General features: G+C 42.6%; 2 protein-coding genes and 1 long non-coding RNA gene across 5 annotated transcripts; 2 read left to right on the top strand and 1 right to left on the bottom strand.

Moving 5' to 3' along the window:
* Positions 1-64,408: 64,408 nt before the first annotated feature.
* LOC308313995 (sialic acid-binding Ig-like lectin 8) lies at positions 64,409-70,013 on the bottom strand. The gene is made up of 7 exons (XM_080761347.1): positions 69,857-70,013; positions 69,565-69,661; positions 68,117-68,437; positions 67,649-67,906; positions 66,649-66,945; positions 65,374-65,473; positions 64,409-65,025 (listed from the first exon to the last, which is right to left on the bottom strand). The coding sequence occupies exons 2-7, from the start codon at positions 69,641-69,643 to the stop codon at positions 64,905-64,907; spliced, it is 1,176 nt and encodes a 391-aa protein (XP_080617473.1). The 5' UTR covers positions 69,644-69,661; positions 69,857-70,013; the 3' UTR covers positions 64,409-64,904.
* Positions 70,014-88,693: 18,680 nt separating this feature from the next.
* LOC308314834 (A disintegrin and metalloproteinase with thrombospondin motifs 20) lies at positions 88,694-235,949 on the top strand. 3 transcript variants are annotated; one of them, XM_080762575.1, is made up of 39 exons: positions 88,694-89,095; positions 89,364-89,779; positions 95,273-95,450; positions 112,483-112,742; positions 116,490-116,573; positions 117,243-117,367; positions 118,290-118,330; positions 118,649-118,754; positions 125,785-125,931; positions 132,208-132,355; positions 134,081-134,185; positions 150,762-150,907; positions 152,098-152,279; positions 153,776-153,912; positions 154,520-154,637; positions 162,657-162,752; positions 165,982-166,148; positions 168,129-168,258; positions 169,708-169,834; positions 170,259-170,469; positions 170,965-171,129; positions 171,613-171,783; positions 173,899-174,018; positions 175,119-175,226; positions 178,498-178,662; positions 181,071-181,349; positions 182,888-183,049; positions 184,609-184,785; positions 209,777-209,944; positions 217,066-217,239; positions 220,222-220,392; positions 221,271-221,462; positions 222,165-222,294; positions 223,982-224,076; positions 224,959-225,053; positions 225,988-226,121; positions 228,494-228,585; positions 231,107-231,211; positions 233,215-235,949. In XM_080762575.1, the coding sequence occupies exons 1-39, from the start codon at positions 89,005-89,007 to the stop codon at positions 233,302-233,304; spliced, it is 5,808 nt and encodes a 1,935-aa protein (XP_080618701.1). In that variant the 5' UTR covers positions 88,694-89,004; the 3' UTR covers positions 233,305-235,949. The 3 variants fall into 3 exon arrangements, with proteins under 3 accessions (XP_080618701.1, XP_080618700.1, XP_080618702.1); XM_080762574.1 differs by having other exon boundaries at positions 112,480-112,742; XM_080762576.1 differs by lacking the exons at positions 224,959-225,053; positions 225,988-226,121; positions 228,494-228,585; positions 231,107-231,211; positions 233,215-235,949 and having other exon boundaries at positions 112,480-112,742; positions 221,271-221,448.
* Positions 195,692-200,482, top strand: LOC308314835. Its single transcript, XR_013963993.1, has 3 exons — positions 195,692-198,906; positions 198,987-199,954; positions 200,050-200,482. It is a non-coding gene; the product is annotated as an uncharacterized lncRNA (long non-coding RNA).
* Positions 235,950-288,358: the final 52,409 nt, after the last annotated feature.

Here is a 288,358-nt window from a genome sequence, read left to right as displayed (position 1 = left end):
GGACTTGTATGTTAAGTCTGCTATTTATTGCTCGTTAAGGACCTAAGTTTGAATCTGACACTCATTACGTCTTGCCTAGCTCCCGTTTGTGTTATTTAAAGCGTTCAATTTTGTGATACATTTTGTTTTCATAGATACTGTATGTTTCTCACTGATTGTTAGTGGTGTATAGGTTTAATTGCTGTACGTCATTTACTTTGGCATCCTATTCCTCTGTGGGTGTGCTGGGTAGTTATTCTATGTATATTCCTTTACAGTAAGTGCTCACCTTTTGATTGTAATTTGTACTGTACCCATTTTATGACTAAACGCAGCCTTTATAATAATGATATAAATTAACAACAGTGCCTGGTTTCTTCCACTGTGCTTTTATTTTGTGCGATATCCTCTGAAGCCTCTGGCCCTTATAATCACTGCAGCTGTCATCCCGCTCAGTTGCAAAAGGTTCTCCTTATTTATTGCAGGATTATCCTCCAAGCCCCTTGTGTCATTTTTGTAGACATAAATCGAGGAACGCTAATGGTTCCCTACTGTAGTTCTCACTGCCATATCAGCAACATATGAATGATGGCATGCAGAGAGCATTGGCCTCTGGGTAATGATTGAATAACACAAGTGAACGGATCAGTGTTATAGATCCAAGTATGGTCATCCAATTCTTGGTGGTCATAGGAGAGATAACTCAGCTGAATCAACACTGATTAATGATGTGTTTCACTGTGCTAGACTTTTATTTTATGATGTTGTTTTGATTGTGTAAAGTCTATAATTGTGACTTAATAACGAAATGCTACGTTTAAACACTTCAACCACATTGATGAAAATGTCCTGAAAAAGGAGGGCTTAAGTGTGCTTTATCCCTGTTTCATATTTCCAGGTGATTCTCCTGTCCCGTGCAAAGGCTGAGTCTAAGCAAACATTCCAGCCGAATCGTCTGGAGACGAAAGAAAGAGGGGTAAACTCCAGTCCGCAAATACAGTAAGCAGGCCTATCATTTCCACTAACACCTCAGCTCTGTAATAAAAATGCTTGTATCAGCTAAATATTACCCCAGCCATGCCTCATGCACCTGATGTACAGTAAATCTGAAGAAGAAAATTCACACCTCCCTCTGTAATAAGCATCCTCTGCACTCAAGTATCCACATTTCATACACAGATCAAACTCCAGAAGCATTCTTGGAAGATATTTTGCATACTGTGCCAACACAAAATTACAACCTGGTTTAAAAAGTAATGGCACGCACACACACACACCCACACTAATCACACTATATTTCAACATGTTGTGGTGGCTTTTTTCGCGCTAGAGTTTTGCTTTGACGTTCCTGGAAAAATAGTATTTAAGATGATTTCCCACAGATACCTATAATACCTTCTAAGAAACCGGCGAGTTAGAGATAATTTGGATAGTTTAAAGCCTTTTGTCCTGGTCTATAGGCCCATCTCTTGTGAGAGAAAAGGACCCTGCGGGTCTCATTGTGTTTGTGGATCCATGCGGGGATAAGAGCATGTCAGTAAAGGGTCCGCACAACAATAGTCCAAGATGAGGAAGGTGTAAAGGTGAGACGGCGGGACCACAACAGAACGCTTTGCTTTGGCTATGTCACGCTTATCTGGCACGAACACATCAACACACTCTGGGTGGGCTCCATTACCCCCTCACTCTGCTTTACGTAATGGGCTCATCATACTGGACAATAACCAATTGAACAGGAATAGATCAAGGGGTTTTGACAGGTTTTTGTGGGCTGTTTACTCGTCGTCATGGAGACCGGTTGGTAAAATCCATATTGCACCGAAAACTCAAAAATGTAAAGTAAACACGCAAATGATGATGGCTTTGCGATGTAAAACCTTACATTAAACAGATAAAGCCTCTACTTACAATAAATAACTCTGTAGGACATGTATGCTAGCCTATGTCTGACGTCTTTGTTGTGACTTTCATCTTTGCTATTCAGACCATGTCCTTTTGATGTGTGAGGATGGGATGTTCACTCGCACACACAAACACACAAGTGGTTCTCGCAGTGAGGCAGAAATCTCATTGTCAGCTTAAAGGTGTTTACGGTCTTAGAGGAACAAAGGATGACTCTCATACAGCAAACAATCTTTAAAGCGACATGTTTAGCCCTCTGTACATATACATGAGCAGAGTTCAGATAAGGCGAGAAATCATTGCAATTAGAACAAGACCTGAGCAATAATATACACATGTATTTTGGAAGATTTTTTTCCAAGAGCACTAGGGTTAATGTTGCACAGTACAGAGGTATCTCTCGTCACTGTCGGGTGGAAAACTATCAGTTCTACAACAAGCTCAAAGTGCATTACTATGTGCCACGTTTTGAGCTTTTATTTTGGCTATTTTTGCTACTCTTGTGTGACACTGTAGGATGAGTCTATAGGACATACTGGAAAAATGAAATAAAATATGGAGAATAAGAGGTGACACATTTTGCATGTGTCAGCAGCTCATATGGACCAATTAATTTGAGTCAAATCCTCTCCTTATGGTAATTGACAGACAGTTTGTTCAAAGTGGTCGCCGACACGGCGCGTGGTGCCAGACAGTACATGTGTCCCTAGCAGCTGGGCAGTGAACTCCTTCAGTTGTGGAACCATATGGAGTGTTACAATCTAATGGAAATCCTGCTGCCATGAAAGATGTGCTTTCATGGCAGCAGGATTTCCATTAGATTAGATCACAGCAAAATGCTCAATGTTTTGTTTAGTTTTTTAACCTGTGATTGTAAACTGACCAAATGAACATAAGTCTCTGTTTGGTCCATTTTTATAGAGTTAAATGACCATTGGGCAGTGGTAGAAACTGGAAAGTAAGTACATTTACTCAAGTACTGAAATTAAGGAAACTTTTGAGGCATTTTATTTTACTTGATCAATACATTTTGATCAATAAAGTATACTTTTACTACATAGGCAAATATTGTATTTTTTACTCCACTACAGTTATTTGAAAAGTGACTTTGTAGATTCAAGTTATTACTTATTTAGTATTTAGTATTTACCAATTAATCTCTATTTTATACATTGTCTATTCAAAAATAGCAGAACTACAAGCTCACAACGCATCTGCAGGAACTTGTAGATCGGCTATTTTCGAAAGTTTTGGACACATTTTGAACACCTTTGAAAACAACTGGTGAAATGGAACATTCTGCATAGGACTTTTACTTTTGGTACTTTAAGTATATATTTTGAGTACGTTTGTACTCAAGTAAAACACTGAATACAGGACTTTCACTAGTAAGATATTATGTCTACATTGTGGTATAACCGGCATTTACTTTAAAAAAAAAAGTACTTCTACCACTGAGGATGTTACTGTGAGAAGCTCATGAATCTTTCCTACAGTGCACAGTGAAATAGTGTGCCTGGATACATTATGTACTGTGTACATAAAGGGGTACATTATGTACTGTGTACATAAAGGGGTACATTATGGTACATTATGTACTGTGTACATAAAGGGGTACATTATGTACTGTGTACATAAAGGGGTACATTATGTACTGTGTACATAAAGGGGTACATTATGTACTGTGTACATAAAGGGGTACATTATGTACTGTGTACATAAAGGGGTACATTATGTACTGTGTACATAAAGGGGTACATTACTGTGTACATAAAGGGGTACATTACTGTGTACATAAAGGGGTACATTATGTACTGTGTACATAAAGGGGTACATTATGTACTGTGTACATTATGTACTGTGTACATAAAGGGGTACATTATGTACTGTGTACTGTGTACATAAAGGGGTACATTATGTACTGTGTACAAAAAGGGGAACAATGGTCTGTTTTCAAGGCATATGACTCTAGTTTGAGGTTGCCCTCAAACAATACAATGCTTCTTCTGGTTGGAAGGTGGCTAGATGGTTGGTTCATGTTTAGAGTGCCAGCTAAAAGATTGATTTACTGCGTTCTGAAAGGGAAGTTCAGGATTGTAACATGGGGTCAGTTTGGACATTTCAGAACAGCCACCAGTATTTGGTTTAGATTGCGTTGGCAGAAAACACAACCATTTCTCGTTCATTATGCAGACATTCTCTGGTCTCGAGATGCATATTCCAGTCCAGAACAGTCATTTGGAATCCATCCTACCAAATGGTTAAATATGATACATTTGAACATTTGCCAAAACAAAGGTTCACACATATTCAATAATGCAGTCCTTACGTTGAGAACATACCTACTGACTGTATGTTGTCTCAGCTCTATGTTCCTACAAAAACTATAACCCAAACCAATGACCATTAACGCCAAGCCTAAGCCTAAACTGAGGGAACATAAGGCTGATAGAACACAGGCGGCCACATTACCCCTTGCAAGTTACAATTAAAGTCACATGCATGCATACATCAAATGCAAAGATACAGTATAGTGCCTCTGTAAACTAGAATCACAGGTGAGCCAATGTTAACTCCATAGACACATAAAACAGCTAGAAAAAGTACAAAAATCACGGCACTCCGTCTTTAACATTGTGGTCAAAGAAAAAACAAGCATAAGTAACATAAACAGGAGAACAAATGACCACTGTCTGTCTGCATGGTCATCATATCGTCATGTCCAAAACTTCTCAGGATTTTGAGCTTGTGGATCTGCTACTTCTGATGCTTTTGTGTGAGGCTGTACAGTATGATCAAGTAGGGTAGGGAAAAAAGTTAGAAAATGGAGATAGGTTTCTGCCCGACAGCTACTATATCGAGGTCAGTCGCTATAGCATCAATCCCTTCATACCCCACCCATGCATAGCACACAATTTCCCCTATATCACAGTATCTTCATATAAAATTCTATCCAAACAACGAGTGAGGGGATAGTGGCTGTCTACGTACTTAATGTAGGCGATAAACCAAATTTCTTTGTTAAAATGACAGTACTTAAAGCACACTCTACCGTATTTGACAATATGAGAGGGCTTCTGGAGGTAAATGGTGGCTCTAGTGTTCTGTCTGAAGCTGCTGAATGATAAGAGGCTGTCATTGTACTGTGGTCTGCTGAAGTGTTTTTGTCTGCACTGGAGTGGGAGCTATCGTCTGACAGACAGACGAAAGAGGACCTTACACACTGCTCTCTGGCTGGCAGGCAGGCAGGCACGCACGCTGGCAGGCAGGCAGGCAGGCAGGCAGGCAGGCAGGCAGGCAGGCAGGCACACACATACACACACGCTGGGGGGTACGAATATGTTCGTGCTTGGCAGAGAAAGAATTTGAGATTATCTGAAATGTATATCTCTCTTTTACATGTATGCATAGATTGTTGTCTATATAATTTAAATTAACAAATTGGTATTTTATCCTTGATCCAGTTGTCTTGTGCCACAGATTGCATTGCTCGAGTCCCAATTTCGATGACTTTAGACTTGCTCGATCAAATAAAAAATCACACCTGTGTGAACTGAGTGGTGCAATTCCCCCCCGCCCCCCCCCCCCCCCAAACCCCCCTCTCTCTCTCTCTCTCTCTCTCTCTCTCTCTCTCTCATTAGCAGGCAGCACTATCCCACAGAGCAGCACTATCTCTCTCTCTGTTTCTGGAGCCCCCTACTGGTACTAATAAGTCATATACTCGTGCTCAGATACATAGATACAGGCGTACGCATTGACATTGCTGGTTGTATTTTTGAGTGGTTGCGCCACTCAAAAATAGACTTGGACTCGACTTGGGACTTGAACACCAATGACTTGTGACTTGACTTGAGCCCTTTTGACTTTTCAAGTCACTTAATACCTTAAAAATACACTTAAAACCCAAATATTTAATAATCCCCTTGTTGCAAATTACCAAACACCTGAGGTCGCTGCTGGAAGCCAGGTCGAAGAAAATGTCGACTCCAGAAATGTTACCGTTCGGTGTTAAATATTACCAGGTGGAAGACAACAATCGCAGCAAGATCTTGCATATTATCCAAGGCATGCAGTGTGACAATCAATAATGGAATTTCAACTACTTAAATCGCCAAGAAGGTGCACAAAGTCAACCCAGATATCAAGCTAAGAAAACTAGTCTGTGAGACAGGATTTTTCAAATCAGCGTCATGGTGATGCTATATATATGAGGGTGATTTCTTTTAACCTACTATAACTGCACCGATCTGTGTATAGCCCTCACATTTGCCTTTTTAAAGCGCCATCATTAGATCTAGATTTCTTTCCGTTTTCTTTGACATGCTTCTTTAATGTTTGATTTTTTTCTCCCTCTCCCTGCCCCCCCCCCCCCCCCCCCCCCCCCCCCTTTCTGAAAAAACAACCAAATGATGGAGCTTACGCAGAAACGGAATTCCACCTACTTCTTTACAGCTGTCTGTGATCTGACAATAAAGTTGACTAGTTAGTATAGTCTTGATTAAAAATGTGGTATGCAGCCATTCTGTGAACTGTCGAAGGTTGCTGTTTTCCACTGTGTTTCTTTGGGCCTGGATAAACTCCAGTGTCTCTATCTGCAGCAAACATTTTCGGTGGACAAGCTTCATCCCAGTTTGACACCGTTAGTTTCTTAAGCATCACTCATGGTGCCCGTTCAGCGTGGGCTGAATAGTCAGTGCAAGTTTTTTAACCTCCTTTTAATCTCTCTAATTCACTCACCCATGGCAAATATGTGTTATTTGGTAAACATATGTATTCTCTTTTTTTGTGAGACACATTGAGTTTATACTCTATGCTATAAGTAATACAAGATTACTTGACTTGACCCTACAAAGAAACCAAACTTGGATGTTAGTGCAGTAATATTGGTGCTTTGAATTATCTTATGTTTCCCCCACAATCAAATAATAAATCATAATACTAATCTTAGTCATTTCCAGTGAGAATATTGTACAAAATCCTACGCAAACTAACAATTCCAGATTATTTCTCTTGTCACTTCTGAGTTTGTACCTTTGACAGTGGCACATAGTCCACAATGTCTCACGGTCTCTAGAAAACAGAACCTGTCTTTGAGTTAAAGTGTGGAAAAGATTGGGTGCTTGAAGCAGAGAACCCTTCAGAGCAGTGATTGATGGGCGTTAACCTTGTCAAAGGCAGGGTTATGGATCAGCAAAGGGTAACGTAAATCATTTCCAAATGCTCTTACCTACAGAGCTCTTACTTATCTTAGATCAGCCTGATACATACTTTTTCCTTTCCTCTGGTGCTCTCAGGTTTGGCCATAATGTCTCTCTGTTCCAGTTTCTCCTCTCTGGGATACACACTGAGGGGCTTTAAAGCTGATGCAGAAAATCCTATGGAACACTTACTGAGGACAACACTGCCCTCCGTAGTCCATGCAAAGCTATCCCTGCATGTCTATTTATGAATATCAGCCACACTGGCAAACTTACAGAAACCTAAGGGAATTACTAAGGCTTTTTGGTATCTTCCATTCTACGGTTTGTGAACCTGTCCTGATGTACAGTACAATGAGTACATGTATAGGCTACTGTCCATAGGCTACATATATACCTGCTGCAAATGCTCTCACCCTATGTCTAACCTGCTGTATGAATGAATTTATTTTCGTGTCTGGCTGCCTTTCACAGCCCATCCCTTACGGACACAATTTACAATACATTGTATTTCCTGTGCCAACACACTGACACCAAAATAGTAAACAAAAATATATGAATATCACTATCACTATATGAATATCACTATGAATATCAATATCAAAAGCATAATCCACAGTTATTGTCACCGCAAGTCTTTTATTAGTTTATCTGATTGTTCTGCGACCGGCTGCAGTGCAGGTCACTGCCGTGGCGATCGAGGCGACCGAACGTGGCGACCGTGGCGATGTGTGTGTGTGTGTATGTTATTATCTAGGTAGGACATACTATACCCTGCAGGCCTCTTGTTAGTCTACCTGAGCAGAAAGAACACCTCATTGACATGACCTATATAGTACAACAGTGTTAAAACCTTCCCATTGCTCACTTGACCGTGGTGTTAAGCCGTTAAAAATAATGAGCTTTTTTCCCCCCCTCTCTGCTGTTATTATTATGTATCTTGTATGTGCGGATTGGTCACAGGTATATCTGAGCCACTGCCTCAGTTGTTCCAATGTGAGTGAGGGTACAGGCAACATTTTATTATTATATCTGAGCCACTGCCTCATTTGTTCCAATGTGAGTGAGGGTACAGGCAACATTTTATTATTATATCTGAGCCACTGCCTCATTTGTTCCAATGTGAGTGAGGGTACAGGCAACATTTTCCAGGACGTTTAACAGCCTCACCGTTTTACAATAGGAACGTATTTTCCACAACTGACTCTGACTCTGTGTTAGATTTGTTAAAAAAAAAACAGTTGAGGGGGAGGTATAGTTTCCTATATACTTTTTTCGTGTGACAAGTAGCAGAACCAGATGAATGAAAAATGTAGGATTATATTTTTTCCTTAGTCTAACATAGGGATGCCAATGTGGTTTACCTACACATAACTAAATTGTCCAATTGTAATATTATCAAACATAAATATTAAATATCAAACATAATTCCCAAACGGAAATGCATGTATTTAGTTCCGTCTGACCAGAAGCAGGGATAAAAACATCCCCATGATGATACAATTTTTTTCGCCTTTATTTTTGAGTGGTGTAACCACTCCAAGGAACAGCATGTCCGTGTTCACGTTAATGTGTGTGCCTGGACCACTGAGCCATGGCCCAGGCCGATACAAATGAATTTACACAGCAAATCCAACCCATGGCTCTGTGTGACCTCACAGAGCCATAGGTTAATAACTTAGGGTTATATAAGGGTAATAAGGGATAATAATATGGGTTGATAAGATTGCATCCATAAATATTCTGCTTGGTACCTTCTGAAAACGGTACTCGCTTTTTCTCCTGCCAAGGATAAAATGCCTAACTAGAAAGCAGTTCCCTACGGAAACTGTGTGGGCTCGCCAAAAGACGCAATGTATATAATGTACAGTAGAAAATGTATTAAAGCTGAAGGAAAAGTAAAAAAAAAGAATGTATAAAAATGTGTAAAAAGAATAAGCATAAATAACTGCATAAAGCGGAATAAAGTATGTGGAAGTTGTAGAAGTGTTTTTAAAAGTTTTTCTTTAAATGAAAAAAAAAAAATCTTTATTAAAAAAATTCAAGTTTTTTCTTTTAAGTAAAAAAAAAAAAGAGGTTAAAGTTTTTTTTTTTTTAAGTTTTCATTTTTTTCAAAAAATTACTTTTTTTTCAAAAAATTACTTTTTTTTTAAAATAATACTTTTTTTTCAAAATAATACTTTTTTTTCAAAATAATACTTTTTTTCAAAAAAATACTTTTTTTGGAAAAAATATTTTTTTTTGGAAAAAATACTTTTTTTTGGAAAAAATACTTTTTTTTGGAAAAAATACTTTTTTTTGGAAAAAATACTTTTTTTCATTTTTTTGCGTGCGTGCGTGCGTGCACTTGCGAGAGCTGTGTAAAGGCCAGCCAATAGGAAGACAGGGTGTGTGTGTGCGTGTGTGCGTGCGTGCTCTTGCGAGAGCTGTGTAAAGGCCAGCCAATTGCACAAATAGCAGACCTACAAGCTCACAAGGTATCGCAGAGCAACTCATTGAGATCTTGTAACTTTAATGTCAGCCCTGTAATTAAGCCCTTATATGTCTCAGCTGTGGAAGTAAAAGACTTCCAAGTTCTATGCCAGTACTATGACTGGGAGATTAGAATGGTTCTGAATGGGGGAAAACTATGCCCGAACAAATTGCTCTATCGCAAAAAGTAAAAGTCGAATGCAAATATTTTTTTCGCTGTGAGTGGCCTGAGATATTGACGTACACCATGTGCGATTGTGGTGTTGGTACGATTGAAAATGTGGTTATAAGAGCGAGTTAAGAATTGTCTGCGTGATAATATCCTCGTAAGAATTATACAATGGAGGTCAATGAGCAGATTTGCTGTTTTTGTGTCACTTAAAAGGCCGTAGTTCACATTCTGTATGTCTCTGTGCTTTGGTGGTCACATTGTGTGAAAGAGGACATGTGTGGCTACAAAATGACCAAAGAACATGCGTGTAAAATGAATACTTTGGCCGGGACGACAATTTGTTTGGTAAATTTTCAAGGAAAGAATTTCAGTTTCCACACTCTAGTCAAAGAAGAGCCGCACTCTAAAATGGCACTAATTACGCGAAACGGCCTGCGATTGAACTGCGATTTCGGAAAAACCGTTTAACGTATTCGAATACGGTTTGAACCACGAAAAAGTCCAGAGTCGTGTGAGCGTTCTAAACTTTAAATCACGTTTCTACGACAAAGTATGCCAGAGTAATGAGGCTGCAAAAGTGAGGTTGATTTAGAGATAAATCCCATACAAAGTCAATGGCAGGAAAAAACTATAAATAAAGTTAAATATTTTAAAAAGTATAAACTTTTTCAAAAAAACTTTTTCACCAATGAAAGTTCAAAGATAGATGAACATTATAAAGTTTGAATGAAGTTTCAAAGTGAAAGTATGACGGAGTAATAAGAGCTCAAAAACGTTAACTGTGAAAAATGGGACCTTTCTTCCATCGACTCTCATTATAAAGGATGTAAAAAAAAGTAAAAAAGTTAAAAAGTATAAAAAGTATAAAACTTTGTAAAAAGTTGTATGCAAGCACACATCACTGCAAAGAGCTGAACAGTTTGAAGTTTGAACTAAAATTCTAGCATAAAGTATGTGGAAGTAGTAGGGTGTCAAAAAAGACGGCGGAATAAAGAATAAAGAAGTATAACTAGAAAGGCAGTTCCTGTAGAAACTGCGTGGGCTCGCATAAATTGCAATGTATAAAGTTTTTGCCGTGTCAAGTTTGAAACTCGGGGACCGGAGTAATAGTGTTCCCATTGGTGGTCTAAATCCATAATCAGTATTTCGGGACTGTAGCATATTGTAAACAAAAGTAGAAAATGTATTAAAGCTGAAGTAAAAGTTAAAAAAAAGTATGAACATTTGGAAAAACTATAGTTTAAGCATAAATAACTGCATAAAGCGGAATAAAGTATGTGGAAGCTGTAGAAGTGTTTTTAAAAGTTTTTCTTTAAATGAAAAAAAAAAAATCTTTATTAAAAAAATTCAAGTTTTTTCTTTTAAGTAAAAAAAAAAAAAGAGGTTAAAGTTTTTTCTTTTTTAAGTTTTCATTTTTTTCAAAAAATTACTTTTTTTTCAAAAAATTACTTTTTTTTTCAAAATAATACTTTCTTTTCAAAATAATACTTTTTTTTCAAAAAAATACTTTTTTTGGAAAAAATACTTTTTTTTGGAAAAAATACTTTTTTTGGAAAAAATACTTTTTTTGGAAAAAATACTTTTTTTGGAAAAAATACTTTTTTTGGAAAAAATACTTTTTTTGGAAAAAATACTTTTTTTCATTTTTTTGCGTGCGTGCGTGCGTGCGTGCGTGCGCTTGCGAGAGCTGTGTAAAGGCCAGCCAATAGGAAGACAGGGTGTGTGTGTGTGTGTGTGCGTGCTCTTGCGAGAGCTGTGTAAAGGCCAGCCAATTGCACAAATAGCAGACCTACAAGCTCACAAGGTATCGCAGAGCAACTCATTGAGATCTTGTAACTTTAATGTCAGCCCTGTAATTAAGCCCTTATATGTCTCAGCTGTGGACGTAAAAGACTTCCAAGTTCTATGCCAGTACTATGACTGGGAGATTATAATGGCCGTGAATGGGGGGAAACTATGCCCCGAACAAATTGCTCTATCGCAAAAAGTAAAAGTCGAATGCAAATATTTCTTTCGCTGTGAGTGGCCTGAGATATTGAGGTACACCATGTGCGATTGTGGTGTTGGTACGATTGAAAATGTGGTTATAAGAGCGAGTTAAGAATTGTCAGCGCGATAATTTCCTCGTAAGAATTATACAATGGAGGTCAATGAGCAGATTGACTGTTTTTGTGTCACTTAAAAGGCCGTAGTTCACATTCTGTATGTCTCTGTGCTTTGGTGGTCACATTGTGTGAAAGAGGACATGTGTGGCTACAAAATGACAAAAGAACATGCGTGTAAAATGAATACTTTGGCCGGGACGACAATTTGTTTGGTAAATTTTCAAGGAAAGAATTTCAGTTTCCACACTCTAGTCAAAGAGGCCCCGCACTCTAAGATGGCACTAATTAGCCGAAACGGCCTGCGATTGAACTGCGATTTCGGAAAAACCGTTCAACGTATTCGAATACGGTTTGAACCGTCCAGAGTCCAGAGTCGTGTGAGCGTTCTAAAGTTTAAATCACGTTTCTACGACAAAGTATGCCAGAGTAATGAGGCTGCAAAAGTGAGGTTGATTTAGAGATAAATCCCATTCATTGTCTATGGGAGGCAAAAACTATAAATAAAGTTAAATATTTTAAAAAGTATAAACTTTTTCAAAACAACTTTTTCACCAATGAAAGTTCAAAGATAGATGAACATTATAAAGTTTGAATGAAGTTTCAAAGTGAAAGTATGACGGAGTAATAAGAGCTCAAAAAAGTTAACTGTGAAAAATGGGACCTTTCTTCCATCGACTCTCATTATAAAGGATGTTAAAAAAAGTTAAAAAGTTAAAAAGTATAAAAAGTATAAAACTTTGTAAAAATAAAAATACAAGCACCCATCACTGCAAAGAGCTGAACAGTTTGAAGTTTGAACTAAATTTCTAGCATAAAGTATGTGGAAGTAGTTAGGTGCCAAAAAAAGCGGCAGAATAAAGAAACATAATAAATATAGGCTGGCAATAACTAGTGTGTGCTCGCTGTAGCGAGCCCACAAATATAGGCTGGCAATAACTAGTGTGTGCTCGCTGTAGCGAGCCCACAATAAATGTGTCCAGAGTTTGTGACATAGTTAAATACTTTCTCTGGACAAAGTCTGAAATGCCATCAATCCTTCCCGTCTGTACCAGCACTTCTGCTCTCTCTGTGTCACTTCTCTTACATGGGACATAAAAGACAGTCTGCTGATGCCTATCAGCAGACTGCCTATGAAATACGGCCAATAGTTACTCGAGTTTCTCCAACCCAAGTCTTGGGAGTCTGGAGTCGTGAAGCTTAAAATCTCTGAGCAAAATGTGAAACCCCCCCGCCCGCCCCACCCCCTTATGTCATCGGCTCCGCTTGACGCGTGAATCACACCCCAGTCGCATGTTCACGGATCAGACACCATCCATCTATTTTACAACAGAAGACGTGTCTACAACGTTTTGGGGGTCGCTGTAGAGAGGTCCCTGAGGGGGTTCCAAGTGGTCCCAGGCTGGGGTCGCTGTAGAGAGGTCCTTGAGGGGGTTCCAAGTGGTCCCAGGCTGGGGTCGCTGTAGAGAGGTCCTTGAGGGGGTTCCAAGTGGTCCCAGGCTGGGGTCGCTGTAGAGAGGTCCTTGAGGGGGTTCCAAGTGGTCCCAGGCTGGGGTCGCTGTAGAGAGGTCCTTGAGGGGGTTCCAAGTGGTCCCAGGCTGGGGTCGCTGTAGAGAGGTCCTTGAGGGGGTTCCAAGTGGTCCCAGGCTAAATGATTACAGTGAATAAAGCATCAACATTACTTAATTGCCGCTTTAACCCCATTTTATATGACCATGGCAGATCTACAAGCTCACAACGCGTTAATTGCTTGTAGAGAGTCTATTTTCGAACGACTACGAAATGAAGTGGGGTTCTGTTATTGGGATCCCTGTGCCACATAAGATGGGGGTTCTACACGTTCCTTGACAGGAAAATGATTTAGAGCCTAGAGCCCCTGGCCTACAGTCTGTTGGCACATGCTGCATACTGCTGCACCCCAGGGGGTTTGACACCCCCCCCCCCCCCCCCCCCCCACCCAGCAAACACACACACACACACACACACACACACACACACACACACACACACACACACACACACACACACCGCTTCACTTCACCTATGTTGGACCATGTCCATTCCATTGGACCATGGCATCGCAGTTCCCCCACACATCGCATGCAGCTGTTGCTGGACGGACACTCCGGGCATGTAACACAATCCCCTGAAATGACCTCATTCAGTCTCACCCAGTTACAGTCAGAGTTGACAGTAGTCAGTTCAAAAACATTGGCAGCATTGTTGACAGGACAGTATATAAGGCCCTTGTGGGGAGGCGCCAATTGGTTTAAATCCACCCCCCTAAATACTGATAACCCAGCTGGCACTGGAGATAATCCAGTGTGTGGTTTCGTGGATTGTGAGGTGGTCGCAGTGGATGAGAAGTTGAAATGTATATACTGTTAAAGTCCAACTGTTCCTCTGTAGAGCAGTCGTCCAGAACTGGGGGTCGGGACATTATTTTTTGGGGGTCCCCAGATGATTAGCTCAATGTGCAACATTGTTTTCTTACAGTAAACAAACATATACGGTATAAGAGTAACCAGGGGTATATGTGCAGTAAATTAAGGTACAATTTACAGTAATTGCTTGTAAGACCTTTTTAAAAAAGGCAAACATTGTGAAATTGTGATTATTTTGGGTGGTTTTGCAACCTGAAAAGTTTGGGAACTCTTCCTGCTCTCGCGTGCGTGCGTGCGTGCGTGCGTGCGTGCGTGCGTGCGAGAGAGGGAGGGAGAGCTCCAAGCAGCATTCTCTTCACAGCAATGTAAAGTTACATTTATAACAAAAATAAATAATACGTTAGCAATTATCACAATCTTTTAAGTGGTAAATTCCTCCCAATATTTTTGAGGAAGTGTATTAGTGGTTTTATAGAATCTGAGATGATTCACCTCAAATGACCTGTTACGTATGTCCTCAAACCAACATAGGCATATCATAGAAATGCTTTATTAAAAATCTAGTATTTTGATCACCAAGAGCACAAGACTTTGTCTTGGTGATGTTGTACAAAGACTAAACTGAGACTGTGACAGACAGTTTAAACTACATCCAGTCACACTCACACCAAGTCTGATTTGGTGTATTGTAACTAAATGCATTTACTCAAATAGTGTATATTTAAGGTATCTTTTACTTTACTGGAGTATTTTAAATTTTATCTACTTTTACTTCTACTCCACTACATCTCAGAGGCAAATGTTGTATTTTTACTACAATTATTCTAAAGCTTTAGTTACTAGTTGAAGTAGATTTGAATTATTATTACAAAACGCACTAACCACTTCAGACACATTTTGGCCATTTTAAAATAGGCAATCTACATTACAAGCTTGTGAGCTTATGTACTGTATGTGACGCAGGTATCTGCTATTTTTAAAAGATTTGTATACATTTTTACATAAACGTGTGAAATGAGACATTCTGCATAATGAGTGCTTTCTACTTTTTGCTACATTTTGATACCAATACTTTTGTACTTTTACTGAAGTACATTTTGAATTTACTTGCAACAGTAGAGTATTTCTACATTGCAGGAGATACTTTTACTGAAGTAAAAGATCTGAGTACTTTTTCCACCACTGCATCCAGTCACACTTTAAGTGTGATTTATGATTTGCGTATAATATTGCGTGATCTTGTAGATCTGCTATTTTAAAAACAATTCTGCACTTTTATCTTTTTCTTTTTCATTTGGAATATGGAACATTCAGTTGGAACATTTTGAACACAAAACAAATCTTCTCTTATGGGGGTCTCTGGCAAATCATATTTTTAAAAGATCATTAGAATCTTTAAAATTAGGTAAAGACTAAAAAGACTATTGTGTGATTCTACACCGCCATCTAGTGGTGTGCAAAAAAGATACAGCCTCACACTCCAAATAAAGGTCCCTCACTTACCATTAAAACCAAAAAACAACTAGATAAGTGCCCCTCGGGGCACATGTCTCCACCAGGGCAGGGCAGGTCAGGTTACTTTGCGTATAACACATGCAATTGAATGCTACCCACGTGGAACTGAATTACAAAAGATCTACCCTAGCCGGCCTGTGATGTCTGACAGAACCAGCTTGACTGCTGTCATCCATTTCAACACAAAACTCTCCCCGCATGGATCACAATAACTGGAAAGTTGAGCTTGCTCAGAAGGGTGGTGGGGGATTCTTTTTTTTGGTGGGTAGATCTTGTTGAGCTGGTCATTTTAAAAGTGTCTCTTGAGTCAAAAATGTGTGAGCACCCCTGCCCTATTGCCTACCTTTAAATAAACACTGAGGATTTTACTGTGTAACATCCAAACCACAAAACATGTATTTTCATGTATAGTATAGGCTTATGCTGGATCATAAATTGATATTACAGAGTAACATTATGCATGAACCCTGCACTTGAACATGATATTGCAATGAGCTGAGAAACGTAGCGTAATGAACGAGAAAGCCCTTATAGCCTGTTTGTGAATACATTTAGCAGTCCAGCGATAATGCTGATTAATGCAAGGCTGGCATTGTTCAATTACAAGGCGGCATTAGAGGGGAAGTGCAGACAGTTAGGCTCTTTCAGACTTATACGTAACTCCTTGGCAGCCATATAGAGAAAAATAAAGTGTGGGGGAACATATTTGAGTCAACAGGCGAGAGGGGATCAGTGAGACTGTCAGAAAAGTCAAACTGTGTCAAACTCCAGCTGATACCTGATATGCTCATTAAAGATCTGACCAAAAGGGAAAACATAGTGTATTTAAACACACTGGAATAATGAGGTAAAAGGATCACAGTGGAATGGCCCTAGTGAATAGGACTCAGTTCCACTCCCTGTGTCCTTTTGTTCATCTATTCTACTGTATACACTCAACCTATCGGTCTAACCACCTGTCTCACCATCTCTCTGTCCATCTGTCCGTCCGTCTGTCCATCTTGGATACAGATGAGTGGGTACAGGAGCAGAGATTTAACATTCTGCAAGTACTTGCACTCTCCTCATGTGGGCAAGTCTCTTGGGCTCTTGCTCCCATTGGTCCTTGTAAAGACAGAGAAGCATGCTTTCTTTTTTTAATGATGCTATTGCTGTGGGAGTGATCCCAGATGTGGTTATTAAGCAGAGCATGTGCAGTGCTATAGCTATTCCTATATCACAGCAACTGGTTTTCATTTGCTAAGAGCATATAGGCAAGGCAAGTATTTTTGTGGAACACAAATAGTTTTTTGAATGGGGGTCATATTTTGACGGCATGCTGCCTGTCATAATTTCACCCCCCTCCCTATCTAAGTGTTGGACAGTATTAAGATGTTGATATTGATTTTGTATTCATCTTTAGGGCCCCTAATCACTGCACTCACACACGGACTCACACACACACGGACGGAGTGCAAAACATACTCTCTCCCCATGCCTTCGGCCTGGTGGAGACAACAAGGGGACATAAGAATTTACAGTTTGTTTCATTATACTAATTTGTAGGGGTGCACGATTATGAAATTATGACCGATATCCGATTATTTGCAGGGTCATATCTGCCGATACTGATTCTGACAGATTCCGATATTATACGGATTATGCTGCCTTCAAACTATGTAAAATATGTAAAAATGTTAATGACAGGTCATTAACATTTTTACATATTGCTTATAGCAGCTTTAAGGTGCAGGCCATCATTTATTTTGCCATTGATGTCTAACCTAGGAAAATAGTGTAGAACTTGGAAAGTAGTTGCTTAGAATCGAGTAGTGTGGAACTGATTTTAGATTGCTGAGTATTTGGGTGGGTGCATGTTACAAAACCATATGTCTAGGGGTAAAGGTAATGTAATATATGAGAGAAACGGAAACCAAGGCCTTAATACAAGGATTTATTCAATAGTATAGTGAATAAATTATAAGAATCAACAATAGTTTACAAATAAATGGCTCTTTAACTCGCATGAACATAATAAACGGAATCCAAAAACAAAACTAAAGTTATTCCTTTCCGAAGGGAATAACTTGTCTAACAAAAGTTCAGCTTCACAAAATAAAGGAACAAAACAGTTGGCGACATGTAGTAGTAGTACGACGGATGGGGGAAAGACCTTGGAAGTGTTTCCCCAGCGCTGGGCTGGGCATGAATGGGCTATGTAGTGAGAGAGCCGCGGCCGCTAGCTCGCTCACGTGACCGTCAGCCAATCAGGGAGGTTGATCAGACCTCCATGGTCATGGCCAACAGGGTTACCCCAGCCACACAGCTGATGACAATCAGTCTGTCTGAAAACCCATTAGTATCCTCTGCATGGGAGGAGAGTTAGTCTAATACAGGTTCATAACAACTGCTGCACAGATATAGATATATATATATATATTAGAAGACATCTAGGCCTAAGATAATCCACATACATATATATATACTATAACAATATACCACCATATAAATATATATATACTATTAGCAATAAACATATATATATTTATAATCCAAAATAACACTCATAAATCATAACACTCATAATTAATCATAACCACACACGACCATAGTCGTGACACCCCCCTTCCCGAAAAGAAGTTATATCCCCAAATAACTTCTTCTCAAAGAAGAGAGCACCTTAAACCCGGGAAAGGGCATCCGCAAGGACATTGTCCGTCCCCTTCTTGTGGCGAATTTCCACTTCAAAGTCCTGTAGCATCAAGGACCATCTCATCAGTCTCTGATTTGAATTTTGCATTTGCCTTAGGAACACAAGGGGATTATGGTCAGTATAGACAACAATAGGCAACGGGCTTGAGCCAACATATACCTCGAAAAATTGTAATGCAAGTAACAGGGCGAGAGCTTCCTTCTCAACGGTACTATAGTTACCCTGCGCTGAATTAAATTTCTTTGAATAGTAACAGATGGGATGATCGATATCCTGAAGATCCTCCTGGAGCAGGACAGCACCGGCGCCACAGGCGCTGGCATCCACCTCCAGCTTGAACGGTTTGGTGAAGTCGGGCGCAGCCAGGACTGGAGTGCTGCAGAGGAGAGCCTTGCAGGATTCGAACGCTAACTGACAGGCAGGCGACCAGATAAATACTCTTTTGACGCTAGTCAGCGTAGTCAGCGGCGCAGTGACGGCAGCAAAATTTTTGCAAAACCCCCGGTAGTAACCTGCCATGCCCAAAAACCGGCGGAGCTCACGCCTAGTCCTCGGCACAGGATATTCCAGAATAGCCTGGATTTTTGCATTAATAGCACGTACCTGGCCCTGACCAACCTGCTTCCCAAGATACGTTACGGTCGCACAACCAAATTCACATTTTGACAAATTTAATGTCAGGTTAGCCTCTCCTAACCGCTGAAAAATCTGTCTCAAAGTGTGTATATGCTCAAGCCAAGTATCATTATATGCCACAACATCGTCCAAATAAGTCTCTGTATTGTCCACGCCTCTTAGTACATTATTCATTAATCTTTGAAATGTCGCTGGTGCATTTCTTAAGCCAAATGGCATCACTGTATATTGGTATAAACCGTCTGGTGTCACGAATGCACTGATCTCTGATGCACGGGGTGTCAAAGCCACTTGCCAATAACCCTTTAGCAAATCCAATTTAGTTACAAATTTAGCAGACCCCACCCGATCCACGCAATCCAACATCCTCGGGAGCGGATAACTGTCAGCCTGCGTTATATTGTTAACCTTACGAAAATCTGTACAAAACCGCTGGCTCCCGTCAGCCTTAGGCACCAGCAAGCAGGGGCTAGACCACGCACTGCTGCTATGAACAGCCAGCCCGTTCTCTAACAAGTAGTCAACCTCTTTTCGTAGTAAAGCACGCTTGGTTGGATTAACCCGATAGGCATGTTGCTTAATAGGAGGGCAATCCTTCTGTACAATTACGTCATGAGAAAGGGCTGATGTGCATGATGGGTTATCTGAAAACAGATTCACATTATTTTCCATCAAATCAATAATGTCTGCTTGCGCCTGGGGACCCAAATGTTTTAAATACCCCGGTAAATCATTCAATATTTCAGAGTTCTGTAGACGTGACCCAGACGAACCTTTTACACGCAGCCCATCACTCTCAGGGGAATAAAGTGACGGCGCTGCTGCAGAAAGTGAGGCGACAACTGCGGGAATAACAGGAGTATCTGACTCGGTGCGAGCCAGATACGGCTTGAGCATATTCACATGACAAACCCTTGTCTTTTTGCGACGATCGGGCGTCAAAATCACATAATCCGTTTCACTTATTTTTTTGTCAATCACATAAGGACCACTGAATTTGGCCTGGAAGGCTGAGCTTTGCAGTGGGAGCAGCACCAACACCCTCTGACCCACAGCAAACACTCTATGCACAGCCTTCCTGTCAAACCATGCCTTCATTTTACCTTGAGCTTTACTCAGAAAGCTGCTAGCCATCTGTCTGGCCTTGTGCAATCGCTCGCGAAACCCCGCAACAAAATCCAATACATTAGTCACCGGCGAGTTTGCGTTGGCTAATAAGCCCTCTCGAAACGCACGCAACGGCCCGCGCACCGTATGGCCAAACACCAGCTCCGCTGGGCTAAACCCCAGCGACTCCTGTACGCTCTCTCTTACTGCCAGCATAAGATAAGGCAAGCCCTCGTCCCAGGCTTTACCAGTTTCGTGACAGTATTTCTTCATCATCGCTTTCAACGTCTGGTGAAACCGCTCAAGCGCGCCCTGGGACTCAGGATGATAAGCGCTAGAGTGTCTGTGTTCTATGCCAAGGGTGGAAGCAACTTGAGCAAATAATTTTGACATGAAATTTGAGCCCTGGTCACTTTGAAGATACCGGCAAAACCCAAAAGTAGAGAAAAAGCTAGAAAGCGCTTTAATAACTGGTCTCACTTTTAGTGTGCGTAATGGGAACGCTTCTGGGTAGCGCGTTGCACTACACATTACAGTAAGAAGGTATTTGTGACCAGATTTTGTGGTCGGTAATGGACCGACACAGTCAATCATGATGTGCTCAAATGGTTCACCCACAGCAGGGATCGGTTTCAACGGCGCGGGCGGAATAGTCTGGTTTGGCTTCCCCGTCATCTGACACACATGACAAGTGCGGCAGAAGTCAGTAACAGACGCATTCAAACCCGGCCAGAAAAAATAGCGTAGGATGCGGTCATAAGTTTTACGAATGCCCAGGTGGCCAGAAATGTTGTCGTGAGCCAGACTGAGAATCTGGGAACGGAAACCCTGAGGTACCACAACCTGACGCACCACATTCCATTTCAAGTCACCGATAGCCGCTGGAAACCATTTACGCACAAGGAGGCCATCCTCTACACTATATGCACTCGGCCCAGCAGCCTCACCCACTTTGGTAACTGCCTCCCAGCACACAGAGAGAGAGCGATCGTGCTTCTGCGCATGCGCAAATGTTTCCCTATCGATATCAAACCCAAAATCACTTTTAGTAGCCAGCAAGCTTTTCCTAGCCCGCTTACGCGGTGTCTGTGGGGCATCACCCACTGGTCGCTCGGCACACAAGAAAGTGTCACACAACGTAGCCTCGTCATCAAACTTTTTCAATTGTGCGCGAGTCACAGCACAACCCGGAAACACAGTGGGTGGGGCTCCCAGCGCAGGCATAGCTACGTTAGCCACAGGCTTTTCAACCACTTCTAGCGACGCAAACACTTTGTCCCCAGCTATGTCGTTGCCAAGAATCATCCCCACACCTTCAATGGGTAAACTTTCACGTAGCCCGATCTGCACAAGACCAGAAACAAGTGGAGAGCGTAGGTGGATCATATGCAATGGAGCGCGAGAGGATATCATTTCCACGCCCAAAACCAATGCATCGGAACCACAAAAGGTATTCTCCGCAAATGGCAGTACACTCTGTAAAATAAGGGACTGTGAGGCGCCTGTATCACGCAAAATGGTGATAGGAACGCGCTCATTTTCCTTATCAGACAGCGAGACTGAGCCATGCAAAATAAAGGGATCAAAACACTCCTCTACCTCCGCCCGGACAGCCATAGCTGTCTCGGAAGCAGACCGAGGAATAGTATGCACAAACCCCACACCCTTTGGTTTTTTTGAATACACATTTCCATTTCCATTCTCTTTCTGCTGCTTATGTTGTACTTTAGGGCAGCGAGAAACCAAATGGCCCACTTCATGACAGTAAAAACAAGCACGATTGTCAGGCGCTGCACTTGCGCCCCTCGGTGGACTTTTCGGTTGTGACAATTTGTGCTGTTTTTTCTGCATGTTGAACAGACCCTCCCCGCTACGCACCGGAGAAACACCCGAACGGTGCGTCAGATCATATTCATCGGCCCTCACAGAGGCTTTAGCAATTGAGTTAATCTTTTGTTCCTCAAGATAGACAACAATACGATCTGGGATACATGATTTGAAATCTTCCATCACTATCAGCTCAGTAAGCTGCTCAAAAGTGTGTACGTTGCTCGCGTTGCACCATTTCCTAAACAATGTGGCTTTTTCACGGCCAAATTCCACAAACGTTTGAGTAGAGGATTTTTGAGCGGCCCTATATTTTTGCCTATAATGTTCAGGCACCATTTCGAAACCGCTAAGGATAGCCGCCTTTACGACATCATAACATAGGCTCTCATCCACCGTGAGTGCGCTACAGATATCCTGTGCTCTACCTGTCAACTTACATTGGAGTAGCAAACTCCAGAATTCCCTGGGCCACTTAACAGCACCAGCAATTCGTTCAAAAGCACAAAAGTAGTTATCCAACTCACCCTCCTTGAACGCAGGTACCAATGCGATTTGTTTGCTTATGTCGAACGCTGCCACTCCTCTGGAACCTGGGGGTGACCCGTGTCGCTGCTGGGAGGCGGGCGCCCCTGCGGACGCCTCGTCGGGGTAGGTCTGGCCTCGCAGGCGTGCCATGTCGAGCTCATGTCTCTGATGCTGTAGTTTGCACTCCTCGCTCTTCAGCGTTGTTAGTGCTATTTCCAGCTCAAGCTCCCGGAGGCGCAGAACCCCCCCTATGTCCTGAGGACTCCCCCCAGTGCCCCGTGGGTAATCATGTGGGGCCTGAGCAGACGGGTCCCCCGCGGGATCCTCGCCCTGCTCTAACACACCCGTAGTGTCAGACTGATTGGCCCCACTAGAACTCGGTTCTGCGACAATGAGTGATACCTCTCCCCCCTCACTCTCATCTGACAGCATCGTAATGACTCCCTGTGAAAACAACTGCCGTGAGACAGCTGCGAAAATCGCCTCTTTCTTTTTGGTACCGTGCGGTAAAGGAACGTTAAATTGTTTGGCAATACTGTACAATTCCCAATATGAGCACTGTTGTAGCTCCTCAAGCGACAGGACATCCGTACTAGCACCCTGGTCATCAGAGGCCATACCAAATACAGGCCATATACAAAATCCGCTACTCAAACTGGTACGAGCAACATACTCACCATTAATACTCCCCAATCCGTCTACCACCAAAAGCAATACTAGCAAAACAAAAAACATAACCAACTGAACAACTGAATCCTTAATTTGTTTTTTGAAACGGACGGGCTCCCAAATATGTTACAAAACCATATGTCTAGGGGTAAAGGTAATGTAATATATGAGAGAAACGGAAACCAAGGCCTTAATACAAGGATTTATTCAATAGTATAGTGAATAAATTATAAGAATCAACAATAGTTTACAAATAAATGGCTCTTTAACTCGCATGAACATAATAAACGGAATCCAAAAACAAAACTAAAGTTATTCCTTTCCGAAGGGAATAACTTGTCTAACAAAAGTTCAGCTTCACAAAATAAAGGAACAAAACAGTTGGCGACATGTAGTAGTAGTACGACGGATGGGGGAAAGACCTTGGAAGTGTTTCCCCAGCGCTGGGCTGGGCATGAATGGGCTATGTAGTGAGAGAGCCGCGGCCGCTAGCTCGCTCACGTGACCGTCAGCCAATCAGGGAGGTTGATCAGACCTCCATGGTCATGGCCAACAGGGTTACCCCAGCCACACAGCTGATGACAATCAGTCTGTCTGAAAACCCATTAGTATCCTCTGCATGGGAGGAGAGTTAGTCTAATACAGGTTCATAACAACTGCTGCACAGATATAGATATATATATATATATTAGAAGACATCTAGGCCTAAGATAATCCACATACATATATATATACTATAACAATATACCACCATATAAATATATATATACTATTAGCAATAAACATATATATATTTATAATCCAAAATAACACTCATAAATCATAACACTCATAATTAATCATAACCACACACGACCATAGTCGTGACAGTGCATTTGACAGGATATCAGTGATGACACAAGGGAATGTGATGCAAGGGATGTATGAATGCACCAGAGGGCGCTGTTTACTCAATCAGTCCAGGTTTCATAGATGTGCAGTAAATGTTTCATATAATAATGCTAAATTAGTTGTGCACCTTATCTGGCACATCATAACATTAAATAATTTTTGCTTCAGATAAATGCTGTCAGTATGAACATAATATAATTGTACTAGTTATGAAGTAAATCGTTCCAAAGCATGGAGACAGCACAGCACCCTTTTTCCAAAGGTAAAGGATTTTCTTAACCCTGACCCTCAGCAGATGTAAATTACACCAAATTGCAGATGTAAGAGGCTATAAGAGCATACATGCAGCCAGTGTATATACAGTATATCATTTCAAAATGTGTGTCTGAACCCATTCACCTATATCTCTTGAGTCAGGGTGTGTGCATTTTGGAACAGGATGCAAAATGCATTACTGGAGACTGGTGGAATGCCAAGGCTGTGCAGACTGCGCTCCATGATAAACATCAATCATTAGTGGGGGTTTTTATAAATATTTTTTTATTGGGATCTTGCGAGCAGGTTTGAATTTTCATCTCTGTGATTAAAGATGTCTGGATTCTCTTCACAACAAACAGGCCTACGAGGCTATGCTCCAAGTCTAGGATTTAGAAACCCAGGATGGAGTCTGGCATGGAATCAAAGTATAGCCTAGCTCTTCAGGGACCGTACGGTATCTGGTTTCATTTAGTGTGCAGTTATCACCGTGCAATGAGCCCTGCAAAAGCAGCTTGTACATCAACAGTGTGCCTCCACCAACACCCACACTGTCATATTCAAAGTGACATAACTATTCAACAATGGCATTCTCATGCTTCGTATAGTGAGGTTTTCAAAGCCAGCTTGGAAACTTACATCATTCCTTGATTTGACATAACAATTTGGTGACTCATTGAATGACAGCTACAGCTGTGGATACCCAGAACCCAAAGTATGTGTGCTTTTGTGCGGAACCGGCCAAAAGCATTTTCTCTGTTTATGTGTGTGTGTCTCTGTGGAACTCGGCTCTAGTAAGTTCTGTTGTGGAAATGCAACCTGCACCACTAAATGAATCCACATGGATCCCACAAGCTGGCTTGAAAAAACAGCATGATCCACTGCCATTCTTTATTAATCAACAGACCGCCCTGAGTTAGTGCGCAAGGAGGAACCTCATGTGGTAACTATGTGCACATGGAGCATGATGAATCAAGACCTGTTTCACTTGCAAAACGCACTCTTTTGGCTTCATTTTATTGACTTATTCTTTTTTTTGTTTGTAAATTAAGATTTTAAAGTTGTGGCAACAGCAGCTGTATGCTTGCCAGGCTAGTTTCAGGTATTTAGTATTCAGGACATTTCTTAGAGACCGAAGGTAGGCTATATCGTAATTTGTTTTGGACATGGCTTATTCTTTATTATTTCACGGTCCTTGGTTGAACGCTTGATTCTGATTGGTCAATCGCCGAATTCAGCGGTGTGTTAGGCCTATTTGAATTTCCGCTCTATAACAGAACGCTGTCTAATCCATTGTTGTTTTTGGCAGCAAATTTAATAAAAGTAAATGAAATGAAATGTAATGAAATAGTTTTAGTCACATTTTAGTCACCTGGGAATGTCTTAAGTGTTAGTCTAGTTTTAGTCGACTAAATATAGGATTTTATTCGACTAAATCTACAGTTGATTTAGTCGATAAAAATGTATTTTGGCTGGCCTTGATGCCGTCGTAATGACTGTTTTTACACTTTTTACTCATTACATTGTAGTCTATAGTTTTTATTTGGTGACAAAATTGTCAGTATATTTAGTCTTAGTTTTAGTGATCATAGCTTCGTTTTCATTTAGTTTCCGTTTAGTTTTCGTCAGTGGAAAAAAAAAACACGAAGGAAAACAACACTGGTCTAAACAAAGCCTCAGAGCACCTGCTGCGCCCCGCTTGATTCACTGCTGTTTCCAACATGACAGCCACTAAACACACACAATGTCATTTACAGCTAAACATCTCAACAATAAAACAACAGCTCTCAACGTTTTTGAAAACATTTGAGCGAGAAATATAGACAATGCAGTAAATGGATTCTCTTTGATCAACTCACTTCCATGTTTTCCGACTGTGCTGCAGCTTAGCAAACGCCGGCCAGCGCGAAACTTTCATTACCGTAAGCAAGGAAAAGGAAATACCTTGTTTTGTTGAGTTTTGGGTCAATTTATTACTGTATGTAATAAGCAGGATAATGTATGGCTGAGTGGTCATTGTTGATAGTTATTACACGGCTTGGTTGAATGCTTGATTCTGATTGGTCAATCCCCAAATTCAGCTGTCTGTTATTTCTGGATAATGACCGCTCCGCTCTATAACAGACAGATGCCTAATCAAACCCTCGGAGCACCTGCTGTGCCCCGCTGATTTACTGCTGTTTCCAAATTCCAACATGACAGCCATGTAAACACAATGCAATTTACAGCTAAACATTTATCTCAAAAGAAAATGTAAAACATTTGAGTGAGGAATAGACGATGCAGTACCCTTCTATTCGATCAACTCACTTCCTTGTTTTCCGACTGTGCTGCAGCTGGGCAGACGCCGGCCAGCGCGACACAGGAAATACCTTGTTTTGTTGCGCTTTGGGTCAATTTATTAATTTATACAAAGTAGCCCTGTAATAAGTGCGATAATGTATGGCTGAGTGGTCATTGTTTAGATAAATCACCTTCAGGCTGATTAATAGCCAACTCCACTACGTCGGTGGTTAATCACCCTGTCGGTGAGATCTATATCCACTCAGCCACACATTATCCCTTACCTAGTTGACAGTGTCAACTTGACACATAGGGCTCCATTTTCGTCACTGCCCTTATCCCTTCTTTGCCTTTTTTTACTATTTTGAAAAACATTTTTGAATAGTTCAACTAGCCAATCTACATTGAGCTTGTCGACTGGCCATTTTAACGATTCAAAAATGTTTTGCAAAATAGTATTTCCTTGCTTAGGGCAGTTTTGCGCTGGCCGCCCTTCCAGCACAACACCAACCCGATCTCACCCAAACACAGTGAAATTCCGTACATACACACATTTTGGGGTTTTCTCCACCAAAATCTGTACATATTACACTGAAATCCTCCCCATAGACTGTGTCTCTACCGAACTTGCCACGAGAGACACCACCGAGCGAGCTAAAGTTGCCGTGTCGAACGTTGCGAAGTTCGGTAGAGCCAACTCAGCCCTGTCCGAGTTGTAACCCAGTAACACAGAATCGTAGACGTGATCTCACCCGAACACGGTGAAATAGCACGGATTGTAAATTCTGTGTGGAATTGCCAATATCTGCTATTTCACCTTTGTCTGGGTGAGATCGGGCTCGCAACACGGTCGCCTCGGACTCGGAAGTGTTGATCAAATAGAATAGATTTTTGGTTTATTTCTCGCGTGAAATGTTTGCATTTCATGTTTGCATGGCTGTCGCATGGCTCCGCTGTTGGATATGGCACCAAATCATGAAGCACAGATTGATATGATCAGTCAGATCAGTCATTATCCACTGCTGAATTCAGTGATTGACCAATCAGAATCAAGCAGTCAACCAAGCCGTGTATAATTAATAACCATTGATAATATCAATTTGGAATAAGCTGAAGTCAGTGAACGTGAGTGGAGTTGCACAGCTTAACTGCTTTGGGAATTCTATGCAACTCCTTCATTCACAGCTTATTGCTGTTCCCCTGTCATCAGCTTCCAGCACAGAGGTGCCTTTTTATTATCTCTGCTGTGTGTGTGTGTGTGTGTGTGTGTGTGTGTGTGTGTGTGTGTGTGTGTGTGTGTGTGTGTGTGTGTGTGTGTGTGTGCGTGTGCGTGTGTGTGTGTGTGGCACATCTCGGATACCGCTGGACCGATAGGCGTGAAACTTGCACCCTCCCAGTAGGCCAAGGAAGAAACTCCACCCCAAAACATGCTTTGGAGTCAAAAGTATTGATAATAATAATAATTTGATAATAATAGTAATTTATTTTTAAAAAGCAGGTTCCACACAAAGTTCAGACTAATATGGTATCTATGCAGTGATATTAGTCTGGCCATGTCACTCACTGCCAGGCTAGAGCAACACAGGTAAAACCTTTGTACAATATATCCAGTAGACCAGTGGGTCTTCTTCAGTCCTTTCCAGGGGAGGATCAGGTACGACACTTGCTGTAGTATATTGTGGGATCTTCTTGCTTCCATGATATCTGTCAAACTTTTTGACAGATGACATTGACAAAACTTTGATCTGAAAAAGCATTGCAGGAGACACCATGACAGTATTAATAACCATGGAAAGGTTTCGATTTGTGTATTTTCTCTTCTTTAATTTGGCCTGTGCAGGATATCAGTATATCATCAATGAAGTAGCCTACTTATAACCACAGGCCCACAGTGAAGTACAGTATACAGTCCATTACCACCTCCGCTACCCGTTACAGTATACATGGTCTATAGCCCATGTGTTGCTGCCTTGAAATATCACTTGTGCTGCACCATCACCTTCTCGCCTTGGGCAGTTGTTTCATCTGAGAAGGGATCTGTGTGTGTGTGTGTGTGTGTGTGTGTGTGTGTGTGTGTTTGGTGCTTGTTGACGCTCGTCAGTGCATAAACATAATTGCCTTGACAAAGGTATAGCATATACTTGTAGACATATATCTCCCTGTGCTCATACTGTGCACAAATGTACATACATCTTTGTGTTTGAACACAAAATGCATTTTGCACAACGCACACATTTTTAGCATTGGAGTGGACCGGGTGGATTTTTTTTGTTTGGACCGTTATTCTTCTCTGGAAGTCATAGCATCATTCTTAGGTTGGCGAAGAGCGCCCTCTAGCGTAATTAATCACTAAAAACACCAGATGACGCAGATCTGCGTCCATGGCAGTCAATGTATTGAGACATTTAGTGTAGCACTGTGTGGTTCTCAAACTTTTACATTTCAAGTACCTTCATAACTCTAAGAGTGTACAAATGGAACGGACCCATCCATTTGGTTCCATTGTACACCCTTAGGAGTTAAATACCCATAAGGGGCCATTTGGAACCCCCATGAGGATACCTGAACCACACTTTGAGACCAACTGGTGTTTCCAGTGAGCCAACATGCACAACATCGGCACCCTGGCTGTTGTAAGAGCTGTGAAGGTAGTATGTAAGGAAGAGGCCCAATTTCTTTCCAAGATGGCTGCTGCACATAGTTGGTCAACCCACTGAGGAGAAAACGTGGTTCCAGCCAGACAGAGGTTTCTTAATTAATAGTAGGATCTGGATTATAGTAGGATACTTTAGAGTTGAGGTCGGACTTGATGGGAGGAGGTAGGTGTGCGGGCGGAGCAGGTGAGGGGAATGAACTGCAATCAGTAGAAGAGTGCCAGGAAGGAAGCTACCCACACAGCACGCACGCACACTCGCACGCATGATAGCAGAACTATAGAGGCAGGCCTGAAAGACAACACATTTTAAACCCCACTCCCCATGTGCATGTGTAAACAAAATGCAATTAAGTAATTCTGCTAGAACAGCGTAATTGGAACCATTGCTGCAGTTTGTGGTGTCCAAAAAGTGTGTCCTCCTCATCCCTGAAGGCTGATGCAGGCCCTCACCAGCTCAAAAGTCTGCATTTTATGAGCATACTAGTCGATTGCGTGCACATTTTATAGTCATTGCATAACTGTGTGTGTGTGTGTGTGTGTGTGTGTGTGTGTGTGTGTGTGTGTGTGTGTGTGTGTAAATACTAGTTCAAGGTTGTAAAAATATTGCATGGCACCATGAGGAGGGAAACAGTTGACGGGGCATGCCAAGTGACAAGCTGCTCAACCGTTGAGCAGCACATGCTGTGTGTGTGGGTGTGTATCTGTGTGTGTGTGTGTGTATGTGTATCTGTGTGTGCATGCGCGTGTGCAGGCGCATGTGCATACATTCCCATTGCATACATTGTTGTGCGATGGCTCTCACACCTGCACATAGGGGGCTCTTTGAAGTATAGTAATTGTCTCCTGTCTGGCGCTCCCTGAGCTTCGGTGGAAGAAGGCACTCGCACGGTTCACACGCACAGACGGGGAGCGAGGCCGGGTCCCCCTGTGGCGTGTGTAGAGTTCTGCAATCTGCAGTGAACTAATGAAGGAGAAGAGGAGGGAGAGAGAGAGGGAGGGAGAGAGAGAGAGAACGCAAAACATCAACAAATAGCTCAAGTAAAGGACATTGGCACAGATCGCTTTATAGGCCGGTTCTCAAACTTTTTAATGTCAAGGACCCCCACATGAATTAATTCATTTGGCCACGGGGACACCCCACCCCCCCAATTTGTGTTGTTTCAAATGTTTCTATACTTTTGTGCGACACTGTAGTATTTTAATTCACGAACAACTGGAGATATGAGGTTTACGCCCAACAACAGTGTTGATTATGTCTTTTAGCAACTCTCAGGGAAAACGTGAGCTTGAGGCAGACAGGGAGGCCCCTGCCATGGGGGGGGGGGGGTGCTTAACGTTGCTTAAATCATTGGAGGAGAATCTCAGCAGGTGGAGGAAGTAGTCGGAGGAAGTCATGCGATGTGGGGGGTGGGGGTGGGGGTACCACCACCAAACAAAAAGAGAGCGACACAGAGGAGAGCCATTGTTTGGCCTCACTTTGGATGCAGCATGGTGGCTTGCTGAGTTACCAAGTGAAGTCACATACTGTATCATGAAGAACGTCATGCTGAAATATTTGAAAACATATTATTATTTTCCTATAATGACGTACCCTAAATGTGTACGCCAGGTTTAACCACCCTCTATTCTTAGCAAAACAAACCTAAGTTGCAACTGTATTCAACTCGCCTTTTTCCGTCTACACCAAATTTCACCCAAAACAGAGATGTATAAGCTCACTGCGATTTAAGGACTTTTAGGCCGACTAATTTGGGCTAATGTTCCCCTCAGAATATGATGCTTGGGTTTGGGCTAATGTTCCCCTCAGAATATGATGCTTGGGTTCAAGTTGGGCTAATGTTCCCCTCAGAATATGATGCTTGGGTTCAAGTTGTTCAAAATGGTTAAGCAAAAAATATGCTTGAACCACTTGACCACACCATATACAGGCATTTTAAACACTATTGCAACTTTTTATTAAGGGACGAAGAAGTCCCGAAGAGACTTGGTACCTTATTGTTTTTTTCTTTTTTTCTCCTTCTCCTTCTGCCAAAAATAGCACTTCTGGCTGAACCGTGCAGTCAGTTTTCGCGAAACTCTGGAATTTGGTAGAGGGCCATGCCAAATGGTGATGATGCGAAGCCCATGACCATTGGCCAAAGGGTGGCGCTATAGCACTCAATTGAAAATGCAAACTTTGACCACGCATAGCTCATGAACCATTTGACCGTCGGCAAAAGAACCTTGATTCACATATGCATCTCCTCATGCGTGTTCTTATTTTTGACCTCTGACCCTTAGATCAGTGAGTACTTGACTGAATGAATGCAGGGCTTCTACTTGTACATCTACATTGCGGTATTGATACTTTTACTGGAGTACAAAATTATTATTATGTTATTTTCCACCACTGGTTCCAGAGATGCACTACATGGCACGCTCTCTTGCTTGTGTGTGCGTGCGTGCGTGCGTGCGTGCGTGCGTGCGTGCGTGCGTGCGTGCGTGCGTGTGTGCGTGCGTGCGTGCACACGCCAGTGATGAATTAGCAGTCCTGTCAGGCAGTGCAACAGTTCACCAGGCTGATCAGAGGTCCCCCGTGTTGGAATTCAAATGAGCCACATGAATGAGAGGACCCACTAGAAAAGCAACAGGGGGTTAGGGGGCAAAGCAAAGGGCCTGTATGCCCGCTGTCTGCCCATACGAGGCCCTTGGCACTGTGTGGCACTGATGGATATTAAAGCCTCCGCTGCAGGGGATCCCCTCTTCAACTAGAAACAATGTGTTGGCCTGCAGGAATGTGTAATGTTCCTTCAAGGAAGGAAAACTCACACCACCACCACCTCGGTTGTGGTGGTTATATCATTAATTTTGTATTTCTTTATATGATTTGGGGGTTGTGCTTGACCCCCCCCCCCCCCCCCCCCCCCCCCCCCCCACACACACACACACACATACACACACACCGCATTGTTATAGTTTCAAAATGTTTATTGGATTTTCTGAAAAGCCCTCCCATGAGCTTCAGCAGAGGAAGATTGACAAGTGTTACTGAATTGCAGTTGCTGTCAGAGGACATAGAGGGCAGTAATGGCCTGTGTGAAGGAGCAATGTTTTAACTGGCCAATAAGGACATTTTTGTATTTACACCCAATCAAGCATTAATGAAAAGTACATACCTGTCCTGTATACTGTAGCAGTGGTTCTCAAACCGTTTCATGTCAAGGACCCCCTCCCTGACGCGCATTCGCCCGCGGACATTTGAAGATACTCCATTTGGTTCCATTCATTTTGTACACTCCTGACTATGAATCATTTTGCTGGGGACCCCCCGGAACCCCCTCAAGGACTCCTGGGGGTCCCCGGTACCCACTTTGGGAACCACTGCTATTACAACATGGAATGACCCACCCAGATAAAAAAGCACCGGAGTCGAATTACGGTTAATGATGATGATTGATAGCTATTCAATGTATAGACCAAGGGTTCTCAACGTTTTTGGCTGGGGACCCCCGGAAGTGCTTTGGTCATGTCTCGCGACCCCCGCCCCCCCACCACCAATACAAACTGACTGCAAAAATAACCTTAATAATAGAGAAGTATGTATGTGTACTATATGTAAACTCCTCATTTCCATTTTCCAGCCATTCAGTTGCAAAGAGATAAAAATGTAAATGCTTCTGGGGAGGTCCCTGGAACAACATATTTTCAGATGTGGGTTCGGCGGCCAAATACAGATAATCCTGGGGGTCCTTGACATGAAAAAGGTTGAGTACCAGTGACATACAGTAGAAACATAGGTTTTTCAGAAAACATTTGTAGAATTGTCCTCAGGTCTAAATGGGTTAAGATTAAGAATACTTTTCCTACCCCCAAGTAAACTCAAGTATAAATTTCACTGAGCAACTTGTACTCATAGTTGTTGAGTAATATTTGACCACTGTCAAGGAATGACCTGGTAGCACTGCAGCACCTCCTGGAGTGGCAGCCCATTGTACTGTACTTGAGTGGACAGTGACTCTGATTGCAGGAACTTGTCCTCTCATATTTCCTCAGAAATCTCTGGCCACAATCCCAAAATCATCTGTCCAGCCGAGCGTACCGACATGAAAAAGAAACGGCCTTCCTGCCTGGCATCTGGGCTGCTTAATGGCTACTTGTTACCAGCGTTGCCAAGTCCGCTCATTATATAATCGACTGTTTTTCTGTAAAGTCGATTGTAAATATTGGTAGTTTTGGAGGGGGCTTCATGTTTCCAAAGTGTAGTTGCTCACTTGCTTGCTAATGTTTAACTCAGTGGTTCTCAAACTTTATCATGTCAAGGACTCACAATGTATGCATGTATTTGGCCGAGGACCCCCATCAGAAAATATTTTGTGCCACATTTCTTTCAACATTGAAAATAGCCGAGGTACTGTAGTGTGTGCATGCGTGCGTGCGTGCGTGCATGCGTGCTCTGCTCTTCTGTTATAGTCGCTCTTTTGGGCTTGTTTTCGTAAGACCTGGTTACTTGTTTCTCTCGCAGGATCTGACAATCTGGCCTGTTATACACACTGATGTAGTCTAGGATATCTGGCAAAATGCCCATGGGTTGATAAATGCACACTGGCCCCCTGCATTCAACAACATCATGTGACTGTATAGGTCTAATTTACACTGTGTCAGGCCACACCATCGCTTTTCCAAAATAACACGTTTTCATCTAACGGGAGGACGGGGGTCTAATAATGACATGCTGGTTCCCATGTGGATCTTTAGACCAGTGGTCCCCAAACTTTTTCATGTCAAGGACCCCCAAATTGACACTTTTCATGCCCCCATTTGGAAAGACCTGCCAGGGACCCCCATAAGAGATTTATTTTACGGTTCTAGCAGTGATTCTCAACCAATGTAATGGACTGAGGACCCTCAGTTTGGCATGCAATATTCTATGCCCCATTTAATGGCATTTCTACCTCTGAGATCCCAATTCATATTGTGAAATCAATGTTAATTTAACTCTGAGAGTGTACAAATGGAACCAAATGAACCCGTAACATTAGTTTTAGTCTAGTTTTTATTTCTTGACAAAATTGTCGATATATTGTCGACTTAGCTTAGTTTTAATTTAGTTTCTATTTAGTTTTCATCAGTGAAAAAAAGGTAGTCAACGAACATTTTTCGTCATAGTTTTAGTCGACGAAAACAACACTGCTGCTACCGCTGCCAAGTCTTGCCACAGACGCGTGTATTGTGTTCACGTGCGGACATGTTGATATGATCTATGCCATGGGATTCCACCTGGGCAAGGTTTTGGCCTGATTTGACCTCGGTTGAGGTCAACCAAGGTCAAATCATACAGATCGTATACATTGTATACATGGGGGTCGCGGGCACAGTCACAGAGTATTTTCAGATGGGGGTCCGTGGGCAAATACATACTGTATTGATTTGGGGGTCCTTGTAATGAAAGGTTTGCGAACCACTGGTCGAGATGGCTCGCCTATACAGAGCCATGCCGGAAAAAACGCAATAGAAAATCACATGTGATCTGTGTGCGATATACTATAGCGTATGATGTATATGTTAGGCTCTTAGGACTAGCTTTACTGCAACAGACATACAGTAGATGCACCGGCATTATTATTATCTCAAGCTAAAAAAAAGGCCTCATTTTCAATGTATTAGTGCAACATAATGTGTCTCCCTGCTTCATAATGACAGTTTTGCCATGCCGTTTCTTTCCTATGGCTCAAAATGCAGCACTTTCCAAAAGGGACAGAGCTCCAGAGAGATGCATTGTTGTCCACGTTGAGTCTATAACTTCCATTGTTTGGAATCGGATTTCTTTGGCGGTCCTTTGGTAGGGGGGGGGGGAGGAGCTCAAAGGTATAACTGGGCGTACTTCATGGGAATGGGAGGGGCGGGGGTGCAGGTCAATAGTGACCCCAGCCAGCGCATTGAAAAGGGTCTTCTCTGATCTTCTTTAAGCAAAATCATTGATGGTAGGGTATACCCCCAACCCCCGGCACCCACCCACCCCTCCGCCACTGATGCTTTTCTCTGCCGGGGGCAGAGGTGAAAGGAGCCTGCGTGGCCCTTTGACATCTCAGCAGGGACCCTGTAATCCAACGCTCGTCAGTGCTAATCCACGGCTGCAGCGGCCACAAAGCAGCCCCACAAACACATGTGCTGCGATTGCCTGACATTCCCCCCGGACATCGGCGAGGCTGTGTAACAGGAACCTCATCATCAACGAGTGGGAGGAGGGCACAATCGGAAACTTGGGATTGTCGGTTAATTTGTCGTTTGAATGAAGGGGTTTGAGGTGAAGAAATGTCTCTGCTCTCACCCATTGACCAAGGTTGACTCTGATTGGCTGGCCGTGGTCAGGGAGAAGTCAGGGGTCAAGTCGCTGACATTTGTATTGCTTGCTCTTTCTCTCTCTCTCTCTCTCTCTCTCTCTCTCTCTCTCTCTCTCACATACACACTATCTACTCATTGTCATTCATTGGACCATGCAGGTTTTCATGAGGTTCTGGAAGCCAGTTCCTAGACACTTGAAAGACACTTTCTTTGGGAGGAAGTTCCAGGGCTTAAGAGGGGTTTCAACTCCAGATGGGTTGGGGCGTTAAACTGCCGCAATTACTGGGCCACAAAAGCCTCGACAGTTCACTAATTCATAATTTGTATAATGCTGCGTAATCTTTATTTTTCTTTGCGCTTCCTTTTATTTGTGCTGTGCCTGTCATTGTCATCCCATAATACTTTAAAGGGATACCTTTCTATGGGTTGGATGAATAAGGCACAGTGAAGTGGAGGGGTTCCACTATGACAGTCTCTGAGACTTCAAAGCAGGTCTGAAAGAACGAGCTCGGCAGCCTTGGAAATAACATTTCGTTGCTGTTGGGCAGAAACCTTGTATCTCCACATTTCAACTTTTTTGTTTTTGTAAATAAATGCCCTATACTTTCATGTTGCACAAAAGTAGTAAAAATAGCAGATCTATACAAGCCCACAACCAGTCACATCTGTGAGCTTGTAGATCGGCTATTTTCACTATTTTAAAATGTTCTTAATTTTTTTTAAAAGAACAGTTTTGGAGATACAAGGTTTCCACCCCATAACATTGACGACATGCTTCGCTCACAAATGGCAAAAGTCAAGCACAGGTGGTTTATTCTCCAAACTATAAAACAATGCTCCGCCTTATTTGTTCCTCAATTTTCCATGGCAACCTGTTTGGACTCGCCGATGAATTAGGCCTATACAAAGACAGGGGTAAAGTAGACTTAAACTGCCTGACACAACGTAATGCTCTGGAACTTATTTTTGGTTATGTTCTCTCACTATTATTTTTGTGATTGAAGTCTGAATAAAATTTGGCATGATGAGACAAAGCATGTTATACATTGTTTTGATGAGGGTTTTCTTTTTTTAAATAGCATATTCATTCTCAGTCGCTGTACTGCACGAAAAGAAGCCAGAAGGCAAAGCTCTCTATCTACCGAGTGATCTTCGTTCCTACTCTCACCTACAGTATGGTCATGAAGTGTGGGTCATGACCCAAAGAATAAGGTTGCGAATACAAGCGGCCGAAATGAGTTTTCTTCAACGGGTGGCTGGCATGTCCCCTATATATATATATAGATATAGGGTGAAAAGTTCAGTCACGTGAGAGAGAATCGTGAGTAGTGTCGCCGCTTCTTTGCCTCGAAAGGAGTCAGCTTAGGTGGTTCGAGCATCTGGTTAGGATGCCTCTCGGGCGCCTCCCTAGGGAAGTCCTCGAGGCACATCCCACTGGGAGGAGACCCCGGGGCAGACCAAGGCGCAGTTGGACGAAACACATCGACTCACTGGCCTTGGAACGTCTCGAGATCCCGAGTCGGAGCTCTCTGATGGAGCTGTTGCCCCCACGTTGAAGATTGATAGATGGATGGATGGATATTCATTCTCTCTCTCTGGTGCAGTAAAGTAAGCCCGAAAAATGTTGGGAGATAATATGTTACCAACGTCGGGTACTTTGGTAACTCGGGTGCTTTGCAATGCAGAACTTTAGACTTGCACAGACAAGGATTTTCTCACCATGCATACCGGTAGACTTATTTGTGTAGACTGTTGATGATGTACAGTAATATAATATTAAATATCAGATTCTCAAGGGAAGATAGGCTGTTTAATGACAGCACCATTGCATTGAAAGCAGGAAGTGGCAAGGGAAAACGCAAATCCCATGAATGGCAGATCTCACCCCGGCCGGGGCTACGCCCTGGGCCATAAGCATGCCTTTTATGTGACAGCGGTGGATTGTTTTGGTCCCATGCACACCCTAAAGAATGGCAGAAGGGGGAGGGGGGGATCGTTTTCAAGAGCCTGAACACTAGGGGCAGTCCACTATGGATCTCAACCATTGACACAGAACCCAGATGATGTCATTGGCGGGCAAGAGTCTGAACTATTCCACCTCTGAGATGCAGAACGAGTAGACTGTGGAACCACCATCTTATAATGAGCATTCATGAGGACCAATTATATGAACATAAGGTTGAAAATGGTTATGCTCTTTTAATAATAATAATTTAGTCCAAACCCCTTTGGGGTATTTGTTGTAACAGTACATTTGCACATACAGCATGTGTAAATTTGTCCTCTGCATTTACCCATTGTGGGTAAATTCCACAGTGAGCGCTATACAGTATAGTGTCTGGTAGGGTAGTGATTTTTACTAGTTGACTAGTTGCCTAGTTTACTAGCTGACTAGTTGTTTAACTAGACCTACCTATTATGTAAAGATCACTCCCGTGTGAAGGGAGTGGTGCAACTCCGTGTGGGGTCCCCAGAGGCATGGTGTTTAGACGTTTGCTATTCCTGACCTCACAATGTGTCGTACTGGACCGTGACTTTGTGCTCCGCTCAGAGAAGCTTACACTATGACGTTTTAGTCCTGTGTTTATCACGCGATTCATCCTCCCCAATCCCCAACACCAAAGCCTTTTTCTTTTTGTCTATCGCTAACACTTGGTGTTAACACCAAGAAAAGCTCCCATAAACACGCTGAAATGCTGAGTCATTCTAATCCCTCACAGATTTATCCTACATCTATAGGGGAACATACTCAAAATAGTGCTGGTGGCGACGTGTAGTGGACTATAAAGACTGTTTTAACCCTGTAAGCCCCATGCAGCCATGCTTTTTGGTAACATTTTTATTTTAATTAATTAATTAATTAATATATATTTTTTCTGTTCTTTTTTCACCTAAATATCATCATTGATGTTCATTGTTTAGTCTGGCAATGCCATTGGTCATGATATTTGCATATAAATACCCCCCACAGAGGCAGAAATTCACACAACTTCAAAATCTCTGGCAATTTTTAATGACCTTTGACCTTTAACCCTGGTAAAAGTAATTAAAATGCCTGTAATATATATTTTTGTGATCACTAGATTTTTATTATTGTGAAAGATATCCCCCAAATGTAAATTATTATTATAATTTTAATTATTATTATAAATGTGCATAAGATTTGCATAAGATTTTTATTTTGTTTTACATTTCCTCTGCAAACTCCTAGTAGTACAAAGTAGTAGTAAGGTTGTAGTTTACCCCAGCATCCGTATTCTGGGGGAGAGCTTTCACAGAAAATAGTTATTGATCAGCGAGTGAGTGAAAGCAGAAGAAGAGAACGCATATATTCCACAGCAATAAGGATTTTTCACTGCAATTAAATTCATCACCTGCATGAAACTGTATCAACCGGACAATTTTAGTGTTGTTTATTCATTTTGCCCTTGTTGTATAGTTCGTCGCACAATAAGTTCACAAGGACTCACAACTCAACTCAGCTCACAATGCGTCACCAGCAGCAACACGTTGTGAGCTTTTACATCCGCTATTTCCAGTGCGTGACGCCATGCTACAAAGGAGCATATAGGTTTGGCATGTATGGGTGAGAACTTGAGAAGAATGGTATTTTTGAATGTCATGGAGGATTGAGTCTAGGGATTGTTCAGCATGACAATGGTGGATGGCGATGTGTGTCTAAGTCAGTGGGTCTTTCAGGGGGTTCCAAATTGGCCCTTACAGGTCTGTAACGGAGAGTGTGCAAATGGAACCAAGAGTCCTCCCACAGTTATGGGGGGAGTCCTTGACATTAAAAAATAAGCACCGCTGGAGTGTGATATGACGCCCGCCACCCACCTCCCTCCCTCCCCGTCCTCCAGTGTGTCCGTGTCCAGGTGGGGATTGTGTTTAAGCTGACTGCTGGATCAAAACAGTTAATTGTACTCCTGGCCACCTGTGAGCCCAACATCAACTCCACATCTCCCTGAGCTCACCCATTCTCTTTCACACTGCACTTTTTGTTTGACATTGGGAATCCTCGGTCGATCAACGTTATTTAATCATTCTTTTGCGCAGTGAAAAACCTGCAAATCCGGTTCTGTCCCCCCCTTCTGTGGCATTAAAGAACCAGGCACAGTTCCATCCAGAAAAAAGGTCAGAGTCTTTCAATAGCTTTCAAGTCAATCATACGCCTCAACCTTTTCAACCTCTGGAAAAGCTTGCACATAAAGGGAGGCTTGTGGATGTTCCAAACAGGGGCCCCATTTTCCAGTTACCTGTCATGCATATCCAAGGGTGTCATCAGGAGGAAACACATAAAGGATATTTTATACTTCCATTGCATGACCCCTTATCTGCAAAATGTCTCTCAACGAAAACAATGTTTTCAACAGAAATGTCCCTCAACAAATTGAACAATTGAATGTTTTTAATTGAAAATGTTTTTTTAAGCATCAATTATTATGCTATTATTAATTAACCATTTTAACCAAAACATAAACATCTACAAGGCATGCTCACTAAGTAAGAGCTTGTATATGAAGTTTATAGAGATGAAGTTTACGATGAAGTTTATAGAGCTTAAGTAGTTAGTGACTGACAACGTGTTTGTTTACAGACTTCGCCCTGTTTGCTCTCTATCTCAGTGAGCAGTGGTGGATTTGTTTTTACTTAAGTAAAAGTACCAATACTGCAATTTAGAACTACTTCGTTACACGTAAAAGTACGGAATTGAAAATGTACTTGAGTAAAAGTACAAAAGTATCGGCATCAAAATGTACTCATATTGCAGAATGTCAGAAAGTTCAAAATGTGTTCAAAATCTATTGAAAATAGCAGATCTACTGTACAAGCTCACAATGCGTCACGTTGCGACGCATTGTAGCTTGTAGATCTGCTACTTTCAAATGGATAGGGTTGAAGTGGTTAATGTATGTTTTCTAATCAAAATTAAAATCTCCAAAGTAACTAGTAACTAAAGTTTTCAAATATTTGCAGTGAAGTAAAAGTACGAATTTTGGCTCGCTCTGAGATGTAGTGGAGTAGAAGTAAAAGGACTGGAAATTGTAAATACTCAAGTAAAGTACAAATACCTCAAAATTGTACTTAACTACAGTACTTAAGTAAAAGTACTTTCCACCACTGTCAGTGAGTACGTGTAGGATATTGTCCAGTACTTCCTCAATCTTTAAAAAAGCAGATAAAACTGTCTCCTACAGAAGGCCCATTAAGTCCTGCCCTCCTGACCCTCACCTCTCCTTTCTTCTCATCACTTCCTCGCATTACTAGTAGTGACCTTCTCCCTTCCCAGGCAGTCATCATTACTAGTAGTGACCTCCTCCCTTCAGGCAGTCATCATTACTAGTAGTGACCTCCTCCCTTCAGGCAGTCATCATTACTAGTAGTGACCTTCTCCCTTCCCAGGCAGTCATCATTACTAGTAGTGACCTCCTCCCTTCAGGCAGTCATCATTACTAGTAGTGACCTCCTCCCTTCAGGCAGTCATCATTACTAGTAGTGACCTTCTCCCTTCCCAGGCAGTCATCATTACTATAGTAGTGACCTTCTCCCTTCCCAGGCAGTCATCATTACTAGTAGTGACCTTCTCCCTTCCCAGGCAGTCATCATTACTAGTAGTGACCTTCTCCCTTCTTAGGCAGTCATCATTACTAGTAGTGACCTTCTCCCTTCCCAGGCAGACATCATTACTAGTAGTGACCTTCTCCCTTCCCAGGCAGACATCATTACTAGTAGTGACCTTCTCCCTTCCCAGGCAGTCATCATTACTAGTAGTGACCTTCTCCCTTCCCAGGCAGTCATCACTGTGCTTGTGTTCCATCTGCCTTCAAATCACTCAGACTTACTACTCTCCTCGAGAAATCTACTCTTGCCCCCTCGGATGTAAAAAAAAGGACAAGAATCATGATTCGAGAAATCCATAAACATTAAATGTACATGTAAGAACAGCAGCTATGATATAAAAAAATGAAATATCTTTAGCAACAATGGGGAATGTGCAGGATAAGTAATGGACCAATCACAATATATCGAAAGTGCAGGCTCTTTGTTGTACTCCAGTGTCTTCTTTTAGCTGTTTGATCTGTTTCAATCAATCAATCAATCAATCAATCAATCAATCAATCACTAGACCATTGCTGGATCTGACCTTCCTGTGGTATCTGTTAATGTAGGTCACTGACAGATTGAAACACTATCAATCTATCAATGGATCCAGTGATCTATGTAAGATGTAAAATTTAAATGCACAGCTAAACACCTACAAATAAAGTAATGGTCCTGTCCCTGTGTCATTTTCTAGAAAAGCTTTATGGACAAATAGTCAATGCTGTCCAGACCCCAAATGCTTTCAAGTGTAGCCAACTATGATGGCTGAGCATGTCCCCTAAATTATCAGTGTGAATCCTTTTAACTTCAATCACCATCTTTGGGGATGTGAAGATGATTGCTACATGGTGTAATTGAAGAGTAGATCAAAAGCAGAGGCAGCAGTGGTTAGCAGCAGAAGTGTCTGTCGCTCTCAAACAAACAGCTCCAAGTGCAGACTCTCTAAATCCTCAGTTATACTTAGTTGCGTGTGGGTGTCACGCACCCCCAAAAAGCTGATCTACAAGCTCACAACACGCCACGGCGTGCCTCGTTGTGAGCTTGTAGATCAGCTGTTTTGGGGGTGCGTGCGACAAAGCATAAATCAGGCCATAATGCTGTTGGGAAACGTAGTCCCACAGATTATAGGCTTTGGGGATCATTCTCATGACAGTCGCTAAATGAAGAGCAAAAGCTGCTTCAGCAATGATGACAGATGAGCAACAATATACTGTATGCATGAAGTGGGAAATGATAATGATCTTGGTATTATGCAGTGTTGTTTTCGTCGACTAAAACTAAGACGAAAAATGTCCGACTACCTTTTTTCACTGATGAAAACTAAATGGAAACTAAATGAAAACTAAGCTACGATCACTAAAACAGACTAAATATACTGACAATTTTGTCAACAAATAAAAACTAGACTAAAATGTTAGGAAGGGACTAGTGGACAAGAGATCCTGTAAGTCATTTTACGCTTGGTTGAATGCTGAAAAGAGCAGATCTATAAGCTCACAACATGTCGCACTGCGACGCGTTGTGAAAAAAAAATACATTTTAGTCGACTAAATCAACTGCAGATTTAGTTGACTAAAATCTTATGATATTTAGTCGACTAAAACTAGACTAACACTAAAACATTCCAGGTGACTAAAATGTGTTCAATTCCAAAGACTATGACCAAACTAAAATAGAAATTTGCTGCCAAAAACAACCTAACAACCCAAAAACATAGAAACAACTTGGTCACTCCTCGTACTAATAACATTTAACATAAAATCTACCCTTTCCCTCCATGATTTAGCAGAGGATGTCTTTAAATAATTGCATTCCGGGACTATTGACCAGAAGTCCATTATAACAACGTGTCCTAAAACACACCAATGCACTGATGATAAGATCATAAAAAAACAATGACATGGGGATTTGGAGGTGTTTCAACTTGTGCTCATGAACTTCTCGGAAAGCGTCAGTGGTCCCATTCATAAAGATTCCGTAGAATAGGTGAGCTAAGGTTATGGATGTATAATTCCAATATACAGACTCCGCACAGATCACCTCAAGCAGATACTGTAATACAAACATACCACACACATTATATGTTTTATAACTATACTTGTGAGGACATAATTTACTTATTTATTTATTCGTTTTCCTTTGTCATTTTTAACCCAGACCTTAAAGCATACTTATACATACAGTATACTTAATGGTGTGCCAGTGTCATGCACACCACTAATCATGGCTGATCTGGTTAGACATACTGACAGGCATTAGTCCGACAACACCGATGCTCCCGACATGCGTGACCGGTCATTTAGCTTGTGAGTTCCAGGAAGATTGTCCTCACAATGCCTATTTCTCAAATGCTGCTTACACACACATGTGCGCACACGCGCACGGCGGACATACACGCACACACTGCACATACATCGCACACACACACACACACACACACACACACACAGACACTCCACAAACGCCAACATTTGGTCACACCCTGTCTGTCGTTGATAGCATACAGATGTTATCGGTGATGCATGCCACCCAGTGCATGGAGGAGGAGGAGGCTGGAGGGATGACCTACAGATGTCTCCAGTGCTCCTCAGCAGCACGGCGTGTGAGTGAGCTGCATGGGAACATGAGACGTGAGGCATGGTGTGACTGTGAGTGAGTGAGCCAGATTCCATGCAGCCTTAAATCAGTGATGTTCAATGTCAAGGACCCCTAAATTGATATGTATTTGGCCATGGATCCCCCACCTGAACGGATATTGTGCCAGGGACTGCCATAAGAGGTTGGTTATGTGGTATAACCATAATAACAAAAGGTCCCCAGATTCTCAGAACCAAGGAAGGCAACTTGAGGTGTTGCGGAAAATATACCTTCAGCTTAGTTGGTACACCTCTTGCGGAAATAATACTCCTGTGTTCAAGGTAGGACCACTACTGGTTGACGAGTGGCATTGCATGAAGCTCAAAACATAATTTCTTTATTGGCTCAGCAGTAGACGTAAGACGTTTCAGAGCTCATGCGGAGAGGGAACAAATTTGGATCCCTGGAAAGCACCAGAAAGTTAAGGATTAGCCTTCAACTGGAGACAGCTGGGTTCTTACCAGGGCATTTATGGGTCATATATTTTGAGCAGGATGGGGAGGAGGGGGCTCAGAATGTTTGCTTATGGTGTTATAGTGTAGGTAGGACTGACGGGAAGGACTCAGAACATCGTGGTTTTGGTATGCGAAGGGTAACGTCTGGTGGGTAACAGAGCACTGGTTTTCTCTTGTGATGTCTGAAGAGGTGTTATTAGGCCATTACCTCTGATGTCCTTTCAGACCGTGAGGACGGGGCCAAAGGGCACGGAGTACACTTTGTTGCCCCCCTCCACCCCCCCCCTCCTGACGCAGACAGGAGGGATAGAGACAGATCTACTGCCAGAGGAGAGGAAAGATAGCTGGCAGACAGGGGGAAGACAGACAGGGTTTGGACAGAGGATGACAGAACACTGTGTGTGACAGAGAGACTAGAGAGAGATAAATAGAGAGACTGACAGACAGAGGCTCTTGTCTGAGGTGTTCAAGAGATGCCCTTGCCCCTTTCATTCGTTTGAATCACAGTATTTCTTAAACTCTATACTTTGTTGTTACCTTTTCCCTCTACACTACATTATCTCACATTTGGTAAGCTTGTAGCTCTTCTATTTTTCACTGTATGTTAGCCATTTTTTGCTGAATGTTTGCCTATTATCGTATGTAACCTCGGAAGGTTACATTGAATTGTATGAATACCAGAACGACCTTAGAATTTCAGATTTATTTTTTAACGTGGACACCCATGGTTAAACTGACCACCTTGTCGTGAGAATGGACTGCGATCAGACTGTGGTGCGTAGAAATGTGTGGCTGATCAGGAAGACTTCTGTAGTCGATCAGCAAGCTAACAGCTGTCCTGCACGAACAAGCATGCTTCATCATGCTCATGTTTACCATTTAGCTGAGAGAGAGATGACCCCCCCCCCCACACACACACACACACACACACACACACGCACACACACACACACATAACCTAATTATTATTGTATAAAATTGTGCTGCAGATTCAACTTTTTCATACATTTCATAGATACATACCTGCATAGACTTGTTTGACAGCACGGCCATCAGTGGTTACTCTGCCTGTTGGCTTCCCCCATCTGCACTGACAAAAGCAGATCTACAAGCTCACAGCACGTCACAGGGGGAAAAAAGTTCCTATACAGAAGGATTTCGCAGACCCCTTGTAGTAACTCAGAGAACCCCCTAGGGGTGCCGACTGGACCCCCTGTTAAAGACCCCTGTTTTAAATGATCAATTTCTGCTGGCTCATGATTACATGGTCGCTGTGTTCCATTGTGCCTGTAGAGTCCTGCAGTAATTAGACAGAGTAGTCGTAGAGGTTATGGAACAAGATGAGTCATACTGGCGTTGGTGTGAGGTGGAAGGAAAGCCCTGCAGGACGCAACCAAGCACTGTGTTGCCAAGTCCACTAAGCCACTTTGGGCTGGTTTTTCTGTAAAGTCGCTTGTCAATATTGATGGTTGTGGTTTGCTTCAGTTCCTTGGGCTTGGTTTTTGGTTTGGTTCTCAAACATTTTCATGTCAAGGACCCTCAATTAATATGGTGCCTCCCCTGTCATTGTTCCGATGGCACATTGTTCTGATGTTGCGTTGGTCCGACTAGCTGCATTACAAATCAAACTGGTCAGGCTAGTACTGGCCTTACTCCCATTTTGATAGGCTGGAATGGCTGAGGGTAACTCGGGAACCGTTCGCCCCACCGACTTCAAATTCGACACCCACGTTCCACACCCCCACAGGGAGTGCAGTGCCCGGTGTCGAGTCCATCAGATAGCCGGTTGTCCAGAACCAGCACAAAGGCCTCTGCCCGGGCAATCTAGCTGGCCTGTTCTGACAGGTTTGCGAAGAATAATCCACCCTATGCGAGCGGACCCCCGGCCCTTTAATAATCCACCCTATGTGAGCGGACCCCCGGCCCTATAGAATAATCCACCCTATGCGAGCGGACCCCCGGCCCTATAGAATAATCCACCCTATGCGAGCGGACCCCCGGCCCTATAGAATAATCCACCCTATGCGAGCGGACCCCCGGCCCTTTAATAATCCACCCTATGCGAGCGGACCCCCGGCCCTATAGAATAATCCACCCTATGCGAGCGGACCCCCGGCCCTATAGAATAATCCACCCTATGCGAGCGGACCCCCGGCCCTATAGAATAATCCACCCTATGCCAGCGGACCCCCGGCCCTATAGAATAATCCACCCTATGCGAGCGGACCCCCGGCCCTATAGAATAATCCACCCTATGCGAGCGGACCCCCGGCCCTTTAATAATCCACCCTATGCGAGCGGACCCCCGGCCCTTTAATAATCCACCCTATGCGAGCGGACCCCCGGCCCTATAGAATAATCCACCCTATGCGAGCGGACCCCCGGCCCTATAGAATAATCCACCCTATGCGAGCGGACCCCCGGCCCTATAGAATAATCCACCCTATGCGAGCGGACCCCCGGCCCTTTAATAATCCACCCTATGCGAGCGGACCCCCGGCCCTTTCCATCTAGGATTGACTTCGCCTAACCGTTGGTCGCTTAAAACTTCCACTTTCCACCTGCTTACTTTGATGGTTTGTGTTTAACCACTTTCAACATGGCATCCGTATTACGTCATTATAGACAATAAAATAAAGACAATTCTGGATACTAAGAAAAACGAAACCTTTAAGTTACATTGCAATGTTGCAATGCATTGTGACTTTGTAGATCCCTATTTTTCTAACCTAGCCTATAGCATCCCTATGCTGGCCATGACATAATAAGAAAACATTCTGTGAAAAATAAAGAGCAGACCTACAAGCTCACAATCCAACCCTTTGTTGACCCACAACGGTCAACAAAGTATAATAGGGTTTATCACACTGGAAGATCTTCACAGATCCCACTGTCTTAAAAAAGCACAGAACATTATGAAAGACACTTCCCACGCCGGTCACTTACTGTTCCAACTGTTGCCATCAGGCAGACGGTACAGAGTGATCAAGTCAGGGACCAGTAACTGCTTCTATTCCACAGCGGTATAGTTGCACTCAATGCTGCTAAGAAATGATCTGTTGCTGCGATACATTTTGTTTTATTTTTCTGCTGTCTTAAGTGCAATAAGGGTTTGTGCAATTACAGCTGCAATTACATGTTTTTGTGCAATATATATGCCTAGTGCTACAGGGGTTGTGCAATAGCAGGACGTCATGTGTGTTTTGTTGTTTCATAGTTTTAGTTTTTATGTTGTTTTGTGATCTGATGCACTGATTGGTTGGCACTTTGAATTCCGTTGTACATGTTACAATGACAATAAAGATCTATCTATCTATGTAGTTAAAAATCTGACAAACTACCGGATGACATTCTTCCTGTTCTGATAGTGTGACACCCTCAGGGAAGCGGTATACAGTACAGGCTGTACAGAAGGCTGTGCTGTTACTGTACTGACATGCATTTTTCCATTGTTCCCTCTTTCCCTGTGCGATCATCACATCCATGATGTAATGCTAGCATGCATGCAGCCCCGGGCGGGCGGCCTCCTCCAGGCTAGTGGGGCAGATAGAACTCCTTCCTATATGCTGCTGCTGGTGGAGGAACGGAACACAATCTGCTGTTGTGTTTGTTTAACCTGACATCGGATGGAAATCCCCAACCTTATCTAAATCCAATAATTACTTAAACCTGGATGTCAAAACACTTTCCATTATTCTTCACCCACCCCCCCTGCCCCCATCCCCTGGCTTCCATTCTGTTGTCTTTGATGCTAGCTTGTTACAGTGCAAAGAAAACACAGTCCCGAGGCTATACTGTAGTTCGCTCATCCCGACTTGTCAGGATCCATAACCAACAGCTGTTAACGGACAGATTTATACTTTAGTTTGCGGTGCTGGTGGCGTGCATCGAACAGAGCCGCTCCACAAGCTCACAAGGCATCGTATTGTGAGCTTGTAGATGGGCACAAATCAGGTGTAAGTCCATCACCATGGAGGAAAAGGCCCGGTGTCTCTGATCCTGCTGTGTGTTGCTGACTTGGCACGATTAGGGTAACCAAATATGTATAAGTTTTAAGTTGTAATCTCGTTCATAATCGCGCTCATTCAGGGGCTCTGTGTTGCTTTCAGCAAATGAACCACTGTGTTGTGTCACATTGGGGCTTTTCACGTCAACATAAGCGGTTATGAGTATTGACGTGATAATTGTGGATTAGTTTTTATTCTTTCTTCCCCCTGTTCAAACACACCGAGGATAAACACGATGCTGAAATGAGATGAACAAAAGCTGCTGAATTTGCGATTCCTCTCTATATCCCACAGGAAAGAGTTTTCTTGTGCTCTTTTCCTTAAACGGGAACATATTTTATTTATTTATTTTACATTGGTTTTGTAATAGCAACACTGCATTGTTTCCTGTGTATTCATTGTCATTGTATGTGGTGGAAAATCCCTTTAAGCAACATTTAAGCCCTTTGCTGTCTACTGTGCCTCTCATAAATGCAGCTACTGGGGCATAAAGATGATAATAGCCTTTACAAATGAGGCACACACTTTAACACTATACTTACAGTATAGCTGCCCGGGGTACCCCATGGGTCTGTACTTGGCACCCTCCTTTCTACCCCTCTATATAGCAGTGCTTCTCGACCTTTGAATTTCAAGAACCCCCAGTTTAATATGCATTATAGGCCACGAACCCCCCTTTTGATATTGTACTTTAATCTTTGGCACCACAAACTACACTGTATAGGATCCTTTGTGTTAATTTAACTCAGACTTAAGGGTTCATTTGGTGGTCTCGGGACCCGACGTTGAGTTTACCAAATCGCTTTGCTGAAAATAGCTGATCTATAAGGCTCACAAGGTGTTGTGTGTTGCTTGTACTGCGTAGATCTGCTATTTCCGTGAACATGTTCCTCCCCAGAATTATAGGGTTCACGTGGTTAAACATTCTAAAGTGAAGCTACTTAGTTTACACCGGTCTCAAATCGTTTCCCACCGGTAACTGGATTTCCACCGAATGTGACAGCTTGTTTGGTACTCTTGAGAGTAATCCTTCTCCTTTCACTAATGTGGAGATTCTTTGTTGAAGTTTCGTGCGTGTGTGCACGCGCGCGTGTGTGCGTGCGTGGTGTGAGCCGGCGCTGATTGGGTTCTCTGAGGGATTGTTCTTTCACAGAGAGCACATCTTTGGTGCATTTGCCACATTACCTCACTTTTTGTGCTTGTGCATTCTTTTGTCCCCCTCCTCAGCACCCTTGTTGATGTAAGGGGTGGTGGGGTGTGTGTGTGGGGGGGGGGTCGTTGGGGTGTTTTGGGGGTAATTAAAAGTGGGTTTAGGCAAAGCTAAAAAGCACCAACTAAGACCCAAAGCACAGGGTTAAAGGGCACTGGTGGGTCCACTCAAGAGGCTTTTGCAGATTCCACACGGGGTTCTGCTGACAGGAACCTTTCCGTGAGTGAACTGATAGTTGTAACCACTTAAGCCCTATACTGTGTCCCAAAGAAATACAATCTACAAGCTCACAAAGGGTTGAAGTGCAACGTTTCGTGAGCTTGTAGATCAGCTATTTATGCTATTTCTGAAAATGTTTGAAAATGAGGCATGCGAGGTTGAAAGTGACAAAGACGGTGGTTGTCTTGTCCGGGGTCGCAACTCGGAAGGCACGCTGCAAATGTCTCCAAAAAGGTAAATTGTTTTTCTCAAACCTTTGAACCTCTCGTATCACAGTTTCCCACTATGCCAGACAGGCCCACGTTGTCTGAGTCATTCTCTGTTTCTCGCAAAGATCCCCCAAAATCCCATACACTTGTTTGTAGAGATAATGAGCCTCATGAATCCTCCTATAATATTCTTTATGGTGCGCTCACAGAGCAGTACAGTAATGCAGTGTACTTTTCTCACCGCTCTAAAGGTGAACCAGATGGGGCCATAGGGAGGAGAAAAAGGAGGCGGGGGGATTATGCAGGCAGATCTCACCCATTGCTTACAGTATCACCTCCAGGGCTTTGCCCTTGCATGTCTCCTGCCCTTTTCGGTGCTGTAAATAGCTTCACTAAAGTCATTATTTGCTTAATTGGACCAATTCAACATGTTTTCCCAAGGTCTTAAGTAGTTTACGATTCAGAGACGCACGCACCAAAGGGCTGTCATCTTCTACCTATCCGCCCTCGGGGACAGTGGGTCTGGTCTGCATGCCATATGCAGAGAAGAACTGGAGCACACCTGTGTCACGTTTCCCATGATCCTTGGGTTCGTGAGATGGCAGCACGTCTCTGTCAATGTGCCTTCAAAGTTCAGCTGTGTAGAAGGGGAAGGGGACGATCATGAAGGTTTAGGTTTTATTTATTCACATATAAAAAAGGTTAAAAACAGGAAAAAATAAATTCATGCATTTATATTGTGCATTAAATACAAACAAAACAATACCAGTAATACATTCAAATAGATGCTTAAATACAAAGTTACATGCAGTACATACATAGTATAAAGTTATTTAACAACCCATCTGCAGATCTACTCACACATGTAGCCAACTGCGAATTAAACGACTACGTTTTGGATAAGTAGTAGTTGTTTGTAGTTTGCTTTAAAGACTAGCAGAAGGGGAATTAGCGCAGAACGTATGTATCTACTGTATTAAAGCAGTGAGCCCAGTGTCTCTTCCTTCCTGGACTACAATTCCCAAAATGCTTTGGTGCATTGATCCTCCTTGTGGATATAGGGCTGTCTTACAGTGTAAGCACACCTAAGATTCCATGTGCGTACAAAAGAAGCTGTCTGCCGGCGTCTCTTTCGGGTTTTTAGACAGCTGGTGGATGGAAATGAAGCTCCGCCCACGCGGCAGATTGCCCCGTCGGCCAGATTCCCGGAAATGCTTGCCCCATTTGTGGGTGGAGCTTCTTTTAGTGTTACTGAGACATGTTGTCCAGGAAGTGAGCCCAGTGTCATCACTGGGCTCACTGCAAAAATCTAAAATATCTATAACATATTACACACATAAAGACCCCCAGGAAAGTGTTCTAAATCTTCTAAACTTCATTAACATAATATTTTGTATATATTTTCAGTGTCCCTTTAATGTTTAGACTTTGTATTGTTGTAAAGGCATGTTTTCACTTGTATATTGTGTATTGTAATGTGATTGACAATTAATTACTGCAAAAAAAGCAATATAGGTCACATCCACCCATAGGCGGGGCAAACACTGATGAAGGCCTGTGTAGCCAAAACGTGTCCGTTTGTCATGACTGCTGCTGCAGTATAAGTGAGAAAATGTAATGAAAATTCACTTTGCGAGTGCATACTGTTTCTATAGAGCGCTCATGCAGGGGCCCGTCTCTGAGTTATCAGGGTAATGGACAGCCATGCTCTTTGAGCCCCCTCTAAGGCAGCTTGTGGAGTTAAGCAGGAAGATTGTGATGATAATTAGATGGCGCACCTAGCGGGATACCGTGTTCGCTCACAAACGCCCACCGCCTCTATTCCTATACCGTCGGGAGTGATTGGAAATGCATCTGAATGAGGGGCTCGGGGTGCCTGCCCTTCAATGGCTCCCCCCCCCCCCCCCCCCCCCCCCGGGCCCCGAGCATGATATTTGCTGTAGATCGTTGCACAAGGTTTTGGAGGAGTTGAAGGGTGTTGTTGGAGGTGCTGTTTGTATGGAGAGGAGGGCCTGCCGGGGGGTTCCATTCTTTTCATTTACTGGGACAAGGAATTCCGTGTAAGCAGAATGAAAAGCGTTCACTCATATAAATGCAATCCAATCCCCTTATACTTTCCCCTGACAAAGATGAATGGTCGACTATAGAGGACTTTTTTAATCAAGCCTTTGAAATACAGAGTGCATCACATTGCGGTGCCAACAGAGCACTCCTGAATATTAACATCAGTTTGTTACTGGGACTTGTGAAGAAAAAAAAGAAGAAAAGAAAAGGAAAAAATAAATGACATCACTTTGTTTCGGGGGGTGAGGCGAGGACATTCGGAGAGGATTCTCTTACACGCCCAACGAGTTGTTTCCCCTCCATCACGTCACTGTGGCACATCCAACTCTTTTCATTCCAACTGAATGACACACAAAACAAAGGTACACTCTCATCACCCCATCCTCGTCCCATAGCAACTCCTGAGTGTCTGACTTCATTTGAATCAGAATGGAACCTGAACCCCCAACGGAACCTGGTTGCAGACAGTCATCCGGCGACCGCGGCATCTGGACAGCAGGCTGGGGAGGACCGATGGAGGCGAGAGCATGAGTGCCGTCGGAGGCCGCGGCGACTGAGAGACCCCTTCGTGCCTCTCTCTCTCTCTCTCTCTCTCGCTTTCCTTTCTTCTGCATGCCATGCGGACCAGGAGAGCGCGGCCCGCATGGGGGCCGTCCCCCCTCTGACATCAGCAGGGCCCTCGCAGCCCTGGGAAGTTGAGCATGTGAGCTTCCCCAGGTCATTAGGGAGAGGCTTGAAAAGACTGTCACCAGGAAGGAGATAAGCCGCGAGGGGCGCAGTAATAAGGCCCCGAATAATAGCCCTTCTGTGGAGAGCCACCGAGGACACAGACCCAGGGATTAAAGGGAGCCTGAAAAGGAGAAAGTCAATGGACCTCCACAAAAATATGAACCGGAGTGCCAGTTGAATGGCGGGTTAGACTTATCAGCATTCTGCTGGGGGCTTCTTACCCCTGGGCCGTCAAGCTCAAGGAGCAGGGAGGTGGGGGCAGTTCTCTCAGGGTGAGACGGACTCGTTTTTTAAAAACTAAAATTTTCTTTTTGCTGCGCTGGCATATAGTGTCCCCTAAGCTTAGGACCCAAATTCACATGCCCTCGGCAACCCTGCGTGAACGGAATGAATGAACTGAAGTCATGTTTGTTTGACATGTCCAAGTAAACCAGACAGTCTGTCTTTTAGCTATTAGCAGATATTTCCTATTTACTTCTTTCTCAGGCAAAGTGATCGGTATGCAGGCTGTCAAGGGCGTGAGTGCGTGCATGCAAGAGAGAGAGAGCTCACCTGCATGCATGCATTGGTGCATATATGTACGCACGCGTATGCGTCCATGGTGCATGTTTGAGTGTGTACACATGTCTGTGTGTGCTCAGTCTAAATGTTGGCGCTGTGTGTGGACATTAGGCTTTGTTCCTTCCTGTTGGTCAGTGTGCTGATAAGATGTGGGTCACCCTCTCCTGCACCCTTGTCCTTGGGTCTGTCCACATCCAGGACCAGGGCAAAGAGGAGAGCCTTTTGATTAAAGCTGATACTGCGTGCTGTATATTTGTCTTGGCCCATGTGGTCATGTACAGTATAGCACAGAGCTCTGTTTCCCAAACACTGGGTCGGGACCCTAACTCCATTTTTTGAGGGTTTGTATTTCTTTTGCTTTCTTTTCATAAATCAATGCTACTGAACACCCTTTACGTGTGTTGGTTAAAGGAAAACAAAAAACGCCTAACTCCATTGTTTCATTTCCTGACGTTTTGGAGTTAGGTGGTTTCTTCCAGACAGCAGAGATATACTGCTTTTTATAATTTTTTGTTCCATTTCCAACATTTTGATAAACCATCTATTTAGAGATATTAGGCTACACTAACGTCTCTGGGTGCGGTGCTTTTGCCAAAGATAGCCAAGCTTGTCAGCTATTCTCGGCGAAGAGATTTGGTGTGGAGGGAAATAATGGAGAATGTAGTACATGCAGAGGCCTGGGCAGGCTGGGGGATGACGGCCAACTAATTAGAAGTCGGGATTTGATCAGCTGGGTGGCCTGAGTGAGGGGTGTGATGTTGGTAGACCCGAAACCCTGTTGACCTCAGGATACATCACTGAGGATACGTCCCAGGTGCATCCATGTGATGTATTTTTAGTTATTCTATTTATGGTGACTAATCGGAATAGACGTGTGACAACCGGGTATAGTCTGGTGACCACCGGAGAGACGGGTGACAGCCGGAATGTAGACCGCACCCGGGTGAGCAGTATGGGTTAGCAGTGCACCCCAGCCTGTGTCCTCCGTGAGGAGGTGAGCAGTATGGGTTAGCAGTGCATCCCAGCCTGTGTCCTCCGTGAGGAGGTGAGCAGTATGGGTTAGCAGTGCACCCCAGCCTGTGTCCTCCGTGAGGAGGTGAGCAGTATGGGTTAGCAGTGCACCCCAGTATGGGTTAGCAGTGCACCGCAGCCTGTGTCCTCCGTGAGGAGGAAGCTCAAAAAAACCCTCGGTGAGGCCTTTAGGAGGGCCACTCCTGAATGAAGTGCCTGGTGCTGGGAGTCCGGTGCAACACATGGGTCCTGGACCTGGTGAGACGTAGGAGGGGCCCGGACAGGAGTCAACCCACAGAGCCTAGTCCTTCCATGCGCCAGAATCTGGTTCTCCCAGTGCCGGTGTACTGTAGTTCCGGAGCAACGGATTGTCCCGGATTTTTTAGTTATAATGGGTGTAAGCCTTACACTGTAAGGGTTACTGGTGTGTATTTTAAATAAAGATTGTGATATCCATCAAAGGCTTTGTATTCAGGATTAGAAAGTTTGACGGATAGGCGGATGGACGGATGGATAGACGGACGGACCGGCCGACGACAGACAGATTATTTTATGCTATAGCCGATTGGTAGCAACAAAAAATCTTTCTGTAAGACTCAATTTGGACCCATGTTGAATGGGTTCCAAGCTATGCATGATGCAGAGCGTTTCCCCTATAGTCAGCCCCCGAAACAGGACGGCCATTGTTACAGATGGAGAGCGTACAGTCGAAATCCATACTCTTACCTCGTCTCCTTAAGCTGAAAATCATTTTCCTATAAACTCTTTTGTTCTCGGCATACAGAACGGATCACGAGAGTCATGAGTGACAGTCTGGACTGGACGGCCTCACGCTGTGTCGCGCTGACACGGGATATGAGGGACCATCTGGCTCCGTGTCAGCTATTGTAGGAAAATTAATTTCACCAAGGCCTCCACTCTGTCAAAGACATTTAGATTCTTTTCAGGACACCCCATAAAAACATAAGCGGGGATTTTTTTTTGGGGGGGGGGGGGGTGGAGTGGGTATAGAACAGATCAGATAATTAGGTCAATCCCTTCAACAATACACACTCTCTGAATCAATTTCCGATCTCGCCACGTGGTGCAGCTCCCTATAATGTGAGCCACATTGTGGATGCAGAGGGAGAGGTAATGTGAAGCAGACATGTTGAAGCTCCACTCAGGTGGGCCCTCTGCGCTCCCATCTGCTGCATGCACGGCCCAGGGGCTGGCCCAGTGCTGGTTTTTGGCAGCATTTTATTTTTTCACTTATAGTCACATTTTAGTCGCCTGGAATGTTTTAGTGTTAGTCTAGTTTTAGTCGACGCGTCGCAGCACGACGCGTTGTGAGCTTGTGACAAAGTGCGACCAAGTGTAAAATTACTTATACTGGATCTCTTGTCCACTAGCCCCTTCCTGACATTTTAGTCTAGTTTTTATTTGTTGACGAAATTGTCAATATATTTAGTCTTAGTTTTAGTCATCATATAGCTTAGCTTTTATTTAGTTTCCATTTAGTTTTCGTCAGTGAAAAAAGGTAGTTGACGGTTATTTTTCGTTATAGTTTTAGACGACGAAATCAACACTGCTGGGAATTGAAACAAGTGACGCATTGTTTATTTTCACTACTTTTACTCAACACTCTGGTATGATGATGGAAGGATGGAATCACTGGTTTCTTTCAAAACTGACAACATCTTATAACAGAAGACCACAACAAAGAGTAGAAATTTTGAAATACAAGCAGCGATGTGTTACATGGCAGTGATATACTCGGCCATTATTATTATTATTATTCACACCTATAGCCGATTAATACTCAGCAGCATTAATCATTAATGGTGCAGAATGACACCATGCAAACACAGCTTGAACCCAACAGCCAACACACGCACCGGAGCCCCAGAATCCCCTGGATCCCCCCTCCAGCCCCACCCCCAAAACCATCACCCCGCTCTCAAACACACAAATGAAGCCAGGGCCCTTTTCACTGCAGGCTTGCATTCAACAAGAGAACGCTATGAGCACAAGCCCCCTGAAAACTCAACCCCTCTTCTTCTCACCCCACTGTCACCTCCCACACAGCTGCCCGCCGTCCAAATTGTCCGCCCATCACTGTCAATGTCACTGTCGCCACCATGCGGCCCCGTACACCGCTGTTCACTTCTCTTTCTACGCCAAAGGGCCCAGCTCCCGGGGTCCTTATTAAACTGTTGGACTGTTGGACTGAGCTGAGAGGCGAGAGCCAAGTCCCTGCTCTCTCTGTCTCGGCAGGAGGCTACCTCCACGCTGGCCTGCTGTAGCTTCTAGCCCCACAGTGACTGCAGCTCAGTCGCCAGACCACGCCATGCTGGCCTTAAGGAACTCCCTGCGTGTTGCTTTCTCTTACTCTCACCCCCAACAACCCCCCCCCCCCCCAGCTCAGCTTTGGCCAGCCAGAGAGAGCAACCATGAGAGACAGGCAGGTCCGTGAATAGGCTATACGAGACTGAATGGCCATTTCCTCTGGGAAGGCTGATGGGTGGTCCCACAGACTGCACGGAATGTCACCACGAACAATAATTGGTGAAAACGTGGCAGAGTTTGGGCTTCCCGGAAAGACATTTACATGGCCCTATTTCTTTTATCGTGAGAAGGGATTTTGGAAGGCAGCTCTCGCTGTGCTGGGGAAGCTGTCTTAAACCCGATACCCCACAACCCCCTCCTTCCCCTGCGTTCCCCCCTCTCGCTCTCTTTTTCTCTCGTCTCTCTTTCTTCTGCGCTCTCTGCTCCCATTCTGTTTGCTCAAGAGGTGTCAAGAATAATGGTTTCCTCAACCCACAAAAGCCCCTCCACCTGAGGATTTGTACGCCACTCACATGACACTTTTTTCTAGTTACTGTAGTTGAAACCGTGTAATTTGCACATTCACCACTCTATAGAATTGTCAGCGAGCTTCCTTTGAAACGTCAACGCGGAGCTCTGCCGCTCTGCGTGTGTTTGCGTGCGCCAGCGGTGCATGGTCCCGCCACACCGGTTCCCTTCCACACGGCTCTATGGTGTCGTGCAAAGATGCAGGTGAGCAATTCTTCCCTGGCTTTTATTGTGCAAACAGAGGCTCTATGGGGATGCAGCGGGGCCCCATGAGAGCCACAATGGACATGTCCCTGTCTGTCAACTCATTGCGACACACACACACACACACACACACACACACACACACACACACACACACAGACGTGCGTGTTTGCATGGATGTGCATAGACATGTGCATGTACGGTGCATGCACATTACACACACACACACACACACACACACACACACACACACACACACACACACACACACACACACACACACACACAGAGCACTGACACGGGTTGGAGGTTAAGGTGCCTTTGATCAGAATCTTTCTCTGATCTTCCCCAGGTTTCCCAGCCATTTAAAGTTGTTTACACAACGTACAACTCTAACAAGCGGATCGAGGGCCAAAACCTGCAGTGTGCGCGCACACACACACACACACACACACACACACACACACACACACACACACACACACACACACACACACACACAATTCAAATTAGGAGAGATAGGCCCGTTTCTTTCTCTCTCGGTGTATGTGTTTACTCAGCTTGGTGTTTGTCATCATCACCAGCACCCTGATCAGCACCTTCTTCTTCCTCTGTCATTTCTTTAACCACATGAACCTTAGCGCCCCTTTTCGAGAAAATAGCCGATCTACAAGCTCACACAACACCACTAGCCCATGGTGCAGGCAGCCTTCATCTGCCTTTGCAATAATGCATCTTGCCACATGCAGTCAGATTACTATCACAACGCCAGGCTACAACAGGGTATTTATTTTCAGCGAGGAGATTTGGCTTTAGTGGTTCTGGTTCTCAAATCTCAACCTTAGGCCGGCAGGCTCACACTAGTGGGGCCTGAGGGTATTGCAAGTGGGCCCCAAATAATTGACAAAACACTAAAGTTAAGTTGAAGTCTACTGTGATCCATTGATCCAAACACAATCGACTGAATGATCAGGAAAATGGGTGTGCATATACGTTGGTTAGACATGCTAACAGTCTGTTAGACATGCTAACAGTCATGCTAACGGGCGGCAGTGGCTCAGGGGTAGAGTGGCCGGATGGTAACTGCAAGGTTGCCAGTTCGAACCCGGGCTCCCCCAGAGTTAGCGTAGAAGTGTCCTTGAGCAAGACACTGAACCCTGAATTGCTCCTGATGTGCTGGTTTGTGCCTTGCATGGTTTCTGCCACCATCAGTGTATGAATGTGTGTGTGAATGGGTGAATGTAATGGACAATCTATGTAAAGCGCCTTGGATAAAGGCGCTATATAAATGCACCATTTACCAACAGTCCGACAGGCATTAGTCCGACAATGCTGTCGCTCCTGACACGCGTCCCCGGTTACAACTAACCCGTGGCTGGGTTAAAACTCACCCGTGGATGTTAAAACTAACTCAGGCAGGTTAAAAGTAACCTGTGGCTGCTGACATGTGTGGCAGGTTAAAACCAACCCGTGGAGGTTAAAACGAACTCAGGCAGGTTAAAAGTAACCCGTGGCGGACTAATGACTGTAGGACTGTTAGTACAGTACGTCGGACCAAACACTAGCACCCCTGAAAATGCATGCGGCCCACGCATGAATTCCGTTTGTGTCCGAGCATAGGCATGGTAACGCCCCGCCTGCCTGTGATTGGTCTACTGACACTGCCCGTCTTGACTGTCCTCCAAGACGCGAGGTTACTCCGTGGTGAGATTGAGAAATAAATAATACAACAAGAGAATGACAGCTTGGCACGGACGAATGCAGCCCTGTAACTAACTTGTACGTTTTATTTTTGTAGAAGAGGCAAACGTATTGTTTATGCCTGCCGTTTGCTTTGATTGAATACGTATGTTGTACTATTTGATTTGGGTAAATAAAGTTGATCATCGTGTATTAATCTAATTATAGTAAACTAATACTATTGGTACACTAAAAAGGATAAAGATGAAGGGAAAATGTACCTTTTTATAGTACAATAATGTTTCAACACAAACACTTTATTTTAGAACACATCCAAATCATATTATGGCGTGCATGTTCAATCAATTATTCCTTCAAAGCAAACGGCATAAACAATATTAGTTTGCCTCTTCTACAAAAATAAAACGTACAAGTTACCGTTCTCTTGTATCATACCATACTACTTGTATTATTTCCCACCACGGCGTAACCTCGCATCAGACTATCCAGGATTCCAGGCATTCAGCATATCCACCTCGGACAGAGCTCGGAGGACAGTAGGCCAATCACAGGCAGGCGGGGTGTTACCATGCCTATGCTCGGACACAAACGGAATTCACGATGGGTGGGCTCAAGATCTTCAAGTGGGCCTGATCCAGAAAAGGTTGAGAACCAACTGGTGTAATAGAGCAGGGCAAAACAAGCACAGGCTTTAAGTGGTTAAAATGTTGCTATACCTTTACGCACGTTCCATATGTTTTATAGCGCGGGCGCATTCATTATGCCAAGGCACTCCTCTTCTTTATACCATAAGCTCCACTTTTGTTCCACTTTGCCTGCATTGACCTCTTTGATCTGGCGGTATACGGCGTCCAAGCGACCGCGATGAGAGACGATCCATCACATGGTCATAAAACACACAATAGAGATTCAACAAGGTTTTATGAGCTGCAGCGTTCTGAGCGGGGGGAGAGGGGAGAGGGGAGAGGGGAGAGGGGAGAGGAGAGAGAGAGAGAGAGAGAGACTCGAACATCATACCCCTCACTCAGGTGACCCAGCCGGGGTGATCAAGTCCCGACTTACGTCCCAGTATGCTATACCCTCGATCAGTCCCATTAGGGAAAGACCAAAGCCACACAATCCGTTCCTCCTATTCTGCCGGGACTGGGAGGTATACGCTTCTGGCACATGGAAGGTCACCAGGTCCACTCCTGCTCTCAGGCCCAGGACCTGTGCGTTGCAGTAGAGTCCCAGCACCAGACACTTCATTCAGGAGTGGTGGATTCCTAAGCCACAATGGTTCTGCAGACTCGAGCAAGAAGGTGGTGCTGCAGTCTCTGCTTGCGGATTGAATGGCCCTCCTAAAGGCCTCATCGAGGGTTTGTTGGGCTTCCTCCTCACGGAGGACACAGGCTGGGGCGCTAACCCATACTGCTCACCCGGGTGCCGTCTACATTCCGGCTGTCACACGTCTCTCCAGTGGTCACCAGACTATACCTGGTTGTCACATTCATGAGTCACTATAAATAGAAGTGAGTAAAAGTACTGAACTATTTGCATCAAAATGGCCTGACACAGCCTGTCTTGTCATTCCGTTTCAGTCCATTAATAATCTGAATCGCTAGAACACATTTTTGTAATGGCCGATCAGGCGATTCAGGGGCTGGAGCCTGCAGGCTGGTACTTAAAGTACCAAAAGTAAAAGTACTCGTTGATGCAGAATGTCCCATCTCACACGTTTTCACAAAATATACACCTCTTTTGAAGCTTGTAGACTGGCTATTTGTAAATAGCCGATATAAGGCTAAATAAGTGGTTAATGTATGTTTTCTTACAATGATCGAAATCTACAAAGCAACTGGAAACTAAAGTTTTCAAGTAATTGTAGTAGAGTGAAAAGTACAGCATTTGCCTCTGTGTGAGGAGTTGTGTGTGTGTGTGTGTGTGTGTGTGTGTGTGTGTGTGTGTGGTCTTTCTCTTTCCATAATCAGCGTTGACACTTTGGTTTACTTGCATGTGTCATCATGTTTTTTCACTGATTGGATTTTTCTTGTTATTTTATAAAGCACTTTGTAACTTGTTTAAGTGCTCTATAAATAAAGTAGTTCTTATTGTTGCCCAAATAGGCTGTCGTATGGAGATTGATGCTGGAGATTGATGCTTTATTGTTCTGTTTTGGATTGGTTGCTGTTGTTGTGGTTTGATTCAGAGAAAATTCCAGATCTGGTGATTTTATTTTATTATTATCTTTTGCTCAATGGAAGCAGAAGGAGTTTTGAAACTGTAAAAACTGTACAAGCCCACAACAGGTCTTGAGCTTGTAGTTCAGCTATTTTCACTATATTTGCAATAGGGCTTAAGTGGTCCATGTAATAATAATTAACACAATATTTGCCACACATGCGGAGTCTCGGGATTCTTGCTCGCAACCGCCTTTGCCAACACAAGATCTCTCAGGTTTGTTTAATGTCATTTAATCCAGAATTAATCATATTTTATTTGCAGTTTTTAGCAGTCATCGTTAGCCTCCGGTAGCTCCCATGTTGTGTAGTTTTCGAATACACAAAATCTCTTCTTGCACATGCAAAGCATTTTAGGGCTCAGACTGGAGAGAGAGCGAGTTCATTTTCTGGCAACGGCATCAGCCGCGGAACACCCGCGGCAGTCGGTAGTGTTTCTCGGCAGCATCAGTCGTCCCCCCCCCCCCACCCCAAACCCTAAACCTAACCCTAACCGCAAGCACGACACAACGCATGGCATCAGCCACGGAACACCCGCGGCAGTCGGTAGTGTTTCTCGGCGGCATCAGTCTGACACTCTACCCCAAACCCTAACCCTAACCGCAACGCATGTCGGACCAACGCACTGCCGCGGAAGCGACCAACGGACCGACTGTGCAGCGTAACAGAGCTGTCATAATCCATCCATCCTTCTTCTTTGTTTATGTTGCACATTTCACTGGCACTAGCCTCACGTTACGGCCTATCGTAGCGGAATCGGAATTGTTTTAAAAAACAAGAGATCTACTGTACAAGCTCAGAATGCATGAGCTTATAGATCTGTTATATATATTTTTTTAAACCATTAAGATTGCGTTTAAGTAGATGTTGGCATGGGAGCTTCTACATCTGTTATTTTAACTAATTCTGAAACTTTTAAGATAGGGTTCAAGTGGGTTATTTTTATTATAATTTTAAGTCTTAAATCTTCAACTTCAACTGCAAATATTTGCCATGGGAGACTTGAGGTCTTTCTTTGTATCGCAATTGTACAGGTTCTTTTTGAAGTTTTCTTTTTGTGAGATAGTGCCCCGGAACAATAATGATAAGATCAGATTTGACGATGTGTGTGTGCCAAAGGTAAATCACATACATCTGTATCACACACGCACACGCACACGCACACACACACACACACACACACACACGCACACGCACACGCACACGCACACACACACACACAGATAATGTAATCAAATAGAACACAGAGACTGGCTGTCTGCATGCAGCCTGATTTATATGTCGTCGGTCGCACAGTATGTGTCTGACCGATACACTCACATCACGTCACACCCTTACAATCTGGTTCCATTTGTACACTCAGAGTTACAGGTTTGTAAGGGTCCATTTGGTTCCATGATGACTTGTAAGGGTCCGTTTAGAGCCCCCAGGTCCAAGGAGTCCTGGGCCCTGACTCCCTGCGGACCCCACTTTGAGGCACATATGTCCGGCAGACAGGGTGAAAAACGGTCAGTGGATTAACAGGTGTGGTGCCCATTTCCTCCCCAGCCACAGGCGAGCCTTGTATGGCAAGAGGGGGAACAAAAAGCAGCAAAACAGCGCAAAGTCCTGAATCTTCATTCAAAGGCTGGGGAGAATCGATTGGCTCTGCTGTAGTTCCTCGAAGGCAGTCCAATGAAAGACTTGGACTTCGTCCAGTAATGTAACACAAGCGATATAATTTATCAAAATGCCGTCGAGAGACTCGAGACCCCTTTATACCGTGCAGTGCACACAAACACATGCCATGCACCCACACACAAGGTTCCAGTTTGTTGGTCATTTAATCGTCTACTCAGGCTAATGTGAACACCCAAGAGAGTTTTTTAATTGCTTGGTTCAGTATTTAGATATTTGATATTCATTTTAGCTGCCCCGCCCCCTTCCTATACAAACCCATTGTAACTTCCAACTCTATTTTAACCATGATAGATTCATTGAAAACACCCATCCTTTTTTTCTGGTAACTCCTCCTAATACGTGAGGGGCCGTGCTTTTTCATTTACTGTTTTCATATATTTTTAATAATGTTTTGGGAAAAGAATAAGGAGCAGGAGGAGCATGGGTTTGTATAGGAAGGGGGCGGGGCAGATAAAAATAATATCAAATATCTAAATCAAGAATCAAGTGTCTGTGGTGTTCACATAAGCCTGAATAGACGATAAATGATCAAAAGTTTTTTTGAAAGTGAAATATCCCTTTAAGCCTAGATATCCGTTGGCGGAAAATAGCCGATCTTCAAACGTGCTTGTAGATTGGCTGTTCTTGCTAGTTTTAAAATGATCACGCACGTACACACGCACACCCTCTCAGATAGGCACACAGATCGGCAGGCTTTGAACAAAGTGTGTGCCACTGTGCAGTGTGAAGTGTGGGGCAGTGTTATCATCAGGGAAGCATTCTGACAACACTAATTTTAGACATTCTAATCGGCAATCTGTAGAGCCAGGTTATCTGTGGATGAAGTATCCTGGACCCCTTGGGAACGGCCTTTCCCTGTGTGTGTGTGTGTGTGTGTGTGTGTGTGTGTGTGTGTGTGTGTGTGTGTGTGTGTGTGTGTGTGTATGTGTGTGTGTGTGCAGTGTGTGTGAGAGAGCGTGCGTGTGTTTTGGGGGACCAGGTCTTCATTAAGGGACACTGTCGGGTACTGACAGGGTTCTCAGAGAGGCACTATTGTATGTGTGGTTTTGTGCGAGTGAATGAATGTATGTATACATCAACATTTACCATGTGGACATTATTCACTACTTACTTATGGGAAAGGGTCATTTTGGTGGCTAAGAAAGAGTCTTATAGCTATGGTTACAATTAGTAAAACATTAATGTTGGGGTCAGGGTTAGAATTTAGGGTTAGGTTTGTGGCTATAGTTTAGGGTTAGTGGTTATGTTAGTTATTTTAATGTCCAAACATTGCTTTTGCGTGCGTGCGTGTCACAAAACAGCCATACTGAAAACTTTTAGGAGTCTTTAATGTTCCGCAGCTGCAGTCTACTGGGTGTTGTGTACCCAACACCCATGTCCAACAGAGTCCTAATCCTGCTATCAGGTAATTAGATAAAGTGAAGAGCCGAGGAGGGTTCCTTTGTGTTTAAGCTCAGCATAGCTGTCTGCTCTGTGGGTGTGTAAAAGGATGAGTTCTGCTTCACATGAGTCTGTACGGTTAACCACTTATTAGCTGCTATATTAGCTGCTCTACAAGCTCACAACACCATGCAACACCAATGCTATTTTTGTTCATCCATTTTTGCCAAAATGTTTTGGCATTTGTTTGCCGAAAGTCAATTAGATTTGGCTCATTGTTCATTCTACATTTTCCTAATGTTCATCCATTTTCGCAGAATGTTCAAACATTTTGGCCTAATATCCATTTAGCTAATTCTGCTTAACATTCATATTCATATTTCATTCATATTTCATCTTTTAACATCCATATTTGCCTAATGTTGGCCTATAAGGACATGCTAAGTATTGTGATGCTATCGTTCATGTGGTTAAAGTCATGCCTGCTGTACGGCCATTATAATCACATGCATGCACACACACGCACAGGCACCCGCACACAAACACTCACAATGAAAACACCATTATTAAGCAGAGTCAAATATGATAAATTATGGCACAGTGCTGCCGATTGGTTTAATGACGCTATACGCTTCCTCAAGGTCGGCCTTGTCCAAAGTAGCATAAGTGCTGTTGACCTCAGAGAGACTCTTCTGTTTTTCTTCCTCCTCCCTGCAATTACCCAGAGAGAAAAATATACGTTGAAGGAAATAAGCATTAAGTCAAGCATTCCACCTGGCAAGAAAAGATATAACGCAAATGAATAATATGAATGAATATGAAACTCTGAAAATATCAGTATATATACCGGCATATACATTTTTTTCAGTACGATTATTTTAGCAATTTTAAAAAAATTATATAGACTTACATTTTAGGAGCACAGCTAGCTAATGCATGCATCTACTTTAAAGCAATTGACATCTTTCACTGGATTGTTTATTTAATTTGTTCTCTCTCTCTCTCTCTCTGTGTGTGTGTGTGTGTGTGTGTGTGTGTGTGTGTGTGTGTGTGTATCACCTTCTGCAGGTGTTGATGATGAGGTAGAGGAGGAGGGCCACATTGACGCACAGGGACACAGCAGCAATTATTATCCAGGTAATCCTCCTGATTGACTCACCTGTGGGAATCCAGGATAGTATAATCTACATTATAAAATAATTCACATTATGACCAAAAATCACCTTTTTGTAGCGCCGCCCCGAAACGGTCGCATCCGAAAAGGTCGAGAAATGACAGTTACCGTGTGGGGGTCCCTGGGGGATCCCTGGGGGTCCCCGGGGCCAGGCCGTTTCCGGCAAGCCGCCCCGCGTCTGAAACGGTTGGTGAAAACCAACCAAGCTATTTTCGTGCTCGGACAGACCCATGCAGGGACCCAGGGACAGACCCAGGGACAGACCCAGGGACAGACCCAAGGACCCAGGAACAGACCCAGGGATACAGGGACCCAGGGACAGACCCAGGGACAGACCCAGGGACCCAGGGACAGACCCAGGGATACAGGGACCCAGGGACAGACCCAGGGATACAGGGACAGACCCAGGGAACCAGGGACAGACCCAGGGATACAGGGACCCAGGGACAGACCCAGGGACCCAGGGACAGACCCAGGGATACAGGGACCCAGGGACAGACCCAGGGATACAGGGACAGACCCAGGGATACAGGGACCCAGGAACAGACCCAGGGATACAGGGACCCAGGGACAGACCCAGGGACACAGGGACAGACCCAGGGATACAGGGACCCAGGGACAGACCCAGGGACACAGGGACAGACCCAGGGATACAGGGACCCAGGGACAGACCCAGGGACACAGGGACAGACCCAGGGATACAGGGACCCAGGGACAGACCCAGGGACACAGGGACAGACCCAGGGATACAGGGACCCAGGAACAGACCCAGGGATACAGGGACCCAGGGACAGACCCAGGGACACAGGGACAGACCCAGGGATACAGGGACCCAGGGACAGACCCAGGGACACAGCTCTGTAATGGAGTGGTTCCACCACTCAAAAAGAGGAGAGGGCGGACTTTATTAACGCCAACATGTTTAGATCAAACATGTCTTCATCAGGGCAAATGAGTACGTTGGTCAGACGTTTACATTTTGAGCTTGATTTATACTTTGTTGCGTGTCGTTAATAGCCAATCTACAAGCTTACATCGCATCCACAGTACGTTGTGAGTTCATCTGCAATTTTCGACAAATTATACGACAAATTTCAGTCTGAATTTCAGACATACTGTAATACTACGACTTCATCTACCACACTGACTATAATACTCACAGGTCGGGGTCATCGTCGCCACTGTGCCGTTCTGCAGAGGTAGCTCAATGCTGACCTGGCCCAACTCGTTGCTGCTGACACACGTGACGTTGGTTTTCAGGTACCTTCCGGTGACGGCGACGGTGATGGTGCTGTTGACCGTTCGGCCGCTCCCTGAGCCAGTGAGGGTGTAGGCTGGGACGGAGGAGGCCAGGGGCCAGGTCATGACCGGCAGGGGAATCCCCTGGCTGATGCACACACACCACAGCAGCTCTCCAGACATCACACACCGCGAGGCATTCAGGAATCGGGGACGAGCTCAAGAAAGGAGGAAAGGAGGAAAGGAAAGGTGATGAAAATAAGTAAAATAAGTAAATTCATACTATTTATGTCACATACATTGCTGTATATGCGAGATTTGTTTTCCACATTTATTTGACCCATCTCTTGGAGCGGTGAACCACAGCCGCGTCGCGCTCAGGAATCATTTGTAGTTTATTTAACCCCCCAATCCAACCCTTGATGCTGAGTGCCATGAAGCAGGGAGGCATTGCATTGGGTCCCATTTTTACAGTCTTTGGTATGACCCGGCCAGCCTGAGGATCGAACTCTATACCTCCCAGTTTCAGGGCGGACACTCTAACCACAAGGCCTCTGAGCTGGTATTAACTTAAGGAACAGATTGATCCTTGCCCTTGCAAAGTCACTGGTGGGTTTTCTCCACCAGTGACATCATTGATAGGCTACTAAGTGAGATATCACCTGAGACAAAATGGCTGCCCATAGCCATTTATCTGGCACTAATTCCATATTAACCACTTAAGGCCTATTGTATACTTCATTGTAGACTGATCATGACTAATGTCATGCAAAACTAACAGATCTACAAGTTGATCTGTCGATGGCTACTCAAATGGTTATGTTTAGCATAACCTAGGGTAAGGGAGAAAGTATCTTTCTCAGGGACAATGGTGGAGGGGACTTCTGATTTGACTAAAGTAGGTACCACTAGGATACTTACATCTCACTGTTAGAGTGACAGTTGTTTCTGTGGTGTTTGTGAAAGGATAAACTGCCGCACAGGTAATGTTGGTGTTGTGGTCCTCTGCAGCTGGAGTGAAGCTCAAGACATTTTGACCGATAATGTCACGTAAATGTTCAGGAACATGTGACCATTTAACCCTTGGTGCTCCAGCGCAACCGGGAGTGGCAGAACAAGTCAGCCGAGCCTGATGCCCTTCGGTTAGGACGGGAACCTCAATTCTGGGCTTTCGGAGGCCTATAAATAAATAAAAACAAATCACAAGTTATGTCATCTGTTTTGGGTCACTTTGCACCTGATTTCTACACGCACACTTACAAAGGACTTCCCTGTAACACAGTTCTTTTGCAATCACAGTTCACAGTATGTCCACATTAAATTGTTTCCAAAGCTAAGCCCCAAGTAGTCGCTCCAGGTTGAAAGTGGTTAAAAGAGATTTTCACCTACCGGATACGGAAACGCGAACCCTCTCGGGGAAGATGTGTCTCTGATTGTCTCCCCACTCTAGTTTGAAACCATACTGGTACTGGCCTTGTGGTAGGCCAGCCTGGGTGAAGACCCCTTGCGTCTCAGTTTCCTTATTGAGGAGGATTTCTTCACGTACAACGTTGCGGTGGTCTCCTTGGAACCAGATCCCCTTATACGGGGTGTTGGCGTCGTTTTCTGGATAGGTGAGGCGAAAATAAATATCCAGGCAATCCCCAGCGGCCACGTTCATCTGCTCCTCCACACTGAACGAGAATCCTTGGCTGCCAGGGCTGAAATAACCTAAAATACATAAAATAATAATACTAATAGTACTAAGTACTATTATGTGAACATCATTTTTTTGTCTATTATATGGATCTCCATTAGCTGCCAGATTAACGTCAGCTAGTCTTAATATACATTAATCAATAATCACAATATAAAACATTACAAAAATCAAGTAGTACTATCAAATGCAAAATAAACCAATTTAGTTTCAGTGCACTAATTATGTACAAACTAATGCTATAAATATGTGAACATTAGATTTCATAGCACACACAGTAAAGTCCAGAGTGTTCATTTAACGATAACTTTTTTTTCAACCAAGGTTCATTCTTTTAGGTTGTTATTAAAGAAAGTAAAAGATGAGTGTTCATTTATTTTCATTCGCTGCTTTCTTTCGTTTTAGCTATTTTAGCGATTTTTGACAGGGGGCAATGGAACAAGTGGCTAAATATGTATTTATCCACTTGATATTTCTTACTATAGTCCTACTAGACCCCAGGAAATTACATCTGGCCACAAAAGATCACAGGATCTAATGAATGTGAAGAGAGAGGTACTATAGGGGGCGGTAGCGTGGCATTGAACCTAACATAACATAAGGAAGCCACAGGTGGTTTGTAACACGCAGCACGGGTGATTTGTAACCATAGACATATAAACGTAGGTGCCCTTTCCGCCTCTGGAGCGTATGTGCTCAAGGGAGGGCAAAACTTTCCAGAGATTCCTTGCGAAGCCCAACGACATGAGCGTGCGTCATAGAGCGCATGTTCGGGTCTGTAAGTCCCAGAAAAGATGCGCTGTGATTGGCAGGTAATCACTGGAGTGGCAGTGTGACGTAACGTGCTTTCCACAATTCCGGCGTACTTAATCTCCCAGTGTAAATTCTTCCGCCCCTCCTTCAACACACATGGCTCCAACGAACTGCAGCGGCCAATGAAGCATCTACTTTTTTGTTTGTAACCACAGGTCTGACTAACAGGAGGTCTGACTCGGTCAAAAAATAGCTAAAATCGTTATAACGAAAGAAAGCAGCAAATGAAAAAAATGTAACACTCATCTTTTACTTTTCTAATAACAAGAACCGTGCTTGAAAAAGTTGTCCTTTAAAAGTGTGAAAGTGTACAAAGTGTGTGTCACACCTTTAGTGCCAACACGGCATTGGTAAATGCAAGCATTCATAAGCAAGGCCACAATAACGGAATAGATCACAGCAGCCATTTTCTGGTTATGACAGAACTGTAAAAAAGAAAGATACATAATATATTATGCACATTTTGACAACTGCTTTATGCTAGGATGTCTTTAAAAGAAATATGTTTACAGTTTATTGAAACGTAGCTTTCAAACATACAAATATAAGGATATACTGTTAATATCAATACAGCATAGCAGGCCTACATATTGAAATATTGAAACAACAGAATCGGTTACCTGCCCACTTGATATAATCTGTCATCTAGCTGTCCTTGGTGGTGGTTGATGCGGCTATGACATTCCTGTGCTGTGTGACTTTGTAAGGTTATTGCTATCTGATCATCACAGGATGTCACATTACACCATATGCTGGCAATCTCTGTTCTTGTCTTCAGGATGCGTGCATTGTGACAACGTTTTTGTTCCCCTTCAACTTTTACTTGTGCAAGCATTGTATTGTACCAACTTCCTCGTCTTTACAACAAATGCCAAGTGCAAGGTCATGTTAAGTGGCATTTTGTCCTCGTTCTAGTGGGAATGTGCGTTTATAATTTCACGGAAATCGCACGCTGTGTTCATGATTTGTGGCATTTTGTTCCAAACGGTCCAGTCCTGCAACCTTTGAAAGGCAATCTTAGCCAATCGGGAGAGAATATGGGAAACGGTGCTGGAGAGGAGACACGGATGGACAGACACACGGACACATGGAGTGCAAAACATACTCTCTCTTAGTTAGTTAGTCTTGTTTAATTAAGACTAGCTGACGTTAAGTGGTAGGAGCTCTGTTCATTCATAGTTTCTCCCTGTCTTGAGTGTGTCTGCCATGCAGGGCCATCCTTAATGGCTGTCTGAGGGGACGGATTCATGCTAGCCTTTCATTGTGCAGCATTATCCACTTCCATCCCATGTGACTCCGCTGTTATTTCGGGTGCAGTTCACAAATAGTTCAGAGTTGGCTTGATTGTGGCCCACCGGGGATTCATCACACCATCCGCTTATTGCCCTTCTTCTTCGAAACAGTTGAGTTCCGTTGTTGTTTGTTGTTGTTGTTGTATATTTCCATATACCTCATATGTCCAAAACTGTTACATTTCAGGATTCAAATTCAAAAGTAGTAAAAACAGCAGATTGACATTTGTCTAATTAGAAAAGGTTCCCCTATAGAGGGTCATTATTTGTCTAGGGAAAGATAACGAGCGCTTGTTTTGATGTATGTACTGTATATACTGTCATGTGTTTTGTTTTGTATATTGTATTGTGTTTTTAACTTATTAACTGTTAACTGTGAGTGAACCCCAATGGAAATAAGTCTCAGGACTTTATTGTGTTATCCCCGCACTGCTGTAACCGTACATCAGTGGTTTTATTACTTTTCAAATAAATTCAAACGTCAAGCTCGAGATTGTAGATTTTGATAGTTTTGGGTGACGCTGTAGCATGATCAAGTAGGCAGTAGGGGATTAATGTAATAAAAACACAAAAGTGGAGATAAGAGGATATGAATTCTAGTCGAGTAGTATAGGGCATATAATAAAGTTCCTGTCCACCACCGTGGAGACTGGGGTTCAAATCTTTCCGTGGTGCCTCCCGGCTTGGCTCCAACCAACACAGTTGGCCACGTTTGGCAGAGTGGAAAGTCGTTCTCTGTCACTGGTCGGGGGGCCTGCTGCTCAGCAGGGAGCGGAACTGTGCAGGCTTGGCAGTGACACAGACTTTACACACTTGGGGGAAAACTGGCAATGAGTATCACTGGGGAGAAACATGACAAAAAAGAGAATTCAGATCATTCTGCCAAGGAAATTCAACATAGTGCTTATGCACGTATGTACGTATGTAAAAGAGAACATATCTATTCACCATCTACTGAATGGCAGACTGCGCTGCAACCTCTAACCTGGTTGATTGGTTTGGTTTTGTTTGGTTTGAAAGCACAAGCATGAAAACTGACCCTTAATAACCCTCTTAAGCAAACTAATACAACTGGAGAGCAGGAGGCTTAAGGGTGTGTGTGTGTGTGTGTGTGTGTGTGTGTGTGTGTGTGTGTGTGTGTGTGTGTGTGTGTGTGTGTGTGTGTGTGTGTGTGTGTGTGTGTGTGTGTGTGTGTGTGTGTGTGTGTGTGTGTGTGTGTGCGCGCGCTCTTGTAAAGGGGGTGGATGTCATCTGTGGGCACAAGGCCATCAAGCAGGAAGTGCACAGAGCAAACTAATTTCCCCCTGATCTCTGAGATATCTAAACATCACCTGTTGACCCTGACGTACTGAGAGAGAGGTATTTCACTGTGCGTGCGTGCGTGAGAGATGGACAATGGCGAATGACTGACCTCAAGATGACAATAGATTTGAGAGTGCAGCTCATGGGAGATATTATACTTTAGCATTGGCAGTTGTGACTAAGAATTGGCTGAAAGTATAGATCAGGGAAAACAGCTAAATATACAAATACATGTCATTTCACTAAAGTAGACAGTCCACTGAACCCTATAGATAGAGGCATGCCATTACTGAGATGTACCATTAACCACCACAGCATTCATGATTAGCTACACCTGGCCTACAGGGCACTGTTCCATGGATTACACCTCAGTAATGGCCGCGCCCAGGGCACCCCTCTGTGGATTCGTCCATACTGTAGCTGTAGCATTTAGCATGTCGTCGTGCTGTCGTCGGGGGCACTCGCTGATCAGCCTGCGTCGGGGTCCGCTGGCATCTGGTTACGCCACTGAAAAGAGGGGACCAATTAAGTCCCTGTGGGACCCCTTGAAGTACACTAGTAAGCCCAACTACAGCGCTGTCATGTGTTGAGCATGCCATTCTAATTTGGGTGTTGATCTTTGTTTTTTTTTATCGTTTTTCATTGGAAATACAACGTGTTTAAAATAAATTATATTAAAAACGTGTCATATCAAATAAGTTTTAAATTATAATGTTTTCCAGCCATGTTAGTCACAACCTCAAACGAAGAGAACAGAACACATGAGATCATACTCAAGGATTAATCTCCAGGATATGTGTGTGTGTGTGTGTATATATATATATATATATATATATATATATATATATATATACCATACGTGGACAGAAAATGGAAGAAAAAAAAGATCTGAGGACCCTCTATTGGACTGTCATCAAATCTCATGAGTCACTGCTAGCTAAAAGTTCACAGCTGTTAATATAACCTAAATACTAGGCAGCTGTCTGTGGCAGGGCCCATGACACTTATTACTGAGGGATTAGTCTGGTGTGTGGCATGTAAGACTTTCATGTCTTTATAAAGCTCTATGACGTGAAACAGTCAGTGTTTTGAGTAAAACACGATGACCAAGTGTGGTATCATGAGCACGCTGTGGAGATGTATGGAGATCTTAGGGGTAATGATAGCTGTGATTTGTCCCCTCAACGTTCTATTGTTTCATTTATGCTTCGTCGTACGACGTGTCAAGCACTGAAAATAGCAGAACGACAAGCTCACAATGCCGTCGCATCCGCAATGTGTTGTGATATTTTTAGGCACAGCGGGTTTATGTGGTTTTGTCCTTTTCTGAACTAGGCTTCAGTTGCTGATTTATTTCCATCCCACGTTGTGGCGTTTGATATCAAATTGTCTCATAAATCTTGGCATGAGATCATGGACCAGAGACAGTTATGGAAACTCTAAAAGCTACTATGCAAGTCTGCACCGAATGAGACACTGTATTAAAACAGGACCTCAAGTTTGGAACTGGATTTTCTACTTCTTTGTCCAAAAACAACCCAATCCCAAAGCATGTACAGTCCAACCAAAACAATAGATTTTCTTTTTCCCAGGGGGAGAGTTTTGCTCGCTTTACAGCGAGCAAAACGGTATGCTCGCTCTAAAGCTTCCTGTTCTTGTTTTAACAGTCAATGTGACAGTTTCTCTTGGACAGCAGATACAGAAACACCACGGCCATGGGAAATCAGACAGCTGCAGAGGGAAAGATGTTTCTCAAGGAAACCTGATCACATGGCTCACGTTGCAGGCATCACGCTATGGTTGCATAGCTTCTGTTTAGAATGTAGATCATCGTCTAGCTAGCCCCCCGTTTCAGCGTTATGACTCGTATCACTAATTAAGGTTTATAGCCCACCCCCTTACAACCCCCTAACTAACCCCCGACCCCATATGTCTGGTACTGATATCAGATGTGACCTCACTTCACCTGCTCTTGGCTAGGAATTTATGGTTATTGAGGTCTCCCATCTACATCGTTTATGGTGTGACTCTGCCCGATTCTAGCCGTCTTTGAGGTGTGTGTTTCCGATCTAATCTCACAAACCACTGGACCAATGGTGCTGAAGTTCTTTAGCACACTGCCAGTGGGCTAACTTAGTACCTCCACAAAACTATGTTCACATATTTTAAACATTTACTATGTATCTTTAATCTGTGTGTGTGTGTGTGTGTGTGTGTGTGTGTGTGTGTGTGTGTGTGTGTGTGTGTGTGTGTGTGTGTGTGTGTGTGTGTGTGTGTGTGTGTGTGTGTGTGTGTGTGTGTGTGTGTGTGTGTGTGTGTGTGTGTGTGTGTGTGTGTGTGTGTGTGTGTGTGTGTGTGCGTAAACTCGGAAAGCGTATAACCAATATAAATGGATCGTTCTTGGCGTTCCTGACTTGCATCGTTCCTGACATGCATGGCCCCAAGTAGGCCGTCGCCGTACTCGTTTTATTTAAAGGAGGTCAATGGATCTGGCTGAAAACGGGCCCAAATTTGGAGCCACGCCAGTCCCATGTGGATCCTGATATCCAAAGGATTGTCTTGTTTTCCTTTAGATGGGTGAGTTTAGAGAGACATTGCAAGCCAAGGAGAGCACAAATGGACAGTGTTACGGGTCTATTTCGGTTCCATTTGTACAGCCTTCTGATACAGGATTTAGCTGCATGCGGTCGACTACACTATCGACCCCAATGGAAACAAACCATAGTGCTTTCTTTGGCTTACCTTTGTATAGAACTGTATGTGCTTTCTGTGCTTTTTTTGGGCAAACTGTTAATAAAGTATGAAATCAATCAAAATACAGGCCTATAACGATGAGAGTGTACAAATATAATTATAATGTACATTCTCAAGAGTTTATGGGGGTACCTGAAATGAAAAGGTTTGAGAAGTATAGTGCTTTAAGCCTCCTGAAGTAAGAGACTAACATGTTCCTCTGCATGCATTAGGAATGGCACCCCATGGGGCCTATTTTCGTCAGTGCTAAACCCCTTATCCCTTTTTTTTTTTTTTTTTAACTATTTTGAAATAGTTCAAATCTACTAGCTCACAACATGTTGATGTAGCTCGGCTAGTTGAACAATTTTAATGTTTTTCAGTTTAGGGATAAGGGGTTACCATTTAGCACTGACGAAAATAGGGCCCCCCATATCTTCAAAGCCAATAGACCAACCCGGCTACAACCCCTTCAGCTCGCTCAGACCCAGACTCTTCCCCCTTCTGGCTCCCAAACTATATGAACTCCCCATTGCAATTAGAACTGGCTGCAGACTCACTCCCAGTCTTCCACTGTAGTCTGAAGACTTACCTCTTTTGACTCCACCTTAGCCCGTAGCACTTGCTGTATCACTTGCCCTAGCCTCGACGACCTTGCAGGCTTATGCAAAGGCTACTTTTTTATTTATTTAGATAGCATGTTAGACAGATGCCAGGTCATTATTGATGATATTACCTTAATTGTCTCTTAAGAGCGTCTGCTAAATGCCCTACATTGTAAATTGTTATGCCCTCCCTGTGAAACTCCTCACTGGGGCTGAGAACTGACAAGATGCTAAATCATTCTTTTAGGGGTAGTTTTTGTCTGAAATACTTAGCCCACAGGCCTCGGCCATGCCTTTCTCCTCCCCCCCCCCCCCCCCCCCCCCCCACACACACACACACACACACACACACACACACACACACACACACACATGCATACACATTTCCCTATGTTCCCCATTAGTGGAGGAAATGTATACAGTGCTGGTATGGAAAACAGAGCTAAGTAGGTGTGTGGCCCTAGAGGGGATCAGCATGGAGGTCACAGCCCGGAGAAGACATATGGGGGTCTGTAAACGTGCATATTAATTGGTAATTTGTTTTGCTTTGCAGGTCAAACCTCTTATTGACAGAAAGGACACACATATGGACCAAAGCAGGGCCGAGATTAGAAAAGGTGCAGTAATAGAAGAGAGAGAGGACAGTACAACATCAAATCCTCAGTGTTAACCCCGGTCCCTGCAGGCCTCCCTATTTAGGCTGACACTTTTCGATCATTTTCAAATATTTAACATTTCACAAATATGTCACATTGTGATGCGTTGTGAGCTTCAGAACTTTACAATATTTGTCACACTACATATAATATAGGGCTTAAGTGGTTAAAGTTGACCCAAATGGATACGTAAGATTTTACTGTACTGATTGTGTACTGATATATACTGCATAAAGACTTGAATTCTGTGACTGTCTTAGTGTCTTTACATTATGTGGCTCAGGCTCTACAAAACCATGGCAAATTATTGTCCCTTTTCAGTCATTTAAAAGGCAAGAAAGGAAAGCCAGGATGGTCTGAAGACATTGCTCCAAACTTGGCTCAGAGAGGTGACATATTATGGACACAGATGAAAGATTGGAACGTTGCACAAGTTATGTTGTTTGGTTACCAACAACAAGTTATTGCTTATGATGTAATGGTACTTTATAATGAAGATCCAGAACCTTTATTAAGATTTAAGATTGAATGTACAGTACATCTGTACGTACGATCTTGTCACTTTCCGACAACAACTGATCTTCATGGGTCATCGTTCGGGTAGTGTAGGGATACGATTCCTGCCCACAAACGTGGAGACCGGGGTTCGATTTCTCCACAGTGCCTCTTGTTGAATGTGTGTGCGTGCGTGTGTGTGTGTGTGCGTGTGCGTGTGTGCGTGCGTGTGTGTGTGTGTGTGTGTGTGTGTGTGTGTGTGTGTGCGTGCGTGCATGCGTGATCATGTAAACCACTGGACCAATCGGTGCTAAAGTTATTTTGCACACTGACAGTGGGCTAACTTTGTACCTCCACAAAAATATGTTCACATGTGATACATTTTAAATTTGTACCATTAATGTATATTATAATTTACCTAATCTCTGTGTAACTCGGAAAGCGTATAATGACCGATATAAATGTAACGACTTGCATCTTTCTTGGCCTTCCTGACTGACGTCCCATGACTTGCATCGTTCCTGACATGCATGGCCCCAAGTAGGCCATCGCTGTCCTAGTTTTATGTTATGGGTCCGGTTTCTCCACGGTGACCCTGGCTCAGCTGGCCGTATTCGCTGGTGGGACCTCCTCTGAGACCTCCTCTGTTACTTTGAGCAGGGCCTTCTTCATTGCCTGCCACTTGAAACCCACGTTGCATGACTCCATCGCTTCCTCCACTTCTTCAGCTTTGTTCAATCTTCTCCCTAAACTCCTTTTGACTCTTTGCCTTCTGTAGCTTCCACACCTTCAACTTGGGCAGATGATTTTTCGCCCCACCTTCTTAACTCGCAGAGTTAGGTCACCAATGACTGGACAGTGCTGAGACACACACTCTTCTCCAGGAATTGCCTTGACATTCTTGACCAGGACACGGCTTTGACCATGAGGTAATCTATTGTGCTCTTGCAGCTGCCAGAACTGTATGTTACTATATTGGCTTCGTCCTTCTTGAAAAGAGTTTTGCTCACCACCAGCTCCAGTGCATCTCCAAACTCCAGAATCCTCTCTCCCTCCACGTTCCGCATGCCATACCCATATCCACCATGGACTCCATTGAAGCCACCTGACTCCCTCCCCACATGTCCATTCAGGTCACCTCCAAGCACCATGATGGCTTTGTCCCATAACTCATCCTCCACAGAGTCCACACATCTGGTTTGTGGGCACCAGGGCATATCCACACACTGGTGGGCCTGCGTGCCGCATGTCTGGGGGCCAAACCTCCTCCGAGTCCCTTGTAGTTCAGCCAGGGTCTTACGAAGAAGGTTCCACATCGAAATACACATCAATTTAGTGGTCCTTGACTTGAAGAAGTTGCAGTTTCTACAGTGCACCGTACACTTCCTAAGAAGGGTAAAACTCTCTTGAATATCAGTTCTTGCCACCAAGCGACACTGTCATGCGATGCAGCATAATTTAAGCTTCATGTTTATTTATTTGACATGGACAAGACAATCACATTGGATGAACCAGATGCATTGTTTAAAGTGTATTATACTGTAGCACAAGTGCTAAAAAAAGAACAAAAAAAGAATAGTATACTGTTAACACCATCAAAATCAGACCCAGTATATTAACTTGAAATTTGATTTCAATAGTTTGAGTCCTCTTGCCATCTTTAGCCTTCTCTATGGATCATTCAAAACATTGTTGGGTGTAAAACACAGGCCCTGTCAGGTTATCTTTGGAATTTTGGAATCTTATGATTCCAAAATAAATCATAAGATGCAGATCAATGGAAGCGGCGAGGGCCATGAGAACATCACTGTTTTCAATACAACGCTTGCAAAATACACTCAAGCCTTTTTATTGTGCAGTTCCTTATAGCCACGGTGGATCTGTTTGTTTGCCGTTTCCACATTTATTTTACCATAATATGATGAGTCATCGTTGGGATAATGTGGTGAGATAAGGGGGGGGGGGGGATTGAGAGAGAGAGAGAGAGAGAAAGAGAGAGAGTGTTGACAGTGAAAGCTGTCTCTGCCGCATGGTAGACAATACTGCGCTCAATCTGAGCAGGAAAGAGGAAATTCACAGACCACTGCCTTTCAAGGGCACTTGGGATCTGGAGGCTTATGGAGGCTTGTTCCGGAGGGGGGGGGGGGGGGGGGGGAAGAGAGAGAGAGAGAGAGAGAGAGTGGGGTGAGGTTGGGTGCTGCTACCTCAGGACGGCCTTAATCTGCGGTGCAAGCCAACACAGGTCTCAGGTGGCCGAGCCCCTTGATCAGTGCACCATGAGGAGCACCTGAATGGTCAGAGGTGGAGAGGGTGCATGGGGGGCCGTGTTGGTGGAGGGTGAGAGATGACGAGGTGGGAGGTGAGGGGTGGGTTGGGTTGGGGTTGAGCGGCCGGGGCTTATGTATGTATGGGCTTATGGTAACTCCCGTTACCTCCCGATATGACACAGTATAACCCTCTATCGCGGTCCACACACTCTGCTGCCCTTTCTCATTTACCTCCAGACGATTTAAACTCGCCAAGCGTATTAATTGCCAAGAATTAATGAAGAACATGAGGAATTCAAAGTATGCGCCACTCATTTAGCGCGCCGTACCATGACGGAAAAAAGGGCTCCCTTGTGGTACTGTACTGTACATTCATTGTCATATAATCTATGCCACTGGTTCCCAACGTAGGGTCTGGGAACCCCCAGGGGGTCAGTGAGGAGGTTCCAGGTATAGTCCCGCAGCTAAATGACTGATAATTAGAAACCAAATGGAGTCGGTCTGTAAATATGATAGCATTATAGAATAGGCATCAAATCAATGGGGTACTCTATATGAAAGAGGTTGATCTACACTCTATACACAATGTAGGCCCTCTCTCTCTCTCAGTTTGCAGCCACGCTGCATTCTCTGTAAAAAAGAAATCCCATACGTGCAAATGCAGGTCAATCGTCAAAGACAAAACGCAGGTTGCAACACTGCAGCAAAGGAGGTTAGGCCCTGACGTACATCAGAAGGTATAGATCACTGTTATGACTGGGCCAGTTCAAACCCACTGAACCATGCGAGGGAGAGGAGTTTGCCGAGCTGTTTGAGCTCTCAAGGCCGCCGAGCTCTGCTCAGGCCGTGGAGGGAGGGGGGATGAGGGAATGGGGGCTGAGACGGGGCCCTCTGGGTGATAAATCACCTGACATACATGCCAGGGGAATGGCTCCCATTGCTGCCTTTTGTTCCAGAGCGCAGTCGGATGATTGAGGGATGCTTCTCGCGTCAGCTTTTCTGAGTGAGTCGATTCATCTCTGCTATAGACCACGCATAAGTCAAGAATTTAGTCCACATTCGACATTGATTTGATACTTTTTTTTTTTGATCTTTTAACAACACTGTGGCACTGTGGCAACGCTGTAGCTCTCTTCTTGATTGATCATGACTTTTTCTTTTTTTTTATCCACTCTCAAGGGTTTAATGTCTCCCCCGAGCGGGTTCATGGGATGTTTGGTCCGACGTACTAACAGTCCTACAGTCATGAGTCCGACACCTAAACCCAACCCCAAAACCCAACCCTAAACCTAACCTCACAGGAAGCCACGGGTTAGATTTAACCTGCCGTGCATGTCGGGAGCCACGGTATTGTCGGACTAATGCCCGTCGGAGCGGTCAGACTGTTAGTATGTCTAACAAATGTACTGTATGCACCCCTCCCCGAGCCAGAATATACCGGAGCGAGATGATATTCCTGGTGTGCCGTGTGCTGTGGCAATAACTTTTCTTTCACTGCTATCAAGTCAAGTGGAGTTTAATGACAAACCAAGATGAGAAGATGAAATAAGAAACGTACAAGGGAAAAGAAGAAGAAGAAGATCTACAAGCTTAGAATGCATCTTCTGCAAAGATATTTAATGTAGAGCGAAAAAAAAAGAAGACACTTAATTGGCGTAGAGCCTTATAGGAACTCTGCTCAACCATATACATAAGTGGTTTAAGTAGTTAAACATGGCAGCAGTTTGGTGTGAATATCATCTCCTGAAATTGTGAAAGGGAAAAAAAGGAAAGAAAATCATGGAAAAGGTTTGTTAGCGTTGTTGTGGTCAGCAGCTCAGTCCGTCACAGCGGTGACTCCTAGCTGTGTTGTGGTCAGCAGCTCAGTCCATCACAGCGGTGACTCCTAGCTGTGTTGTGGTCAGCAGCTCAGTCCATCACAGCGGTGACTCCTAGCTGTGTTGTGGTCAGCAGCTCAGTCCATCACAGCGGTGACTCCTAGCTGTGTTGTGGGCAGCAGCTCAGTCCATCACAGCGGTGACTCCTAGCTGTGTTGTGGTCAGCAGCTCAGTCTGTCACAGCGGTGACTCCTAGCTGTGTTGTGGTCAGCAGCTCAGTCCATCACAGCGGTGACTCCTAGCTGTGTTGTGGTCAGCAGCTCAGTCCATCACAGCGGTGACTCCTAGCTGTGTTGTGGTCAGCAGCTCAGTCTGTCACAGTGGTGACTCCTAGCTGTGTTGTGGGCAGCAGCTCAGTCCGTCACAGCGGTGACTCCTAGCTGTGTTGTGGGCAGCAGCTCAGTCCGTCACAGCGGTGACTCCTAGCTGTGTTGTGGTCAGCAGCTCAGTCCATCACAGCGGTGACTCCTAGCTGTGTTGTGGTCAGCAGCTCAGTCCATCACAGCGGTGACTCCTAGCTGTGTTGTGGTCAGCAGCTCAGTCCGTCACAGCGGTGACTCCTAGCTGTGTTGTGGGCAGCAGCTCAGTCCGTCACAGCGGTGACTCCTAGCTGTGTTGTGGTCAGCAGCTCAGTCCATCACAGCGGTGACTCCTAGCTGTGTTGTGGTCAGCAGCTCAGTCCATCACAGCGGTGACTCCTAGCTGTGTTGTGGTCAGCAGCTCAGTCCATCACAGCGGTGACTCCTAGCTGTGTTGTGGTCAGCAGCTCAGTCCGTCACAGCGGTGACTCCTAGCTGTGTTGTGGTCAGCAGCTCAGTCCATCACAGCGGTGACTCCTAGCTGTGTTGTGGTCAGCAGCTCAGTCCATCACAGCGGTGACTCCTAGCTGTGTTGTGGGCAGCAGCTCAGTCCGTCACAGCGGTGACTCCTAGCTGTGTTGTGGTCAGCAGCTCAGTCCGTCACAGCGGTGACTCCTAGCTGTGTTGTGGTCAGCAGCTCAGTCCGTCACAGCTTGCTTGTGACGTCTATTACACCCTGAACGGCATAAACGGAGGTCTCCGTCCTATCAAATTGTAACACTCGACGCTCAGGACGGAGATTAATCACACGACAGAATCAATCCGTCCAATTCTAACCAAAGATTATGTTTTTGACGGCCCATCGCGGTCCTCTCTCTTGTCGCGTTAGAAGTAATCATACTTCCCGATCGTCTATAGGGGGTGTTTTGGCTACATCTAGCTACTTCACCAGCTACATCCAAGATGGCGCCTTGTACACCTTCAAAAGGGCTCCGTAGCTGCAAATCGCTGGGCAAACTGATTTAATGGTTACAAATACCCCCGGGCGTTCAGGGTGTTCACATGTGTTCACATGTTCCCTGAGGGGATCATGTGAGTGATGAGCCAACATCATTCAAATGTGTCATTATGCGGCTCTTATTGCCCACATTATTTAACCCGATGGCCTCCCTAATTTCCCTGTCATTATAGGCAAAAACTATTTCAATAAAATAATAAGGGTAATAATAATAATAAAGTATAATAAAAAATAAAATAAAAATAATATAAATTCCAAATTCAATCTTTTTTTAGAGCTTTTAGATCAGCTATTTTCACTAGTCATCAAACAAAGTCCCTACTACTGTGTCTAGTTTGGAAAACTAGATAAAGGAAAATGTGCTAGTCAATAATTTTAAAATTGAAAATGATACCAAACCCAAAACTACTACTTTTTTCAAGCAAATGTTTTAAAGTATTAGTAATAGTATTTTTTCATGCCAGCCGTAATTTTGTAGTCATCGTTTCTCATTGTTTCGTATGTACTATATTTAGTAGATGGTGGGTGGCCCAGTTTTGAATGATTTTTTTATAACCAATGTGTGAGTTGAAACTAGTAAGTAGCTAGCCTTGGAACCTGTAGTTCCTGAGCCATGTTGACCATAGGTCAGGAGGAGCAAACCCTCTGTGTCTGTAGCGTGATGTATACGTTCACACCCACCTGCAGTTTGTTTACAAACACTCAAACATTCTCGATCATGTCTATTAATAATTCAACAGTGCTGGAGAAAAAGAGCGAGAGAATGTTTTCTGACCAGTATTACGCCACACACATGGTTCACCAGTCTGACCTTAACCTCCACCACATTTCCCCTGACCCTAAGGGGTCAGCCCTGGGCCAGGGGCAGACAGCGAGGACGAGGATCAAGAAGTCCCTGACGTGAGACTACACACGTGTTAACATGTGGTACCCGTAGGCCTCCAAGAAGTCACTTTTGTTAATGTCATTGTCATCTGATCTGGGAACCTATGAGCTCAGTATGTGGACAATTAGGGGCGAGCAACGGCATGACTTCCTGCTGCGTTTTGTCTAGTTGGCGTCATTGGCCCCAGTGGTGGTGATACATGGATTTTTTGGGGGCTCTAAAATTCCACGATTCCAAGAAAGAAAACGTTTGATGTCATGAGGTCATAGAAAACTGTTTAGGCAAGCACATTAAAGCAGTGGTTCTCAAAGCGGGGTTTGGGGGAGCCCCCAGGGGTCTTGAGGGGGTTCCAACGAAACGAACCGGTTTGACGGTCACTGTTACTGTATACCGGCAGATAGATGTTATCCCTGCAATGAGAGAATGCGTTATTCGTATACTGTACATTCTATATCATATAGCGTTCCCTCTTTCAAATGTTAAAATCTTCTCTGGGGTCCCTGGCTCAAAGTCTTTTCAAATGGGGGTCCTCGGCTTAATACGGATCAATGTGGTGGTCCTTCCATACTCCATAAATAATCACCTGCACTGCACACATAAATATACATATGTCTACGGTGGATTTTTATTAAATGAAAACTTTGCAGATTGAAAGAGGATAACTTAAGCTTTTAGTACAGCTGCAACGTTGGTGAGTTTGACGTCGTTTAAGACAAGCAGATAGGACTTTTCTGTTTGGATGTATGGGCTGTCAATTCACCCTTTGTCAGCCTTCTGATTGGTCCCTGACTGACTAACCAGCAGGCTCTTTCTGCCTTTGTTCCGCCCTGGTTCCGCCTTGTTTATATTGAATTTGCCAAAACATATTTTTTGGAAGAAACTAAAAACAAAGATGATATGCCCAGTCCCCATGCTGTACCTGTGATGTTCCTTTTTACTGACACCATGTTTAAAATAAGAATTGAGTGCACAGAATATCAATATGAAGCAACTGAAAAACATGTTATTTCAATGGTAGTGGATGGAGAGAGAGGATTTTTGTCCAACCACGAAACGACAACCAATGGGTGTGAAGAGGGGCACAACCACGGGCGAGACTTGACAAAGGGTGAATTGCAAATTGCGGCTAGTTGCCACCCTGCCATTAACTTAAGGGCAAGATGGCCATGCACTATGTGCATATTGTCATGGTCTGCAGACCATGTCTCCCTGTCAGCCACTCCCACTCTCCATTCCTACCCTCAGTCATTGTCACACACCTGTTCCCACTCCATCCCCAGCCCAGCAGGGCCATGCCCACTATACAAAACCTGTGAACACTTCCACAATCAACCTGCTCACTATCAGACTGGACTCAAACCACACTCACGGGTTGAGAATCACTGCTATAGAGCCGTAAAAATCTTCACAGTCATAGCTTTTCAAATGGGGATCCATTTAATTAACTAATTAGTGTCAATTTGGGGGTCCTTGACATGAAAAAATTTGGGAACCACGGCCCTACACTGCATGAGAAGTACTACAGTATCATTATAGTGATTATTTATTGCTGTTCTTGTCTCTGTCTTCCTTTTTTCCTTGCCATGGCACCTACTAAGAAACCCTGTTATAGGCTAAACGTCGTCACATCATGATGCATCATGAGACTGTAGATCTGCTATTTTCAGTATTAAACATTTATTTAAAAGACATTTAAATTATTTTGAATATATATATATATATATATATATATATATATATTGCGGTTTTTTAAATTTGCATTAAATAGAGACACCCGGCCAGGTTATTGTGTTTGAAGTCTATAACCCTTGTGTGCGGAGACCTGCACATCTGGCAAGGAGGCAAATTAAAAACGTTGGGGACATATATAGCATCTGTGGAGAATTAATGATTATGCGGATATAGCTGAAATAATATGTGCAGGCATGCAGTCTGTCCAGGGCTGTTGTTAATCCTCTGTCAGAGCTTCATAATGTGCCGTGGGTGATGAAAGCTAATTAGGGGATGAGTGGTTCAGGTTACTTTGGCACCTGTTTGGCATGTTGCACATTCTGGAGCCAAGACCCCTGTAGTTGTTGTTGCGTCCTGGCCAAGATGCAAGAATCTATCTTGATTTTCACGTAGAAATTAAATACTGTAAACCCGGCCGTATCCTTAATTGCTCCCTGTGTATAACCAGTGGGTGACCGGTGTCTGCCTAACCCAAACACATTTCACATTGTCAGACATAACGATCTGTTGCTGTGGCAAGAAGGCCAGCATGTATTGTTCATATAATCCCAACAAATTAACTGTGATTCCTGCCCAAGCTCCCTATATGGAGCTGGCGTGTTCTGACATCACAACACTTCATATTTGGGCATGCCTGAACTCCATATATAATGTATGTAACTATGTAAGTTGAAAAGTACTATACTGTGGTCAGCTGATGAAGATATACAGTATATGTATCAATGCCGGGGTATAACTGGCTTTCGATGGTAGCGTAATAAAGATATAGGTTTCAGATTACATACATGTATACATTACCTTTAATCCACCCGACACTGAAACATATTTTATACGTCGTATACCCTGGCATTGATACAGTACGTATCTTCATGACGTCACTCTCAAAATCAGTATATGTACCACAGTATATGTACCACGCATAAAAAAGCCGCCACGACCACCTTACTTTTTTTCTAGTAAATAGAAACGGGGCAAGTGTTTACCCAGCCGATCACCAAACGTACCTTATAGTAGGTCTACAGGTCTACAGTCTGCTACTAAACACCCAACAAAGCACTATATGGCGTGTTTCCATTGGGGTCCTTTGACTCCTCACTAGTGTCAGGTGAAAAGAAACAGCTGGTGACTCAATGTGAATCAGAGGAGAACACCCTCCCACATCATTATACCACTAACTTAGAATTGGTATAAAGGGGGAAAAGATAGTAAAACAAAAAAAGACATGGTCTAACAAAGGTGAAATAATGGCTTCATGTTGATGCCCAAATATGGAGGGCGGTTGGATCTGGGATTATGAGTGAACACATGCTGCTTAGTGCAGCACCCATTATCACAGTATTTGGAGGCCTGTCTATGTCATCAGTACTACATCATATTGATGAAGTCAGGGATGTCCATATATGGGCATATAAAACAGAGCCAAACATTCATCAAATACAGAGATTTGTGGATTTTTATTGCGAATTCAGTGAGCACTTACTATGAGACCTAGCAGATCATGTCTGTCTGTCTGTCTGTCCGTGTGTCTGTCCCGCTATCCTAATATGGAGTGTGTTGCATCAGCAATCACTCAGCTCCATATATGGGCACAAAAGGGGCCAGGTCCACTCAGCTCCATATATGGGCACAAAAGGGGCCAGGTCCAAATATACAGTAACAGCGGGACAGGCATGATCTGCAGGGTCTCAGCTGCGTTCGCTTCCCGCGTTTGCGCGTCTTACTGGTAGATACTGGAACAGTAGGGGGGGTGATCAGGTGTGATCAATTGGCTAATGATTTTGTGCTGGTTCTGGACAACCCAGAATGCAGTGTCCCTTTTATGCCCATATATGGAGATTTAGGACATTTATGGACAGATGTAGGACAGTGGAGGGAGAGTTGAAGACCCTGCATCACACCTGGGGATCTATAAAGATGCTGGCCCAGAACAGACTGAAGTGCAGATCCTTTGTTGCTGCCCTACATGCCAGTCGGCATAAAGGGCAGTAAGTAAGAAATGCATGTTTTCTGTATGTGTCTCTCTGTGTCCCTTTATGGAGTTCTATGTCAGGCATTCCCAAATATGGAGTGTTGTGATGTCAGAACAGGCCAGTTTATGGAGTTCTGTGTCAGGCATGCCCAAATATGGAGTTGTGTGATGTCAGAACAGTCCAGCTCCATATATGGACCATATATATGTCCAGAGCCCGGGCAGAGGCCTTTTTGGGGCGGTTCTGGACAACTATGGGTCTGACCGACTCGACACCAGGCACTGCACCCCCTGTGGGGGTGTGGAACGCGTGTGTCAAATTTGAAGTCGGTGGGCGGTGAGCGGTTCTCGAGTTATGTGGATTACATGCACGTACAGACAGGCAGACAGGACATGGTGCATTTATAGATATATTACAGACAACTGCTGATCCGAATGACTTCCCACTTTGCACTGAGCAAAAAAATGCACACAAAATCAGAAAAAAGTGAAAAGTACTTTCTTTGCCTATACTGGCAGTGTGCACAAGAAAGGGCACTGATTGGTGATGTCTAGTCACTAGTAGACATCACCAATCAGTGCCCTTAACAGTGGAATATCTATATAATGCAAACCACTAGACTCTAGTGGTTTGCATTATATAGATATTCCACTGTTACTTTCTTAGCTTACGCATGTTTCATGATAAATGCTTTTTATGTGATGTATTCCCATGCTTTTTGTTCTTGCTTAATGTAAGTCGCTCTGGATTAAGAGCGTCTGCTAAATGCCTAAATTGTAAATTGTAAATTGTTTGCAAGATTAGGACAGACAATCACTTTTTTAAAGATGTTTTTGGGGGCTTTTTTGCCTTTATTTGACAGGTGACAGTAAGAGACAGGAAAGGGGAGAGAGATGGGGGAGGATCACACACAGCAAAATTCGTCAGGATTGGGACCCGAACCCGCGACACGCTGTTAAAGCTGGCCCAACCAGGCAAGGTTGGAGCGCTGAGCCACAGGCCCAGGACAGACAACAATGAAACGTCAACTTAATGAAAGAGCAACATTTTTGTCAAGTTTCTGCCAGTGTGTGGGCCCTCACTCTTCTTTGTTTTGCAAAGATACCCTTTTTAATGTAAGCCTTATGCACCTTTCACCAACCTATTGATACATGTATCCCTGGTGGCCCAAAGTCAATACAGTTATTGGATGGAGAGGGCCTATATAGATGACTCAGATATGACATTATTGCTTTATTTTATTGTATAGATGAAGTTCAGACATCTTGCAACATTTCTCACAGATGTAGCCTAAACCTTCATGATTGGTTGACATGACATGGTTGAATGTATTGAAGCAGGCAAGCAGATGGAAGTAATGAGTGAGTGATCCATAAATGGAGCATTAAAATAAACTTGAAATTTACATATTTGTTATTTTAGAAAGTTGCCTTTTAACCTAAAGCCAACATGTGCCCTTTTTAAAATACATGATTGCCAATTTGCCAAGTTGGAGTCTTGGATGCTTCAAGCGCTTCCCATGATCCAAGAGCGTTTCCGGTGAGCCCACCAGATCTAATCACGCACAATGCGGTGACATTTTGTGGCTGGAGGAGATGAAAAACGAGAGTTCTTTGAAACGTCCATCAAGTATGTGTAAGACTTTAGGTGTCCAGATGATTAACGAGAAGCTGACCACACCATGGCCAGAAAAGACCACTTTACGCTTAATAGTTCACAGTGACTCTGTGCGCAGAATGTCTCAATGGACTGTTTGTTTCTTTAATCACTTGACAATGCCTCTTTCATCACCTCCGTGAAGTTAGGTTTAGTCAATTTTAACCACGCGTTGCATATCAATATGATGATCATAATGTGGCTTTGTTTATTTCATTTTATTGCAGTTTGTTTCTTTGTTGTTGGCCACATAGCCTACATAGTTTTTTTTTATTACTAGACGACAATTATTATTATTATTATTATTATTATTAATAATAATAATAATATTAATAATAATATTAATATTATTAATATAATATGAGGTTAAACCCACTCTGGGTAAACCAAGAACATTTAGCCAGAAAGGTGAAGATCTTCGGGAAATATTAATGCTGGCTAATCGCTTATTTTCATGGGAACATCCTCCAGTTTATTAGCCTCGGTCCCAGCCTTACTCATTTGGGGAAGAGAAAAGCCAGTTTATGCCTGCCCCGAAAGTGTGGTGGTCGTTGCGCGCTCTCACTATTGGCTCCCGCGGCCTGACGGGGGCGTTGCTTCTGAGTGTGTGTGAGCGCTTTGGGTGCAAGAAGAGCTGTTCTATGGATGGCTGAGGGGAGAGAGAGCCCTCCTTTCCGTATAGAACCGCTTTACATTAGACAGCAGTTTTCTGTGTTGGTGGTGAGGAATGTCATCGTAAATAGCGCGTTGTTTACACCAGAGGACACTGGATGCAATTTTTTCAGTTATGCGATGAGGCCAGTGCACTTTGCAAGAGTCGTGCTGCTGCAGAGAGCCTCCGCAGAACCCACCACCACGACCTGTTGCTGCTGACAAGCCGGGGAGAAGAAGAGGGGGATCCGCCTGAGAAGAGGAGAGGAGAGGGTGCACTGCTGCCTGGAGAGGAGAGCCTTACATTGGTTTGCTTCGCGCAGGGAAATCATGCAGTTTGCAATCTGGCTGGTTGGACTAACATGTCACCTGTCAGCACTTGTCCGAAACACGTTGGAATACAGATTGCATCCGAAACAAGGTACTCTTTTTGTTTTTCCATTTTATTATGGGGGATATCATCACCCGTGTACATGCTCATGTTGAAACGGTGTATCCCGGGGTTGAGAATGAATGATGCGAGTTTGTGGCTATGCCTGTCAGGCTGTTTTGTACCATATTGCGTGTTTGGGGTAAAAACTTGCAATCATTGGGCGCGTGAATTAACCACCGTTACTTTCTGTCAAGAGTTGTACATTTATTTTCCTTTTTATGTCACTTATCATTTTACTTTTTTTTTTCTTTTTTAGAAAGTTTCATCAAGCAGTTGTCATCCTATGAAATCATCACGCCGCTCCGTATGAATGAATTCGGGGAATCGTTCCCCCACAAGTTGCACTACAAGAGAAGACGGCGGAGTTTAAATGACGACCTCTCCTCCAGGGGTCTGCGGGCTCACTACAGGATCGACGCGTTCGGGGAGCGCTTCCACCTCAACCTGACGGCGGACTCCGGCTTCATCGCCCCCTCCTACTCAGTGACACACTTGGGAGCAGCGGAGGAGAAGCCTGGCAGCGGCAGCAACGACACGGCGGGCGCCCACCAACACTTCCAGCAGGACTTCCAGGACTCCGGCGGCATCAGCGGTATGCGCCACTGCTTTTTCCGTGGACACGTCAACGCCAAGAGCGAATTCCCTGCCGTCTTCAGTTTGTGCACCGGCCTTGTAAGTATCCCCCCCCCCCACACACACACACACACACACACACACACACACAGACACATGCATACCCCCCATCCTCCTCTAAACTTAGATATACATTTATCAGGCACTGCTGACAAGAAGTCTCCTTGCTTCATCTTCTCCCTGGGATTACATGCATGCCCTGCCCCCCCCCCCCAGTATGTGAAGAGTACTGGTGGTGTAACAAGAGCAAGTGTTGCAGGACATGATGCCACATTGACCACACTGAGAGCAAGAGCGTCCCGCTGCTTGTGGGGTGGTGCTATTTTGCACTGGTCTAGGACCCATGCCATGCGACAACCTGTCATATGATTTTCAAAATATATGTTTAGGGACTCAAATGTCTGCCAAGTGATTTGCTGTCATGCCCGTGTTATTAACTTACTGTCAAGAACTTTTCACTCGCCAAGTCGGAGTGTTGCCATCTGCTATGTCATGCCAACTGCATTTGACAGTGTGGGTCTGTCAATCATGCATAACTTAAAATATGGAATGGAATGGAAATAAAAACATATTAAAACAAAGAGTAATTCTCCAACAGTGCTAGCATGAGCAAATGTCCTTAAGAAGCTGATAGATGGATAAAGAAAGAGTTTTTATTCTCATTGTACCACCTGTCTGTTGCATTGACGGTGTCTGTGAGCTTATAGGATTGTATTAGGAAAAGTGACTGCAAAGGATTTCTACACCTCTGTTAGTTGGAGCATGCAGATTGTGACAGCCATGAGTGTCCGAGCCGTTTAGATCTCTCACTCCATTTCAAGAGAATCAGCTACGTTTTGAAGGCGATGACTTCATGGGTCAGATAAGGTTACTGGTTCAGGGGCAGGGGGTTGACCTCAGTCGCGCCAGCCGGATTCTGGTGTGGATTCTAGTGGGGGGGGGGGGGGGGGGGTCTTTGGCGAGAAAGAGAGAGAGAGAGAGAGAGAGATAGAAGCTCTGAGTTTACCCTCTGTGTCATAGTCACACTACAACATCCCCTATCAGTGACAGTGACATAACCTTTATTTTAGATATGTGCACACTGTGCACGGTACAAGGATAGCATTTGTTGCAGGGAAGCGTATCAGCTGTACTGTTTTGGCCCCGTGTCTTCACTGGCACTTCCACGATTATACCCACAGTAATTGTGCTCTTGTTGAGGCTTATCATAACTCCCAAAGATCACATTTCTTTCGTGTTCATGCGTGCATCCAAGATCTAATTTATGCCAATTGGAGTTGTCTGAGTAATAAAGCCCCATAATTACCCCTCTGCTGAACTTTGATGTATGACTCTTATCCAAGCACATTTGTATCCTTTTTCAAGCCATCGCCATTGGTTATCCGCATCGCCACTCATTGAGAATGACAGGACAATGGAGACAGCACCAGAGGCTATCGGGTCATAAATGCGTCCGTCTCTGTCTCTCTGATCACCGGGGCTCAATGGCCGGGCGCATTTTGCTTGGATGAGATCATTAAAGAATGATTAAGTCCTAAAACAAAGGGGTCATTCTGGAGAATGCAGGTTCTCCTTCGTCCGGTGTTTTTGCTCCAAGCAGTCCCCCCAGGGTGTCAGGGTTGGGTTTGGAGGGGGGTGACATGGTGGTGGCTTGCAGGGCTTTGTGCTTTTTCACAGAGCTCATGTGTTGGACAGAAAAGAGGACTGGGAAATGCTGTGGTCGGTGAGACAACTGCTGCCAGCAGTGAGACGATCGCGGAGGAAGTGCTCTGTGACTTACACCGTGGGAACTGGTGGTTTGCGTAGGACCCTCTCTTTCTCAGTCCCCTCACATCATTGAAGTGCATGACGTGTCGGCTGTACGTGTCGAGGAAAAAGGGGCCTTCTTCTTTCAGTCCGGTGCCAAGTGTGATGTACATCTGTGTAAAGATCAGACCCGTGACACCTTTATGCTGTGTTTAGCTTCAGAGAGATTGACTGCAGCCCCTGTACTGTACAGTACGTCACAGCAGATGACTCGACAAGCCGCTGGACACCACACTGTCTTTGTGGGCTTTGACTCAATAGCTGTGTGCCAACAGACATTCCATCCATGGCATGACGTTGACCTCGCTCCGTCAGAATGAGAATCTCTCCCCATCGTAAGATCCAGTTCAGCACAGAGTTGTTCCGATACCAATACCAGTATCAGAAAAGATAACGATTGTATCTGTACTAATTATTAGTTTACTAACTTGTAGCTGCACTATTGTACCTGCACAAATTTTATTAAAGGATTAGATAATTGTTTTATTCCTAAATTTAGTAGATTAGTGGTTAGTGGTCTAGGCTCAAACTTTTTAATTTCATGGACTCCCATGAAAAATTGTTACGGGTCCATTTGGTTCCATCCATTTGTACATTATTTTAGTTACAAACCTGTAAGGGTCCTTTTGAAACCTCCTCAAGGAACCCAGAGAGTTCCTGGACCCCACTTTAAGAGCCACTGGGATCAGTATTCTGTATCGACCAATACGCAAGTTACGGGTATCGGAATCGATATCGGTATCGGGAAAGAGAAAATTATATCAGTAGTACATCTCTCTATATTCAGCACCCACTGCTGAACAGCAGCCTCTGTGTCTGTGCAGACTTTGACCAGCTCTGCTAATGGCCTATAGTGTTGGGAAACCCTGGAACTGTGGCCCCTCGATTGACTAAACAGAGCACTTGTGTAAGTTGTGTTTCTCAGGCCCTGTAAGAACACCTCATGGAAACTCTAGAAAGAGAAGACCGTAAACCAGGTGTTTGTTTATAGATAGTAATTCATCAGACAGATACACACATAAACATTGTGGCCGAGCAGTGGTATTCTATGAATGATCTCATCTCTTTAGAACAGTAGTACAACTGGATGGATGCTCGCACATTTAGTTACAAGCAAGTTCACTTGGCCATGTACACTGCCATTATTCATTTCATGTCAATGATGCTAGTTTTACAATGTTATGTTTTGCCACATGTGGAAAAAGACAGATTAAGGTCACTTTCAATTTTATTTACTATTATTAAATCAACTTGCACATGGGTACTGACCTTTGGCATATCCAGATTCTTCACTCTTCCCTAATTTAAACTGTTTATTATAATTTTTTGCCATGGGCTAGCAGCCATCAGTCGCAGTTGTGGTCTTCACAGACTATGGGTTCTGTAGTCATTTTCTCGGTCCCATAGCCCCGACGGATCGTGGGTGACAATGTGTGTGTGGACTAGTAGTGCATGATAATTATAACTATAAGCAATAATAAAAAAGAATGTCACATGCAATTTGCTGTCATAGATGTCATAGACTGTCTGATATTCGTGTTATATATTGGCTGCAGCAATGCAACATCTATTGGCCTATAGTAATATTTTGTTAGAATCAGTGAAGCACAAATTGGGAATGACATGCAGTTTAATATTAACCACTTAACCTTTGTATTGTTTGCGTATGACAGTGCATATAACTAATCTACCGCTCACAAAATCATCAAAACATGAGTTGTGGTGAGCTTGTAGATCGGATAATGTATTTTGTTTTGAAAAAAGGATAAAAAAAAGAAGCAATATTTTGAATTGTTTGTGTGGGAAAAATCTCGCCTACAATGACACGCCCCAAAATGAGTGACACCATGTTGAAAGTGGTTAAATACAATGTCCCTGTATGTACCCGAGGTCTCGTGACACTCTCACTGAATGACTGAATCACCACATCAACGTAAGGTGGGCACTCGATTTCAATCCCGCCAAGTGTGAAAGTGTGTTTAGTCTGTGACATGACAGTCAAACACCTGAGTGCGAGGTGCTGGGACACCCAAACAGGGAGGGTTTTTTGCATACAGCCCGGGACTAACATCTAGTGCTCATCTGGTTGCCTGTTGGGGGGGGGGGGGGGGGGGGGGAGATATTTGCTCATGGCTGTGCACACAAATGGTCCTGGCAGCACATACCCCCCCCCATCTCAGAGTGCCACGTTGTAACTTGACTCCATTAATACTCTGGTCCATGGCCCAGTAGCAGCAGCAACAACTTGCCAAGCCTGCAGTGATAGGAGCAGGACAGCACTGGCTGAAGTTAGGGTTGCGATCCGGAGCCCGTGGGAACCGGATCCAACATTGAGGAACCTGGGATTGCTTCCATCACATTGGAAGGCGTTTTCGGGCACCGGTTTATCACACTGTCAGAGCTGGTATGTGGACTTCACAAAGTTCATGTCTGCTATACAATTACAATACCGGTGGTTCTCATGCGTTTAAATTTCAAGGGCCACCATAACTCTGAGTGTGTACAAAATGGAACCAAATGGACCCATGCCAGATCTGTAAGGGTCCACTTGGAACCCCCTATAGGAATCGTCAAAGGGAACTGTTAAGGAATGGGACCGTTAAGAGGGAGTCGTTATTGAAAGGATCTCTCCCAACCCTAAAGTGGACACAGTGCGCAGAGCAGAGGCTTTCAGGACCTACCCTGTGTCAAGTCTTTACAGTACAGCACTGAACACAGAGAATTGAAGCCTATAGCGCTTTGTGTGTAATGTATAACGAGGACTGTGCACTTTTGAGCTCTCTTTAATCCTGCCCCGTTTGAATGTGAGGCAGAGGAAAAGAAAGGCCACATCCGATCCGTGTGTTTTCCATTGTCAAACGTTCATCACTCGCGAAGATGGCCGCGGAGATCGAGCTGCGTCCAAAGATAACATTCCAGTGTCCCCAATATCCTGTTAAAGTGTGCGCATGAAATGACCATACAAACACCACTCATGCGCCTCACGGCTGAGCGGGCTAAGCAGCTTTGCGAGGAACTCAGCGGCCACATCAATATTATCATTCCTTTGACAGTGTACAGTGATGTCACTCCTCCCTTCAGAAGTTCAGATGACTTTCTGTCACACCTTAAGCCCTGTGTAGTATGACGGTGTCGTGCACTGCAAATAGCCCATCCACAACACGGCTGGCTTAGGTGTGCGATACTGTCTTATGACATTTGGCATTTGGCATTTACAGTCTGGCTTTGTGAACAGAAAGTGCCTTAGGACAATCAACTAGCACGCTATATGAGAAAGCCTACAGTGGGCTTGTGGTATTTAAATTGTTTTTATAGTAAATGGAAATTATACTAAATAATAATAATATTCTTTTCATGTTCCGTTCTCTACTAGATCCCAGCGGGTTAAGCATTCATGTTGATTGACACTGACATTTCTATTTTATGACCTTTATGTATTTTATGACCTTTCTGAGTCAGCACGTTCTTTCAGTGTGCACCTGTCAGAAAAGGTGAAGTTACTCAGACGCACGGAACTAATGCGAACACAACAGTACTGCCCAGGGCTGCAATTGGGCGCGATCGCAGAGCGAGACAACAAACCACTACTTATATGAAAACTATGCCATAATCCGCACGTCGGACGTTGTTGCATGCTTTTTACTTTGCACGTGCAAGCAAGCAAGCACATGCTTGGCCTTCGCTCATGACAACCCCACCCCGCCTCCCACCTTGCTCTCGTTTCAGATCGGGACCTTCACCACACAACACGGGGAGTACTTCATGGAGCCTCTGATGAGCGGCGAGGGGGAGGAGGAGTACGACGAAGAGCCGAACAAACCTCATCTCGTCTACAGACATGAGCGGAAGAGGAACAGCCTTGCCGCCACCAGCCATGCCACCGCAGAGCCATGCGCTGCCTCAGGTAACAGACAGCAGACTGTCTAACTACACTACCCACAACCGCTGTCTGTCTGTCTGTCTGTCTGTCTGTCTGTCTGTCTGTCTGTCTGTCTGACTGAGTTTCTCCCCACACACTTACCTCATGTTGACCTGGCTTCGGTCTATGAGCCGTGGCAGTAAAAAAAGAAAAAAGATAGAAAAAAGGCCATAAAAGTGCAAATTATACTCAGTCACGATCTTTGTCTGGCAGGTTGAGTGAGAAGATTTGAGTCTTGATTAAGGGCTGCTATTGAAACAATCCTCTGCCTAATTAAAGCAGAAACACGTTCCAGCTTCGCTCTGTGCTTTTGCACACATGATGTAAGTGAAAGCGCTCACACCCCAGGACCGTGACAAGAACCACAGAGCAGAGAAATAATTACTTTTTTCTTCCTCGTTTGCAGTTCTGGAAGAAAAATAACTAGAGAGCTTTTCTGCTTGGGAGGTTGCTCGAAGGCCCCACATCCAGACACCCCCACTCCCACCCCACCCCGGTTCATTTGAATTTTTATCGTTGGGTGGTGGAGAGGCCCTCGAGAGAGAAAGCGAGTTGACCCAGCAGAGTTCACAGGCGACGCAAGCCCTTATAACAGCGCTCGCTGCGGAGCTTTGTGGGCGGCCTTTTGTTGACTGGTGCAATAAATCTTTTATGTGCGGTGCGCTTGATTTGCTTGTTGTCTGAACGCGGGCCATTGTCGCCCCGACGGTGGCCATTGTGTGTCGCTAAGGTTTAAAGTAGTTGGAGTGACCTGATGGACCGGGCCAATACCTCCTTAATATGCTTCCCTCTTTCAACCCCCCCAGTCTGTGTGTGGTAAACAGAGGGAGAGAATCTGGAGGGTCTCCGTGACCCTCCCCCCCCCCCCCCCCCCCCCCCCCCTACCCCCCCATCTCTGAGTCTCTTTGAAATATGCTCTCCTTTAAGGAACTGTGGGCGGCCAGGGCGCTTATTGAAAGACTTCTGATGAGGGTGCAGCTTGGCTAGCGATCTCCTCCTGTCTCCTCTCACTAAGTCCCACTGATATAGTACATCCAGTCCTCCTCTAATATCTCCTGAACCCCCGGATGAGATTGAGATCCAGAAGTTTTCATCTCCTGACCTCAAACGCAAACCTCAAATCCCCCCTCTGGAAATCGTAATATTGTGTGTGTGTGTGTGTGTGTGTGTGTGTGTGTGTGTGTGTGTGTGTGTGTGTGTGTGTGTGTGTGTGTGTGTGTGTGTGTGTGTGTGTGTGTGTGTGTGTGTGTGTGTGTGTGTGTGTGTGTGTGTGTGTGTGTGTGTGTGTGTGTGTGTGTGTGTGTGTGTGTGTGTGTGTGCGTGCGTGTGCGCATGAGTGCGTGAGTGCGTGTGCGTGCGCAATAGGAGGAGACACCTGCAGGCTGCATCAAAGGGCAGCAGGTACACAATGAGCAGGAGGATTAAAAGAGCCAGTAGGGCAGGGTTTTGGGAGCGTGAAGTGTCCTGGGCCTGGGCTGCGGTTCCTCAGTCTTATCAGATAGGCCCTTCTCCAGATGCAGCGATAAATGGGCCCTTTGAAGGCCAACGCTGCCTGCCTGGGACCTACACTCACTCGTGAGGCACCCCTTGTCTTTTTACGGGAAGGAGTGTGCATGGTGCACATGCTCACTGCTACAGTGCTGCTTAGCTAGCAGTAAACACTTTGGGATGGCACTTGTCACTTCGCTTTCAAAATGCTGAAGCACATTTTGTACTGCTCACAGCTGAACAGCGTGGACTACTTGAAATAGGGCGTCTCTGTTGTACGAGGAAGGTATAAAGTAGGGCTTAACCCATTTAGACCGGCTGCTGTGTGGCCACATTACTTTATCTCTGAAGCTCGGAATGTGTGCACGTCTCCTTGTAGTTTTCTAGTCTTTTTGGTACTTTTCCGGATTCCGGATTTCCGCCGGATTCATTTCTTCCTTAGGTTTTAGAAGGCCTTTTCAAATAGGCATCAGGTCTAAATGGCTTAAGCGGTTCATGTCACAGATGTGTAGCCTTGTTCTCTCTTAATTAAACCCTATAAAGTTAGTTGGGACTCTATCCTAGGCCCCCTCCCATTTCCCTTTACACAAATTATCTTCATTGACAATAGCAGATCTATGCTTTGTGATGCGTAGTGAGCTTGTGGATCTGCTATTTTATTCACCCTATAATAGGGATGCTATAGGGTTCATGGTTAAACTCTTATGTTAAAGTAAAGTAGCCGTGGAAAGGTTTCCAGAGCTACAGTACACGGCCTCATAGTTTCAGGAGACCATCTCCTGTTTCCGAAGTGTGAGCCAACATCATGTGTAAGTTCACCCCATGGACATGACACTAGTATGTCGAGAGGACTTACTTCCAATCTAACCCTTGCTGCTGAGTGCCAAGCAGGGAGGCATTGGGTCCCATTTGTATTCTGGTTGGTTGGTTTGGTGTGACTCAGCCAGGGATTGAACCCCTATACCTCTCAGTCTACTGGTGCCGGTGGCCACTTTAACCTCAAGGCCACTAAGCTGGCAAAATGCATTTTGGTCTTGCCTATTCTATGTCTGACTCTCTCTTTCTTGCTCCATTCTGTACAGTTACAGTACTGTCTGTCTCTACATGCTCCCCTAGCCTCTCCCTTTTGTTCCTCGTCAGACTCAAACGTTGTCTAAATATGGGGCTCCTAACCACAGCCTAATTGCTGAGAGCAAATTGTGTTGAGTAGCACAGTTGGGACCACCAGGGAGAACTGCCAGTTAGGTGAGAAAGGAAAGGAATCAAGAGAATGTGTTCATGTTTCTCCACAAGATGCCATGTGACGGAAAAGGAATTACTTTTGAAATTAGACAAATTATGGTTCCTATTCATATCGTCGATGTCGGGGGGGGGGGGGGACCTTGTATCTCCAAATGTCAACTTTTTGTACATCATTACTGCCCTACTTGGTCATATACCGTAAGAGTGTCAAGCTGAAGTCGTGAAAATAGCCAATCTACAAGCTCACAGTGTGTCACATTGCGATGCATTGTGAGCTTCTAGATCTGCTATTTTCCCTTCTTCTGCACGTTTCCGGTGTCTTGCTCCAGGACCGCCTGAAAGAGCATAACGAGAACATAGAACACTGCCTTTGATTTGGGATTGTGATCGGTCTTAGCAATGAAGTAATGAAAGAGGGGGACCAGTTGTTGGGTGTATACGTGCGTGTGTGTGTGTGTGTGTGTGTGTGTGTGTGTGCGTGTGTGTCCTGCTATCCCTTGAGGGAGGTGCCTCCGCTATCCCCTGTTCTTGAGGAGGTAAGTATAAAAGCAGTCTTTGTCGGGGTCAATGATCTCATGGTCCCCTCTCTCTCTTTCTCTCTCTGTCTCTCTCTCTCTCTCTCTCTCTGTCCCTCTCTCTCTCTCTCTCTCTCTCTCCCCTCTCTCTTTCTGTACGCTTTATGTCTTTGTCAAAGGGGAGGCTTGTCTCGAATCGGCGTTGGCAGCTGTGGCATGATTGCCAAGTGGAGCTGGCTGAGTCCGGGGCTTTGGAGGGGTTGCGGCAGTTTAGGGAAGCTGTGAGTGAGTCTGCAAGCTGCCAAGCGCCTCATTTGGTCACTCAGGACACATATGGAAATGCCAGCTCTGGGTCGACAACAGTCCCAGTCTGCTGGCCAGACAGGCCCTCTCTCAGTCTCTGTACATTTTAAAAAGATATTTGTTTTACCAAGCCCATTCATTCGACTGGGTTCTTTCTCTATCTCTTTCTATCTCTCTCTCCTCTCAACCCCCTCGCCGCCCTCTTCTCTTTGCTCTGCTCTTCAGAGAATCAAGTTTTTGAAACAAAGATTAAAACGAAGCGGCTCTTTTTCATGTGGACCGTGATGCGTGCAAAACATAACTGTGTATCAGCACAGGAAGATACTTGTAGCAAGATAAGGTTGTGATATGTTCTCAAGGCTCACGTTACTTTACGTCACTCAGGATCTCTACTGTATCACATAACTGTCTTGTTCACTGGTGTGAGCTTTTAATGCTATTTTCTTAGGCTTTGCGCTATTTGCGCTAATTTCCTAGGTGGTGCACTGGAACCTCAACATTCATTCAAGGTTTCCAAAGTTGACATAGGCGGCACACTTCCTCGAAAACCTGTTGAAAGGAAAGGAAGACACGTTGTTTCCACAATGACATGGCTAACAAAGATGAAGTTTAAGATCATCTTGTTTCCACTGTGGAGCTGACATCTTTCTGACACGGAGGCGCTTGACATTTCCATGCATGTGTGTCGTGACCGACTGAGAAGCGTTGAAAGGAGAAGTGCCAGGATAAGAGCTTTTAAAGTGTTGCCTTGATGGAAAATAACGTTATGTTGTTTCAGTATAGTCATGCACAGTGACACGGCCGCACAGTGCATCTGTCTTTCCCTAGCATATATATAGTGGCTTTACTTCAATGCGTGTGTTTATGTGCTGTTGATACATCAATCCATGAACTGTCAAACAGGTGTGACTTCAAACATTTCCTGTTGTCAGGAGAGGGAGAGAGAAAAAAGGTTCCATCCAAAGTTTCCAGGGAACAATTGGGCATCCTAAACCCTAACTGTCATATAGCTAATAGATCATACACCAGATTAATCAAGTTATTTTGAACCATGCTGCAAATACACACAGACCTTTATTTCCCTGCAGAAAGCGTTCTCCTTTCATTCACACCTCTATTAACTCTACCGCCATAGCCAACCTGGTGGGTGGCTTTGGCCACTGTTTAGAAATACCTGGAGAGTTGATAGCTGTCAAGTGGGCGATTAACGTTACGAGAGTATTCCTCGCTTGCTGCGTCAGCGTTGGGCTTTTAAAAGCCCCCCAGCAGAAGGAGCCAGTCGGCCTGAAATCACAACACTGCCTGTGGCCCAGTAATGAGCCATTCTGAGGGCTATCTGACTGTGGGAGCTTGCATGTGAATCAGTGTCGTCCTCCGATGGAGATAGCCACGAGGATGAGGGTGCCCCAGGATAGGGGCAGATTCTTGTCTTTCTCTCCCCCACGCCCCCAGTCCTGCCTCTCTCTCTCCCCTCTGCTTTCTATGCTCCATGCAAAGACAAGCCGCAGAGGCCAATAAAGGAAGGAATGAGAGAGTATCGCTTGTCACATGCATTAAGTTGGTTGCGAGTCCCAAGGTTCTGGAATGCCAAGTTTTGTGTAATTGCCAGATTAATGTGGAAAACGTTGCCACATTGATTGACTTGTGAAAACGCAGACACACATTATCCAGGTAAGCCCTTTCCAACTTGTATGCCAAATAGCTCACGGTTGTGAGTTTGTAGATAGGCTATTTCTTTCCTGGTTGAAAGTGGTTAAAGAAGAATGATCTCACAATGTTAGTGCCCCTAGAGTGCTAATGCTTCCATCCCCATCTTGGCCTTGTGGCTAACTAGAACAGGTCTTGCTGGCCTGGAACAGTGATGTGACTCATATAGCCTTAGTACCCAGGCTTTAATTTTTCGTTCGCATTCGGTTCAAAAATAAATGCCTGGGGAAACCCATTGGAAACTTGTATTTTGCTAACCAATAACAGTGCAGAGGGGCGTTGCTCCAAATTTGGTGATGTTAAGTGTTCTCCGCTGTTTTCTACCGGGGAGGGGAGGAGGGGGGCGGGGGCTCAGATCGGTAGACCAATGCGATCCACCGGCTGTCTTCGCCTGCACCATAAATCACACAGGCTGGCTACATGGGGCGGGCCGCGTGACTGACAACAGCTTTGATGTGGTGGTCCGTGGAAGCGGCATTGCATCCGAACATAATCACTATATAGGAGTTGCCACTGTGTGTGTGTGTGTGTGTGCGTGTATGTATACATGGCAGTCCAAATGCTAGCATCAGGTCTTTGGTCAATGGGTTCATTTACATGGAAAAATGCCCCTCCTCCGCCCGGGGTTTTGAACTAGCCGACTTGAATCACTGCCCACTCCCCCCTTTGCGCTTTCATGTATGTGAATGGAGGCACTTGTTGACTGTGACCTCACTTCCCTCTTTGTTTGGAGTCACTCATTGGACTCCATGGGTGGGGGGGGGGTGACCTTGAGCGTTTTCCCCCCCTAGAGAGGTGCTTGCTTTCTGGGCTCGCTATGCTGGTTTGTTTGCGAGATCAGGGTCGGGACACCATGTGTGCTTTAAGCCTTTTGTCTGCCTCTTAACGCCGGCTCTTCAGCGGGGTCAGGAGGAGAGGTATAGCTGGGTAGGGGTGTGATGGATGGGTGCTGATCGTTCAGACAACCTCTCTCACCTTTGGGGTCTGGCTTGCGGTGGTGTTGGGGCATCGGGATGTCAGTTGGCTCCACAAGGCTTAGACCCCCCCCCCCCCTCTGCCCCCCCTGGACGGACCAAACAACACCCTCCCCCAACACCCCCTGTTCCAGGAAGCATCTTTTGTTGCTAAGCATAAAAAAGTTAGCTTTGTGTATGTTGTGTGCATGCACTGAATGATACTTCATCTCTCTCTGTGTGTGTGTGTGTGTGTGTGTGTGTGTGTGTGTGTGTGTGTGTGTGTGTGTGTGTGTGTGTGTGTGTGTGTGTGTGTGTGTGTGTGTGTGTGTGTGTGTGTGTGTGTGTGTGTGTGTGTGTGTGTACACACGCACACTTGCAACATATGCACGTGCACACTGCACAGCTCCGGGCTTATCGGTGTGTCTGAGAATGCGTGTCATCTCCTGGCCCTGCGGTCGGATGAAATGTCCCCCTGATTGTTTGGTGGGAAATCGCTGAGCGAGCAGAGCAGGAGACAGATAGAGTGGAGCTTCTTGTTTCATGTGTGTGTGAGGCAGCACAGCAGTACAAACTGGGCCTGCGCTGCATGTGCTGCCTGCCTGCCCGACGGCCTCACTCACAGGCCTGGCAGCGGCCCCAGCCTGTTCTCTTCCCAAGCCTCCCACTGCCAGCCTTTCTTTTATTAAATCCTCTACACCTGCATCTCTGAAGTAGCCTTCTTCTCATCCACCACTTGGCTCTGAAAACAAAATCTTCTTCTTTTTTCCCCTAAATAAATGTTTTGTTGTTTCATACTAATTCCCCCTCGAACAATGACCTACAACTGCCTGCATGGTCTCAGTTGCTGCCAGCCCCACACTTTCTGGCCTGAGGGTGTAGAGTAGAGTCGACAACCACATGTCTCCTCCAAGCTCCAATACACATGGAGTCAGTCGTCACCCCTTTTGCAACCAGATCTTATTTTAATGATGTTTGGGAGACAAGAAACACTTTCCTGGGGGTTTTATGTGGGTAATGTCAGTGTTTTTAGATATTTTAGTATTTCCAAGTGTCTATGATGTCATGGACACTGGGACTACATGTTGACTCAGTAAGACAGCCCTCCCCTGTAAAATATCTAAAAACACATTACCCACATAAAATCCCAGGAAAGTGTTTATTGTCCCCCAAACAACATCCTCATCATCATTAAAATGAGATCTGGTTGCAAAAGGGGTGAAGTGTCCCTTTAAAGAACACACTGGGGTGGCGGTGGCTGGATGGTAACCGCAAGTTTGCCAGTTCGAACCGGGGCTCCCCCATGAGAGTTAGTGTCGAAATGTCCTTGAGCAAGACTCTGAACCCCTAATTGCTCCTGATGTGCTGGTTAGTGCCTTGCATGGTTTCCATGCATCTGTGTGTGAATGGGTGAATGTAATGCACAATCTATGTAAAGCGCCTTGGATAAAGACTGGAGTCGTGAAACTATATAAATGCACCATTTACCATTTACCACACTATCACTCCCAGTGTTCGAATCCCGGCTCCTCCTGTCCATATGTCGAAGTGTCCTTGGGCCAGAAATTGAACCGTGCCCACATTGCTTCAATGAGTTGGTCGGAGCCTCACAAGCTGTATTTGCCACCATTGGTGTGTGAATGTGGGAAGTGAGGACGCTGAGTAAGCACTCTGTGCCTAGAAAGGCGCTATAAAATGCATTCCATTATTATTATTATAGTATTAGTATTATAGCCATGCACCTATAAAAAAAAAATTGAACAACATTACTGAGAATAACTGGTTGCGCAAAGTTAGTTGGGAAAAGTATGCTGTGTTTTATATTTCACCATCATACAGTTGTTTTGAGTATCGTTTTGGGCTGTCAGCTGGCGAATCCATTTAAAATACTCATGAAGGTCTTTTTTCAGCCATGGTGTCCTCATTATTACACCGGGCTTCATAACACTGCGTGCCCACCAAATTATACAAGCAGCTAAATATACAACTGTTCCATTTTGTCATCTGACTGGAGCATAACAGACATCCTTGGACAGGACCGGGCAGGACAGGGCAGGGTGAGGCAGGGCCTGGGCAGCTTTACGCACAACGGTAATAGCATTCATTTGTCCTCCTGACCTGAAACTTCAGCCACGCTGAACCCAGTGTGTTTTGTGTTCCCGTAACAAATACCAGCCGGGGCTATTTTCTGTTATACTGTCTGGGCAGTCTAGACAGACAGACAGACAGAACTGAGTCAGGGGGGCTGACTGGTATAGTTTGGGCGAATTAAGTGACAGGGACTGTCACAGAGGCATGTGTGACAGAGGTGTGAGATAGCGACAGACATGGGGACAGCAGGGTTGCTAAGAGCTGGCTCCTGGATCATCAGTGTCATCACCCAGAGTATTTGGCCATCCATCATCTGGCAATGTGTGATTCAAAGCTGCAGGCTTTCTTTGTCGATGTCTGCACATTTCCTACTGGACACACAAAAGAGTCCTCTGTATCAAATATAATTTGTTTCCAAGGCTGCGACACGCGTGGCTCTTCCATGGGCGATGGGCCATAGTGTAAGGCAACATTGCACTGGGGATAATGGGCAATGCATAATGGATTGCGCAGTCTTCTTTTAAAGTCAATGTTATGTGGTACGGTGATTGGTTTCATTATTGTAACCCCAAACCAGACCTATGCGTAATGTAACGGGTACCAGAGGTGTGTTAGGGATTTAGGCTGGGATATAAGATAGTAATTTTTATGCGTGAACGCCTCTCACGCATTGCTAAATCCCCAAATTACCGATTTAGTGTCTCTGACGCAAGATAGGGCCCTTGATGTATTAAATGATGAATCTCACCAAAAGCGCCTTATTCATGTATGCCCCATTTGGATTGTTCCACAGCCCATTTAACACCAACGTGGAGCGCACCTCACCGTAGTGAGTTAAACGAGAAAGTTAAACTGCCTCGTCGCTCGTAAAAAAGAACAGATATGTAAGCTTACAGCACTTTGCATTGCAATGCCTTAACAGCATGTAGACCAGTGTATCATGGCAAGTGAGTCCCTCACTCGAACGTGAATAAAATTAAAGTATATTGCTGCCATTCAGTAATGAGAAGAAAGCGATTATACGTTTAGTGTGTGTGTGTGTGTGTGTGTGTGTGTGTGTGTGTGTGTGTGTGTGTGTGTGTGTGTGTGTGTGTGTGTGTGTGTGTGTGTGTGTGTGTGAGTGTGAGAGAGAGTGTGTGAGTGTGTGAGAGAGAATGGGTAAGACACCTTTCACTGCCTTACAATGTCTGCGTTTCTAGAAATGCAGACTATTTTGTAGTTTTCATCAGACAAGGACTTTGTGCATATGCCGCAGATAGGTTAGTGCATATAGATAGGTTAGTTGTGCATTTGTTTGTGATGCTGCTTTATCAGGAGACTGCAGGTTGTGGAATACTTATTCATATTTCTTGATTGTTCTTTACAATCATAATGTGCTTGTGTAATTGTATAATTCCTTTTTTCTCTCTCTCTCTCTCATCAATACCACACATATTGTTGCATTCCCCTGAAGTGACCTGGGGCTCCACCCCCTCCACCCCAGCTGTTTTTAGCCAGCCTCTGGACTCAAAATAACAAACCAGCCACTGCAAGTGTACAAAGCCCCACCATCTTCCCATGGGGTCAAATGTCATGCCACTTCAAAAAACCTTCTTCAGCATCAACAATTAGCAGCCCGTTCTGCTCTTTGTCTGGCCACAGAATTCTGCTTAATTGTGCTTGTGTCTGCGGGGGACAGCGCATGTTTTCCACTTAACGGTATCGTAGGGTCTATTAAAGTACCATAAGCACTCTCTGACCTCGCAAAGGACCCAAGCATTACCTATGCTCAATGTAAGGTACACTGTCTTATTTAATTGGCACCCTGAGGAGCGGACATTTTAACTCTCAGCGGGATATTGTAAAAGAATGTTAATTAGCTTTACAATGCGATGCACGTTCTCCTTTGTTTTGGGGCTGCGTTTGGCACTGATACATTTGACAGAGAAGGGAAGGCCAGAATGAGAGCACTGGAAGTCAAGGATTAACCACGTGAACCCTAGTGTGCCCCTACCCGCACAAAAATAGCAGATCTACGCTTGTAGATCGACTATTTTCGTGAAAGAGATTTGGGGCTCCATTTTCGTCACAGCTAAACCCCTTATCCCTAAACTTCTTTGCCTTTTTTACTATTTTACAAAACATTTTTGAATAGTTAAAATGGCCAGTCTACAAGCTCACAACGTGTCAATGTAGAGGCTAGCTGAACTATTCAAAAATGTTTTTCAAAATAGTAAAAAAAAAAAAGGCAAAGAAGTTTTGGGATAAGGGGTTTAGCGGTGACGAAAATGGAGCCCATGGTGTTGATGGGGAGTGTACCTGATATAGGACATTGAGGGACCCTGGTCTATTAAGTACTGTATACTGTAGGGTTTAAGGGGTAAATAAACGCTTTAACCCATTCTGGGCGGGAACCCCCTTTTGGTGTCTTACCCCCTCAGGCCGGGAACCCATATTTGGGTTCTGTACAGTATGTACAGTATTCAAAAAATTTAAAAACTTGATGCTGCTATATACATATTTGAAGTTTTTCAGAAAACTTAGGTCAGGCTTTAGAAGGCGTTTTTAGAATCAGCCGTAGCCCGTAGGCCTATGGAAAAAAGCTGATAAAAATAATTTGGCAGTCTGGTTTTACATGTGTGGACTCTAGGAAATACAAATGCATGATGTCTTCAACCAATGATTGATTGTATAAACAGAAATACATACAGGGCCAACTAAATCTTGGGGCCTGTTCAAAGATCTTGTGTTTGCTGGTTGCTGGTTGTCAGTGAGCAATAACATCTCACATTGAGCAGGGGATATAAACATAATTTATATTAGTTTGTTTTATTAAATCATAATGTAAGCCTCAGCATGTTAGCACTGGACCAGAAAAACTAGTTTGGTTTGGGCGTTATTCAGCTGCGTATAAAGTGGTGCTAAGCAAAATGCCACATTTATAGAGGTTACTAACCTCTATACGTACATGTGCGATGCATAGCTCATTTTACTGTCCTCTGTTATGCTTCACTGCTCTTAGCTAACATGGACCAGCGTTTTATTGACCCCTGTGCATTAACATTTTGCAAGTTAGATTTATTTCCACCCTAAAACATGACCATCGGGTATTATTATTATATAAGGAGGAAGAATTTGTTAAAATGACGTTTTTATGTGGACACGCATTAAGTATGCCTGGTTTGCCTGGTGGGTGGTGATGGGTGGTGAACTGGTGATCCACCTGAACTAAAGCCGCACCCACAGCTGTTTGACTGTCAAGGTTTCAGCCTCCAGGAAGAAACCCTAAATACAAAGGGTTAGGGAAGACATCATTGCCCATAACAACCACACCAAGGGGAATAATGAAGTACTGTCACATCATAAACACGTGAAAAACTGGAGAAACAAAAATCACGGCACACGGCATTTGGTGTTGGCATGGTTGTGTACCGGTACTATAGAGCATCGCAGTCCCGCCCCCTTTCATGACGACGCCAGGCCCAGGAAATAGTTCCCAATGCATTTTTCCCATAGACATTTCAAAACGTATTTATTTAAAGACCTTATAAGCGTCGTACAAAGCCAACTCTTGTCGTGATAAATCATGACAACAAACACAATATTTTGGACCAAACAAATAATTACAAAGAAGAAAAACAACAAAAAAAGTGTTGTAACCTGCCGTTTTCTTCTTCTTTCTAATTATTTGTTCAGCCCGAAAAATTGTGTTTGTTGTCATGATTTGTCACGACAAGAGTTGGCTTTGTCCGCGGTGTAAACGTCTTTAAATAAATACTTTCTGAAAAGTCTATGAGGAAAATGAACAGGAATTTATTTTCCGGGTCTCTCGAGGGGGCGGGACTGCGACGCTCTATTGCTCCAGAATGTAAATACTGTATATAGACATCTTATGTGACAGTGCCCACTGATGCTATGTCCATGTGTGCACAGCTGGTCATAATGATAATAATAATAATTCATTTTATTTATATAGCACTTTACATTCTTTCAAATCTCAGAGTGCTTACAGAGTTAAAAGCATGGCAAGAAATAAAAAGTAAAAATAACATCAAAACATCTAAACTAAAAGGGTCAGGTTAAAACCAAGTAAGAGGACAAAAAATGTCATAGGAATGCTTTGGATTTTTAAAAGCATCAGTAGACTGTGGCGCTCTCAAGGGAAGGGAGTTCCAGAGACATGGGGCTGTGTAGCAGAAGGCCCGCTCGCCCATGGTGCGGAGAATGGTGTGAGGGACGGGGAGAAGCTGGGTGTTAGAAGAGAGCAGGCTTTGGGTGGCGGGGTTAGGGGCGATGAGTCCTTTAAGGTACTCTCATCAGGCTCTTGCTAGGGATCCCGATAAGCGGTTAGCATTGTCTTTTCATGGTGTAAGTAGCAGGGTACTCCTCACTGAAAGGCGGGGATTTGAACCTAAGGCGATTTGGGTAAAGGTTGCGTTTGGCTAATCTGAGCTGATTTAAAGGCTATTATTACAGTGGCCATATTTCCACCTCATCCTCCTCCTCTTTTTCAACTTCCACCTTCTTTGTGTGGGTCTTAACACTTAAGTCGATGAATCAGAGCCCTTTCTGTGCTTTGATAATCCCTTTGATGTCGGACTGTCTGCAGTGATGAGTCTGTTTCAGGGGTTTAGAGTGGTTCTTTGGCCCCAAAGAGAGATTTTTTTCTTTCTTTCTCTGAAAATACAAGCCCCTTCGTGTGGCCTGGGCTGTGTGCATGGGCACGGTCCGGGCTTGGCGCTAACACGGGTATAGCTGGCACGGGGGCAGGGCCTCAAGGCGGCAGGAGCAGCAGCGCCGCTCATGTGCCATGGTGGCAGCGGGTCACGTTCCACCCTCGCTTCAACAATCTCACAGCACTCGTCAAGTTTTCCTTGTCGCCTTCCTATTCCCCCCCCTCTGGCCTAACACAGGCTAACAGTCACACACAATCTCTCTCTGTCTGACACTGGAAAGATTGAGAGTTCCGGAGACAATGGGGACATTTCAGGATGAATGGGTTATCCAAAGGCGAGGAGGGGATGTTTTGTGCGATGACAGACTTAACTCAAGTATGCCTGTCTCCTAAACTGTGGAAGCATTTTCATTTTTTTCCCTTTCACACTTGTTGTCTCTGTGCCATCACCTTTTATACCTCTGAACTAATGCATGTTCCATCTGTCAGCTTTTCCTGCTCCGAAAATGGGAGCACTTCCAAGATGTTGTAGCCTAAAGGTTGTGCCGGGGCATCTGAAGGTCTTAAAGCTCCAGTCTGTAATTGCAGTGTGGCATAACCAACCGTTGAAAGACTTGACATCCACCAAGAGACTTGGTGTACATAGTGATTTAATGCATGAATACCCATGGAATTTACTTGAATATATTCTTTCAGAATTTGTTTATTCTTTAATTGCATTCTATTGTACCGTGGCTTTCCCCCCCCTCTTCTCTCATCTCCCCTTATTGGATGCAGGGTTTGGTAGCTGGTGAAATCTGTCTTTCCCCGTGCAGCTGTGAGACAGCAGCAAATATTACAAGTCCTGGCTGTAAATCAGCACAGATCTGGACAGCATACCGCTCTGCATGCTTATGTACTGATGTCTACAGTGCTCATGTCTACAGTGCTCATGTAAAGTTACCCGGCAAATCTGGCCCATGCTGCTAATGCAATGTTAGTCTTTGGCTGAAGTTCTTTTATTTTCCGAGGACACGTTTGTGATGTTGCTGATGATGTTATTTCTTAACAGAGAACATCCTCCGTGAGGTTCGACTCGGGCTGCTCAGGCAGGAATAGACTCCCTGCAGCTGTGTCTACTAAACAATATGACCTTTTTCTTGAGGGCGGCTTGGAGCTCGCCTGAGTGGAAAGTATAGAAGGTCTCCGCTAAACCCCTTTCCTCTCCCATGTCTCCCCACCCCCCCATTCCTACCCAAGGCTCCTCTTTCCAAAAGGTCTCTTTCAGCCTGCAATCTCAGGAAACATCGGTGCGCACAGACAACATAAACACATGTAATTAAGTCCTCCGCTCCCTTCACCTTTACAGGTTGTCCTCGGGGCGCTTTTCTTGTCTTTCTCTGTTCCTATAGAATGAGTCGCTCTGTCTTCTCTCTTCCTTGCAGTCTTATTTTCTTCCCTGTAACCCTGTCAAGGTAAAAGGAATCTCCCTCTCATTGCTCAGCCAGGTTTACTCGACACGTGCAGCTCAGCTGAGGTCCACCTGAAAGAGAGAGAAAAAGGTCTGGAAGCCGCGCCAGCGGCCCAGGCGTTGCACATTACTCTCTTCTTCCTTCATCTTCTTCAGAATGTTGTTAAAGGCATTCACCCACGACCTGGAAATAGAAAAGTATCGGCCTTGAGGCATATTGAACTTTTGATTTGTTGCATTTCGGGTGCAAATGGCATACATTCCCTCTAACTTTGTGTAATATACTGTCGGTGGTCGCAGTGGGAGTTTTTTTTTTGTTATGTTCCCACTTGGATTACGCACACATGGGGTGGGGTGGGGGTCAGTGACCAGGGGGCATAGTTAGTAAAACGTCATCGTGGGATTTTCTCAGTTTGTGTAGGCCAGTGGTTCTCAGAGTGGGGTCCTTGGTAGGGTCCCAGGAGGTCCACAGCAGTAGTGTGTATAGTTAGCGCTGTGTGCTTAGATTTATTTTAACATAATCTTCTCTTCTGGCACAAAACATTTTCAGATGGGGGAGTCCACGGCCAAACACCTACCAATTAGGTGGTCCTTGACACGGAAAGGTTTGAGAACTACTGGTGTTGTAGGCCGTGTTCAGCCAGTAGGGAATGCGGCGGCTTGCCTGGCCTGCAAACCCTTAGCCTCAAAGCTTTGCCAGTGACCCCGTGTCACTCGGTACAACTGTTTTTCTAAGCGTTGGAATGACACGACAATTTATGTTGGCTTTTTCGCCAAAGTCCAGCACTCTGTGTGTTATGTCACTGGAATGCAGCTAAGCCGAGAGAACTGCCTTTTACTGTGTAGGTGAGTGTGTGTGCGTGTGTGCGTGTGCGTGCGTTTCATTGTGATACTTTTTACTTGCTTTTACTTACCTGCTTTTCCTTTTTTGCAAACCATGCTTTGAAATGTGCTATATGGTAAATAAAGTTATTAGGGCCCGAGCACTGCACAGTAGTGCGAAGCCCTATTGAAATCGCGGTTTTCAACGGTTTGTCATACAGACTTGTGGGTGGTGTCATTGGAGTTGGTTCAGAGTCCTTCATTGGTGAAACTTAGCCCAGCCCCTTGCAGCTTTAATTAGTATAATTATCATGGTTCATTTGAAGTTCATTCTAATCATAATTATTCATTACCTGAGAGGTTTCTTTTATAACCCTATACCATCCTCCGAGGCTCTATACTAGGCCTCCCTCTTTCTTTCTGTACAAAACTCTTAGCTGAAAATAGCAGATCTACAAGCTCACATTGTATTGCATCCCTTACAATGACAGCTTGTGTAGATCTGCTATATTTCTGCCGAAAATTCACCTATTATGACATGCTCTGAATTGGGCATTGGGCAGCAGGCCTGGGCAGTGAGTGGCTCAGTCGTCCAGGACCAGGCCCCTTGTGCAGCCACCGCGCGTTCGACTCCCGGTCTCCCAACGGCCTTTGCTGCGTGTCACCCCCCATCTCCCAACCTCTACCAAAAGTAAAATAAAGGCGAAAACCACAAAAACATATTTTGAAAAAAAGAAAAAAAAACAAGTATCAGACTAGCATCTCTAGTGATTGGTTAGTTGACTTAATTAATAATCAATTAATTAATGAACAATTGAGGGCCACTGCCTTACCCATTCACACTTCTCGTGTTCAAGGAAACCAGTGGAAACTCAAATGTTTTACTTAAAAGTCTACATGCGTGATGCGTCGCATCGTGGTGCATTGTCAGCTTGTAGATCGGCTATTTTCGAATGGCCGAAATGTACAGTTTTGGCCTAGGGCTAAAGTGGTTACTGTATGTTTTGTAATAATAATCAAAATCAAAAGTAACTTGTAACTAAAGTTTTCAAATAAATGTAGTGGAGTAGAAGTAAAAGTACTGGAAAGTGTAAATACTCAAGTAAAGTACAAATACATGTAGCTCAAAATTGTTCTTAGTACAATACTTAAGTAAATGTACATAGTTTTTTTAAACAATGTATTTATTTTCCTTTTTTACACACAAATGACAATTCAAACATACAGAAAACAACAATGAACATTACAAGACAATACAGTTACTAATATAAAGAAAGCAACACAATAACCAAAAAACTAAACAAAAAAACAACAGCAGCACTACTCCTCTTCAGATCCATTAAGTGTGACAATTTATTGTTCTTTATGTATCTAATAAAACAGCCCCACACCTCCTGAAACACTTCTTGTTTGTCCTTGAGAATATATGCAATCTTTTCCAAAGGTAAACATATAGACAGTAAATGTACTTAGTTACTTTCCACTTGTGACCTAGTAGTCACCACCCAGGGAAAGGAAGGACAAAGAAACAGCAGCTTTCTTCAGTAGAACAGTTTAATCCTCCTCGGTCAGAGCAAATGGCATCAAATTAATGTTCCAGAGCCAACAACTGGAGCCGAAACAGAATAACAATGGGTCGCCGAGTTCCCATTAATATAAATGCAACAACATTAAATAAACAGTCACCGTGTGACATTAAACAACCACAATTTGTATACAGTATGTAGTCCTTGGTCCTTGGCCTGAAGCACGTCGAAGACCCCTTATGTATCTCCTTTGTTTCCCAAAGCAGATGAGCCTAACACCAGGCCAGTGACCTTGGGGAGCGGCAGAGCTATGGCAGAGGAGATGGACCACGTGGGAGCAGCCATAGACGTTCACAGCCACCACGGAACCAACTCCAGCGACGCTACTCACCCCAGATCCCCGAGCCGCCACAAGCGCTTCCTGTCCTACCCGCGCTACGTCGAGCTGATGGTGACGGCCGACGCCAAGATGACGCGCCACCACGGACGCAACCTCGAGCACTACATCCTAACAATCATGTCAGTAGTAAGTAAAATATTGTTCCCTTTAAAATCATTTCATTCTTACGTTGAAAGACTTTGGTGATAATGATCTGCGTGTGATACACACGAGAAGAAAGCGTGGAATGGCGAGTCACGGGATCTCCTTGCCTTTTATGCCGCACGCCTTAAGGGTGGGACCAGGCACCCAATGCCATGCTTCTGTATGATCACGCCAGAGGGCGCTCTCCCATAGCGAGCAGTCGAAGCGCAGTTTGATTAATAAAACAGCCTTACCTGTGAGTCTGTGCAGTTGTAAAGCGTGACGTTTGCTTGACGGTCCAGTGGAAGAAGCACAGACACACGCATCTGAATGTGATTTCATATGTGTATACTTGAACTTTGACCTCTGACCTTTACGAAGCCTGCATGTGATCCTCGAGAGTTGACTTGTAATCAAGCCCACTTTCTGAGGAGGCTGTGCTTCCCACCGTCAGAATGGGCTCTGTAGGGGCCTCCCTGGAGCAGTGGTTCCCAAAGTACAAAGTCCAGGTGTGCTGTAAAACTACACTTATTATACTGTGTAGCAATGATTCCAAACTTGTGGCTAATCAGAAGTCATTGTATTTTTTGAGTGGTGCAACCACTCCTACAACCAGCAATGTCCGTGTACCTGTGTACCTGTATCAGTGGTCATGAGCACGAGTATGTGACTTATTAATACCAGTAGGGGGCGCCAGAAACAGAAAGAGGGGTAGTGCTGTCTGCTGCCTGCTAATGAGAGAGAGGGGGGGGGGGGATTGCACCACTCAGTTCACACGTGTGTGATTTTTTCATTGTGATACTGCTAATGTAGGTAGGAACTTATACTATGTTAGTTCCATTGACACAATCAATTGATTGATCATAACGGGCTCTGAAAATGCACATGGCCCACCCATCTTTTGTGCTCGGCCTTGGGCACAAAAAAGTGTGAAAACAAACCACTGGCCTAGAGGAAAGTACTATACTAATACTAATGCAAAAATAGCACAAAAGAAATAGCAGACAGGTCTGTCTGCAGACTGAATACTCACAGCACTCATTAACCTATAGAGGAGTAATGATTGTCATTGCACTGTTATCCTTAAGGAAGGTTGATAAGCTACAGTGATTGTGCCACTTGTTTCCCCATGCTGACACGCACGCACGCACGCACAGACAGACAGACAGACAGACAGACAGACAGACAGACAGACAGACAGACAGACAGACAGACAGACAGACAGACAGACAGACACGCACAGTCAGACAGACATACAGACACACTGTTGAGTCAGTCAGCTTTGGGCTCGGTGCAGACCACTCGGCCAGGCGGAGACGCTTGAAGCAGAACAGGGAAATCAGCCAAGCCTGATCCCTGGTTGCCATGGTGACAGCATGAACCGCCGTGCCAGTACGTCTGGTGGTCTCTCGGTCGGGTTAATAGCGGGGTCTGTCACTTCTCCAAATATGATGATGTCACTTTGTTTTTACGCCAGAGAGAGAGAGAGAGAGAGAGAGAGCTGACTAACAAAGAAAAAGGTGCAAGAGAAATGTGTGTGTGTGTGTGTGTGTAAGCTCTGCAGGCTTTCAGAGCTTAGTGTTCAGTGTTAATTTATCCATTTGCAACTCAGAGCGTGTACAAATGGAACCAAACGGACCCTTACGGGTACATTGTGTACATGAGAGGATTCCGTGCCCGGGGGCTGGGTGAGTTTCCCCATTTTGATAGAATGCTTTATTAAGGGACAGCTAATAATGCAAAAAAGGATAACAATATCCATTGTGGTGCTATCGTATTCAATTCATCAAGACATAAGCAATGAGACATGCAATAGGTGCTGCCACACTTACTAATGAGCGGACGTTCTCGGCTGTCCGTAGTTTCTTTTCCGGGTTTTTAGACAGCTTGGGGATGGAAATTAAGCTCCACCTCCGCGGCTGACTGCTGCGGAGGAGAGCGTTTCCGGGAATCTGTCCGTCGCGGCAGTCAGCCGTGGAGGTGGAGCTTCTTTTCCATCAACCAGCTGTCTAAAAAACTCGAACAGCTTCTTCTGTCCGCGGCTGTCGGCCGTTTTCCGCTCAGGTGTGGAAACAGTGAATACAATACTACAATAAATCATCAATTCTGTTACCTGTTACCTATCCACTTTGTGCCTTATGGCACATAAGGCTCTCATCAATACTAGGAGAAATAAAAGTATATTTACAGGGGGGTAATTTCTTTTGGCAAGCTAGAAGACTTGTCTAGGTTCAGTTGCAAATTGCAGACAGGTGCAGTTTTGAAGGAGTGTAGGAGGTTACTACACTAGAGCACCGAAGTCGGACGTCCATATCGGTAGAGGACGCTAAATCCACTGGTTCACTTTTTATTTGAATTATAATCCCCATAGGGCCTATCATGTGGATATGAAGAATCAACTGAGAGAAAACGCTAATGTTACTGCTCCTGAATGAGTTAAATATTCGCTAGAAACCGACTGTATCATATATGACTGACTGACTGTCGTAAACGATACAGATACACCTCCCCAACAATATTGCCAAGACAGTTTGTTTATTTTTGGACCATAATTCTTATATGAGACGATTTTAAGATTCTTCTTCTTTTCGTGTCTTTGAAGCATGTGGTTAGATGACAGTTTCCCACTTCTTTACAGTCTTTTGCATTATTGTTGAACTCTGCGAGATCTTTGAAGCTGCACGGTTTGCGTAGTAGAGGGCAGACAAGGCAGTGCTGCATCGTATGGTCCTCTTCTCCACATTCACAGATGGTTGGGCCGGTTTTGTAGCCCCATCTGGCCATAGCAGCTTTTGATCGCCCCGTTCCTGTTCTCAGGCGGTTGAGAGTCTTCCACCGGACTTTAAGATGACCCCATGTTATTCTCCATAGAGAGAAACTTCCGTGAACCAGTGGGTGAGTGAGTGACATCAGGACTTCGGCGTTACACATTTTGGTGGCATAACAGTAGAATGAATTCATCGGCATGTTTGTGCCAAATCTGGGTGGATGAGATCAGTGGAGCTCCCTGCCAGTGTTTCTCACTCTTTTGAAGTACGTAGTACACTACGTAGGTGCTTTGCTCCAAAAAGCCCCCGGAAAAGCCCCCGCTTCCCCGGTCCGTTGCGCTGCATCCCTCCAGTGTCCTCCCAGGCCTGACTTTACCAGAGCGAGTGAGCGAGCGATCGTTGCGCCTCGTCTCCCCTCCAGGCTAAAGACAAGCTAAATGTTTATAGTGGGCTAATGAGTTCCTGTCAGAGGGCTGCGCATGCATGGCCCCAGGAGCCCACTGACCGACCGCGACAGGGGTGAGCGAGAGAAACGAGAGAGGGAGGGGAAGAAAATATACAAAGGGGAGGCTCTTGTCCTCACAGTGGGGCGCCCAGTTCCAGCTTTTGCAGAAATGTCACATTAGTTGCGGGGTCAGGCTTTTATTTCCGTATTATTATTTTCCATCTCTTTCCGAAGGTGCATATAGGGGAACCGTAATTGTGCTTAATCCTCGTTGATTAAACTTACCCAGAAGGAATGAAGATATAATTTTTCTCTCTCTTTCTCCAATGAGCTGTTGCTATTTCGATTATGCCCTGTGGTGCACAGGCGAGGCCTGCGCTTTCATCCCAAGTACTGAGTTACCAATTATCCTAGCCCCCCCTCTCTTTCTCTCTCTCTCTCTCTCTCTCCCTCCCTCCCTCCATCCCTCACCCCCTGTGCTTTTGTTTAGATTAGTGGAGGTGTGCATTTCTTGTCTGTGTGTTTGTGTTGTTACAGGTTGCAGCGGTGTACAGGGACCCCAGCGTCGGCAATCTCATCAACGTTGTGATTGTCAAGCTAATCGTCATCCACAATGAACAGGTGAGTCCCACAACTTCACACATGCACGCATACAGTACACGCACGCGCACACACAACACTGACGTCAGTGCAGGTGTCCCTGGCCTGGCCTTTTCTCTGTGAGGCCTATTTTAAGAGGACACTGGCTGCCTTGTCAGTCTTGAGGTTCTCTTTGTAAAAAAGAAAAGAAAAAAAGGTATACAGTAGCCGGTTAGTTAGCGACCTGCAAATGAGTTACGGTTGAGGTGGCTCGCTGTGCTTAGCTTTGTTATAGTATAACACTAAATTACCTTATTGTGAAGGTGTGTTCCCAAAGCAAGATATTTTTTACAGTCTATGGTTCCAACGGCACGATTGCGTACGATAGTGTACATTGTGTCAAGCGGCATCAACAGGGCAACACGAATGAAGTGTTCCGTTGCCTCTGTATTTTCTCTCCAGTTGGATAATCCCAAGTGAAGTGACGTTCACCTCACATTTACCAATGGCTGACCAGCGCTACCAAAGTGAAGCAATTCAAGCGACTAGAAAGATGTTTTACCTTGTGTTGGGAATGCACCGCTCAGACTACTTCTTTGATTTCCTGAGACTCACTGAAAGGAGTCTCGGGAGTCACAGCCAGGTCACTTTCACACAGTTTGACCCGCTTGCTCTTTCCGGTCACATTTTCCGCTGTCCCCCTGGACACAGGAAGGGCCCACAGTGAACTTCAACGCCGCCACCACTCTCCACAACTTCTGCGTCTGGCAGCAGAAGCAAAACCCCCCGGACGACAGTCACCCGACTCACCATGACACTGCACTCCTTATCACCAGGTACGCCCCCACCATGACATTGCAATCCTCATCTTCAGATACAGTACACCTCCCCCCCGCCCAAAGGCCATGACCAGAATAACTTAAATGTTTACATACTTTTGTACCCATCATTTCCCCTATATACCTATATATCTTTCTTTCCTGCAGAAACACAGCCCTCTCGCTGTATTTTGGTGTTTTCACTGTTTGTTTTGGTAGATGGTAGGGCTTTAAGCAACTAGTCGACTATTCAACTAGTCGACTATTCAACTAGTCGACTAGTAAATCCACTAGTTGACCTTGCTGGTACTAGTTGACTAGTTGATAAGAAAAAAAGCGTTTTCTTTTTTTTGTTTGTTCCGTTTTTGTAGGCCTCAAGATCAGCTAGAATGCTAGATTATAGTCACCAATGTACACAGTTTTTAAATGTACAAATATCATAAAATATTTTTTTACATAATAGGTAGTTAAACAACTAGTCGACTAGTAAACTAGGCAACTAGTCAACTAGTCAACATCACTAGAAGTGAAAGCCCTAGTAGACGGCGATATTTTTGGGCAACCCAAACAAACTATAAAATACCAAAACACAGCCAGAACGCTGTGTTCCTGCAGGTGAACACCACCACACTACTCCAGTAGCTGATAACTGCTGGTATTGAGGGAAATTACACCCTCTAGTAGTCTTTTAGTGAAACAGACTTGAGTTACAACAACTGTACGTTTTTTTCTCTACACCAGATCTCTTCACCAAAAATAGCTGAGGCGTTTTGAGCTTGTAGAATTGTAGATTTGCTATTTTTGGAAAATGTTCCCCCCAGAACAGGCATTCTGGGATTCCAGTGGCAGTGGAAGTGGAGTGGAAGTACCGGTACATCATGGGAGACACAAACACACCTGCGGATCGTTGTATTGACGGTGTTGTCACTTTGTTTTGCAGGGAAGACATCTGCCGGGCGAAAGACAAATGTGACACATTAGGTATAGTAAGGCTTTTTTTTTCACTCCCTTTCTTTTCAACGTTCATGAAAGTCTCCACCTCCAGTTCTTGTGAATTAACTTTCTTTCCACCCTGTTAAGCGCTGCAGCTCATAATCCCAACAGTAATGGCACGTTGTCAGCTAATAATATTATAGCGAAAAAACAGCCTGGCGGAAAGGAGGAGGGAGAGTGGAGGCGGCGGTGGCGGCACTAATCTCTATTACGGAATAGAAATCTTGATGGTTTAATAACTTTTAGCAGTCTTAGCCGACAGGGTTTCTTTTTTAACCAACTGTGTGCGCGTGTGTCTTCTCACAGGGCTCGCCGAGCTGGGGACCATGTGCGACCCGTATCGGAGTTGCTCCATCAGCGAGGAAAATGGACTCAGCGCCTCCTTCACCATTGCCCATGAGCTGGGCCATGTGTAAGTACTGCAACCGTGGATTAAAGCTCTCAGTCTCCCTGACTGATTTCATTATTTTTTTATAGGATTAAAGCGTATTATAATGGAATACATGTTCTTGTAAATTGATGTTCAGAAGCATCTTCCATATAAAAGCAAAGGTTAAAGCCTGAAATATGCAATTCCATCAACTGGTTGGCTGTATGTGGAACAGCATGGAACACATTACAGTACGTTTAGAATGATAATGATAACCTAAACATCATACGTAACTGTGCTAATTGTTTGGGGAAACACATGCATTGTGTGAAGTACACCTTTCATGCTGTGTCTCACAAATCACAGATTGGGACATATTTGTTGTTTTTCTTTAATCCCTGATTGGAACACACAGTCCACTTCTTTTCCTCTGTTAACCCACCGGCCCGCTCTACAGAGCACCGATGTCTGGCGTAATATATATGCATCATTCTTGGGTCACGCTTTGGTTAGTTTTTTTCTGAATTCCCATAGACGTGTGCTTAATATCACCTCATATAAGAACGTGTTCCAAAAATAAACAAATTATCCTGGGCCATATGGATATGAAGCATCAACTGACTGCGGGAAAACTAACAGTATCAAATATGAGTGTCTGAATATCGTAAACGATACAAAAGCCACCTCCCTGACAACATCACCGGCACCATTTGTCAATTCTTTTTTTTTTAAGATGACCCAATGTAATTCTACATAGATAAATGACTTGCGTGACCCAGAGGATAAACGAGTGACATCAGAACTTTGGTACTCTGTTCCCATTAAAACCCACCATACCCTCTCTTGCTGCGTTGACCCACCGCCCCCCTCCCCAAACCCAACAAAAGCCCTCTTATCAAGCCTGCTCCTAGGGTGCAGCAGCAGACGCAGGTGCAAAACATAATAAATTGAGAAATGGGAGTTTTTAATAACACGCCAGCCTTAATGCCTTTACTGTACTGAACCTTGTCCAGGTGCGTCTGGGTTTTGCGGCAATGATGTACAGAGGTACCGTGTAGAAGTCAGAGGTGCAGCTCTTTTAGAGGTGGTTAGGGTTGTTCCGTACGTAGTATACAGTAAAGACAGGCACAAGACTGAGTGTTCTGCTTAGTATTCAGTGGCTGACTGACTGACTGACTGACTGACTGACTGACTGACTGACTGACTGACTGACTGACTGCATGGGTTTCCATCCATCCCCCAACCATTACTTCCAAAATTCCAATACCTAAACCCCAAAGCGACAGACCCATGGAAGCAGTGACATACGATATACAGAGTAATCAGCGTGTAATACCCGTGTTATCATAACATGCATGCTTGGCCAAAGAGTGTTTCCACAACAGCCAAATGTCACCATTATGTGTGAACGAAAAACCACATGAAGGCTCTGAATGAGCTGCTTTGTCACCAGGGTGACATCGTGGGCTTATTTCACATTTTGTCAATGCGAAGTCCATTCCTGCATTGCATACACTATTGTGTACGGCAGTGGACTTCTTCAAGTCAAGGACCCCCTAAAGGATAGGCCTTTGGCCACCCATCTGCTTTTGTGCCAGGGATCCCCAGAAGATTATCAATATTTGTCAGGAAATCTAACAAGGTCCACAAGGTTAGCATGCACCCTGTTCTGGTTAATTTTCCCCGTAGCTTTATTTGATTTGCTCAGCAGCAGATGCATATACATTATGTTACAACTATTTGTGGTGAATGTTCTCCCCAGAATAGGGATGCTGGGGTTCAACTGGTTAAGGGTCTCCATGCTGGATTGATTGATTGATTGATTGATTGATTGATTGATTGATTGATCGATTGAATACTTTAACAACATGTTTGTTAACGGTACAGTCAAAAGTTATGCTAAAAGGATAACACAAAAAGCCCCAGGGGCTTGCTTCCAACTGAACGCTACCAGCTGAACGCTACCATTTTAAGCTTGACCATTCCACGACACACACAAAATGGAAAGAACTTTATCTTTTCGCACTATATTTTCCATCCCATTATGGTACGCGATCCATCATGGTGAAGCATCCATACAGATGGAGTTATGGCCTCCTCCCTCTTCCCTTTCTATTTGTTTCTTTCATTCCTCCTTTGTTGACTCAGAAGTGTGTGAATGTGAAAGCGAGTGACAGCTTTGACTTTCCGGTTTGCTCTGCTCTGCCCAGTGGTGCCATGGCTGTTAAATGGGCTCCAGTGTGGCCCAGTGTGTGAGCCACTGGATAAGAATGAGAGCTATTCTGCTGCCTCCACTGTTCCACTCACACATTCCTCCACAGCGGGGAGAGAGAGGAGAGAGAGGGAGAGAGAGAGAGGGAGAGAGAGAGAGAGGGAGAGAGGGAGAGAGGGAGAGAGGGAGAGAGGGAGAGAGTCCAATATTCAATATATTTTTACATACGTTGTTTTGTTTTGATTGTTTTGTTCCACTTTTGCTTGTGAACACATGTTTTCTCGTGCCAATAACACTCCATTGAATTGAATCGAGTGAGTGAGTGAGTGAGAGAGAGAGAGAAAGACAGAGTGAGATTGAGTGAGACACACAGAGAGAGAGAGTCATACAGAGGCAGAGAGAAAATAGAAAGTGACAGACAGACAGACAGTCAGACTAGATCACAGTAGGTGCACAGAAGGACCTGTGTGTCTAAAGAGGGAAATACATCCTCCCTTTATTTTCCCACACTTTCTAATTTTTCTCTCTTCCTCCTTTCTCCACCTCCTTTTTTCTCCTCCCTCCTGCTATTTTATCTTTTTTTCTGACATGTTTTATTCCTACCCTCCCTTTTGATCTCCTATAGCATAGTTTGTACCTCCACACCACACATCTCTCCTCCCTCCTTCCATTCTCCCCTCTCTTTCTCTCTTCTCTCCTCCTCATCTTCTTCCCTCCGTCCTGCCTCTCATGTGGATGTTTATGCCATCACGGAGCAGCTCGGGGGGGGGGGGGTCCACCGTTGGCTCTGCCTCTCAGCTTTGGTTAATTGCCGCGCTCACAAGCACAAAAGCTCTGGAGAGTGTTTAGCACTCTGGGCAAGCCAGTGTCAGGTAGCGCGGGAACCACTCGAGAACGCTGTGGATTAACAGAAAAGATTTCAGAGTAATGTACGAGAGGCCTTTCTCAGATGACTGTGAAGACGTGTGGTCACTGGTTACTAATAACGACGTGGGTGTTTTCTCAAGCAGGGTGGAGTCACACCATAGTACTCCATAAGGCCTCATGATGTGTTTGGTGACATTCGAATGATAATTCCTCCTGACATTTTGAGATGTCATTAGGGCCACTCTGGCTTGTAAAACGGATGACAAATGTCCTTCTTAGGACTCGAGCAGATTCCGACATATAAATCAATTCTCCACATGACTCTGAAAGCAGTCTGGCTGGCGGGGATGGATGAGGTCTCTATGGGGTGTCTCTGTCAAAAGGCAATAAATCTGGAGGGAGATCTGAGGGAGCTGAGATAGCTAATCCTCAGACGATGTAAAGAAGTGTCAACTTTATTAATCTTCAGCGTATGGGGGCGTGCTCCCACTTCAGTCTCAGGGGTGAAGTGTGTTAGTTATTGAGGCCGTTGCTCCCAGTCGAGTCCCAGTGGTGTGAGAGCCGTGATGTTTCTCATCTATCTCTCATCAGAATCCACCGCTGGCTGACGTTTGTGTTCATGTGCAGCCCATCTGCACAGTGGCACACGATGGGGATCTCATTGTTGTGGTGAAACATCTCTGTGTTATTATATCGCTTGTCCGGTTATTTATGGGTATTTTCGACAGAGAAATATGTCTCCGCCCCTGTGCTCAGTGTGCTGTTGTATTGTTGAGAAGGCGAAGTACGGCGTGTTTCGAGAGCAAAGCTGTCAAACGTAGCATTTTAGAGATGATGCAAACGAAAACAACCCTTGTGATTCACGCTGCCCTCTCCACCCTACTATTTATGTGCATTAACCCATCTCCTGAAAACTTCAAGTAAAGACCCATAAAGCGATCTTGATTTAAACCCTTATCACGACTCAAAATGCACTCTTCGGGATTGCAAGCTGGCGAGGTAAACAACATAATATATAAATAGAAGTCTGTGCAAAATCCAAATAGGAAAATCCAAAAATCTATCAGAAGTGAATGTGGTGGACAGTGGACACTGAGTGGACCCGTATCTGGATTATGCCCCAAGTTTATAAACAAGACTTAATTCTGAATGTTATTGGATGTGATGCTGATGTTTTGACTGTGTGTGCGTGTGTGTGTGTGTGTGTGTGTGTGTGTGTGTGTGTGTGTGTGTGTGTGTGTGTGTGTGTGTGTGTGTGTGTGTGTGTGTGTGTGTGTGTGTGTGTGTGTGTGTGTGTGTGTGTGTGTGTGTGTGTGTGTGTGTGTGTGTGTGTGTGTGTGTGTGTGTGTGTGTGTGTGTGTGTGTGTGTGTGTGTGTGTGTGTGTGTGTGTGTGTGTGTGTGTGTGTGTGTGTGTGTGTGTGTGTGTGTGTGTGTGTGTGTGTGTGTGTGTGTGTGTGTGTGTGTGTGTGTGTGTGTGTGTGTGTGTGTGTGTGTGTGTGTGTGTGTGTGTGTGTGTGTGTGTGTGTGTGTGTGTGTGTGTGTGTGTGTGTGTGGAGCTCATTACTGGCCCTGCAGCAGAGTCCAGCTCCATTAGGCCATGGTTGAATAGTTCTAGCCCGGGCAGTGCGGGCCCCTTGCCATCCACACTGGGCCTTGTTTGTGTGGTGTTGTTTACCCGGTTCGGGTAAACAACACCATGCAGCTCTGTGTGTGTGTGTGTGCTTGCTTGTATTACTGTAGAATTTGAGAAATAGACCATTTTCCTGGTCCTCACTCCTCACAAGAGAAATGTTGTTTTATGGTTAAACATCACACCTGTGTGAAGTGAGGGGCGCTCTTATCATCATACATACATACAACAACTGAATTTATGTGATTGGTTAGCCGATTTGTTCGTCGACATATGACGTACATTTTCCCTTCATTGTCAATGGCATTTAATGTTTGTGTTGCCACAAATGTACATATTTGGCAGACATTAGTCCGATACCATTTTTTTCAGACCAAGTACGAGTACTTTGTTTTAAGTACTCGCCGATGTGTGGGGCGCCGAGTACCGATATGAGTACTTTTTATTTTTGTTGAGTAACCACTTATTTTACCCCCTTTTTTCACCTATTTAATTTCATTTTCATGCCTTGTACTTCTAATGATACTGTAATGTTGAATTACCACAATATGAATGTGGAACACCCTACCAACAGTCATTAAGACATGTGAATCCCTTGACTCAAAACCGCTCTCAAAGGGCACCTGGATGGCTGCAATTCGAAACTGGCCCCTGTAAAATCTGAATCCCCCCCCCCTTTTCCCCTCACTGTATGTATCTTTTCCCTTTTTGCTTCCTTTATGATGAATTCCTGTTCTGTTCTTTAACTATATAGAAGTGTCTATTTGTATGTCATGTTTTGATGAATTGAACAAGGTGGACCCTGTTGTAAACAAGTGTAATGCTTAATTGGGTCGTCCACTCACAGTTAACAGTCTTTGTATTGAGTTTGTGCTTGAAATGTAATGTAATTCTGCAAACTGTTAATAAATATTTCAATCAATCAATCAATGAAATTATTTAGAAAAAAATCCAAAATTGTATTTATTTTTCTATTTTCTATTCAAACCATACATTCAAACACAGTAACACACTAGTATTATCATCGTTTTGAAAGAAAAATGTTGATCTTGTATAGGTGCCTTTCTTTCATTATGCTCGAGGCAAAAATAAATCACCTATGGTCCCTGACTCCCTGCCTACAGTCTATGCTCCCTGCGCATGTGCGGGGGAGGGGTGGGGTGCTGTCGCAAAGAAAAACAACACATGCCAGTTTTCTTTACGGCAAAATAAACTTCAGCTTTTATCTTTATAAGGATTTTAAGGACGTTGTGCTTATAACTACAATAAGATTCCCCTATCCGCCTATACAGTTATGGATTACTCTGATGGAAATAACTTTTAATGACCTGCGGCTGCATCGAGATGAATCACAACGTAGGTTAATTAATGCTCATTTATTCATCTAATAATGCTGCCCGCTGAATATACACAGACACAAATCTACACTTTTGATGTGCTCCTGCTACAAGTAGAAACGACAACTATCAAAATGTTAATTAATTCATCTGATAGTGTCGCCCGCCGAATATATACATAGATGCCAATGGATCTACCTTCTACACTTGTCAGTTGTCATTTATGCTTGTAGATCAGCCGTTTTGGGCGCTTTGCTCATTTTGCTGCCGTGTTGGGTCAGACTTGCGTTGCATTGAGCGTTCAGCCGTGTCAATTCATGTTGTAGTACTCATCTCAAACAAAGTATCGGGCCTGGCTCCGATACTCGAGTACGAGTACTCACTAGCATGTGAGCCTTATGGCGGGCTGGAGGGCCGCAAAGGAGCCCTTCCTTCCAGACAACTGGAGTTTCTTATTGAAACAATGTTGGGACTATATTAGGTACCACCTGGGGCCTGTAACTACTGTGAGTGTACAAATGGAACGAACCAACGCACCCACACACGAACAAGTGTAATGCGAATGGAACGAACAAGCGAGTGTATGAGAGGAAGAGAGATGCAATGTAGGGCAGCAGCTAAAAAACTTCTTCTGATGTTTTGATAGATCTTCTGAAGTAACCAACTCAATCCATTAGTCTAATTATCCCGCTGTTCATACTTTGTCGTATAACGGATCATTTTTCATGAACTGTTGCACCCTGTAATGCAGTGTGTGTGTGTGTGTGTGTGCGTGGTGGTGGTGTAGGGAGGGTGGGTTCCTGTGCATGTGTGTGCGTGTGGTGGTGTATGGGGGGGGGGGTCCTGTGCGAGTGTGTGTGCAACGCAGCCCACAGGGGTGGTGTGGGGTGAAGATTATAAACCTGACATTTATCCTCCTCAGTACGGCTGATCCATTAAGCAGTCGATAATCGCTTTGTGTGTGTTCTCTCTCTTCCCGCTATCCCCCCTGACCCCGTCCCGTCCCCCTTTCCCTGTTTTTTTAGGTTCAACATGCCCCATGACGACAACCCCAAGTGCCGGGAGGCGGGCATAAAGCACCAGTACCACGTCATGGCGCCCACCCTCAACTACGACACCAGTCCTTGGTCGTGGTCCAAATGTAGCCGCAAGTACATCACAGAGTTCCTGGAGTAAGTACAGTACCTGCTTCATACCTGTAACTTCACATTCCAACAGTACAGTACCTGCTTCAGGTGTACCTGTAACTTCACATTACAACAGACGTTTAGGTCATCATCATTCATTCAAGTCAGCACAACCCCAGAAATGAATTACAAATGAAATGACCTAATGCAATTTATTTGGTTTTGCCGATGACTGGATCTGCGTGCTACGGTACATCTCCCCTACCAATAGTGGCCCTCCAAATCACATCTAGGCCATAAACAGCAGGTGGTAACTAGCCTGGATCCACTGATAATCAGGCTAGGTGGTAACTTAACTGCGGTGGTGGAGGGTGAGCAGCAGCACTAGAGGCGGCAGCACAGACGTTGAGCATGCTTATTTTATTGATCAATCTATCGACTGTGTTCCAGCTTGGATCAATAGAAACAGGCAATGTAGTATACTTTATGTTCTTATATATTGGTATCATTATGAAAACATATTTTGTCAGGGTTTAAAACCCTGAAATAAATACCATGACATTTTTGAGGGGCAATGCATGGCTTTCCGAATGAACATCAAAAGTCTATGGAAGAGCCTAATTAAAAAAAACCTGTCGCCAGCAAGTGTATGGACTTTAATGTTTGTTTAAGGCAGTTATGATGTAATGTTTTCTGACAGCCAAGTCTATGGACTTAATGTTTGTTTAGGGCACTAAATCACGACGTAAGACTCTTATAAATACAGTGGGCACCCTTCATTTCACACAATTGAGACTTTTGTATTAGTTATTAAAATCGTAGTGTTTTGCCACTTATTTGGGGTCATGTTTGGAATGGCTGCTCTACGGTACACCCTTCCTATAAGAGTTTTTCTTTTTGTTGCCTTTATGTTTAGCTGGTTGTGACATAACCCTTCTTGCTGAGCACGCTAGCTAGCTAGCTAGATAGCTAGCTTGCCTCTACCTCTCCCAGAGCGCAAGTATGTAGGTCAGCACAATGTAAACTGTGTTGACTTGTTATTGCCTGGTGTTGAGACAGCATTTCCTGTTTGAATCCGGGGGTCTTCCTCAGCTGACCTGAGCGATTGATCCTCTGCTCAGCCAGATACCACCCCTCCCTCCCTCCCTCCCCCGCTCTTGAGATGCTGCACAAACAGTCACTTACACTTAGTAGCCGGCGCGCTTTCCCCAGCAAAACCTGTAACGCGGGGCAACAAGCTCATTCAACGTCTCCCACCACTGACCCCGGTAAAGGGCTTCCCTTTAAGATGGGAAATGTCAGTTATAATTAGATCTTCCCTGGACATGACCCTTTGATCTCAAACCCCCTCCCCCCCACCCGTTGATTGTCGGAGGCCTCTCCACAAAAGGCCGCCTTGTTGACCAGATGCATCTTGGGAGAGCGGGTGCTAGGCGACAGCCTCACATGCGGCTTCAAGGTTACGGCTCAGCCACAAGTTTCTGGAACTGGCCTGATGAGCTCAATGTTTTGGGATGAATTTTGCGGATTTTGGAGAGAATTCCCCCCATGAATCTCTTCATTATTTGGAGCCTTCCACATCCGTGGGGCTGTCAACATCGGCCGTGTGAGGTCAATGCGCTCGGTGAGTGTGTGTGTGTGTGTGTGTGTGTGTGTGTGTGTGTGTTTGTGTGTGTGTGTGTGTATGTGTGTGTGTGGTGGTGGGGGGGAGAGAGGGTGGTTGCATGCTGCTTAGAGAGCAGTAGTGAGGAATGGAAGTGGTGGTGAGAGGAATTCTCTCTAAACAGTGGCAATATTTATAAACAGCACGAGAGAGAGGAGAGAGAGAGCGAGATGGAGGGGGAGCACCGGGTTCTTTTTGGAGCGGTGTTGGTGGGAACTGTTCTTGGAGAGCGTAGCCAGGGCTGTCAAGCAGCAGCCAAACAGTGGAGAACACTGATCCCATCATGCTCTCCTCTCTCTCCCACCGCTCCTTGTTAGCGGGCTGAACGGGTCAAGAAGTACGTCCGTGTTTTCACTACCCCGCTTCTCCCTGGAGAGCACTCCAACATGCACCGCTCTCTGGTCCATTTACAGATGGCGGGGGGGGGGGGGGGGGGGGGATTCATGCACCACCAAAACACCCTCCCTTGTTTCAGAAGCCTTTTCTCTCCTCCTCCACCCTCCTCTCGTTTCACCATCGATGCAATAATGTCACCCGGGCCTCTCATAGCGTCCCCACCTGAGAGCTGATGAATGGTGTCCCGGTACTGTGCTATACGCTGTTATTATGTGTCAATAGCTAGCCACATAATAAAGTAACCATTCATTCCACCGTTTGGCTCCCTTCCAGTTTAGTTAAGCCACAAGACCCTAATGCAAAAAAAATCTAATGCAAATCTTTGCCCATTGCCACCCACAAATTGCTGTGTACACCGAGTGCCCCAAAAACCACATAATCATTAAAAGTAGCCAAAGCCCTATCATTTTCCAGTTCAATGGCTAGACGCACACTTTGAGAATTAGCCTTTAACCACACGAAACAGCAGAATGTAATGGCCATCTAAAATATTTCAGTGAGAAAGCAGTTTCTTTACTCCCCCCCCCCCCCCCCTCCCCTTCTTGATAAAAATCACAATGTTCTAGTCAGATGCGTGGTAGAATTCACCCAAACCACTGTGTCATTATTCTTCCTTTATGTGGGTGTGCAGTAATGGGTGCATGCGGTCGGGGTCAAACCACAATTGTTTGATCAAGCAATGATACAGCAATGGCTGTGTCATTCACTGGGTCATCAATGGGCTGTGTCATTCACTGGGTCATCAATGGGCTGTGTCATTCACTGGGTCATCAATGGGCTGTGACACTCAAATGTTTTACTTAAGTAAAAGTATCAATACTGCAATATAGAAATACTCCGTTACAAGTTAAAGTCCGGAATTACAAAAAGTACAAAAGTATCTGCATCAATGTGTACTTAAAGTACCAAAAGTAAAAGTACTAATTTCAAGTTTTCAAATGTATACAAATATTTAGAAAATAGCCGAAATGCATATAGGGCTGAAGTGATTAACTTTTTAGTAATTATAATAAAAATCATCAAGTAAGTAATATTTGCAAGAGTTGTAGAAATAAAAGTATTGGATATTGGAAATACTCATGTAAAGTCCAAATACCTCGGCCTGGGCCCTGGCTCAGCGGTCCAGGCACCCTGGCCGATAGCCCGAGCCTGGCCGTGTGCCGCGGGTTCGACTCCCGATCCCGACGGCCTTTACTGCATGTCACCCCCCATCTCTGTCCCCCATTTCCTGCCAGCCTACTGTCTGTCTCAAAAACATTTAAAAGTACAAATACCTCAAAGTAAATTTACTTTCCACCACTGAATCTCGCCAAACTAAAAGTCTGATTTATGCATGGTCATGCCTCGTGTCTCGCTCTCGTTTCTCGTGTCTCGTTTTGCTCCGTTACGGAGAGTTGGTTGATTGATTGAATACTTTATTGGCAGAAATGTAAACCGTACGGTCAAACACGTCCAAAGGGATCACCCACAAAAGTCCTTGCGGTCTTGTTTCCATTTAGGTCCTGAACTTGTACTGTTCTTGAGGAATCGGGTTCCGTCCTGATTGCCAAACTGCCAAACATGAGCATGAATAGCTCATGAATACCTCTTCATGGTCATGGAACCTATTAATGTCCAGTCTCATAGGACAAAGACACAGAGACAACTATCTTTGTTCTTAAAGTAAACTCCCTTTAGAAGGCTGCCAATGGTTGCCATCTGTGGAAAGAAATTCAGCGCCGAGTGGGAACATGGATCCACTGTCTCGTCTATATCCACTTAAGTAGGGGTGGGGGTGGGGGGGGGGGGGTAAATCAAAAAGACCACATTCTCCTGTGAGTCTGTCTGTCTGTCCTGGCTTAATAATCGTATCCATTTAGGGTCCAGGACGCTGATTAGACAGATGACCAACTGATGAAAGACGTTCCCAATATGCGACCGTCTTTTCTGGTTCTTTGACAGGACACTTCATAGCTTTCATCGACCGTAGCCTCGACCTGCTGGTAATTGTTAACATAGTCGCATGCACTGAGCGGCTTGGCTGTTCTGTGTTGGCACGACACAAAGGTTCCTTACATTGTGGGAAAGGAAAGGAAAGGAAAGGAAAGGAAAGGGAAAATTTAAAACAAACGCTAAAAAGATGAATTGTAATTACTGGCCTTGTTACATCAGCTGTATAGAGCAGGTGTTTTCATCTACGCACTCCCCAGGAAAATGTGTAAGAGCAACAAGACATGTTGCGGAGATTACACATCTATACATGCGTCTCATGTCTCCGTTTCCACAGCACCGTGCAAATAAACACAACAAGAGAGGGAGGGGAAGGGTATATATCCATGGAGCCTGGAGGGCGGATGTCTTTGCTCTAATAGTGTTTGGCAGGGCTTTGGGGGGGTCTGTTTTTTCAAGCCTGAGAGACCTAGCAAAATGCAAGACTATAGGTACGTGCATCCAGTCCAGCTGTGCTTATGTTGTCTCTGTTGGAGGTGGTGGTGGGGGGGGGGGGGGGGCAGGGTGTGGTCCACCATACAATCGGTCATTACACTGCAGTGGTGGCGCTAGGCCCAGATCTGCTGGATGGAACATAGTAAAGCATGGGTCTTCAAAAGATGGTCTGGGGGCCGAAAATATACATTGTAAGTTTCATTACAGATCGATATTTTTGGTAAATATGTTTGGTGTAGACCGAAAAAAAAGAGCAGACCAAGTACAGAGACAAAGTTCAACAAGTTTTCTAAGTATTGAGGGCTTAAATGGTTAAACATGAATTCCACGTATTGTATAGAAACATCCTGCTTCATCTCTCTTTCATCTTTTGGGGTCCACATGGCCAGAGAAGCGTTTGAAGACCCCTGCAACAAAGTGTCTTTTTTACTTTCAGAGTAGAGATGCAGCTTAAAGTCAGACTGCAGTGGCTTTTTCTGCCATTTTATTTTGAAGTTTAAGTTTGAAAGTTTAAAATGTCTGGATGTCATCTTGAATGAGAGTAGTAGTGTAATCAAAATCAGCTGTGTTTGGAGGAACGTGCAGGTATGGGAATCAAACAGGTGAATGAAATCAATTCATTTCATAAGGGTAGCGGTACGTCATCACGCAGCACGTTTTCATTCAAAGGAAGTAATTCAAATTGGCTTGTTATGGACTTTTGATATGAAAATAGACACACATGGGAATGTTCCCATTGTTTTGGAAACTATTGTTAGGACCACGGATATGCTCTAAAAGTGTGAAAAACGTATTTTTCGTATTTCACTAGGTCTCTGTGTGTGTGTGTGTGTGTGTGTGTGTGTGTGTGTGTGTGTGTGTGTGTGTGTGTGTGTGTGTGTGTGTGTGTGTGTGTGTGTGTGTGTGTGTGTGTGTGTGCGTGCGTGCGTCTTGTGTGTGTCTGCGTGCATACGTCTCGTGTGTGTCTCAGTCTTGCTGTTACTGTAGAGTGTAGATCAGTGGTTCTCAAGATATACAAGCTTACAGCACAGCACAAAGTGATGCACTGTGAGATTGTGCATATATTTTTTGAATAGCCAACATATACATGGATGAAGTGGTAAAATGATTGTGATGCTGTATTAGGCTATTAGCACATTTTGCTGGAGCCCCAAGGACCCCTGCAGGGTAGTCCTCGAACCCCACTTTGAGAACCAATGCTGTAGATAACTTTACAGACCACCCACAGGGGAAGAGAATACACACATCTGAGGATGATCAGGCATGAGACAGACAGTGACACAGAGATGTTTACCATGGTTCTTGTTGGGAGATAACACATGGTGACATAATGGTCCATACAGGTATTTTTATGATTAAGGAGGGTGTAGGAAAATCGCTGGGTATATTTGGAGAAATTACACACACTGGAGCTTCTTTGGGGTTGTGCGTGCACGGTGCGTGCGTGTGTGTGAGCATGCATTATGAGTGTCGCATTATGTGGGTTGCGTGTTTGTGTATACGTTGTACTTGCTCGTGTGTTGCTTTGTACTTTCCTTTCTTGTTTCACATGCATGTTGTTGACAGTTAATTTGACTTTAACCACATGAAACTGTTGCTTTTCTATTCTGGTGGGGCGAACATTGGACAAAAATAAACGATCTACAAGCTTGTAGATCGGCCAAAGAGCTTGGTGTAGAGGGAATTGATGGATCCCTGGGCGACCCCCGGTAACAAAGTAGAGTAGTTAAACTAGTATAGAGTGACTGTGGCTGGTAGAATTATCGTTGGATGTCTTCCCATAAAATATAACGAAAACCTTTTTACAAAGAAACACTTTGCTTCATTTCCTTCTCTAGCACCGGATACGGAGAATGTCTGCTGGACGAACCTTCGCCTTCGGGGAGAACCTACGACATGCCCAGCCTCTTCCCCGGTCAGATCTACAACGCCAACAGACAGTGTGAACTCATGTTTGGACCGGGATCCCAAGTGTGCCCCTACATGGTAGGTTGAAGAACCCTAACCCTACATTGTAGGTTGACACTGCATTCTGTTTCACAGATGGTTGGATGCACAAAAAAAACAAGATCATTTTGAGTAGTGATTCTGATTCAGTGTGCGGTAATGTCAACCTCCTCTATTCCTGAGGGTGGGTTACATTTATCGTCTTTTGCACCATCTGGACGACATGACTGTTCCACGGCGTATAGTTCAAAACGACGTGTTTAGACATCTCAAATGACTCACCGGTAACCATGTCTCGAATGGGAGCACCACAGACCATAGCGTCATGCCCCCCGTCATGCCTCCCCCCTCTCTCAGGTGCTTTTTTCCCCTTTCCACAGCGAGGCTATTACATGATGAAGTCATACACACAACAAAGCATGCTTTCTGCTGTTTTAATAAGCAGAATGTGTGATCTACTGCTTGGGGAGGGGGCGGCGTTTCACCAGTCAATTTGCTGTGTGAAGCTTTTAACGAGCCACGGAGGAGATTGAACATCCTCAAAGGGTGCAGGTTAAGAAAACAACTCTCTGGTCCCCCTGGTCCCTCTGAGGAGCGTTGCTCATCTGACTGGTGGATGGTGGCTAGAGACCGCCAGAGAAGTGGTGGACAATAACTAAGTACATTTACTCCAGTACTAATATTGACTTGAGCGCATTTATTTTGTTTCCAAATAGCAATATTGGGGGTGCATACTTAGTTTAGACTAGTCATTGGTTAGACATGGGTTAAGGTTAGGTTTAGGTGTGCTGCCCCGTAGGAGGTTAGGTTTAGGGTGAGGGTTTGAGATAGGTTGTAGTTGTAGGACTAATGACTGGTCTATTCAATGACTAGTCTAAACCGAAAACTACCGGTAGTACTGCACCCCAATATTGTACTTTTGCAGGGTGCAGTGCTTAGTTTAGACAGTTTTTGGTTTAGACTACCGGTATTCATTTATGCACCCCCTGCAGAACATTTCTAGGAAGTGACTCTTGGGACTGAAACAACAACAAAATAATTGCTGTTTACAAACTACTGCCTTTACGGACCTGAATATCAGAGCGAATTTCGGGTGCGCCATTTACCCCGCCGTTTTCGGAACCTACTCCGAAAAACGCAGCAGTGTGCAAGGACCTTTAAGCCCTAATTCAGAAATAGTGAAAATGGCTGATCTACAAGGGAGCTTGCAGATCTGCTAACCACATATGCCCAGCTGTTTCAAATGTAGTGTAGAGCTGCTAATCACATGATTTTATGTTCTTTATTCAAATATAGTACAAATAGACGATCTACAAGCATGAAATGCGGTGTGAATTTGTAGCGCTTTTAGAGCTCACAATCCTCTGAAGATTTCTAAAGATCTTTTGAGCATTTACTTGTTGAGTATCCACTTTGTCCGCCACTGCACTATAGTCATGGTGTGGCTAAATCTCCCGGAGAGCCGGTAACAGGCACCTAGGTGGTTGTAAAAGTTCATGTCTGCTTTTCTTGTGGCTGCACTGTCCATAAAAGCAGTTACACACTAATTTCACTGCGGTATGAGATCCTGTCAGCACGGGATATTTATGCTCTGATGTAAAATTGTCAGATGATTTTCCTTGAGGAGTGGTTTGTGAGGTGACATAAACCCCAGGTGGGTCCAGGCGGGGGATTGGGGGTTAAGAGATTAATTTAAAATAGATTATATCATGGTGGGACTACGTGAGAACTCCCAAAACTTAACATTTTGACTTTTTTCCGCAGAAACAATGCAAAAGGTTGTGGTGCACGAGTGCAGAGGGGGACCATAAAGGATGTCGCACGCAGCACATGCCACTCGCCGATGGGACTGACTGTGGTCATGGAATGGTAAGTTATAATGTACAGTACAACTGGTGTCCATAAGATCATTCTCAAAAAGTAGTATTTTTTCATTTTTTTGCCATCTCAGCTAGGCACTTTATAGTGTACTTTATGTACACTATAAGTATACACTTTATTATGAACTTTGGGCAACTTTGGGCAACACAAAGGTAAAGGACAGAATGAACTAACTTTGTGAAGCCCACCACACACCGGCTGCGGCGGCCGTGTCCGCCGCGCGGCCGCCTCCATTATTTTCAATGAAGCTATCGCACACCGGCTCCGTCCGCCGCGCCGCGCCGCGCCGCCTGGCGCGCCGATAGAACACAGTTCTATTTTCCAGGCGGTGCCGCGCAGCAACGTGCCGCGCCGCAGACGGTCGCAGACGGTGTGCGATGGGCTTCAGATCCACAGTATCCTGGGCTCAATGTGTGCAGCAGACACAAATGCTTGTGTAATTGAAGGTGTCGATTTTTGCAACTTTTTTACGTTTTTGAATTGCCATTTCATGTGTTTTCAGTGTGGGGAAGAATTATTTCAACAGAACGGAACAGAACATCATAATCTCTCTCTCTCTGTAAGCACTCAGAACAAGTGTGATTATTTTAATCGTGGTGAACACCAGGACAATTTGGGAAAGAATGTTGAAAACCGCAACATTTTAATATTTTCCAGATACTTGAAACAGGGACAATCCCCAGCCAACGTCTTCTCACCGTGTAGAGAAGAAAGTCTGATCCTTTCAGGCCTGCTGCTTTTTTCTTTCCCCAATTCACTTCTAACTCCCAGCAGAGAGGAATAACTTAACATGCATTTAGTCTCCAGCTGCATTCTGGTCTAAGGCAGCCCATGTAAATGTGGTCAGGTGATGGCCCTGGTTAGGAAACCTGAAGCTTTTAGCCTCGGCCTTGTTGTGGGGGCCCCCGTCTATCCCATTAGCCTACATGTTCTCCTCGCTTTGAGATGCTATGGTAATTAAGTGCTAGTGGTTGGCATGGTATGGATGTGTGTCGAGGTTAGGGGAAGCGAGAGACAGAGAGAGAGAGAGAGAGAGAGAGACGAGGGAGGGTCTTGAGGGGGGCAAGGTGAAGGCACGGACGCCTTTGAAAGAGGATGCCGCCCGCCGTTCACAGTTGAGTCACCTTGTTGTGAACCCGTGACCCTGAAACCTCCTTAAAAGACGGGTGAGTGTGTCAGTGGTCAGGCTGTAACAGAGCCCAGGGGCTGGGACCGCGGCCGCCTTAAGGGGGGGGGGGGGGGGGTGTACGTAATGTATGAGAGAGAGACGGGAAAGGAGAAAGTGAATGTGTGTGTGTGTGTGTGTACCCCTGAATGTAACCCCCTCAAGGAACTCATCCAGGAATTTAAATACTATGTATTTAATTACCGGTAGTTATTTATTTAAAATAATAATAATAATTACAAAAAACTCTTCTTGACAAATCTTCTCTTAAGGTCACACAATCCTTTCAGAAGAAGGTCTGCTGCCTAAAATGTATCAAATTGGGAGTCCTTGTTTGAGAATCACTTGTGTAAAAACCCTAATCATGTCGTCTTTCTACGTATGCCCTTGGTCTGACTCCCCGGGTCACTTGACCACCGTGGGTCTGGGAACAGCTCCGTGTCTCTCCAGGGACGAGCCGTTAACGGTGGATAGCTAACATCTTAATCCAAGCACAACAACAGGGTACAGGACCCTGTCCCAGGATAACAGCTCCCATACCACCCTGTGTCTCATTAACTGGCCTGTGTGGGTGGGAGGGAGGCATGGGAAGTCATACACCATAGCAAGGGTTTGAAAACTTTGGCTACATTAGACTGAGATACATTAGGCGAGGAATGGACAGAAATTAATGTAGAATGAAAAATGCACTTTATGGAACTTGAATTTTTTTTTTTATTGAATATTACAACCATATATGGGTAAAACCTTGTCTGTTAAAAGTACAATCTGGGACTAATTTTAATGAATATAATGTTATTTAATTTTTAACCAATCTGGTAGAATGTTAAGCCTATCCTATATTAATATTGCCTAATGGATGGGTGGACGGATGGACAACATGCACTGATGTCAGACAAACAGAAACTGCATGTGCATGTGCTTAAATTCACATTTAGAATTTCTTTCAGAGATGATAGAAGTGATGATAGAAGAAGAAGGTGATGGATGATGATGGTCATGGAAGGGGAACCTTCTGAAAGCTTCACGGGCAAAGATAATCAACTTCAAAATCTAAAAAAGACGGTCAAAATGACCTCTCAGACATGCTAGTGCTAGAAGACTAGAGGGTGCGTTGGTCGGTATTGGCCGTGGAGTGTCGGGTACCGTAGATCACCTGCTGTTTGACCTACATGGGACGTAGACATGCGGGCACGTCGGATTGGACACATTGTTAGTCGGGAGGTTGTCACAGCTGTCTGTGTCTCTGTCAGGTGTCGGACATCAACCTTACGGGCTGTAAAGAACCCTTTGACAGCTCCTTTGCTTTCATGGCAACACCACATGCTCTACATGAGACATTTACTGTATGTGCCACTGTTGCTTTATGTAACTTGAACAAAGCAACTGTGTGTGTGTGTGTGCGTGCGTGCGTGTGTCTGTGCGAGCACGCGCGTGTGTGTGTAGTGGCACCACCTTTGTTTATGGTGCTGGGGGCTCAGTGTCATCCATATTCAGGGGACTCTTTTGAAGTGAAGAGAGTTGAAAGAGGGGGGGGACCCAGTACGGGCACCTCACCTGCCTCATACAGAGGCCTTTCATGTGGCCACGCTGCGCAGGACCAAAGCTTTCCCTGTGTCTACGTGCATTTGTGCATGAGTGATATCTTTGTGTGCATGTTGCGTGTGCTCTCTGTCAGGTCAGACCCCCCCCGCCCCCTCTCTCTCTATACCCTATCCTGTTTCGTTTTACTTTACGTCATATTTAGTCTGTTTATCTGTCTGTGTTGCTGTTTACATGCTCAAGCTTCCACAGTTTTGTTCTCGATTAATTCACATTCAATTCCATGCAAATACATTTAATTTAATTCATCAGGGCTTTATTTTGCATGGGGAAACATACGTTTACATATAGCCAACATGAGTGTAACATAAATATATAATATGCAAATGTAAGAATTGTCTGTCTGTCTGTTTCTCTCTCTCTCTCTCTCTCTCTCTCTCTCCTTTCAACAACATTTTAATCTGCTCTATTTATCACACCTTCTCTCACCTCCTCTCCCTGTGAACTCGCTCCACTACCTCTCTCCTGCTACAAGTCATGTGGTTTGGGTCCGGGTGGGAGGGGGGGGGGGGTAGTATGTGAGGGTCAGGCTCATGGCTCTGAGGTGTGTCCCACGCTGGGAGGGGGGCGGATTAGTGGCATGGAACCTACGTACACAACACACCCAGGCAGGCAGCAGCAGGCATACATGCTTTATGGTTAAAAAACGTGTCAGTTTGTCTTAAGTTCAAAGCCCTGCCATGTTACTTCATACCATGAAAGGGCGGTGCCAGCGGCATCTATCCTTAAAAGCATACATACCGTCAACAACGTACAACTTAAACGACGACTTCACCCATTTTCAACCTGCCTTTGTCCCCACTGATGCTCATGATAACATTCCACTATTTCAAAGATTATTTTTCTAGCTGGTAGCTTGGAATCCCCATCAATTGAATCATTGGTAGGCAGGTTCCTGAACTGTCAATGTCCCTCCCATGAGAAGCAGAGGAAGTAGACGGAATGCACCTAGCTAAGACCCGCCCTCTCCCACTTAGTCACTCCCACTTAGACACTTAGACATTCATTCTAATATATATATAATATAGATTTTACACATTAAATACTGGTTCATTTTTGGAACTAGACCTTCAAAATCTCTTCCAAATCCGTCAACAAGGCCTTCCATATGCAGTGGGGAAATATGTGCGTGGCATTTCTTTTTTTATTATTAAACAATGTTTTATCATATAGGAAAACTATTGGTGGAGAGGTTTGTCTAACCCATGTTATGCTTAGCTGTAATTGGACTATAGCAGTTTGGGGAGGGGCTTAGCTATAGGTCAATTAGTGATGATCTTATGATGATCATTAGTAAGGGCCAACTACATGGAATTGATTAAAATAAGGTTGAAAATTGGTGTGTGTGCTCCCTTAACCATAATACACATAATCCCAATTGTAACAATAGCCGTTTTACAAACTAGACGCGTTGTGAGCTTGTAGATCTGCTATTTAAAAATACAAAATAAAAATAAGCCTTAGTTTAAAATGAAAACATCAAATGTCACTTTTATCTTTTTCGCTCCTGTGACGGAAACTGTGGCTTCAGGTAACCTTTCATAAACACAGCTGTGTGACCGTCCAAGACGAGGGACCCTCGCTCACAGGAGGGTTTGGGCTGAATGAGAGGCTGAAAACCCCTCCCCCCTAGAGCAGGTTTGTTTGTATACAACTGGTCAGAAGTAGGCCACCGCTCGCCGGTGGCTTCAGGGGTCCAGTTTGTTCCCCTCTTATGCCCTCTCGTTCCTCACTTCCTGACTGCTGTCCCTCGACCTATACACTGACACTATTAGAAGCAACTTTGGGCTGAAGTGTATATAATGTATTATTTGGGCTTGCTTCTTGGTGTTCTTTAAAAGCAGTTGTTCTCAAACCTTTTCATATTCACAGATATATATGTGTTTCACCGTGGCGTGGACTGCCCGGACCCCAGATAATTTGTGCCAGGGACCCGATCTTCAAGTTCACACATTCGTTTCCTCTCGCCGCTGTTGTGCATGCGGGATATCTTTGTGTGTGTGTGTGTGTGTGTGTGTGTGTGTGTGTGTGTGTGTATCGTTGTGTGTGTGTGTGTCTCACTCTCGCGGGGGTGCTGGAGGGAGTAATGCGGTCACATGACCTTCTCGGCGGCGAGTCTGTCATCTGGCCCAGTGGGCCGTGCACTAACGAGGGCATCCCATCACTTGTTGTCTATAAATACCGCCACCATCTAGCGCCCCTCGCCCCCTCCGCTCTTCTCCTCCCCTTTTCTTCTCCTTTACCCCCCCCCCCCACACACGCAACCTATCCCATCCCCCTTTGCTCTTCTGACTTCAAAAAGACCCTACCCATGTGTTGAGGGGTGATGTGTGTGTGTTTTATGCGTGTTTATGTGTGTACTGAATGGGTTGTGTACACTTTGTCCGTGCGTTGGTTTTGTGTGTTGGTGCGTGCGTGCGTGCATGCATGCGTGTGTGTGTTTGTGTTTGTGTTTGTTGTATTACTATAAGTTTGTTGTGAGGTCCAAATGTCCCCACAGATTATGAGAAATAGACAGTTTTCCTGGTCCTCACAAGAAAAAAAATTGTGTTATGGGGGGGAAAAAAGGTTGGGGCCAAGTTTAACGGATTATACATTTAGAAGTTAGGTTTATGGATTAGAGATAGTTATGCCTGATTTATCACTGTTTTTTTCAACTTGCTTTTACAGTTGAAATGTCCCTAAAATTGTAAACAAAAAGTGTGTGTGTGTGTGTGTGTGTGTGTGTGTGTGTGTGTGTGTGTGTGTGTGTGTGTGTGTGTGTGTGTGTGGGTGCGTGCGTGCATGCATGCATGCATGCGTGCGCGGATTAGGGGCCAGCCAGCATGGTCAATCAGGGGCTGTCAAGCCAAAGTCAGGAGCTGCATCCACAGGCGCTCCCTTTGAAGAGAGGACAGTGCTCTGTGGGTGGCAGCGAGAGGGAGGGAGGAGGGGTCAGGGGGTGGTGGGTGTTGGTGGGTGGGGACGGGGGTGGAGAGACTAATAGTAGCTGCTGAACTTGAATAAACCCCCAAATGCTTTGTTGTGAATGTTCTCGTCACACTCGATTCTGTGGAGTGTGTTCTTTCGTGGAAGTCTGTGTGGCTTTGAACTGTAGTACTCACAGTTATTGAGGAACAGCAATGAACAGCAATGTCCGTGTTAACCTATATGTGACCATGTATACAGTGTGTGACTATGTGTACCAGTAGGGGCAAAAGTGGTGCTGTTGTGCCAGAAACAGAGAGGGGGCAGGGGGAGAGGGGAGATGCACCGCTCAGTTCACACGGGACACGGGTGTGATTTTTGTATGCATTAGACCAAGGCCCCCCCCCCCACTCCAAATACAGTGAACCTCTTGCACACTCCCGTTACAGGCCCGTTAAGGGTCCCATTTGGTTCCTAAAACTATCAACCATTTAGCTGGGGCCCCCCGTGGAACCCCATCAAGGACCCCTGGGAGTCCCATGTTGCAGACTCCACTTTGAGCATGACTGAAGGTTCTGTTGAAATCGCTCAATCTATTTTCCCCTTCCTTATAGTTTGTTTTACATGATTCAATCAGAAATTCAATAGTTTCTGATTTCATACTATAGAGAGTATGCACTTGTGTCACTCCCCCCCCCCCCCCCCCCCCTATAGCTGCAATGTTGTTCTTTTAATACAATCAAATTGGACTTTTCCGTTGGCTGTCAAGGCTAGAAAGTAGTTTTTTGCCACTCAGAGTTCCCGGGATGTTGTCTCGTCAAGTAACCTTTTTCTTGTATTTCCAGAGCATTCCATGGGAGCAGAGTGGCGACCTGCTCTGGTTTCAGCCAATCGCAGTGAGATAGTGAGGTCTCTGGAAAGCCAAGCCAGGGGCAGCATGGGAGTTTGTTGGCCAAGGCGGCAAGTGTTGGCTCAGTCCTCCTGGCAGTCTGACAGACTAGTCGTACGATGCTGGTATTAGTATTGTGTGTGTGTGTGTGTGTGTGTGTGTGTGTGTGTGTGTGTGTCACTATACTTGTGAGGGCCACATGTCCCCACAAGTATATTAGACTTTTATAAATAAGACATTGTGAGGACAGTTGTTTTATGGTTAAAAAAAGGCTTACACTTAGGAAGTGATTCAGGTTATAAAATTATGATTAGATATTTAGTCATACAAATAAACGATATACCGGTACTATATTCTTATGTACCAGTGTCGTACACCGAAAATAGCTGATCTGCTATTTTCTGCTTTATTTATTTTCCATTCATAAAATTGTAGATAGTACAATTTCTTCATCCTACAATGTTCACGTCCTTACAAGTATAGTGAAGCGTGTGTGTGTGTGTGTGTGTGTGTGTACAGTGTGTACAGTGTGTCTGCTCTGGAGGAGGATTGGGAGAGCGGTATCGGTGTCACTCTAATCTCTGGATGTTTTGCAGGATGTTAGCCACTTTGATTAGCCGTCATCGCAGACATATCCCTGGATTTGGGCTAACAAGAGGATTGTTGTTTTAGCATTCATGCCGTTCTGCCGGTGGAATTAACTGTGTCCGGTGGCTACTGAGTGGAGCTTTCAATGCTCATGGCGCTGTCAGATCACCGGAGGGGCAGAGATGGGTGTGCATGGTCTTTTTGCACGGCACCAAATAGTGACGGGTGCACTGTAAAACACTTGGACCTGAAGGCATCCATTTGTGCACTCTCAGAGTTAAATTGAGAGTTGCAGTTTTGTATATTGAGATTGCAGCTTCTATATTTGCTATTTTTGGCTAATGTCCCCTCCATAAAATGGATGCTGGGATAAGTGGTTTATCACTTAAAGCCTTTTACGTCACACCGTGAAAATTGTTGCTCTGCAAGCTCACAATGCATCCCATTGAGCCAGGTGTGAGTGTTCACCTGCGATCGAATAATCATCTTTTATGACATGCCCAGTCGTGGGATGCTATGGTTCACATGGTTAACACCCTGCATTTTACCGTGTAAGTACAATATCCCTTTGTTTTTCAGTTATTCGTATCCAAACACCTGTATTGTACTGCAGCGTACTGTAGTGGAGGCTGTTGAAAGAGCATATAGGCATGTGTTTGTTGACGTAAAATGAGAGAGGAAGAGACCAAAGGTAAAAGTGTCTCGCAAAAGTACAGGTGAATGACACAGCTGAGCTGATGGATGCCAAACCACTCATTCATGGTAATGACAGCTTTTCCACTCCGCTTCGACAAAGAGACAAGCAAGGGATAGGACAGGATGGAATGGAGGAGGAGAAGAGAGAAGAGCACTGAAGAGAAGAGTGAGAGGAGGAGGGAAGGGAAGGTTAGAAGAAAGGAGTGACTTGGATTTCATCATGCTCTGTTATGCCCACCACCTCACCCCTCCCCTCCCCTTCCTCTCGCTGTCCTACCCTTGAAACATGAGGAAAGAGTGCATGGAAGTATGCGTTGAACAGAGGAAATATGCATGCTTGGGCTGAAAGATGAGTCTGTGTACTTCGGGTTCAGTTATAGCTGCACTTGTTTCCAGCGGCAGCCCTCCCATGCAGAGCTCTGTAAACAATCTCAAACTTTGGCTCCTTGAAGTCTCTCTCTGCACCGGTAACCCCTGTCTGTCTCTCTCTCTCTCTCTCTGTCTGTTGTAAGGTAAACCCTGAACCCTTCGTAATTATGCCGTCAACATTATTAGAAACATGTATAGTGTGAAACTATAGGAAAGGATTTGTTCTATAATGGGAGTCTATGAAGTGGGTCTCAGTCTGCAGAAATTTTGACTTGAAAGGAGATCCATCTATAAAGGGGCATCTTAAAGGAGATCTCTCTGGAAATGGGGGGTCTACTCTAGACCCTATATCAGTCTCGTGGCCAAAGCCAAGGCCAAATCCGGAGCTGCAAGAACGACCCAGGGACATGAAAGATGATGCCTTTTGGAAACGTACGTGTCAAAATGAAAGAGCCGGCCGGAGAGGGCCTTAAAAAAACAGAAAAAAATCAATCCCCTGCCCTCTCATTCCTGCAGTGATGTATGGCTTAGGTTCACAGGTTCCCTGTGTAGCTTCCTGCCAATTACAGGGCGCTAAAACTTCCAGCGCAGCCAGCTGATGACCTGGGAGCAGATGCTGCTGTGCTTACAACAACCTACCCCTTCTAAGCACTGTATGGATGGTACTGGGTTAACTTACAGTACAACAACCTACCCCTTCTAAGCACTGTATAGAGGGTACTGGGTTAACTTACAACACCCTACCCCTTCTAAGCATTGTATGGATGGTACTGGGTTAACTTACAACAACCTACCCCTTCTAAGCACTGTATAGAGGGTACTGGGTTAACTTACAACACCCTACCCCTTCTAAGCATTGTATGGATGGTACTGGGTTAACTTACAACACCCTACCCCTTCTAAGCATTGTATGGATGGTACTGGGTTAACTTACAACACCCTACTCCTTCTAAGCACTGTATAGAGGGTACTGGGTTAACTTACAACAACCTACCCCTTCTAAGCATTGTATGGATGGTACTGGGTTAACTTACAACACCCTACTCCTTCTAAGCACTGTATAGAGGGTACTGGGTTAACTTACAACAACCTACCCCTTCTAAGCATTGTATGGATGGTACTGGGTTAACTTACAACAACCTACCCCTTCTAAGCACTGTATGGATGGTACTGGGTTAACTTACAACAACCTACCCCTTCTAAGCACTGTATGGATGGTACTGGGTTAACTTACAACAACCTACCCCTTCTAAGCATTGTATGGATGGTACTGGGTTAACTTACAACACCCTACCCCTTCTAAGCATTGTATGGATGGTACTGGGTTAACTTACAACACCCTACTCCTTCTAAGCATTGTATGGATGGTACTGGGTTAACTTACAACACCCTACTCCTTCTAAGCACTGTATGGATGGTACTGGGTTAACTTACAACACCCTACTCCTTCTAAGCACTGTAAGGGTGCTACTGGGTTACAACTCCCTACTCCTTTGTTTGTTTGTTGCTTTTCATCCTGATTCTATCCTCAATGTAGTCGTGATGTCAATTAATTCATTCATTAATAATAGGACAGGATAGCCCACGGGCTAGGATATTTTATCTTTTACCAAAAATACACAAAAGCCCGGATTCATGGACAATACCATATGAAATTCCACCCGGGAGACCAATTGTGTCGGACTGTGGCAGCGAGACGTATCAGACAGCAGAGTTTATTGAATATTTCCTGAACCCACTGTCGATAAAACACCCCAGTTTTATAAAAGACACTTACGATTTTGTGGACAAAATTAAAGCTATTAAAGTAGGAAAGGAGGCCCTTCTATTTTCAATAGATATAGACAGCCTCTACACAAACATTGAAACAGAATCAGGACTCCAAGCAGTCAGGGAAGTCTTTAGTAAATACCCAGACACAAGTCGACCAGAGGAGGAAATACTCCAATTACTAGACTTAAATCTAACCCAGAATGATTTTTCCTTTAACAACAAATTCTATTTACAAATCAAAGGCACGGCCATGGGAAAGAGATTTGCACCATCTTATGCAAACATTTACATGAGCATATGGGAACAGACCGCACTAGAAAAATGCAGACTTAAACCGACACATTACTATAGATTTCTAGATGATATATTTGGAATATGGGAACATAGCCAAGAAGAATTCCAGGAATTTATTGATGTTTTAAATAGCCATCATAGATCCATAACGATAAAATATGTGACACACACAGAAAGGATTGACTTTCTTGATGTAACAATCTTCAAGGGCCCAAACTTTAACACAAATGGGAAACTAGACTTAAAAGTATTCTTTAAAGAAACAGACACTCACGCCCTATTACACAAAACGTCATTCCACCCGACACACTCCTACACAGGAATAGTCAAATCACAACTACTAAGATTCCATAGGATTTGCACGCAAAGAAGTGATTTCAAAATAGCTTGTAAAACTCTATTTAATGCCCTCAGACTAAGAGGATACACTAGGACCTTCCTCCGGAAAGCCCAAAAAACCTTCTTAGAAATAAAAGTGCGAGATACAGGCCCCAAATTGGCCCTGATAACCAGTTATTCAACACAGAGCACACTAGCCAACAACAGAATAAAAAGGAATTTTGAGAACCGAACAGACGATCTTCTAAAAGATTATAAAATTATATCGGCCTACAGAAAAAATAAAAACCTTAAAGATTATCTAGTACACAGCAAGCTAAAAGAAATCAACACACCAGCACGCCAGGGACCAGAATACTTCAAACCCAAACAATTAGTAAAAAATAGAACCACAAAACGCGTCTTGGAGATTAAACAACAAATAACAGCCAGAACCAGCAACTGCATTTATTTAATCACATGTGAAAAATGTGGTTTACAATATGTCGGAGAGACAGGTAAAACAATAGGTACTAGGCTGGGACGACACAGATACAATATTAACAATGCCAAAAAGACAACCACAAGATTGGTGCAACATTTTATGGCGCACGGCATTGGAGCTCTAAAATGCGCTGGACTTCAACACAATCCTAACTGGACAGTAGGACAAAGACGTTTTAATGAAAAACAGTGGATTAAGAACCTCAACACGGATTTTCCTCGAGGCTTAAACATGCCTAAAATTAGATCTTGAACACTAAAAAACTTAAACTCAGGATTAAACTGGAGAAATCTAAAAGTGATTGGATCAGACTTCCTTCGGATACATGGCGAATGCATTTATTCCTTGCATTGTGCCTACACATGTCGCGACCTGCGGTCGCGACATGTGTAGGCACAGTGCACTGAAATCTTTTAATTCCCCCCCCCCGAACACGGACCAATTGTGTTCGTACAGACAAAGCTCGACAAAGCCAGATACACCGTGGTTGGATTCGAACGCCCAGACTCCGCGTGGTGGGCAGGTATATACTTTACCACTGCGCCACCTGAGCGACCCCAAAAACATAAGAATATATATTACATATACCGTATGCGTATACTTTGGCAGTATGTTTTTACGTGTGTGCTGAATGTGCGTGCGTGCGTGTGCGCACGCGCATGTGTTTGAATGTGTCGATGAGTCAGCAAGAATGTGTGTCTGTGTGTGTGTGCGCGCGCCGCATGCATGTGTGAAATTCCTAATTTGAAACACATGCGCGCAACAGCTGGATAGGTTTTTCTCACAAGACCCTTAAATGTCTCACCGCGCTCCCAATTGAGGGCACACAATCTGACAACCTTTGTAAGATCCATCGGTGCGGTGCTGTGCTGCCCGGGGACTTCCACGGGGCTTGCCTTTCACATCAGCATCTCCTCGGGCCGTATTTGTCCTCCTCGGACAGATGAGGGGCTAATTGGAATTGAGCGTGGCCTCCAGATGCCTCCAGACCCTAAGCGAGCATGCCCCCTCTGCACACACACACACACACACACACACACACACACACATCCCCCGATCCCACACAGATGTTTCCTCCCCTTCCTTTTCCCCCTCCGTTGGTTGGTTGGTTGGTTGGGTCTTTCTTTCTTTCTTCCTTTCACCTGCATCACCTTTTCAAGCCAAACAAAATGGCTGTAAACACATGGAGCCAGTGGGGAGCGTGGGGGGGACTGGGGGACTGGGGGGGGTGTAATGCCTTAAAGGCTTACAGGGTCTTTGGTCCCTGTGTGACAGCCAGTCCGCCTCGTGTTTGACAGCTCCTCAGGTCCCACCGGCTGGCTGCGCTGCGGTGGTCTACCAGTCTCGGCCCTCACAGTCTCCCATGGGAAGGGTGGGTGGGGGGGGGCTTGGCTGACAGCCAGAGCTGAAGTGTGTGTGTGTGTGTATGTGTGTGTGTGGGGGGGGGGGCTTTATTTTTAGGGCACTCAGTAGCAATGGTGTATTTATCTAAGCTAGGAGTCAATCTGCCCCAAACTGCCCACTTCCCCATGTCTCTGACAATTGCCTCAGAATGTTTCTCATGCCAGTTTCCCATTTTCTTTTCATTTCTTTGACTCTTAAAAGCTACAATCCGAAGGTTTAGTGAGAGGTGATCACAAACGAAGGTTTTGTGAGAGGTGATCACAAACAAAGGTTTTGTGAGAGGTGATCACAAACAAAGGTTTTGTGAGAGGTGATCACAAACAAAGGTTTTGTGAGAGGTAATCGCAAACGTCGACCAGACTGCAGCAAAGCTACTATTACGATATTAACATCGTCAGCCAATAGGTGCGCCTAAGTCACTCGTTCTCAACCTGTGGGACCCCCAAAAACACTATGATTTGAATTATGATATATCATTTAATAGTAAAAAATGTATACCATATTTGATCCATTGATCCAAGGTGTAAAACAATCAGTACATTGATCATTGAAATCAACATGCTCTGAAAATACAGGCCGCCGTGTTGAGAGGTCAGATGGGTGGGCCACGAACGCCAAATGCTTTCACGATGTGTGGTCCCTGATCCAGAAAAGGTTGAGAACCACTGATATACTGTATCCTTTTAGTCATTAAAATAAGTCCCGGAGTGTAGCTTTAACTTTTTTAATCACCCGCAAAAAGGGGCCAGCACCTATTTCCCCTTTATCGCAGTGTGGAAGCCATTTCCATCCACTCATGTGAGGTGGTTTGTTTTAGCACATTCCTTATTCATGCCTCATTATACGAATTGCACTTTAAATTCATCAACTAAGGCTGTTCTCTTGTTTTGGGGGGACATTTCAGTGCAGTTGCATGAGGGAAAAGGGAGGAAAAGAGTAAAATGGCCGAGTCATTACTCAAGGCCATGTCTGGGGAGGTTATGGTGGAACAGTTTGTAGGTTGTTTAGTCCTGTGAGCCTCCAGCGGTTAACACCTGTCTGTCGCTGTGCGTAGACTTTACACTCCATCATTACACGTTCAAATGTTTTGCAGTTGCACACATACAGGCAGTGCTAGCTAGCTAGCCGCCATGTGTGTTGCTTGTGCGTGTTTGCATACTTTGCAGGTGTGCACCCGAGGCTCACATACAGTACACAACTGGCCAACTTTGGCTTTCTTTCTCGTCTTCCCTGATGACTTTGAGATGGATTTTGATTGGTTGTTAATTGCTCCCTGGTTTTTGTCTCGACCAGGCCGAAGTCATGGAGAGAGAGTATGTTTTACACTACGTCCGTCCGTGTGTCCATCCGTCCATATACAGCTAATCTCCGGCACCGTTGGCCCGATCTGATGCCAAGCTCTGCACAGTGGATGCCAACGACTAACCTTACTCGTACACATTTTAACCATACATCACACAAATCGGTATACACTATCTCTATATTCAACAGATCTGTTACATTTTTCATATTCCATCCTGATTGGCTACGATTGACATCTAAAGTTTGCATGACTGACCCGTTTAGAACAAAATGGCTCAAATCATGAACACAGCGTGTGATTTCTGTGAAATGACGCATGCACATACTCACTACGCTGAGGAAAAATGCCACTTAATTATAGCGCCGCCATGAGACCGAATTTTGCAAAACAAATGTCTTTACATTATCGGTATTCACTATGTACAGTATCACAAAAACTCCTATCCTCCTGGTGGAGACCACTTTTTCTACTGTAGTTTAACAGTGTAATTGTGTAATTGTGTAATTTGTGCTCTGTGTTCGACAGCGGGAGTGGGCATGCACAAACGCAGAGAGCTCACCGTGTTGCTCCGAAGTGGCAGATTCTAATGTCTCATAGTAGACTTCACTAGACAGGGGTCCCTTTGGAATGAGTCGGGTGGAAACCTTGTATGACCAAAATGGTTCCTCTTTTGTTATTATTATTATAAACTTTTAGCACATTAACAATGCCTAAAACAGGGATGCCAGATTGAAAATGGCCACATTATTTTTATTATTAGTAGTAGTAGTATTATTAGTATTATTACCCTTATTATTATTTATTTTTATTTATATTTTCATTTTCCTTTCCATTTGGCGCCCCTGATGCCCCCCCCCCCCCCTTAACACACACACACACACACACACACACACACACACACACACACACACACACGCACACACACGCACACGCGCGCGCGCGCACACACACACACACACACACACACACACACACACACACCTTGAACCCCTCTATGAGCCATTCTAAAGAAAGACCCCCTGCGTCCTTAAGGCAGCATCCTGCATGTCTTCAGGTCATACAGGTTATAATAATATCTGCTCCTGAAGTCGGGCCCAGTAATGAGCTTTGTGTCGGGCCTTTGTTATCACAACTCTAGGGTTTCCTGGAGTTTTGTTCTTATCGCGGTGCCGCCGGTGCCTCGTGCCCTGCCTGTGTTCCCCGTCCACAGCGCCCAGACAGACGCCGTCTTGTCCCGCATTCTTTCGCTGAACAGGACCCTCTGCTATCTTAGCCACCGAGGAGGGGATTCGGTTACACACCAAAAGGGGAAATGTCTCCGCCGGTTGCTTTGCTTTGTTATAGCGCTCCTTGGCAAGGGGTTCGTCGGCGCGTTGCACCTCGTTTGATTACGCTGTCACATCGCACCCCCCTCCCCATTTCTCGTCACTGACAGGCGGAAACCTAGTATGTCCAAAAGCGCTATTTAAAAATAAATAAAAACGTGATCTACAAGCTTGTAGATCGGCTATTTTCACTACTTTTATGCGACACTGACAAAAAAAGGTATGAGGTCTGCCTGACAGCGACGTTATACTAATATTCTTATGCGCATATTTTGTGGTCAATAGCCTAACACATTGTTGGGATTTATGAATGATTGACATGGAGGCTGAATTCCAGTAGGTATACATTTCATGTGCCATCACAATGTTTAAAATAATATGTAACATACATACATTTATTCATGATAAGTATCCTTTGGGGTTCTTTTTTTTTCAAATGCTTGCACAAACAATGGACTCTAGACGAAAGCAAGACAAGTTAAAATCTGAGAGCATAGCAGGTACATCTCAGGAGAAATTCACCTGCAGTGGCTCAGTAAGAAAATACGAGACAGGATATTTGGCCCAATTGTCCTCAGTGATATCTGGATTTACAAACCGGATATCGTTGGGTTAGACATTTCTGCATCCCGGTTAAGTTTGGATCGGACACCACTACAGCGAGATCTATTGAGACAACCAGCTCTGGTTCGAGCTATATTATATGGTCCTTGATGTCATGATGATGACACGATGACCTGGGGACCTGGGGGCTTGCCTGGAATGACCAGGGAGTTGATGTCACGATGACCTGGACACCTGCAGGGGGCTTGCCTGGGGTGACCAGGGGGCTGATGTTACGATGACCTGGGGGCTTGCCTGGGGTGACCAGGGGGCTGATGTCACGATGACCTGGGGGCTTGCCTGGGGTGACCAGGGGGCTGATGTCACGATGACCTGGGGGCTTGCCTGGGGTGACCAGGGGGCTGATGTCACGATGACCTAGGGGCTTGCCTGGGGTGACCAGGGGGCTGATGTCACGATGACCTGGGGGCTTGCCTGGGGTGACCAGGGGGCTGATGTCACGATGACCTGGGGGCTTGCCTGGAGTGAGTGACGGGGATTTGAGTTAGGTGACAAGGCAGAGTGACGGGGATTGTTGTGAGTGACGTGACAAAAACACAAAGTTTCATGTGTTTTCATAGTAATTTGACCCAGTACATTAACTTGTGAAACATCGTGGACGTGATGATTCCAACCAGTCAGAAACTATTCATGTGAGGTCAAAGTTGCCCACCCCTGGTCTAAGTGGTTAAACTGAAGTGACAATTCCAGATAGTTGACACCCCTGTACTTGCGTCACACCAACGTCATTCCAACCAGTCAGAAACTATTCATGTGAGTTGATTTGATTTCATAATTTGTGTAATTCCTTGTTCCTTGGCAGTACTGCAAACACGGCATGTGCGTGAACAAGGAGCTGGACCTGCGGCCCGTGCACGGGGAGTGGGGCCCCTGGGGGCCATACAGCGCCTGCTCCCGCTCCTGTGGCGGAGGCACCCGGAGCACCGCCAGAGACTGCAACAAGCCAGAGTAAGAAACACGCCAGATTGAGAGAAACAAACTTACAGGTTCTACTAAAACAAAGCAACAGAAAGAAGCGACCAGGACGCGTGATCTCACACGCACGCACATACTGTAGGCTACACACACACGGGGGGGCGGGGGGGGGGGGGGATTAGCGATATGACTTCATATTTACAAGTGATTTTACAGGAAAAACAAGCCCAAAGTCGCGCTTATGCTAAACGGACATGACAACGTTGGGAAGAATCTGAGTCTCAGTCAGACATAACAAAGCCGTGTGGTAACAATCCAAACCCATAACACACCTTGAGTAAGAATCTAATGAGACTAAACAAGCAACAACGGTCCACAACAGCGCTGTTGCACGTGAACAAGAGCGATAAATAAAACCTCTTGTGAGTTGCAAGTGTGTGTGTGTGTGTGTGTGTGTGTGTGGGGGGGGGGGGGGTCTTCTTTCATGGTTTTAGATATTTTAGTATGCCAAATAGATTGCCAAATATATGTATTATTGTGTATTTCTCTGCCTACCATTCAATCTCATTGAAGGTCTACTGAAACACTTAGTATGTCCTAAAGCGCTATTTAAAAAAAAAACATGATCTATAAGCTTGTAGATCGGCTATTTTCACTACTTTTATGCGACGCTGACAAAAAAAATCACACCCGTGTGAACTGAGTGGTGCAACAGCCCCCCCCTCTCTCTCTCTCATTAGCAGGCTACAGTTCAGCTCTCTTTCTCTCTTTTCTGGCACAACAGCGCCCCTACTGGTACTAATAGTCATACTGGTGCTCATTAACATCACATAGGTAGGCGGACACGGACACAAGGACATTGCTGTTCCACTTAAAAATAAACATGGAGGTACGAGGTGTCTGCCTGACAGCGACGTTATACTAATAGTCTTATGCGCATATTTTGTGGTCAATAGCCTAACACATTGTTGGGATTTTTGAATGATTGACGTGGAGGCTGAATTCCAGGAGGTATACATTTCATGTGCCATCACAATGTATAAAATAAATTAAATAATATGTAACATTTTTACATTCATGATAAGTAGCCTATCCTTCAATCTCATTGAAGGTCTACTGAAACACTTGACCAAAACGTTTCAGTCATTGACATTGTATTTAGCTTTGTTCCATAATATAAAGTATTTTTTTCAAATTCATCCGCCATGATATTTACTTTCCAGGCCAAGGAACGGCGGTAAGTTCTGCGTGGGGCGCAGGATGAAGTTCCGCTCGTGCAACACGGAGCCGTGTCCGCGAGGGCAGAAGGACTTCCGCGAGGAGCAGTGCTCCCACTTTGACGGCAAGCACTTCAACATCAACGGTCTACCTCCCACCGTCCGCTGGGTCCCCAAGTACAGTGGCAGTGAGTACACACACACACACACACACACACACACACACACACTGTACGTGGTTAATTATAATTGATATCTGTTCTGTAGTTCATGCACTACATGGCCTCAGGTTTGGTTGTCGAGTAACCATTCGATTTTTTTGATTGAATTTAAAGGATGGAAATTAAGTACAATCTCTTATGGACAAAGGTAGATCATTCCAGATTAAACAACCCTGAACTGAGAGGACGTTTTCACCGAAAGCGGTTTACCGGCCGGGCACTTCATAATCCCCTTCAGCGGTTGCCCCAGCGCTGATTCCTCTATCATGCTTCCTTATTTCAAATCTCTGTTAGGGAGTGCGAAAAGGAATGCACAATTGCGCCAAATGGCTCATTATCATCAATGTAAAGACACGAGATGAAACTATAAAGGTCTCCCCATTCCAACATTCCTCCATTTTTGTCCGGCTTTGACAAATTCTCTTCCCCTTCGACGTGGGAATGGGATGTTGTTTGACAGAAGCTATTTATTTCACTGAGTCATGGCCATGATAGGGGTGGGGGTTGGGGTGGGGTGTCTGCAGAGAGCACGCAGCCCCACCCACACATATCAGTCCCCTGGGCTGGCCGAGCGCCCTGCTCTACAAAGTATCCCATTCCTTACTGGGATGGTTTGCTTAGAGCTACACTGCAGATTGCCATCTGGCAAAGACCACGAGATTCTGGCCGGGCGGCAGCAGCGTGCCAGTCGTCCCTCTGTGAACCATTCATTCATCCAGTTTCATGCTGTACAAGCAAACAAGACAGCACGCCGGCATCAGTACCCTGTCAAATAGAGAGTGATTTCTCCAAATAACTGATATAATTTGGGCTAATCTAGCTCGATGTACTGCGGATCCCATTGCCAAAAAATGTAAATACATTTGCGGTCGTTTTCTTTTCCACTACGCCAGAGCCAAGTAAAGACTATAGGTTGAATACTCCCCTCTCTTATTATTTACCAGTAAGATGTCCTGAGGGCGAGAACGCGTGCACGCATCCGCCTGGGTGGCAGCAGACGGCAGACTGCTGGGCGAGCGCTGGCGCTTTGGCATGGGGGGGGTCAGATCAACATATGGAAAGAATTCTGTACTGGCCATATACTATATGGAGCGTGTCTTGGGTGTACAGGGTTTGATGAGGTCAGATCAACATATGGAATGTCAGAACAGGTCAGCTCCATATATGGAGATCTAAGAGTTTGTGGTTTGAGGTCATATATAGAGTTGCTGGCCAGCTCCATATATGCAGATCTAGGTGATGATCCAGTCTTCTCCATGTATGGCTATCCAGGGTTAGATGAGGTCAGTGTCGTGATCTTCATGTATGGAGATGGCCATATATGGTGGCGTGACGTGTCACGAGGCATGATGTCACGAGGTAGTAACCATATATGGAGGCATGATGTCACAAGGCGTGACACTCTTGTGAGCTTTGATTCAGTTTTTCTCCTCTGTTTCCGTTTGTTTCCGTTTCCCGTGCAGTTCTAATGAAGGATCGATGTAAGCTCTTCTGTCGGGTTGTGGGTACCATGGCCTACTACCAGCTGAAGGACCGCGTCATCGACGGCACGCCGTGTGGCCCAGACACCTACGACATCTGTGTTCAAGGCCTTTGTCGGGTATCTATAGACACACAACAAACAGTCTCACACACTCAATCAACTGTAGATTCATTTGAAAACATATTTGAAATGAATGATTGATTGGTTAAATACTGTTAGTGTTACTGCACCTTGTGTACACTATGACACTATGGGCTGTATTTTGCGTGTCTTAAGTACCAGGTCTTATTCCCTAACTTGAGTAAACTAAAGACCTGGAGGCGTGATCAATGCCATTTGGCTATTCTGAGTGGCCAAAGAGCATTGATCACGCCTCCAGGTCTTTAGTTTACTCAAGTTAGGGAATAAGACCTGGGACTTAAGACACGCAAAATACAGCCCTATGACTAAAAGCATAGCGCAAACCAGTCCTGTAGGAATTTGTTTCTATCATGGTCCTATGTATTCAAATCACATCAACGTAGCATAAAAAATGTGCACAATAATACATACAGTATTTTCAACAACAAATACAAAACAAAGAGGAATACATACATATATATATATATATATATATATATATATATATATTGTGCACATTTGTATGTATATTGTCCAGTGTATATTTGAATATAAACTGGACAAAATCCATATCGCAACTTTCTCCATGTCTGTGAATATGCAGCAGGCCGGCTGCGACCACGTTCTCAACTCCAAGGCCAGGAATGACAAGTGTGGCGTGTGCGGCGGGGACAACTCCTCGTGTAAGACCTTGGCAGGGACCTTCAATGACGCAGAGTACGGTAAGGTCTGCCCTCGCTTTCACAGAATTTAGCTCACTGCATACAGAGACAGTGTACACATACTATATGTCAACAGCTTTTGAGGGCTGAGACGCATCCGATACGCAGTAAGCATTAAGCACATGCAGCAGCTAATGAAGATTTCAGGGATTGCGCTGCAAAGCTGACATTTGGGACATTGTCTAATGTAGGGTTTGGATCCTTTTACGATTTTGTATGATTCCGGTTCCTTATCGATTCCCTCTGCAACCAAATGGACAAGTCCATGGACGAGTCCATTGGTGTGTGAACTGTCAGAGTTATGGTAGTTTGAGAACCGCCGGTATTGTAATTGTATAGCACAGGCCAGGGTTCTCAATGTTTTTGGCTGGGGACCCCCGGAAATGCTTTGGCCGTGTCTCGCGACCCCTCTCCACCCCCTATACGAATTGACCGCTACAATAATAATAGCGAAAATACATCATAAATAATTACTGAAACCAGATATAATCATTAAGGAAAGTTTATGCATGCACTATATGTGTACTATGTAAGCTCTTAATTTCCATTTTCCAGCCATTCAGTTGCAAAAAAAAAAGTTTTTATTCTTTCTTTTTCTTTTCTTTAATTTGGCGGCCCACGGGTTGAGAACCCCTGGTACAGCAGACATGAAGTCCACTCCACATGCCAGCTTTAACAGTGTGATCCGGTTCCAAATGTGATGGAACCAATTCGGGTTCCTCTCATTGCTGGATCTGGTTCCTCCGGTTCTGGATGCCAACCCTATATACAGTGATGAACAAAAATAGGGCTTGAAGAAGTCATGTTGGGATGCATTTAAAATGCAATAAGCCCCACAGCCTTCAGCAACACGAGTGCCTCTGCTAAATTAAGGACGCACGGAAAGTGTGTCTTCCCTTAAAACCCCTAGAAACCTGCAAACACTCCGCTCCCCGTTCTTCAGCTCTTTCCAGGGAGCAAAGTGACAGAGCTGACATCATTGTCGGCCCCGTTTTCTAAACCCCTCCACTTTAGTACGCTGTCGCTTCATGTGCCAGCGGTCCATTGTGCCTCCAATCCTCTTTGAGTCTGAGTCGATGAAGGTATTAGTGTAGCGTTGGGTGTAAACCTTGTAAGTCCAAAACAGTTCCTTTTTTATTATTATTTAAAAGATAATAATAATAAAATAGTGAAAAAAGCCTGGCTACAAGCTCACAACCCCTCGCATCCCGAGGCGTTGACAGCTTGTACAGTAGATCTGCTATTCTTGTGCGACACTCTTGTATCTACAGTATGTGTATATGGCATTACATTACAACATAAGATAACAATAAAATCTGCACACGCACATCCTCAGACTTAATTGGTCTGAGGAAGAGCCTCCCGGCTCCAAACGTTAAACATTACGCGCAAGGGGAGCATCATTCTGGTGTGCAGATTTTATGTTGACGTTTTGGCAATAGTGGCAATACGTTCAGGATCAAATTCAATGACCAACAAGCTCAAAGCGAGCTTCTTGATCTGCTACTTTTGATTATCTTGTGTGACACTGTATAATCAAGTAGGACATTAATTTAGAGAAAAAACTAATACTTTAATATACAGTATGGAGATAAGAGGTTTTCTGCCCAACAGCAACGAAATGCTGTACGGCTTCGTTTCCTTGGCTTTGGCAAGAGGGGCGTTGAGGAGAGGACTGCATTATGTTGAACAGGCACTGACCCCAGTCCTGAGAAACTGGCTTTGGCTAATGAGAGAGAACGTTGAGTGGGAGCGGAGCCCAGTGCAAGCAGGATAGCCCTCTCTGCTTCCAGCTCTCCGTGGCCTCTAGTCTTCATATCTTTGCACTTAGTGTCTGTTTCTCTTTTTCAACGGTTTATCTTTCAACTGGCTCTGGCTCTATCTGTCTGCTCCATCTATCTTTGCCTTCTCCTCTGTCGACATTTCCCTGTTGCGCAGTTTCTAACTGTTAGAAACGTAGTTTCTAATCTCGCTTCCATCATCCGTATGTCCGTTGGAAACGCAGTTTCTGTCTGTTTGGTCTGTTTTTCTCCTTTCTCTCTCTCTCTCTCTCTCTCTCTCTCTCCACAGCCACACTATCATCTGAATCCAGGGTTTCCATGCCAAGGACCCACAAATAGCCATAGCCTATGTATATGACTCATAACCCTATTGTGAAATGGCAAAAAAAGAAAAGAAAAATACAATACAATACAAATGAAAAAACTGCCAATTCACAATTAAGCTCACAATATGTAACATTTCAACGCACTGTTAGCTTGTAGATCTGCGTTTTCATCATTTTGGAAGAATTTTGAAAATGTCAAATTGACAAAAATCATCATCATTGATTTCATTGGAATTGTGTACTGTATATAATATATTTATACAGTTATGTGTGTCCTGTCCACCCCACTCTCCTTTCCAACCACCCCCCCCTCTCCCCCCACCCCCCTTGTGTCCCCCGCTGGGGGCCGCCGACCCCACTTTGAAAACCTGTGTCTCTAAATCCTCCCCCAGTGAAACCAGCCAATTAACTGGCCATTGTAAACAGTTGTACAAGCCTCAGTAAATCCCTGGTTACTGCGCTGGGAGCTCTCCGAGTGATAACAAAAAAGTGTTCTCACTTGATTCTGTGTAGATCTGTCTCTAATTTGGTTTACTTCTTAGCTTACTCGCGCACTAGGGTTAGCATCAAAATAAAGAGCGGGTTTTACCCCTGAAGTAAATGAGACGGAACAACACAAACACTCTGCTATGTGGTTTATGGAGCCAGTCCCTCCCAGAAACTGAAGGACAAAATGAGAGCGCATTTGTCACTGTTGGTGTCGGCTGGAAAAACCCTTGTATGACCAAGCAAACTGTTCCTTTTTAATTGTTATTTAATTTGAATTAAAATAGTGAAAGTAGCAGATCTACAAGCTCACAGCGGCACACACACACACACACACACACACACACACACACACACACACACACACACACACACACACACACACACACACACACACACACACACACACACACACACACACACACACACACACACGTTTGAATAGGGCATGGGTGGTGAAATACACAGCTAATACACAGCTTCTTCTTAAATATTTTTCTAGTATATTGTTTAGACTGATGCAAGGTGCTTGGTTTACCTGTGGGACTTTTTCTTAATTTATTTTGAAAGCATTTGTAATTTGTTAACATAGCACACCTACAAGCTCACTGTAGGTACCGGTATGCCAGGTTATTTTCTCTATTTGTAAATGTTTTCAAAATAAGGCCTAATAAGATTAGGCATAATGGATAAGACAGGGCCCTGTGTCTCTGCGTTTGATGTATGGGTTTACCTTGCTTATTTTAAGTCACTCTGGATAAAAGAGTCTGCTAAATTTAAGCTATTTTAAGTGCCATTAATGACTGTAAAGTACGGCCATGGAGTGTAATATTGCGATAATGCAACAGTTACCCTAACGTCAACTCAATTTCATTATACTGGTAACTAAGTCTGCTCCGCTCTGGGAGAAAAGCAGGCATAAAGCACGGTTAGGTGGCTACTTCAACCAATCAGATTGCTTCCTCGAAACGACCTGTTATATTATGAAAATTGTCAATTGTTAAAATATCAGCCAAAGCATTTGGTGAATGGTGATCGGTGGTCTAGGACAGTGGTTTTCAAAGGGAGAACCACTGTCTTTAGGGACGCTCAGGGTTCTTTGCAGGGACGGCTATGGGGACTTTGGCCCCCTCTGGTGGAGGCTTAGCCCCCCCCCCCAAGCCCCCCTCAAGCCCAATTGACTGACTTCTACTGTATGTAAACCCACATTCATTAGCCCCATCCCTCTAAATAGCCAGCCCGCCCATAGTCCCCCCAGTCACGATTTTCTGGAGCAGTCGCTGGTTCTTTGAGGGGGAGTCCCAAATGGACCTTGAGTGAGGGTAGTATGTGCTCAAAAGGCACGTGACACAGTTCTCAAAACCTCAAAAATGTTCAAATTAGCAGGATACTCAAAATAGCCAGACAGAGTCCTCTTAAGCAAAAACAAACAGGCAAAAATGTGTCCCAAAAACCGTACAACACACTATTTACAATGGCTGAATAGGTTGGCCCTCCTGGTCTACAGCCCTACATCGACTGCCGAACAGTGGCAGGTCCCCCTTCTTAAATATAGGCTAGTATAGGCCCCTCCCACTGGACCATACCAACCCTAATTGATTCCACAATTATAACAGCCCCATGTCCAGAGACAATAACTACTTTAACACATAATCACATTTAACCCTTGTATAATTCACATTTAAATAATTACACATCATCCACAATAATTCACATATTTACAAAAACCTTCAGTTGGTCTGATCCAGTGGGATGGACTGAGCAATGAGCATGCTCCCTATAATGGAGTCAGGCACTATAAAAGGCAGCCTCATGCTACAATCAGGTCCTTCCCCACTGGTCAGCACAGTAGGAAGCACTGTAGTAACTCATGTCAAACATGATTTACAACTTAAATAATAAAAGGTGAGACTTTACCCCGTTGCCACAGGGTCCTTGAAATATAAAGGTTTGAGAAACCACTTAGTCTAGGACTGTCACATCAAGATAGATCGACATCGTTCCCAAAAATCTGGCATCAGTCGGGCTCTGTGACACAGAGGGACCTTGTTTATCGCTATGAAGTCAATCACCATGCTAGCAGGGCCTCCGCTAGGGTAAGATATACTCACTACTGTAGTGGCTCCAAGTGTAACCCCCCCTCCCCCTCCCAGTGGTGGAGTTGAGCCTTCTTGAGGTAAACCTCAGCAATCCTAGACTGGAAACATGGTTTATGTATTTTGTTTCCCCCCCCACCCCACCCCACCCACTCCCCTAGTTAGTTTGCTGTTCATCAGTGGTGGCTGTGTGTGTGTGTGTGTGTGTGTGTGTGTGTGTGTGTGTGTGTGTGTGTGTGTGTGTGTGTGTGTGTGTGGTCAGCGACTAAGCCTGGGCTACACCATGCAGGGGGGGCCCTGGCTCTGCTCCTGTGGAGAGACAGTGTGGCTTCCCCATGGAGGGGGGGGGGGGGGGGGGGGGTGATCGTGTCGGCGGTTTCCACAGTTCATACGTCCCTGTGTACTTATGTGCTTATCCTGTCCGCACTGGTTTAGTGGCTGATTTGACATGGAACTTGGAGAAGAAAAAAAAAGCAGCACACTAGAGACATGCAGTGGTGGCTTTTATAGTCCCACAGTAAGTGAACAGGACTGTGTTTCTCAGACAAGACCACTTGTAGACAGTGTAGAATATCATTACTATCGGGCAGAAACCTCCATATTTTTATGTTTGTTTTGTTTTTTTAATTACTTGATCATACTACAGCGTAAAAAATCTAATCAAAAGTAGCAGATATTTTTCGCGGCACGTTTCGAGCTTGTAGATCTGCTATTTTGTCATTTTGAATCCTGGAAAGTGACAGTTTTGGACATGAGGTTTCCACCCGACAGACGATTATGCTTTGGGACATGTTCTGTAGTTTTTGGTTGATTGACTTGTGTAAAGTTACTCCAAATGAAGTTTATGGGTGGGTGTGGGCGGATGGGTGCATGTGTGCGTGCATGCATACATGCATGCTTTTGCGCTTGCAAGTGTGTATGTGTGTGCTGAGAACTGCCATTGGCTGATGCAAAATCAAAACTGCTGCTGCCCCCGAGTGGCTCACACACTGACAGACTGAACATCCTTTCCACGCCAATCTCTTCCCTCTCTCAATTTTGGCAAAACACATTTCTGTACATTACACGTACACATTTTATCACACAAATCAGTATAGACCATCTCCATAGTCCTCTGATCAACATGGATCTGTCCGCTTTCCCATATTCCATCCCAATTGGCTAAGATTGTTTTTCAACTTTTGCAGGATTGTTCCATTTTGAACAAAATTCCTCAAATCTTGAACACAGTGTGCAATTTCTGTGAAATTATGCATGCACATTCCCACTATGGCAGAGGAAGAAATGCCACTTAAAAATAATTCAAATCAGCCTCATGGTGGCGCTATAACAGGCCAATTCATGATTTCACCTATAACTGCACTGTACTGTGTACAACTATGCATGCACTCCCTAGAGGCCAAGGAAAAACCTTTGCCCTTCATTTTCCACATCTGCCTGTTAGAGCGCCATCATGAGGCCAATTTTTCACTAAGAGGGTTTAAGTGGTTACTAACTATAGTCACTCAGCTCTCCCAGAACTTCAGAACGCACAGATGTTTTCTCCATACATAAACGTAACACACATGATTGATGTCCTTGCTGGACCTTATCTCTACTCCCTATCCCCTCCCACCTCTACTCTTTCTCTAATCTCACACAATCTCAAAGGAAACTAAAGACACCCGTCTGCTTTTTCCACCAGGAAAAGAAATGCCAAATTTCATTTTATCATCTTCAAAATGTTAGTGTTCATGGTTCCATTTTTGTCCGCCCCTTTTCTTATAGTGCCATCACTTCCAATTTGACTTATTTAATCTGTATTTTGTTCTCTCTCCTGGTCGGATAAAATCGGTATCCCGAGCTGAAAGTGCATTTTCAGTTTACTAAAGAGCAGGAGAGAATCGGACTCCTGTTACAGAACAAACACGCCATAGCGCAAAATATAGAACTGTTTAACACGTTATACTTTTAACAAAGGAATCATAATAATAATAATAATAATAATAATAATAATTGTGCAGTCAAATTTGGGAATGATACTTTGCCCCAGGTGAAGGAGTTTAAGTATTTTGGGGTCTTGTTCACGGGTGAGGGTAGGACGGAGAGGGAGATCAGCCAGAGAATGGGAGCAGCAGGGGCGGTATTGCAGTCGCTGTACCGCACTGTTGTGACGAAAAGAGAGCTGAGCCAGAAGGTAAAGCTCTCCGTCTACTGAGAAATCTTCGTTTGTACTCTCACCTATGGTCATGAAGTGTGGGTCATGTACGAAAGAATAAGGTCGCGGATACAAGCGGACAAAATGAGTTTCCTCAGACGGTTGGCTGACATCTCCCTAAGAGATACTGTATAGAGCGAGAAGTTCAGTTATGTGAGAGACTCAGAGTAGACCCGCTGCTTCTTCGCATGGAAAGGAGCCAGCTTAGGTGGTTCCGAGCGTCTCCCTAGGGAAGTCCTCGTTGCACGTCCCACTGGAAGGAGATCCCCGGGCAGACCAAGGATCAGGTGAGGATTATATCTGCAAACTGACCTTGGAACGCCTTGGGATCGCCCAGGATGAAGTTACTAAAGTTGCTTTGGAGAGGGAAGTCTGGAGTTCTCTGCTGGAGCTGTTGCAGTTGAAATCGCAATGCTTTCTGGGCATCATCCTAATCCCTATAACCGAAGGACATCAGGGGAGGGGGCAGAAATTACCCCTTCCACTCCTCTTCCTATAGCCTCCTTCTAAACGCCATCTCCATTTCCGTGTCTCAACATCCTACATGCCACCCCCCCCCCCCCCCCCACACACACACACCTCTGTCTCTCTCCTGTTTCTCTCTCTCGCCCTCCCCCCGTGTCAGTTTATCATAGGACAGCAGACCCAGTGCAGTAATTATAGGCCAAAGGCAGGTCGAGGGGAATAATTACATATCATTTGACGGGTGGGCCTCTTAAGAGTAAAACAAGGCCTTCTTTGCAGGTTATTCGAGAGGGCTACAACGCTTTTTTTTTGGGGGGGGGGTTCTTTTTCTTTATTTTCCCATGTGTGACATTCAAATCCCTAAAGGCTACAACCGGACTTCCCTGAATGGGTACTGACTGCGGTTTTGCACATTGAAGCTATTATCGCTGTCCCTGTCGGAGAAGAAACCTTGTATCTCCATATTTCAAATTCTTCATAATTATTATATATTTTTTTTACTTTGTTTATTTTGCCGTCTGTGAAGTTCCGTCTTTCTCCCATTTTCTGTCCCTCTGTCTCTGACCTGTCCATCTGTCTGTCTCCGACCCTCTCCCAGGTTACAACACGGTGGTTTCTGTCCCTCTGTCTCTGACCTGTCCATCTGTCTGTCTCCGACCCTCTCCCAGGTTACAACACGGTGGTTCGCATCCCGGCGGGGGCCACCAACATCGATATCAAACAGGTCAGCTACTCTGGGAAGCCGGAGGACGATAACTACCTCGGTAAGTGAATATGAATAGTGCCCTGCACATCTGCGTCCGTGTGCGTGTGCACACGTCCGTCCGCGTCCGTCTGTGTGTGTGTGTGAGTGCTGAGCATCAAATTTTGGGGCGGAGCACTCGGGGTGTTCCAGTGTTTTAAAAAAATAGTTGAGATTTTGTAGAGCGGTGCTCATGAATGTAATTTGGTTCAACTGTTTCAAATTTGTGGAGTGAAAAAAAAAAAAAAAAGCTAATATCGGCGATCTACAAGAATGTGCACATGTCACATCACCATGAATTTTGAGCTTTTGTAGATCGGCTATTATTTGCAATTTTGCAAATAAAATGTGTATTTAGCGTTAAAACCCGGAGCCGATGCCAGCTAGACCGCCGGTTACATTTGTACCGGTTCAGAGAGAGAGAGAGAGAGAGAGAGAGAGTGTGTGTGTGTGTGTGTGTGTGTGTGTGTGTGTGTGTGTGTGTGTGCACGTGCTGCGGGAAACGTTGGAGAGAAGGGGGGGTGGGCGTCAGACGAGGCTGCTGTGTTAGGAAAGCAAACGTACTGTCAGTCCCACAGCAAGATGAATGAGGCAGCGCTACGGCCTAATTAGAGGCATGTGGAGCCAGCCCACATGAAAGTACATGGAGATGGACCCACCGGTGTGTGTGTGTGTGTGTGTGTGTGTGTGTGTGTGTGTGTGTGTGTGTGTGTGTGTGTGTGTGTGTGTGTGTGTGTGTGTGTGTGTGTGTGTGTGTGTGTGTGTGTGTGTGTGTGTGTGTGTGTGTGTGTGTGTGTGTGTGTGTGTGTGTGTGTGTGTGTGTGTGTGTGTGTGTGTGTGTGTGTGTGTGTGTGTTAACAAGTATGTTCTTGTGTGTTTCTGTATTTTACCATTTGTGCACTGTTGTCACACTGTGGGCGTGTGGAAGTGTGCATGAATTTGTATACTGCAAGCACATACTTGCATGTATGTGCGTTATGTTTATAGGTGGATGCGCGCTGTGTATGTGCATGGGTGCTCGCACAATCCACGCACGCATGTGTGTGTGTGTGTAGTGTAGTGTAGTGTAGTGGTGCCCACTCCACTGCTTGTACTCACCATGTACTGCCAAGGCGTCAGTGGCGGCAATCAGAACCTCGTCATGCCTCTGACACACACACACACACACACACACACACACACGCACGCACACGCACACAGCCACACAGGCAGTGGAGGGGTTAAAGATGATTCGCGGTGTGCAGACTTGAATGTAAACAAAGTTGTGTCTAGAGACTTAATCACACACATTGTTTCAACATGGAGCTCTGACGTTGTAATTAACTGCATATTTTCTAAGAACTCTGCTTTTTTTGTGGGGGGGGCTGGAAAAGGGTGCTATAGTTGGCCTGTTGGCTGTGCCAGTGAGTGTGTGAGCGTACACGTACAGTATGTGTGTGTGTGTGATGCGAGCCTGCAGCTGTGTGCGTACTTACATGCGTTACGTCCATTGTGTCAGCATGCTTATGGACTCGTGGCTGTCGGGAAGATACCTTGCATCTCCATGTTTCAAATGTTCTTTTCCATAAAGAATGCCCTACTTCAGTGGTTTTCAACCCTTTTCATTTCAAGGCCCTTTATTTATTCGGCATATGAGCAACGGACCTCCACGGGCTCCATTTTCGTTCGATCATTCTAAATACATTATTTGGGGATTCAGCAGTGGGGAAGGTCCCTAAAACACCTCCGTTACCCGTTACATTATGCATAGCTGTGGTTTGGGCGTTAGAATAATTAAACCAATCACCGTGCCACATGCCATTGCCTTTTAACACTAGCATGACTGAAGTAAAATGAGACACAAGTAGCATGTGCTTAAATTCATATTTAGAAAATGTTTCAAATGTCAAACATTTCTGAAAACATTTCAAAATCTCAAAAAACTATCAAAATGACCTCTCAGACATGCTAGTGGTCCCTTATCCGTTGCCCGTTATGCCCAGTGCTAAATTGCTTCATAGCCTTACTATAGCCCATGGAAGAGTGATGTGTTTATGCCTTGAAGTCTCACTTGTGCTGCACCCCAACCAACTCTCCATCATTTAGCTGGGGTCCTTGAGGGGGACCCCCTCAAGGACCACTGGTGGAAACCACTGCCCTACTTAACCAGACAATAGTGAAAGTAGTGATGAAATCTTCAAGCTCACGTGTGCGTGCGTGGGTGTCTGTGTGTGTGTTTGCTTACATCTGCTTACATGTCTATTGTGTCAGCATGTTTATATACTTATTTGTATTTGCAGCCAGTGGAGTTCCTCTGTTTGCACTGTAATGTCAAGCACTAAGCAGGGGAGTCACGCAGTCTAACTGCAAATAATTGCAATTTGGTGCCACCAGTGTTTCATCACACACACACACACGCGCGCGCGCGTGCGTGCGCCTGCGTGTGGGCTTTCCAGAACAATAGGTTGCAATTGGATCACTGTTTACTATATATTTTATCATCTCTGTCGGGTGGAAACCTCATATGTCCAAAGCTGTTACTTTTCAGGATTCAAACGCGCCCCGTTTCGAGCTTGTATAGATCTGCTACAACAGTTAAAACAGGGAGATAAGAGGTCGAAGTCGACAGGGAGATAAGAGGTCGAAGAGGTCGAAGTCGATATGTATTAGTCCAAGCTATAGAATATCGTTCCTGTCAGGCAGAAACGCCTGACAGGAACGATATTCTATAGCTTGGACTAATACATATCGACTTCTAAATGCTTCTTTAACAACTTAAAGCCAATATACTTAGTTGAGCGGGGTCGCCCAGGGCACTGTACTCGATCCCAGCGCCGTACCATTTGTTGGTGCCCGCGGCTAGGACCAGGTCCGGTGCTCCCTGGGAGAGTTTATTCTGTTGCTGAAGGTTGCAGAAGGTTTTTGCTTCTTCAGCGGGATTAGGGAAGCTGTCAACACATTTTGGAAACCGATTTAGTGCTATTTCTTGGCTATTTGCCAGGTCCACTCCTCGTTTCCATCTCCACTAAATTTCTGCGGGGAAAATAATTGATCTACAAGCTCACAATGCTCCGTATTGTGGGAATATGAACTTGTATTTATTGAATGTGTTCACCTATTTTTGTACCGAATGGGCGCCTATTATAACACATGTCCAGAATAGGGACATGCTAGGGTTCAATACATTCTCACATCTTTTCTGTTGTTCAGGAGGGCTTTGTGGTATTTCTGCGGTTTCTTACCATTCCTCTCCGGTTGTTGTTTCCCCGCAGCGTTGGCTGACAGCCAGTCCAACTCCCTGCTGAACGGGAACTTCGTGGTGGCCATGTTCAAAAGAGAGATCACCTTCAAGGGAACGGTCATCGAGTACAGCGGCTCCGACACCAAGGAGGAGCGCATCAACTGCACCGAGCGCATCGACGAGGAGATCGTACTGCAGGTAAAGAGAGGCATGCGTCAGCTGTTCTGTTCCTCCTCATCAATGCAGGGCTGTGCACAGAAAGACACCACGTGTCTGCCCTTCCAATGTGCCTTTTTAAAAGCAATTTTTTTCCCCTCACCAAGTATGTGGTCCATCATGGTGACATCGATCAATTCTGGATTAAAAGCGTCTAATATATTATTTATGCCCCAAAATCTATAAATGTCACACACTATTAAAGCAGCCGGCGTTCCACATGCAACACAAGGTGTCCACTTTTTTCCACTTGAGCACCTGCCCCTCAAAATGTCTAGTGAGACATTGATGCAACAGGCGGTCTCAACAGGGGGGTCTGTTGATTTCCGGTGACGTCATCCGAACGCGTCCACTCTGTCCGATGGAAACCCTCTTAAAACGCGAATTAAACAATGAAAACGTAACTTGTGTAACTCGTTATTGGGAGGGAAGCTGTTCTACATCAATTAACTCATGTAACTATCTAAGAGCCTAATGTGTAAACAAATTAACAACGAAAGTGCTGTCAAACAAGTAAGGGAGAGCCGCCATGGTTGTAACATTTTGCAAGTTTCACTCTTTTACTCAGAGATCCTTTTATCTACATAATATTTTCAGGCAAAGGACCTACCTGCTATCATAAACCACTTCAAGTTTTTCATTTGATGAAACGGGTCGGGAGTTATTAAACCGAAAGTGGACGCTGTTCTAGTGTTGCGCATATGGGATTAATTGTAACGGCATGCGCCATAAATGTAACAACGCAAAAAAATGCCATTAAACGTATCGTTTTCAGCTTAAATCAATTATATTTCATTGAAGCAACTCTTTAACATTGTTTTCATACCATGGATGATGTAATGAAAATGTATCAAACATAAGGGAATTATTAAATATTACCGGGTGTACCAGTTTGGGCGTTGAGCTGTACAATGTTATACAACCCTAAACTGATTTAGAATACACTCTGTAATTGAAAGACAGCTGACATAATATTGGCCAATATCTCAAATATGTAAATAATCCATATACTGTAATGTTGATATGACAGAACTAACGTGCATAGTGTCAAAAACGATGCAAACGAATGAACATAAGCATGCAGACATCCATGTCGATTTTAGCTTATCAACATCAAAGAAAAGATTTGTAGACCACAGAACCTCAAGGTGAACATTTTTATGCATTTAGAGAAAAGCCAGTTTTCCGTCAATAACTTCCACTAGGATGACAGAAAACACTTGAAACTTCCTGGGCACGTAGAGTACGTTGCTGTACATATACTGACATGATGATGTCACGATGGCGTTGACCAATCAAGAGATAACGTGCATGTTACAACCATGACACGTTACAACCGTGGCTTCTCTCGAACATGTGCAGCCAAGGTGTCAGTTTGTCTATAAGGTGCTCTATTGTTCACTGTCTTTAATATGATTTCTTTCATCACCTGCCAGGTGAGAAATCACGCTACATTTTCTGCCTTTGTTATATTTTAGAAGTAATACCATCTCTGTTTGCATTAATGATAGTGTAAGTGATATTGTTTCGGCTAAAACAAAAGGTTTCTTGCTAAAAGCTCTATATTGTGATAGTAATCATTTCTGTATCAGTTTTTTGTTAAATAACACGGGTCTCCCTGTCTCTCCAGCTCTTTAATAAACAGTTCCATAAGGAGGGAGTCTGGGGAGAAGCTTACATTTGACAGTGTTTCAATTTCAATGTTCTCTGCTAATTATTTGTGTCATCCCTTCCTTTTTCATGTGTTTATCCTGTATCCTGTTTGTATGTATCCGGTATTTGAAAATACTTTAACATTGAGCGCTCGGTTGCACTTCCGCATTTGACCACCAACATTTGGTGATCGAATGTGGAAGTAGAGCGTTCTTCCGGGTGCTTCAAAGCGCCATTGAGCAACTTCCACTGTAATGAATAGCGGGGGGGGTTACTTTGTTTACTCTATGGTTCCTCTCTCCCATGCAGGTGTTGTGTGTGGGGAACCTGTACAACCCGGACGTACGCTACTCCTTCAACATCCCCATCGAGGAGCACAGGGAACAGTTTGTGTGGGACCCCTCAGGCTCCTGGATGGAGTGCAGCCGCATGTGTCAGGGTAAGACCCAGTGTTGTTTTTGGCAGCACATTTTAGATTTTAGTTTTAGTCATAGTCTTTGGAATAAAACTAAAACGTTGTGTGCTTGCACCCCACATTAAGCTTTCCAAGTTTCCATTACGGCTGCAACAGTTATGAACAAACTAAACGATTTACTTGATTAAAAAAAACAAAAAAACATGTATAATTGATAATCAGTCCTTATTTTGGGCATGTCATCATTATTTAAAAAAAAATTGCATGACATCCATTGTGCAGCGAAGTATGAAACAATGTTTAATGACTTAATCGATTATTCTGTTAATTGTTAATTGTCTGTTAAAATAAAAAAAGAAAACTAATGTGGTGTTTTCTTAGCAAAATATCATATCTTACAGTTACTAACAGTAGTTGTATTAAAGACATGTACAACAGAAACCGATTTTAATCTCCACATACTTATATACGACTCAGGCATATTACCTGCAGTGGATTTATGACAAGTTGCCCCCCTGACCAATATGGTAGCAATGTTGTACAATCCAGTTACTGATGTGGCGTCTATACTACGTAATAATGTCTATGGTGCCGATTCTTGAACCAGCTGACCACGTGTTTGCATCCAACCAATCGAATGGCAGATATTCTGACAGCAATATCCACTACCAATCTGGGAACCCCAATTCGATAAACAATAAATAAAAAAGGGGCTCCTACCCTTGCTTAGTCCACTTTTTCCCGGTGTGCACACACACACACACACACACACACACACACACACACACACACACACACACACACACACACACACACACATACTGTATTCACACACGCACACACACACCCACACACACACACACACACACACACACACACACACACACACACACACATTGTATTCACACACACTCCCTCTCTGTACTGACGGCCTGCTGGTGACCTTGGCATGCCCCTGCACCCCCTGAGCCTGGCCCTTAACCCCCAGATGAGCCGTGTTAACCCTCCCCTCTGGAGGCGGCCTAGCGAGCCTTCCTGTGGATCAGAGCGCACGGCGCTATTAGCCGGATCCTGGGAAAGAGTCGTAATCCGGGGTTCTGAGAGACCCCCGAGAGACCCCCTAATGCCGGATTTATACGTATTTTGCGTCGCAGTCGCGCACCATAAACAGCCGATCTAAAAGCAGACACAGACGCAGACTGCGCATCACGTTGTGACGCACAGTCTGCTTTTAGATCGGCTGTTGTTGGTGCGCGACACCGGGTTGCAAACTAAGTATATAGCTTCGTAATTCTGTGTGCCAGAGGACTGCATGTCAGAAAGCTGATCGGACTTGTTACATGGGGAGGAAATGCGAGGTAAGAGAGCTGCTCGCCAGATGTTGCTCTTAATTCGAACCTTGCCTGTGTTTGTTTGTGTGTATTTTTGTGTGTGTGTACATGTGTGTGCGTGTATGTGTGTGCATGTGTGTAGGCGAGCGAAGACGCAAGGCGGTGTGTGTGCGTAAGAGTGACCAGCTGGAGGTGTCGGAACAACGCTGTGAACATTTACCTCGTCCCGGTGCTGTCAGTGAGCCCTGCAACACTGACTGTGAACTCAGGTGCACACACACACACACACACACACACACACACACGTGCACACACGCTGCCTACAGCCACACCGCACTCACGCTTTGTACATCTATCTATAAATGCAACTTCACCAAGGAATAGTGTTTAGTGTAAAGTCGACCAGAAGAGCTGTTATCTACAATTATACTATTGCTATTGTATATTGTATTTATTGTCTTATCTTGGAGCAGGCTGGTCACCCAATCGACTTCACACTTGGCAGGTGTATCGGATCTGTGCATAACTGTAGCCCCATTTATTTATTTATTTATGTATTTATTTATTCCAGAAGGTGGCCTGGAATCCAGACTGATCTGTTTTTTGTTGTTTTTCACACACACACAATACACAGAGGATCCTTACTTTGTCTTTCTCCGCCCCACCCCGTCCCCCCTCTACCTCCCTCTGCAGGTGGCATGTGGCGGGGAAGAGCGAGTGTTCGGCCAAGTGCGGCCCCGGGTACCGCAGCCTGGACGTCCAGTGCATGAGGTACAGTCAGCTGAAGAGGCAGAGTGAGAGGGTGGAGGCCAGTCTGTGTGGGGAGCTCTCTAAACCCCAGACCAGGGAGCCCTGCCACGGGGACTGTCTGCTGAAGAGCTGGCAGTACAGTGCGTGGTCACAGGTACAGTGTGGAAGATGCTATTCACTAAACATCTGTTTCCAACGCATTCTCACTCTCAACTTGTCACATAGTGTACGGGACGGGACCCCTTGTTCAAATATCTTCGATGTTGCAATGCATCTGAATCATCTGTTATTATCAATGCATCTGAATCATCTGTTATTATCAATGCATCTGAATCATCTGTTATTATCAATGCATCTGAATCATCTGTTATTATCAATGCATCTGAATCATCTGTTATTATCAATGCCTCTGAATCATCTGTTATTATCAATGCATCTGAATCATCTGTTATTATCAATGCATCTGAATCATCTGTTATTGCCAAATCATAAATAAGCTTTCACGGGTAAAGTGGGTGAAATGTTTTTCATGTGCGCTCCATCATTAGTAGTTTTTTGAATAGAGGGGAGAGAGTAGGAGAGGTAATAAGAAAATAAAAGAACACAACCAGGTCGCCTCCGGTTAAGAGTTCTGTTTTTGTTTCTGCAGTGCTCTAAGACGTGCGGCCGTGGGAGTCGGACCAGAGAGTCTTACTGCATGAACAACCTGGGCAGGAGGCTGTTGGACCGCGACTGCAGCGAGTACCAGAGGCTGGTCTCTGAACCCTGCAACGAGCAGACCTGTCCCAAGTGGTTCCCCAGCGAGTGGAGCGAGGTGAGACGCTGCACAAGCTCTGGACTTTAACATCTGTTAAAGGTTGTCCTGTGTTAACCTATAACACCTCATCTGCATGCAGGCACAAGGAGTGAGCGTTCCACGGCCATATCACACGAAAAATAGATATGGAGCGTCGGTCATTGCATTGCAATGTAGCCTGAACCAATCAAATAACCAATAAATAGTAGCGTGTAGATCTCAACCAATAAAAGGGTTTGGGGCCACGAAACCTCGCTCAAATAGAGACTCTGCGAGCGAATATAGGAGGGGTGGACGACGCCCACGTCAGAACAGTCTCATTGAAAAACATGTATTCTAATGAGATTTCATCGTTCGCTCGCTCGCATCACTGGCAGTGTAGATGAGGTGTAAAGTTAAGGAAAGTCCACATCAACATCACTGTCATCGTTACAATTTTGCTGTGGACTTTGCCATCCGCTTTATAATCCCCCCCTCCCCTCTCTCCCTCTCTCTCTGCAGTGTCTGGTGACCTGTGGGAAGGGGATGAGACACAGGCAGGTGTTGTGCAGTGTGGGGGTGGGAGAGGAGAGGCTGGCGGAGCACCTGTGTGACCCCTCCAGCAAGCCCCCCGGCGTGGGCTCCTGTGAGCTGCCTGAGTGTGCCTCCTGGCAGGTCGGCGTCTGGGGAGCGGTGAGTGCCACACACACACACACACACACACACACACACACACGCTCACAAACACACGTTTGTATTACTACTTAGATCGGTGGTTCTCAACCTGTGGGCCGGGACCCCCAGGGGTGTCCCCAGGTCACAGTGAAGTGACGATTTAAGGACAAAAAAAACAAAAACAAAATACTGTGCATCAAAGGTAAACAACTATACTATGAAAGCTGGTCAAACATATAGGCTAAATTGTAAAATAATTTAAGAAAGTACACATGCACGCACGCACGCACACACAACTGTAATGACACATACTCACACATGACTGCATACACAGGTGCGATTCTCACAGACAAATTCACACACGCATGCACACACACACACACACACACACACACACACACACACACAGGTCTGAGTGAGGACATGGGTTTCATGTGTGACTCGCATGTGTGTCTGTGAACCTGTGAAAGTTTGTGTGTGCGTGCGTAACCTGATAGGTTAGTTAGTGCACTGACTCCAGCTGCCTGGTGCAGCTTTCACTTTGCCCTCATATCCTGTCCAAGTAAGCCTTACCACACACACACACACACACACACACACACACAGACAGCCCTATACCTCTTTACCACTATACACTACTGACCTCTCTACATTCACTCCTGCTACTGTATGAAGAGACTCTGCAGATGTCTCATTCATAGTCTAGTGTTATGGGTTATGATTAAATATCCATTTTGTATTATTATTTCAAAATATTTCCATTTTAATATTTTTATAATTAAAATTGAAAAAAAGAATCTGTCTAGAGACAGGTTTCCCCAAAGCATTCACTTACAAATCTAGTGAACATGTAACACAGAAAACATTTCCCAACCTTTACAGTATACTTGTCAATACTAAAGTAATTAACAAACCAGGTTTTAAACAACCCGTCTCGTTGCAATCATACTAAATAGTATGTATTGCCAGACACCTGCAACCCTGCAACATGGTGCAACCCAATTTGAATCCTCCACCTATAAAAGGAGCAGTGGATTCAGTGGTGACTCTTTTGTGTAACTTTGACCAGGAAATGAGGATGGTGGGTGTTTGACAACATAGTAATGATAATACTTAAACTGTTGGACTTTGAAAGGAATAAAAGTATGTTTGACCAACCAATTGTCTCTGTCCAAATTATGAAATGAAATGAATGAATATATGCATATAAAACTGTAGAACAAGTCAAGATCAACTGATTGCTAACTTTAGCCGGCATAGTTAGCAAACAGTGTTTGATAATTACCATTGACTGACATGTGGGAATGTTGAGTATGAAATGAGGTTATGATAAACAAAAAATTAAATACAATTAAACATGTGTGGCTCAAGAGGAAATGTCTTTATCATAGTTTGAGATAGGTTGTAGTTGTAGGACTAATGACTGGTCTAACCAATGACTAGTCTACACCAAATACTGTCTAAACTAAGTACTGCACCCGTTAGGTTTAGGGTGAGGGTTTGAGATAGGTTGTAGTTGTAGGACTAATGACTGGTCTAACCAATGACTAGTCTAAACCAAATACTGTCTAAATTAAGTACTGCACCCATTATTTTCACTAGTTTGGGTCCCCGGAGCGAGAAAGACATTTCTCTTTTATGTGTGGAGCTAAAAGCTCTGGGACATGCCTGGCTGGTTGTAGTTTATAGACGTAATGTGGTGCCAGACGTGTTTACAGCAGGTACAATCAGATAGACGGGGTATATCGGCTCCTTAACGCCCGTGTAATCATAATTTGTTGCTCAAATAAACCTGTCCGGAGGCACTTCCTCCGCTCTCACGTTGTGCCCCCATCCTGGTCGCGGACCCCCCCCCCCCCCCCCCCCCCGCCGGTTAGAATTAGGGTAAATGGTCGAGTGTGTGTTGAAGGCTTTAACTGGGGTTTTTTTGAGACCCGCTTCGACCTTGACATGCTTAAAGATAGTTTGAGATCGCTGTTGTTTGACTTTTGTGTGTGTGCGTGTGTGTGTGTGTGTGTGTGTGTGTGTGTGTGTGTGCGTGTGTGTGCGTGTGTGTGTGTGTGTGTGTGTGTGTGTGTGTGTGTGTGTGTGTGTGTGTGTGTGTGTGCGTGTGCGTGTGCGTCTGCATTTCAGTGTGCAGTGACCTGTGGCCACGGCTACCAGATGCGGGCTGTGAGGTGCGTGTCGGGGGCCTACGGCACCACACTGGACGACCGGGAATGCAACGCTGCCTCCAGACCACGAGACAGCCAGGTGAGAGAGAGAGAGAGAGAGAGAGTGTTTGGCATTAGAGAAGGGCAGACACAGACAGACCTGGCTGCCCAGAGAGGAGAGGCTGTGCTGTCACTGTGACGAGGCAGCTATAGAGACAGAGTTACACTTCATAATGTAATGTAAAAACTACACATAATATTAGGGAGGAGTTCTTTCCAAAACTTTAAACAAATTGCCCAGAATTCCAGTATGACAGAAAGGGAGAAATTACCACTCCTTCTGGGAAAAATAAAGAATATTTTGGCTGCAAAATATGTCAATTCCTGTAATAAGAAAAGGGACAACCAGTAGGATACACATACAGTATGCCATGTTTTTTTTTCTGCACCACCTGCTTTATTTTTTTCATTTCATTTGGCAACACTTGTAAAATGTCATGCCAATAAAGCCTGTTGAATTGCGCACTCAAAGTTTAGCCACTTTCACCCTGGCATCATTATAAGCAAACATCTTTCAAAAAGGTTCAAACATATACAAATAGTTTCTGTCTTTATGTAGATCGCCTATTTCTGCGTCGTCATACGATGAAGTATGAATTAGGACTTTTAAGTCGTTTAAGATCAATGTTATTCCTACCAGAAGTGGGCAATTAGTGTTGTAGTAAGGTGGAAAACTACATGACAAACATGATATAGTGCATTCATATCTGTGACAGGCATATTGGTAAATGACACGCACACACGTACACTTTTTTCTTTCAACATTATTGACCAATATTAGGCTAGTTTGGGCAATGTTTTGAAATGGCGTTCTTAGTTCCATTCGTACGATGTTCCAAGTTTCAGACCTGTAACAGTCAATGTTTTGGACCCCTAGTGGTCCTCCGACCCAGTGTTGAGAAACAGTGTGATAGATCAGTGGTTTTTCAAAGTGGTTGGTCAGGGGACCCCCATGATGATGATGGGTCCTTCAGGGGCATTTGTACACTCAGGGTTACATGGGGTCCTTAGCCCGATATACAGTAAACTGAGGGGTCACTGACGTTAAACTGTTTGAGAATCACTGCTCATAGACTGACTGACTGTGTGTGTGTGTGTGTCTGTGTGTGTGTGTGTGTGTGTGTGTGTGTGTGTGTTTAGGACTGTGAGGTGGTAGCGTGTCCCTGGATGTCACCACTGCAGAGCACGCCTCGTCCTGACCCCTCCAGCCAGCTGCTGACCCAGTGGAGATATGGCTCCTGGACCACGGTATGGACACTTTACATTTATACTGTATTTATTTATACCAAATGAAGCGTACATCATGAATATACAGTATTAGTCAAAGAGCAAATGGGGGACTACGGATGGAAATGAGCAATTCAATGGAAATCTGGTGTATGTACATTACATCATGTGTTGTTCATTAATATTCGCTGTCTGGTCCAAATAAACAAATTAAGTAAAGTAATAGCATATCAATTATGACCACCCGCGGCAGTCGGTAGTGTTTCTCGGCGGCATCAGTCCGCCCACCCCAAACCCTAACCCTAACCCCAAACCCTAAACCTAACCCTAACCGCAAGCACGACACAACGCATGGCATCAGTCCGGCCCCTCCACCCCAAACCCTAAACCTAACCCTAACCGCAAGCACGGCGGTCGGTCGGTAGTGTTTCTCGGCGGCATCAGTCCGACACTCTCCCCCTAGCCCTTACCCTAACCATAACCGCAAGCACGACACAACGCATGTCGGCAGCTGCCGCCCCTTCTCCCGTCACTGCCACGGCTGTTACCGGTATAGTTTTCCGGCGGTTTCTGCGTGAAGCGGCGGCCACGAGATGGAGCGGCAGTGGAGCGGCATTGGAGTGACATAATCCCCCGGAACGTGCCGGTCCTCCCCGCGGCACGCCGTTGTCGGATTATGCACTCGCTGCTTCTGAGCAGACCTGCAGTTTTCTGCGAGTGTTTTCCAGATACTGTGTACTGTGTGTGTGTGGTGCATAAAACGGAATGATGATGGCGTTGAGAAATGTAAACCAGAAGTGGAGATGCTCATCACAGCTACAGTACATGTATCTCTCATCTTCCCTTTTGGCAGCAAATCTGACTGTAACCTTTGCTTGTCGTAAATCAATCTGCTCGGCTGGCAATCGGGACGCAATCACAACAGAGCAGCTGATGTTTGTTCGCTTCTGCCTCTGCCTTTCACCAACACGGATGTAGGGGATATTGACTTCAACAGCTTGACAGATGGGGTAAAGTTACACATCTCCCGTTATGATGAGTGTGTTTCGAAACGCGCAGGGCCCATATCGGCTTTCGTAGAGTCGTGCACCGTGTGCCAACTTCATGAAGTTGTGTTGCTGTGTTGCCAACGTTATGACCTCCATGGTATAATACTGTTCAGCCCCATGCGAAAATGATTTAGCTTGGTCTCAGACGTACGTACGCACACTAACAAATGATGATCACAAGCACGTGTGCATATGCTTAAAATAAAACATTGCATTATGCATAAAAATGCATGCACAATGTGCACACACACTCTTGGAAAGGGCATGTGCACGCAAAAGAGCATACCGAGCAGAGGGGGGGGGGGTGTAGGCCCCTCTATGTCTCCTCGTGCACTTAGCATTGTTGCCTGCTGCAAATGAAAAGCACATTTCATCTAAACACCAGTCTACGGTTTCTAAGGTGGAACCTTGTGTATCAGACTGAAAGCCGACATGAGATCGTATGTCAGAATTAGGAAAGCGCCAGTGTGTGGGTCTTCAGTGTGCAGGCTTCACACACGCACGCATGCACGCACGCACATGGACGGACTGATACATTGCACTAAGAAGCCTAACTGCCATCCTTTTTTATTATTTTTTTGTTATGGAATTTAGACTGTTATTGATGAGTGGAATATGACTTGTGTGATTGCATTATGTATTCAGCCCCTCAGCAGTGTTTCTGTCGTACTGTTGAGTTCAGACTATCAATAGGCTCTATGCACAGCACTGCAGCAGACATATTGGAAATACATTGGGCCCTCTCCCTTATTATATTAATTCCGTTACAGGTCTTACCAAACAACCATCTTGACGTGGCCTGTCTTGCTTTATCCCCCAGACCTTCTAATCTGGCCTGATCCTCTAATGCAGATGAAATGTGCTGTACAAATATACTTGCCAACTATGGAGACAGGGTTACAAATGATGTCTTCATGTTCCCAACTATGGAGACAGGGTTACAAATGATGTCTTCATGTTCCCAACTATGGAGACAGGGTTACAAATGATGTCTTCATGTTCCCAACTATGGAGACAGGGTTACAAATGATGTCTTCATGTTCCCAACTATGGAGACAGGGTTACAAATGTATTCATGTTCTCAATGATGAAGATAAGTTCAAGGAAGCGTGCTATATTCTAGATGTATACTATAGAGCAGATGTTTGTGGACATGTACCGCGCAGCACGTTACACATTGCGATTGTATGAATACATAAATTAATGAATGCACTATTTTTTTAGTACACAGCACGTCATGTGAACTGAACTGAACTTTTTGTTCATATTTCAGTCAGGAACACTTAATGTTCCTGACTGAAATGTTAATGCAACAAAATGGAACACAGTTAAACCTGGCTCTTAAGCTGTTCCCTAATTTTAGCTGCGTTGTTAGATATCTTTTATTATCCACATGGGAAAATTACGCCTACATTCAAGAAAAGACAATACATGTGCATCACAATTAAAACATGCAGACAATAAACAGAGTTTAACAGACAATAAAACGTATGCCTAATTCTAAATTTCAAAGGGTCTTTAAAAAAAAGCAATGGCCTCTCCACACTCATAGAATGCCCTTAATGTTTGTGTATGCTTTCATGTATGTATACGTAGCGTAGATATATGTATCTCCCTGTTCCTAAATGCTTGTCTTGGTTGAGCAGAGCCTGAAGGCCAAGATGACATATAATATTCACACTTGTATTCACATTTTATTTAATACAAATGTTCTCAAACTATTCGTGGATTATCTGACTGAATGAACAAACTACATTAATTGAAAACACTCAGCTGACAGCCGATTACAGCTGAGGCGCATATGAGTCCCATGTCCTGCATACACTAACCTCACATCACCCGATGAGTAAACGGAGGAAAGCCTGGTTTTCATTCCAAAACTGAGCCGTGCATGCGATCCGTTTTAGATAAAAGGAAAATTATCCCGGGTTCCGTTGGTGGGTTCCGGTTGGTGTCGCATTGTTTTTGTTCCCCACATAATGAAAATCAATCAAGTTTAGTCTCGCTAGTCACACTACGAGTTAGAATAAAAGATGGATACCAAACGATTATTATACCAAAAGACACAAAACAATTATACCAAACTAAACAAACTTTAATCATTTTGGAGGTGCACGGTGCGCTTGGTTCCGGCCGCCTGATCACTTAAAGTTATTTCTGCTCCAGACCGAATCAGAACATTGAAATTCATATTGATCTCAGGCTATGCACGAACTAACGCCATGCCTGTGTCCGTCCTGCAGTGCTCCGTGTCCTGTGGCAAGGGGAAGCGGGCGCGATACGTCAGCTGCAGGGACGCCCAGGGAGGAGTGGCCGACGAGTCGCACTGCGCCCAGCTGCCCCGTCCCCCAGAATCCTCGGCGTGCTTCAGCCCGTGTGGCCAGTGGCGGGCTGGGGAGTGGTCTCCTGTAAGTATTCCGACTGACGCTGTGGCCAATGTTTCTCTTCATCATTGGTTCTCAAACCTTTTTCCTGCCAAGGACCACTAAATGAATATGTATTTGGCCGTGGACGAAATTATTTAACATTTTCGATGATGTTCAAAAATCACACCTGCGTGAAGTGAGGGGGGTTCTTATCATCGTACTTCATCCATTCATTGTCAATGGGAACTTTGTGTAGGACAAAAAAAGTCGATTTGCTCGTCTACATATGACGTAAATTCTCCATTAATTGTCAATGGGAATTTAATGTTTGTGTAAAACGAAAATCTACACTATAGCTGAATATAGGAAGGGCTAGCACCCCTCAAAAACAGCAGATGTACAAGCTTGCAGCGTGGCACGAAGTGACACACTGTGACATTGTATATCTGCTATTTTTGAATAGCCAACGTTTGCATGGATGGAGTGGTTAAAAATGATTGTGATGCTGTATTACCTACTTTTGTTGGGGACCCCCTGAAACCCCCGCCCCCACAAGGACCCCTGAGGGTCCCAAACCCCACTTTGAGAACCACTGTCCTATGTTTCATAGACTTCCAGTAATCAACTCAATTGTGTTGGGTTTTTTATGGTGTGGCTTTGCAGGAGGCTAGCATCTACAAGAGTGTCGGTCTGGGGGTGTGTGTCGTGTGTGTCTGTTTGTGTGTCTGTACGTCTGGAGTTATTCTTCTTGCAAACAATCATCACCAAGGCATACTGGCCACAGATTATTCAAGTTTCTTTGTTTCATTCCAAGAATATACAGTAAAGGGGGAGGAAGTCACCCCTATTCAGTCTGAATGCACATATGTTATTCATGTGATGTCTGGAGTGTTGGCCTTGATTTGTGAACGTTAATAGCAAGCCTCTCCCAAAGCTCAACAACACGAGAGCCAAGACTCACTTGACATATCATTAATAGACAGATTTAGGGTTTCTCTTGCCAGTGCATGGAAGAACAATCTTCGCAGGTGCTGGGGAAACTAAATTGCATAAAGGCAAATTTACACTGATATAACGGCTGATTCTTGGTCTATATACTCCTTTGGTGCTCCCAAAATAAATGGAACCATGCAGATCTATCCAAGACCGTTTGACTTGCATAGTTGCATTGTAAGATTGAAGTTAAAGCATAAAACATGAGAAATGTGAAACATCTTTAGGGGAGGTACTTCTGTGGCAGAGCAGAGGATTTTTCAGAGCATGTTTATTTGAATGGTCAATCAATCGATTGTGTTCCGGCTTGGATAAATGAAAGTAACATATCTCTGCTGTCTGGAAGAAACCACCTAACTCCAAAATGTAGATTTTTCAGAAAAACCCCCCCAAAAACATCCACCTCAAGTGGAGGTTTTTGGCGAAGCTCTTTTTAATACTTTTCTTGGTACTTCAATTATATATATATATATATATATATATATATATATATATATTACTAGTATACAGTTAAAGCCTTGATCGCTGGAACAGCTCCAGCTGTGTTAACATCAGAGCTTAGAGGAGGTTCTGTGGTTTATACTGGAGCTGCAGTGGGAGAAAAGCTACCACAGTGTTTACAAAACACTACTTGGCAACCGTGTGTAAATTCTGCATTCGAGGATTTATAATTTCATTGCTGCGGGGCAGAAACTCATATTTCAACTTTTATGTGTCTTTTGTAATGTCCCTAGTTCATCATACAGTACTACGGTGTCACACTAAAGTAGCAACAACAGCCTATAAACTCACGAGTCACAACTCATCGCCATGTGACCTCATTATTATCGTGTTCTAGGCAACACTAAAGAGGGGGACATTTTTCATATTTCCACACAACACCTATAGGCCTATAGTTCAATGTTGAAAATGAGTTTAACCATGTTTGTGGGTTTTACAGTATATATTGAACCAAAAACTATTAACAGAGCTTGTGACTAAATAATAACTACATTAGAAACATTGGAACTCTGCTTCTTTTCCTAAATTCCTCCCCATTTTCCTGAAAAGAACACGTTTTGGTTTCCGCCTGACTGTACAGTAAGTGGGATGCTAGCCTCAGAAACACAGACGTTTTTATTTCCAGGGAGAAAAAAAAAGTCTGGGTCCGAGTCCACTTCAATTCGGCATAGAGTAGCGCAAACGTCGATCACTCTCTGCTGATTTCTGATCGTCTGCACCTTTGTTAAATTGACGCACACACGCACACCCGTACACACACACACACACACACACACACACACACACACACACACACACACACACACACACACACACACACACACACACACACACACTCCTCTCTCTCTCTCGCTCTAATTAATTAGTCCAGCAGCTATACCATAGAAAGCATAGGTGAGTTCCAGGCTAGTGGGATGCTGACCTGCCATTCTTCTCTTTGCTCATTATATCTCCAGTGTTCTGTGACGTGTGGTGGCGGGGGTCAGGCCACCAGGCAAGTGCGCTGCACCAACTACCACCAGCCCGTGGACCAGGCCTTCTGCGACCCGGAGGAGAGGCCCGGCACGGAGCAGGAGTGCACGGCGGCGCCCTGCCCATCCGTCCACCAGCGGCAGCGGGTCAACGACCAGCCCTACGGGTATCCCAACCCTCGCGACCCCGGACACCACCCCGGACACAGCAGCTGGAATGTGCCCTCGGCCGACAACCAGTGGAGGACGGGACCCTGGGGAGCGGTATGTCTGCACCAGTGTTGATTTCGTAGACTAAAAAACTAAGACGAAAAGTGTTTGTCGACTAATGTACAGCCTACATACGGATCCACCGTGCACGCTCACATGCTTATTATTCCTTTTTCTGCTGAAAATGAGACAAAATCTGGTTTTCGGGGGTTATAATTCCATTCCTGACATCGTGCGGTCCAAAACAACTCCATCGCGGGTCCACCGCAGCTTAGAGTGAAGGCACACTGTAGTGTGGTGGGACTCCATGTGGAGGGGATGTGTTAAGATTAAAAAGTGAACCAATAAATAAATACCACTAAAATAAACATGCTCTGAAAATGCCCAATGCTTTAGACATTTTCAAGAGGGTGCACTGCTGGTCCAGAAAAGGTTGGGAACCACTGCTTTAGATTATACAGTGCACTATATTTATTTGCTTAGAGAAAGATGGAACGAACAAACAACGGATACAGGAATGAACAAACGATAGAGTGAGACCAAAAGGACATTTAAGGTCGTGCCTGCAGGGCTTTGCGCTTGGACCGACGGGCTTAGTGTAATGAGCTTTTAACAGCTACAGTGTGAATAATATTCAGTCATTATCCAGTCAGTGTCCTGCATACTGTGGGCGTGCAGACGTTTATCCGACATACCAAAATTATTTTAGCCCGACAACACGTCGCTCCTGACATGCGTTGCTGGTTACAAATCACCCGTCCAGGTGCGGTTAGGGTAAGGTTAGTGTTTGGATCGGTTGTCGGACAATCGGACTGTCGGACTCTTGGTCGGAAAGAATGCCTGCACCCCATACTGTGCTTTACAGTGGTGGGACTGTTGTGTACACACTCCCACGCCACAGACAGGGGGGGGTGGGGGGGGGGAATGTGTTGTCATTTTTTTAATTGGACACAGAGCGTACCTGTTGCTCCGTCCAAGGCTGAGCAGTGTACAGTTTGCCAGACTGTTTTTAAACAATCATGCGCTCTGTCTGTGGAAGGAGCATTTTGCAGCTGGTCAAGGTCTCGGTTGAAGTCAGGTGAACAGAGAGAGAGTGCAAGCGTGTGTGTGTAGGCTACTGTGTGCATTTTCTCACTACATCAGAGAACATTAACCACTTTCAACCAGTCCCTTATTTGGGGAAAACTTTAAATACATGTCAATATCTCACAACATGTTGCATTTATATGGGCTATTTTCACTATGTGTCATAATGTGAATTATATTGTACTTCAGTGGTTTGAATCAGTGGTTCTCAAATGACTGGTAACTCTTGAGGATGTGAAACTGGAACCAAATGGACCCGTAAGGGTTATGGAGGTCTGAGTCCTATAATGCATTGCATAGTAAACCGGGGGTCCTTGAAATAAAGAAAAGGTTGAAAATTGGCAATTATCTCCATACAAGCTATCCCTTAGTTCTGCCACATAAGTGCATCCACAGCACTGTTTTTAAACCCTGTCGCACTTTGTGGTTTTAATGGCTTAAGGCGTATGTGTGAATGATTTGCGAAGAGCCAACGTGTAAGCCATGTGTTCTGTGCCCTCCTCCAGTGCTCCAGTACATGTGCGGGGGGCTTCCAGAGACGGGTGGTGGTCTGCCAGGATGCGGACGGGCGCAGCAACAGCTACTGTGACGAGAGGGTCAAACCCGCCGAGTCCAAAAGCTGCGACTCAGGACCATGTCCTCTGTGGAATTATGGGATCTGGGGAGAGGTGAGCATACATGCTTTATGTCAGCGACACTAGGATGACATCTTTCTCCCTCCCTCTCTCTCTCTCTCTCTCTCTCTCTCTCTCTCTCTCTCTCTCTGAGAGGGAGTCACTTGAAGGCCCATAAATCTAAATGTAAATGTTTAATTTCCTTCCCCTGTAATCTAAAGCAGTGGTTTTCAAAGGACACATACGTATTTGACCGCAGACCCATTTGAAAAAGGTTTGTGCAGAGACCAGCATGTTGTTTACACGTTGACTGTTAAATTCATCTTTAACTTTTTGAAGAATCACCCGATCGTGAACGTAGCTCCCATTGCACGAACGTGCGCCTTAAAATAGCACGATCGCTTGTCCTAATGTCGGATATTCGACATTCCACAATCGCCATCGACAACAAGACAGAGAAACACAGCCGTTCAGTCCATGCCACCATATCTCCATAGCATTGCATTGGAGACTCAATTAGCAGCCCCAGAAGCGAGCGTCAGTTATTTTTTTCCGGTCACATGATCTAAACGTACGACGTGTCACAAAGTATAAGCCCCCCAAGGACCCATGGAGGTCCCCAGACTCATTAACTAATTTTCACGTACTTTTCACGTACTGTACCTCAATAACTCATCTCTACAACTGGTTCAAAAGCAGTGCCCGGCTACTCACTAGGTCCAGGAGAACATGTCACATGAGCCCTATCGTTGCCCCCCTGCACTGGCTCCCATCAATTTTAGGATCCAGTTTAAGATTATTTTAATCACCTACAGACCTCCTCACAATCAAGCGCTGGCAAATGCAACCTCCTCCGTCCATATGTTCCCAGAAGGTCACTGAGGCCTTTGCCTGCACTGCCCCCCGACTGTGGAATGACCTTCCCCTGGCCTTAAGATTTGTGCCTGCCCTCTGTTGACAATTTTAAAAGACTATTAAAAACCCACCTGTTCGGACAGGCGTTTACTTAACTTTATGTGCCGGCAGCCTTTTAATGATTGGCCGTCTGACATCTTATTTTACTCATTTGTTTTATAGTGCTATGTTTTATATGTTTTAAACCTGTAAAGGACTTTGAGGCTGTCATTGTCTGTGAAAGGTGCTCTATAAATAAATGTTACTTACTTACAGACCCCACTTTGAGAACTGACTGAGGGTCAACTAAGCTACTATACAATAGTGTTATGTCCATTGTCTCCCTCTCCCTATTGAGAGAGGCAACTGCAATAATGTCCAGGCTACCATAAATAAAGGTGGCGGCACATCAAGTGTCCAATCTGGCATGCCGTCTGCTTCAAATCTGATACAAAGGTCCTACCCATCACCAGCAGGTTGGAAGAGTAGGAAGCCGCATCCATCCAATACAGTTGGTATTAGTTAACTTGGTACTTAGCAAATTAGTATATTATTGAATTGTATTAACATAATCATCAGGAATAGAAAATGGGACAAACGGATCCCATTATATTTGTTGTTTAGTCACAAGCTCTTGTCTTGTTCATATTTTTTGTAACCCACAGACTGGACATAACCACTTTAGCCACCACTAATTACAATTATTGTTATTCCCTCAGTGTACGCAAAGCTGTGGAGGCGGCAGAAAGACGCGCTTGGTGGTGTGCCAGCGGCCCAGCGGCCAGAGACTCAACGACCACAACTGTGACGTCCTGGACAAGCCTCCGGACATGGAGCAGTGCAACCTGGAGCCCTGCCCCGGCTCCGCCGCCTGGCACCGACGCCCATGGAAGCCGGTACGATAGTGCTTCCTTCTCCCCCCATTCGTTTGTCCTCCTCACTGGGGGGGCCACATCACCGTAATTAGACGGGGTGTGTGTCCTAAAAAGAAAAAAATCACAGGGAGAGTAACGCTACTTCCAGGCCTTTTGCGCTAAACTGTGCGTGCGTTTAAGCCCTAAAAACGTCAGCAAAGTCAATAGAGCGTTAGCTTAGCTAGCTAGAGTTGCTGTTGGATATACCAAGGTTAGCTAGCTAGCGTTGCTGTTGGATATACCAAGGCGCGGCGGCCCCAACTCAAAACGCTCCCTGCAAAGTGTCATGGTACTGATTAGAAACAAAGGAGAGAGAAATAAATTGAAAAAATAGAGAAAAAATGAATAAATACACAGAATGCTGCTCCACTTAGGGATTAAAATACACATGGATCCCATTCTGAGCCTTCGGCTCCAAATTAAAACCGATAAATTAGAGGGACAGTGTCGCCCGACAACACCATATCTGTAGAAGCAATAATGAATAACTAAAAAACTGAAAAAAAATATTATTTATTTCATATGTGAAGCTTGAAGAAAACATTGTCTGCTGTTATTGCTGTCTTCTTCACCCTGTATTCCGAAGTACACAAGTGTATATTTGTGTATAAGAGTTTTTAATATTTTGATCTTTATTTGAACAGCAACAACTGACTTGTTACTGTGTTTTTGTACAGTGTGATTTTCTTTTTAAATTTTCTCGTAGATACGTTTTTTCATATTTGAATTATAATATTTAATATTTTTTACTGGTGCTCTTGGTTCAGACCTCTCGCCTCTTCATGGATAACCACAGTTTTTGTACAGAGGAAAATATTTTTCAAAATAACACACTTCATTAGTATTTTTTTATATTGTGAGTTATTTTTTCTTTTGTTTTGTATTCATACATTTAAATCTGAAATCTTATATCTTCAGGGGAATTTTAAGCAGTCTAAACGGTCCAAAGTGCTTTTACCAGTAGCAAAGAAATGTTCTAACGTTCATGTGGGTTTGACAAGCACGAAGATAGAAAGGTTACAGCGAAGTATCAACTAATTGTCAAGATTATGTTATGTTTCAATTTGCAGTGTGTAGCCTAGTAGTGCATAACATACATACAGTACATACAGTACTGTACGATGAATAATAGGAAAATATACAAGCGTGTTCTACAACGTGACTATATCTAGTTTTACTATATTGTCACTAATCAGGTCTAAATATTGTCACTGTTAGGTCGAAACCTTGTATGTCCAAAATTGTTCCCTTTTTAATATAATTGGTAAAAAAAGAAAAAAGTATTGTGGTTATTGTAGTCATAAGCTTTTATTAATACTGTTCATTCATTCAATATGTATAAGCCCGCAGACAGACTGTCTTTCAGAAATAGTTAAAATAGCAGATCTACTAGGTCACGACTCACAACATGTCGATCAGCTATGTTGACTCATTTTGCACGAAGTAGGATTTTCTTTTAAAAGGTTGAAATATGGAGATGTGAGGTTTCTGCCTGACAGACGACATGGGGTGCACTTCAGTGTACTCATTAATATGTACAGAAAGACAAGACGAGACTTGAAAGCCATACTAAAGGGTGAGTTATACTTAGTTGTGCGGTGGTGTTGCACAGGGACATGCACACATATACAGCCCCTGCCTTTTTACCCGTCTGTAAAACAACTGCCCTCTCCAGACCACGAATGCAACATTTACTGTGGTGAAAGAAATGCAAATGCCACACCTTTCCTTGCCAGCATTCTAGGCATTGCTTTTTTCCGAAGTCTCCTGAACTTGAACACAGTATTTTGCGTTGAACAAATGTATTTAGAAATCCATGTCGTACACCGCATCTCCACTAGCTAAAGAGCGCCCCGAAAATGGCTGATCTACAAGCTCTCAACGCGTTGTGAGCTTGTAGATCTGCTATTTAAGTGCCCTCTTACGGGATTTCAGCCCCTGCCCCTCTAACACTCTCTGCACGTCCCTGGTGTCGCACCCCGTAAATAGCTGATCTACAAACTCACAACCAAGTATAAATCAGATAATCAAACAGAGCAGGGCAGCATCAACATTAGATGTTGTGAGTGAATATGAACTCTTTGTTTTGTTTTGTTTACTTTTGTATTGTTTCTTTGTTAATTTTGTCCATGTCGACAAAATTACGATCAAGGTGCTACAAAATATTTACATCATTGATGCCATATTTGTCTCATGAAAATAGAGATTTAAAAAAAAAACATTTCTAGGTCTTATAATGGATTTATTTATTGTGCTACTTTCATATACAGTAACAGTGTCAGAATTGGTGCAGTTTCAGTGCAAAAAATATCAAGCTACGAATGCGGATGCTGACTTCATGGTCTAGCGGCCGATGCTATAGCAGGTTATGTTTGAGGCTTTCATCTGAAAGTCTTTCACTACATTGATACGCGTGAATCTCGTTTGTGTCCAAGCATAGGCATGGTAGCGTCCCGTCTGCCTCTGATTGGCCTACCGACACTGCCCGTCTTGACTGTCCTCCGAGGTGGATATAGCTATGCTGGATAGTCTGATGCGAGGTTACTCCGTGTGGGAAATAAATAATACGAGTACGATATGATACAAGAGAACTGTCTGTAACTTGTACGTTTTATTTTTGTAGAAGAGGCAAACTAATATTGTTTATGCCGTTTGCTTTGAAGGAATAATTGATTGAACACACGTGATGATTGATTTGGGTGTGAACTTCTAAATAAAGTGTTGGTGATTATCGTCTATTAATCTAATTATAGTAAACTAATACTATACTAAAGAGGATTTAAAGGTGAACCTTTTTACAGTACAATGTTTCACGTTTACTTACACATACAAATAAATTACACAATCAACACAAACACTTTATTTAGAACACACCCAAATCATACATGTCGTAATATAATGTTGATTTGGGTGCATGTACTACTTGACATGTTCAATCAATTATTCCATCAAAGCAAACGGCATAAACAATATTAGTTTGCCTCTTATACAAAAATAAAACGTACAAGTTAGTTACAAGGCTGCATTCTCGCATTCTGTCGCGCGTGCCAAGCTGTCATTCTCTTGTATTATTTTCCCAACACGGAGTAACCTCGCATCTCGGAGGACAGTCAAGAAGACGGGCAGTGTCGGTAGGCCAATCAGAGGCAGGCGGGGCGTTACCATGCCCAGCCCATGCCTATGCTCGGACACAAACGAGATTCACGCCATTGATACAGTGCTCCTCAACTTTATCTGGTTCAGGGCCCACTTGGACATCTCTAAATCGTTCGTGCTCCACCCCTTAAGTGTTAAGTGGTCAGATGGGTGGGGCTATTATTATTATTATTATTATGTGCATTGTTTTGTGTTCCCGCTCGGATCAATGCAACCAACATAGTAAACTATGAATTCTTATTTACCGGTATGTTAATCAAGGTTTTCTTTTTATAGTAAAAATACAATAGATTTATTTTATACATACCGTAAATACTGTTACATGATTGATATTTTATCATTTGAATCTTAGCGTTTTGCCAATTATTTGAGGGCCCACTTGCAATATCCTCACGGCCCACCAGTGGGCCCTGGCCCACAGGTTGAGAATCACTTTGTTGATATAATGAATTTCATCAGCGTCCATAAGCACACAAATACCTCCTTAGAATGTTCTAGTCATTTGTTGCTGTTTCGCTTTCATCCTTAGGCCAGTTTTGATATTTCTGAAGGATTTTTTTTTAATGAAACTTATTTATTTGTTTACAATAGCTTATTCATTGTTACAGCTTTAACGTTTTGTTCCAGTTTAGTAAGTAACACTTTACTTGAATTATTTGTCATTGTTGACAAACGTCAGTCTTAAAGGACCACTTCACCTGTTTTCAACCCATCTTCTTATAACTGGTACTAACGCTCATTATACACTATTCCGCACAGGCTGCCCTGGGCGCAATCATAGCTGCGGTGTCAAGTTAACCCATTTAGACATTGAGAATGTCTTCTAAATCATGACACTTTTCTGAAAAACCTATGTTCCTATGTCAGTGATTCTCAAACTATTTAATATCAAGGACCCCAAAAACTGTAATTGTAAAAATGTAATTGGCAGACGACCCCCATCTGAAAATATGTTGTTCCAGAAGCAAAGATTTGAGTTAAAAACGTATATAAATATATTCAAAGATTTGCGCCAAATTTTCACGATAAAAGAAAATAGCAGATATATAAGCTCGTAGCGCGGCACTCAGTGCTGCACTACGAGCTTGTAGATCTGCTATTTTTTTAATAGCCAAAGTATTTGTAGTAGTTAAAACACCAAGCATCCCATCCAGAATGGGTTATTAAGCGCAGCTTGACGCCGCAGCATTGATTGCATACAGCTGGCTGACCTATACATGAGGTACAGGGCACGGCTCCGTGGATTCGTCTATAAGATGGAACCATTCCCGCCCATTCAAACAAGAAAGCGAGAGAGAGGCTGTAGTTTCTATTTACTTTGCCGCCAATGATGTCACGCAGAGTGAGTAGACGGAAATGGTGCCATCTTACAATGAGCGAGTGAGGACCAATTATATGAGGGTAATATATATTAATATGGCTGAAGTTCTCCGTTAACACTGCAACACTAATACAGTTACATGAGCCTGTATGTGTACAGTATTAATTTACTGCAGAATACAATGATATTGTTGCTTTCACGCAGAAATGTTGTAGGCCTATGTCCAAAATGGGGAGTATAAAGAACGTTTGTGTAGAGTACAACACAGTGATCTGAACATACAGTATATTGTGTCGGGCAGAAACCTTGTATGTCCAAAATGGAGGGTAAAAAAGAACAGAAACCTTGTATGTCCAAAATGGAGGGTAAAGAAGAACCTACATTCCATTGGATTCAAGTAGTGGAATTAGTTGTAGTTCTTTAGTCATAATTTGAATTGGTTAAATACTTAAAATAAAATCCCACAGACACACTTTCAACCTGATGTCCACATTTTGTGCATGTCATTGTAGGCATTTTCCCCCCAAGATAAATTCTGAATCTTTAATAATATAATATGATACAATATGGCATTCATTTACAAAAAATAATAACTTAAAAATAGGAAATTTGTTGTTACGAGGTTTCTGCCCAACAGCATCAACATAACAGTACAGAATAGGACTGGTCACCTGAGACCAGTCAGCTCAGGGTTCCTACTAATTGCCCCAAAGTACTTTGGGGCAATTAGTAGGCAATTGGGACCTGCATCAGCATAACGGTACAGAATAGGACTGGTCACCTGAGAGCAGTTTGCCTTCACAGTCGCATCACCTGTAAAACTCAGTGCTCCTGTTCATGAGGAGGTGATAGGCAAGTGCTCATAAGCCAAATTCCAATACCCCAAATCTCGGTCACTCGCTCACTCACACTCCAGCTTGGCAAATTATGGTGAAATTGGTGACCTGCCTGAAATATGTTACCATCTTGTGGACACAACTTATTCACACAAGTTACATGTGGCCTAAATACCTCTGGGTTGAACTCTGATAATGAACAAACTGCAACGATTTACATTCGGACACTAACATTGTGTGATGTCTATACGATTGTCACATATTTTAGCAAGTTACCAATTTCTCCGTAACACCACCATGCTGGAGTGAGTGAGTGTGAGTGAGCAAGTAGCCAAGATTTTGTGTATTGGAATTTGGCTATAGCGTTCTCTCAACATTGCTATGTTCACACACAGGAAACTCTTCTTGCCAGAGAAGATTGAAACATTTCCTTTTCACACCGGGTTGTTTCCTGTTGATGGGAACGCTGCCAGTCTATGTTGCTTCAAGGTTCTCAAGTGTATTCACAATCAAGGCTTTATTGCATTGCTATTATCACAGGCGGGAAATATTTGTAGTGCATTTTTAAGAACCGCATCTGCGTGCCTGACTGACTGACTGACTGACTGGCTGACCTGGACAACAGACTTTAGCTATGACACCTAACTCATGCTCAACACACTCAAGACGTTTTACATTTTAAGAACTTTATTTTTATGAATTCAATATTGAATTAATAAACCAGTGGAGCTGAGTTTTCCTTACCACTACTGCAGTCTTTGCCATAATGTCTAACGCTCTGGAGCTTTGATACGAGACAGGTGGACACAGCCACTCGTTAGCTGTGCAGCTCTGCATAACAGTGCCTTGACAAAATGCATTACACCAACCACAACCACCTTAACCCTGGCATCCCTATACTTTGGGCATGTCGTTATAGGCGGACATTGTCACAAATGCTTAAAATTCTATTTTCGAAAAACATTTAAAAATAGCAGAGCAAAGCAACAAACTTGTCCTCTAGCGGTTAGGTTAAAAATGCAATTCAGCACCTTGTAAGCAGTGACACTGATTTTAACGTTTCGTAATGGCATGAATATGAAAGAAGACACCCTTACCTTTTTTATAAGAAACATTGGTTTCTTATTAAATTAATATTTTGCATCGTGGCTACGAGCTGTGCGGCCTCTTCTTCCATATTCATTTTTCTGCACCGTGGCCATATTGGTATGCTTTGCGCGCTTCCTGCTTGTTTGCTCATGTAATGGCAGTATGACATAATAATATGTGGCACATACAGTAATTAGTTCAGGTGAAGTGTTTGTAAAAGGTTCAACCCTCCTCCCTGTGAGGATGTACTGTATGCTGTGTCCTTTGTTGGTTCATGTCTTTGGTTCCAAGACCACCCATTCCCAGGGGTCATCATTATGCCGGTTTTGTGGTGGACATTTCATTTCATTTGACATTTTGGTCAAAACGTATTTCTTCCCACGGAGACCAAGTGTTTGCCACAGACACATATTGATGACCCCTGCCCATTCCATTCAGGATGCTTAACCCCAACAACACTCCAGGTGCTGCAGGGGAAACTCTGCTTTATTTTACAGTCTTGTGTTTGCTTTTGTTTTGTTTTGGTTCCTTTTTATTATTATTTATTTCATTCACAGGCAACAGTACATAACTATGTTGAAATAGCTTTTCTCAGTGTAAAAAATATATATAATTATTATATATTATATATATATATATATATATTAAAGAAACATAAATGTTGTGAAATTGTGTTGTTTCTCAATGAGGTAATCGACTGGCACACATAGGAATACTCCCTTGAACAATATTGTTGTCCATACAGAATGAGACAGAACTTCACAAATTAGTTTGTGGTCTTTATTCATACACTTTATTGCTCTCACATGAAACCTTTTGCAATTCGTAAACGTAGTTATTGTATTACAATTAGGCTGTAATGCACTAATAACCACTAACATAAAAGTGTCGAGTTATGCACATAATAAAGCACTTAGTATTCTACGTATAACTATGGGAGGTTGTATAATGCGGTTATGTAGTAGTAGTAGACCAGTGGTTCTCAACCTTAACACGACCCCTCAAAAGTAATCATAATTGAACTGTCTGGGCGCCCCCCAAAATAATCATAATTGAACTGTCGGGGCGCCCCCCAAAAGTAATCATAATTGAACTGTCTGGGCGCCCCCCAAAATAATCATAATTGAACTGGGGACGCAACGTGACAATCATTTGGAATTGTAGGATTTTTTATTCGTTTCCACAGATAGATATTGTGAAAATAGCTTATCTATAAGCTAGCTCACAACTGCTATTCTATTCTATTTTGTCCTCTTTCTTATATTTTTGACCATTTGGCCAATGTTTGCGTTTTTATAGTATAGTTATTAGTTTGATTACTTCTGATGCAGTACAGTGACTTACTTACTTACTTACTTCACGTGGAGGCCCAAGGTGGTCCTGACCCACAGGTTGAGAACCACTGCACTTACACACAGACCCCATTTCATAATACAACTTGTATCTCTGGGAACCCAGTATAAACTCTAAAATGTTAATAGTGTTTGTCTGAGAGTGGATAAATGGAACGCTGGCCTCTCATAGGTTGGAGTTACAGACCTGTAAGCGTCCGTTTGCTTCCCAACTATCAATCATTTAGCTGGGGAACCCCCCCTGGGACCACTGAAAGCCAGTGCAGTTGTGTACAAATCTTATAAAAGAGTTTTGACTTGTAGTTCATATTGTGGTGTTTAGTATTTGACCTTCAGTTGACTTCTTCCCCTTGTGCAGTCTTATTTAATAATAATCACAGTTTACTGCCATCTTTGGAGGCATGCTCAAATTCTGTTTTGTTTGGTTTCTAGGCTACTTCTTCTTCTTCGTCATTTTATTTAAGACATCCCATGCAGTTGACTATATATATATATATATAATAGTGTAGTATGATTCTTCCCCATTTATATTCTAGGTTTAATTTATTTTGAAATCTCCCTAGAGAAAACATACTTGTGCCAAGTCAAACTTCACCGGATGGCCCATCTGTTTACCATTGCATTAATAGGGCTCTCTGTAATGCTCCTGGCAAAGTATTACTTTTACTAGTAAAAATAATTGGTTTTAATCAATGTTAGTAAAAGTTGTTTAGTTCATGAGGTCCATAATCAAGGCCTGAAATGAGTGTTTATAGAACACTGCTGGCTGGTTCATTTGAACCGTTGTTGCTACATAAAAATGTGCAAGCCAGCCACACAAAAATGCAAATTGTAGTAATGTAGATACATTGGCCAAAGGTAACAACAACATGACAGACCTCAATAAAGAAAGCTAACTGAACAACCCACATATTGTTGCTGTTGGGCAGAAACCTTGTATCTCCAAATTCGGTGAAAAACGTGCATATTATTTTTTTAATATTCCTAAAAAAAAGCTAAATTAAGTTGGGAACTTCTCCTTTGGTCCACCCATTCCTAAGACATGTGAGAATGGTCCAGTGAATAAAATAAACTTAAAAATCAATTGTGGGTGTATGGGAGTTTTTCCTCATGCACACTCTCACTAAACACAGGTGAAATTCACCCTTACACAACACCTACCTGTAGAATAAAACTGGGATTTGGACAGGGAAACAAACCTACCTTCTATGATGTCACTGAGCATCATGAAGGTACTGAAAGACCCACCCACCTCAGACATCAGCAACATTATGAGAATTACAAAAATATAATCGTCCGGGTGAAAATCACTGGTTTTTGTGTTCTAGGGTTAAATCAGTGGCGGCCTTATATATTATGTTTCAATTGAAACCTCCAGGGGCCTCCGCCAAAAAATATTATATTTTTTCCAAAAAAAAAATATTGTAGTAGTAGTAGTAAGTTTGTAGTAGTAGAAGTAATATTGCATTGCATCACAGCCTTCCAATCAGCCTTGTCGATTATTCAGTCTCATCCGGTACGTCCACTTACCTAGTTGGCAACAGCTAATACTCACTGCAGGTACTCATGTCTACAGTATGTGTTGTTTGGTTGTAATTGTTCCCACTTCCCAGTGTGTACTCACTGCACTAGCAGTGCTGAGAGTTGCGATTGCATCATTGTATAGCCTATGCTGCCTTCCAATTATACCTTGGCTTAAAGTAAAAAAATGTTTAATCAAGATGCTTTTGTGTATTTTTCTACTTGGCTGTGTATGCTGTTCATGCTTTGAAGTCCGATAATACACACTTACAAAAACAATAAAAATAAAAGTAAATAATAATGATTAATTATTAAAATGATGACGTCATGAACGGGGCCTCCCGATCCTTAAGGCCGCCCCCTGGGTTAAATAATTCGAAATATTTTATTTAGCAAGTATAGTGTATAGGCTTGAGAGCACGTTTGAGAGCACGTTCAACTACGGTAACAAAATGCAAATTGCAATTATTTATACTATAAATTATGATGATTTTGATGTTTACTTCTTTAACCATTTTTGCTTCATCTTTATTCATATATATTGGCTACTTTCGACGAGCAACACCGTTATATGATGACGAATCAGGCTTAGGTCTGAATTTATTGAAGATAGAGGCTGATTCATGTCATGTCACGTTGAAATCCCTTTTTTTGGAGGATTATGTTTTCTGTCATTAAAATGCCACAGCTATGAAGCTCTTCTATTGTGCAACACGGCAACAATAATAATACAAAATATTTCTTAGGCTTTATAGGGTAGAACTTACCTTGTGCAATTACTTATTTTTCCTCTGGCAGCAAGCCTACATCATGTCACTGAGAGAGACAGAGTTGTGGCTTGCAGTTGGCAGCAGCAACTCATGTTAATTCATTTGTTATTTCTCTCAAAGGTTTTGTACTCTTAAACCCACTGTCCCCGTTCGGGGGGCAATCACTCTGCAGAAATAGCCGATCTAAAAGCTCACAACGTGTTGTGATATTTTGTTTAGTGTGAAAACATTCTTGGTGGGTCTTAGTAGGAAGTATAAAGAGTCTTAAGTAGGTAATCTCTTAGGCCTGCCGTCTCCTTGACAATTAGTCATCTAATTGGTTGTAGAATTCCTTTATTTATTTATATATCATTTTTTGTAAATACAATCTTTCTTTCTACTTTTAGTTTCTAGTAGTGGAAGAACCCAAGTTCATAGCTGATACATTGTTCATCCATTTCTCTAGCATTCATATATTTGGATCAGTAATTTAAAGATTGATGACCTGTCACGATGACAGCCTTCTTAATGGGCGGTAAAGTGAAGAAAGCTGTTTTACAAAATTTGCCACTTAAAATCAGATATTCCCTTAATTGACGAACCCCCCCCCCCCCCCAAGATCTTGCAGGATTCACATTATTCACCGACAGCCTATTATCCTAATTGCACTTACTGTACATGTAGAACCAGATGATGTCAATATATATGCAGCAAGATCTTCTACAGTGACATTATTTCTAGATGGTTGACAGTGAAAACATCATTATTCACCAAACGTTATCTTTCAGAAGAGATTTCTTCATTATTTATCAGAAGAAGAAAATTAACCAGACACAAGACAAATATTTTATGTTTATTGCACAACCTTTGGGTATACGGATCAGCATGGTTTCACGTAGATTAGCAGGAAGGTAAACATCATTAAGTAATGGTGATTGCCTTACAAGCAATAGCCCTGTCAGATGTGTGCAATGGCAGCCACAATAAGGCAGTGTGTGATGAATTGACGACCACGGCACCATTTTAGTAATTTATACCCGTTTGTTGCTAACAAAAACAGACCGTTTCCTGCCGAGAATGGGGGGGGGGGGGTTCCGAATGTACGACCGGGTCATAAGCTGAAGTAAACCAAACATACCGGTTCAAATGAAATCCACATGCTACAACGTTGACATACTTGACTTTGGCCCGAGGCCACCGGCAGGAACATTCTACAAACCCGTCACCCCGGGGTCACTCGGCCGTGACGTCGCTAGGGGCTTGTGTTTCCTGATCCAGCCCATATGCCCGTCCCTAGCTTGAGCTATCGCTGCTGTGGCTTGGAGGTCCCCCCAGGTCTCCTCTTGTGGCATGGTTGAAACCTGAGGCGGTTACTCATGTTACATTTGGTGGTTTAAACTGAGTTTTAACCACTTAAACCCTTAGTTGTAACTGTACTTGCCGGGGTTCAAGTGGTTAAAGTGAAACAAGCGAAAAATAATGCAGTTGATGATTTGTCGGGTTAACTGTTTTAACCCTGATGTCGGTGTGGTAGGCAATAGCCATTATATAGAAATGTTTTCATAAATAATTCGAAAATAGTTTAGACCAATTAGCTTGTGGATCTGCTATTTTCAAAGAAAATGTTTTGGCTTTCTTCAAAATGTTTCAAAATCTTGAAGAAAGTGTAGTGGGAAAAAGTCGTTTAACTCACAGGATCACTGGCTTGTATAATTTGGCAGAGTAGGACAATGACACACGAAACCACATCCTACTAGATGTTATCTGAACTTTCTAAATATTTGGACAGAAGTGGAGCTTTGACAGCGGGAATAAAAGTCTGCATCTGGTCAAGAACCTGGAAAACAGAGCAAGTTACAAATGTTGCAACAATGAGTACATGCGTTGAATGAAGAAAATGTTTTTCTATTGTAATGTTCCCCATTATTCAATATCCTACTCAGTTCAAAGCGTGGTTGTTTTGGCTCTGCTGCGGTGTCATTCCAGAACACAGTAATATTAATGTAGTTTGCCACAATGTATTACAATTCAGAGAGCAATGAAAAGATGATGTCACACCATGATGTCTTCTTTTGTTTTTCATTTGCATGCACATTGGTTAATGATTTACCAGAACAAATGCATCTGAATTTTGTTCCTGTACATCTTATTGATAACACTTGGAACACCAGCAGCCACAATTCCTTCATGGAAACTAAATGATTATCCTGTATCTGCAGATCTGCTTTTGAGCATGGTTTATGTCAATCACATATTTACAATTAAATTTACAATTTAAATATAATCTGTAGTCCTGGGGGTCGCTGGGCCCTGGACATAGGTGGCAATATTGTAAGATGTAGTGCACAGTTAATGCAACTTCTGAGCGTGTTGCCAATCTGAGCGACTATAAACATATTGAATTTGACCAAATCATTAGTAGAACCTTCTTAGCATGGTCATGCAGTTGTTTGTGGGCTAACCCTGCTCAAGTTAGATGAAGTGAGATGAAATGAGAGGAGACTTGGGGTGTGAAAATCTGGAAGCGTTTAGTTTGGGCAATCCCTGACTCATGGAATGATTGGGATCAGGGTTCTTACATGAATGACTTTGGAACGATGCCTGCTTTTCCTCAACATGGCATTGGGAAGAAATGTAGAGCCTCCAAAAAACTTCTCGGAATGAATCTTGCACAGCATTTAATGTATGTTTGTTTTAACGTGAGGCCTGCAGCAGTGCTGCAGACTTGACGGGGCCTGGTCATGTCGGGGCCTGTCGATAGCTATCAGCTTGATGGAGTGAGTGGGAGTTCACCAAACTCACCATCTCTGTCAAAGAGATTACTTTACCCTCTCTCACTCCTCAGACGTTGATAGATTGAATGTCCTAGAGTAAGGGGTTGTAATTATCGCATAAACCCTAGCATCCCTGTTCTGGAGCCTACTGTAGATATTGTAGAGGGGAAAAAGAGGACTGCCTAGTATAGACCCCTGGGGGACTCCAGTATAGGGTTTAAGTGGTTAGATTAGATTCAATGGTTAGACTCTCACACCCAATCACACAGATTGGGTGTGAGAGTCGGAATTAGGGATGGGACTATAATTGTTATTAGCGTTTATTGTGATAAAAAAACAAAAACAATTGTACCTGCAAATATGATCTCCAGCAAGTATAATGTTTCTGCGAGGTGATTTCCATACCACACTGAAATGAATAGCTTCTAATGACTTCCTTGAAAATCAAACAAACTATGGTATGCTTTGAAAATGGTTGGTAACATCAAGGTTGCCATGGATCATAGTCAATGGCTAAACATGCCAGTATGGTCCTTTTAAGTATGTCTTTAAAGCTTTCATTTAAACTTGTTCTTATAAAAGATGCACTGCGCTGGCAGTTCTGATGTCCTGTTCGTATTCTAAACAATACAGTAAATTGGTTGAAAACATTGTACATTGTCCAAAAACAGTGAAAATAGCTGATCTACGATCTACGTTGTGAGCTTGTAGATCCGCTATTTTCACTACTTTTGTGTGACACTCTTGTGTGATGAAGTAGGGCTTCAAAAACCAAACATTGAAAGGACGGAGAAGTGAGGTTTCTAGCCTGACAGCAACACAATGCTCTCTGACAAAGACATACGCGCAACTATATGTCTACAAGAATGCGTTCTGTTATGTTCCACGTGACCCAGCTAGGCCCCTATCAGTCCATCATGTCTGGTTCTACTTGTTCATCCCAAAGTTGTGGAGCTTCTGGCCCACAGATGGTGAGCAAATTCCAGGGTGTTTGTTCGTCAAAAAGCGGCACATTCAGCACGTGCATGCTTTAAAATGACTGGCAGTTTCATGACATAAAGCATCTAGCATCCATCCATCTAGTATCATCCTCCGGGGTTAAATTACACAAATTGTAAGCTACTGTAGAGCAGCTGGAAAATATATTCTATGATAGAGACCTTAATTGAAATCTAAACGTTAAGCCAACTTTTGATGTGCTGTGATTGATTAACTAATAAAGCCATTTGTACACAAGACATGCTGTCTTTTTATGTTGCTGTACACTTAGTTCATACTAGGTGTAGAGGGATAGCACAAGGGGGAGTATTACACATTATGTTTTTGAAGACACACTGGGGGAAATAAATGCATCTCCATACGTAGTACGTACAGTATCACCACAGTATGATTATCCCATAAAAACCTGTAAACTAGCATTGTGCTTGGAGCTATGTGTTAATGAGACCCATACAGAACAGGTGTGGAGGTTCAGTTTAGTTCTAAAGCAACGTTTTCGAGTCTCTTCTCCTTTCATAAACTATCATCTACTGTAAGTAGATTTTAAACCTTGCTTTTTTTTAGTTTAAAGTCAGATTAGTTTATAAATGTTGCACGTTCTTGTTTTTCACACATTCCATTTGTCGTCATTGACATGCAAGCTGTTTTTTGTTTTAATGACAAATGAGAGACAGACAGCCGGGAGGAATTTAACAGGAAGAGGGAGTTGTTAGGACTGGGATGTTTTGTGGCAAAGGTCACTTCTTAATACATTTATGCCTCATCTGCTCTGACACCAATAACTCTCTCTTCACTGGCCCGGTTCTCTGGTATAACATGGTCATGGAAAAGAAAGGCCTCCGGTGAATGTTTGGACAGACGGAGGAACCATGTCGTTCTGTCATTCTGTGTTGACTTATGGCTTCTCGGTTTATCTTCTTTTGAGTGCTGTTGTCTTAAAAAAGAAAAACCGTGTTGAGGAAACTCTATATGCCCACTCAAAGATTGTTTATTTGAGTCTTTGGAGGACGCCAGAGGCATAGTTTTGGCACAGAGCACAGACTTTTCCTTTTTTTGCAGACAGTTCGTTTTCGTTCACAATCAGATACAGACTGCAGCTCCTGTAGCAGCAGTCTATCCAGAAGTGAACTGACGAAGATTATGGAATAATGCTTCACTCAAGGCCAGTCCACACCAATACAACTTTCAACCAGTCTGTCCAGTCTCTGGACTGACCAGTTGCAGACTGGTGCCATTTGAAGTTAATGGTTGCAAGGAGTTGCCGTGTGAAAGGAGTTGCCTTGGTGTGGACTGGCCTTTAGACTTCCTTATGTGCTGGTGTCACGTTGCTTTGCAAAGTGTTGTGGTTTTGAAAGTGGGGTTCCTGTCACAAACTGTTGGGGTCCGCGGCCAAACACAACTTGGGGTTCCTTGACATGGAAACGTTTGAGAACCACTGTTGTAGATCAGCTGTTTTCAGCGCACAACACCAGCGTGCAACCAGGCATTAATCAGGCTTAACTTTAATAATGTGACCTTCTCAAGCCTCATGATCCATCAGTGAATGAAACTGCATAATCAGCTAATCATCATTATCGTAGCTTTCCTTTTCTGAATAAGAATTTTTGCCCACAACCTGTTTCACGTTGGATCATGTCGGTGAACATGATAATCTGGCGCGGTTCACAGTGAGTGCATACCAGATTGGATCAGGCATGGACTAGTTTAGACAGGGTGTGCCGAGGTGGAGGGATGTAGCGCCTAGCTAGCTCGTACATGCGTGCGTGCTCCTGTGTGCGGCCGTGAACACTGAACAGGTGTGTGGTGGGCGGTGATCAGCGGTGGAAGAAGTTTGTTTTACTTAAGTAACAGTAGCAATAACACAATATAGAAATCCTGTGATCAAAGTTTTACTTTATATCTTCAATATCTCCCGATCGGAATCGGATCGGGAGCAAAAAAACGTGATCGGGACATCCCTACTACAAAGTAACTTATGTAACTAATGTTTTCAAATAATCGTAGTGGATCAAAAGAACAATATCTGCCTCTGAGATGTAGTGGAGAGTAGAAGTACAAAGTGGGCTATTATAGAAAATTCAGACCAGTCTGAAGCGAGTGGTGCAACAGTGCCCCCTGTTGGTACTCTAAACATAGGGACAGACATAGGGACGGACATAGGGACATTGCTGTTCCTTGGAGTGGTTGCACCACTCAAAAATAGTAAAGCAGAGAGTAAAGTGAAAGTACTCTGTGCTCTGAAGAAGGCGCTGTTTGCCGAAACGCGTCAGCATTCTCAATAAAACATGAGAATCTTTTATTTTGTTGTGCTGCTTTTTCCACTTTGTTGGTTCATGAGTGAAGTTATATTTCAAGCTGAGCACCCACTGCCTAAACCAAGGGCTGTTTCCCGAGGAAGTGCTTCTTTCTTTCTTTCTTTAAAGTAAAAGTACCTAAAAATTCTACTCTAAGTAGCAGTACTCAAATAAATATTCTATATTCCCTACCAGTGGTGGGCGGTGATGCTTTATCCTTGATGTATCTCTGACTGAGATACATTACACACACAGAGCTCTGCCCTTACCAGCTGTTCCCATCCTCCGGGACATGTGTTGTTTTGACTTCTGTCTTTGAAAACGTCGACCTGCGAAAACAGGACCTTGAACACAGAAAGGAGCCTGCATGTTCCGTGGCCATGTGTCGACTCCCTCTAACCCCCACCCATTCGCAGTACTGTCATCTTTAAAGCTGCCATAAATAACTCATTTTTCTGGATCAGAGCTCGCTTGAGGATCTTTTAAAAGCCCACCCAAATGGCCACTTAAAGGACAACTTTAGTTTTTTTCAACCAAGGTTCATGTTTTAGGTTGTTATTAGATAAAGTAAAAGGTGGGTGTAATCTTTTTTTCATTTGCTGCTTTCTTTCGTTTTAGGGATTTTAGCTGTTTTTTACAGGGGGGTGGGGGCATTCGAGCACAGGGCTAAATATGTATTTCTTTACAAAATTGTATAGCGATTTCTTTTTTTATTCTTTACTATAGTCCTACTAGACCCCAAGAAATTACATTTGGCCACAAAAGATCACAGGATATATTGAATGTGTCAAACTGGCAAATTGACCCTATGACACACAGTGCTCCCCCCAGTAGGCTACCTTCACATTCAGTATAGATCCTGTGATTTTTTGTGGCCAGATGTAATTTCTTGGTCTAGTAGGACTATAGTAAAGAATTTAAAAAGTAATCGCTATAAAATGTTGTAAAGAAATACATATTTAGCCCCATGCTCGAATGCCCCCGCCCCCCTGTCAAAAACAGCTAAAATCCCTAAAACGAAAGAAAGCAGCAAATGAAAAAAAAAAGAACACTCATCTTTTAGTTTCTCTAATAACAACCTAAAACATGAACCTTGGTTGAAAAAAACTAAAGTTGTCCTTTAAGTTACGTGTGCAATTTCAGAGTGTGTTTATTTTAATCATCGATCAATCGATTGTGTTCCGGCTTGGATCAATCACACTTACATAGTATAATTTAAGTTCCTGTTTATCAGTATCACGATGACAACCGATCTCTGCTCAGTCAGGGGAGATATTGTCCTTTACGAGCTTCAGGCAGTACTACTTTTTAACCAGTTTCAACCAGGTGTCCTACTTCCTGACACCATAGTCCAAAATGTCTCAATTCCTCAATGCGGATGTGCTGCCAGTTATATTTAATTAACATATTACATTTGAGTCATTAAAATACCTGTTCCTCATTGCAGTTCCTCATTGCAACTTTAATCTTGAATCCATACACTCGTGCCAACCACCAGATAGCACTGTGTACAACTTGATCAAATTCGCCCATTGACATTTGGCCTTGATATACATTAGCATTAGCTACCGTACTTAAATCAAGGATTTTGTATAAGAAGATGGCTGTAGTTATTATGTCTTAGTTCACGTTGCTTCTCCATCTTTCCTTTTAAAGCAGGGTCCAAACCAATTGATAACCAAAATGTACCCTTAGAGGTCTGTAACTCAGAGTGCACAAATTGAACCTAATGGACCCTTACGGGTCCACTTAGTTCCATTTGTACACTCTGAGTTATGGGGGTCCGTGGTCCTCCTAATGCACACAAAACTGGGAGTGTTTGAAATTGAACAGTTTGAGGACCACTGCTTTAAAAGACTCAACCTAATCATGCTTATCATGTGCTTGGCAGACTTGCACAGCCAGCAGTCTGAACTGAGGTGTGAGCAGAATTCCACCTTGGCACGCATGCATTCTTAGGATCATGCTAATACTTAGAACCAGTAAATAGTGTTGAGCTGTTATCGTTAAGTGAGTGTTTCCCTAATTAACGGTCATTATACACACCGGGGAGCGACGCAAACAAACGATGTGAAAAAGCCACGTGATTATTTCGCATAAAACTTTTACTTTAGTGATGCCTTTATTCATTCAGTTTGATGGTTTAATTTTGCGATGAAAAAAATCACCCTCGTTTCGAAAAATCATTATGTTGCCTCATTAGAATTGCTGTGTGTAGCCTATTCATAACACAAACAGCCGTATAAATGTATGCGAAATAATCACACAAAATAATCACTCCCAGTGTTTACGTACCTTTACCCATAATACATGTAGGCCTGTATTGCCACTTCACTGTATGAATGTGTACATTTTCACTGCACTGTATGAATATGTGTATATTTGCATTCCACTGTATAAATGGTTCCATATGTGCAGTACTAGTGGCCTACCTGCTCCAGGGGGTTGTGTGGGTGGGGTCATCTCAAGGGGGGTGCTGCTCGCCAATCCTAGACAAAGCCCTCGATGGTAAAGAAAAAAGGCAATACAAAAGATTTTTACTATAATATTTAAACCTTATATGTGGTACTTTGTTGACCAGGGGTCCCCCAGAGGTCTATACTAGGCCCCTTCCTTTTTACCCCTCTAAAATCTCTTTGCAGAAAATTGCTACAAGCTCTAAAATCTACAAGCTTATATATAACGCGTCACAAAGTGATGCATTCTGAGCTTGTACATTTGCAATTGTTGCCAAATATTCGCACTATTATGGCATGTTCAGAATAGGGGTGCATGTGCTCTCTCGGTGTGTAGAGGGTATGCGCATGCTTAAAGTGAATGGGAAATCGAGTGGCAAAGTGATCGTTTAAAGGACCACTTCACCACTTTTCAACCTATCGATTATAATAGGTCCTCACTAATAATCATGATAAAATGGCACGATTTTTTTATACTCAGTCTGTGTCTCATAGGAGGGCTGTGGGCAGTTTAGAAACTGCCAACATCAAACTCCAGTGACATCATCATTAGGCAGATTATTTATTTATTTTTACAAAAATGTTTTTCATTATCGTGAGAACGATGGCTTCCATTTTCGCATTGCAACTTTTCAGGACTAGAAAGCCTGCAGATTCTATTAGCTTGTATTCCCCATCGTTGATGTCACTGGAGGACGGTTTCTGAACTTCCCACAGCCCTCCTATGAGACACAGGCCGAGTAGAAAGAAATTGCGCCATTTTTTCATGATTATTAGTGAGGACCTATTATATGAAGATAGGTTGAAAAGTGGTGAAGTGGTCCTTTAACGTTGTTTAATACAATCAGATAGGACTTTTCTGTTTGGATGTATGGGCGGTCAAGGTCATAAAGTAGGTTTTTTGCCACTCAGTGAGAATTCCCACAAAACTTCTGGGTATGATGATGATGTCACGTGCATACCCTCTATTGTATAACGCTTTTGAATTTAGAATTGAAGGATTTTAATCCATTGAAGCCATAGATGCCTTTGAATCAGCTGTGCTCCTAGCTGTTGCATGGTCAAGTCTTTATTCCCCACTCAGAATATAAACATGAATTAGCAGGATTTGTTTTGGCAATGGATTACCTAAAGTGTTCCAGAACCATGAAACTCTAGCAAAGCGGGAATGCTGCTTAAAAGCACCACGCAGAACCAACGAGGCACAACAAGAACTAGCTGTAAATGGACCAAGTGTCACTTATCTCCTGTTTGTGGTGTAAATCTCTTGTTCTGACTGTTGAACGGGCATTTAAAACATGGGTGGTTTTCAACACTTTCAACACCAGTTCTCTGCAAATGTTATTCCGTAGTAAGCCCTATTATGCTCAGATGAACTCCATTTAACCCACCTAATCATGTGAAATTTAGAGCTGTTACAACTTGGGAGAGCACATTTATCTCAAGAGTCTCAATTTAGTGACTCCTTGTCCTTTTTTCAAAGGGCATTTTGTATTCCATTTGAATGTGATTTTCTCAACCAATTTTGAAATGTTATCAGACCATTCAGGGGGAATTACACTATTCCACAAACAAAGCCCATTCAAGTCTTCCCCGGACTCAAACAAACACAAATACATTATAAACTGATTAGTTTATAATGTATTTGGTAGATTCTATTAGCTTGTATTCCCCATTTCCCTATTTCAAAAACAGCTCAAATAACCAAACTACATGCTCACAACAAGGAAAGGTTAAAAAAACTGATATTTACTTGCAAGTTGCAACCCATAAATGTTTTTATGGTCTGTGACCCGACATGGGTCGCAACCCTAAGTTTGGGATAGAAGACAAATAACAACCACACCCTATAGCATTTACCTTCTAATTCTAAGTCTGTTCTAACCTCCCACAAGCATATCAGATATCAATCGTTACTCCCCCCCCCCCCCCCTCCCATATTTGTTTTAATAGAATATCAGCAAGTCAGTACACTTGTTGTGAAGTTGAAGTTTAAGAGAAACGGTCTTACCTGAGTGACTGAGTATGTGTGTGAGTGCTGGTGGATGAAGCAGTCGGACGGCAGAGTGTTGAAGTAGAGCACCCCCCCCCCCCCCCCACAACCCCTCCCCACCCCCAACACCCCCCAGAAACCTCACCCTCCTCTGCCTCTCAAAAGGTGAAGCCGTCTTCTGGACCTGTCCACCATCCCCGTCCCGTCCCCACGCATTGTGCCATGCAGGGCTCTGCATCTCGCCGCCGTTTAGCAGTCCTGATTCACCTAATGGCTGACAGATGACTGAGCCAGTGTGCATGGTGTGTCCCAGTGGGGCTGGTGAGGGGTGGGTGGGGGCAGGGCAGCCGGCCGGCCGGCAGGCAGTACGGGTCTTGTCTTTTCCAACGGTTCCTCATTGTCAAACTCCGCCGCCGCTGCACATGAGCTCGGTCGAGGCACCCCGAGCCCGTATGGCTGTGATTTCCTTTTTTCCCCCCTCTCCTGTTTTTTTTCCCTCCTCTTCTCTCTGCTTTTTTCCTCCTTCTTTTACAGCAGTGAGGAGGGGTTATAGTCCCCTCAACCCCTCTCCTCCTCTTCTTCCCCCTCCAACATGTTAGCCTGTGCGTGTGTGCGTGTGTGCGTGCGCGCAAGCTGCGGGGCTGGAAGTCAGAGAGAGCAGGGCTGTTATCATGTCTTTGGAGTGAGCACTGCAGTGTGGATCTCTTGAGTCCTCCGCCCGCACTCTCAGGTTCAAGTCACTCTCTGGCTTTGATGTTCCCCTAGTCAGCTGAGCCTGCCCTGTGTTTAAAATGCCTCTGTAATTACTGTGTGTGTGTGTGTGTGTGTGTGTGTGTGTGTGTGTGTGTGTGTGTGTGTGTGTGTGTGTGTGTGTGTGTGTGTGTGTGTGTGTGTGTGTGTGTGTGTGTGTGTGCGTGTGTGCGTGTGCGCGCTAGAAAAAAGGCAGGAGGTGCGTCTCTAGTTTGAAAGGGTTCAAATGTGTACACTGGTAGAAGATGAGCATTAGTTTATCTCGGGGGGGGGGGGGGGGGGGGGTGTACAAATGGGTCCATTTTTACACTCTCCAACTTCAGCACTTACATCCTATTATACCTCGTTGACTGGGGTCCCCCAGTCAATACTCTGTTTTCCCTCTACACCAAATCTCTTTGCAAGTCCACAACATGTCGTAACACGATGCGTTGTCCATGCTAAATCTTCTTCTTTCACTGTTATGACAGGCCTAGAATTAGGACACTATAGGGTTCACGGGGTTAAATTAACATCCATGACGTTACTGATTGATTGAATATTTTATTTACATTTGTAAAGTGGCCTACAGCCGTGCAATGAGTTAAAATGGCAAATGGAGGATACACAAAAAGCGGAGGGCTTGTTGTTTCCATGGTGTACGACGCATGAGGAGTGTACTCACCGATGGGTTGCTCAAAAGCGTCTCTCAGGCCACAAACATCAGGGTGGTGTAGTTAGAAAATCAAAAGGAGATTGATGATAAAGCTTGCGGTAGCCTGCAAGGAAGAAACAACAACAAGACATCAAGAAATGTCTCCAAAAGAAGCAGGCTGTGTCTCTATCCACAGAGCCACATTAGACTGATGTGACCAAGTTGAGGCTACAGAACAGAAAAAGTGCGTGCAATTGGTGTTACGCAAGATGCTGAGATCATAATTAGAGAACAATGCAATATTATGTGTATTATCTGGGCCGGAAAATATGGCAAGGAAAAACGTAGCCCCTTTTCTCGTCTTGTGGCACCCCAGTTCGGAGTGGCTTTGTGCTGGGGCGCTCACTCGTCGAGGGCAGAAAATAGCTTGCACCCCCTAATTGCTGTCTGGCCTTGTGCAGGACAGAAGAGAGGCTAGAATATTATTCATCCAACTGTCTCAGTCATGGGCCTCTTTTCAAAGCTTTCATCAGAGACTGGTTTTTATTCTTTGTTTTTTCTCCTTCTTTCAAGCTTTTCCTGAAGCATTTCTAGTCAGCTTATTTGAACCAGATGACTGTCTAGCCATGTGATGCACATGGATCCAGGTTCCTCTCTGAATAATGCTCTTCCTCCTGTCTGTCTGTCTGTCTGTCTGTGTCTCTCTCTCTCTCTCTCTCTCTCTCTCTCTTCTGTCTGTCTCTCTCTCGTGTTGACGGGGACTTTAGAAGTATAATTCCTCTGTTTACTCATCAGAGAGATGGCCTCAGCCCACCCATGGCTGTTTAACGGATTCTTTTAAAAGTCAAATCCATGTGTTTATCTTCGTCTTGTGTACATGACGCATTCCCTTGGCCATGACATGCAACAGCTGAGGCTGACCCAGCGCTTTTCTGTTCCGTTTTTTTTTCATCTATTTAGTGGAGAAGAAAAGTTTTTGTTGTATTTTCTGACGACAACAAAACAACAACCCTTCTCCGGTTTCCTTGGTGGCCACCGGCAGTTTAATGTGACTGTGGTTGATTCAGCCATGCTACCAACCAGACCTAACCTATACTCACTGCTGGATTCAACAAACAAACTGGCAGTGGTGTACTTACTTTATGTACAAATTTCAATACTTTTACTTCTACTCCACTACATCTCAGAGGCAGATACCGTTATTGAACTTTTTACTCCACTACAAGTATTGTTGTAATTGTACATTGCGTTTCCCGAAGATCAAAATGGCATGAAAGGGGCATACGGGCCCAATGCATATTAAACTGGGTGGTCCTTGACATTAAAATGTTTTGGAATCACTGTGCCGTATAACTATACGGATGAAAGGGAATATCTATCTATCTATCTATCTATCTATCTATCTATCTATCTATATCTATATCTATATCTATATCTATATCTCTGTCTGTCTGTCTGTCTGTCTGTCTGTCTGTCTGTCTGTCTGTCTGTCTGTCTGTCTGTCTGTCTGTCTGTCTGTCTGTCTGTCTGTCTGTCTGTCTGTCTGTCTGTCAATGAATGAGATGAGTACACATTAAATGTAGAAAAAATTTAAGTTTAGTTTTACTTGTGATTTTACATTTGATTTGGCTTTTGTTCTATAGAGGTACTAGACACTTTTGATTTATATTGAACTCATTGATGAATTTTTACATTTTTTTTGCTGTTGTGGAAAGGAATTAAACTGGATTATTTTGAGACCGATCTGATATGGCATTATTATGACCAATATGGACGATTCTGATTATAATACCGATTATATTGTGCATTGTCTCTGTACATCTGTAACCCACGTAACTCGATGGAGAAGTGTTCGCCCCACCGACACACGTTCCACTTCCACCCCACCACATGGGGTGCAGTGCCCAGTGTCGAGTTGGTTGGACCCACGGTTGTCCAGAACCGCCCCAAAAAGGCCTCTTCCCGGGCTCTGGACCGGATCTCCATAATGGAGCTGTCCTGTTCTGACATCATTCTGACAACTGCATCCATATTTGGGCATGCCTGACAAAGAACTCCATATATAGGCACAAAGGGGACACAGACATAATATTTGGGTGGGGCATGCATTTCCAACTTGCATCGTTCCAAGTAGGCCAGTGCCCAACTGGCACCGGTCTAGTTGGGCAAATGTGGGTCCACAGGCTAATATGTGTCATTTTGGGTGTCCTCCAATCGCTGCATTAGAAACCACCTGACGACACAATTTGCGTCCTCACCTTCGCCATCAATTTGTGTTATGCAATGTTTGTTTACACAAACACTCAAAATTGTCAATGGCATTTAATGTTTGAGTTTGGACATAATTTGGGTTACACTGTACACACACCAAAAGCTGGACAGAGGGAAAGAAATCACACCTGTGTGAAGTGAGGGGCGCTCTTATCATTATACATCATCATACATCATCTCATGAACAACTTAATTTATGTGATTGGTTAGCCGATTTGCTCGTCTACGTATGACGTAAATTTTCCCTTCATTGTCAATGGCATCAAATATTTGTGTTGCCACAAATTTACGTCATATTTGAGGAACATATGACCTAATTTCTCCTTTCATTGTCAATGGGGACAAAAGCTGTATAGGGGCTAGCGCATATACAGCTTTAAAAAAAAAGAAAATAGCCCATCCACAAGCTCACAGTGAGTTGTGACGAGTTGTGAGCTTGTAAATCTGCTATATTTTAACACTTTGGAAAACGTTTCGCCTACGATGGAAACAATTACGAAAATAAGAACGCTGTATAGATTGAAAGGGTTTAAACATCGGTACACATAATATTGCCGGTACCGATTTCATAAAAGAAAAAAGTAAAATAATGGCCGATATACAGTATGTTACTTGATAAAGACTGCAAGGTCGAAATGTTAGCATTTAAAAGTGAGTTGCGAGCCCCCTCTTGTGTTCCTGCCAAACCCATATATTGGTCTGACTCTAGTATACATTTTGAACAAGATTGTGCTAACATCACCTCCCTTCCTACCCCTCTCTCTCTCTGTCCCTGCAGTGCTCTGTTAGCTGTGGCCGAGGCACTAAGCAGCGGGAGATAGCGTGTGTTTACCAGAACCAGACCCAGATAGAGGAGGAGCACTGCAGCCATGTGGCGCGGCCGCGGACGCAGAAGGCCTGTCGGGCCAGAGGCTGTCCCGACTGGAAGGCCAACAGGTGGCAGGAGGTATGTGTGCTGTCTACTCTAACACTGTCCCCCGCTGACTCCCAAAATATACACCCCTAAAGTCTACACAGCTCCCCCACGGGGAGGGTGTTAACAGTAACTGTTGAACCTCAGTGCTGAGAAAATAACTTATCCCATTAGGACCTGAGGGCCGATTCTACTTTTTTTTTTTTCAAAAACAAAAATATCAGATGTACAAGCTCGCAGCACGACACAAAGTGATGCGCTGTGAGCTTGTATATCTGCTCATTTTTTATAGCCAACGCAAAAATCTAAAATGACTGATCATTTCCAAATGAATAGTAATTGCAGTTCGCCAAGCCCAAGCTAGCAGCACGTTATGAGCTTATATACATTGGCTTTTTTTTACTATATCTGAAATAGGGCTTATAACTGAATTCACTTGCGTCACTTCGTGCCACACTATGAGCTTGTATCTGTATCTAAAACGACACAGATGCTTCCCTGGGTTCACGACACTCCGTCTTTAAGTACAGTACTCGAGTAAATGTGCTGTAGTTACTGTCCAGGCGTTTCCAAGGGTTCCCAGCACACACAGAGCACACACAGAGCACCTGTTCAATCAACCGTCAGTTTACACACGTTCAAGAGCAATGTGCCGTTTCTTCTCAGCGCCAGCTAAACACCGCAGGCAGGCTTTGCAGAACTGTTTATATGCAATATATTCCCACTTGTAGACCCAACACTGAGATTGTTGGGGAGGGAAATTCTATGCTTTTAGTAGTGAGACGATTCTCAGCTGTACGGTACAATACTGGGTGTTGCAGAGGTGTTGCGCCAGGATTTATTTAGCTGCGTGAGATATCCTACTTCTTCTGAAGTGTTAAAATGTAACACTTTTCACACCGAAAATTAAAGCGGCAATCCGAAACTTTCCTGCCCTACCCTGGATTAGAACGAGGGTCTTCCACGTGAGCGAAGACATGTTTACTATTGTGATCGCCTGTTGTCATCTCATGTTTTTTTCCTGTGCTTTTTGAGAGTTCATCTAATAGACTGCACATTTTGTGTTTGCATATAATATAATGACAATGACATGTTGAACGTTGTTAAATGACTGAAGCAGACCAGAACCGAGTCCGTGCGAGGCTGAGTCCTCCTGTGCAGATGGAAGAGTGGGCATTCAGAGTGACATACTATGCTGTAGGGCCCCCAGGCTCAGCAGAGTGGGCATTCAGAGTGACATAGAGCCCCCAGGCTCAGCAGAGTGGGCATTCAGAGTGACATAGAGTCCCCAGGCTCAGCAGAGTGGGCATTCAGAGTGACATAGAGCCCCCAGGCTCAGCAGAGTGGGCATTCAGAGTGACATAGAATCCCCAGGCTCAGCAGAGTGGGCATTCAGAGTGACATAGAGTCCCCAGGCTCAGCAGAGTGGGCATTCAGAGTGACATAGAGTCCCCAGGCTCAGCAGAGTGGGCATTCATAGTGACATAGAGTCCCCAGGCTCAGCGGAGTGGGCATTCAGAGTGACATAGAGTCCCCAGGCTCAGCAGAGTGGGCATTCAGAGTGACATAGAGTCCCCAGCCTCAGCAGAGTGGGCATTCAGAGTGACATAGAGTCTCCAGGCTCAGCAGAGTGGGCATTCAGAGTGACATAGAGTCCCCAGGCTCAGCAGAGTGGGCATTCAGAGTGACATAGAGTCTCCAGGCACAGCAGAATAACATAGGCTCCCCAGGGTTCTGCAGCACAAACAGACACTGCATGGGCAGAGCAAGAAGAGACCAGGCATGATGGGGGGAGTGGTGGTGGAGGTGGACCAACCACACAGAGCTTGCCTTGCATGGCATCTGCTAGCGGAGTGGCCACTCCTCCAGCCAGGCTGGTGGAGCCTTGACACACGTCTGTCTCAGATAGACTCCCGCTGGGAAGGGGGCGCAGCAGTCAGCTGCGGGGAGCCGACAGAGAGACGACGTGAAAGACTCAAATTTATCACGCAGACGTTGAGCAGTAGACAGTGGGAGGATGCTTTGTCACGGTCTGACAAGGTCACCGGGAGGGGAGGGGAGAGGAGAGGGGGTTGGTCTGTCCAGAAGCAAACTAGACATAGAGCAGTGCAGCATTCTCACAGTGAGAAAAACTCTCATTCTCGTGGATGCAATCGTCGCTGTCGGGTGGAAACCTCTTACGTCCAAAAATAAGAGTTTTTTTTGTTAATGTTAAAGTTTAACTTTTTCTACACATTTTGCGTGGTAGGAAATGTTTCAATCAATTTCTCAGACAATCCTCCTTATCACCTCCTTGTGAGAAAACCCTGAGCTTCCTGACGCTCCCACCCCTCTCTCCCCCCCCACCCCCCCTCCCTCCCTCCCTCCCTCCCTGGTGTCTGGAAGTAATCATGTGTGCCTCCACAGTCCACACATACCACCAGTAAGCATGAAATCCTCAGCCAGAGCATAAAGACATGTTTTATATCTTAACATCCATACCTTAGACAACTATGAAAACCTCAGCAGCAGCAGCACGAAGGCAGACCCCCGTTAGACAGACACGCACACACACACACACACACACACACACGCACACACACACGCACACACACTCACCTTGGCATGTACGCCAGTGGTGTAAGAACGTGCTCTGTCCATACCTCATTTTAAGGAGTACAACGTATCAATACGACACAGTGTAGAAATACGTACACGTCCTGTATTCGAAATTTGACTTGTGTAAAAGTAGAAAAGTATTGGCATCAAGATATGCTTGAAGTCCCAAAAGTCAAAGTGCTCTCATGTCCTATTTTACTAGTTGTTTCAAAAGTTTTCAACATTCTCAAATACTGTAGACGATCTACAGTAAAAGCTCACAACGCTGTAAGCTTTTACAGTCTCTAAGTGTCTCTTTTTTGTGAAAAAATATGGGCAGTGGGCTTTTAGATTGGCTATTTTCTCCACGTATAAGAGCCGTACAGCGAAGTATAAAACATAGCATAACTGTCTGTCATGAATTGTCGTCAGTTCCCATTGGTAACACCTGATTTATTATGTAGTCGTGCACCGAGTCGTGCGTCTGAAAGAATAGCCAATCCACAAGCTCACCACGTATCTCAGGGTGACGCGTGTAGATCGGCTATTTTCAGTTTGTGCCCTTACCGTTTGCCCTCCCCCCCCCCCCCCCCACACACACACACACACACATTGCCGATAGCCAGCAGATTGCTAGCTAAGGTCTGGAGCTACTCAACGCACCGACATCAAATAGTCTCCTCATTTTTCAGCTCCGCCTGTGTGTCATCTCTAACAAGGAAAGCCATAAATCTCCTGCAGCCAGATTAGAATCAAGTTTCCTAAATCCGTAACCGTTATCAACCGGTCGCAACAACAGCTCCAATAGTGCTGCAATAGAGCTCTCGCTTTCACATTTAGAATGGTGTCGGGCCGAAAACCTTGTATGTCCAAAACTGTTTTTTTTTTCGTTCTTTTTTTAAATATATCTTCATAATCATTTTAAAGTAGTGAAAATAGCCGATCTACAATCTCACAACGTGTCACATCAGGACGCATTGTGAGCTTGTAGATCGGCTATTTTCACTACTTTAGGGCAACACTCTTGTATGCATTCATTTACGGAGAAAACATAAAAAGTCGAAATATAATAATAATAGCTCAAATGTATGTAGCGCTTTTCTAAATACCCAAAGCGCTTTACATAGGAACACTAGGAACAGACTTTATTAAGAAAAAATCACACACGTGTGAACTGAGTGGTGCAATCCCCCCCCCCCCCCCCCCTCTCTCTCTCTCTCTCTCTCTCTCTCTCTCATTAGAGACACAGCACTACCCCTCTCTCTGTTTCTGGCGCCCCCTACTGGTATGAAAAGTAACATACTCGTGCTCATAGGCACAGGTACACAGGTATGTACACGGACATTACTGGTTGTAGGAGTGGTTGCACCACTCAAAAACAAAGCAAAACAGTACAGGGTTAAAAAGATAAAGGGATAAACGAGGGAAGGGGGGGACATCCTAACCAGACCTCAGCTGGGGAAAGCTATCCTGAAGAGGTGGGTTTTGAGTGAGGTTTTGAAAGAGAGGAGAGAGGGAGCAACTCTGAGATGGTTAGGGATTTCATTCCAGAGTTTGGGGGCCGAAACATAGAAGGCCCTGTCCCCTCAGGTGCGGTACTTGGCCTTGCGGACCTTCAGGAGGTTGGCTTCACTGGACCTGAGGGAGCGGGGGGGGACATATGGTTCGAGAAGATCGGAGAGGTAGGGGGGAGCCAGGTTATTGAGAGCTTTGTAGGTGGTGAATTATTTGTTTGACGGGAAGCCAGTGTAGGTCGTGGAGGACGGGTGTAATGTGGTCTCTGGAGCGTGTACTGGTGAGCAGGCGGGCAGCGGAGTTTTGCACGTGTTGTAGTTTGTTGAGGACTTTGGAGGTGGTGCCATTGAGTATACTGTTGCAGTAGTCAATCCGGGATGTGATGAATACGTGGATGAGGGTTTCGGCAGTAGGGAAAGACGGAAAGGGCCGGAGGCGGGCGATATTCCTGAGGTGGAAGAAGGCGGTTTTGGTGATCTGGTTTATGTGGGGGAGGAGAGGGTGGAGTCAAATGTGACACCAATGTTACGGGGGGGGGTTGAAATATGGAGATACAAGGTTTCTTTCTGCCTACAATATAAAGGAATAAGGCCTCCCCTCCTGTTTGTACATCTTTGTCCGGGGGTCAGATTTACTTTTGTTCTCGGTCCAGAAATTGAAAGTCTTAAGAAAACACACACACGCACACAAAAATCCCCCCCACATCCACGTTTATTCAGCCACACACCCTGCAATGATAACATGCGATCCTAATGAGAAACGAGCAACGCAAATACATCTGGAAACTTCTGGAAACGCGATACCCTACACTGTGTAATGCACACACTGGTCCGGCTGTGCACAATCACGGAGGGCCTCGTCGTGATCCGAAAGGCAGAAAGGTCCACGGGAATGTCTGCACGGAAATCAGCCTTATCAGTGGAACACTAAAGCCATGCTCCATCTCACACTGTTGCAAGTGAATGTCAATGTCTTCTATTCAAAATGTAATGTACAAAAACATCCTGTGTCCATATAAACAAAAATAACTCATGCACGCAGAAGAAGTTTTTTTTAATTGTATTGAATTATTTTGTACATTTAACGTTTTTTTTTTCCTCATTCTGTTAAAACCGTTCCAAAATAGACTATAAAGCTCACAAGGCGACGATTGGCATGGAATAGTCCTAGACATCTTCAAAATGGAAAAATTAACATACATGTTAAGAACTAGATTAGACAATTTCTACCAAATTTGGAACAACTGGATTGTGCATATTGCCCCCCTGAGAGCGGACTTCGTGTAATCTCACTGGTTCATTGCCTGCTGTTTGATTGTATAAATATAAAATGTATAAGACACCTCTCCTCCTCTCGTGGTCGAAGACCAAAGCTATATTGTTTTTGTCCCCCTCAGCATAAATGTATATACTTTAGTTGTTGTTGTTTTTTGTTTCTTATGTCTTTTTCCGCCCACTCTTTCTTTTTTCTTTGTCCTCCTGAAATGTACCACCTGAAGTATTACTGACGTGCCTGTCTCTGTTTGAGTGTGGACTCGATGTCTTATATAGGAAAAAGGACTATACTATACAGAGACATTGGAGATGTTGCCACATGGAGGGGGGATGAGGGAGGGAAGAGGGGTGGGGAAAAAAAAGAAAAGAAGAAAATCTTGGGAACTGCTCTTATATCGTTTGTAGAAATGCTATATGTACAATTATACTGCACTTTCCGAATAAAACAAATATTATAAAAAAAAAAAAAAAGCTCACAAGGCATTGCGGTGTATCGCTTTGTAGAGCTTGTGGATTGGCTATTTTCAAATAGCGTCGTAGTCCCGCCCCCTTTCATGGCGAGGAGAGCCCTGGAAGAGAATTCCCCGTTCATTTTCCTCATAGACTTTTCAAAAAGTACTATGAGTATTTATTTAAAGACGCCGCGGACAAAGCCAACTTAGCTCGTGACAAATCATGACAATAAACACAATGTTTTGGGCCGATCAAATAATTAGTAAGAAGAAAACATACATAAAACACATAATTTCCATTTTTATTTTTTATGTCTGTAGCTATTTATGTAGCTACTAGTGTCTGTAGCTTATGTCCTGTCCAATATCCGAAAAAGGTCTAGGGCGAAGCCATATAGGCACACATAGAGCACACCAAACAAGAGGGCTCCCTCGCTATGCAGGTATTCTGTCCCAAAGGACATCAAAGACATGCTGTGATACATAAGACCCTGGTCCACGTGTGACTGTGAACCCAGAAACATGGCTCAACAAAGCTAGCGTGCTGCTTTGTATGGTTGGACCACATCGTTAAAGGTGATTCATAGCGGAGATGCACAGTCTGCAGACCAAACTAAACATGTTTCTGAAGTATTAATGGCACATTGAGAGGTTGGTCCCACGGGCAAACAAAATGGCATGTCGGCTAGAAAGAAGGTACTGTACCATGTAGGCCAAGATGGCGGAGAGACGGAGCAGTGCATTTAGAGCAGTGTATTTAGAAGCTGTTTCAAAGGGAACCAAATTAATTGACTTGGGTAAGGTGCTCCATTAAGCACTATAATATTTGTTGTATGACGAATAGCAATCTACAGTACAAGCTCACAGTATCCATACAGTACATACATTTTTAACATGCAAATGTCTGCCTATGGCATGGCCAAAATGGGCATGTCAGGTTGTAAATCATCAAATGCAAGTGTCCAGAGTCCTCTTCATAATGACCCACGTAGTTTTAAAGCTGTGGTTATGAGATGGAACCATAAATGGGCAGCCACTCACATCACACAGATACAGCAAGTAAAGTGAGTTTTTAAGTGAGTAAAGTGACTCTTGGTTTTCTATTGTTTGTCTTGGGCTTCTTGTCATTGTGCCTGCGTTTGTGTAATTCTCTCTGTGTCTCTGCCAGTGTTCTGTTCACACAGTAGCCTCGTAGGTTTCTTGTTGTTTCTGTGGCGTTTGTGTCATGCTCGCTTTTGTCTCTGCCAGTGTTCTGTGGTTTTGATGTGCGTGTGTGTCATTCTGTTGTTTTGATGTGCGTGTGTGTCATTCTGGCTATGTCTCTACTCTCTACCAGTGTTCTGTCACCTGTGGAGTCGGGGTCCGGAAGCGAGACATCTACTGCAGGCTGAAGGGCACCGGGAAGGTGAGAGAGGAGCTTTGCGGCATGCTCGCTCGCCCCGCCATCGTCCAGCCCTGTCAAGCCAGCGAATGCACCCATTACACCTGGGTGGTTGGAGAATGGCAAGATGTAAGCAGCCTCTCTCTGTCTCTGTCTTCAATCTTTTCTTCTGGGGTGCCTCAAGAGGTGTACTCTGTAAAATGTCGAGGGAATCAGGAGGACACATTGTCTGGAGAATTTTCACAACCGGAGAGCCGTTTCCATTTCAGATGCTTTCTCACGTAAATAGTCCTTGGTCTCTTTCTCTCTCTCTCCCCCCTATCACTCTTTTGTCTCTCACTCTCTCACACACTCTCTCTCTCTCTCTGTCTCTCCCCTATCACTCTTTTGTCTCTCACTATCTATCTCTCTTCTGTCTCTCTTTGATCTCTCTTTGCTCTCTCTCTCTCTCTCTCTCTCTCTCTCTCTCTCTCTATCTTCCTACAGCTGTTTTGGAAACATGCTATCATGATGACAATTAAAGCGCCGGCCCTAGTGGCAACGGACGTGAGAGACGTCATAACAGAGTTGCCTTCTCTTCTTAATTAATCTCCATATATCCGTTGACGGACCAGGCACCTTTAAAGTCTGTGTTTTCAATGAAGATGATGTTAGTGTGGGAGACAGATGTTAAATCATCTCGCAAGGTTTTTCTTTTTTTTTGGCAAGGGAAAACACTCACAGAGCTCTGTAGATCGTCAGAGCACCAGCTGTGTGTGCTGGCACTCAACACACGTTAAGCCACTTGAATCCATGGATTAAAGTTCTCAGTTGCCACAACTGATTTCAGTCATTTGGATTCCATCAAAATCAGCCTATCTATATTTTTATTAGCTCTCACAATGCGTCACTCCGTTATTATTTTAAGATTAGAGCATTTGAAGTGGTCAAACTATCAATTTGTTCAAAATTAAGCATCTTCCATAATATCTCAATAGTCTCAGATATTTAATATAAAAGCAATCTGTGATTTCTTCACCTGGTTGGTAGTATGTAGGACAGCAGGAACAATTTGACTAAAACATCATAATTTTACATATTGTCTCAATGTTAATTGTTTAGAAAACGGCACTAATGTGTTCTTTCACACTGTTTCACAAACCACACATTAGGTCCCGTTCAAACATTTTTTGTCATGTGATTTTATTTAGCTACAAACAGCGTACAAATGTACAGTGTACAAATGGAACCAAATGGATCCGTTTATATTTTACAGTGTAGAACGGGTCCCAAAGATACAATAGGCCTATACCTTTATCATGTGTGGGTTTATGTATGGTCTCACTGGGAGTCCTTGACATTGGAAAGGTTGAGAACGAATGCATTAAAACATGAGGCCCAATGCATGTGGTAGCACTGAGTAGCACATGTTGTGTGATGCTAGCACAATTCTCTCTCTCTCCTGCTTTGACCCTCAGTAGTGATGCTCTCTCTCTCTCCTGCTTTGACCCTCAGTAGTGATGCCATTTAAGGACTGTCAGTAAGGTCCTCGTACTGCAAAGGGGGAGGGGCGGGTGCTCTTATGGTAGAGCTCCACTTGTGTTTCCTCCATTAATTACAACCTCCTTCCTATCATCACTGTTTGGCCTCAAAATGGGCCAATGTTTTCATCATCATCATCGTTATACGCTGCACACTCAAACATACGCCACGTTACCGCATGCAAGATGTATTCCAACTTCCCGGTCTCTGTCGTCGCACGTGATCGGCCCCATAAAGCATCAGTGGACTTGGGGTCAAAGCAGCTTTAACTGTCCATCCATGATTTGTCTCTCTGTTTATGGTAGCGATGATAACTGAGCCATATGGTTGAGACTGTTGTAGTCACACTGTCATACAATACATAACGCTGTGCGGGCACAACACCTTGTATCTCCATTATGTTTCAAGTTGTGTTTATTTTTATTTCCGTATAATTGAATGTCCATTGTTTAAGAGTGTCACGCAAAAGTAGCAAATAGCCGGTTTACAAGATTGCATTCTGAGCGACTGGAAAACAGTTGATTGTTTTCCCCATTTCCTGAGAAGTATTGTTTTGTATTGTAGGATCTGTTTTGGACATACTAAGGTATCCTGCACTCAGCTGCTGCGTTTTGTTAGCAATGTTAACTGAACCATGTGGTTTGAACTGGTGTAGTCAAGTCACTGTCATACAATACTTATTTTAACAATGAGCGCTATTACATGTCTATGAAATACATCTCATAATGCGTTCAGACAGAGCAGCTTCTCTTTACTGCTGTCTTTGTCCATCTGGACACTGCAAAGATGGTGAGAGCTCCTTATGCTTTGCTGCTGGAAGCTCAACACTGCCCCCTCTGGTTACAACCAGACACTGACAATGCAACAGGTCTCCCAGCAGCCCTGCCTCTTGGGGGAAAAAATTAGGCTTATCTTGGTGACACGATTACAGTACATGTTTCTTCTAACCCCATGGTTAACCTGCCTCGCTATCATGGTGGAAGAAGTACTATATAAAAGAAAATACTCTGTTACTGTAAGTAAAAGCCCTCCCCCATTCAAAATGTACTTAAATAAAAGTTTAAATGTAATGGCATCACACCAACTTAAAGCACCAAAGCAATTGAACTGATTTATGTCCCATTTCAAAATGTAACCACATTATGTAAGTGGTTAATGTATTATTAGTAAGAATTAAGTAAAGCAAAGTAACTAGATCTAAAACTAAAGCCTGCAAATAATTGTAGTGGAGCAAAAAAGTACAATATTTGCCTCTGAGATGTAGCCGAGTAGAATACCATAGTATTGAAAAATGTCTATCTATCTCTGTCTCCGTATCTCTAAGTATTGATATGTAAATACTCAAGTGAAGCAAAACTTACTCTGAATTGTTTTGTCACTGAAAACTGGACTATATGAATAAGCCTTAACCCATTTTGGGCGAGAACCCCTTTTGGTGTTAGCATTATGTAATGCTTTAGCTATTGAAAAATAGCATATCTACAAGCTCATAGCTTGTAGGTCTGCTATTTTTGAAAAATCAAAGAATTTTTAGAATCTGATCTCAGGTCAGAATGGGTTAAAATGTGTCCCTCCGCCTGTGCTCTGCAGTGCAACGTGACGTGTGGTTCGGGGGTGAGCAGCAGGGAGGTTGGGTGCCTGGGTCCAGGGAGGACCCCGGTCCAGGACCGGTACTGTTCGCCGTCGTCCCGTCCCGTCCTGCAGAGGCCCTGCAGCGCAGCGCCCTGCCACCACACCTGGATGATGGGACAGTGGTCACAGGTACAGTGGTACTCAAATGCTGCTCTGTTACAAGTAAAACACTGGAATTCAAAATGTACCTGAGTGAAAGTACAAAAGTATTGGCATCAAAATGTACTTAAAGTATCAAAAGTAGAAAGTACTCATTGGGCAGAATGTCTCATTTCAAGTTTTCAAAAATATTTAGAAAATAGCCGATCTACAAGCTTTTATTGAGGACACTGAGGACTGAGGACTATTATAGTATAGAGCTACACTTAATTTGATGAGTCAATTTAGTTGATTATAAACAAGTGATTAGACATCACGTTTTTTGATTACTGATTACAAAACGGTTTCTCATTTAACCGATTAACCTACACGAGCAAGATTAAGTTTGGTTATCAGTTTGGATTACTGTTAATTTCCCAGCGCTAATGTGGTCGGCAAAGTACGATAGGCCTACTCAACTTCAGTGTTTGAATCTAAAGTATATACTCATCAAATATTACAATTTTGTACTTGAAAGTATTAAAAAGTACAAACCTACTTTTTCTTTTTACAATGTCAATACATCGATACAGACATTTCCCCCAAAATCTGTGGCCAGATTTTCCAGACATTTTCCAAAAATATGAACATCACAGAGATATAAGCTTGCATTGCTCTGCGTTGTGAGCTTATAGGAGCGGCTGTTTGCACTTTATTTGAAATAGTGCCTATAAGTGGTTAATTCAATGTACTTTTCCCTTTCCGAGAAATGTAGTGGAGTCAAAAGTACATCATTGTTGTAATCAAATCAAGACACCATTGAAGAGAGTTGATAATATGTGTGCCAATTGTGTGTGCGTGTGTGTGTGCGTGTGTGTGTGTGTGTGTGTGTGTGTGTGTGTGTGTGTGTGTGTGTGTGTGTTGCTCAGTGCTCTGCCAGCTGTGGGGTGGGCTACCAGCAGCGCATGGTGTCCTGCTCCGTCCAGGCCCAGCAGCACCCATACACCCAGCCCTCTGCCAGTAGCACCCACTGCCCTGAGCCCCACCCTGAGGCCACCCGACAGTGCCTCCTCAGAGACTGTCCACACCTCGCCTACTGGAAAGATGGTCCGTGGAGCAAGGTGCAGTACTCTGTGTGTGTGTGTGCGTGCGCGTGCGCCTGTATGCGTGAGTCAAAAACTTGTTTAAGCTTGAAAGTGTTTTTTGTCGCCTGCCGCAAGGAACAGATTTTGGCGCTAATGATGCAAGGCGTCATGCCAAGGAGTATAAATTAAGCGTTAGTTAGGGTCATTATTTAGCTATGCAGAGAGCAGTTGCCATACTTTAACAGAGGTTTTGCCCCGAGTCACTGGCTTTGAATTTCTAATTTAGCCAAATTTGGCCCAAGTTGCCACTGAACTTTTCACAGTGCTTCTAATTAAATTACACATTCTTATGATGGAGCATGAATTTATGTTTTTGTAAACTCATGCCCCACTTTGTCATCCAAGAGTGTCGCACAAATATAATAAATAGTTAAAATAGCAGAGGAAGGCTGTTGGACGAAACATCCGGGAGTGATCTGTTTGCGCCTGCAGATCCTGAAACATCCGGGAGTGATCTGTTTGCGCCTGCAGATCCTGAAACATCCGGGAGTGATCTGTTTGCGCCTGCAGATCCTGAAACATCCGGGAGTGATCTGTTTGCGCCTGCAGATCCTGAATGCTGGTGATCTTTTCAAAGATACTGTTTCTGCCAGAACCGTTGCACTCGATACACGTGAACTGTGAACTATTCAACTGACAGGTGCTGCTCGCCTTTCTCTTTCTCTTTCTGTGCTCCAGTGTTCCCAGACCTGTGGGGCGGGGGTGATGGAGCGGGGGGTGTGGTGTGTGACACCCAAAGGCCAGCCGTCCAAGCACTGCAGTCCAGCTGACAAGCCCGAGGCCCAAGCTGCATGTCGAGAGAGAGAATGTATGTTCTGTCCTGGTCTGGTCTCAGGGGATGATAAATGCCACCCCCAAACACAACACAAATGTGTGTGTGTGTGTGTGTGTGTGTGTGTGTGTGTGTGTGTGTGTGTGTGTGTGTGTGTGTGTGTGTGTGTGTGTGTGTGTGTGTGTGTGTGTGTGTGTGTGTGTGTGTGTGTGTGTGTGTGTGTGTGTGTGTGTGTGTGTGTGTGTGTGTGTGTGTGTGTGTGTGTGTGTGTGTGTGTGTGTGTGTGTGTTTCCTTTTTTGGGCTGCAACCATACATTTATTAGTCTTGCATAGCCAGACACCTCTCTTCTCTTCTCTTCTCTTCTCTTCTCTTCTCTTCTCTTCTCTTCTCTTCTCTTCTCTTCTCTTCTCTTCTCTTCTCTTCTCTTCTCTTCTCCTCTCCTCTCTTCTCTTCTCCTCTCCTCTCCTCTCCTCCTTCTGCATGTACTTACAGCTATTATTGCAGCACCTATGAACAATATAACCCCAATCAAGCATGCAGGCCAAGTGTTCTGGTCTGTTTAGTGCTTAATGCCAAACAGAAATGTGTAGAGTAATGTTATTAAATTGACTGCGCCAGATATGGCAGCCAACTCCATATCTGATTGCGTTTATTGAAAGTCAACTTATGTTTTTAACACTCCGGGCAGAACCTTGACTTTAAAAATCTCCATAGCGTGCTTATTATGGGACATAATCAAAGTAGAAAATAGTCTGCACGCAGTTTTCTGTAAATTGTAGTTGTAAACTGCCCCATGGGGGCGGGGTTGGGAAGTGTGCCAGCTGTTAAAATGTTAAAATGTGGCAGCGAGCCAAAACGTTTGCAGGTTCGTTCCCCACATTTTCAGATGTTTAGACGCGGCCCTGAGGTTCTCTCTGGAACGTTGGGCCGCCCGACGGCCGCTGCCAAGTCAGGCTCTGGTGGAATTAAAATGATATGCTCGAGTGACAGCCAGTTCAGCGGTCAAGTATTAATGCTAATCAGCTAATCAGAGAAATCTGGCCTCCGCACTGTACCATGGGACAACACAAGAGGAAATGGAAATAAAATGTATAAGTGGGTTTTTCTCTTTTTCCTTGACATGAAAAAGTTTGAGCATCACTATAAGTTTTTCAGAAAACCTTTACGATTTAGAAGACATTCTGTAGAATCAGCCTCAGGCCACATTATACTAGCTTTTTGGGTTTCTTTTTTTGTGGTTTCTCTTCATCGATCATGAAAAGACAGTAATAAGTACAGTAATAACATACATCTGACCCACCATAATCAAAAGGATAGCACAAAACAAAAGCTGACAGCTTGTTTCCATTGCGGCCCATAGTATACATACGAAGTGTAAAATGAGCCATTACGACACCATCAAGGCCCAGACAAAATACATTTTAGTCGACTAAAACTAAATGAAAACTATTCAAGACACTACGACTAAAACTAAAATCGAAATTTGCTGCCAAAAACAACACTGATACACCCAAAGCCACCATGTTGGGTGTCAAAACTTGTATAAACTATTTTGTTTGTATAGTACTGTGCACTGTGCACACTATACACACCCATGTCTTCATGATGTCCACATGAAATTTAGAGGGTTTCTACTATGTTTACAATTTTTCTTTTGGTGGTGTTTATTGTCTTATTATCATTTCATCGAGGTGCTTTATAATTTTTTGTCCTCCCTTATAGGCCAGCTGTTCACGTCTTGCCGAGAAGTCCAGATGAGTCAGGGTGTGAGGATGGACGGGGAATACTATCTCAAGGTCAAGTCACGGATCCTACAGGTGGGTCTGCGCTGTCCATATTAATCTACCACACGTCATGACTCCAAGCTTGAATGGTCCCTGCAGGACTGTTGTCTCCTTGGGATCTAGATCTGTGCTGAGATGACTTATAGGGCTCCATCGTGTGCCACCCTTATCCCCATTTTATTTTATTAAAATAATTTTAAAATAGTTCTACTAGCCGATCTACATCTACACGTCGTGAGCTTGTAGATCAACTATTTTAAAAGGTTTTTAAAATAGTAAAAAATGGCAAATAAGTTCAGGGATAAGGGTTAAGGGGTGGCGCAAGATATAACCCTATAGTCTGTTGTCTCCTTGTAGGGAGATATCGAAGGTATCGAACCGATACCGTTATTTTATAATAATTTTGTTGAAAAAGCCTTTTGTGATTATGAAGGTTGCAGATAGGCCTACAGTGTTTTCTGGGGAAGCTTTCAAAAGGGTCAACAAGTCGGAACAAATTATAAATAAAAATACTACATTCCAAGCTGTTTATGTTGGGATATGCAGGGCATTGGTGCACACATCGTTTTGGAGTAAATAATTCAGTGTTTACTGTATATGCCTTTTTCAGAATGGACAAAATATATATATTTTTTTTTTATACAGAATGAGATCATAATATCGGTTATCGGCCAGCATTCCCATCCCTATCTCCTTGTGATTTCTAGATCTACTGTGCTGAGATGGATTTATAATCTGTTGTCTCCTTGTGATTTCTAGATCTACTGTGCTGAGATGGATTTATAATCTGTTGTCTCCTTGTGATTTCTAGATCTACTGTGCTGAGATGGATTTATAATCTGTTGTCTCCTTGTGATTTCTAGATCTACTGTGCTGAGATGGATTTATAATCTGTTGTCTCCTTGTGATTTCTAGATCTACTGTGCTGAGATGCAGACCGACTCTCCCAAGGAGTATGTGACCCTGCGCAGTGGCCAGACCGACAACTACTCTGAGGTGTATGGATACAGGTGTGTGCATAACGGAACGTCAGGGAATGGGATGACTCATAATAGGAGTCATACATAATAGTCAGACAACACATATTCTGTGTCGTCCAGCTATGACTGGGCGGCTGTGGCTCAGGAGGTAGAGCAGGTCGTCCAATGATCTCTGGGTCGGCGGTTCGAATCCCGGCTTCTCCTGTCCACATGTCGAAGTGTCCTTGGGCAAGACACTGAACCCTACATTGCCTCCAATGAGTTGCTTGGTGTGAGCTTGCCACCATTGGTGTGTGAATGTGGGAAGTAAGGACGCTGGCGTTGACTGTTTGCCGCTTCACCTACCAATGAACCATTGTAAAGCGATTTGAGCACTTGGAAAAGCGCTATAAAAATGCAATTCATTGCAATCCATTGACTTAATCACAGTTTTGAGCAGATAGCTTAGCTATATAAGAAGCCAGCCACTTTCAACCTGCCCATCCTTATTATGCTTTGTCGTATAATAATATAGACGAAGTTGTATGACGAATTGTGGAATATTGTGGAATGTCCAAAACTGTTCAGCATTAAAAAAGAAAACAAATACAGCAGATCTACAAGCTTAAAAGAACAACCTGTCAGCGGGGAGTGTTGGGCGGGATGAGTAGGACGAAGGCTCTACGTCCTCCCTGAGGGGCTCCTCACTGGCAGGTGAGAGGTGAGTCAGTAGGCTATGACAGCAGTGACAACACAGAAATGTGTGTGTGGAGGAATACATTGGCATAACTACTAAATTGGGGAGAAAAAGGTGTTAAAAGTTAAAACAATTATACTCTAAATGTAAAAAAATACAAAAAAAGTGCGGACTGCGGATAGATAAAGTTATATTGTATTAACATTCTATACCATACAGATTGGACAAAAAGTACATTGTATTATTTATATTTCGTAAAATGGCCCTGATGTTCCATTGAACCCAAAGGTTGCTGAACCCCTTTGAATGTCCGTACAACGGCAGTAGAAGACCGGACTGCGACTGCAGAAACGACTACTCTGCAGCCGGATACACGCTCTTCAGCAAAGTGCGTCTGGACCTGGTCTCCATGCGCATCACCAGTAAGTCATGATAGTCATCATTATTACTACCGGTACTCTGCACTTCATATAATAAGAAGAAAGCCTTTCCAATCGGCCATAGCCACTTCTATAGGTTGTTAATGGTATGGTCACATATGCCAATTATGAAAATTGCTCAACATAATTATGCAAGTTCGCATCCGGCAGTTTCTATATGCTGGGTATCCATATACTCAACATTTCTAACATAAAACCTTGGTGTACTCAACATGCCTGGGTTCACATTCTGGCAAGTGGACTATAAGGCCTATCTTCTGTTTCTGAGGCAGCTTGAGGGGAGGCCAAGGGGGCCAAGGGGGGAGGCATTAGGTCCCATTTTTACTTTTAGAGTCTTTGGTATGACCCGGCTGGGGATCAAAAAACGAACTCCCAGTCTCAGGGTGGACACACTTGAAAAAGATTGAGAACCACTGGTATAAATCACCCAATAAGGACCACACAATAATATTGTTGTAACCTCTGTGCGCCCCTTGCCCCTGTATTACCTATAATAATGCCTTGTGCAAATGAAGTTCTGTCCACATGCAATTTCCGTTACTTTTCTTTACTCTCCTCTATCAAGATAATGGTCTTTCAGCGGCCTGGGTTCACATCACCAGGTCGCACGCACGCACGCACGCACACACGCACTTTTCTGCTCAAGCATCGTAATGGATGTAACACCTCACATTTGTTTTCTTTGGCCTGGGTACACGTGAGCACACACACACACACACACATACGCACACAGATATACAAACTCACATATCTTGCTGCTATTTAAAAAAAAAAATCTTTGACGTATTGGACATGTTTGAATATTTTTCTTATTTTCTTTCTCTTCTGAGGGGGGTGGGGGTCCCAGGTACAAAACCTTTTCAGATGGTCTGTGGCGGCCAAATGCAATTTGGGGTCCTTGTCACGAACACGTTTGAGAACCACTGGTCTAGTGCCCTCACCTAGAACCCTTTCAGTCCTGCACCCCGTGCTCCCATGTCTGGTCAGGGGTCAGCACATGTTCCCACCGTCCCTAGCTGGACCCACCCTCTGCATGGTACTAATTTAGCTTTCACAGCAGCTTGACGAGAGAGAGAGAGAGAGAGAGAGAGAGAATAATGAGTTCAAGATGAAGGCTAAGGTTATGAGGAGATGCAGCAGCTTGTGCGTGCGTGGAGACTCTTAGGGACGTTATCATCATCTCATATAGGCAACGTGAAGCCAGGCTGGGGGAAACAAGCACTAGTCACGGTTAACATGCGTGACTGACTGTGCAGTGCAGTCTGAACACGCGACCCACTTACACTGTTGTAAAAGGTTCACTTCACTATCACTGGATTCACCCCATAGGTAGACTGTAAAATATACAAAGCCATCCCCCATTGGTTTCTACAGACGATTTTGAAGCCACTTTTTCAGCGAATTGAAATCTGCCATGTTTTAGTTAAACAAACAACGCCATTGACAATGGAAATTTACGTCATCTTGTCCCTAACACAAACATTAAAGGTGATATAGACAAGTTTTCAGCCAAAATTTAAAATATAAATTTACTTTTTTCCCTCCATCTATATTATGATGCTGAGGTGTTCTCCTGCAACAGCACACTCTCCCTTTGGCTCCCTCTGGCTGAAGGGACTGTTTATATCCACTACAGTTTACTCGGGACATCAGGGATTTAAACTTTTAGCCAATATGCAGCGCGAGGCTGAGACGGTGTGTTCAACCCAGCAGTATTATAATGAAAATGTGATTGCGATGTATAGTATTATCCCCATATCTTAGTTTCACCAACATTGTTCATGTGAAATAGTATGTTTATGATTTAATAATATGTAGGCCTATTGAAATTATGAGAATTGCTATGTATAGCCTGGTCTGGGTGGTGTGAAAACACCAACAGCCAGCACCCCTAAGAACTCGGAAGATCCTAGAAGTCACAGAACGTCGGACCCCCCATAAAGTCTCCTGGTTACATCAATATCGTTCATGTGGAGTGGGTTGTATACGGCTTATTTGTTGAAATGGTGGAAGTGGAATTGAGTAATAGTATCATGTGATGGTTTGTCACCACCGCGGCGACCACGACTGCCTGTCGGCTTGAAGCATGCGTTACCCGTGCTCACCAAACGGTGACAGCCGTCGCGGATCATCATAGCGATTTTTTTTCATTGCAATGAATAACCGTGGACAGAGTAGTTCACAAACACTGGAAACGTGTCTATATCAACTTTAAATTACATTTGTTTTGTCCGTGTTTGTTTTACATCACTTAATCATAGCAACATGAGTTTGACTTTTGTTTTTGTTGTTATTATTATTATATATTATTTCATTCATTTGAACTGCACATTTTGTCCATTTGTGCTCTTTAGCCACAGACCTGCAGTTCTCCCACACCCTCCTGGGACGACCTGTGCCCTTCGCTACAGCAGGAGACTGTTACAGTGCAGCCAAGTGTCCACAGGTAGGTGATACTGTACATGACTGTCTGGCACCCTATAGGGCGTCGCAGTCCCGCCCCCTTTCAGAACGACGAGTGGCCCAGGAATTGAATCCCAATGCATTTTTCCCATACGCATTTCAAAACGTATAAAGACCTTTTAAGCGTCGTACGAAGACAACTCTTGTTGTGACAAATCATGACAACACACACAATATTTTGGACCAAACAAATAATTACAAAGAAGAAAAACAACAAAAAAAGTGTTGTAACCTGATGTTTTTTTCTACTTTCTAATTCTTTGTTTGGCCCGAAGATTTTTGTGTGTTGTCATGATTTGTCATGACAAGAGTTGGCTTCGTACGACGCTAAAAAGGTCTTTAAATAAATACGTTTTGAAATGCCTATGGGAAAAATGCATTGGGATTCATTTCCTGGGCCACTCGTTGTTCTGAAAGGGGGAGGGACTGCGACGCTCTATAGGGTACCACAGAAGACTTTGATAATATTTGGAATTTATCAATATCACTTCAGTTTAACCACCTAGACTACACTTTGTAAAACAGACCAGAGTTGTTCCTCCATTTCAATCTACACCAAATGCCTTTGCCAAAGATATAGCATATGTACAAGCTGATATTTTGTCAAATGTTCCCCCCAGAATAAAAATAAAAAAACAAAAATGTTTTGAGAACCACTTTATTATTGAAATTTATTGAAAAGATTTCCAGCACAGGATGAAAGTACGTACATACATAAATACATTCGTATTCCTTTTTCTTTGTTTTACACTTTAAAACAACCCTAGTTCATGTGGACCCGCCCTCTTTGTTTGTTTGTTTTTTTCTTACTTATACCACTGGTGTACACTTCATCCTGGCCTCTAGCTCATATCGTTGTTGTCAGGCAGAAACCTCTTATCTCCATTATTTATTTATTTAGTAAGTAAATGCTTGATCATCATACTACAGCGTCTCACAAGAGCATCGGATGTTTGAGCTTGTACATCTCCTACTTTTGCAAATTTTGAATTTGAATCCTGGAAACAGTTTTATATCTGCAGTGGGATGTTGACCATGTGTTCACTATGTAGGAACATACTGTACATGGTATGGCCTGAAGTTCAAAGTGCAATATCTCTTCTATCCATGAAGCAGATCTTCCATCTTAGCTCAGTGGGTTGAAATTCCATCTCCTGTGTGGGAGACCTTGGTTCATATCCCAGGGAGAACATACAGTACATTTTACAGATTGCAGGTTTAAAGATTAAAAATGGGTATTTGATTACTTAATTCCGGATTGTTTTGTATGTGAAGATACAGTATTTATTTTTTATATACATAGCCTATACAATACAGTGTATACCGAGTGTAGTGGTTAGAGCAGAATGCCTTTCATGTGGAAGTTTGTGGGTTCGAACCCTGCCTGGGGTCGACATCCGCAAGGGCATGCGTTGATTTTGTCAACAAACAAACTAATACTAAAAATAATCGTCGACTACCTTTTTCCACTGAGGAAAACTAAATAAAAACTAAGCTATGATGACTAAAACTAAGACTAAATACAGTATACTGATTTTGTCAACTAATAAAAACTAGACTAAAATGTTAGGAAGGGACTAGTGGACAAGCGATCCAGTATAAGTCATTTTTCACTTGGTTGCATGCTGAAATTAGCTGATCTACAAGCTCACACGCCTCGTAGATCAGCTATTTTCAGCAAGTGTAAAATCTGTCATTGCGACGGCATCAAGGCCTGCCGAAATGCATTTTAGTCGACTAAATCAACCGTAGATTTTGTCTAACAATCTAATGATATTTAGTCGACTAAAACTAAAGACTTAACACATCCCAGGTGACTAAAATGTGACTAAAACTAAATGGAAGCTATTCAAGAGACTATGTGTAACCCAGGCAACATGGCAACCCGAAAATGGCAACCCATGTCAACTGTCAATCAAGGCAGTATAAAGGTGACATCAGTTCCTACACTCCCCACTCCCACTTCCACCTCATGCAAGATGTCCGAAATGTTTGGCATGGCAGCAGCAGCAGGTTCCTGTTCACTACTGTGACAATCCTTATGGTTACTCTTCGGTGAGTTATATAGGCTTGGTGTCATGTTAACTTGGATCAACTGGTTAAATGTTTGTTTATATTGAAAGTATTTGATTTATGATGTATGTTGGAACTTTTGTTTTAATAATTCATATTGATGTATTATATTATAATATAACATGATATATATATATATGAATTATTAAACCAAGTCATTATTATGACTAAAACTAAAATAAAACTTTCCTGCCAAAAACAACACTGATGCGGTCGCAATGGGTTCCTAACGCCAAATCGAATGCGTTCAGATCTGAGCCACGTCTCCTTAAGGACGCCCGTCTATAGCCTGTCCTGGACCGGGAGACGTAAAATAAATAAATAAGATATTTACTCGCATAAAAATGGGACTGACTGTGAGTGTGACCCATGATGTTTTGTTCCTGGAGAAACCCTGTGTGTGAATCAGCTGCTGTGTCCTGTGTCCACAGGGCCAGTTCAGCATCAGTCTCATTGGGACCGGCCTTAAGGTGGCTGAGGCCACCAAGTGGACGTCACAGGGAAACTACGTTTCAGTCAAAGTCCACCGATCAGAGGTAAGAACTTAAGCTCTCATACAGTGTACAGCAGGGGTGCCCATTACGTTGATCGCGGTCGACCAGTCGATCACAAGCGCTGCGCAGGTAGACCGCATGGCCCTGCCATGAAAAAAACAAAACAAACAATCCTCGCCGCGGGCAGGCGGCGGCGGCTTTAAAACCCCCCACAATGCAGTGCCTTGTTTTCAAGTGTGGGGAACGTCGGGTCTGTTATGTTGTTAAACAAACAAATTAAAAGGATATCTATCCATCATTGTTCATATAGCAAGATGCGCGCGGCAAAGAACCCTAAAACATATCACTTTCATGCAGAGTGGGAAGAAGATTATTTTTTCACGATGTCACATTCCAAGTCCAACTGCGTTTGCCTTACTCGAGCCCATCGCTACATTCATGTGCTTCCCATTCAGAAGCTGATGTTGATTCCATTGCCTCGAAAATAGCAACACTTTTTAACATGAACTCTTCTGCGTTGGAGAATGAGATCATGGCACTGCAGGCTGACATACAGTTAAAGTTGCGCGCCCGCGATGGAGAGTTTTGGAACTTACTCGTGGAGGAAAAGTATCCAAACATCAGGACTTGTGCAGCCTCGCTCACAGCGTTATTTGGCTCCACATATTTATGTGAATCAGCGTTTTCATAATTAAGACCAAATATCGTTCCACGTTGACGGACGATCATTTAGTGACTGTCCGGATTACGCAGCGCTGACGGACTCCATTCAGTGCAACGGAATGCAAGCAGTCATCTGATTAAAGGGATAGTTCAGATTTCTTTAACTTAAATTGTATGAAATACTTTCCATTAATATAGTGGTTGCAACTGTATTAATTGATTGCCAGAGTCCTGTGGTGGGAGTTCTGCTCTGGTTGAGTTGAGTGGTGCATTATTCCTTCATGTGATTGTGTATTTTTATGTGTGATACTTTTAATATTTGTAACATTTTATGAGCAATATGTTATTACAAATTGAAATTGATTGACGTTATTACAAAGAGTAACTTTAACAAAAAATCTCTTCTTTGCAATGTGGGGTAACTGAAAAGGTAAATAAATAGAATTGATTTTGAAACAGTCCTAATGCCTTAATGTTATTTATTTTGAGTATTTTAAGCAATGGGATAATATTTTTTTGGTTGGTAGATCACCTTGAGCTGGCAATTTTAAAAGTAGACCTCAAGTCAAAAGCGTGTGGGCACCCCTGGTGTACAGTATGTATGTATGTATGTATGCATGTATGGCCTTAGGAGTAGTACGTCTTACTGTAGGCTGTGTGTGTGTGTGTGTGTTTCAGATGTGTTCAGATCTTTGTAACGATGGCATTTGAACAATCACATTTTCTGAGGTCTAATTGTTTGTGTTTGTTGGACTGACTACATTACTGTGCATCACTGCTGAGCCGTGCGAGTGGGCCCCCAAATAATTGGCAAAACTTTAAGATTTTAATGATGACCAATAAATAGGAACTTAAAGTATACTATGTTTACGGTAGTTTCATTAATCCAAGGTGGAATAAAATCGATTTATCATTCAAAATAAACATGCTCTGAAAATACACACGCCCCCCTCCCCCACTCAACTGGCCACTTGACAGTTGACACGGCAGCCGAAATTTCAGCTGCCGCGTTGAGTGGCCAGATGGGTGTGCCGCGTTGAGTGGCCAGATGGGTGTGCCGCGAGGCCCCCGAACACTTTCAAGATTTCCAAGTGGGCCGGGCCCTGGTCCAGAAAGGATTGAGAGAACCACTGTCTATAACTGTAACGATGGTATTTGAACAATCATTGCCATCAAACTTTACTGAGGTCTAATTGTCTCTGAAGACTGAGAGTGACATACTGTACATAGTACAGATGGTTGTCAGTGAGATGTGAATCGCCATCGCTTGTGTTTGTTGGGTGTGATTCACTGTGGAAGAATCCTCCAGTGGTGCCATGCATGGTGCCATGCATGTAAGACCCCACTCCATTCCTCTCTCTCCTTCCTCTCCCAATCTGTAGGACGGGACAAGAATCTACGGTCGCTGTGGTGGATTCTGTGGGAAGTGCATTCCCCACACTCACAATGGCCTGCTCGTTCAAGTACAGTGAGGGTCCAAAGCTGGGACCAATCCTCATCGAGAACCTTGGAATGGAAACGGTGGCCCACTTGGAACGAGCAACAATGGTGATATTTCTCATTCGGAGCCCTGAATATTTCATCTGTGAAAGTGGACAATGGATGTCTAACAGTACTCATCCTAACATCATCTGTTCCCTAAATGGCAGCTAAAGTAGCCTACAGACTGCTGAAAGAGAGACAACTGGACAAAAACACTCCAAGTAAGTAACAAGTGTTTCGGTGTGTTCGGTGTTGGGATGCCTCTCAAAGGAGTCATCGACTGGAACTCAAAACACAGATCACAGGTCACTTCATTCAAAAGAGACACAATGAATCGATCAAAGCTGCCGCACTGGGAGATCATGTACCTAACTGTGATGAACAATCCTGTCATAAGGTGAGAGGTTCTCATCTAATAAATAAAACATTTGCTCATGGCACTCTGTGGAACAACAACAGTTGTCTTATCACAATTTAAGCATTTAGCTGGTGCTCGTATCCATTACCAACTTAAGAAAAAAAAGAATGAAACTGTAGAATAAATGTTCATCTGCAAACAGAATTTTATAACGAAGAAGTGTGATGACATTGGATATTTTATGAGGGATGATTGGTGATAATGTCACACCTTTCTGCCTTGTGTGCAATGTAAGCCAATGGGGCTGGTCAAAGTATTTGACGAAACATTCATGAGAGAGATGTCACTGCAGATCAGAAACGTCCTGACGTGAGTCTTAGGCTCAACACTTAGGGAAATTACTTTAGCAACTATAGTCGTGATGTTTCGTGTGTTTCTACTAATGTCCTCCCAGACTTGCCTTATCTCAAAGGTCAAAGTTGAGGGGTTTGTGAGCCTTCTGGAACCACTACAGAAAAAAAACATGTTAGTTCTCACTGTTTTGCATTACTAGATTCTATTTATCTTTTATATTACTACTGAAAACAAGGCATACGGAGTCTGACTACTGCCAGCTGGCAGCATGAAGGTGGTATGACAAGTGACACTTGTGTATTTGCATGTGATGTATCATATAGGTCACGCAGGGGAGGTTCTCATCTCTTATCACACGGTAGTTTAGTTCAGGTTGTGACGTCAAGTACAGTACTGTCCCTCCATAACTCTTCGTTGTTCGCCTCCGTCTCGGGGCCTACAGTAGGCGCCTGCAACCCCCTCTACCTCTCACAAAGCATCCACACTCTACAGAGATGTATTATACAATATTTATGTTTGACCATATTTATTCTGTAATGATTTGTAGATATTGTTTCCATGTGTCAAGCTACAATGACTACTACCAATGGAGAAGCCATTGTCTGTCCGTTTTTGTCTTTTCTTTTGTTCTTTTTCTCTTGTGTTTGCTCAAAAAAGGTATTACTTTTTTTTTTTTTTTTTTTAGCAAAACCACTAACCTTAAAAGAGGATCCTTTTTGAATGGTGCTTTTTTTTTTTTTTAAACTACTGGAATTGCCTTTTAATGTTGAGAAGGAAATACACTGGCGTCAGAACTGATCCTAGCTGTGGCAGACTCTCCGATTTACATTCAAACCGGGTTTCTAAGAGGGTTGTTTTGGGTTTCAAGAATGGTGCCCGAATGACCCAGCCTGGTGAAACAGTCCATGGTCCTCTTGTTAATGTAGATGATCAATTAGCTGCAGGGTTGCCAGGTTATGTCCATTTCCACCACTTTTACTTGACCACATGAACTAGCATCCCTGTTCTGGGCATGTCATAATAGGCAAACATTTTGACAAAAATGGATGTACATTCGGGGGAAAGTTAGTCTCACAGGCCAGACCTTTGCCTCCCACAATCAAATATGATGATATATAACTTGATTTCCGTTACCGACTATATGTTTAAAGAATATCTTTAAAATATCTTATTTTAAAGATATTTTTTTAATAGATTTTCGGTAACGGAAATGAGTCGTCGAACAGATAATGCGAGAGTAGGAGAAAATAGACATTCATGAAAAGTCGCAGATCTACAAGCTCACGACGACGCAACACTTGAGCTTGTAGATCGGCTATTTTCTACTATTTGGGTTTAAGTGGTTAAGGAAATGTGTCCGTTATTATCGATGTATTTTATTATGACCACTGCACCAACCTTGGCAACCCAAGCAACTATCATATTAAGCTTTAACCAAAGTTTCTTTAGATGCAGGTTAGATTTTGTTGTTTTGTTTTTTTGTCAGATAATGCAGCTTCATTTGATTTAAGGAATGGCCAGAAGAAAAAAATCAAAATAACTTACAAAAGTCAATGAGCAGCTAAGGAATCCGTTGGCTATTTAAGATGGTCAATTGTGCTATGAGGTCTGTATCAGAAATTTAAAGAATACTTGATGCACTATGTGCCATAAAATTTTGTAGAAATGTAATCCTGTATGTTTTTTTTAATAACAGTTAAGAAATGTAACTTATGATATATGTGTTATTTTTAATATTCATACTTGAAGTGTAAACGGCGTGCTGAATATCAAATGGGCATTGGAACCGAATAAGGACAATGTGCTTGTTTGCCATGTATTATCCAAAGATGTTTTTAAAGAATCATAATTATGAACCTACAGTATGTAGCCTGTAAAAATGAAACAATTGATTCTGGTGCTATGGTTACTAATCATACCCATTCTGTATTGCTACTAACACTGTAAAAAACAAAAAGCAATAATAAAATATTTGAATGCTTTTACCGCGACTCACACAAGTCATCATTGTATAACCCGGGGGTCGTAAATGTTTTTCAGGCCAATGACCGCTTAGCTAGCAAGATGAAGGGATCCCCCCCCCCCACACACACACACACACACACACACACACACACACACTCTACATATTGTATTAAATTGTGTTGCAGATTAAACTTTTTCATATGTCATAGATAGCATGGGGGCCAGCAAAAGGAGTTAATATAGTGTCCGCCGTCAGATACATGGCATGTTTTGACTTACTTTGACTTATTCCTGTAGGCTCCTAGGTGGAGCATAGGGCCGCAATCACACCCCGCCATCGGACTCTGTTTTGAGCAGTTTTTTTTTCAGCTGGACTCACGATAGTCCGGTCGTCTTTGCCTCACTCTCCACTGATCTTCTTCAGGTCTGTTTTGGCCTCCCCACTTTTCTTTTGCCCCGTGGATTCCAGTCCAGTGCTTGCCTAGTGATGTTGTCAGTAGGTTTTCGGAGGGTATGTCCAATCCACCCCCACTTCCTCTTCTTCATATCCTGGCTGATGGAGTTTTGGTTGGTTTTTTCCAACAGGCTGGCCACCTGATGTTCAGTCTTAGACTGAACGGTGACCAGATGCCCCCCTTTGTGTGGGACAGTCCCTCATTTCCAAGACTTTTCACGCGTCCCACGAATTGAGACCCTGCCTCACATTGTGACTGACAGGCATCAGTGCTCAAATTGAGACCCTGTCCCACATTGTGACTGGCAGGCATTAATGTTCAAATACCCTAATAGTTAGTCTCCTAATTAACACTTGGCTTTCTGTAATGTGGAGGCCACGCACGCACGCTTGAACACTTGAGTCATTTTAATTATCACAGGCAGGCAAAGAAGAGACACAACCAGTCAGTCCCCACGGCTGTAGATCAAATCAAATCAAATCAATTTTATTTGTATAGCACATTTAAAAACGACTCTCATCGTACCAAAGTGCTTCACAGGTCAAAGAAAACAATACAATACAGTGCAATACAATACATCAGTGAAACAATAAAAAAAATCCTATGTATAAAGTGCAAGAGTAAAATTAGGGGGACTGGAAGGCTTGTGAGTAGAGGAAAGTTTTGAGCCTAGACTTAAAACTCTCAGTGGAGGGGGCAGATCTAACCGCGAGTGGGATGCTGTTCTGCGACAGCAAAGGCTCGGTCGCCCCTGAGCCTCTTCCTTGTCACTGGGACATTTAGGAGTCGACTGTCTGCTGACCTGAGGGTCCTGGTGGAGGTGGAATATGAGAGGAGGTCAGAGATGTAGGAGGGGGCCAGTCCGTTTAGTGCTTTGTATGTGAAGAGAAGTGTTTTGAATTGTATTCTGAACCGGACCGGCAACCAGTGGAGAGAGGCAAGGACAGGGGTGATATGGTCTCGTCTCCTGGTGCCAGTCAGGAGTCTGGCAGCCGCGTTTTGCACCATTTGGAGACGGGATAGGGATGACTGGGAGATTCCGGTGTAGAGGGAGTTGCAGTAATCTAGACGGGATGAAATGAGTGCATGAATGACAATTTCGAGGTCGTGTGTGGAGAGAAATGGCTTAATTTTGGTGATGGAGCGGAGGTGGAAGAAACTCGTTTTGACTATGGTGTTGATTTGTTTGTCGAATTTAAAGGCGGAGTCAAAGAGCACCCCGAGGTTTTTGGCGTGGGGTTTGACAAGAGGGGCGAGGTCGCCAAGGTCATTTTTTATTTGTGTGATGGAGTCAGGTGGACCAAATAGTACTATTTCAAATTTACTGTTATTTAATTGAAGGAAATTTTTAGCCATCCAGCTTTTGATGTCGGAGAGGCATTTATTTAAGTTGTTTAGTGTGGATTGATCGTTGGGTTTCAGAGGGAGATATAGTTGGGTGTCATCTGCGTAGCAGTGGAATGAGATGTTGTATTGTCTGATGATTTGACCAAGGGGAAGCATATAGAGGGAAAACAAGATGGGGCCTAGGATGGATCCTTGAGGGACTCCGCAGGAGAGGTGGGCAGGGGGAGAGGAGAAAGTTCCCATATTGACAGAGAAAGATCTGTCCTTGAGATATGATTCAAACCAGCCCAAGGCTGTGTTTTGGACTCCAGCATGGGACTTGAGGCGGTGCAGTAAAATGGTGTGGTCCACGGTGTCGAATGCTGCGCTGAGGTCCAGCAGTAGTAGGACACCGCAGTCCCCAGCGTCAGCAGATAGGAGCAGGTCGTTGTGGACCTTCAGGAGGGCTGATTCTGTACTGTGGAGGGGTCTGAAACCTGACTGAAATGTTTCCATTATATTATTGTGTTGAAGGTATGGCATTAACTGGGAGAGAATGACTTCTTCTAGGATTTTGGACAAAAATGGAAGTTTTGATATGGGTCTGTAATTGCTGGGTATGGAGGGGTCAGTGTTGGGTTTTTTCAGGAGGGGTTGAACTACTGCATGCTTGAAGCAGTCCGGGACTATGCCAGTGGCCAGGGAGCTATTTATTATTGCCAGGATGCTGGGACCAGCGGTGTCGGCAACCTCTTTCAGGAGGGCAGAGGGGACAATGTCAAGATGACAGGTGGAAGGCTTCATGGTGGAGATTATCTTGATGAGGCTGGGGAGTGTGGTGGGAGGGAAGCTGTCTAATATGGAGGTGCAGGCCGATGGGGTCGATAGGTCAGATGTGGGTGGGGGGATATTTTGTCTGATGTTATTTACTTTTGTGATAAAAAATGTAAGGAACTCGTTACATTTTGCAGCAGAAATGTCCGTGTTATTGTCGGGGGGAGGGTGGATAACTGAGTTTATGGTTTTGAAGAGGATCTGTGGATTATGGGAGTTGTCAGAAATGAGTTTAGAGAAGTAGGTTTTACGTGCTGCGTCTATAGACGCAAACTGCATTCACTTCATGGGGCTTCAGTAGGGTTGCCACTTGCCAGCTTTGAGATCTTGAAATAAGGGACACTCTTTACGCCTGCGGCGGCCTTGCGGCGCAGGCGTGTGCGGCAAGGCCGGCAATAAGTTGAAGCAATAAGTTGAAGTTTCCCTTCAACTTATTGTTTATGGTATGCTATCCACAACTTTTGAAGTAGAATTTTGTTTTCCAAATGAGCATAACAACATAAAGAGTTCTGATTGTGAATCCGAGTGGTTCTTTAAATGGGCACAATATTTAATTATATTGATTTATATTTATATTAGACTTTAAAAACTAAACATTATTAAACAATCAACTATAATAGTCTACTGAAATAGTAGCTTTAGGTAGTGTGTGCCTCCCGCTAGAACAATTGTGCTGACTTTAATATTTCCTGTGTTTTGTTTTGTTCATTATTGTTAAATTCAGTGTTGACGTGTAGGGGCTATTTAGGAAAATAAGGAACAAACTGCGTTCCTTATTGAACCAATAAGGGACCCATCATTTAATTCTCAAATATGGGACGATTCTGTATTTTAAGGGACGGGTGGCAACCCTAATGAGTCCAATGGCGGCTCTCCTACATAGCCTTCTTTTGAGAACCAACTGGGACAAGTCCTGGACCGGAAGTAGGCAGAAATGTATTGGCCTCAGGCAACAGCCCAGCTTTAATGATCTTTATTTTAGGTTGTTTTGTAGTAATAGTACAACATAAACATTAAAAGAGACTTTAGTTGTTACTGTACAATACTTTAAAACAGTTTAAAATAGCTCTTATTTGCGCCGCCCTCATTGAAAAGAATATATTTCCAACTCCAACTCCAGTTCAGGCTGCATGAACAGCGCTCCAGCGCTCGGTTTCTTCCCCCTCAATATCGTAACTCTTCTATTAGATGTCTCTGGGTGCTCCCAGATATACGCGACAAGGGGCAGCAAGATGCCGGCTTAGAGCAGGCGTCTCTTCTGGGTTTTTAAACAGCTGGTGGATGGAAATGACGGTCACACGCGGCTGCAACTTGACGTGTCGGCCAGAAAACCGGAAACGCTTTTCCCACACTACAAGTTGCAGCTGCTAGGCCTACTGTCCGAGGAATAAAGTGTTTTGAGTAGGCATGTAGTGCTATAGAAAAGCGCTATGAAAATGCAATCCATTATTATCTGTAAAGTGACAAAAGGAGGAATGTTTCAGTTCACAATACAAAGGTCTCGGCAGGGATGACTTTCATCCAACAGAGCTGGTATACAGTAGGTAGGATGCATTACGTTCAGAAGCCTGTCTCAGAATACAAATGACACACACGCACATCTGCACATAATTATGCTCAACATTTCACATGCGGATATTATATTGTGAGATCCATGCACCATTGATTTTCTATCTACCTCCTCCCTCCGTTAGCTGAAAAGAAACACCGAATTGAATGTGTCTCATCTCATATACCGTAGCTCTAAACATAGCATGTAATGTGCATCTAAAGCACTCTCCCTGAGATGTTTTCATCGTTGTCACCTGTTACTGTGATAATAATGCTGGCACTGCTGTGCAATAAAGAATAACAATATGTTGCAAGGAAACTGGGCATGCCATGGATGTAAAGATATAATAACATAAAAAAGCCAGTTTTTCCCCTATTTGTCTGAGTGATATGATATGATATAGTACTGAAATTTGTCTTGCGACCCAGCAGCCAAGTATGCAGAGCACGTAACAAAGAACAAGACAATTTACATACATAAAGACAAGAAGACAAGAGCAATATCCACCGCCTAGATTAGATTACCCTGTGGCTACTATAACTCCTGATTAAAGCTCAAAGTCTACTGGTGGACAAAGGACCTCTTTAGTCTGACCTTATTGTATGCTGGTACACCATCCCTTTCCTGAAGGCAGCAACCTATATTCTCCATACAACACATGCTTAGTATTAGAGGTGATATTCCTTGCTAACCTTAGGATGCTGTTATGATGTTATCATACGTGGATGTATAAAGTTTCTGAAGTAGTTGTCCAACAATCTTTGAACTAAATGTTCAGTTGTTGCAGCAGTTGTGACTTTAGGGCTGCAGACAAACATCCATACCAGGTGGTATACTACAGTACCGAAGAACACTCAAAATAACAGAAGTGAAAAACAAAAGAAGAATCCGTCTACTAGCACCGAAGTGCTAGTGTCAGTAAATGTGCATCAACTGCAGGCTTTTCTGTCATACATTTATAGGGAACGATAGAGCTTTTTTGCTGCCCCAGACCTGTGGAATGCACATCCAAATGTTCAAAACCGCTCATGAACCCCACCTCTTCAATGTGGCTTTCCCAGAGCTAACTCCACACAGCCCCTTCTCTCGTCATCATTCCACTGTTTTGTATTGATTTGATTAATTAATCAAAAAGTAGTTTTTCTTTTCTTTTCTCCTAATGTATCGTTGGGTACTTAAAGTAAAGTGCTGCTAGGCCTATATAAATATGAGATATTATTGTTATTATTATGCACATTTTGCCACATTCACACTTGGAAGCTGTCCCTAAAAATCCTTGTCTTCTGCTAATATTATCACTGGATCATCTGGACTCAAGGTTAGTTTTTGCAGGCCCATTAACCCATTTTGGACGGGAACCCCTTTTGGTGTTAATTATGTTAGAAAAATAGCAGATCTACAAGCTCTGCTATTTTAGAAAAATGACTGACGACTGACATAGAAAGACATTTTTACAATCTGATCTCAGAAAGTGGCTACATAAAAGCTGCTTGTAACTTCTTGACTGTCTGCTAGACAGACACAGACAGACAGAGAAGGGAAGAGACCTACGTGTAGCTTATAAGTATAAGGTATAACATGATGTGTCTTTCAAGCTGCTGGCATAGGGAGAGGAGGGACAGAACAGAAAATATGTACTTGTTATTGGGTGCATACTATCTTGGCAGGTGTACCAAAAAGCTCTCTCCACATCACTGACGCACGCACTCACACACACACACACACACACGCGCACGCGCACACACACACACACACACACACACACACACACGCACAGTCGCACACGCACACACACACAGTGTCACACACGCGTCTCCCAATCTCTGCTGCAGATAATATCCTGCATGCACCTCGCAGGCGACCTGGGAACAATTGAGCTGTGGGGAAAAACAACACTGTTCTATGCTCCCTGGAGTGTATAAAAAGCCATTTCTTTCTATATTACCCAAACGGTGTGCGGTCGCCTGACGCTTCAGTGAGCTTTTTGGCAGATGGAAAATGTGGCTGCAGACTGGAGACTTGATTTGTGTTTGGTTTGGTTCTGATATGTGGTGCGCGGTTGTTGAGGACGGTGGTGAATAATAACTATAAGTAGATGCTCAAAAGTGGAGCGTTTCCGAATTTCAATATTTTATACTTCAACTCCAATACATCTCAAGACAAATATTTGTTTGATTATTTGAAAACTTCAGTGACTATAGTTACTTTGTAGATTTTGCTTAATATTACAAAATGTATGCCGCACCCACTTCAGCCCTATATACCTGTACATTTTGGTAGATACTGTACATACATTTTTATAAAACATGCCAGTAGGGAGCCTATACGTACGTTTTCCACCATTGCTGGGTTTAATTTGCGAGGCAACTTCAGCATCTAAGCTTCACGCTGCTTTGGACTCGAAAATCAATGTTGACATCTAAAATTCCCAAGAGTTAATTAGTGTAGCAAAATTACCCGACTGAGATAAAATATCGCTCAGAGTTTTACTGTGCAGCTCTCATGAATATTGTTGATTACGGTATGTTTACTGGAGTCTATCAATATCGTTTTCCAAAAGATTAACACTTTTGTTTGTTTTCTTGCGGTTGAGGATGCGGTTTAGCAGGCAAAGAGAAATGAACAAGAGGGGTTGTGCTGCATATTGAAAGAAACGGTAATAAATATGTTTTGAAAATAGATAAGAATAGTCCCCTCTCCTTGGCGTGTTTCTATGTTACATTTACCCATTATATAACTACTGTAGGCGGCCTACTATAGGAGCAGTGAGCATCAACACATGCTGGCCTTGCCTGGAATCTTTCTTTCTTTCTTTCTTTCTCACCTTTATTTAAAATACTCGGAAATACAGTTGAGGGCAAGCCCTCATTTTCAACGTAGCCGAGGTTACAATACACAGAAATATACAGTCACAAAACAATACATCAAACACAACATTATAAATCAGGCTAAATTACAAAGGGACTTTGTACAGATGGAACAACCATCAGTAAAATAAATCAATTGAAGCAGGATAGCAATCACGGTGAAGCATATTCTGGAGCATTCCTTTGAACTGACCGAAGGACGGCAGGGTTTTAAAGAGTTTAAAGAGTTTTGGACCATTGACAGAAAAAGCTGTCTTAATTGCCCAACTCTGTCTGGGCCTGAGGAACCTTGAGCCTTAAGACATCACTAGAGCGGGTCTGATAGGTTCTATTGTTCAGTTCCATCATGGAACAAACGTATAGTCCGGGAGCATCCCAGCAATGGCTTTATATAAAAACAGGTCTAATCTAACCTGGGACAATAACCGCAGCCTCTGGCTGCATGGCTCACTAACCGCTCTATAGTGGTTTCTTAATGCTCAAGGTTCCTCGCGCTCGGGCAAGGCAGCCTTCGCTGTCAACGGCCCAACGTCTTGGAATGTACTTCCAAAACAAACTCTTTTAAAAATGCAGCTCCCTGACATCATTTGCGGTCAGAAGCACAGGAGTGCTCCGAAACATTTTTAACCGAGACAGCACCCCTGTTTCAATTCGAGATATTTTGTTGATGTTTTGATTGACTTGTCGTTCTGTAAATGTACCCTGATTTTAAAATGAAATGGATAATTGTTTTGGATTGTGTTGTACAATTGTATCCACGACTACATTGGAAATGAGGCCTTGCCCTCAATTGTACTCCTGACCATGAATAAAGGTAACGATGACGCAGTTATGTTTGTTTGCCCCTAACTGTCACTATGCAGGAGAAAGTACCATGTGTCCTCTTCTATTCTCTTGTACTGCAGTTCTATGAGACACGATATGATGGAAGGATGGGCCAAACGGCCGGATGCTCAAATGATTTCCAGACATCTACTATTACACCTCATTTAAGGTTGCCTGGAAAGAACACATTTTCTTTGTGTACGCTCAAATCTTGAGCATGCACACACACACACACACACACACACACACACACACACACACACACACACACACACACACACACGCATGCACACACGCATGCACACACACCATGCAAGATCATATTGATATGTTGATCATATAGCCTATTTGGAAGTTAGTGTAAAGCACCAAAGAAAAACGCAAAATGTCACTGTCACCCAAAGGTTTGACATCATTAAAAGGAAAATAGGTTTGACCCCACACACACACACACACACACACACACACACACACACACACACACACACACTTTCTCTCTTTCTCTTTCTCTTTCTCTCTCTCTCTCTCTCTCTCTCAGTCTCTCTATCTCTCAAGGTGCTGTAACCTTTTGCGAGCCTGTCATAGAAATCCCAGCTGTGCATGTGAGAGTGACATACTGCAAATAAGCCTTCATCTCCTCATTGTCATTCATAGTGAAGCGGTCCTCCCCTCATCTTTCTCTGCCCCTGACGCACAGCCCAGGCACAGCATGCAGACACGCAACTTTCTGCTAGTCACTCACTAATAAATTCACCCAGAGCGCCATCCTGTGGACAGTTCAAGACCTGCAGGCCGACTCTACAAAATGCCTTCTAAATTCGGTCACACACTTTTAAAGATATTTCTAAAACAGCAGAATAGCCGTGAGCTTGCAGATTGTTTTTAATGTCCATCCAACGCTAAGGGCTAAAATAACTTTACGTGATTTAATGGGTTAAACATATCCTGTTGTTGACAACGTCAGCTTTGATTACATTCACTCATCATAATGACTCAACAATCTATCAATGTACAGGATCCTTTACAGATAGGCTACCGTTTAATTAAAGGGATTGTGACTGTTTTTTTATTGCAGCTCAAAAAGTAAAATGAATATAATCATGTAAAAACATAACTGAAACTAGAACTGCACTCTGCCGAGTGCATACTTGCTTGTTGCACACTAGTAGGCCATAAATGGCCTACTAGTGCGCAAGCAGAGCGCGCAAGTACTTTCGACCGCTGGAAAGTATCACATCTCAGTATCTCTGTGAAGGAACGTTTGAAATGTATAATCATTACGTGTAACTATTTGCTACCTAACTACTTTTTTACAGAAAAATGAATCATTGATATGTGATGAAAAAAAAAGGTATATAAACTGAATTAAAATATATTATACAGTATAATTATTTTATTACTTATTGTAAATTGTCAATTGTTTTAAATGTATTTCATTTTGTACTATAGTGATATTAATACTAAATCATGATCAGAGTAATATGTGTCTCTAACTTCAATTTCTGTAATAATACTTTCAAATTTGTTGAAATATACATGATCTAAAATACTTCCGAAATCTGTAGTTGTAATTTGATTAGCAGTATACCGTGGTTACTTGGTTCCAAAAAGTGAAGCCAAGTTTTTTTCAACCGTAAGTCTGTGCCTGGTTTGCTGGGACCATTTACAACATTACGTCATCGTTGAGAACTGGGACCAGAGTACATGGTGTGTGTATACTGTATGTATGACTAGCTCTCAGTGATGACGTAAGAGATATGGTCATCTGTGTAGTCTGTTCCCAGCAGACCAGGCACAGATTTACAAATTAAAAATCACATTACAACTACATACAGAGTATGAAGAAAACGTGGCTTCACTTCGAAGAGACCAAGCGAAACGATTACTTGCGCGCTCTGCTTGCGCAAGTAATGAAATAAATAAATATGAAATTAAATTAAATTAAATAAGGTCATGAAACCTAAAAGAAACAGGAACATTTTAATGTCATGAAACCTTTATTAAAGCACCATTATATAATAAAGCTACACTTGATGATATTCAGCTCTCTCATATAATATTTGTCTCCCCCTGGTTGGCACCACCACCGTCCACCACCCCCATGAAGGCACTGGCGCTGGCTTGTCCGATTATTCTTTATTCATTATTATTATTACCCCCATGAAGGCACTGGCGCTGGCTTGTCCCCACCGTCCACCACCCCCATGAAGGCACTGTCGCTGGCTTGTCCCATAATATGCCATCTGGATCCCAGTGGGACCCAAAGGACACCCTAACCTAACCTAACCTTCTTTTTGTTTCTTTCCTTGAAAATGTTGGGAAAGAAAAGGCAGTGATTTATTTGCATCCCATGGAACAGGGCACGATGGCATGGCATCCATCAGCCCATGGGGGTTGCGGACAGTGGTGGTGGAACAAGTGCTTGCATGTTTTACTTCAGTAAACGTATCGATTCGATAATATTACTGCAATGTAAAACTACTAGAATTCTGGAATTAAATATGTAGGCCTATAAGAATGGTAATATATTAGCCGCAATTTGCAACTCTAGATTTTACAAACCAAAAAAGATGAATAGGAAGTGGATGGAGGGTATTGCAACTCTAGATTCAGCTAGATTCATTGTAAAAAAATCTAGAGTTGCAAATTGCGGCTAGTAATATATATATATATATATATATATATATATATATATATATATATATATATTTTTTGCCATTTTCAATTGGGACATTAAGGTTCATGTGTTTAAATACATAAATGCAGTTATTTTTGTCATTATCAAATGACCAAACAACCTGCGTGGCTCCAATGGGTCTGAGAGGCTAAATGTCATCACATGATGCAAATGGTGGTCCGTGCCGTCACCGTACGTGGCTCAATTTCAAATGATGAATACCGTCCTAAAGAATGGACCTTCCTTGATTGAATCTGTGACTCCACAAGCCAAGTGTGTGTTGTCCCCTCCGGCCACACGGGGGCGCAGTTTGTCCGCGCTGCTGTGAGCTGTGTCGCTCTTACCAGCAGAGTCGTCGGTCCCCCCAGGGTTCAGAGGGCAAATAATTTTGAACGAACTACGAAACAGCTACTGTATGTTTTTGTTTTTAAAACACCAGAGACGGAGTTATAAACATGTTCATGCGTCTTTTTAATGAATAAATAGCGGTTTGGAGGGCTTCGCTACCAGACAAGGTAATTCAGAGTCCAGACCAGACGTTTGTTCATCTTTTTATTAATCTCATGATAAATGTATACCGGTAACTTCTCTGTCGGGTGGAAACATAATGTTGATTAATTGAATACATTCATGCAGATGCAGGACCTCAATGGAAACACGTACACGTCACGACCTGTATTATTGTGGTATTGTCTGTATTGTTTGTTTATTATAATTCTGTTAGAAACGGACACCGTTGCACATTACAGCAGTGGTTCCCAAACCTTTTCATTAAGAACCCCCAAATTGACACTAATTGGCCCGCGGACCCCCATTTTAAAAGATATGCCAGGGACCCCCATAAGAGAAGTTTTTTTTTTACGGCTCTAGCAGTGATTCTCAACCCGTTTAATTTCAAGGACCCCCCCCCCCCCCAGTTTGTTACATGTAATATACATGTCTTATTCCCTGTAGAGCTAAATCTGTTCATAAAGTATTGAATTTGCTGCTAGTTTTCTTTCAATATTTTTCACTTTTTCCAATATTTATTTATTAATGCTCTCTCTCTCTTACACTCTGTCTGTCTGTCTGTCTGTCTGTCTGTCTGTCTGTCTGTCTGTCTGTCTGTCATTGACTAATGAAATGTCTCCAATGGATAGATGTTATCAAACAGTCAGTGGTCTATAGAGAGATGTGTATTGTTAGCTCTGAAGCAGCAGCTTTAGAGTTAAATCAGCTTAAAATAAATCCAACTAAACTGTACTGTAGTATAGCTGCACTGTACTGTAGCCATCAGTGACATGTACAATGCTTGGAGCAGGTCAGCAGACCTGTCACCTGACATAATGGATCAATGCAGTGATGTAAATAGGTTTTCAATGTAATGAGTCCCAGGATGCAGGGATGGCCTTTTATGAGTCCCACTTCAAACACGTTAGGAGTCATATTTTGCCTTTTTTTCCCTCTATCTCTTTTTTTTTTTTTTTTTACAAATTGCAGCATTTAACTCCAATTTCATTTTATACTGTTATAATGTGGTTATATTCGTGTAGAAAACAGAAGAAGAAATTATTATTTTAACTAAAGCTAGCAAAACAAACTAGAATAAAAAACAGTACAGTAGTACAGTAGTGCATCCCGTGGATGCAGAGGTCGTTGTTTTATTGCGTCCCTTAACTATAAACTGCGTTTTGGGATGCAAAATGCACGCTATTTTAATCTCTGTCAACGGATCTTCAATTGATATGAAACCTTGATATATGCAAAGTGGTTTTCAACCGTTTTCACATCAAGGTCCATTATTTATTCATGTGTTCATCATCTGAGCCACGGACCACCGTTTGATGACATTTAGCCTCTCGGACCCAAAACTAAAGAATATATATTTTGTTATAGATTTTGTCCACAATCCCATGCTGTATTGATGTTGGTAGCATTAGGAGAGACAACAGGCAAACGCTGATCAAAACAACAATTATTCTACATTTTTAGTTTAACAATAGTTTAATTCTTGAGAGTGAACAATGAAACATTTGGTTTCATTTTACACGCAAGAGTTAAGGATCTACTAGGATCAATTTGGTTAGCAACTCTCCATCATTTAGCTGCATGGGGACCACCTGGAACCTTCCCAAGGACCACTGGTGGTCCCCAGACCACTGGTTGAAAACCCCTTGTATAGAGCCTTGAGGAATCCATTGACCAATCACCATCATTGCACCTTTCACTTCCTGACAGGATGGAGTCTCAGCTGCTGATTGGCCTGAAGAAGGAGAGGGCGGAGCTCAGGCAGGAAGTGTCCCGCCTACAGGACGAGCTGGCCGAGAGCCAATCAGAGAGACAGAAGGCGGAGTCACGAGCCCAGGCTCTGTCTGATAGGGTGAGACGCCGGTCTGTCTGTCCCAGTTGTACCCAAACAGTATAGTGTCATTGGGTGGCAAGATGGCGCTTTAAGAGCACAGGTCTCTTCCTGGTGGATGGAAATGACGCTCGCTCGTGGCTGCAACTTGACTTGTCGGCAAAGTGTTTCCTTTCGGCAACAAGGGCGTTCCTCTAACCCTTACAGTAGGTTTTAACAGCGGGCGACAGCCAGCCAGACGAGCCAGCCAGACGGGACCCTACAGGCGACTACTGGTGATAGAGGCGATAGCAGGCGAACAGGCGTAAAGTGGGCGGATGGAACGTCGGCCGAAAAGATACAAATAATTCATCTTTTGGGGGGCGACCTCGCCCCGGCTTTAGTGGGCGATTGGGTGAGAGCCAACGACGCTCGCCGTTGGTCTCTAAGGTCTCCAGCTGTTAAAACGTACTGTTGCGCCATCGCTGCCCCTACAATACGCCAGATGATGTGACCTTTGACCCTATAGCCTAGAGGAAGCCTTTATCCCCACATGGTCATTAAGTACCAACCACTTCTACACCTACGTCTCAGAGCTGGGCTAATACTGGTGCACCATATTAGTTTTTATATGTGACGGCCTCTAGGGCAATATACACACAGACTGGTTGTTGGAGGGTTCCAAGTTTCACCATCTTGGGATCCCCAGAAAGGAGGCAAAAAGGTGTGCATGCGTACGTGCGTGCGTGCAGATTATGACTTGGTCATTTACAGTCGTTAAAGTATTAACCTGTGTGTGTGTGTGTGTGTGTGTGTGTGTGCGTGCGTGCGTGCGTGCGTGTGCGTTTATCAGTTACAGCAGACTCTAGATCCAGTCTCTTCTCTTCGGGTAGAGAGTGAACAACATGCATGGAGGAGGAAGGTGAGAGAGGGGCGAGAGAGAGAGGCTCGACAAGCCCTGCTCGTCCACAAGCTGCAGAACAAGGTGTGTGTGTGTGTGTGTGTGTGAGAGAGAGAGTTCCACTGATATAATTGTAAAACGCAGCCGTTTAATTGATATAATTGTAAAACGCAGCCGTTTAATTAATATAATTGTAAAACGCAGCCGTTTAATTGATATAATTGTAAAACGCAGCCGTTTAATTAATATAATTGTAAAACGCAGCCGTTTAATTGATATAATTGTAAAACGCAGCCGTTTAATTAATATAATTGTAAAACGCAGCCGTTTAATTGATATAATTGTAAAACGCAGCCGTTTAATTAATATAATTGTAAAACGCAGCCGTTTAATTGATATAATTGTAAAACGCAGCCGTTTAATTGATAGAATTGTAAAACACAGCCGTTTAATTAATATAATTGTAAAACTAGGACGTTCGACTGATAGAATTGTAAAACGCAGCCGTTTAACTATCTGTCACGCACATGTCTTTTCCAGTGCATACGGCAGGCCTTGTTGACTGATTTATAAGAGATTTTGAAGGTCTGGTTCCAAAAATGAACCAGCATTTAATGTGTATGTTTTCCCCCATTTCTCTCCCGTTTCCTGTCAGCCTACTGTCTGTCCCTTCAAAAAGAAAAAAAAAAGCCGCAAAAAGATATCTTAAAAAAAAAAAATATATATAATATTAATATTATTTACACCCTGAGCGGCATAAACAGAGGTCTATCAAATAGTTACGCTCAGCGCTCAGGAGGGAGATTAATCACAGGACGGAACATTAATGATATCATTACAGAGCACATCACTGAGTCCACAGGCTGGGAGCGCCTGTTGGGCAACGTTCAATGTCATTTCCGGTTGGGACGTCATCCAAAATGTCCAATTCTAACCAAAGATTGTGTTTTTTGACGGGCCATCGCAGTCCCGTCGCTAGTCGCGTTAGAAGTCATCGTAACTCCCGTTGTTGTCGATCGCCTCGGCGGTGTTTTGGCTACATCTACATCTAGCTTACTTCAGCTGCATCCGAGATGGCGATCTCCTGGTGCAGCTTGAAATGTGCTCCGTGGTTGCAAATCGCTGGGCGTCCTGCTTTAACTCAATGTCTGCCAACGACCTACTTGACTCCTTTTTTAGCAACTCCCACAGCGCCAACGACGTCTTTATCGTCTTTTTCAGACGGGTATAACATTGGACCAAAAAAAAAAAAAAAAAAAACTTTTTTTTTGTTTTTTTTTTTTTAAACAAAAAAATGAAAATGAAAATTAAATAAAAAAATGTATAGAGACTGGCGCTTAGGGACTTTTTGGCACTTCTTAAAAGCGCTTCTTAAAAGCCCCCGGGCGTTTGCTGTGTTAATACTACTACTACTACTACTAGTACTACTAGTACTACTAATATTATTATTCTGGTTGTGTTGTTGTCATCAGCTGTTGGAGTACAGAGATCAGTGTCAGGCTCTAGAGCGCCATCTTCAGGCCCAGGGGAGAGAGGTGAGTTTGACTGATTGAATACTTTATTATTCATAGTATGTAAAAGCAGCAACAACAACAGAGTACAGTGAGACACTTGGACTAAAAGGATAGCACAGGGAAAAGAAATAAGTCCTTGTGGTCTTGTTTCCATGCGGGTCCTGTCTGTGCATTCAATTCATAAACATAGACATTTAAAATAACAACATTCAATATCATCAACTTTTATATACTGTTGATGGTTCAATGGTTCAAATATCCAATCTACAAGCTCACAACGTGTCGATGTAGATCGGGACGATCGGCTAGTTGAACAATCTTTTAAAAAAAGAAGAAAAAATCAAAGAAAAAAAAAGAATCACAGTCGTGTGCTAACCACACCAAATGCAACTCCTTGGGTCCAAACGGTTGCAAAGGAGTTAACGCTAAAACCATATAGACCCTTTGGTGTGGTTTGGGGCCATTGGATTCAATGCGTTGAATCACTAGGGTCAACGTGGGTCAAGGTGGGTCAACGTGGTACAAGACATCCCTGCATCACACTGCAGGGACAACGCTAAAGCCGCCTTGACCCTTTGGTGTGGTTATGGCTTTATAATCATACATCATCATCATACATCACATTTCATGCTCGGCCAATCAAATCATCACAAATGTCATTCGGGCCAATGACTTTTTGGCGTCTTCGCTTTTCTGCCCACACTTTTCCTTATCCTCAATAATATGTACTTGTGTGCTCAGCCAATCAAAGCATCGCTATGGGGTGATCGTCAGCCAATCGCATAATAGCCTACACACAAACATATAACGTGCATGTTTTGATGTGTTGTTTTGCAGCGAGATGAGCACAGCAACGTCCTGGAGAGCGCCCTCATCAGGCTGGAGGAGGAACAACAACGGTGAGTAGAAAAAAGTAGTTTTGTGTTGCCACAAATTTACGTCATAGTATCTCCCTTCATTGTCAGTGGTAAATATGAGACGTTTGGCGACAAGATTTACGTCATATTCTCCCCTTTCATTGTCAGCGGGGTTGCCTATAGAGTGCCGAAGTCCCTGACGTCACTCACGCGTCCCCTCGACTCCCCCCCCCCGGAAGTAATTTCTCTATGGAGAACAACATGTGGGGGTCATCTTAAAATCGTTTCATATAAGCGTTGTGGTCCAAAAATAAACAAGCTGTCTCTGCGTTATTGTCAGGGAGGTGTGTCGCTGTATCGTTTACGACAGTCAGTCACTCATAATTATGATACAGTCTGTTTCTAGCGAAAATGTAACTAATTCAGTAGCGGTAACAATATAGCGTTTTCTCTCAGTCAGTTGATTCTTCATATCCATATGTGAGTGAAGCGGCCGGGGTGACATGTTTATTGTTCAAACACAGTTCTTATATGAGGCGATCTAAGATCCCCCCCTATGGGGATTACAATGCAAATAAAAAGTACATGTACCCGTGGATTTATAGCGCCCTCTACTGATGCTGACGTCAGACTTCGGTGCTCTATAGCCCGGCTTTGTCTTATTATTTTCTGTCTCTTCTCTCGCAGGGCGAGCGAGTTGGCCGAGATGAATGCCCTCCTCCGAGAGCAGCTCAGCCAATCGGGGCAGGCCAACCAGGCCCTGGGGGAGGACCTACACAAACTGACAGATGATTGGACCAGAGCTGTGGAGGAGACGGTGCAGAAAGAGGCCGATTGGCAGAGAGAGAAGGAGGTGGGTCCAAAAACTGTTTCGGTTCATTCAAATAAAATAAATTGCAATTTTGTAGCAGATTGTTCAGGATAACTCATGTAGGATAAACTGTTCTTATTGTACCATTTAGTTTGGTGATGAATTGGATCTGCTTTTAGGTAATCTGATAAAGAGCTTCTCCCAACCATAGGGACTCTAAACTTCCAGATTAAGTATTCATCTCCACTATACGATCACACACCAGATGGTTGGGTAATGCGAGTTCGCTGTGTGTTCTCCACGGTTGCAATCACACCATTTGCACTGCGCAAAAAAAGCATGGAATTCGGATGTGTATATTACAGGAAACTCCCGTTAAACTATCCTACAAACTCCGGTAAACTCCCGAATTGTACCATCACACCTGTATGTTACCGTATTATTAACTGTATATGCTGCTAAACTTGAGGTTTACGGGCAAAATACAGTGCCCATATTTGCCCGTCAACTCCTCTTCACGCTGTGTTGACCATCGTGTTGACCACACGTGTGTGTGTGTGTGTGTGTGTGTGTGTGTGTGTGCGTGTGCGCGTGCGTGCTTCCTTCCAGTGTCTGTCAGGTCATGTGACTCAGGAACAGAGCAGGTTGTTGGTGTTGTGGAGAAGTGTGGTGACTCTGAGACGAGACTGTCACTCTGTGAAGACTGCCACCGACAGGTGAGTGTGTGTATTACATCCATCCATCATCCATCTGCAACTGCTTATCCGTAGCCGGGTTACGGGGGCCAACGGCTCCGCTCAGTCAGTGGTCCCTCGTTGCCCGGTGGAGTACACTGACATACACACATACGTATACCCAGCCGATACATAACCCCCTATTTTCCAAGCATAGTATGAGCTTTTTGAGGTTGAAAGTGACACTGTGTACTGTATGTTGTTTGTTTTTTAAATGAAGTTGTGATTTTTATAATTTTATTGTAAAGCACTTTAGTACAAGTTGTTGTTATTTAAATGTGCTATAGAAATAAAGATGGTATGGTATGGTATGGTATTGACCTTTGAAACGTACTTCAGTTACGTCATCGAGAACAGTGGTTTCTCATTGGCTGGTGGTATAGTAACGACATACATACCCAGCCGCTCGCTGTTCTTGGTCCCTGATTGGCCCAAGCAACGCCACCAATACATACTTGGTCCCTGATTGGCCCAAGCAACGCCACCAATACATACTTGGTCCCTGATTGGCCCAAGCAACGCCACCAATACATACTTGGTCCCTGATTGGCCGAGCGACGCTAGCGCCATACTCAGCCGATTTACAGTACTCAATCACCACTGGTCATGTGACTGGTCATGTGACCACGATATAACCAGTCCATGGCATTTCTTTTTTTGCTTGTTTTAGCTGCAATACCACAATGTCCTGAGGTGGTGGGGGTGCTGATATGCAACTTATTTAATATTTGAGTCATTATAATTCTGATGCTGGATAAACACAGGCTTGTTTCCATTCCATGCCAGCTTGGAAAATCTAAAAACACCAAAAAACTAAATTTAAAGTTGAATTTTATGTTGTTATGGTCCTTTAACCCATTTTGGGGCGGGAACCCATTTTGGTGTTAGCATTATGTCATGCTTTAGCTATTGAAAAATAGCAGATCTACGAGTGGCGCGCTACGAGCTTGTAGGTCTGCTATTTTTTTTAACTGTCAGGATTTAAGACATTTTTAGAATCTGATCTCAGGTCAAAATGCATTAAAGAACCACCATTCTTCTGTGCGTTAGAATCTGATCTCAGGTCAGAATGCATTAAAGAACCACCATTCTTCTGTGCGTTAGAATCTGATCTCAGGTCAGAATGGGTTAAAACATTAACACGCATGCCATGTGTTTTATGCGTTCCAGGGACCTGTGGGAGCTCAGAGCACACTTCTCCCGCCTCTCCAACTCTCTCCTCTCCACCTGCACCTCCTCCCTGCTGCTCCTCTGTCCTCCTCCTGTCTCCTTCTCCACTTCCTCCTCTACACTGGCTCCGTCCTCCTCCATCCTGGGGCCCTCCACACTGGGGCCCTCCTCCACACTGGGGCCCTCCTGCAATCTGGGGCCCTCCTCCTCCACCCTGGGGCCCTCCTGCACCCTGGGGACCTTCTGCCTGAGTGAGATGGAGGAGCAGGAGATGGAGGTCAAGGATGTTATTGGGTAGGCCTTACATTTATTTTGGATAATTCTGGTCCCGGCCTGATGACTACAACATGATGCAAGTTATTTCCACTCCCGACTGGATCAGGAACCCAGAAATGGTATTGTTCCCAAGCTAACTGTCTGTCTGTGTCTGTGTCTGTGTCTGTGTCTGTGTCTGTGTCTCTGTCTCTCTCTCTCTCTCTCTCTCTCTCTCTCTCTCGCTCTCTCAGGATTGCACAGCTGTCGCACTCTCTGCAGGCCCAGGAGAACGAGAGAGAGAGGCAGATGGAGGAGGAGAGAGAGCGACAGGCGGAGACAGACAGACGGGTACAGGAGGAGAGAGACAGACAGGCGGAGACAGACAGACGGGTACAGGAGGAGAGAGACAGACAGGCGGAGACAGACAGACGGGTACAGGAGGAGAGAGACAGACAGGCGGAGACAGACAGACGGGTACAGGAGGAGAGAGAGAGAGAGGTGCAGGAGGAGAGAGAGCGACATGTGGAGAGACAGAGGGATGCAGACAGACGGCTGGAGGTGGTGAGACAGGCTGTGGTCAAACTGGTGAGTTGTATGTTTCAGTACCGCGGTGTGGCATGCACGCACGCACACACACACGCAGGGCCAGTAGGTTGTGAGCAATCTGCGAAACCAATGTTTAGCCCAAGGAGTGGCCACTTAACCCATTCTGACCTGAGATCAGATTCACACGAGGTTTCCACTGGACAACACACTGGTCTGATGAACCCATTCTGACCTGAGATCAGATTCTAAAAATGTCAGTCGTTCTTCGATTTTTCAAAAATAGCAGACCTACAAGCTCGTAGCGCGCCACTCGGTGGCGCGCTATGAGCTTGTAGATCTGCTATTTTTCAATAGCTAAAGCATAACATGATGCTGACACCAAAACGGGTTCCCGGTCAGAATGGGTTAAAGCATAATGACATTTTTAGTCTTTTAAATGAAGACATCTGTGAAGAAGGCTAGCGGTAAGCATTTTCTTTTTGGCTAACTAGCCCTAACTGTTTTGTGTGTTTTCTGTTCCAGTCCATAATGGTGTCGTCCACCACTGCTTCCAGTCCCTCGTCCAGCACAAGGTTAGTCAAAGAACGTGTAAGAGCCATGAATTGGAAATTATGTTTGGTCTATGAAATGAGTGGGCTGTCACTGGTGATTAATTAACGTGGATGATTGACGGGCATATGATTCACTTAATACCTCACCTAGTTTACCTGCTTCACACACCGTGAGAGAGAGAGAGGGGGTGTGTGGGAAGCCGCACTTTTGTCGACCGCTTTATAACTGCTTATTTTGCTTTTATTTTATTTACTTTATTTACTTGGATCACTGTGACTACTTTACTTTATGTTTGAGCACCGTTTCAGTTATGCACCTGCCTTTAATAAAACACCTTTAAACGCATTGTTTGGACCCACAGCGAGATCCTTTTGTTTGCGGAGCGTGTCTGACAACCTGGCCCATCCCATCGCCTCTCAGCGACTCATTTATACATCCATCTCCCGTAGTCGCTCAACAAAACGTTTAGCATTTGTTTTTAGCATTAATGTTTTACTTTTCATTTACTTTTTGAGTTGATGTCCATCAATGTCAGTTTAGTTTTCGTTAGTTTGTCTTGGTTACGTATTTATTTAGTGAAAAGGGCTTTCGTTCTACTGTAGTTTTAATTTAGGCTCATAATTTAGGCTTATATTTCATCATCTCGCAGAGCTGATCAATGTGAGCCCTACAGATTGGCTGGCCTCTAAGCCAATGGGAGACTAGCCCCATAGGGCCGATGCTTAGAGTATATATTAACATGGACTGGTCATATCAGAGTGGTGATTGAGGCTCAACCAATCGGTTATCTCTAAACTCATCTCCGTCTGTCCTTCTGTCCATCCGTCCAGTCTGTCTGTCCCACAGGAAGACGACGTGTCCTCCCTGCTTTCCGTCCTGTCCCAGGCTGAGAGCGCCCTCCAGTGGAGACAGCAGGAACTGCAGGTCAGCGTCATTCCAGTCGTCTTAATCGCAATTTTATTGGAGATAATGTTTTTCCATGATCGTCAGTTCTTTCCATTTTTCGGATTGTCCATTCTGACCTGAGATCAGATTCATACGCGGTTTCCACTGGACACACACTGGTCTGATTAACCCATTCTGACCTGAGATCAGATTCTAAAAAATGTCAGTCATTCTTCGATTTTTCAAAAATAGCAGACCTACAAGCTCGTAGCGCGCCACTCGGTGGCGCGCTATGAGCTTGTAGATCTGCTATTTTTCAATAGCTAAAGCATAACATGATGCTAACACCAAAATGGATTCCCGTTCAGAATGGGATAATGACCGTAGTCTGACCGTGCAACATGAAAACTCCTGTCGGATGGTCGTTAAAAGTTGATTTCTCCCTCTTGTCATTTCATCGTATTTCTAGTTAATTGAATTAATGCCATGCACATTTATCCAGTGCATAATCTATACTGCAGGCCTGGCTGACTAGATTTAGAAGACATTTTGAAGGTTTTGCTACCAGAAATGACCGATTATTTATACGGAGAAAACCTGTCATTTAAAAGGACCACTTCACCACTTTTCAACCTATCTTCATTTAATAGGTCCTCACTAATAATCATGAATAAATGGTGCAATTTTTTTCTACTCGGTCTCGTGTCTCATATGGAGGGCTGTGGGCAGTTTAGAAACCGTCTTCCAGTGACATCATCGATGGGGAATACAAGCTAATAGAAACTGCAGGCTTTCTAGTCCTGGAAAGTTGCAATGCGAAAATGGAAGCCATCGTTCTCACGATAATGAAAATCTAAACATTTTTGTAAAAATAATCTTGTTTAAAAAATGTATCTGCCTAATGATGATGTCACTGGAAGACGGTTTCTAAACTGCCCACAGCCCAACTGCCCACAGCCCTCCTATGAGACTGCTTTGGCAATGTAAACGTATCTTTTCCCATGCCAATAAAGCCCTTTGAATTGAATTTAATTGAATTGAGACACAGACTGAGTAGAAAGAAATCGTGCCATTTTATCATGATTATTAGTGAGGACCTATTATAATTATATGAAGATAGGTTGAAAAGTGGTGAAGTGGTCCTTTAACATGCATCTCTATGGGAGAGAAGGACATGGCTTGCCCCTGTCTCCTCGCTGCTAACGTGCCTATTGGACAAGGACAGTTTGGGGGAGGGACTTAGCGAAGGGCTAATTTCAGGCATTTTCGGCGGCATTAGTTGATCAACTACATTTTTTTTACACGTGTAGTATAGTATAAGTGTAACATTATTAAATGTGTCAGTGATTTCTCTGTATATTCAAGTCATTTGTCATGTCTGCAATGTGTGATCACGAAGCCTAGACGACGGGCAGCGACTGTCCCAATGGCGCTTATTTTAGAAGTCGAGGGGGCGATTATTTACGCAAGCGTATTTTCACGGGCGCGGTCCCGTGAACACAACTTAATCTTTAATCACAATTATTTGTGTGAAAATTAATCGTCAGCTAATTAATTAGGAGGTATTAATGGGTTAATTGATGTGTCAATTAATTATGTTAATTAGGAGCTCCAGACATCGTTAAGGAGGATGGAACGGGAGAAGACGGACATGGAGGAACACACACAACAACTGCACACGCACAACATGCACACTCAGCGAGAGCTCACACACACACAGGAGATACTGGCACAGTGAGTATACACGCACGTTCACGCGCGCGCACACACACACACACACACACACACACACACACACACACACACACACACACACACACACACACACACACACACACACACACACAGTGTGTCTGTGTCTGTGTGTGAGCGTGCGTGCATACATGTGCGTGTGTGCGCGTGCATGCATGTGTGTGCGTACGTAATGTGTGTGTGTGTGTGTACTTGTCAGGGAGAGACAGACAGCTGTCTCTCTGCGCCTCCTCACTGAGGAGGTGCAGAGGAGAGAGGAGGAGGTGAGACAGGATGTGGTGAGACTGAGGAGAGAGAGAGAGACAGACGAGGAGAGCAGGAGACAGCTGGAGGCAGACAGACAGGCTCAGTGAGTATACACACACACACACACGCGCACACACACACGCGCGCGCACACACACACACACACACACACACACACACACACACACACACACACACACACACACACACACACACACACACACACACACACACTGCCAGACAATTATTCCACAATGTCTGAATGCTACAGTATATATAGAGTCTGGAACTACACCTACCGAAATCTGAGTTTCAGTTCACAAAAATATATTTTAGAATAGCTGTAGAGCTCATTTTATTTCCATTTCTGCTAAGCAGCAAGTTGTATAATTATCATACAATAACTGTGACTGTAAATATGAAACGGACGTGGGGATGAGGCGCTTTATATTTTACTCATGATCAGAGCGTCTGCCTGTCGGTTTAACGTCTCATCTTGTTGTTTCCAGTGTGCAGAGAGACCTCCTGGAGCGTGTCTCACTCTCAGAGAGAGAGACAGGCTGTCGCCTGGAGCTGCAACACCTGAAGGTAAACGCCTTGCTCTGATTGGACAACAAGGTTTAACCCATTCTGAACGGGAACCCATTTTGGTGTTAGCATCATGTTATACTTTAGCTATTGAAAAATAGCAGATCTACAAGCTCATAGCGCAGAGTGCCGCCCTACGAGCTTGTAGGTCTGCTATTTTTTTGAAAAATCGAAGAACGACTGACATTTTTAGAATCTGATCTCAGGTCAGAATGGGTTAATCAGACCAGTGTGTGTCCAGTGGAAACCTCGTATGAATCTGATCTCAGGTCAGAATAGGTTAAACACCTTCCTCTGGTCGGTCAACAAGGTTTATTATTAGATTAAATAAAAAAACACACAATGGAACATAACGCGTCTCTCAGAAACGTCGGAACCACCACACGGAATGTATTGCCAGAAAGAAAGTAGCTCATAACATTTTTATGAAACCAACACTTTGTAGTTTGAAAGAGGATAATTCAAGCTTTCCGTGAAGTTGCAATGTTGATGAGTTTCAGATATGTCAATCAGATAACTTTTCTGTTTGGATGTATGGGCTGTCAATCAGATAGGACTTTTCTGTTTGGATGTATTGGGCTGTCAATCAGATAGGACTTTTCTGTTTGGATGTATGGGCTGTCAATCAGATAGGACTTTTCTGTTTAGATGTATGTGGCTGTCAATCAGATAGGACTTTTCTGTTTGGATGTATTGGGCTGTCAATCAGATAGGACTTTTCTGTTTGGATGTATGGGGCTGTCAATCAGATAGGACTTTTCTGTTTGGATGTATGGGGCTGTCAATCAGATAGGACTTTTCTGTTTGGATGTATGTGGCTGTCAATCAGATAGGACTTTTCTGTTTGGATGTATGGGGCTGTCAGTCAGATAGGACTTTTCTGTTTGGATGTATGGGGCTGTCAATCAGATAGGACTTTTCTGTTTGGATGTATGGGGCTGTCAATCAGATAGGACTTTTCTGTTTGGATGTATGGGGCTGTCAATCAGATAGGACTTTTCTGTTTGGATGTATGGGGCTGTCAATCAGATAGGACTTTTCTGTTTGGATGTATGGGGCTGTCAGTCAGATAGGACTTTTCTGTTTGGATGTATGGGGCTGTCAGTCAGATAGGACTTTTCTGTTTGGATGTATGGGGCTGTCAATCAGATAGGACTTTTCTGTTTGGATGTATGTCAATCAAGGCCAGAAAGTAGTTTGTTGTCACTCAGTAGATGTTCCCGTATAACGGGCTGCTAATTAATGACGGCTGCTAATAATGACGTTGATGAAACTTTCGGAGGCATCGTTATGTAATACTAGATCGTTTTTTATCAAAGTGCTAGATTGTTCTCGTGCCAAAAAGGCGCGTGAACAATCTAGCACTAAAAAAACTCAGCTTCCCATCAGGCACCTGTCAACTTCTGCATACTCCCTTTAGGGGGAGCTAGAGAGAGAGCAGCTGGACCGACACAGACTAGAGGAAGAGGCTGCTGATTGTAGACACGCCCTGCACAAGGTACGTGCATGCACACGCATGCAGGCACACACACACACACACACACACGCGGCAAATAATTTTGGGGGGCAAATAATTTTGACAAATAATTTTGGTAAATAATTTTGGCAAAAAAAATTGGCAAATAATTTTGGGGGGCAAATCATTTTGAGGGGCAAATAATTTTGGGGGGGCGCGTAATTCAAAATTAAAAGCTGCGTAATTCAAAATTAAAAGCTGCGTAATTCAAAATGAAAAGCTGCGTAATTCAAAATTAAAAGCCGCGTAATTCAAAATTAATTTTGGCAAATAATTTTGGCCAAAATAATTTGCCAAAATAATTTGCCTCCCAAAATAATTTGCCAAAATAATTTGCCTCCCAAAATAATTTGCCTCCCAAATTAATTTGCCAAAATAATTTGCCTCCCAAAATAATTTGCCAAAATAATTTGCCTCCCAAAATAAATTTCCAAAATAATTTGCCTCCCAAAATAATTTGCCAAAATAATTTGCCTCCCAAAATAATTTGCCAAAATAATTTGCCTCCCAAAATAATTTGCCTCCCAAAATAATTTGCCTCCCAAAATAATTTGCCTCCCAAAATAATTTGCCAAAATAATTTGCCTCCCAAAATAATTTGCCAAAATAATTTGCCTCCCAAAATAATTTGCCAAAATAATTTGCCTCCCAAAATAATTTGCCAAAATAATTTGCCTCCCAAAATAATTTGCCTCCCAAAATAATTTGCCTCCCAAAATAATTTGCCTCCCAAAATAATTTGCCTCCCAAAATAATTTGCCTCCCAAAATAATTTGCCAAAATAATTTGCCTCCCAAAATAATTTGCCAAAACAACCAAAGTGTCAAATAATGGTTAGAAGCTGTTTTTCAACAACCAAAAGTGTCAAATAATGTTTTAGGAGCTGTTTCTCAATAACCAAAAGTGTAAAATAATGTTTTAGGAGCTGTTTCTCAACAACCAAAGTGTCAAATAATGGTTAGAAGCTGTTTTTCAACAACCAAAAGTGTCAAATAATGTTTTAGGAGCTGTTTCTCAATAACCAAAAGTGTCAAATAATGTTTTAGGAGCTGTTTCTCAACAACCAAAGTGTCAAATAATGGTTAGAAGCTGTTTTTCAACAACCAAAAGTGTCAAATAATGTTTTAGGAGCTGTTTCTCAATAACCAAAAGTGTAAAATAATGTTTTAGGAGCTGTTTCTCAACAACCAAAGTGTCAAATAATGGTTAGAAGCTGTTTTTCAATAACCAAAAGTGTAAAATAATGTTTTAGGAGCTGTTTCTCAACAACCAAAGTGTCAAATAATGGTTAGAAGCTGTTTTTCAACAACCAAAAGTGTCAAATAATGTTTTAGGAGCTGTTTCTCAATAACCAAAAGTGTAAAATAATGTTTTAGGAGCTGTTTCTCAACAACCAAAGTGTCAAATAATGGTTAGAAGCTGTTTTTCAACAACCAAAAGTGTCAAATAATGTTTTAGGAGCTGTTTCTCAATAACCAAAAGTGTAAGATAATGTTTTAGGAGCTGTTTCTCAACAACCAAAGTGTCAAATAATGGTTAGAAGCTGTTTTTCAACAACCAAAAGTGTCAAATAATGTTTTAGGAGCTGTTTCTCAATAACCAAAAGTGTAAAATAATGTTTTAGGAGCTGTTTCTCAACAACCAAAGTGTCAAATAATGGTTAGAAGCTGTTTTTCAACAACCAAAAGTGTCAAATAATGTTTTAGGAGCTGTTTCTCAATAACCAGAAGTGTAAAATAATGTTTTAGGAGCTGTTTCTCAACAACCAAAGTGTCAAATAATGGTTAGAAGCTGTTTTTCAACAACCAAAAGTGTCAAATAATGTTTTAGGAGCTGTTTCTCAATAACCAAAAGTGTAAAATAATGTTTTAGGAGCTGTTTCTCAACAACCAAAGTGTCAAATAATGGTTAGAAGCTGTTTTTCAACAACCAAAAGTGTCAAATAATGTTTTATGAGCTGTTTCTCAATAACCAAAAGTGTAAAATAATGTTTTAGGAGCTGTTTCTCAACAACCAAAGTGTCAAATAATGGTTAGAAGCTGTTTTTCAACAACCAAAAGTGTCAAATAATGTTTTAGGAGCTGTTTCTCAATAACCAAAAGTGTAAAATAATGTTTTAGGAGCTGTTTCTCAACAACCAAAGTGTCAAATAATGGTTAGAAGCTGTTTTTCAACAACCAAAAGTGTCAAATAATGTTTTAGGAGCTGTTTCTCAATAACCAAAAGTGTAAAATAATGTTTTAGGAGCTGTTTCTCAACAACCAAAGTGTCAAATAATGGTTAGAAGCTGTTTTTCAACAACCAAAAGTGTCAAATAATGTTTTAGGAGCTGTTTCTCAATAACCAAAAGTGTAAAAAAATGTTTTAGGAGCTGTTTCTCAACAACCAAAGTGTCAAATAATGGTTAGAAGCTGTTTTTCAACAACCAAAAGTGTCAAATAATGTTTTAGGAGCTGTTTCTCAATAACCAAAAGTGTAAAATAATGTTTTAGGAGCTGTTTCTCAACAACCAAAGTGTCAAATAATGGTTAGAAGCTGTTTTTCAATAACCAAAAGTGTAAAATAATGTTTTAGGAGCTGTTTCTCAACAACCAAAGTGTCAAATAATGGTTAGAAGCTGTTTTTCAACAACCAAAAGTGTCAAATAATGTTTTAGGAGCTGTTTCTCAATAACCAAAAGTGTAAAATAATGTTTTAGGAGCTGTTTCTCAACAACCAAAGTGTCAAATAATGGTTAGAAGCTGTTTTTCAACAACCAAAAGTGTCAAATAATGTTTTAGGAGCTGTTTCTCAATAACCAAAAGTGTAAGATAATGTTTTAGGAGCTGTTTCTCAACAACCAAAGTGTCAAATAATGGTTAGAAGCTGTTTTTCAACAACCAAAAGTGTCAAATAATGTTTTAGGAGCTGTTTCTCAATAACCAAAAGTGTAAAATAATGTTTTAGGAGCTGTTTCTCAACAACCAAAGTGTCAAATAATGGTTAGAAGCTGTTTTTCAACAACCAAAAGTGTCAAATAATGTTTTAGGAGCTGTTTCTCAATAACCAAAAGTGTAAAATAATGTTTTAGGAGCTGTTTCTCAACAACCAAAGTGTCAAATAATGGTTAGAAGCTGTTTTTCAACAACCAAAAGTGTCAAATAATGTTTTAGGAGCTGTTTCTCAATAACCAAAAGTGTAAAATAATGTTTTAGGAGCTGTTTCTCAACAACCAAAGTGTCAAATAATGGTTAGAAGCTGTTTTTCAACAACCAAAAGTGTCAAATAATGTTTTATGAGCTGTTTCTCAATAACCAAAAGTGTAAAATAATGTTTTAGGAGCTGTTTCTCAACAACCAAAGTGTCAAATAATGGTTAGAAGCTGTTTTTCAACAACCAAAAGTGTCAAATAATGTTTTAGGAGCTGTTTCTCAATAACCAAAAGTGTAAAATAATGTTTTAGGAGCTGTTTCTCAACAACCAAAGTGTCAAATAATGGTTAGAAGCTGTTTTTCAACAACCAAAAGTGTCAAATAATGTTTTAGGAGCTGTTTCTCAATAACCAAAAGTGTAAAATAATGTTTTAGGAGCTGTTTCTCAACAACCAAAGTGTCAAATAATGGTTAGAAGCTGTTTTTCAACAACCAAAAGTGTCAAATAATGTTTTAGGAGCTGTTTCTCAATAACCAAAAGTGTAAAATAATGTTTTAGGAGCTGTTTCTCAACAACCAAAGTGTCAAATAATGGTTAGAAGCTGTTTTTCAACAACCAAAAGTGACAAATAATGTTTTGGGAGCTGTTTCTCAATAACCAAAAGTGTAAAAAAATGTTTTAGGAGCTGTTTCTCAACAACCAAAGTGTCAAATAATGGTTAGAAGCTGTTTTTCAACAACCAAAAGTGTCAAATAATGTTTTAGGAGCTGTTTCTCAATAACCAAAAGTGTAAAATAATGTTTTAGGAGCTGTTTCTCAACAACCAAAGTGTCAAATAATGGTTAGAAGCTGTTTTTCAACAACCAAAAGTGTCAAATAATGTTTTAGGAGCTGTTTCTCAATAACCAAAAGTGTAAAATAATGTTTTAGGAGCTGTTTCTCAACAACCAAAGTGTCAAATAATGGTTAGAAGCTGTTTTTCAACAACCAAAAGTGTCAAATAATGTTTTAGGAGCTGTTTCTCAATAACCAAAAGTGTAAAATAATGTTTTAGGAGCTGTTTCTCAACAACCAAAGTGTCAAATAATGGTTAGAAGCTGTTTTTCAACAACCAAAAGTGTCAAATAATGTTTTAGGAGCTGTTTCTCAATAACCAAAAGTGTAAAATAATTTGCCAAAATAATTTGCCTCCCAAAATAATTTGCCAAAATAATTTCCCTCCCAAAATAATTTGCCAAAATAATTTGCCTCCCAAAATAATTTGCCTCCCAAAATAATTTGCCAAAATAATTTGCCTCCCAAAATAATTTGCCAAAATAATTTGCCTCCCAAAATAATTTGCCAAAATAATTTGCCTCCCAAAATAATTTGCCAAAATAATTTGCCTCCCAAAATAATTTGCCTCCCAAAATAATTTGCCAAAATAATTTGCCTCCCAAAATAATTTGCCTCCCAAAATAATTTGCCAAAATAATTTGCCTCCCAAAATAATTTGCCAAAATAATTTGCCTTCCAAAATAATTTGCCAAAATAATTTGCCTCCCAAAATAATTTGCCTCCCAAAATAATTTGCCTCCCAAAATAATTTGCCTCCCAAAATAATTTGCCTCCCAAAATAATTTGCCAAAATAATTTGCCTCCCAAAATAATTTGCCTCCCAAAATAATTTGCCTAAATAATTTGCCTCCCAAAATAATTTGCCAAAATAATTTGCCTCCCAAAATAATTTGCCTCCCAAAATAATTTGCCTCCCAAAATAATTTGCCTCCTAAAATAATTTGCCTTCCAAAATAATTTGCCTTCCAAAATAATTTGCCAAAATAATTTGCCTCCCAAAATAATTTGCCTCCCAAAATAATTTGCCAAAATAATTTGCCTCCCAAAATAATTTGCCAAAATAATTTGCCTCCCAAAATAATTTGCCAAAATAATTTGCCTCCCAAAATAATTTGCCAAAATAATTTGCCTCCCAAAATAATTTGCCAAAATAATTTGCCTCCCAAAATAATTTGCCAAAATAATTTGCCTCCCAAAATAATTTGCCTCCCAAAATAATTTGCCAAAATAATTTGCCTCCCAAAATAATTTTCCAAAATAATTTGCCTCCCAAAATAATTTGCCAAAATAATTTGCCTCCCAAAATAATTTGCCAAAATAATTTGCCTCCCAAAATAATTTGCCAAAATATTTGCCTCCCAAAATAATTTGCCTCCCAAAATAATTTGCCAAAATAATTTGCCTCCCAAAATAATTTGCCTCCCAAAATAATTTGCCTCCCAAAATAATTTGCCAAAATAATTTGCCTCCCAAAATAATTTGCCTCCCAAAATAATTTGCCTCCTAAAATAATTTGCCAAAATAATTTGCCTTCCAAAATAATTTGCCTTCCAAAATAATTTGCCTTCCAAAATAATTTGCCTTCCAAAATAATTTGCCTTCCAAAATAATTTGCCAAAATAATTTGCCTCCCAAAATAATTTGCCTCCCAAAATAATTTGCCTCCCAAAATAATTTGCCTCCCAAAATAATTTGCCAAATTAATTTGCCTCCCAAAATAATTTGCCAAAATAATTTGCCTCCCAAAATAATTTGCCAAAATAATTTGCCTCCCAAAATAATTTGCCAAAATAATTTGCCTCCCAAAATAATTTGCCTCCCAAAATAATTTGCCAAAATAATTTGCCTCCCAAAATAATTTGCCAAAATAATTTGCCTCCCAAAATAATTTGCCTAAATAATTTGCCTAAATAATTTGCCTCCCAAAATAATTTGCCAAAATAATTTGCCTCCCAAAATAATTTGCCAAAATAATTTGCCTCCCAAAATAATTTGCCAAAATAATTTGCCTCCCAAAATAATTTTCCAAAATAATTTGCCTCCCAAAATAATTTGCCAAAACAACCAAAGTGCCAAATAATGGTTAGAAGCTGTTTTTCAACAACCAAAAGTGTCAAATAATGTTTTAGGAGCTGTTTCTCAATAACCAAAAGTGTAAAATAATGTTTTAGGAGCTGTTTCTCAACAACCAAAGTGTCAAATAATGGTTAGAAGCTGTTTTTCAACAACCAAAAGTGTCAAATAATGTTTTAGGAGCTGTTTCTCAATAACCAAAAGTGTAAAATAATGTTTTAGGAGCTGTTTCTCAACAACCAAAGTGTCAAATAATGGTTAGAAGCTGTTTTTCAACAACCAAAAGTGTCAAATAATGTTTTAGGAGCTGTTTCTCGATAACCAAAAGTGTAAAATAATGTTTTAGGAGCTGTTTCTCAACAACCAAAGTGTCAAATAATGGTTAGAAGCTGTTTTTCAACAACCAAAAGTGTCAAATAATGTTTTAGGAGCTGTTTCTCAATAACCAAAAGTGTAAAATAATGTTTTAGGAGCTGTTTCTCAACAACCAAAGTGTCAAATAATGGTTAGAAGCTGTTTTTCAACAACCAAAAGTGTCAAATAATGTTTTAGGAGCTGTTTCTCAATAACCAAAAGTGTAAAATAATGTTTTAGGAGCTGTTTCTCAACAACCAAAGTGTCAAATAATGGTTAGAAGCTGTTTTTCAACAACCAAAAGTGTCAAATAATGTTTTAGGAGCTGTTTCTCAATAACCAAAAGTGTAAAATAATGTTTTAGGAGCTGTTTCTCAACAACCAAAGTGTCAAATAATGGTTAGAATCTGTTTTTCAACAACCAAAAGTGTCAAATAATGTTTTAGGAGCTGTTTCTCAATAACCAAAAGTGTAAAATAATGTTTTAGGAGCTGTTTCTCAACAACCAAAGTGTCAAATAATGGTTAGAAGCTGTTTTTCAACAACCAAAAGTGTCAAATAATGTTTTAGGAGCTGTTTCTCAATAACCAAAAGTGTAAAATAATGTTTTAGGAGCTGTTTCTCAACAACCAAAGTGTCAAATAATGGTTAGAAGCTGTTTTTCAACAACCAAAAGTGTCAAATAATGTTTTAGGAGCTGTTTCTCAATAACCAAAAGTGTAAAATAATGTTTTAGGAGCTGTTTCTCAACAACCAAAGTGTCAAATAATGGTTAGAAGCTGTTTTTCAACAACCAAAAGTGTAAAATAATGTTTTAGGAGCTGTTTCTCAACAACCAAAGTGTCAAATAATGGTTAGAAGCTGTTTTTCAACAACCAAAAGTGTCAAATAATGTTTTAGGAGCTGTTTCTCAATAACCAAAAGTGTAAAATAATGTTTTAGGAGCTGTTTCTCAACAACCAAAGTGTCAAATAATGGTTAGAAGCTGTTTTTCAACAACCAAAAGTGTCAAATAATGTTTTAGGAGCTGTTTCTCAATAACCAAAAGTGTAAAATAATGTTTTAGGAGCTGTTTCTCAACAACCAAAGTGTCAAATAATGGTTAGAAGCTGTTTTTCAACAACCAAAAGTGTCAAATAATGTTTTAGGAGCTGTTTCTCAATAACCAAAAGTGTAAAATAATGTTTTAGGAGCTGTTTCTCAACAACCAAAGTGTCAAATAATGGTTAGAAGCTGTTTTTCAACAACCAAAAGTGTCAAATAATGTTTTAGGAGCTGTTTCTCAATAACCAAAAGTGTAAAATAATGTTTTAGGAGCTGTTTCTCAACAACCAAAGTGTCAAATAATGGTTAGAAGCTGTTTTTCAACAACCAAAAGTGTCAAATAATGTTTTAGGAGCTGTTTCTCAATAACCAAAAGTGTAAAATAATGTTTTAGGAGCTGTTTCTCAACAACCAAAGTGTCAAATAATGGTTAGAAGCTGTTTTTCAACAACCAAAAGTGTCAAATAATGTTTTAGGAGCTGTTTCTCAATAACCAAAAGTGTAAAATAATGTTTTAGGAGCTGTTTCTCAACAACCAAAGTGTCAAATAATGGTTAGAAGCTGTTTTTCAACAACCAAAAGTGTCAAATAATGTTTTAGGAGCTGTTTCTCAATAACCAAAAGTGTAAAATAATGTTTTAGGAGCTGTTTCTCAACAACCAAAGTGTCAAATAATGGTTAGAAGCTGTTTTTCAACAACCAAAAGTGTCAAATAATGTTTTAGGAGCTGTTTCTCAATAACCAAAAGTGTAAAATAATGTTTTAGGAGCTGTTTCTCAACAACCAAAGTGTCAAATAATGGTTAGAAGCTGTTTTTCAACAACCAAAAGTGTCAAATAATGTTTTAGGAGCTGTTTCTCAATAACCAAAAGTGTAAAATAATGTTTTAGGAGCTGTTTCTCAACAACCAAAGTGTCAAATAATGGTTAGAAGCTGTTTTTCAACAACCAAAAGTGTCAAATAATGTTTTAGGAGCTGTTTCTCAAAATAATTTGCCTTCCAAAATAATTTGCCAAAATAATTTGCCTCCCAAAATAATTTGCCTCCCAAAATAATTTGCCAAAATAATTTGCCTCCCAAAATAATTTGCCAAAATAATTTGCCTCCCAAAATAATTTGCCTCCCAAAATAATTTGCCAAAATAATTTGCCTCCCAAAATAATTTGCCTCCCAAAATAATTTGCCTAAATAATTTGCCTAAATAATTTGCCTCCCAAAATAATTTGCCAAAATAATTTGCCTCCCAAAATAATTTGCCAAAATAATTTGCCTCCCAAAATAATTTGCCAAAATAATTTGCCTCCCAAAATAATTTTCCAAAATAATTTGCCTCCCAAAATAATTTGCCAAAATAATTTGCCTCCCAAAATAATTTGCCAAAATATTTGCCTCCCAAAATAATTTGCCTCCCAAAATAATTTGCCTCCCAAAATAATTTGCCAAAATAATTTGCCAAAATAATTTGCCTCCCAAAATAATTTGCCTCCCAAAATAATTTGCCAAAATAATTTGCCTCCCAAAATAATTTGCCTCCCAAAATAATTTGCCTCCTAAAATAATTTGCCAAAATAATTTGCCTTCCAAAATAATTTGCCTTCCAAAATAATTTGCCTTCCAAAATAATTTGCCTCCCAAAATAATTTGCCTCCCAAAATAATTTGCCTCCCAAAATAATTTGCCTCCCAAAATAATTTGCCAAATTAATTTGCCTCCCAAAATAATTTGCCAAAATAATTTGCCTCCCAAAATAATTTGCCAAAATAATTTGCCTCCCAAAATAATTTGCCAAAATAATTTGCCTCCCAAAATAATTTGCCTCCCAAAATAATTTGCCAAAATAATTTGCCTCCCAAAATAATTTGCCAAAATAATTTGCCTCCCAAAATAATTTGCCTCCCAAAATAATTTGCCAAAATAATTTGCCTCCCAAAATAATTTGCCTCCCAAAATAATTTGCCAAAATAATTTGCCTCCCAAAATAATTTGCCAAAATAATTTGCCTCCCAAAATAATTTTCCAAAATAATTTGCCTCCCAAAATAATTTGCCAAAACAACCAAAGTGCCAAATAATGGTTAGAAGCTGTTTTTCAACAACCAAAAGTGTCAAATAATGTTTTAGGAGCTGTTTCTCAATAACCAAAAGTGTAAAATAATGTTTTAGGAGCTGTTTCTCAACAACCAAAGTGTCAAATAATGGTTAGAAGCTGTTTTTCAACAACCAAAAGTGTCAAATAATGTTTTAGGAGCTGTTTCTCAATAACCAAAAGTGTAAAATAATGTTTTAGGAGCTGTTTCTCAACAACCAAAGTGTCAAATAATGGTTAGAAGCTGTTTTTCAACAACCAAAAGTGTCAAATAATGTTTTAGGAGCTGTTTCTCGATAACCAAAAGTGTAAAATAATGTTTTAGGAGCTGTTTCTCAACAACCAAAGTGTCAAATAATGGTTAGAAGCTGTTTTTCAACAACCAAAAGTGTCAAATAATGTTTTAGGAGCTGTTTCTCAATAACCAAAAGTGTAAAATAATGTTTTAGGAGCTGTTTCTCAACAACCAAAGTGTCAAATAATGGTTAGAAGCTGTTTTTCAACAACCAAAAGTGTCAAATAATGTTTTAGGAGCTGTTTCTCAATAACCAAAAGTGTAAAATAATGTTTTAGGAGCTGTTTCTCAACAACCAAAGTGTCAAATAATGGTTAGAAGCTGTTTTTCAACAACCAAAAGTGTCAAATAATGTTTTAGGAGCTGTTTCTCAATAACCAAAAGTGTAAAATAATGTTTTAGGAGCTGTTTCTCAACAACCAAAGTGTCAAATAATGGTTAGAATCTGTTTTTCAACAACCAAAAGTGTCAAATAATGTTTTAGGAGCTGTTTCTCAATAACCAAAAGTGTAAAATAATGTTTTAGGAGCTGTTTCTCAACAACCAAAGTGTCAAATAATGGTTAGAAGCTGTTTTTCAACAACCAAAAGTGTCAAATAATGTTTTAGGAGCTGTTTCTCAATAACCAAAAGTGTAAAATAATGTTTTAGGAGCTGTTTCTCAACAACCAAAGTGTCAAATAATGGTTAGAAGCTGTTTTTCAACAACCAAAAGTGTCAAATAATGTTTTAGGAGCTGTTTCTCAATAACCAAAAGTGTAAAATAATGTTTTAGGAGCTGTTTCTCAACAACCAAAGTGTCAAATAATGGTTAGAAGCTGTTTTTCAACAACCAAAAGTGTAAAATAATGTTTTAGGAGCTGTTTCTCAACAACCAAAGTGTCAAATAATGGTTAGAAGCTGTTTTTCAACAACCAAAAGTGTCAAATAATGTTTTAGGAGCTGTTTCTCAATAACCAAAAGTGTAAAATAATGTTTTAGGAGCTGTTTCTCAACAACCAAAGTGTCAAATAATGGTTAGAAGCTGTTTTTCAACAACCAAAAGTGTCAAATAATGTTTTAGGAGCTGTTTCTCAATAACCAAAAGTGTAAAATAATGTTTTAGGAGCTGTTTCTCAACAACCAAAGTGTCAAATAATGGTTAGAAGCTGTTTTTCAACAACCAAAAGTGTCAAATAATGTTTTAGGAGCTGTTTCTCAATAACCAAAAGTGTAAAATAATGTTTTAGGAGCTGTTTCTCAACAACCAAAGTGTCAAATAATGGTTAGAAGCTGTTTTTCAACAACCAAAAGTGTCAAATAATGTTTTAGGAGCTGTTTCTCAATAACCAAAAGTGTAAAATAATGTTTTAGGAGCTGTTTCTCAACAACCAAAGTGTCAAATAATGGTTAGAAGCTGTTTTTCAACAACCAAAAGTGTCAAATAATGTTTTAGGAGCTGTTTCTCAATAACCAAAAGTGTAAAATAATGTTTTAGGAGCTGTTTCTCAACAACCAAAGTGTCAAATAATGGTTAGAAGCTGTTTTTCAACAACCAAAAGTGTCAAATAATGTTTTAGGAGCTGTTTCTCAAAATAATTTGCCTTCCAAAATAATTTGCCAAAATAATTTGCCTCCCAAAATAATTTGCCTCCCAAAATAATTTGCCAAAATAATTTGCCTCCCAAAATAATTTGCCAAAATAATTTGCCTCCCAAAATAATTTGCCAAAATAATTTGCCTCCCAAAATAATTTGCCAAAATAATTTGCCTCCCAAAATAATTTGCCTCCCAAAATAATTTGCCTAAATAATTTGCCTAAATAATTTGCCTCCCAAAATAATTTGCCAAAATAATTTGCCTCCCAAAATAATTTGCCAAAATAATTTGCCTCCCAAAATAATTTGCCAAAATAATTTGCCTCCCAAAATAATTTTCCAAAATAATTTGCCTCCCAAAATAATTTGCCAAAACAACCAAAGTGTCAAATAATGGTTAGAAGCTGTTTTTCAACAACCAAAAGTGTCAAATAATGTTTTAGGAGCTGTTTCTCAATAACCAAAAGTGTAAAATAATGTTTTAGGAGCTGTTTCTCAACAACCAAAGTGTCAAATAATGGTTAGAAGCTGTTTTTCAACAACCAAAAGTGTCAAATAATGTTTTAGGAGCTGTTTCTCAATAACCAAAAGTGTAAAATAATGTTTTAGGAGCTGTTTCTCAACAACCAAAGTGTCAAATAATGGTTAGAAGCTGTTTTTCAACAACCAAAAGTGTCAAATAATGTTTTAGGAGCTGTTTCTCAATAACCAAAAGTGTAAAATAATGTTTTAGGAGCTGTTTCTCAACAACCAAAGTGTCAAATAATGGTTAGAATCTGTTTTTCAACAACCAAAAGTGTCAAATAATGTTTTAGGAGCTGTTTCTCAATAACCAAAAGTGTAAAATAATGTTTTAGGAGCTGTTTCTCAACAACCAAAGTGTCAAATAATGGTTAGAAGCTGTTTTTCAACAACCAAAAGTGTCAAATAATGTTTTAGGAGCTGTTTCTCAATAACCAAAAGTGTAAAATAATGTTTTAGGAGCTGTTTCTCAACAACCAAAGTGTCAAATAATGGTTAGAAGCTGTTTTTCAACAACCAAAAGTGTCAAATAATGTTTTAGGAGCTGTTTCTCAATAACCAAAAGTGTAAAATAATGTTTTAGGAGCTGTTTCTCAACAACCAAAGTGTCAAATAATGGTTAGAAGCTGTTTTTCAACAACCAAAAGTGTAAAATAATGTTTTAGGAGCTGTTTCTCAACAACCAAAGTGTCAAATAATGGTTAGAAGCTGTTTTTCAACAACCAAAAGTGTCAAATAATGTTTTAGGAGCTGTTTCTCAATAACCAAAAGTGTAAAATAATGTTTTAGGAGCTGTTTCTCAACAACCAAAGTGTCAAATAATGGTTAGAAGCTGTTTTTCAACAACCAAAAGTGTCAAATAATGTTTTAGGAGCTGTTTCTCGATAACCAAAAGTGTAAAATAATGTTTTAGGAGCTGTTTCTCAACAACCAAAGTGTCAAATAATGGTTAGAAGCTGTTTTTCAACAACCAAAAGTGTCAAATAATGTTTTAGGAGCTGTTTCTCAATAACCAAAAGTGTAAAATAATGTTTTAGGAGCTGTTTCTCAACAACCAAAGTGTCAAATAATGGTTAGAAGCTGTTTTTCAACAACCAAAAGTGTCAAATAATGTTTTAGGAGCTGTTTCTCAATAACCAAAAGTGTAAAATAATGTTTTAGGAGCTGTTTCTCAACAACCAAAGTGTCAAATAATGGTTAGAAGCTGTTTTTCAACAACCAAAAGTGTCAAATAATGTTTTAGGAGCTGTTTCTCAATAACCAAAAGTGTAAAATAATGTTTTAGGAGCTGTTTCTCAACAACCAAAGTGTCAAATAATGGTTAGAAGCTGTTTTTCAACAACCAAAAGTGTCAAATAATGTTTTAGGAGCTGTTTCTCAAAATAATTTGCCTTCCAAAATAATTTGCCAAAATAATTTGCCTCCCAAAATAATTTGCCTCCCAAAATAATTTGCCAAAATAATTTGCCTCCCAAAATAATTTGCCAAAATAATTTGCCTCCCAAAATAATTTGCCTCCCAAAATAATTTGCCAAAATAATTTGCCTCCCAAAATAATTTGCCTCCCAAAATAATTTGCCTAAATAATTTGCCTAAATAATTTGCCTCCCAAAATAATTTGCCAAAATAATTTGCCTCCCAAAATAATTTGCCAAAATAATTTGCCTCCCAAAATAATTTGCCAAAATAATTTGCCTCCCAAAATAATTTTCCAAAATAATTTGCCTCCCAAAATAATTTGCCAAAATAATTTGCCTCCCAAAATAATTTGCCAAAATATTTGCCTCCCAAAATAATTTGCCTCCCAAAATAATTTGCCTCCCAAAATAATTTGCCAAAATAATTTGCCAAAATAATTTGCCTCCCAAAATAATTTGCCTCCCAAAATAATTTGCCAAAATAATTTGCCTCCCAAAATAATTTGCCTCCCAAAATAATTTGCCTCCTAAAATAATTTGCCAAAATAATTTGCCTTCCAAAATAATTTGCCTTCCAAAATAATTTGCCTTCCAAAATAATTTGCCTCCCAAAATAATTTGCCTCCCAAAATAATTTGCCTCCCAAAATAATTTGCCTCCCAAAATAATTTGCCAAATTAATTTGCCTCCCAAAATAATTTGCCAAAATAATTTGCCTCCCAAAATAATTTGCCAAAATAATTTGCCTCCCAAAATAATTTGCCAAAATAATTTGCCTCCCAAAATAATTTGCCTCCCAAAATAATTTGCCAAAATAATTTGCCTCCCAAAATAATTTGCCAAAATAATTTGCCTCCCAAAATAATTTGCCTCCCAAAATAATTTGCCAAAATAATTTGCCTCCCAAAATAATTTGCCTCCCAAAATAATTTGCCAAAATAATTTGCCTCCCAAAATAATTTGCCAAAATAATTTGCCTCCCAAAATAATTTTCCAAAATAATTTGCCTCCCAAAATAATTTGCCAAAACAACCAAAGTGCCAAATAATGGTTAGAAGCTGTTTTTCAACAACCAAAAGTGTCAAATAATGTTTTAGGAGCTGTTTCTCAATAACCAAAAGTGTAAAATAATGTTTTAGGAGCTGTTTCTCAACAACCAAAGTGTCAAATAATGGTTAGAAGCTGTTTTTCAACAACCAAAAGTGTCAAATAATGTTTTAGGAGCTGTTTCTCAATAACCAAAAGTGTAAAATAATGTTTTAGGAGCTGTTTCTCAACAACCAAAGTGTCAAATAATGGTTAGAAGCTGTTTTTCAACAACCAAAAGTGTCAAATAATGTTTTAGGAGCTGTTTCTCGATAACCAAAAGTGTAAAATAATGTTTTAGGAGCTGTTTCTCAACAACCAAAGTGTCAAATAATGGTTAGAAGCTGTTTTTCAACAACCAAAAGTGTCAAATAATGTTTTAGGAGCTGTTTCTCAATAACCAAAAGTGTAAAATAATGTTTTAGGAGCTGTTTCTCAACAACCAAAGTGTCAAATAATGGTTAGAAGCTGTTTTTCAACAACCAAAAGTGTCAAATAATGTTTTAGGAGCTGTTTCTCAATAACCAAAAGTGTAAAATAATGTTTTAGGAGCTGTTTCTCAACAACCAAAGTGTCAAATAATGGTTAGAAGCTGTTTTTCAACAACCAAAAGTGTCAAATAATGTTTTAGGAGCTGTTTCTCAATAACCAAAAGTGTAAAATAATGTTTTAGGAGCTGTTTCTCAACAACCAAAGTGTCAAATAATGGTTAGAATCTGTTTTTCAACAACCAAAAGTGTCAAATAATGTTTTAGGAGCTGTTTCTCAATAACCAAAAGTGTAAAATAATGTTTTAGGAGCTGTTTCTCAACAACCAAAGTGTCAAATAATGGTTAGAAGCTGTTTTTCAACAACCAAAAGTGTCAAATAATGTTTTAGGAGCTGTTTCTCAATAACCAAAAGTGTAAAATAATGTTTTAGGAGCTGTTTCTCAACAACCAAAGTGTCAAATAATGGTTAGAAGCTGTTTTTCAACAACCAAAAGTGTCAAATAATGTTTTAGGAGCTGTTTCTCAATAACCAAAAGTGTAAAATAATGTTTTAGGAGCTGTTTCTCAACAACCAAAGTGTCAAATAATGGTTAGAAGCTGTTTTTCAACAACCAAAAGTGTAAAATAATGTTTTAGGAGCTGTTTCTCAACAACCAAAGTGTCAAATAATGGTTAGAAGCTGTTTTTCAACAACCAAAAGTGTCAAATAATGTTTTAGGAGCTGTTTCTCAATAACCAAAAGTGTAAAATAATGTTTTAGGAGCTGTTTCTCAACAACCAAAGTGTCAAATAATGGTTAGAAGCTGTTTTTCAACAACCAAAAGTGTCAAATAATGTTTTAGGAGCTGTTTCTCAATAACCAAAAGTGTAAAATAATGTTTTAGGAGCTGTTTCTCAACAACCAAAGTGTCAAATAATGGTTAGAAGCTGTTTTTCAACAACCAAAAGTGTCAAATAATGTTTTAGGAGCTGTTTCTCAATAACCAAAAGTGTAAAATAATGTTTTAGGAGCTGTTTCTCAACAACCAAAGTGTCAAATAATGGTTAGAAGCTGTTTTTCAACAACCAAAAGTGTCAAATAATGTTTTAGGAGCTGTTTCTCAATAACCAAAAGTGTAAAATAATGTTTTAGGAGCTGTTTCTCAACAACCAAAGTGTCAAATAATGGTTAGAAGCTGTTTTTCAACAACCAAAAGTGTCAAATAATGTTTTAGGAGCTGTTTCTCAATAACCAAAAGTGTAAAATAATGTTTTAGGAGCTGTTTCTCAACAACCAAAGTGTCAAATAATGGTTAGAAGCTGTTTTTCAACAACCAAAAGTGTCAAATAATGTTTTAGGAGCTGTTTCTCAAAATAATTTGCCTTCCAAAATAATTTGCCAAAATAATTTGCCTCCCAAAATAATTTGCCTCCCAAAATAATTTGCCAAAATAATTTGCCTCCCAAAATAATTTGCCAAAATAATTTGCCTCCCAAAATAATTTGCCAAAATAATTTGCCTCCCAAAATAATTTGCCAAAATAATTTGCCTCCCAAAATAATTTGCCTCCCAAAATAATTTGCCTAAATAATTTGCCTAAATAATTTGCCTCCCAAAATAATTTGCCAAAATAATTTGCCTCCCAAAATAATTTGCCAAAATAATTTGCCTCCCAAAATAATTTGCCAAAATAATTTGCCTCCCAAAATAATTTTCCAAAATAATTTGCCTCCCAAAATAATTTGCCAAAACAACCAAAGTGTCAAATAATGGTTAGAAGCTGTTTTTCAACAACCAAAAGTGTCAAATAATGTTTTAGGAGCTGTTTCTCAATAACCAAAAGTGTAAAATAATGTTTTAGGAGCTGTTTCTCAACAACCAAAGTGTCAAATAATGGTTAGAAGCTGTTTTTCAACAACCAAAAGTGTCAAATAATGTTTTAGGAGCTGTTTCTCAATAACCAAAAGTGTAAAATAATGTTTTAGGAGCTGTTTCTCAACAACCAAAGTGTCAAATAATGGTTAGAAGCTGTTTTTCAACAACCAAAAGTGTCAAATAATGTTTTAGGAGCTGTTTCTCAATAACCAAAAGTGTAAAATAATGTTTTAGGAGCTGTTTCTCAACAACCAAAGTGTCAAATAATGGTTAGAAGCTGTTTTTCAATAACCAAAAGTGTAAAATAATGTTTTAGGAGCTGTTTCTCAACAACCAAAGTGTCAAATAATGGTTAGAAGCTGTTTTTCAACAACCAAAAGTGTCAAATAATGTTTTAGGAGCTGTTTCTCAATAACCAAAAGTGTAAAATAATGTTTTAGGAGCTGTTTCTCAACAACCAAAGTGTCAAATAATGGTTAGAAGCTGTTTTTCAACAACCAAAAGTGTCAAATAATGTTTTAGGAGCTGTTTCTCAATAACCAAAAGTGTAAAATAATGTTTTAGGAGCTGTTTCTCAACAACCAAAGTGTCAAATAATGGTTAGAAGCTGTTTTTCAACAACCAAAAGTGTCAAATAATGTTTTAGGAGCTGTTTCTCAATAACCAAAAGTGTAAAATAATGTTTTAGGAGCTGTTTCTCAACAACCAAAGTGTCAAATAATGGTTAGAAGCTGTTTTTCAACAACCAAAAGTGTCAAATAATGTTTTAGGAGCTGTTTCTCAATAACCAAAAGTGTAAAATAATGTTTTAGGAGCTGTTTCTCAACAACCAAAGTGTCAAATAATGTTTTAGGGGCTGTTTCTCAACAACCAAAGTGTCAAATAATGGTTAGAAGCTGTTTTTCAACAACCAAAAGTGTCAAATAATGTTTTAGGAGCTGTTTCTCAACAACCAAAGTGTCAAATAATGGTTAGAAGCTGTTTTTCAACAACCAAAAGTGTCAAATAATGTTTTAGGAGCTGTTTCTCAACAACCAAAGTGTCAAATAATGGTTAGAAGCTGTTTTTCAACAACCAAAAGTGTCAAATAATGGTTAGAAGCTGTTTTTCAACAACCAAAAGTGTCAAATAATGTTTTAGGAGCTGTTTCTCAATAACCAAAAGTGTAAAATAATGTTTTAGGAGCTGTTTCTCAACAACCAAAGTGTCAAATAATGTTTTAGGAGCTGTTTCTCAATAACCAAAAGTGTAAAATAATGTTTTAGGAGCTGTTTCTCAACAACCAAAGTGTCAAATAATGGTTAGAAGCTGTTTTTCAACAACCAAAAGTGTCAAATAATGTTTTAGGAGCTGTTTCTCAATAACCAAAAGTGTAAAATAATGTTTTAGGAGCTGTTTCTCAACAACCAAAGTGTCAAATAATGGTTAGAAGCTGTTTTTCAACAACCAAAAGTGTCAAATAATGTTTTAGGAGCTGTTTCTCAATAACCAAAAGTGTAAAATAATGTTTTAGGAGCTGTTTCTCAACAACCAAAGTGTCAAATAATGGTTAGAAGCTGTTTTTCAACAACCAAAAGTGTCAATGTTTTAGGAGCTGTTTCTCAATAACCAAAAGTGTAAAATAATGTTTTAGGAGCTGTTTCTCAACAACCAAAGTGTCAAATAATGGTTAGAAGCTGTTTTTCAACAACCAAAAGTGTCAAATAATGTTTTAGGAGCTGTTTCTCAATAACCAAAAGTGTAAAATAATGTTTTAGGGGCTGTTTCTCAACAACCAAAGTGTCAAATAATGGTTAGAAGCTGTTTTTCAACAACCAAAAGTGTCAAATAATGTTTTAGGAGCTGTTTCTCAATAACCAAAAGTGTAAAATAATGTTTTAGGAGCTGTTTCTCAACAACCAAAGTGTCAAATAATGGTTAGAAGCTGTTTTTCAACAACCAAAAGTGTCAAATAATGTTTTAGGAGCTGTTTCTCAATAACCAAAAGTGTAAAATAATGTTTTAGGAGCTGTTTCTCAACAACCAAAGTGTCAAATAATGGTTAGAAGCTGTTTTTCAACAACCAAAAGTGTCAAATAATGTTTTAGGAGCTGTTTCTCAATAACCAAAAGTGTAAAATAATGTTTTAGGAGCTGTTTCTCAACAACCAAAGTGTCAAATAATGGTTAGAAGCTGTTTTTCAACAACCAAAAGTGTCAAATAATGTTTTAGGAGCTGTTTCTCAATAACCAAAAGTGTAAAATAATGTTTTAGGAGCTGTTTCTCAACAACCAAAGTGTCAAATAATGGTTAGAAGCTGTTTTTCAACAACCAAAAGTGTCAAATAATGTTTTAGGAGCTGTTTCTCAATAACCAAAAGTGTAAAATAATGTTTTAGGAGCTGTTTCTCAACAACCAAAGTGTCAAATAATGGTTAGAAGCTGTTTTTCAACAACCAAAAGTGTCAAATAATGTTTTAGGAGCTGTTTCTCAACAACCAAAGTGTCAAATAATGGTTAGAAGCTGTTTTTCAACAACCAAAAGTGTCAAATAATGTTTTAGGAGCTGTTTCTCAACAACCAAAGTGTCAAATAATGGTTAGAAGCTGTTTTTCAACAACCAAAAGTGTCAAATAATGTTTTAGGAGCTGTTTCTCAATAACCAAAAGTGTAAAATAATTTGCCAAAATAATTTGCCTCCCAAAATAATTTGCCAAAATAATTTGCTTGCCAAAATAATTTGCCTCCCAAAATAATTTGCCACCCAAAATAATTTGCCTCCCAAAATAATTTGCCTCCCAAAATAATTTGCCAAAATAATTTGCCTCCCAAAATAATTTGCCTCCCAAAATAATTTGCCAAAATAATTTGCCTCCCAAAATAATTTGCCTCCCAAAATAATTTGCCTCCAAAATAATTTGCCTCCCAAAATAATTTGCCTCCAAAAATAATTTGCCTCCCAAAATAATTTGCCTCCCAAAATAATTTGCCTCCCAAAATATTTGCCTCCCAAAATAATTTGCCAAAATAATTTGCCTCCCAAAATAATTTGCCAAAATAATTTGCCTCCCAAAATAATTTGCCAAAATAATTTGCCTCCCAAAATAATTTGCCAAAATATTTGCCTCCCAAAATAATTTGCCAAAATAATTTGCCTCCCAAAATAATTTGCCAAAATAATTTGCCTGCCAAAATAATTTGCCTGCCAAAATAATTTGCCAAAATAATTTGCCTCCCAAAATAATTTGCCTCCCAAAATAATTTGCCTCCCAAAATAATTTGCCAAAATAATTTGCCTCCCAAAATAATTTGCCAAAATAATTTGCCTCCCAAAATAATTTGCCAAAATAATTTGCCTCCCAAAATAATTTGCCAAAATAATTTGCCTCCCAAAATAATTTGCCAAAATAATTTGCCTCCCAAAATAATTTGCCAAAATAATTTGCCTCCCAAAATAATTTGCCTCCCAAAATAATTTGCCAAAATAATTTGCCTCCCAAAATAATTTGCCTCCCAAAATAATTTGCCTCCTAAAATAATTTGCCAAAATAATTTGCCTTCCAAAATAATTTGCCTTCCAAAATAATTTGCCAAAATAATTTGCCTCCCAAAATAATTTGCCTCCCAAAATAATTTGCCAAAATAATTTGCCTCCCAAAATAATTTGCCAAAATAATTTGCCTCCCAAAATAATTTGCCAAAATAATTTGCCTCCCAAAATAATTTGCCAAAATAATTTGCCTCCCAAAATAATTTGCCTAAATAATTTGCCTCCCAAAATAATTTGCCAAAATAATTTGCCTCCCAAAATAATTTGCCAAAATAATTTGCCTCCCAAAATAATTTGCCAAAATAATTTGCCTCCCAAAATAATTTGCCAAAACAACCAAAGTGTCAAATAATGGTTAGAAGCTGTTTTTCAACAACCAAAAGTGTCAAATAATGTTTTAGGAGCTGTTTCTCAATAACCAAAAGTGTAAAATAATGTTTTAGGAGCTGTTTCTCAACAACCAAAGTGTCAAATAATGGTTAGAAGCTGTTTTTCAACAACCAAAAGTGTCAAATAATGTTTTAGGAGCTGTTTCTCAATAACCAAAAGTGTAAAATAATGTTTTAGGAGCTGTTTCTCAACAACCAAAGTGTCAAATAATGGTTAGAAGCTGTTTTTCAATAACCAAAAGTGTAAAATAATGTTTTAGGAGCTGTTTCTCAACAACCAAAGTGTCAAATAATGGTTAGAAGCTGTTTTTCAACAACCAAAAGTGTCAAATAATGTTTTAGGAGCTGTTTCTCAATAACCAAAAGTGTAAAATAATGTTTTAGGAGCTGTTTCTCAACAACCAAAGTGTCAAATAATGGTTAGAAGCTGTTTTTCAACAACCAAAAGTGTCAAATAATGTTTTAGGAGCTGTTTCTCAATAACCAAAAGTGTAAAATAATGTTTTAGGAGCTGTTTCTCAACAACCAAAGTGTCAAATAATGGTTAGAAGCTGTTTTTCAACAACCAAAAGTGTCAAATAATGTTTTAGGAGCTGTTTCTCAATAACCAAAAGTGTAAAATAATGTTTTAGGAGCTGTTTCTCAACAACCAAAGTGTCAAATAATGGTTAGAAGCTGTTTTTCAACAACCAAAAGTGTCAAATAATGTTTTAGGAGCTGTTTCTCAATAACCAAAAGTGTAAAATAATGTTTTAGGAGCTGTTTCTCAACAACCAAAGTGTCAAATAATGGTTAGAAGCTGTTTTTCAACAACCAAAAGTGTCAAATAATGTTTTAGGGGCTGTTTCTCAACAACCAAAGTGTCAAATAATGGTTAGAAGCTGTTTTTCAACAACCAAAAGTGTCAAATAATGTTTTAGGAGCTGTTTCTCAACAACCAAAGTGTCAAATAATGGTTAGAAGCTGTTTTTCAACAACCAAAAGTGTCAAATAATGTTTTAGGAGCTGTTTCTCAATAACCAAAAGTGTAAAATAATTTGCCAAAATAATTTGACTCCCAAAATAATTTGCCTCCCAAAATAATTTGCCAAAATAATTTGCTTGCCAAAATAATTTGCCTCTCAAAATAATTTGCCTCCCAAAATAATTTGCCAAAATAATTTGCCTCCCAAAATAATTTGCCAAAATAATTTGCCTCCCAAAATAATTTGCCAAAATAATTTGCCTCCCAAAATAATTTGCCTCCCAAAATAATTTGCCAAAATAATTTGCCTCCCAAAATAATTTGCCTCCCAAAATAATTTGCCTCCAAAATAATTTGCCTCCCAAAATAATTTGCCTCCAAAAATAATTTGCCTCCCAAAATAATTTGCCTCCCAAAATAATTTGCCTCCCAAAATATTTGCCTCCCAAAATAATTTGCCAAAATAATTTGCCTCCCAAAATAATTTGCCAAAATAATTTGTCTCCCAAAATAATTTGCCAAAATAATTTGCCTCCCAAAATAATTTGCCTCCCAAAATAATTTGCCAAAATAATTTGCCTCCCAAAATAATTTGCCACCCAAAATAATTTGCCAAAATAATTTGCCTCCCAAAATAATTTGCCAAAATAATTTGCCTCCCAAAATAATTTGCCTCCCAAAATAATTTGCCAAAATAATTTGCCTCCCAAAATAATTTGCCTCCCAAAATAATTTGCCTCCCAAAATAATTTGCCAAAATAATTTGCCTCCCAAAATAATTTGCCAAAATAATTTGCCTTCCAAAATAATTTGCCTTCCAAAATAATTTGCCTCCCAAAATAATTTGCCAAAATAATTTGCCTCCCAAAATAATTTGCCAAAATAATTTGCCTCCCAAAATAATTTGCCTCCCAAAATAATTTGCCTCCCAAAATAATTTGCCAAAATAATTTGCCTTAATAATTTGCCTCCCAAAATAATTTGCCAAAATAATTTGCCTCCCAAAATAATTTGCCAAAATAATTTGCCTCCCAAAATAATTTGCCAAAATAATTTGCCTCCCAAAATAATTTGCCAAAATATTTGCCTCCCAAAATAATTTGCCAAAATAATTTGCCTCCCAAAATAATTTGCCAAAATAATTTGCCTCCCAAAATAATTTGCCTGCCAAAATAATTTGCCTGCCAAAATAATTTGCCTCCCAAAATAATTTGCCTCCCAAAATAATTTGCCTCCCAAAATAATTTGCCAAAATAATTTGCCTCCCAAAATAATTTGCCTCCCAAAATAATTTGCCTCCCAAAATAATTTGCCAAAATAATTTGCCTCCCAAAATAATTTGCCTTCCAAAATAATTTGCCTTCCAAAATAATTTGCCAAAATAATTTGCCTCCCAAAATAATTTGCCAAAATAATTTGCCTCCCAAAATAATTTGCCAAAATAATTTGCCTCCCAAAATAATTTGCCTCCCAAAATAATTTGCCAAAATAATTTGCCTTAATAATTTGCCTCCCAAAATAATTTGCCAAAATAATTTGCCTCCCAAAATAATTTGCCAAAATAATTTGCCTCCCAAAATAATTTGCCTCCCAAAATAATTTGCCAAAATAATTTGCCTAAATAATTTGCCTCCCAAAATAATTTGCCTAAATAATTTGCCTAAATAATTTGCCTCCCAAAATAATTTGCCAAAATAATTTGCCTCCCAAAATAATTTGCCAAAATAATTTGCCTCCCAAAATAATTTGCCAAAATAATTTGCCTCCCAAAATAATTTGCCAAAACAACCAAAGTGTCAAATAATGGTTAGAAGCTGTTTTTCAACAACCAAAAGTGTCAAATAATGTTTTAGGAGCTGTTTCTCAATAACAAAATAATTTGCCAAAATAATTTGCCTTCCAAAATAATTTGCCTTCCAAAATAATTTGCCAAAATAATTTGCCTCCCAAAATAATTTGCCAAAATAATTTGCCTCCCAAAATAATTTGCCTCCCAAAATAATTTGCCAAAATAATTTGCCTTAATAATTTGCAAAATCCCAAAATAATTTGCCAAAATAATTTGCCTCCCAAAATAATTTGCCAAAATAATTTGCCTCCCAAAATAATTTGCCTCCCAAAATAATTTGCCAAAATAATTTGCCTAAATAATTTGCCTCCCAAAATAATTTGCCTAAATAATTTGCCTCCCAAAATAATTTGCCAAAATAATTTGCCTCCCAAAATAATTTGCCAAAATAATTTGCCTCCCAAAATAATTTGCCAAAACAACCAAAGTGTCAAATAATGGTTAGAAGCTGTTTTTCAACAACCAAAAGTGTCAAATAATGTTTTAGGAGCTGTTTCTCAATAACCAAAAGTGTAAAATAATGTTTTAGGAGCTGTTTCTCAACAACCAAAGTGTCAAATAATGGTTAGAAGCTGTTTTTCAACAACCAAAAGTGTCAAATAATGTTTTAGGAGCTGTTTCTCAATAACCAAAAGTGTAAAATAATGTTTTAGGAGCTGTTTCTCAACAACCAAAGTGTCAAATAATGGTTAGAAGCTGTTTTTCAATAACCAAAAGTGTAAAATAATGTTTTAGGAGCTGTTTCTCAACAACCAAAGTGTCAAATAATGGTTAGAAGCTGTTTTTCAACAACCAAAAGTGTCAAATAATGTTTTAGGAGCTGTTTCTCAATAACCAAAAGTGTAAAATAATGTTTTAGGAGCTGTTTCTCAACAACCAAAGTGTCAAATAATGGTTAGAAGCTGTTTTTCAACAACCAAAAGTGTCAAATAATGTTTTAGGAGCTGTTTCTCAATAACCAAAAGTGTAAAATAATGTTTTAGGAGCTGTTTCTCAACAACCAAAGTGTCAAATAATGGTTAGAAGCTGTTTTTCAACAACCAAAAGTGTCAAATAATGTTTTAGGAGCTGTTTCTCAATAACCAAAAGTGTAAAATAATGTTTTAGGAGCTGTTTCTCAACAACCAAAGTGTCAAATAATGGTTAGAAGCTGTTTTTCAACAACCAAAAGTGTCAAATAATGTTTTAGGAGCTGTTTCTCAATAACCAAAAGTGTAAAATAATGTTTTAGGAGCTGTTTCTCAACAACCAAAGTGTCAAATAATGGTTAGAAGCTGTTTTTCAACAACCAAAAGTGTCAAATAATGTTTTAGGGGCTGTTTCTCAACAACCAAAGTGTCAAATAATGGTTAGAAGCTGTTTTTCAACAACCAAAAGTGTCAAATAATGTTTTAGGAGCTGTTTCTCAACAACCAAAGTGTCAAATAATGGTTAGAAGCTGTTTTTCAACAACCAAAAGTGTCAAATAATGTTTTAGGAGCTGTTTCTCAATAACCAAAAGTGTAAAATAATTTGCCAAAATAATTTGACTCCCAAAATAATTTGACTCCCAAAATAATTTGCCAAAATAATTTGCTTGCCAAAATAATTTGCCTCCCAAAATAATTTGCCTCCCAAAATAATTTGCCAAAATAATTTGCCTCCCAAAATAATTTGCCAAAATAATTTGCCTCCCAAAATAATTTGCCAAAATAATTTGACTCCCAAAATAATTTGCCTCCCAAAATAATTTGCCAAAATAATTTGCCTCCCAAAATAATTTGCCTCCCAAAATAATTTGCCTCCAAAATAATTTGCCTCCCAAAATAATTTGCCTCCAAAAATAATTTGCCTCCCAAAATAATTTGCCTCCCAAAATAATTTGCCTCCCAAAATATTTGCCTCCCAAAATAATTTGCCAAAATAATTTGCCTCCCAAAATAATTTGCCAAAATAATTTGTCTCCCAAAATAATTTGCCAAAATAATTTGCCTCCCAAAATAATTTGCCTCCCAAAATAATTTGCCTCCCAAAATAATTTGCCACCCAAAATAATTTGCCAAAATAATTTGCCAAAATAATTTGCCTCCCAAAATAATTTGCCAAAATAATTTGCCTCCCAAAATAATTTGCCTCCCAAAATAATTTGCCTCCCAAAATAATTTGCCAAAATAATTTGCCAAAATAATTTGCCTTCCAAAATAATTTGCCTTCCAAAATAATTTGCCAAAATAATTTGCCTCCCAAAATAATTTGCCAAAATAATTTGCCTCCCAAAATAATTTGCCAAAATAATTTGCCTCCCAAAATAATTTGCCTCCCAAAATAATTTGCCTCCCAAAATAATTTGCCAAAATAATTTGCCTCCCAAAATAATTTGCCAAAATAATTTGCCAAAATAATTTGCCTCCCAAAATAATTTGCCAAAATATTTGCCTCCCAAAATAATTTGCCAAAATAATTTGCCTCCCAAAATAATTTGCCAAAATAATTTGCCTCCCAAAATAATTTGCCTGCCAAAATAATTTGCCTGCCAAAATAATTTGCCTCCCAAAATAATTTGCCTCCCAAAATAATTTGCCAAAATAATTTGCCTCCCAAAATAATTTGCCTCCCAAAATAATTTGCCAAAATAATTTGCCTCCCAAAATAATTTGCCTCCCAAAATAATTTGCCAAAATAATTTGCCTCCCAAAATAATTTGCCAAAATAATTTGCCTTCCAAAATAATTTGCCTTCCAAAATAATTTGCCAAAATAATTTGCCTCCCAAAATAATTTGCCAAAATAATTTGCCTCCCAAAATAATTTGCCAAAATAATTTGCCTCCCAAAATAATTTGCCTCCCAAAATAATTTGCCAAAATAATTTGCCTTAATAATTTGCCTCCCAAAATAATTTGCCAAAATAATTTGCCTCCCAAAATAATTTGCCAAAATAATTTGCCTCCCAAAATAATTTGCCAAAATAATTTGCCTCCCAAAATAATTTGCCAAAATATTTGCCTCCCAAAATAATTTGCCTCCCAAAATAATTTGCCTCCCAAAATAATTTGCCAAAATAATTTGCCTCCCAAAATAATTTGCCTGCCAAAATAATTTGCCTGCCAAAATAATTTGCCTCCCAAAATAATTTGCCTCCCAAAATAATTTGCCAAAATAATTTGCCTCCCAAAATAATTTGCCTCCAAAAATAATTTGCCAAAATAATTTGCCTCCCAAAATAATTTGCCAAAATAATTTGCCTCCCAAAATAATTTGCCTCCCAAAATAATTTGCCAAAATAATTTGCCTCCCAAAATAATTTGCCTCCCAAAATAATTTGCCTCCTAAAATAATTTGCCAAAATAATTTGCCTTCCAAAATAATTTGCCTTCCAAAATAATTTGCCAAAATAATTTGCCTCCCAAAATAATTTGCCTCCCAAAATAATTTGCCTCCCAAAATAATTTGCCTCCCAAAATAATTTGCCAAAATAATTTGCCTCCCAAAATAATTTGCCAAAATAATTTGCCTCCCAAAATAATTTGCCTCCCAAAATAATTTGCAAAAATAATTTGCCTAAATAATTTGCCTAAATAATTTGCCAAAATAATTTGCCTCCCAAAATAATTTGCCAAAATAATTTGCCTCCCAAAATAATTTGCCAAAACAACCAAAGTGTCAAATAATGGTTAGAAGCTGTTTTTCAACAACCAAAAGTGTCAAATAAT

The sequence above is a fragment of the Protomyctophum bolini genome, assembly GCF_963924005.1.
Source record: "Protomyctophum bolini genome assembly, chromosome: 4".
In the NCBI taxonomy this organism is placed as follows: domain Eukaryota; kingdom Metazoa; phylum Chordata; class Actinopteri; order Myctophiformes; family Myctophidae; genus Protomyctophum; species Protomyctophum bolini.
Note: the sequence above shows the minus strand (reverse complement) of the source record. Positions and strands in the feature narration are given on the sequence as shown.

Excerpts from the sequence above, each read along its gene's own strand:
- LOC308313995 (XM_080761347.1), bottom strand. The coding sequence starts at position 69,643 with ATGGCTGCTGTGATCTATTCCGTTATTGTGGCCTTGCTTATGAATGCT. Across the intron at positions 65,474-66,648 it reads GGCGACGATGACCCCGACCT|GTGAGTCAATCAGGAGGATT; the intron begins GTGAGTATTATA and ends GGATTCCCACAG. Across the intron at positions 65,026-65,373 it reads ATCATCAACACCTGCAGAAG|GGAGGAGGAAGAAAAACAGA; the intron begins GTGATACACACA and ends GGGTAATTGCAG.
- LOC308314834 (XM_080762574.1), top strand. The coding sequence starts at position 89,005 with ATGCAGTTTGCAATCTGGCTGGTTGGACTAACATGTCACCTGTCAGCA. Across the intron at positions 118,331-118,648 it reads AGACAAATGTGACACATTAG|GGCTCGCCGAGCTGGGGACC; the intron begins GTATAGTAAGGC and ends GTCTTCTCACAG. Across the intron at positions 170,470-170,964 it reads AGTACAGTGCGTGGTCACAG|TGCTCTAAGACGTGCGGCCG; the intron begins GTACAGTGTGGA and ends TTGTTTCTGCAG.